The sequence below is a fragment of the Anser brachyrhynchus genome (assembly GCF_964034855.1).
Source record: "Anser brachyrhynchus genome assembly, chromosome: 1".
In the NCBI taxonomy this organism is placed as follows: Eukaryota; Metazoa; Chordata; class Aves; order Anseriformes; family Anatidae; genus Anser; species Anser brachyrhynchus.
This window is the reverse complement of record NC_137694.1, coordinates 175905151-176193508: the sequence shown is the minus strand read 5'-3', so window position 1 is coordinate 176193508 and position 288358 is coordinate 175905151. Positions and strand designations below refer to the sequence as shown.

Here is a 288358-nt window from a genome sequence, read left to right as displayed (position 1 = left end):
TGACAGAAATGCAGCAGGTCACTGAGATAAGAATTTTGTTACTATTATTATTACTAAGTGCCTGGTTACACTGGATGGCACAAACAATTGTAACTACAACTTCTTACAGTAAATTCTAAAATAGGTCACATTTTAGGCAGTCACCCCAGTAATCTGTGATCAAGGACAGTTTTCAAAAGTCCGTTGAACAAGTGAGTGAATGGATTTTCTCAAACCTATATGCATTCTACCCTTCAAAAATAACAGAAACTGGCTGTTTATGTCATACTTGGAAGGCCTGGTTTAAATGTTCATTGGTTTTAAATGAGGACTGGTTTTATATGGGTGGGAAACAGAATCTTTTATCAACTACCATAAAAGGGGAATCCCTGTCATGAGATATATGTATACAAAGTTGTACAAAACAAAAAGGAGACAGTTCAAGGTAATTCTAGATAGACCAAGAAATAAGTGGTGCTAATCAGTGTTTGCAGAAATCTGTGTGTAAAGAAAATGTTTCAGTTGAAAGTTTCTACATAGGATATCATCAAACCATTTCCTTGCAGCTGCTATGCATTTTAGTGAGAAAAGTGCTAGCAAAATTCATCCCCTCTTAAACTGTTTCCCGTCCCTAAGTGGCCAGTAACTTCTTAGCCAGGAAATGGATTTTCTCTCATCTTTTTCCTGTGGTTTGAATAATCATTTATTTAAATGTATTAAGCAATCTTTCTACCTCATTAAGTTCTTCCTAAGTTGCCTCCTCACTTTGCGACCTAGGCATTTAACAAATAAATTGCTGGATAAAGTAATATATGAGCAATCATCTCCTAGCTCTAGGTAGCAAAGCAGACATGGTTCTTCTCAGTATTCCAGATATTAAATGCTTACTTTCATGTTTGATTGCTCGACAGCTTTTCTCTGAGGTTTGTTTGTTTGTTTGCTTCCTTGCTTGCTTTTTACCTCCTCCAATGGGTACTCTTTGTGGTCTTATCTATCTGACGTTTTATTTTTCCTATGTAAAGTGGTTTTTTTTTGTTGTTTTTTTTTTTTTCTAGGAGACAAAAGGATTTGAAAACTATTACCAGGAGGCAAACAAGATGGATTAATCTATACATGATAAAGTAATCAAATTTCAAGATTAAAATAAATAAATAAAGAAAGAAAGAATTACTGTGGAATTTTATGAAAGACACTACACAAAGGAGGAAAGCATATCACACCAGATTATGCATATTTAAATAAATTTGCCACACAAGCAATTTGTCATTTTAAAGTATGCATATAATTAAAAAGTACACTAGTAAATTGTTTTCAGATTGATTACCAAAGAAGTCTTACCATGGACTGATTTTTTTTTTTTTTTTAAACCGTCAGGGTTTCCTAGTCTTTCTCCTCAGATCTTCTGTGCCTTTCTGGTACAGTTTCTTTCTTCGGCAGGAGTGAGGCAGAGTCAAGTGTTTGGGTTAGGGAATGAAGGAATTTCTTGCCACTTGACCAGAAGTCAGTACTGTGGGAAGAATATCCAGATGGGGAAGCTTGGTCTGTTGCCTAGAAGCCCTGCTTGTGCATGGCACGAGTGAGAGTTTGACAGCCATGGAGAATATCAGGTTGCAGCTCAGGTAAGTGTGTGGCATCATCCCACCTGTTGAGCCGTTCAAGCAAACCCTGCTGGATACTTTGAATCTTCCTGGATCCTACAGAGCTGATGAGATTCGTTATGTTTTGAGATCAGAGAGGGAAGGAGATGTCCATCAGGCAGATTAACCAGTAGCTTAAACATTAGCTTGAAGGAATGCTGGAGAGGAAACATTAATGAAAGGAGACAAATACAGCGTGGTCTTAAGAATTTGATGTAACACTGTGGGGAGCCGTAGAGGAAAAAGAGATGTTGGAAATGTGTGGATAGTCATCAGTGAGAAAATGTATCTGCTGGGAGGTGACCTACCCTGGCTGAGGAGACTGATTTGAGTATGTAAGACTAATATGCTAAGGAAAGTGTTGGGTGAGGGAAATGAGATTGAGAGGTGTGAGTAATTAAAAAGGTAGTTCAGACAGTGGGCAGGAAGAAGCCAGAATGTTAGAATGGCTGCAGAAAGACAGATGCAATGATTTTGGATAAGAGTGGAAAAGAAGAGAAGCAGGAAGCAGACACAAATATTGATCAAGGATAATGAGGTGATGCTTTGGGGGTGGTTGGAATGATACAGAGTAGTTAAAAGTTGGGGAAAATGGGGTGAGGGGGTAGTTGGCACAGAAATGATTGAAGAACAGCTTATAGAATAGCTTTGTTCATGCATCTGGTGCCTTGCAAGATAAATGATGGTACTGAGTGGAGTGCATGTAGTGTATGAGCTCATCTGAGGTGGACTTGATGCCACTGTGTCTTACAGCCACTAAGAGGCTCGCTGCTAGCACAGTTAGCCCTCCAAATTTTAGAAAAGGAGATTCATTAATAAGAGCCAAACACGCCGATTGTGTCTGCTTCTCTTTTCTTTTTTGTGCCATACCAGCCCTAGCTAAACAGGTTTAAAGAGAATTTGCTGCAGTCTGTGAAGTGATTTTAAACATTTAGTGTCCTAGATTTGTTGTTGTCCTCAGCAACAGTGCAGAGTATCATTAACGTTCTTGACATCACACGGTAAAATGCAGAGTAGTAAAACTGCATGTACGAAAGTGCAAAGTTTTTGATTAAAATATATATATATATGTATAAACAGATTGAGGGGCTTTTCTACTAAAAGCTGTGGTAACAAGAGTATTGTTGGCTACACAGTAGTTCTGTTAATTAGTTAAACTGTAACCTTATTTACAATACCTACAGATAAATTATTCTGGATTTTAAAGAAAAAAATATCCATAAATGCATTAAGGAGGATATCTATCACCATTTATCATCTGAACAGGGGGACAAGGTCTACTGTACTTGTGACATGAGTGCAAAAAGATCGTATTAGATTTATCAAAGTCTGTACTGGAAAATGAGACTCTTCTATCTCCTGTCCTGCAGAGCCCCCTATCTATGGGTTTATTTTGTGCAACTTGATTAATATGGGGATGTCTTGCAAGCTCTTGATTTCCCCACACATAGTGAGATTTTCCTCTCCAGAAAATACTATTTTGTCTTCCACATAGAGCAGCACACAAGTTTTCTTTACTTTGCTATTAAATAGAAAGTTTTCTTTGAACATCATAGAACACTGCAGTTTGAAAGTGGATGCAGCTGCCATGTCAGGGGAGGGAACATAAAACATATAGAAACATAATGTCGTTCCTTTCCAATAGTTAGGCACTAGCATGGACTTAAGCCAATTATTGTTCACTGCTACAGTTCAGTAAGCTGAGAATAATTGTTAATGATGCTGGGAATCAATGTCTGTTATTCTTGAGATGGAGTGTATTTTTTCTAAATGTGAGTGCTCCTAGTTGGCAAATCTGTTGCCTGCAAATATGACACAAAATTGTGCCAGGAAGAGCACCAGCAAAGACCTTCAGGGAGAAGTTTCTGCCCTGGCAAAGTGGTATCACCTTGCTATCTACATTTTGAAGTAGGGGTTGAGGGAGACGGGAGGACTTGTACATGATAAATTACAGACATAGTGAGTGATCTCAGTGGTTTTACCTCCTTTTCTGCTTCTTTTTTTTTTTTTTTTTTTTTTTTATGATGTGTCTACACTGCAGCCAAAAATGCCATGCAACTCCTGTAGGCTGCCAGCTCTGCTTCAGCAAAAAGTAGCAAAACCAGCACCGGCCTTAGAGCTTGCAGAACAAACCTATGAAGACCTTAGGTATAAAACTAGGGGATATACTCATGGTGAGTTCCCATCTGACTGCACTCCACTACTAGCAGGACTGAGCTTGGCTAGTGTTAAAGCAGTCTCTGATATATCAGCATGAGCTACTCTCATAATTTTGCAGTTACACATGCGGTGGCTAGAACAAAGTCATTGTTGGTCAGGCTTCATTTCAGTTGGTCTGACAAAAGAGTCCAGCTCCAGTGGACACATCTCTATTGCTATATATAAGTGATCCAAGAGGCCAGCTTGAGCACTGGACCTTGATCATCGTTGTATAATTATCAGTATCATCCTTTTCTGTACATTGCACTAGTCCTACCAGTTCTCTTCAACTTACAGGGTCATTTGTAGACAGATGCACTGTATTTTATCCTGTAGTCTGGGGCCAATGTCAGTTTAACAGCCATGCTGTTAAACTCTGGTCTGTGCTGGTACTACTCAACATCACCACCATTGGCCACATTTTTTTTAATTAAGTCAGTTCTGTCAGCATCTTTTGGACGTTCTTCAGCCTAGGCATCTAGAAGTGAATGTAAAGCCTAACCATCTTTCCAGGGGCTGTGGGACTTCGGCAAGAGATGGGTACGTGTCTCCCAAGGCAGAGTACCTCTAAGCTGTATCTAAATTTTATGTGCCCAGTGTTCTGCTTCTGATAGTGACAAAAAAGGATGCTTTCTGGGAGAGCACATAAATTGGTTTCTTTCTATGATTCCTCCCCTTATACTCCCCTGGCATCTGCAACTGTTGTATTAGAGTTGTTAGCGTGTACCCCTTAATAGATGTGCTGTCCATTATCTAACCTCTTTGAAAACCTGCTGATACTGTCTGCTTCCACAACCCCTGTTATCGGAACAATATCTACTGCATAAAAAGATAACTTCTTTCATTCAGTATAAACTTAACTCCTACAGTTCAATTCACTTTTAGTATGTGAGATATGGTAAATAACTGTTCTTCAGGCAGCATATCTATTGCTTTCATTATTTTGCAGAACTTAATCCTGCTTATGCTCTCTGAACTGAAGATTCTCATCCTCTCCTCCTCATAAAAGGAAGATTCTCATCCTTTGCTACTCACTTTATACCACTTTAGCTGCCCTTTTCTGTACTACGTCCAACTCCACTGCACCATTCTTTGAGATGCAGAAAACAGAGTGATACATAGGACCCAGTGTGTGCATAGCAGATTTTTTACATAGCAACTAAGTGATGTCCTTTCTGTCTTGTCCATAGTATCCTTCACAGTGATGCCCAAGATTTTGTGGGCTTTTTTTGCCTGCCACTGTGCACTAAGCCAGTGATTCAGAGAGCTGTCAACTCTGTTACTTTAAAATCTCTTTCATTACTTTTAGTAGCAGTTCTGAAGTCAGCACCATGTAGACAGGGTTTATATTGTTTTCCCTAGATGTATTACTTCATGCTTATGTATACTGAAGCTCACATGCCACATTTTTTGCCTTAGGTAGCCTTGCTTTCTGCAGACTAGGAAATGTCCCTGTTTATTCCCGTCATACTGCTGAAGACACTGGCAAAACTAGTTCCATGCTGGTCTACAGGAGACTCCGCTGATTCTTCCTCATTTAGAGAAGTGATTGATTATTAATCTTACCATATACCTCCTATTCTTTAATCAACCTTCAATTCATAAAAGAGCCTTCCCTCCAATTCCAGTGGCAACTTGTTTTCTTTAATAACCTTTGACATAGAATTTTACATATATGTATATATATATATGCACACATATATGTATACATATATGTGTGTATATATATATATATATGTACATATATATATGTACATATATATATTAGACAGATTCCTTTTATCCAGGTAACTCTTGACACTCCCCTCAGATACCAGCAGGTTAGCAAGATTTCACTTTATGGAAGCTGGGCCAACTTTTTCCCTAGCAGTCCATTTTACCAGAAATAGAAGCCATAAACACCAGTTTGTAGCTCCCAGGATCTTCTCCAGTGCCATTCTATAGATGGGAAGGTCACACTGTTCATCCACCTATAAATAAAATATAAAATAGGTTTCACAACTTGGCCAGCAGCTCTACAATTTCACATTTAAATAAATAAAGAATATACTGGTGGAGGGTCAAACACATATTTTGGTACTTGACTAGACACCCAGATTTGCATATATAGTGTGTTTCTCCAGTAACACACATAGCGTACATCCTGAGTACCTTAGAGTCTCTGTGTAAAGCTGATATTGCCTTTGGCAACTACAGAATGTCTCTCACTTTCAGCTTCCAGGAGAACGGAAGATGCTAATACATTCATGTTGTTCTTCACCTTGTACTTGCTGTTTCACTCAGTATGTCAGTACTTGAAAAGTGCCAGGCATATGTTGGTTGCTGCATGTCACTCTTGCTGTCTTAGAGTCTTGAGACACATACATTAGATATGTGACATATGCTAAGAGTGAACAGTTAATGTTTGAAAAGGATTTCCATTCCTTAACATCAACTTTGTGAGTGTTAGCCCTCCAGCTTCTCATATCTAATTCTGTTTGTGTCCCCTGACTAGTTAACTTTGTGCTCTTATGAGCCTGCACAGTAGTGGAATTTGCAACATAACTATTCAGTGAATTTAATCAGTTGCTTATCAAACCTTTATTTGAGCTCTGCTTTGTGAGGATGAATTGGTAAATCCAGAATATTTCCATCCCCTGCACTACTGTATATTCTTTCATCTTTCATCCGTTTATTTTCCTCTTAACATTTAATTATTTTCTTAGTTCTGTTTAATTCCTTTGTCCTTATTTACCCTCTTCTCTGTATTTAAAGAATGTATTTTGATGTATTTATTGACTCTTTCCTGTTTGACTCTTTTCTCCTCTCCGTCTTTCCCCCTTTGCATTCTCCAACTCATTTATTCAGTCCCTCACTCTACAGTCTGGCATGCTAATGCTTCCAGAACCAAATGAATTAATGAGTCCCTTGGGTCAGAGGGACAACCACTTTAGCTTTATATAATCAGGGAGAGATGGGTTGGAACTACCTGGCATACAAGGATACACTCCAATTTTCTGTTAATAGGTCAAAATCCTAGATACCATCTCCTCAGCTGTTCTAAGCTAAGCTTCATTTGGACCGGATGGATCAATGATATTTATACACTTTGGCCCTTGAATATGCCTTAGTGAATGCCATTTGTGCTGCATGCTATACTTCTCATCCACATAAGGAAGTAAGAAATATAAATAATTACATAATAGTTTTACCACAATGAAAATAAGTTTCTTCAGGTACCACACATACCAGTTCAGACCTAAGCATAGTCTTAATTAAGCCTCTATAAAGATCACAGAACTTCTTGCTAGCATGAATAGAGTTGAACACAGAGTCATTGAACAATTTAAAGTATAGGAACTGGGCTTTTTTATTTCATCAAATAGAACTTCAAAGCAAATTAGATATGTAGGAGGAAAGACATACCAACTGTCTGCTGACTTTTATCGAGGAGGAGCAAAAATGCCTGGTTTGCATATAGAAATACAGTTGTAGCTATGATCATTCAAGAGTTATAAATAAGATAAATTTTGCATGGAGGTGTGGTAAGTTTGATTAAACTTACTGATATAAGTTGGGGGAAAAAAAAGACAAGCTTTTGGATTATTTTGAGGTCATTTAGAACAATTTGCATAGAGGTTTATTATGATTCAGGTTTGCTTTCTTTCAGTAATTTGAAACATTTTTTTCTCATCCGAGTATATTTTGCAAGCAGATGAGTAGATGAAGTGAAGGAGGTGGAGCTTTTTTTATATGCAAAAGAGAAAATATTTTCTTTTGCATAGACTGTCATCATAATGGTCTGATAATCAGAATTATGCATGATATATTTTATGAGGATGATGTCATATTTCAAAAGCTCCCAACAGAGATGATACAATAATTTCACAGGGGGAGCTATATGATATAATTGCCAGCAACACCACATGGATCAGTGACCCAGCAGGCTTCATTCAGTTCACATTTTCTATGATGCTAATTCATCTCTTTTAGGTGTTTTTCCACCTAAACATATAACAGATGCTTTATTTCAAATCTGGGTTTTGTTTATTTGTTTGTTTGTTTTAAATAGAATTATAATACTTTTTTTTTTTTTTAACCTGCTTCTCCCATTTTATATCCTGATATTATATTATAAAGATGCTAGGTAGAAAGATTTCTTTTTCTCCACTTTCCCGGTTGTTAGTATACACTCAGTCTTTTCCTCGGTTATAGTCTTTCTACTGAGCAATCTAGTAGGTAAAGCATGGACATCTGCTTTGAAGAATGAAGTCCAAGACCTTGGCAACTTTGCAAGTGTGGAGTCTTTCCAAATTGCTCCGTCTTCAGAGTCCACAGAGGTTCACTTCTTTTAGTGACTGAATTAAAAGATGAGTCCTCCCCTATTAAACATCTCTCTGGTAAACCATATGTGCATGATGAGACAGCTCCCAACTTCTGTAGCCCTCTTTAAGCTTCAACTGTAACAGCTAGTGCCAACACCCATTTGCCTAACAAGCCAAGTTACCACACAGATATCACCGTACCACATGGAATAGGAGTGCTGCTCCCATTGTATCCTTGCTCACCAACAATGTGCAGTCTGAGTACACAGCCCAGCTTCCATTATGTGGGCTGGTGTGTGCAGATGTCTGTAAAGTCCCCGTAGGTAATGTACATTCTCTGAGGCCTGAGATCAGTGTCCAGTAGATATTGCTAATGCATTTAGGGTATGAGAAAAGGATATTTGTTTGGCAGGAGTTTTGTTTCAACATGTGAAAGTTGATGCAAGATTTGATGGAGCAGCCATTGCTTTGTCACTCAAATCTAAATGCAAAATACCATACAAAGAGCTGTGGACACAACCACGGCCCTTAACAAGTAGATGCAAGTTTTTTTCTTCTCACTTCCAGGAACAGAAAGATTCATTTTCTGTTTCTAATTTATGCATGGAAAGATACAATCATTACACTGGTTAGATTATAACTAGATTATATAGATTATGTATGTATTTAAAAGATACACGGTGTTAGATGATGAATCAGGATGAAGGAAATTTCAAAAATAAAACAAAAATTCAATTTAAAACTGAAAATATAGAAATATGTAGGAAAATTGTCAGTTTTTTGAAAACTACTGTCATCAAAAGCAAAAAGAAGTTAAGAAACTCAAAACTAAAATATTAATTCAGCTATCCTAGGTATCATCATCCTGTTATTCAAGCTGTGCTTAGATACTGTTTGGTAAACTTTGTCAGTTACACTCAGAAGTGAACTAGATTTGACAACCTAGTTTCAAAATGAGCTCTATAATTTCATATATTTCTCTTAGCTGTTTAAAAATACATTGGGACCAGTTTGACACTTTTCATTTCTGAAAATATTTCTGAAGAGAAGTAGATTCATTTGCTTATTTGCTTTTAATGTCTGATTTCTCACATTTGGATGGTCACAGCTCTTTAAGAAGTAGCTGGTTTTCCTGGACAATATATATAAATATATATATATATGTATATATAAAAGGTTAAATTCAGATCTGTCTTCATCAATATATATTTATGATTTTTCTGGATGTAAGTGTATTATTAGTTATTATTTATTACTTAGTTATTTTTACCCAGGTGTCCATCAGGTAGTCATTGGCCATTATCTTGGGCAATGCTGGACACTAACTATTGCTATTTTAGAAATTGTTTGTTAGTCAAAAGTCTTAAAATGAATTTCATTTGTTTCCACATTAAATAAATAACTATCCTGTCTATCTCTTTCCCATTCTGACCTTGTTCAAATTTTCAGCTTTGTTTAGATAGCCCTGCACTCCTGCTTATGGTCTGTTGTGAATTTCCTCTTCGATGGCAAGAAATAAAAATGGCTTACTCCAGAGCAAGGGTTAAGAACAGAAATTAGAGGACTGTAGGGATGTTGTATTCCATTTGCTTTTTATGATGGAGTCTCTGATTTCCTTGGGGGTGATTGCTCAATTTATGCTTTTACACGAACTGAAATCAAGTGATTACACTGAAAATGTCTTGACAGATACAGCTGTGCAAAAGGCAGTCTCCATCATTTCCTCACACCTTTTAGCTGTAGCTTGTTCTCTTCAGGAGGAAAAAAAAAAATATCTTCTGTTTAGATAATGATATTTTTTACCTATGTTTTTTTTTTTTCAAGCAGAAACTATCAAGTAGAGAAAATGTATCTACCTTTAACTACGGACCTCCACCTTATGAAGCTGAAGGTAGTGACACAGAGCAGTGTATATGGCCTGAAACTTCTTAGTCAGGCCTGTACGTAACAACTAATATCACCCAATTTACAGCCTCTAAGACATTTTTAAAATTTCTTAAAATAGTTTTATTATTTGATTACAATTAGCAATTTTACTAGTCCTTCCTTCTCGTTTTATTGAAATATACTTTCCTTTAAAGCCTTATTATTGCCATCTTGTTGATCTCTTTCTCGCCCTTGCACTAATTATAAGATAGAAGTATTCTTCCTTCATTCAATAACATGCAAGAAAAAGTGATTTAAAGAGAGATGCTTAGCATAGAAAACTCATAAACTGGCACCTAAATAAGCAGTTAGAGAACAGCAGATGTTTTCAGATTGCATTGGTAAATGGTGCAGTGTTATAGACCAATCAATACAGTTAATGCTAATTGTAATGTACTTTTGTCAAAACGATGCTTTTTCTTAAAGTTAATTTCTGATTTATATCATTTTCTATACAGTAATTCTGCAAACCTGGTGTCTGTTCTGTTGCATTTTGTGCCTGCTAATAGAAAGCTGCATTCATTTAGGTATTAATCTGTCTCAAGTATATTAAAACAGACTTCAACATGCTTGATGGAAAAGCAGATCAGATATTTACAGAAGACTATTTTCTTTTTTTTCTTTTTTTTTTGTTTGTTTTGTTTTAATTTTTCATGGTGTTGCATTAAGTTACATGGCTTACTCTAAGCCAAGTAATGTTCAAGAAGTTTCAAAGTCTGAAGTTCTTCAAGTTCTAATTCTAATCTCATGCTACTTTGTACAGTCACATAATGTTGTTGGCTTTGGAAGCTTAACTGTTGAATTAGAAAGCAAATTGGATTTTTTGCTATAGAAAATAGCATGAATTTTTTGCCATTTGATTTCTGAAATGGTTTAATTTAAAATATGTGTTTCTAATGTGTTGTTTAAGCTCTGTTGCAAGATCTTTGGGAGACAGTCTGTGCTTTATTTTCATTATGTACAATACTTGGGAGAGTGGAGCATTTTTCAACAGGAAAGTGCTGCCACAATATCAATTGTAGCTGTTCTGTGAAGTAAAATGGTTGCTTTTTAAATAGGCCATTTTGTCCCACTCTGTTCTTCTGGTGTCTCAACTGCCATTTTGTACATTTTGTACACCATTTTTGGATCATAATACAATGAAAAATATAGCAATGTAATAAAGGGGCTCACCTGAAAAAAAAAAAAAAAAAAAAAAAACTTCCTGAGACAACTGTGATAATAAAAGCAAAATGTAATTAACTCATTGAAAATATTAAAGAGATTTTATGCTTATAAAGTATCTGTATTTTCCTCCATCCACAACACAGAAAACATACCCATGCCACACATATAAAGAGTGAATTTCTCATCCCAGTTCCACAAATTTAAAAGAAACCCAAACACAGTTAGTCTGGACCTACATCGCTGTAATGCTTGGCCCATTTAGCACACTTGTATTTTATGCTTGCACTTTTATTTACTTCTGAGCAAACAACTCTCCTATCATTGAAGTCTAGCATTTCACAGCCTGTATAACTGCATGTTTATTTTTACTGATAAATACTTGTTCAGAATGCTTCCCTTTATGTCCTCTTTTCTTGGAAGAAAACAGTATAATGCAAGTCCCTCCATCCATACAGCAGTATAAAAAATTAAAAAATAAAAAAAATAATATCACTCTGACTCCAACATACTCTTTGAAAATTGAGCTGAAAATATTCTCTTTGTGAGACTGCCAGTCTGACTTCTACTGTTGCTTGTACAAACACTGACTCTGACCAAGGAAGGCTCTCTCATATACCCCTGATCATCAGTCTGAAATCATCTCATTAGCCTAATGAGGGCAAAGACGGGCAAAAGTTAACATTGCTGATTTGATCAGTAGGCATTAGAGTTGTTCCTGCCTGGACAGTGGTGGACAAATACATACTGTGTACAGGCAGGCAGGTCATCTCTGAATTTCGAGATGATAGAAAAGAAAGGTTCAGTTCAGATTTTCACCTGACTTCTTAACACTGTGGTTCTCCATGTTCCCTTGTGAAATCTTTCCTAATACATTCTGATACTATTTAGATTAAAAATGTCATTCACATTTGGATACAGCTAAATCTCCAGTGTCCTTTTCTGCCAGTGTTCAGTTATCACAAGCATGGCTGTATTGACTAGGATGAAATAGGGCTTTCTTTATATTACTAGGATTATTGGCAAAAATGACCCTCTGCTATTACTGGAATTGCCTCACTTTCATTTGAAGTACTGAGGGATAGAGAATAAAAGTTTCTCAATAGTTGAAATACATTGATATTTAGTTAATTTTTCTCTCTGTTGGGCTATACCAGACATTTTAAGCCAGAGAGGGGCTGTTTTGTCCCACATCGGGAGTTCTGTCCAGGTGGTGATGTAAAGAGTGATGGATGCTGAGTGAGGTGCCATAATCCTAAGACAGCATTTGGCTGGAAAACCTCCAGATCAGTCTTACTCTCAGTGAGATTCAGCCTGAGATCTCAGCCTGAGATCATCAAACTTGAGACTAGGGCTAAACAAAGCTCCTTTCTCGTTCAGACAGTTGTTCTTTTCTGGCAAGACAGTGACTGAGAGCCAGACTGCCCTTTAGACTCCTGCAGCTGGGGAACGTGGCACGAAAGCATTACCTCTCCCTGACTTGGCCACAGATGTAAGAGAGGAGCGAGCCCCCTGACTTCACCCTGCAAGGAGAAATGCTGGCACAGGAAGGGGAAGAGGAAAAGGGTCTGGGTATGAAAACTTACTTCATATACCGTATATTTGAAAGGCTTTGCTGAAAATCTGTGTTGGTCTGAGAGGAAGGAGATTAAAGGAAAAGTTTGAAAAGCTGGGTCAGGATTGTGTCTACCAAAAAAATAAATAATAAAAAAAAAAGGCACAGATCAAAACTCTTTATAGTGATGGTGATTCGGTGATTCCAGTATCACTTTTCACATAGTTGGTAAGTAAATTAGACATTCACAGAACACTCTCTACCAATATTATCATATGTAAAGCATATGTTTGTCGTAATCTTTTCTGGAATGGAGATGGATCCTGAGCACACCTGCTTGAAGTCGGTAAGGCAACGTTACCATCAAGAATTTATCTAGTTTCCTGATAACAAAGTTGATTTCTGTGCTTCTGCTCAAGAAGATATCTTCTGAACTATTTCAGGACTCAACAGAGATTAAATTCACCTAAAAATGATAGAATGTAATAGTCAATTACACTGTATGTCAGTGATGCCATTTCACAGCAGTCACTTCTTTTCAGACTCTCAGAATTTTTCAGAAACTCTGAAATGTCTGTGTTTTAAAATTATTTTCTGAGAGGAGTAAAGCAAATATGTAGGATATCTGTGTCATTAAATCTTCATGTGAATCTTTCTCTACTGTCTGATCAGGGCAGCATGGTGACAAACTGCTGCTTCTCTTTTTTTTCTTTTTTTTTCTTTTTTTTCTTTCTTTTTTTTTCTTTTTTTGCCCAAGCAATTAAATATTATTTCAGCCTTTTCAAGCTCAACCTGATGTTAAAGGATCACATCCAAAAAGGGATTGTGTGTGAAAGCCTGTCAGAGACACTTTACTTGATTTAAGAAAATACAAGCACTCAGTTCACAGAAACATGCTAACTAGCCCTTTTTTCCCAGCAGCAGCTTGTTAAAGAGAAGTTTTGCCCACAGTGTAGAAGTACTCACATGGTGTTCATACCTGCTAGTATTCCTATTCCAGCCAAACTTGTCCAGGACAACAAAATTCTTGCGAAGATATTTTCTAGGAAGGTTCCCTGAGGAAACTGGGTAGGGAGACTTTTGACAGCATCAACCTCCTCTATTGTTCCTTCACAGATATGTATGTCTCTCACAGTTGGAATTTCAGAGTTTGAAAATAAAGTAATAGCAGGAGAAGCTGGTGTTAATCTCCATAGACCCCATTAGCTCAACAATGTGCTTAGTCTCAAATGTGTGATAGCAGGGTGCACAAGAGGTTGCTATAGAGTCAGCTTGGCTTCCTGTGTATCTTTTAGTCTTAGCAACTACGCAGAAATGCTAACATAACTCAAAAGTAATTGTTGCATTGTGATAATCAGAATTGTTGCACTTTGTCAGCTCATTAGGAAGGCAAGTATATTGCATTTACGAAGGAACATTTTGGCTGATGATTAAAGTACAGGACTGAAAGTCAGTTACCCAAGATCATGTTTCCATATCTGTAGTGGTATTTATTATTATTATTATTTATTTTAATTTCTGTGAAGTCTTCAATTAATCATATCGTGCCTCAGTTTCCTTTCAGGTACCAGGAAGTTAATATGTTGAAAGCTTTTGATTGACACATTTAATGTTTGTTAGGTGCTTTGAGGTGTTTAGATAAAAGGTTCTCTTGAAGTGCAAATTACAGAGGTAAGCATGGCTGAGTTGGAAGTACCCTATTCCTGTTTTAGTGTCAGCAGCTACTGTAGGTAGTTAGGTCTTTAACTGTTTTTTTGTGAAAACCTGTCTCCCAACACTGCCTAATATTCTGTTTCATTTCATTCATACAGAGAACCTTGCTTTGCTGGGAAGCCATTGATATATTTCTTTTCCCCCATAGGAAACTGTATTTATTTTTATAGAGATTTAAAGGCAGTTGATAAGTGGGACTTATAATACATACTGTATATGAGTGGTCTGGGAAAAGTATTCATCTTTATTGAGGTGACTTTGCTGCAAGGAGGTAAATTTCAGCTGATTAATATCTACTAGTTAACATTTAAATGCTTAAAGCTCTAAATATGCTAAGTCTATGCTTAGCTATCCTTCAGTCAAAAGTTACTGTTTGCAAGGATGACCTCAGGATGTACAATTAAGGTGTCTTTGTCCCTCTTAAGCCATCTCCACACTCAGATCATCAGCTATCACCTTTATTGGGTGGGAACCTCTTTCTCCCTTCACAGCAGAGGTTTAGAAGTGAAGCTGGTTGGTGATTTCTGACGTTGTGAGTATAGCTTGCTGTTTTCAACCCCGTGTATGCTCTATTGCAGGAATTACAGAAGTGAGTCAAGGTACCTGGTAGTCAGACCTTTTCACATTATCCTCTGTACTCACAGTAGCTTCTGTTCAATGGGTATACTCCTTTGGACTTTCCCCAACTGAAATGAAAATGAATATATCTACAGTAACGCAGAAAACTGGAAAAGGGAAATATTTCAAGAGGAAGATTTTCATTAGGCTTCATAAATGAACTCTTCGTTTTTAGACTTTGCACAACATTAGAGGAAAAAAAAGAAAAAAGAAAAGAAAAAAAAAAAAAGAAAAAGAAAAAAAAAGAAAAAGGAAAAAAAAGCCTTTATCTACCAAAAGGGATTTCACATCAGGGCAGAGGATATGTAAATTAATCACGGTCTGTTTTGTCAGAGGCTTTTTCATCTTATCTGCATGATGTTGGGAGAGGTTGGCAATTGGGGGAAGCTATTAATCTTGCATTATTTTCACTGTACCATGTCTATTTTTGAAAAATGACCTTTGATTTAGGTGCATTACTTTGAAGAAACAATTATAATTTATTAACCAAAACCTTTTCCAACAATCCACAATGATAAGCATGTATGTGTGCCTGTTTGTGTGTACCCATATAGGCTTCTAGCTGTAAAACAAACAGTCTTATGTGTTCAGCAGGGATTAGTTCAACTATGTGGACTTTATGTGGCCTCAAGCTAGAGGTCAGCACCTTTCAGGAATAAGCCTGTAGGCCATCCCCCAAGTTCACAGGTCATATTGACTTTTCACTGTCATATATGAAAGGTGGTAAGTAATTATATTTACAGTATTAGCTTTCAAATGTCCATTAAATATCACTGTCTAATAATTACTCTCAGTAGCAATGTCTCATTGAATACAGCTAATGACTTGCTATTAATTAACATAAAAATTTGCACTCTTTAACTTTTGTAACCCCTAGATGCGTTCAATTCTCAGTAATCTGCCTTAACCTCCAAGAATGAGGCAGACTTGAGGTCCAGGAACACTTGAAGACCTCTACTTAAAAGCAAGCAAAGAAAAGGTACCTTTGCAGAGCTAAGAAATATAAAATTCCATTGGAATCTCAGCTTCTGGTGGAATTATTTGATGTAATTCAACTGAAACTTTTTTGCTAGTTGGAACATTACAAACATGCTTTGTTTTCACTGCAGAAATTCGTTGTTGTTGAGCAATATCTGCAGGTTTTCCCTTGAAGGAAAAGGGACAGAAATGTCAATCCTTCTTTTCTTAAACATTGACTTTAGTAAGTGTTGAAATACTTATCTATACCCAAAAAATTGTAAGTGGATGGATAGAAAGATGTACATGCATATATGTACTTGCACACATTTTCATCATGTACACTCCATAACCTAAGGAATTCAGGCTAAGAATTAAATCTTAACAAAAAAGTGTTCTAATGCAACTTAACGTGTTTCTTGCAATCTTTGGTGACAAGCTTTAAGCTGATGTAAAGATAGGATTTTCTTCCATGTTCCATGGTCTTTCCTTGTCTTGAAAGCACAGGAGACCACAGAATAGAAGATTTCTCCAGGCCTTCTTCAGAGGCAAAAAGTGTGCATTGGTTGTTATTCTATTTTGCTTTTGCAAAATCTAGTAGGAAGTCAGCCCAGTTGCAAAATTCATTATAATCACAAGTGTCAGTGTGTCTTAAGTAACTGTGGAAACTGTTGAGTCCTCTAGGGGATGTTTATTTTAGTTGTTTCATTTGTTCTAGCTATTTAGATTGTCCTTTGTCTGGATTTCTTTCTCTATTTGTTGCACCTTCAAAGCAAATACGTATCTCAGAGTACTAACAGCTGACAGCTCTCTTGGGCTTAACAGAAAAAACATATTTTTCTCTCCCACCCCCCATCCATGAATAACTTAAATGCAGTGATACACTCTCTTGGGCTTTCGTGTTTCTAACTATATATAAATAAAGCAGATGCAAGTTCTTTAGAACCAGGTTCCTGTCATTTTGCATTTGTCTGTAAAGTACGTGTCTTCGGAATTAAAAAGGCAATTCAGTCTGATAAATCTGATAAAGCACAGCAAATAATAATGATTAATCATACAAAATGTAATCTTCAGTCTAGCTTTAAGAAATATCTCCAGCTGTCTCAGGATTACTAAAACCTGCTTCTTCTTTCCATGTTAATGAGTTGTTTACAGATACTAATTTTAAATCACCCACGATTTTCACACAATTTATTTGTCTTTTTTTTTTTAATGTTCTGTTTTAAAATGATCCCAGCTATTCTTATAACCCTAATGAGTAGGTGGATTTTTTTTTAATTATTTTTGGTGAGTGAGATATTTATTTCAGCAATGCATTCTCATATCTTTCTGGGGTTCATAGGATTTCATGTTTAGTTATACTGCTAAGTTACAAGGAATTCCTTGAGGACTTCCTTGTAGGATCTTCAGGCAGTAAACACAGTCCTTCAGTGTTTCCTTATCAGCCCCCAAATTTGTTAAGAAAGAATGCTACCTGATTTTTATTTTTACTGCACTGTTACATGACTAGTACATCAGCGAAAGGTTATCAGGATCACAGGATGTTGAAATTCATACATCTAAAAAAGAATTTATCTCTGTTTGTAATAGACAACTTGATTTTGCTTTTATATTCTGTAGTAAAAATGCCATGCACTTCTGAACATGAAGGTGGTGAAATCAGAGACAAAATTTGGATTTATAAAGATTCAGTAAGGAATCAATTCCACCTTTTGCTTGATAGCTCCATATCTCATGAGATGTCCTTACAGGTGAGTACACTGATGGTATTCATAGTCCTGTGTCAACCTGTGATATGCTTAGGGCAAGGCCTCTTCTGACAGTCTGAAACCCGAGGGCAGAACCAAATCTCTCAGTGACTGATACCAAACAACACCATATATTATCAAGTCCCTCCCTAGTCTTTCTTGTTCCTAAATCACACCAAACATCCTGGTTGCAAAGGCTAAATTTCAAATTTACTTTCCAACTTATAGGCTCAAAGTCACATTAGTAATGCATATAATTCTTTAAATGTTTTCTCTCTTGTTAGGCATTTCTTCCAGACAGACAGCAGTACTGTTCCAAGATACACAGTTCTCAAAAAATGTAGTCTTTCTGTAAGAAAAATCAAGATTCCTCTGTTGGCTAAATATCACAGTCTAATCCTTAGGAACAGCAGTGGAGGTAGTCACAACTTCTCATTTATTGACAAATGCTGAGCAGCATAGCTCATATCATATTCTCATCAATATAAGAATCCATCAAGTTACATATTTTGAATGTTTTTCTCCTAGTCAATTCCATTTCTAAGCAGAAGTTTTAATTTACTTTAATACCCAGAGCATTTGTTAAAACTTTTTAATATAGAACACTATTTCATCCCGGTACCTGCATTGACAAGGAAAAATGGCTGCTATGAAATGGCCAGTTTACCTGCCTAGAGAGAAGAGTAGGAAAATATACCCTAGCTTACTTGTAAAGCAGATTTCAGCATGCATTATTGAACAAATTAATTTAGGTAGCTTTTATGTAACAATGTTTAATTTTCCATTTTTTAATTAAAAACTGTTCTTACAGTTTTTAATTTGAGGATATAACTTCACTTTTCAAGCTGCTGTTCAGTGGTTTATTTTGACAGGTAGGGTGTTCATACTCCTATCTAAAGTTCTGAGCTCTATACTTGCTGTCCAGGTCTGCACTACCTATAGAGTTCTTAGGCCAGGCTGTAGCTATGCAGGTCATTGCCCAGTCTGGAAGCCTAAGGAGATCATATAGGTCCCAGGAGCTGCTGTGTGCCTCTCTTATCAGCCTGCTCTCCTCATGGTGGGACTACATGAGCTTTTTGTACCAAGCCCAGTCCTGTGCCAACCTCCCCCACTGCCTCATTCCAACCCCAAGGCAAGCAGTTAGGTGCAACCTGGAAGGTGTAGCCAAACAAGCTGAGATGTGCAGGAAGTAGACTTGGCTCTCACTTTCTTGCTCTCTCTCTCTGTATCTAAGGACCTTGTGCTTACCCTATGGCTAAGTACCACTGATGGGGTCACTAGCCATTTCCATCACAGGTTTGTCTTGGTGAGACCTAGATGAAGAAATGCAAGGCAAAGACATGGCATGAGCCAAGGCTGGGATGACAAGGGGTTTGCTGCTGTGCCTTGTTCCTTGGACCTCTTTTAATTCCTCCATTTTCATTTGAGTCCCATTAGCTGGTTATTTTACACCCACTCCTGGGAGGAAGAAAGGGCAAGTTCAGGCTGTAGCCTCTGGGGTAGTGGCCTTTCCCAGCAACACTTCTTAAAATATCTTTCTGTGATCCTCAAGGTAGCAAAGCTTAGTTTTGCCTACAGTACTGTGAAGTTTGGAACCAAGTGTGCCATCTGATAAAATCCATAGTTTCTTGCAAGCAAGCAGAATACGTTAGGTAGTGTTTACATTTGTTTTCAAGTCTTTCAGTTTGCTCCTGCAGGTCATAGAAAAAAAATCCTTGTAAGAATCTCATTGATTTGCACTTGTAAATTCTCTTTTCAGAAGTAATTTAGGAGCAAAAATTACATTAACTGTCAAGGAAACTTATGATTCAAAATGTTAGCCCCATTTGAAAATGGACTTTAGCTTCTAAATCTGGTACTTTTGGGAAATCTAAATTAGGCAGAATAGAATACGAATACATTTTGGCAAAAGATCAGATTTTGGAGATTACAAGACAAATGTATTGATCATTACGTATATATGTTGTTAAATATCCAAAAATATTTTAGTTTTTCTAACAGCTGTTTGTGGAAATGTTTTCGGTTTTTGAAGAAGAACATAAAGCCAGTGTTCATCAAACAAATAATAACTTATATGTAGGACCCTTAAATGCTCAAAGGGAAAAAATAATCTGTTACTGAAAATGTTTATCAGCAACTAGTTCCCAGCACTTTTTCTGCTGTATGCATATCTTTTCTAAAGTCACTGAAATGATGCCCACTCAGGGTCTATGGAAATAAGAGCTAACCATCTGCTGCAGAGAGGACTTTTTAAGGGGAAAAAAAAAAAAGAAAAAAAAAAAAAAGCTGCTTTTTATTCTTTTATTTTAACTGAAATACTCTGGATAAATGTGGGAAGTGATAAGTATCTTCATTTTCTCTGTATACTACTCAATATTTTCCATGATTTTTTAGACTTTTCACTGAAAAAGAAAAAAGAAAAAAAAGTCATTAAAAACCAAAATCTTTGTTCTTGCTGTGTTGTTTTTTTTTAGTTGTTGTTGTTTCATTTATTTGTTTGTTTTGTTTTGTTTTGTTGGTGAGTTTTTGTTTGTTTGTTTGTTTTTTGTAACAAATTCAGCAACAGCGACTTACAACACAAAATCCTTCTTTGTCCTGCATAACCTATAGTGTGTGCACTAGCGAGTCTGTTATCAGTCCAGTGCACTATGTGACTGCAAACAGTAATACAATCAGGTTTTCATTTATATTTATGTGACTAAGCTCTGTGTTTGATCGTGTTAGAAGATACACATTTTCTAAATGTAATTCCCATATATTAATATATTACCTACAAAAAGCCATTGTTTAGGAAGTGTGACTCACATGAGGATTCTGAATGAAAATTTATCAGTGAGATTGGTAAATATTTTCATTTAGTTTTAGATTAGAAGATTTTTTTCTTTTTTTAATGGAATTCACATGAAATCTGTGAATTACCATCAGCAGCAGATTTATTACTGGCATAGCAAGACAAAAGTCATCATTATGCACAAAGCCAAACCCAGAGTCCTTTTCAGGAAAACATCCATTATTATTGAGTGAAAACTGAACTATGAATTCCTGTTACTCTTTATGCACATGGAAAGTTGACAAAATAAATTCCAGATCTAAGCGTTGTGGCCCATAATGACCTCTACATTACAATTAGGGCTGTGCTGGTAATTGATTTTACAGCAGCTGATATTCAGAAAGCTGAAAGTAACCACAAGGCTTCCACTCATTAATGCAGTGGTTAGAGAACACTCTGGAAATGCAGAAAACCTGGCTTGGTTCCTTCTTTGCTTGAGGGGACCTGAACTCTCTTTTCCCAAAGAGGTCTATTTTGATTTTCCTGTTAATTGAACATGAACTGGAACAAAAACTTAGATCCAAGTATTCACATGTTGAGACGTCCTACTCTCTGTTACCATAATCTTGTACTTTTCCTCACTAGACAGTTTTTGTAGGATACCAGCACTGTCTTCAAACCTGTTCAAAGAAAGGAACAAATTTAACTTCAGTCTTCCACATCCTAAGTGCACTCCCCAGGGAGATTTGAAGTAGAAGGTGATTATATATGTGTACTTGGTTTTCACAGAAGATGTCATCTAGCACTCCTGAGATCATAGGAAATTGCATTCTTCTGGATACTTCCTTATGATTTCTTTGCATGCAGCACAGATGCTAAGCTAGTTGTAACTGGAGCCCTGTTGGAACATGGGAGTTCCCATTTACTTAAAAAATGTGCCTGAATGGCATTTTATATTAATATCAGTTGGCAGAGAATGAAAAGTAACCAATCTGATTGCTTATCAGTACCCAATACTCCATTTCAGGCAGATATGCTTCTTGCCAACAGTTAAATGTTTTAAGAGGCAAAATTAGGAGAATAGGGAAAGGTGTGGAAGATAGAGAAGATGCATTATTACACTATGGGGTTTCTATCTGGAGGAGTTAGTTATTGAGGAGTAGTTTAGTTGGACAGCGAAATTTTAGTCTACCAAGCTAGAGTTACTTTCAGGGGAGATAATGAAGCCTTAAAGATGGTGGGGTTTACTGGGAATTAAGATGAATAATAAGTTGTTACTAGCAGCTAGAAAGGAGTCTCTGACAGAGAAAGGGTTGCATAAACTGAAGGAAACAGATTGCATATACTGGGCTGACTGGAATATATCAAAACTTCAAGGAAAATCTACTTTGAGGGAGGAACGGAATATCCAAAGAAGGTTATTTTATTTTTAACTCTCTACTCTGCATGTGTGCACCTTTGAAAAAGTGAATGCTTTGTTCTGAAAAAGCTTCAGTCAGCTCAGTAGTCACAAATCCCTGAAGGAAGAAGGGTTCACAGATGCCAGATGCACTTGTCATGCTACTAGAGTGGAGAAATGGGAATGTCTGCCCAGTGATCCATTTCAGGTTTCATCTTCTGAGAGAGTAACCTGGTCACTGACTACAATGGAAGTAAGATGGAAATAGTTCACGGGGAAGCTCTCCCAAATACGGTAATGTTCAGTGTTGTTTGGTGACTGTTTTTAGCTGGTGACAAAGACAGCTGAAGAAATCTCTGTCCCCAGGCACTTGTTCTGCAGCTTACTAGCCCATCAGTTTCGTCAACACTATTTCTAAGGCTGCAGTGTAACCCGGAGCAGCAAAGCCATCAGGCTGAAAACAAAAACCAAGCCTGGATTGGGCTCTTCTCTAAATCCCAGGTGGTCATTCTCCTGACCACCATGCCATGGCCACCTGGATGCGCTTTGGCATTACAGAGAAAGAGACAGACTGCAATGTTAATCTCCGAGGGAACGGCTACAGATGGAGAACAGGATGGGCACTTTTCAGCCTGCTTATCCAGCATGGTTTACACAGCTTTATGATGCTCACACTACTAGCAGTGTGTGCTGGGACTGGATGTGTGTTGCAAATTGTTGCATATGTTTTTAAGTTGCAATATATGTTGGTTGATGATCTGTCACAGATTTGGGAAAATGCAGCTAAGTGAGCACAGGTTTAATGTGGGCACAGGTTAGATCTGTCAAGACAGAAAGGAAGTTTTCTTTTTCTAAAAGTATATAATAGCCCTGATTTTTTGCTTGCATAACATGAGCCAACTTTCATTTACAGAAAAGTCTAGAATAAGATTGGTAATTAGCATGGAGGTGATTAAATTCTTATTCTTACGAGTGGATAGGGGAATGACCTGGGATGTACCTTTTGTTTTATAGGTAGTACAACATAAAATCACTGAAGCAATATCAGATGGCTTTTTGACAATATATTATATGGTACCACCATATTACTGGAGAAATACAGCCATCTTTTAAAGGGAATGTTGTGGTGCACTTTTCCATGAGATACTGATTAATATGCTATTGAGTCTATAAATAAGGTGCCAACAAATGACAGCTACGACAGCATTTCTGCACTTTGCTAGGATGGGACGGAGATCAGTAGCTTAGTTCACATAGGCCAGTTATCTACTATCTAACAGTAATGAATGGTGAAAGGCAGGATATGAGTTGCTATTTAGAGACAAAATGTTCAGAAAAAAAGGACAAGATGAGAATTTCTTCATACAACTTTAGTCATGTTACTAACATACTTGGACAGAAAAATGAGAGAAGTGTCTAAATGCAAAACAAGCAATAAATCCAAAGATAATAAAAAGCAATGACTGACAGTCCAAGGCCACACACTACATTTCAACATGTATTAATAATATATATATATATATATATATATAAATAAACCTCTAGTCTGGTGTTCAGTTTAGGTTTAAGGTAGCGTGTCTCATTCAAGTCCTATTTCGATACAGCCTCGGCTGATTTACAGTTGAACACATAAATAATAACATAACCTTTTTTCTGTGTTCTGGACCAGATTTCTAATTTTGAAATATCTTTAGGGACCTCTTGGAGATTTCTACTGTGAAAATAGTTAGGATAGAGTAGAAAAGTAGGTGAAATGAAGGGAACCATTTAATGAGCTGTTCCCTGGTCTGCTCTGCTTCTTCACTTCTGTGTGTGAGGATTTTAATTTATAAACTCCTGTTTTCCTAGGAGGTTAACGAAAGTCCATGCAGTCTTTGTGTCTCCATTAGAAGTAATGAAATGGGGTAGTTCCCTTAAAATTACAGCATATAACAAGATATCAAAAGCCAACGGAGATAGCAATAATAATGTCTTAAGTATTCCAGGCAGTGGTTTGTATCTACTGGCAGGTGTTAAGATTTTAAGGCAGTTGTGTGATCTAACCAGTAGTAATTTATCAAAAGACTTATTCATATTTCAGTAGTCTGTATCAGTTATTTCTGTGAGATTTATTTTGCTTAAAGTTTTCCCCTGAGCCTTCTCCTCTCCAGGCTGACCAGTCCCAGCTCCACCAGCCTTTCTCTATATGACAGATGCTCCAGTTTTTCCATCACTTTCATGGCCCTTCGCTGGACCCACTCCCGTATGCCCATGTCTCTCCTGTACTGGGTAGCCCAACACCGTACCCAGCACTCCAGATATGTCTCACCAGGGGAAGGGTCAGCTCCCTCCACCTGCTGGCAACATTTCTCTTGCTGTGATGGCCTTCGTTGCCGTGAGGGTGCATTGCTGGCTTATGGGCAACCATCTGTCCATCAGGATGCCCACAGCCTTTTCTGCAAACCTGCTTTCCAACCAGTCAGCCCCAGCATGTGTTCATGCATAGGGTTATTCCTTCTCAGCACTTTGTTTCATCTTTTGTTAAACTTCACAGGTCCCTGTCAGCCCTTGAAAATGGGTCTTGCATATCAGAAAGCCTGTCTCATGTTTTTCGTTTTTTTTCCTGTCCCAGCTGCAGCAGTGTGTCCAATGATAGACAGCCACTCTCCCTGCAGATTTGACCATACTTAGTCCTGAGATCAGGACAGCTACAACACTACTACTGCTATTACAACTGATACCGTATTTAGGGTATAGGTTTCTCCTCTCTGGTAGTTTGTCTTTTTTCTTTTTTCTTCCCACAATTACATGAGCTTTATAATAGATCAAACAAAATCTGTATTCAGTCTTTTTACCAAACAGGCATTTTTAGATTGGAATTTTGCAAATTACTTTCCTTGTTACTTAAAAAATCACTCTTTCTGTTGACAGATCTTTTACACTTTAGGCAACTATCAGGAACAATAACTTGTGAATTGTAATGGAATGTAGAAACTGAACTGCATGCTAATTTAGTAATTGTCATACTGAGGGTATTGACACTGACTGATTTTGGGCACCTATGTGTCTGTGTTTGGAGGTTAGTCTGCATTACATAGCAGCTAATACCAAATGCCTGTAGGTTTCCAAATGATGATATCATCTGGTTCTTAATATGTTTTCTCCTTAAGGGTCAGCCATGAAACTTTAAATGTCATCTTTTTATTTTTGTTTTGTTTGGCTGCTAGACATTATAGCTGGACAATTTTATTAATAGGATTATATGTAGACCACCTATAATCTTGCTGGTTTATTAATCTCAAGAGTGTCCTGTGACAATCCGTTCCACAGGCTGGTTGCATATTTTGTTTTGCCTATGCAATCAGTCTGTTGTTCTTTATTCAAATTTGGATTTGCTGTGTTTCAGTGTCTCTGGATGTCATTTTAGTCTTATCCCAAGAAAAGAAGAAAGAAGATAGCAATTATCTTTCTTTACACTATTCATTATTTACACTCTTTATTATTTTTGCATCTCTTCTGATTTAAATGCTTTTACATGAAAAATCTTATTCTCAGAGATATTTTTTTCCTCTGCTAATCATTCTTGTTGCCACAGGAGCTTTGTTTTTGCAAATGGTGTCAGCATAATCATTTTATGGTATTTTAGCTTTATGCTTAATGGTTGTATATTAAAGTATATAATCATTTATGTATGATGATTGACTGATTATTGTTTTCTGCTGTAAAAAATGCACACAGGTATCTCTCTTTGTATTTCACTTTGCAAGTGAAATTGAGAGTGATTTTCCATTTGCTAGAAAAAAATGTAAAACCTCTTTGTCTGCATTTTTTATTTCTTACATTTCCTAAGCAAAAAAAAAAAAAAATCCCCTCCTGTTCTTCATGATTTCCTTGCTGTTTACCAGAGGGACATCAATTAAAAAGATCAGACATCATGAAAAGTCATTACTGCTTAAAGACTTTAAAATCCATGCTTTTGTGACTCCCTTGTTACCTATTTTCATATAACCTCTTCCAAATTCACTAAGCTGATATGAATTGAGATAAATTAGATCATTTGTAGACTACTCTTTACTGCCAAATTCAGATCAGTAGTCTGAGTGCTTCACTGTACAGAGCATGGCATTGTGTGCTGGGTTGTGTTTGAAGATGAAATCTCTGATTTATTCTCAGTCCTGACAGTTATTTTGCTTCCCCAGCATAGGTAGTAGTCATTGTTTTCCTCATTTTCTTTCCACAATTGTCAATACTTACCTCCCCTGTGCCAGTTCTGTCCAACGATTTCCAAGTACATAAGAAAATGCCAGCAGGTTTGACTGCAGTGTTGCATGCCTCTTTGCATCATTTTAAAAGTATATAGTTGATAATACCCCTGCAGGTGCTTCTAGCTAGTATTCTCTCTTCCATAATGATGGCAATGTACTTCATTGAGCTCACATTTTTTTGTTGTTTACAAGGAAAGTAGGAATTCATTCATCTTAAATGACAATCTTGTTGAAATATTACCTTATTTTGTGCCAAATAGTAATTTCCAATTTGAGTATCTAATTAGACTCACACAGGGGAGAACGTTTGTACTTGTGTGAACTGTGATTGACTCAGTTCTGAAATAAGTGTTTGTTTCTGTATTCTCTAGACCTTATTTTTTGACTTTTTCTACATCTTCTTTTAAGAAACATGTATTTTGTAGAGTTCAGTTCTGTCTATAGTGCTGTTTGGAAGAATGGTATTTCTACAATTAAAAGTGGAAATTTAGTAGAGCAAAATTTATTTGAGTTTTCAAATTACAAATCACTTTCCAAATTACAGTGACTAAGAATGGAATCTGCCTTCAAAAATGCCTCCAAATTTGGCTTTGTAACATCTGACAAGATTCTGGGGGGGGGGGGGGGGGGGGAACACTATGCTTTATACCTATTTGTCACTCTGAAACCAATGAGATTTGGAGCAAACATACATTTGGAGAGCAATGTTAGTATTACATGGCAAGCTGTTGGGTGCATTCACTACTTTGGAAAATTGTGTAACTTCCATATCAGTTCAAAATTCAGTGATGACAAAAGCTGTGATTGTATATACAGACCTGGTCCTAGGCTTTGTTTGCCTAAGACTTTGTAGACCTGGTTAAAATTGGAAGTCTGTTTTTACTTAGACTCCTGCCTACTTACAAACACAGGTGCTCCAGCAAATTGGGGAGCGTAGATCAGCTGTGGTTGAAAGAATATTAAAGCTTCATTGATAGTTCTTCTGTGAGTCATCTTTTAGCGTACGTGTTGAGCAGCTGTTTTAAGGTAGGTGGATCATGGCTGCAGAGGCCATGTTTTGGAGGTGGGTCACACCTGAGGGAGAGAAGTGCTGCTACTAATAGGTTGCTACATTAAGGATGGGTCCAAAAACAATGAAGGATCTAAGAACTGGATTTATTGATTGCAGATCACAAAATGACCAACAATAATTGTATAGCCCAGCTGATCACCACAAGCTAGCTGTATTTCTCTGGCCACATAAGCAGTCAGTGGAGGAAAAGGAGGAGGTATTCACACTGTGCTGGAGCTAACCTGGTTTAGAAAAGTGTTATCACAACTACAGTACTGAAGCAGTATTGAAGTACTCTGTGGTGGTATTCATATAAATATGAAACAATAACATTTTATTTTAAAATTACATTAAAGTTAATATTAGGACTGTGTTTCTGTGTATATTTTTTCTGTCTTTGGAATGTGTTCAGGACATGCTCAAGCTTGTCTTCACACCAAGAGACTGTGAACTTGCTCTCTACTTAAGTTAGGGCTGAAGTACTGAAAAATTAACAGAAATGATTCAGAACTGTGTAGCCCTGTACATAGCCAGAGTCATGAAATGCCAACCTATGCAATATAAATACTCAGAATTACTTTTCTGTACTTCTCTCCTGACCAAGAATGCTATGAGAACTTGGTCTACACTAGATTCACAGACACAGTTTCTCACCCCCATTACCTCTTCTATCTTCCATCCCCTTTCTCTATATTTTCCTGTAGTTACTGTGGACTGAGCAGGTGGTGACAGCATTCTGTCTTTTCCTATCCCTGTCCTTTACTTTTTGTGTCAGACACCCTGCAGCAGGCAACAGAACTAATGGACTGGAGAATGCTGTGAGGACTAATGGGAAGGAAAGGTGGGGCAGCACTACAAGTGACAGTAAGGGAACATTGAGCGGGACTCCAAAAATACAGAAAAAGTAGTATCCTAGGTTGTGATAGTTTTTGCATTATGCTGGCAGTATTCAGAGAATTTCACTGAGATCATTTCTTCTGTGAAATGAAATGTGGGATCCTCCTCCGTCACGTAAGCTAGCACAGCATATGCATCAGCTCTACATTGAAGTTTATTGTGTTGTGCTGAACAGACCTCACCATTGAAACTGATCTGTAGAGAAAAGCAGTATGCAAATCACTGACATACAGGACACATTGTAAAATAGATTCATTTTTGAGATTTAGAAATACGAGTATTCTTGCACAGTAGCTGCTAGAGGGGGAGGTAATCTGTGTGTTTCTACTTTGGTAGCAACACCGGAATGGATATGGCATTGGAAGACCTACTCTTTAGTATGTCTGTTCACAGTGCATCATACTGAGGCAAACAGACGAAATGTGAAGATTGGCTGGCATGAATTCATGCTTCTCAGGAGATCATCCACTGAAGATTTTGAAAACAGAAGTAGGGGCAAAATACCTAAAACTGGACACTTTGGGGAAAAAATACAAAAATCTCTTGAACACTTTCTGAAGCTAGGATAGAAAAGGAATAAATCAGCTTTGGAGAGAAAAAAAATGCACGTTGTGTCACTCAGAGGAGATACAAGTAACACATTACCATGTACCATCGGTACAGAATGATTTCCATAGTTATGTGAACTGTTCTGATCTTCAAAGATGCACTGTAACAGTGCAAAGCAGGACTGAAACCTCTAGTGAATAGGCACCCTTAAGTCTATATGTATATCAGAAGACCTGGTGATACACAGAAAGTTCTGTGCTTTTCCCTATGTAATAATAATAATAATAATATATATATATATAAACATATATATATATATATAAACATAGCTGTCTTGCTTTTACAAGTGATAATGCAGAGACTGGCTGCAAGAAAGAAAATTGAGCTGGGATCCTGTTTGCAACCTCATTCTGGAAACAGCTGGTGCCAGCTTATCCATTCATTCAAGTACAGTTACAGATCTCATAAGGTATAAAATATAATGTTTATATCCAGGAGGAGATCTGTCCACAAGACCAATTGCTTTTGTCATCAAGGTAAAAACAACATGAAGACCAGTTTAGACAGGATGGGTAACAGGAAATTGCTTCCCTTGTGTGGTTGATCTCAATTTAGTATAAAAATTGGTATATTGCTAATTATTCATGAGCTCCTTCATTTAGCAAGGACCCTCTCAGGGTACAAAATGTAAAAAAGCGGGTGGTCAGGGCAACTAGAATCATAGAACCATAGAATATCCCGAGTTAGAGAGGACACACAAGGGTTATTGAATCCAACTCCTGACTCCACACAGGGCTGCCCCAAAATCAAACCATATGCCTGAGAGCATTGTCCAAATGCCTCTTGAACCCTGGCAGACTCGGTGCCATGACCAGATTGATGCCATGACTTCCTTGGGGAACTCGTTCCAGTGCCCAAGCACCCTCTGGGTGAAGAACCTTTCCCTAACCCCCAGCCTGACCCTCCCCTGTCCCAGCTCCATGCCGTTCCCTCGGGTCCTGTCGCTATCCCCAGAGAGCAGAGCTCAGCGCCTGCCCCTCCGCTCCCCTCGTGAGGGAGCTGCAGGCCGCCATGAGGCCTCCCCTCAGCCTGCTCTGCTCTGGGCTGAACAAACCAAGGGACCTCAGCTGCTTCTCATACATCTTGTTCTCTAGACCTTTCATCATCTTTGTAGCCCTCCTTTGGAAATTCTTTAATAGTTTTATGTCCTTCTTATATTGTGGCATCCAAAACTGCACACAGCACTTGAGGTGAGGCCGCACCCATGCAGAGCAGAGTAGAACAATTCCTTCCCTCAGCTGGCTAGCAGTACCATGCCTGATGTGCCCCAGGGTATGGTTGGCCCTTTTGGCTGCCAGGGCACACTGCTGGCTCATATTCAATTTGCCATCAACCAAAAGCCCCAGATCCTTTTCCGTGGGGCTGCTCTCCAGCCTCTTGTCCCTCAGTCCATACACATATCCAGGGTTGCAAGTGCAGAATCCAGCACTTGCTCTTGTTGAATTTCATGCAGATGGTGATTGCCCTCTAATTTGTCAAGATCTCCCTGCAAGGCCTCTCTGCCCTCAAAGGAGTAAACAGATCCTTCTAATTTAGTTTCATCTTCAAACTTACTTATTATGCATTTGAGTACTGCATCCAGATCATTTATAGAAACATTACAGAGATCCAGCCCTAAAATGGAGCCAAATAGAATCAAAGGCTGAAAGAAAAAAAAAAGATTACAAGTGAAGTAAAATTCAGCTTAACAATGGGATATGACCTTTGTTGCCCTGTTAGCCTGGTATGTAGTCTGACCCCCATTTCCCCGTTTTTTAGCAAAGACCATTATGCTCAAGTTTTAGCTGCTTCTCCACACAGGAGAGTCATACATGTCTTTAAAAACTCTTCGATTTACAGCAGCCTGTGTGTGGTGCACTCCAAAAGTGTTTGTCATATGCACGTTCGGTTGTGTCAGAGGCCTGCAGCATATTCTCAGGCTTTTATTATTAAGAAGGTACCACAGGAATCTCTCTTGATTTGCCTCTAAAGGCAGGCTGCTCCTTTACCTACTCTGGTGTGGGGGCACAAGGAGAATTCCACAAATTCTACTTATAAACTAACAATTTCATGATACTCACATTTTATTTTTTATATTTATTTATTTATTTATTTATTCTGTGCTGTGAACTGAGTAGATTGCATGATTGCACCCTGCCTTTCCTTTCAGTGGATTTGGACGGACTGGCAACTTTGTGGTTGGACAGACCTTGTGTTTGGACAGACTGGCCTTTTGTGTTAGTGTTTGCATGTGTATATAAGGAAGCATCAAGTATACACATACATAACAAGTATGCATATATGTAGATGTAGATATAGATATAGATATAGATATAGATATAGATATAGATATAGATATAGATATAGATATAGATATAGATATAGATAGATATAGATAGATATAGATATAGATATAGATATAGATATAGATATAGATAGATATGTTATTTCCCCTCAATCTTTTCTTTTAGTTGGTCTTTTAACCATTCCCTTAGATTTTGTACTTCCAAAAGTGTTGTCTCTGTTGTTTCAACCACATTTGCCACTGACAACTCTTTATTGAAGTGTGCTGCTTGAAACTGGACATAGAAAAGCTAGATGGAGTCTACATTGTCTCAGTACACATGTGTCTATGTACACATAGGGTACAATAATTTGTGTACTGCTATATTATTGTAAATACATCCCAAAATGAAAAAAAAAAAAAGAAAAGAAAAAAAAAAAGAAAAAAAAAGGACTAATCACATAATCACAGTGGTAATCTGTTATCTGTTGTCTCAAAATAGGATTGCTTGACAATACACTGCTGAATTAATCAAGCCCTCCACATTTTTATTGTTACATTAATACTTTTAAGTATTACCCTTTTCTGTTTATTGATTCACATCATTTTTATTTCATCCTATGTCTCCAATTTACAGAGTAATTTAAGACTTTAATCCTATTATCCCAAATGGTTGCAAATTCGCATGGCCAGGTACCATCTGTGTTTTCCAGATGTAAACTTTTCTGTAATCCAACCAGTTCAAAATAGACCTGGCACAGAACTGGATCCATGATCAATCAGGATCTGGTGCAAAATGTTCTCATTTTTCTCAATGAATTACAGCTACTCACCTTGTGAAGCCTTTTTGAACAACTATGTAGCTACCATATGGCATCATCATTTAGATAAAATTACATGGGTTTTGTTCAAGAAAAAAAAAATGATCTGGATTGTCAGAAGCCTTAGCATAGTCGGTGCCTCAAAAGGTTTTGCTATGCCATCTCGCCCACTAAATCCCATCAAAGAAAGAAATCAGATAAGTCTGCCACAGTGTATTCTTCGCAGCTGTAGGTTGGCTTTCCATCACAGCATCACCATCTAGGTCAGTGTCTGTCAAATCACTCATGGTCCAGGTGGCTGATGTAAGTGGGGTGAAGCTGGTATGTGGTTGGCATCTGTGAAAAGCTTATTTAAGAATTATCATCATAATATACTCTTACATCACAATCATCACAATTTTACAAAGTTCATTTACATAAAATAAAATAAAATAGTAATAAAAAAAAAGGAATTCCCCACACCAAAATAGACATAACATCATCACAACACTGACAAAATGAACAGCTTACACACACTCCATCCCTCATCCCTTCACCACATTACTACAACACATATTCTTCACAATTATTACATCGTAAATTCTTCAGAACTATTATATTCTTAGACAATATCTGGTCCATGTTTTGCCTGTTACTTCTCTCAATTCTCATCCTTATCTCAAATTCCTCAAGCCCCATGCTAGACGCCAAAAAGGACTGTGGTGGTTTTACTCGGGTGGGCTGCTGAGTTCCACCACCACCACTCTCTCACTCCCCCTCCTCAAAGGGAAAGGGGGAGAAAATACGATGGAAAGGGCTCAAGGGTTCAGTTAAGGACAGGGAGATCACTCAACAGTTATCATCATGGGCAAATCAGACTCAGCATAGGGAGATTAGTAAAATTTATTGCCTATCACTAGCAGACTGAACAGTGAGAAACTAAAAATGAACTAAAAACACCTTCCCCCCATCCACCCTCTTCCACCTATTTCCCCTGAGCAGCACAGGGAAAGGGGGAATGGGGGCTGTGGTCAGTCCCTAAGGTTTCATCTCCACTGCTCCTTCTCGGTCCCTCTCTGCCCCTGCTCCACGCGGGGTCCCCCCCACGGGATGCCGTCCTTCCCGAACTGAGCCTGCGGGGGCTGCCCACAGGCAGCAGCTCTTCAAGAACTGCTCCCATTTTGGGTCCATCCCCCAGGAGCAAACTGCTCCAGCACGGGTCCCCCACGGGCGGCAGCTCCCCCCAGACCCCCTGCTCCTGCGTGGGCTCCTCTCCACGGGCTGCAGCTCCGGCCCGGGGCCTGCTCCTGCGGGGGCTCTCCATGGGCCGCAGCCTCCTCCAGGCCACATCCACCTGCTCCACCGGGGGCTCCTCCACGGGCTGCAGCGTGGAGATCTGCTCCGTGTGGGACCCATGGGCTGCAGGGGGACAGCCTGCTCCACCAGGGGCCTCTCCACAGGCCGCAGGGGAACTGCTGCTGTGTGCCTGGAGCACCTCCTGCCCTCCTGCTGCACTGACCTTGGGGTCTGCAGGGCTGGTTCTCACTCCTCTCTCTCCCAGATGCTGTTTGGGTAAGGATGGCATCCCGTGAGAGGGACCCAGCCTGGCTCAGAAGAGAATGAAGATGAAGGAGCAGCAAGAGATGGAGTTTTATGGACTGACCGTAACTCCCATTCCATGTTCCCCTGAGCCACTCGGGGGGAAAGGAGTGAATGGGAGGAAAGTGTTTTTAGTTTGCTTTTAGTTCTCACTGCTCTAGTCTGTTATTACTAGGCAATAAATTACATTAATCTCCATTATGCTGAGTCTGGTTTGCCCGTGACAGTAATTGGAGAGTGATCTCTCTGTCCTTATCTCAGTGAATGAGCTTTTTCCATCATATATTCTCCCCCTTAACTTTTGAGGAAGGGAACTGAGAAAGCGGCATGATGGTGCTGAGCTGCCCCTCTGTTATTAAACTGACAATTTCTTTATTTTATTGATACATCTTTATTTTATCCTATCCTATGTTTCTAGCTCCTTATAAAACCATTGCTCTACATATCTGATCACACATAAACATCTTTATGAAGACTGACAAAAAAAAAAAAGATGAAATATTTCAGACATCTCTGTGCCCTTATTTATTTATTTGTCCTCCTTTGATTTGAATAATCAGTCTGTATTTTCCTTTGTCTGTTTCGCATTTCTATTTTATTTGTAAAACCTTTTCAAGTTTCTTTGTAGGTCCTTTGCTACTTGTAAGTCATTTTGGAACCTACATGTTCTGATTACATCTCTGCATGCCTTGCTGCTTCTTCAATACTGATGCAATCAAATCAAGTGGTAGGTTCTGGCATGTGGTACTAGAACTAGAGCACTACTTGTTGATACAGTAGGCAAATGCTGGAGTCCTGGTATAAAATCCCATCTCAGCAAGATGCCGAGATGGAAGTGTTCAGCCCCCGTTTGTTCTAAGAAAGCACTGAATGTCATGATGACATGCTGTAAGCATCTTTAATAGTTACAGAAAATTGTATTGGATCACCTGGAATATTTTGATTTCCTATAGATATGGTGTGGATTTACCAGGCTGTACCAAAAAAATATAACACATCTTCCTGAGTAATCTTTGAAAGTCACCTAGTAAATCTCCAATGGAATAATCTTTACAATTTTCTTCGAGTTGCTCTAAGTTTATACATTACCTTTCTAAAACATATGAGTATAGCACAACTGAAATGCAGCCAATTCTGCAGTGAAGGGCAATAGCCAGGCAGGCTGTTGACAAGGCAGAGAAAATGTTGGTGAAGGACAATGGGGCAATCCTTCTTTTCATGGGAAAAATGTCACTCATTCTTTAATGTCCTTGCAGAGCAGACAAGACCTCATTTTTTACAGTTCTGTATTATCATAATGGCTCTCTGTTATACACTGAGTAGTCACTAACAAGGCTACCCCCTGGCCTTTCTTTTTAATTACTTCCAGGTTAATGCATCACGTTTCATTCAGGTTCATTTGTGCAGGCCACATTTTTCCTTTCTGGCTGCCCATTCTGGCCTTTCTGTGTCTCTGTACCTCAAATACTGACAATATGAATATTAGTCTCAAAGCAAAAAATATCTCTGACTATCAGACAACTCTGTAATTTACATTTAGATTTATTTCATTTCTCAGACTCTGCAAGTTACAGAGCTGGGAACATTTTGGCCTGCAAAACCTTTTCCAAATAGCTGAAGCTGCATTCTCATCCTCTTTTCAAACCATCAGACACCAGGTGCTGACCCAGTCCCATTAACCAATTACTCACACGTCATACAATTAATCTTTCATTGCAATTCAATCAAGTTCATTCCCATCTCCATATTATTCTTTACAATGCCGGTGTGTAAAACCTGCATATTTTTGTCACTGTTCATTTTACCATGGTCTGTACTGCTTCAGGCTGGGAAATGAAGTGACTGTAAATGTAATTTATAGAATCATTGGCTGTGTGGAAACTCTTTTCAGGCTGACCTGATATGACAGGTTGTAATTGTTGCTTTGAAACCATTCTGGTTTGTCAAGTGGGCAGGCTCTTTTCTTTAAATATCCAAAATAACAGATTTGTTTGAGCAGGATTAGGTGGTGTTCAGAGCTCTATTGCTGTCTTATCCTTTGTCTCTTTTGTTTCAGACACTTTTTCTTGCAGCCTTCTGTTCATACCGAGCTTTGGAAAGAAAAGGAAGGGAATTCTAGCAGGCAAAAATTAGGTACAGAAATTGAAATCTCCACCCTCATCTTCGGGTATTTGAAGTGAATTCAGTAAAAGCCATTGCCATAGCTGGAGTGCTGGAGCATGTACTCTGTCCCTTTTACAGAAATAGTCCTCTCAGTTCTCATTCCCTTCCTGGTATCCACAGGCAATGGACAGAGCTCTGTATTAACACTGCAGCTGCACCGTGTAGGCCAGTCAAATATCACGTTTTGGTTCCAGAAAAAGAATAGCAAGTGGGCCACACATCTTGGTGTTAGCACTGGCAGATCGGCTTAGGTATCAGAGGATTACTCTGACTGTCATGAAACAGGAGGATGAAAGTCCTGTTTTCTCAGATGGACAAAAAATTAGAGGGCAAGAAGGGATCTTAAGAGATTGCTTACTTAATCCATCACCCTGCCATAAGGCAGGTTCAACTCTAATTATGGAAATCCTGATAGATATTTGACTAAGCAGTTAAAAGACATGCAACGTGGGAAGTACACATCCTCCGCCAGTGAGGGGTGTATTTTGTGGTACCAGTGCACACAGTGGATTTGTTGCCTTTCTCCATAAAGCCAGAAAGTTTTCTTTATTGTCTGTCTTAAATCTTTGTCACTTCGCTTTAAGTCTGTGACTTTCATAATGACCATCATATACATCAAAAACAGATTACTCCCCTTCTCTTTGTGCTCCTTTCCTCTACGTTATTTTGTATCCCTCCTCATTTTTGTCTAGGTAAGCAACCCCAAATCTTTCAGTCTTTCCTTCTCAGACAGGTTTTCTAAATGTCTGATTGCTCTCCTTGCTTTTCTCAGGGTTTGTCTGAATCATTTACTATTAAATTATCATTTATCATTTATTACCAGTGCCCAAAACCTGGCCACAGCTCTCCAAGGATGTTCTACCAAGGCTGACTAAAAAGTCTTGATTACTTTGGGGATTTATCATGCTGTACAAGAATCTATAAGCCTCAGTATGATGGTAACATTTTTTTTTTTGAGACTGCTTCAGTTTTACAAAAATCCTCATTTTTTTTTCTGTGTCGTTACTTACAATTGTTTCTCATTCCTATTTGTGCTACAGGTTATTTCTGCCTACTATGGAATACGTTCTTCTAATCAGCTTTGTAACTATTTGGGACTGTTTTTGTGTAGTGTATGTATTCCTCTGAAAAGGAATATATGGTGAAAATCCATATTGATGCCAGAGTGCATAACATTTTAAGCTATTGTTCTGTGGCTTTTTTTGGGGGGGGGGGGGGGGGGCACCGTATTTACTGCTTTCCAGTCTCTTTGTACCTCCTGAACCCTTAAGAACTGCCAAGGATGATCACTGAATGAACTGGAATGAACTTCCAGAGACCCAGCTGATTGGAATGTTTTTAACTTCTTTGTGCCTTTAAGGCTCTCTAGTCCATGTTTCTCTGTTCAAAAATAAAGTCTTGTCCCTTACTTGCATATATGAACTGTGACAGCCATTTGATCACACTTTCTCTTTTTACTGAAGGCATGCAAGAAAGATATTAAAGAGCTTTCCTGTAGTTGTCTTTTAATAACTATTTTTTCTATTTTTTTTCTATTGAAAATCAGACCAATGCTTTTCTTAATATTTGTGTTAATACCAGTATTCTGAGAAACTGATTTATTTCTAACTGCCAGCTGAATCCCACGTTGCATCACTTTCTTTCTTTCTTGTGCTTTAATTGTTTTTCTTTCTGTCCTGAGAAGCCTCATTGTGAAATCTTTCTGGCTCTCAAATCCAACTTGCTTATATTTGCATCTGTCAACATACATTAACTTTCACTCTGCACATTTGTACTTATCCCCATGGTTTGTTAATTTTATTTGGTGGTGGTGGTGGTTTTTTTTGTTTGTTTGGATGGTGCATTTGAGGGGGGGGGGGGGGGTGTTGCAGGGGAGGGATGCCATCCTTTTCTTCCATTGCCTTTGAATCTCATCCCCAGATGGCTTTACCATCCAAATCTCTGAATTTATTGGTGTGTCTATTCCAGAACTCTATTATTTTCTTTTGTTATTATACTTCTCCTAGTTTGTTTTACTCCAGTTCTGTTATCTAGTGTGCCAATTTAGTTATCATGTATCTAGCCTTCCATCTTCTCCTCTTTATGTGTGTTAGGTTACAATAACTGAATTGTTCTGGTGACTGCTTTAGCGTCCTCCTCTGTGGACCTTATGTGAGTACCTCAATCTCCACATGTTTTTTAGGGTAGTCTGTTTATAGTGTAACTCTCTTTTTCCCCTTTCACTAGCCTCTTTATTAAATGCAAATACATTGATAATGTGGACTTAATCCTTTCCCAGCCACACAATGAACAACAGCCCGCAGACGAGAAAGTCAGTACTCCAGTGCCACCTCCAAAAGCCTGCTCTGTTTTTTACCTGAAATATGATTCTTGTTAGGGAGAATTGGCACTTGCAAGTTTTTCCTCCCATGCTCTAGTTCCTTGTAGTGACTTTTGGTCTGCAATGGTCATTCCTGTCAGTATTATTAATGCCGTATGGATGAGCAGCATAGGGTAGCAGTTGGTGCTAACTTTCACTGGACGTCATGTCTGGTTGACAGATATGTTCCTCCGTTGCCCTTAGGAAAGAGTCAGCAATCACCACCACCGCTCTTTTGCTTCTCTCTGGAAATGATGATGAATTGCTGAACCTTTGGTGTGTGTGACTCTTCTTAAACTGCCAGTGAGGTGGGAGCAATACCTGCAGCACAAGAATTAAGGCCAGCACATGAAGTTGGTAGGAGTGAAGTTCAAAATAAATAAAAGGAGATGGAGTGGGAGAGTAAATGGGCTGAGTTCCTTGCCAAATGATATTGTGTACAAGAGATTTTTGCATGACTGGACAAATAGCATAAAGAGAGATCAGCTGGGTGCTAGACATGTTTACAGAACTGAATTGTTTGCATTTGTAGCTCTTCCCACAGTGGGATAAGCAGTGTGCTAGACACAGGTAAGTCCCTGCATTCCCCTTCAGGGATCAGGGATGGTTTCTTGTTGCTGTATTCTCTTAACTGTATTCCAGTTATCTCTGGAAATCTCATGCTTTTTTTTTTTTTTTTTTTTTTTTTGTGAGCTGCTGGAATAAATGTTTGTCTGCCTTCAGCGGTACAAAGCTCTTTGCTTTGGAATAAAACCTCATTGCTTTTTGTCCTGATGCCATGTGTCTGCAGCATCTTGGAGGACTGTGCATTTCACTTTCTGCATTATTATTATTAAAAAAAAAAGGGGGGGGGGGGGAGTAGATTAGGTATTTTGATATCTGGTAACAGCTATGCTTTTTAGAAGTCCTCTGTGCAAAAGTGGCACTCTTCAGCCTTTTGGAACATGACACTAGACAATTCCCCTTTGCTTTTTGTGAGACAGTGCAAATCTGCCACAGAGCCAGAGGCTTTCAGCGTATTGCTGCACCTATGATCTATGAAGCATTTTGGAATACTGTGGCAGGGGATTAAGCAGTTCTGCATGCAGATACAATTAGGTGAGATAAAGGTGAAACTGGGAGGTCAGCATTCTGAAATGTCCTTGTTTTTGCAAGCTAAAGTAATTTTTCCTGGTTTTTTTTCTTCCTTTTTTTTTTTTTTAATGGAGTTTTCTGAGATAAAGTCTAAAAAAAAAACACAGATAGTGAGCACACTGCTATGTAACACTTAAGTAATATCTTCTTTTTAGTTTTATAAAGAACTTAAAGTCATACTACAGTCCTTCAAGGTGAAGTTCGAGTAGCTGTTCTTGTCATCAAAAGCCTGATGTGAAAATACAGCTTTGTGTTGTACGTTTTATATATATTATTTTTTGAGAGAATTTTCATAGTGGTAGAATATGAGAGGGCAAACAGGTTTTATAGGTGACTGCATGAAGGCATAAAGCTGAGAAATTTGCAGAACTTGTTTATTTTCAATATAATCCATGCCCTGAATAGCTGTTGTACAAGACAAAGGTTGATTCAAGGGACAGAAAGCACACACTTCCTTGCTATGCGATTGCTTCAAAGTTTGTGCTGCTGTTTCCTCAAGCTGCAGTGCCTGCTGCTTTGTTGCTGGATTGTTTTTCAGTGAATCATTGTTTTGCCATAGGCTTAATGACTGAATGCTGGTGGCTGGGTCAAAGGTGGGTATTTAATTTCAAGTGCTAAGCTGAGAAGAAAATCCATGAGACAATAGACAACATCACAGTGTTAAACTCCTGATGAAAATGTGCACCCTGTTGGATTGTGGTTTGGACTTCAGCTGGACTGTATGTCCAGCTTACAGTTAACTGCAAGGCAGAAGGAAGGGTCCTGGGGAAGAAAATTGTCCAGGTATTTTTTAGGTTCTGGAAGGAAAAAAAGTTGTGCTAATGCCATTCAAGAACACAATTTTCTAGCAAGAGGACTCGCTTCACCTCCTCCTTTTGAGAGCTGTCAAGATGGCTTCTGTTTTAAGCTTGGCAAGGAAGAATAAAGCACATGAAGTTCATGACAGAATGCTGAGCAGGGGCTCCATCGTCCCTTTTATTCTAGATTTAGGTAGCTCACTGGTCTCTCTGATCATTTGTAAATGTTCAGATTCATCTACTCACTTCTGAACTGGTCCCCTCAGGCTCGCTTTCTAGTCAGAGGAGGGAAATAGGCATGGGTGCAAACTCATTTCTCTCTTCCTTATGTACTCAGTTGAAAGAGTTCAAATTGGCCTGTTCTATATAGGAGGAAAGCCAGGATGAGTAATAAAGGAACGCCAGGATGAATGATAATCTCAGTTGGAGGCTTTATCAAAATCATCTGAAGTTAGGTAAGATGAATCCCACACAAGAGACTGTGTATTGTTCTAGGCAAGAATAACTTTCCTTTCACTTATGTTGTTAGAAAGAACAATTTGTATAAAATGCATTTTGCACTCCATCATAGCTTGATTGTGTGCAGGGCCCCTGGATTTCAGTGGTAGTGCCCTTCTGAAGCCCCTAGTCCAACGTTGTCAGCATCTTCTTTCATGCATGACATCTCCTAGGAAAGCAGAGAAATGTGTCATACCATGTACTTCTGGGCCTCATTTTTATATAATTAGCTGCTTTTCCACCTGAAATATTATAATTAAGCTTTCATGTGTAAAGCAGGAGCATATGCCACTGTCAAATAACTGTGAATGAGATAAGTCAGGCATTTCATGTTAATTTAACTTTACCAGGATTAACTTTCTTTCACTTGTTAATGGTGACCATATGCACAAAACACTGGTGGTGATTACTTTATGCAAACAAACGTGATAGGTTTCTTAGTAAGGTTACATACTGCACCATGCTCTTATAACTTGGCATATGTTAAGGGTAGGAGTTAGCTCTGTTCAGCACGACTAACCTCAGCATCACTGAGAAAATTTCACTCAGAGATTTCTTACTTCTAGTCAGTAATCCCTGCCCAAACTAGTGCTGGATGGACAGAGGATGTGTGCTAATGTACTTTGTTTTTAGAAGAAAGCTAGAATGTGTCAGAATGGGGATTTCAAGTACACAAAATCTCTGCCTGTAATAATACTCTAAAGAGGGTCATGGCATGGGCCGAGGTATTGGCCCTCAGTCACCAATACTGCATAATTGTTAAACTGAACCTGACACAAGTTTGACCCATGCCAACCCACTCCCGCACAATCTGTAGGATTATCTCCGTAGCATAACACAACAGGCAATATAGAGACCATGTGTTCTGGGACAGTGGCCTTCAAAATGGCTTGCACATTTCTTTTTCCCGCAGCTGGTTCAGCCACTATCAGAAATGCTGCCTGTAGACCACGTCTTCACCTGTTGAGTGGACTTAATGGCTGTGGATCTTGTAAGGAAAATGGGAACTGTACCCAAGACCCATTCTCACTCTTGCTTGATAGCCTGTCTTTCCTTTCCTTGAAAAAATGGTGTTACGGCAACACTGGGTGTTATGTGAATACTGATTGTAGGATTATTTTTGCTGCTTAAAATTTCACGCAGGCAGAATTCAATTCGCCTGTTCAGCATCATATTTATTGGGCTGGCAACTAGAAAATAATAATTATACTTACAAACTGCACAGATTGGAGCCTGGAGCAATGAGACAATAAAGCCCCACAATACCATCTGTATAGCTGCCTCCAGGCTAGAGCAGCACTTTGAGTCATCCCATTTAGGAGCTGTCTCTAGCAGCCACTGAAGTCAACAAGAGCCTTTGATTTCTTCTCAGTAGGTGCTGTATCAGATTGCTATAGTCTCCTTTTAAAGTCTAAGAACAAGGGGGCAAAAGGCAAGTTTAGAGAGCTACATTGTAAGGATAAAATAATACCACTTTAAGAAGAACCATTCCCTTTGGAGGAACATTAAATCTGCAGGGGGGATAAGAGTTCAGGGCACAGCAATTACCACATAATAGTAAAATTTCATCAACGAGCAAGGACAAAGCTGAATTTCTGGGGTACTGCCTGATGTACAGCATGAGGGAGATTTGTAAAAAAAAATAAAATAAAAAAAATCTATGCTTGGAAAATGGTCATCATTTAGAAATAAAAACGTAACAATTAACGGTACAGTTTGCCTGCAATTTTCTTGAAGTTAAAAAGGTATTATACACTCCTCTGATATTTTACATCTACTGCATATATGGACAATTTTTATTTTCTTCTGGTGACCTGTGCAACATGCCAATCATTTGGCAAACAAACCTGCCCCAAAATCAGTTGGATGAATTGGTTCATTGGAGCATTACCCATTCCTTTCTCAAGGCCAGTCGTCCAGGGGTCAAGTTGTTCTGCCAGAAAAATGTCCTAAGAGGAATATTTTATTTTACCTTTGTCAGCACATTGGAGAGGATTTTACTCAAGTCACCTTTGTATATTTTATTCATTAGGGCATGATCCTGAAAGGCTATAGGAACCCTGTACTCTGAATGTTTTTGTGCAATTTGAGTATGATGAGTACTTGTGAGGACATGCAGGGGACCTCATAGGATTAGGCCCTTACTTTGGCCATCTGTGTTCATATATTGGACTTCTGCTCTCAGTTGAAAAATGGGACAGGTTAATTCTTTGAGACAAGGTGCTGAAACTGTGCTAATCAAAGCATCCTAGTAAAAGGCACAGCTGAATCTTCTTAGCTTTATCTAATTAAAAGCAATTCTAAATTTATTTTAATATAGATTTGTGTATTTAGTATTAAAGGCATTGGTAAGGGAAGGGATGCAATGATCCTGCACAGCCGTTCTCAGGAAGGGCTTAATTTGTTCTTGCCTGCTGATTTTGATGCTCTACCTAGCTGCTATTGAATTTAAACTGTTTATTAGTTTGTGGAAAGATTTACTGTAGTGCAGTCCTTCTGAGAAAAATAAAAACTTCTGATCCTTCTTTGGGGATTTAGTAATCAAGAAGTAGAAAATTGTATTCTGGAGCCAAAGTTAATGTGAGCTCATTCTGTTCTTTGTGGACCAGAGTGCCCCCATGTTCCCTGCAGAGCAGACAGGGAGAAAGCTGGCTCTTCTCCCCTGCCATCCTGTGGTTTCAGCAGTGTGGTTTCTGTACTGTGGGTTTGCAGGTCAGAACCTGTTACACCTCAAGTGACAAAAAATCTCTTACTACTTGAGTTACTATTTCATCCGATTCTCCACAATGTTGGTTGATTCAAGGATAGATATGAAGGTAGGTTTAGGTTGGAAATGCAAAGACATTTCTTCTCAGAAAGTAGTCAGGCATTGGAACAGGTTGCCCAGGGAAGTGGTGGCATCATCGTCCCTGGGGGTGTTCAAGAAAAGGTTGGACGTGGTGTTTAGGGACATGTTTTAGTGGGTGACATCGGTGGCAGGGAGATAGTTGGACCAGATGATCTTGGAGGTCTTTTCCAACCTTAATGATTCTATGATTCTATATTACTCCAGGTATCTTACCATGATGTTGTAGCAGAAAATGGTGAGATGCCACCAACTATGCAGTGGGATAGTGGGATGTTTTTTTTTTTTTTTTTCTGCTGTCTAAGCATTTTTAAGGCACTGCTCAGTCACCTTGTAGATAAAATCGGCATAATTGTTTCCACTTTTAAAGGGGTGGAAAGCTCTTATCCCATTTTTCGTTTCAAACCACTGACTGTGGTTTGTCTACCTCAGTGGCTGTCTTTCAGGAGAAATGTTGATAGGTTGTGCTTCAGGATTCATTACCAAAGAAGTTCTGTGCAAAATTGGTGGGTCTTGCATTACGTTGCATACATCAAGGTGACTTGTTGGACTTCACGGCTTTTCTTTCCAATCCATTAGCAGAAAATACAAGTCATTAGCAAAAAAATCCTTTCAACAGATAGCATAATTGCCATTTCTGTCTTACTTGATGGAAAGTCTTGTTGCACTGCATGTTTTCAACTATGTACAACAATCACATTAAAATGCAACAAATTAAGCAGAGCTTTTACAAAAGTGGTTTTTTTTTTTTTTTTTTTTACTAATGGTTATAGACTGCAAATGTTATGGCTTGCTTTGGACTGAAAATTTCAGCTACAGGCTGAACAGTACATAACAAAGAAGCCTAAATAATGAGAATTAAAGCTCCTTCTGAATGCATAGCTTGTATGGAGTCATCAGGCTTAGTGAAATGATTAGGGATGACATACTTCCTATATTTTCTCTCCCATTTTCTGTTCTTTTTTTCTTTTAATATTTTTTTATTATTTTTTTTTCCTAAGTTTTCTTTGCACACCTTCTGTTGCAATTTTGACATCTTTAGATTTTGGAAGACAGTCTTTTTTATTGTACTTAATTTGTGTCTGTAGAACTGTTTTTTTGTTTGTTTTGTTTTGTTTTTAATTATTATGATCTCATGATATGAGCCCATATTTGTTGACCATGGCCCTTGTGGCTTTCTCCACAGTCTGAAATGCTATGAGGACATACTGCCTTCTGTGTCGCCTTCTCTATGTCAGCCACCATAGCTACCAAGAACAGCCCAGCCCAGTATGACAGAGTGGAGATATTACAATTATGTGGACTCATCTGACTCCTCACACTCTTCCTTTACCTGTTGAAGTGAATGGGAGCCAGTCTGACCCTTGGATTTATGAAAATATTCTTAGTTTTTTGGGGACTCATATTTATCGCTGTCAGACTTTCCCTTCCTTTTATTCATTTGAGAGCTTTGTGAACTAGCAGCCCCACAGCATTGCTATTCTGAGGATATTCTGATATATGTCTTCGAATAGACAAGACACCTGTGGCCATACCAACTCTGGATCACCCACCATCATTTCCTTCATGACCTTTAAAGATGTCAGATGAGACTATTTTTCTCCAGTTGCTTCATTCTGCACTAGATGCAATTTCAGGTCCCAGAAGTGAAATCAGGCAGCACATTAATCAACTCTCCTCCTCGGTCTCCTCACTTCCGTCTTTCCATAGTTTATTTTTCTGGGTAATATAACAGACTTAAAAACAGAGGTATATTACCATCCAGAAATACATACAATTCTAATACCCATAGCGGAATAAGCTCATTTAGATGAAAGGAACTATTTTCTTTTGGTGGAGTGAAATACCTTATCTGCCTCTGCTTGGATTTTGTTCAACAGTTATGTCTCTATGGTATATAAGACTGACATTGCATGCAAGTCATCTGCTCGGTGTATTTTTGGTATGTTGTCAGAAAATATTTCCCTTAGTAATTCTTCAGTGTATGACATTGCATGGATCACAAAAAGAAAATGCTGCATTACTGAAGGAAATAAAAGTACAGAGAGGTTTAGAATGCACTCAGCTAATGTATCAAACTTAATGGCTATCTCTGTAACTGGAAGGGAGAGAAAAATTGTATCTGGACCACCTCTTGTTTATTCTTCAGTGGTGTTATGGTGGCCAGAATGCTTTTTTGACATGCTTTTACAATGAGATGTATAACCCTGATCTTACAGGTAAAACACAAAATAGTGCAATGTAGAAAGTATATTTGGAAAGGAAGAAACTGTGCTTGCTTCATGTGCCAGAATAATTTAAATCAAATTGATTAATTTATTGCATAATTAATGCAAGATGGTTATTTCAGAATTTCTTACATGTAGGAATCTTGGCACTGATAAAAGCTACAAGACTTTTTTTTTTTTTCATAAACTAGAGAAACTGTTCCTCAGACTTAGAATTACAAGTGAAGTTATTTTTCTCCTTTAGTTCAGGTGCAAAAACCCACACATCACATTAAAAAAAAAAATAGAAACTGGTGTAGTATCACTTAATTTTGTTCTAGGAAAAACGTTGTCACTGATCTCTTTCACTTGACCCTGACTGCTTATTATAATGTTTTAGCTGCCATAGTTCAGGGTTTACCATCCCCTGCTTCTTGCCCATTTGTTTTATAGTTACCAAGTGTTGTAAGACTTTGAAAGATTAGTGTGAAAATTATAATTTGTTCTTGTTCATTAAAAGTGGATGTGGAAGAAGAGTTAGCAGCAAATGTCTTTTTCAGCTTTTATTATAAAAGCCTAAAGGGCTGTATTGCCTCAAGCTGCTCAGCATTAACTCATTCGGGTCGAGAAAGTCTGATTTTGGCTGGGACAGGCTGAGGATTGGTCACATGAGGTGGCTTCAGATGAGCAAAGCAAGGCAAATTGTGTTGGAGGAAAACTGTTTATAACAGCTGCATCTGAGGTATTTTTCAACATGTGGTCTTTTCAGTAGCCTTGCCCTAAGTAAGAGAACCAGAAGTAACTACAATTATTTCAGGTTCCAGGCCAAGCTTCTTTAATGATGTGCCTAATTCAGAGCAGTGTTGCATCTCATGGCAGCCACCCTCTCCTGATGCCATTGTGCAATTTTGTAATAAAGTGGCTACCATCATTTTTTCCTTCTGCATTCACATGGACTAGCATATTACCTACGGTCCATAAGCCAGATGTCAAGCTTGGTTGCAAGCAGCTTGAGGAGACTGATAGCAAACATTAATATCTTGAGAAGGTCAAAACATTAGAATTATGTAAATATGAATTTAGACCACTGCCATGAGTAATATGGCATATAAGCTGAAAAATGATGTAATAATCAAAATTCTTTTACTGAGTGAAATAAAAAGTCATCCAAAATGAATGTGAAGTATCACAATCACATTAGACCTTTACAGTTTCACTGGTAAGAAAAGCCATTGCTGTCTGTGCCTTCTGTGTGCCGATCAAGGAAAGAACGAGCAGTGGAACGTACCTCACAAGATTATTTCAAATGCTTTTATTTGAACAGTCCTGTTTGAAGATATCAGGAAGCTCTTTTTATAGGAATTTAATTTTCAGGTGTGAATTACAGAAACAGAGGGGTTTTCACTGAATGTGAAACCTTCTTCAATAGCTAGCAAAAGTGGTATATAGTCCAGTCCTACAGTTCAGGCAATAGACCTGATACTAAAAATGTCTTACTAAAAATAACTAGCACACAGCATTAAAAGTCTACCCGCATTTTTTAAAACTTTAATTAGCTTTAAATTTTAAATTGAATTAATGAATAAATTTTTAAATTGAATTAAAACAATTTACCCCATACAATTTAGAAGCTGAGCTTTACATTTTAATAAAAACATAAAAGCATAGTAATAGAATGCAGACATAATATTCTCAAAGTTATTTTTACATGAACTTATTAGGCAATTTAGGCATTTTTCATATTCAAAATGACCTATTTGTTTACTTATAAGGTAAGTTAAAGAAAGATGAAATGTAGAAAGAAAACTTGCTGTGCACTTGAACTGGACTGTGTACTTCAACTCTGAATACATCAAATTATGATGTTACAAAGAAATACTGAAGCAGAAAAATTACATATTATATTTGCATAGGTTGTGAAAACTTGTATGGCTTTTTTTATTCTTCTGGTTATACAAAGGAAACTGTGAATTAACTTGATGGCTTCTTGAAAGGATTAATTCAGAAACACAACGCTAAGAAGGACTAAAAGCCCTGGAATACATTTCTAACAGCTTCTCAGTCTGTGCGAAAATGTGGTTTAAGATCTATAATTTTAAATGTAAATATTTATTTTAAAATCAGAAGATGCCAGGCTGCTAGAAACACTTTGTCTACTGAAAATTTCAGTAGGTAGTTTCCTATAATTTATTTTCTTGATACACACAGTAGTGTCCTGAACTGTCATTTTTTTACTGTGTTCTATTGCCCACTAATTCAAATGAACAAACTTCCTGAAACTGTTTAGGAAAATGAATCTGTACTTCCACCTTCACTTAGTAGGTCATCATGTTCATATTTCAGAGGCAGTTCTCCACTTCCAGCCTTTTCATTTTAGCATGTCCTCCAGCAATCTTTTTTTTCTTTCTTCAACATATATTTTCATTGTGTTTGAGAAACAACTTTATTTAGTCAAGCATACTGTACTTTGTAGATAGTAATTTGTATGGTACCCTGTAAGCAAGGGTAGGAAGTCTTAACAGTTGACAAGTTGCAGAAGACCTTAGTTGAACTTTAGTGATAGCTGTATTACACAGTGATTGCTTACATTTTACTGTAGTGACTGGAGAGGACATGTGACCCACACTCTAGTTATTATGATAGTAGCAGTTGCTACTCACCCACTAAAAGGCACCAAAGGCAGCCTCATATGGCAGCTTTGCCTTTTTTTTTTTTTTAAGTAGAGCTGAAGAAATTACTGTCTAGTAGGATTTCTCTGCATCTTTCCCTGACTTCTGTTCATACTTCCTATTTTTTTAAGCAAATGCTGGAAATGTTATTAGAGTGTGTAATGGCAGTTACAACAGCCCCAGAAACATGAGATTGATTCCTATGATGGATGAAAAACACTCCATGCAGTATGTATAAACAGGCCCAATTTCAGAGTTCTAATTAACTTTATTAATGTTTAGTGCAGAAAGTAAGAAGGCAACTTAAACAAGGATATAAAAAGCACTGAAGCATTGAAACACTGGTTTCATGTAACTGACTCTTATTGAAAGACATATTTTTCAGCATTTTGTAAAGAAAAATAGAGTAATTTAGTAGAAAGATATTAGATACCTAATACACTCTTATAATAAGGAAGCTTTAAATAATGGAGCAAAGATACTAATAGTATCTTCCCACTTGGTAACATAGGTAGCAATTCTTTATGATGTGCAATTAATAAATATGATAGCGAACATGTAAGAATGTACAATGACAGTGCGATAAAAGAGAAGCAATTATGTGCAAGTTTCCTCTTGTGCCAGCAAATAAGACTTTATGGGCTACTGGAAAATGAGTTTGTGAAAAAAACACTTGTAAAAACCTTTCCCATTATATGTTCCTTTTATAGAAACATGTTACCTCACTCACATGTGAAAAGATAAAAAATTACATTCGTAAATAACTGTGAAGAAAGACCTTTTGCCCACTATGGACACAACTGCAAAACATTGCATTCATAGAAATCATATATATTATCTTGATATAATCATTATAACTAAGCTTAATAGACGTGATATATTATTCACACGTAAAGTATATTATTTGCATAGATTCTTTGTTTACTGTCCATGGATTTCCCTTTTGTAAATGCATATATAATTAAGCAAGCTTTGGTACTCTTTGATGAACTCAAACTAGAACATGGCTGAGAAATTTATATGATATACATTTCTCATTATTATAATCGCAAATGATGCTATAATAATACTTCTTAGATGATAAAATCTCTTCAGAATAAAAGTGTAGTGGAAAATATAAGACTGACTTTCCTGTTATTTATTGACCCTTATTCCCAGGTATGACGATCTAACAATATTTAAAAGATACTCTACTTCTATTCTGAGAAGCTCTCAAAACATGTGGTCAGCAGCCTGTTGACTAAAAGGACTGTGTCTTGGAATAAAAAACGGTGAAATATATAATGAAAATCTTCTTGAAGTTAAGCAAAACTACAGTATCATTTTGTGGAGTCTTGCAAAAAGTTTAGAAGTAGAGTATTAATACCTACGGAAGTTTGGAACTCAAAAGTATGTGATGTCAATAATGGAAAATTAGTGTATCTTGAAGAGATACACTATTATAGCTTGTTTTTAAGCTTTGATTTAATCCTTTACATGATTACTCTATAGTGCTCGCAGTCTTGCCAGGAGAGCTTCTACTTCTGGAATGGCTTCTCCCTTAGAAGGAGACCCAATACGCTCTGTTTTCTTTTCTTTGTTGCCTTCTCCATTACAGGCTTCCTTTCTCCCAACAGCCTTGCTCCGTGCCATAGAAGAACTTGTTTCCACGTCATAAGTAACTTCTTTGTTGACTGGGCTTCTTGTTGATTTTAAACTGATACTGTGGTGTGAACATGACTTCTCTGGCTGTGCTTTCTGGTTCTCTGTAGAAGATAGAACAAACAAACTTAATTTCAATATTAAAATACTCAGTTTCAATACTTTGTAACAAAACCACCTCTTGATCAGACAAAATTTTACATCTATGCAGATGATGCATTAGAAGGACTAATGATGGCCAAAGAGGCAAGAAAACATCTTATCACTTCAAAAGTAGTGGGCTTGGTCCCCTAGAAATGATACAGACTTTACATGACTTTGTTAGATTAGCATCCATATTCCCCATGAAATCAAGAACAGAGCCTGAAGAGCCTTCTTTCTCACTGGAGTCAAAGAGAAAACAGAATACCCAGCACTTCACAATGACTTCCAAATTTTTATCTAGTTAATTACATTTCCTATATATATATTTTAATTGATCAAATTTTAAAATATTTAAAAAATCTATTTCAATTCATTTATCCATTGTAATAATTTTTCTTTCCTTTGTGATCTTTTAGGCAGCTAAGTAATTTTAAGAATTTGCATAACTTGCTACTTTTTGCTAAACATCTCTGGTATTAACTGCCTCAAGGAGATGCACCCAGTTAAGATTTGGGAGCTTTGGTGGGTTGACATGCATTAACAGACAGATTGCTTCCCCCCACCCAACGCCAAATCAAGTGGCTGTTCTCTATACCAGCACCTGAGAGGTCCCTCTCATAGATCTCCAACTCTTTAAAAACAGGCATACTCAATATTCATGTAACCTTGAACAAGGCTTGAAAATGGCTTCAACAAACTTGACATGACATTTAAAGTTTTTTGGTTATTCGCTGAAAGATGTTCCATCATCCCAATAGTAATGACTTTGGAGCACAGGCAGTCACTCATGACAGTGTGTTTTATGTGAGAGCTGAAAATTCCTACCGAAAACAGCTTGTACATTAAAAGGCAGCTGCTGAAGATATTTACTGCACTGTCATTCCCTGACCAGGGGCTCTTGGTGATGGATGAGGATTTTACACACTTTCTTGGACAATCTCAGCAAATTTTACAAGTACAATCACCTTTTGGAAAGTGGAAGAAAATAATACCTTCTTTCTATCATCTTCAAAATCAGATAAACAATTCTTAATTAAAATTTGATAATAACAGATTTTCTTCACTTAGCTGAATGACCTTTTATTTTTTATATATATTGAAAAATAATTTGACCCTGAAGATGCAGCAGCATTTCAGTTTTTCTGAATCACAGAAGGCCAAAGACTGGAGATGAATACATCTTTATAATCACACATAATAAACCCAACATATATAATTTAAATATCCCATTCCATTTAAATGTTTACATTTATTGATTCTGAACACATATTTGCAGATTGATAAATTCATGCTACCTGTGTTAATATACAAAATACTAGCTGCATCGTAGCCCTTTTAGTTTGCACTCTGTTGAAGACAACCTAGTGGGTAGTGGGAGGAACTCTTGGAGTTTTGAAAATCAATACATTTTAAACGAGAAAAAAAAATCCTCATAATCAGAGATCAAGTGCAGATGTGTACCATGTACCAAAATGTGACCACTTTGCAGTTCAGAGGAATCTTCACCACAAAATAGTCAAGCACAAGGATCAACTAAGTATGATGAACTACACTGAATAAAAGATGAAGTGAACATTTAGCATGGAGGCTTCAAAGTAAAATCCACCAATATTTTCCCCAGTTTCTCATACCATGCCTTAGAGTGACTTAGAACAGCAAATAGTCTAAGCAGCAAGCTGCTTCAGGTTAGATATTAAGAAATAGTAGATATTAGGATCTATCCCCAGTCTCATCCCACTTTGAAACTCTGATTCAACCTTGCAGAAAGATGTCTTCCATAACTTGCTGCTTACAATCTAGAATTCTTGTGTGGGGGTAAGTGAATGAATAAAGCTCAGTATAGATTTTTCTTTTTGCATTTTTTTCCCATAAAAATTGGAGCAATGTCACTGATAATCATGACTTTCTAGGCATAGACTAGTTAACAGAGTCAACTTGAAAGACCAGAGTCCTTGCTTTCTGTTTGAGTGGTCCTGCAACAACAGGAAACGGCATTAGGAAAGTGCTTTAAACACCAGCCAGTTTATGTGAGTAGTCCTCACTTCACTTGTTGTAACTCCTGTGCAGTGAAGAAGCCATAATTCATCGAAATAATCACATTTTCATTTTCTTAATACATGATACTCTAGTGATTAACACACTTCCTAAGAAATGAGAACATTTTGGTTTCAGCCATGTTACAAAAAATATTGCAGGACTAGTGTCAATTGAAAAAAAACAGAAAAAAAAAGAAAAAGATTTTCTCTGAATCTTGTTCTATCATCTTAAAGTTGTTATTTCTGATGCTTCCTAAATCAGGTGGCATCTTTTCCCTATACGTTCTTTCAGTCAAGGAGGGTTTTTCTATATAGCACTGATATACCTTCTATGTCTATGCATGTCCATTTTGCTATGCCTATTGTATGTCTTTCATATGCCATTTTGCTATGCCTATGCTTGTCCATATTGCTATGCTATTGTATGTCCAGTAGTAGCAGATTTGGCTGTAGGCAATTCCCAGCTTATTAAATTGCCTGTTATGATTCCTATTCAGAAACACTGAACTTTGCTGGGCCTGTCTCAGAAAGCATACATACTTACTCACAGTCCTACATTTCACTTTGTTAAATATGCATGTAAAAAATGAACTGCTGCAATACTTGAGGTATATATGTTTCTGGTGGTATTTTTTGTAGTAGAATGAAGGATCACTGACATTTAAGTCAAAGTTTAAAACTAGTTAGATACTAGTAAGAAGAAAAGGAGAAACTCTCACTAATTAATAAGAAATAATATTTTCTACCCTGTCAGTGGTTTATTTTAATACAACAGAAATTAATTTGTGTTAACCCCAAACTCTGTAACAACCTGTACTGTTTCACACACTAATTCAAAGCTTTCATGTGTTAGTGATTTGGTATCTCATCCATTCCAAAGTCATTTCTTTGGATTGTTACCACAGCTTCCTCAAATCCTATGCTACAGGAACAAAAGTGCATTTTCAGCCTACAACTGATGGGTGGTTTAAAAAAGCCAATGCACCATACATGTGAGAGTGACTGAAACCATGACAGTGAGTTAAAAACTACAAGGCTACGATCTGCTGCAGTTCAGCATGTAACCTGGATCAGGACAGTAGAAGAGCTTGTTTACTTTAGTGTGATAAAGGCTAGGAAGAATATTGTTATTTACTTTCAGGAAAGGCCCCAAATCAAAATTAACTGATAAAGTGAGCACAAGAATAACTATTACAATATTTCCGTTAGAGACCTGAATATTTTGAACCATCAGACTAAGGAAGTTCTGGAATGCACATATAATAAAGTGAGAGCAAAAAAATATATAACCAGTTATAAGGAGCAATTCCATCTGTTTCTGAAGAGAATATTTTTTATATGTCTGTCTGCAAGAGCAAGGAAATGGCTTAGTCACATTGGGCCACCATTTTAATACTTTCCTCTCTATAACAAGGGTACCCCCAGAAGATCCATAAACCAGGCAGAAATAACAGACTTTTTCTAAAATACTTTGAACCATTACACTATGGACATTTATTAGCTTTTGCTTTTATTTGAAACAAAGACTATATTTGAAACTATATTTTGGAACTATATTTGAATCAACTCACAGAATAAAATAAATATATTTACACATTATATATCTTGGTTCAAATACAATGTTAACAGAAAAGAATAATGTTATATACAGTTAAAAGAAAACTGCTTATGGAGAGGTACTTCTACGTGAAGTCTTGTTAATAAGAAAGCTTACATTGCTGGAGATGCACTACTTGTCCACCTACTGTAGCGAGGTGTACCTTCATGCAGCAGCAAGACAAAAAAGAAAGCAGACATTAAAAATCACTGGATAAGGACAGAATTTATTAATTTGCTGTATACATTGGAAGTAGTTGGTATCCGTAAGACTAAAGTTTCTAATGTTTGGTCACTCTTAGCAATCAAAAACTGTCATTCACCTGTATTATAACAATCACTATGCAGATGAAAATAAAAGAAACAAAACCTTTGATTTCAGAGTTAAGGTTTCTAAAGGCTGGAGCGAGAAAACATTTACCCATAACAGTTTTGACTTTACCACTACTAAATGCTTCCAGGCATGGATTAGGCAGAGCTTGCATTGTACACTACTGAAGTCTCAGTGTTCAGATTGTATGACATTTAAATTCTATTGTAGGTCCTTGACATCTTCAGACCTATTAAAATTCAGTTTTCCCAGATATGAATTTCCTGAACATTGCTGTTAATCAAAAACATTTCAAAATCACATTCACATAACCCAGAGCCAAAAAGCTAAAGCTACTATCATCTCGATGCAAGTCTTTTAAAATTACTTTGATTAACAGCAATGCTCATGAAATTCAGTTGACAGAAAATTGTGCTTAATAGCTTTCCTTAGTTTAAATGGTGTCCTAGCATAGAACGACTTATAATAATATGCTTATAATCTATTAAAGGCTGCATACTTTATATTCAGAAAAAGGAAATTGTGTAATAGTATGTGAACAAAAGAAATCAGTAATATGAGACCTGCCTGCTGTGAACCTGGGGAAACAAAATATGATCAGTTGGAGATTTTAAAATCCTGCCTAATGCTGTTGTATATTACCTTTAATAGTGAAAAAAATGATTGCAAGAGACTTACTGAAGTAGAGATATGGATTTTTTTAAAGCCACTAATAAATATTTAAAATAAAAAAGTACTTTGAAAAGCTTTATTTCATTGCATAGTTTCTCAATAAAAGTCTTAATGCTAAGGACAAACTTGCTTTTTATGTAAATACTTGTACACTGATTGAAAAATAAATTTGTAAATACAATAAGGAGAATGACATTACATGGCATTATAAGCTTGTATTACAGTCATACATCTCAATGTGGGGCATGATGAAATCATAATATAGGCAAGAACAATTGCAGTTACAGTCTCATTACATCTTTTACCAAGTTAACAGGGAAAATTGCTCAAAGACCCAGCGGACTTATTTCCTATCTGTTCGGCCTGTGCTCCACACACCACATTGTACTCCTGAAGCTATGTCTATGCTGATAGATTTTCTTCAGCCAACACTTACGCACCAACCTTACATCCAACGCAAATTCTTTCTTACATTATGAGTCATGACTTGCTTTTGCTAGAAGATATTCTGGGGACATGCCCCAGAGAGTAGCACGATATGCTGATTTTGGATGCAACTATACAGCACTCCTGTAAGCCTGAATATTTTCAGCAGTCCAGCCTCAGTCTGGAAGTGCCGTCCATCTTCCACGAATTATACTGACTGCACCATCATGCATGTGCCAATGAAACCTTATGCATTTAGAGCGTGGTCACATAAAATGGGCTTTGCGAGGAGAATGATGTATGCCCCCATCACCCCTGTATGCTCTAGCTAAATAAAGTCAAAGCCTTGAAAAGTTAGTCTGGAGGTATCCATGATGGATTCCCTTGCCTATACCAAAGTATTAACCATCCATAAATTATTAACCACCCATTGGCACGTTGCTGAAGAGGTAAACAGCAAAACAGTTTTCAGATATGAACGACTTCTTCTGAGGTAAACCAGGCAATAATGGCTTATGTTTCAGCTGGCTGAGATTTACTTCTAAGACAGACTCTTAATTTTGAAAGGCTGAATACAACCACAGCTGGCAGCCATGTTGAGGACCTCTGTTTTCAAGTTCAGGACAAGATGGAGGCTTCAGAGGCACCTAGCTTCACCTCTAACAGGGACAGCTATATTGGATGTTGGCATCCAGGTGCTGCCATCCAGATGTTGGTCAAAGTATCTGGGGAGCTGCAGGGCTCCTCCCTGAGGTAAGGCCGGGCTGCCCCATGCTGGACACGGTGAGTTGCAGCCGGCTCCCAGGGCCCCGCCGCAGGGCAGGACCAGGCCCAGCAGCCCCTTGTGCTGTTTGTTGCCTCCCTGAAGGGACCACATGGAACCTTACCTTGACCCGTGACCTTTCTTGGTCCTGTTCTTCCCATTTTCCACCCCTGTCCTGCTGGGACAGCTAGGGCAGCGAACAAGCAGCTGGCTGAGGGTTTGGCTGCCACCCAAGGCCAACCCACCACAATAGCTTAGAGATGAGAGGACTCTATTTGTCTTCTAGCATTCCCTATTTGAATTTCCCAATTAGAAAGGGAAAGAGAGAAAGAGAGAGAAAGAGAGAGAAAGAGAGAGAAAGAGACAGAAAGAGGAAGGAAGGAAGGGAGGCAGGGAGGAAGGAAGGAAGGAAGGAAAGAAGGAAGGAGAGACCCCTTCAATTTTCAAATTGTGATTCCACACTCTTGACTTTTTACTGTCAGAAAGGACAACACAAAAATCGTTTTCTTATTTTCTTCTCAGGCAGGAAATGAGGGTCTCATTTCCCGCACTGCCCTCTCCCCCACTCCCCTCACATTCCTATTAGAGCTTAAGGTACAGGACACATGTGAGCCATGACTTTTTTTCGGGCACCTATCTTTCCTTAATGTAATTTATGCAGCACAAAGCTGGCCCCCTGAAACCCATTCCCAGCCCTTGGCATTGGCATTAGAAGACAGAACATCACAACACCTAATTCTCTTTCTTAAAAGCCTGCCTTACCACCCAGAAGCAGAATTTGGATGTAATAAGAAAGACTGCTATAGCTAGAAGGTCCATGCCTATCACGTAACATGACTCATAAAAAATGGGATATCTCCTTGCTGGATAGTATAATGGAAAATACTTTGAATATATTTTATTGTCACTTTTTATTAGTTTCATATTTTTTTCAACAATTTCAGTGACTGACAAGGGTAGGATTGGAGAATGTCCCCAACATGTTAAAGGAGTGCTATGTGTTGTTACGACTTATTTCAGTTATACCCTGCAGCCCCAGCACCTAAAAAGTGTTAGCTGTACTGAGATGATCTTTGTTTGATAAGTAATTTCTTACACCTCAATATTTCATGCTCACAACTTGACTAATCCAAAGCAGAAAAGAATTGATAAGGCATGGAAAAGTGTTACTGAAATTTCGAAGACTAAATAAAAAATAAAAATGTGCATTTAATTGGTACTGCTGTTCAAGTGTTTTATTAAGAAGTGTGAAATGCAAGGAATAAACACTAATCAATACTTCAATTTAAGATGAGATTCACTAAGTTTTCAGAAACACCAAATATATATTTTTTGTCATTTCACAGGCAAGAAGAGAATATGTCAGAACTAAGTGAGACTAGGATAGAGGATTTATAGAAACTAAATTTCAAAGCTAATCCATTATAAACTGTGAGCAAACTAATTTGTGAAGAAACGAACTGTGCTGGACCAGCTCCCTTTTACCTGACCCTACAGCAAAGCCTTTCAAAATTCTTTTAATCCCTTGCCTACCTACATCTTCTCAAAGACTACTTCAAGCTCCTGTTGATCACTCCATTCGATCTTTTTCCTGTTTTTCCAAATGTACCTTGCATTTGTGTTGAGATGGGACCACTTTCTCTTTTTAACACACTCTCACCTCTAATATGGCAATGACTTTCATTACAAGAAATGCAACTTTAAGTTACTGGGATTTAAATGAAAGTCTTGAGTGCCTGTCAAGATGAAAAGAGAACAAAACTGCGCATCAAACTACTGACAAAATTCATCCAAGCTTTTCATGTGAGGGAAGAAGCTTCTGAGGGTGTCTGATGGCTAATTCAGACTTAGGGGTTTAGCCTCCTCCCTATTTCAGTCTGCATTACAATTGATCTTCTGTGTCTTGTTCTCATATGCATATTTCCATAAATCACGGTATATTGTGGAGTTCTTAGGAAACTGCAAAACAGAAACTTCCAAATTGGAAACCTACTTTATGGTCTCTATTGATTCTTACAGCTCATGGTTTGAATCATCCTTAAAAACCTAAATGGGTAAGTCTCTTAATTAAAGGATAAATAATTTGGTATGACTGTACTATTAATAAATATAAATTAATCTTATTTATGTTGGGATTAGGGGTGTAAAAAGATAAATCTTGATCCTATCTATATGGATGAGGCACAACCAGTGACAGTGGGCTTTCAGGTAGTGGATGGAAATGTATTGCAAGTTAGGTATTTATGGGATTCCTCCCAATGTACAACTAGAATAAACATCACCTTTTTCTCTTCTTCAGAACAGGAAACGATTGGGAAATTATAGTGATCTACGATAAAATATGGCAGTTAACATATTTGGACTATTTTACATTTCTGAAATGTGGTTTTATTACTTGGCTTTTTACTTTGTACACAAGCATATTGTAGCTTGCCTTTTTAGAGTTAATAGAGTAAAAAATGATGACTATAAATAGGTGGTTTGTGACAAAATACATAGAGTTCTGTAGTCTCAAGTTATACTCAGTTCAGCTGAAGTTAATTTGTGTAGATCCCACATACTAAACTGATGTCTTTGAGCAGGAGATGCATTTAGTCTCCAAAATATTCTGCGTAGTATCTACGTATAGATGAATACTGCTTTCAAGGTACACTTTGATAAAGAATTTAAGGAATATGCATAAAGACTGCTGCCATCAAAGGAAAGCTACAGGCAGCTGCAGTGGGTAATGATAAGTAACATGCTGATGGAAATAACCAAAATGGAAAAGAAACACACAAATTGTGGCTTTCTTTTACCAATTGTTGTGCCTCCTCCTCCCCCCCCCCCCCCCCCCCCCCCAACTACAAAAATCAACAGTAGGGAGCCTCATTCTTCTGAAAAATAAAAACTCAACAAATCCAAGCAACAAAGCAACAAGTCCTAAAGAATGGAACGATATTGATGAGCTTCCATGCACTGCAGTTCTAAATCATGTTGTTGCTTCTGTCAAGTATTTACTATTTTAGAATAAATATTCTAGAAAAACTATGTAACTATGTCTAGTACATAAATTGCCTTTAGAATTTAACACTAAACTCTAAGTTCATCCACTTAGCCACTTTTTATGCTCTATTTCTGATAGTAAAGGTTTACAAAGACCCTAAGTATTCTAATAACTGCTAAAAACTATACCATTTGCATACCCTTATTTTAGCCCAAATTTCAATTTCCAGGTTTATATCAGCAATCAGAGTATTGGTAGGTTGAAATACTGAAGGTAAATCACAAGTATTTTGTAATGTCAGGTCAAACTGATGGGAAAAAAGGTCTTTCATCACCTGTTGCACTTCTCCGTCATCCACTATTATCCCAAAGATTGCACGAGTAGCTTTTGGCTCCCAGGCTCTTCACTTTACAGGACAGAAGCCAAGACCTGATTGTGAAGTTTGACCCGTGTACACTTAGCAACCAAGACTGCCTTCATGAACACACTGGAGATAGGATGAAGCTGAATCATCTTAGTCCATGTGACTTTCATTGTTCAATAGTAATTATTATTATTATGGTTCCTTCTTTTCTCTGTCAAAATGCTGCAGAAAATGTAATACTCAAAAGCATGCTATCAAGGAGACTGAAACTGTGTAGCAGGAAATAGTACATTTTTAAGAAGAGCCTCACACAAAACTAAATATTATGAAATAAATACACAGAAAAGTGATTCATCTTTTGCTCCTTCTTCAAGGTTGTATATAAACTCCTTTCACAATTCTCTCTCTCTTTGTATGAAGCTAATTAATGCTGTGTATTTTCACTTAATAATTTCCTCCCTTTGGGATGGACTGTAACTTGGCCTTGTTCATGTATGGAGGGAGGTGGGATATAAAAAAAAAATCCGCTTGCACATGATCCAGCCATAGGTGTGTTTGATGTACTTTGCAAGTGCAACAAAGCACTTCGAAAATAACTAGGATTTCAACAGAATCTAAATAAGGAATTACTCTGTAAAGATGGCTTTTACTCATTTGTCTCAGTATCACTGAATTATGATCTGAAACAAATTCTAGACAGTGTCATAGGTAATTAATCCAGTCTAGGCAAATTCAAAACGCTGTTTTTAACATCATTAATGGTATGCATTTTTCACTTGATAAACATATTTAATGTCCTATATTCTAACAATTACACTTTCCTATGTAAAAATTTGAATTTCAAGAAATTTAAGACATAAAACATTTCTGGTTTGCCAGAAGCCTCTCTCTCATTTAGAAAATCTTCATGTAGACAGAGTGGCAAAAAAAAAAAAAAAAAAAAAAAAAAAGAGAGAGAGAGAGAGAAACTGAAAAAATAATCCCTTTACACTCACTGAGAAATCAAAGCAGAAAGCTGCAAGACCTCCTAAGACACTGAAAAAAAATGATAAAAAAAATTTACAAATAGACTTGGTATTGCTTTGTCTGTTCTGACTTACAAAGGAGCCTTGCAACTGTGTCTAGCTCAAAAGGTGATATTAAAAACAAAAGGTTAGAGATCATCATGGTATATTAATTATGCAAAAGAAGCCAAACTGAATTTAATCAGAAACAGCAGACTCCAAACAGTAAAAATCTCTTTTTTTGACAGAGATGGTTAAGAAAACATTTATGGTAATGCCAGAGCATCTGCTGATTACAGTCAAAGCTGCAGGATGCCAACATTAAATCAGTGAACCATCTTGACAGCTTCTCGGTACTCAAGTCACATTCTAATAATAATTTGCTGTGAAATTTACCCAAATCTGAAAATTAGCCAGAAAATGTTTACAAAGAATATATGTAAGAGTCAATAAAGCAGATACAAAATTGATTTGCATCTGAAAAAACATATCTAATATAGATGTTCAGCACTCAGACATTTCAGTTTATATTTATATTGATAAAACTCTATAAAAGACTACACATTTTAAGAACAAAATATAATTTTATCATCAATTTCCTATCGATTGTGACCTATCACTTTTTTTGTTTAGAATGTTAGTAGGCTTGTTTGTTTAATATAAACCCAGATTATCCATTTGAAGAAGGTCTGCACCATTTAAAATCAATTTTTAATTCCTGACACCTGAGGATTCTACACAGAACAATATACTTCATTGTAAAGCTTTAATTGATGCATCTATGTGCTGCGGTGGGTGATTACTTGAATAATAAGTATCAGAGACGTGTGATCTGGTTGCTAAGCAAATGCAAGTAAGAGAAAAAGCCCAAGAAACTACGTAACAATGAATCAAGGTGTGATGACAGGATAATTATTCTATGAACTGTCACATTGAAGGACTCGCAGAACACTGACCTGCACACAACCACACATCAGAAAATTGCCTGAGGGGTAATTAAAATAATAATATACAAGTTCACTCAGTCAGAAAGAGAAAAATACATGCTTAACTTACTTCTCTGTAGTGTGCACGGTCAAATGCTTTCTCATGTTAAATGTAAATGCTTGAACAGTGAAAATTCAGAGGACAACAGATTACAGCAAAGACCACTGAAGTTTATCTGAATTAGCATTAATGGTTTCCTTTCCTCAGTTACTTTGAGCATTTAACTAAATATTTTTCATGCTATGACACATTAAATCATAAAACCTGTGAACTGACTTTCTGAAGGAAGTCAGAAAAAAATGTAATCCTTTCAAAACACGTTTAAGATTGTAACATCATGTGTTAAAAAGAATTACTGTTGTGGTGCATTGACCCTGGCCGAGAGCCAAACAAAAACCCAGCCTCTTGGTTATTCCCCTCTCCCTTGGGATGAGAAGAAAATAGAAGGAAAGCGAGAAGGCTAGTATAGATCAAGATAACAAGAGTTTAATACAGGTAGCAAAAGCTGCGTGCGAAAGCAAAACAAGGGGTTCACACACTACTTCTCATCTGCAGGCAGACATCCAGCCACATCCAGGAAAGCAGGGGCTCAGCACGCCTAACACTTGCTTGGGAAGACAAACGCCATAACCACGAATGTTCCCTCTTTCCTCCTCCTTTCCTCGAGTTTTTCCTGATGAGAATGACGTTTTATGTATAGAGCATCTCTTTATTCAGCTTGGGTCAGCTGCCCCAGCTATGTCCCCTGCCAACCTCTTGCCTACTTGCTGTGTGCAAGGCTACTCGCCTGCTTTCTTTGGGGGTGGTAAAGAGAAAGCCTTGAGGCTATTCAGCAACAGCCAAAACATTGGTGTGTTATCAACAGCGTTCTGTTGGGAACACAAAGCACAGCACCATATGGGTTGCCAGGATGAAAGTTAATTCCAGCCCAGCCAAACCCAGTACAACTGTTGATACTGTAACAGATCTGTACTTACTTGGTTGCCATTGTATATCTAAATTTGATGAAAGCCTTTTACATGCCAGTTTTAAGACTTTTAAGACTTTCAGGATAGATGTTCACAGTTCTGGTATTTGCTTAACACATTTCCATGTCTGTCTCTTCAGCTTTTGTTCGGTTGTTTGGTGTATCAGTTTATATTGGCATACAGCCCTCAACAAGTCTATACTTCAGCTCCAAGTACATAACCCATGACCACTCCCCAGCAATGCATTCTGCATATCCTTCTGAAATGCAAATGTGCAGAAACTTGAAGCACCTTGAAGTAGCCATCGGCAGTCTTAATAACTAAACAATCTTTGCACTGTCTGTGCTCTTCATTCTGCTTTTTGGGTGTGCTTTGACAAATGTCTGTAACCACTGAAAAGTTACCACTTTGCAATTATAGTGATTATACACATCTATTTAGTGTAGACAAGAACTACAAAACAAGCTGGCTCTGGCAGCAAGCTCATCTTTGATGGAAACCACTTGATTGCTCAGGAGAATAAATTCAGAAATTTCCTCACTTCCCTCCTGCCCTGCCATTATTCCTTTTTTTTTTCCCCCCACTAAATTTTCATGTAGATCATGATATCCATAGATTACCCTCATGTCATATATAACCACTGCATTTCTAAAAGAGGAAATTCTTTTTCTCCCATCGTATTCTAAAGAAACGCTAAAAACGCCTCTTAGGAAACACACTGCATGTAATAATTGAAATTGTCATAATGACATTTTTTTCTAGAATGAATATGTTCTGTAAACACATTGCCAGCTCATCAATTAAGTTACTCAGTCATGCTAAATATGTTAGAGTTATATTTCCAAATCTTTCCTTGAATCCTCATTTTAGCACTCATTTCAAAAGGGTAATGTTATACTCAAATAGCTTTAAATGCTACGAAGGAAAACAAATGCTACTGAAAAACAACCCAATGTTCAGTAGCTAACTGTCTAGGTAAAATCTATTAAAATGCAAAGCTTGAGCACATATTTGCTCATTTCAAAGTAACATCCTATAGAACAAATGTAATTTTTAGTTTTGCATAGTAAGATAACACCATGCACAAATCTAGGTTCTCAATATCAGCCAGCACCATTGAAGAATAACAATTCAGCAGACTCTGAAGACATTTGTAAAAATTTTCGCTAGATATTTATATATTACATCCTAACCGAGGAATACTATGGGGGTAAGGGAGAATACCCCACTACTCTAAGTAATACTCCTCTACCTCTAAGAATTCAGCAAGTATAAGCTGCAAGTTGTCTGATGTCTTCAGCTGAAAATGTTTGCTGCTTCTGAGCGTATCAATGACATAGAGTTTTTCCACAACTCAAGACAGTTTCAATAAGCTAAAGTGTATGTTTCATATTTAAATCTTCTATCATCTAAGAGTATACACCTTAGAACAAAAGTTCAATTACATGTGTGTAGGTGCACTGCAACTACAGAAACAAAACCAGCTCTTTTGTTCAGTATTGTATAAAATTATTTGAAACAATGGAGCATGCTTAGTCGTCTGTGTCCTTGTGCCTCGTCAAAGGCCGGTGACCCCCATGTGAGACTCACTGGACTAAAGGAATTTGTGCTGGTTGCCTCAGGCTCCCTTCACAGTCAATGAGGAGAAACAAGCACTTCTGAAGTGTGCTTCATTTCACCTTAATGTAGATATCTGAAACAGGTAAAGAGAGTTTACGGCAGCTAACTCAAATGTGAGCGCCTGCTCTCCAGGCATCGAACAGTAACAGAGTCACCAGATACTATTTTTAAGGGTTACAATTTGTGTGTCTGAAAAGTTCCAACTTTTGGCTGCATAAAAGTCTGCATAAAAGGTGGACTGTCTAGCCTGTGCAGTGACGGCAGGTTGTAGAGACTCTATGTTCTACTGTCAGTGATTTTAGGGCCATATAGAACATTATGGGCATCAATCCCACCAACTGTTTAACACAAGCTATAGAATTTCACAAAGTTTCTTCTTGATGCATACAGAATAGAACTGAAATAAATTGTACTATATTTGCTACAGAGAATAGTTTGGATGTGAACAATGGAACTCTGCTTTGTATATATTATACTGACAAGAACTGCAGATATGAAAGTAGTCATTATTAAGTATGCCACTCAGCCATTAGTTAATACATATTTTTCCTTCTCTTAAAATCCTTTCTGTTCTCCACCTTTTCTCTAAATAGGCATATTTAGAGAATATCTTACAGTTATTAAGGTTATATCTTACAGTTATTTAGGTTCCTCTGCCTTACAGATTTGTGATACTTTTGTGTAGCTTCACAAGTTTCTGACAAGCTTGAAACATATTCAGGACTTAAAAATCAGCCTATAACATAAATGACTTCTGTACTGGTATATGGGATCCTACCCCTCACATGAAACTCGTCACTGCTTTAAACTGAAGTTGACTTAGATTTATTCCTGCCATGCAAAATTTATAAATTCCAGTGTTGTACATTTGAATTTAAGAATCTCATAGCCAGTGTTTGCTTTTAGTTTTTAGGGATGGAGATAGAAATATGACGCTTTGTATGGCAAGGCAACTCTGATTTTTAGATATTGCTCAGTCCTATGTATTTGAATTTGTGTTACCTAAGATTACAAGATTAGTAGATGAAAGAAATAAAAGAAAAATGACTTAAGACCCATGAGAGTTTTTACAACACTCCTTCTCATAAACAAACAAATAAATAAATAAATCCTATAACAGTGCTTATGTATGTAGCAAGTTAAAAAAAAAAAATCAAAAATAGTATGCAGTGATAAAAAGTATAGCAGCACCTGTTATTCAACAGTACTTTAATTCATATAGTCTCATTGCCATTCAAAATACACAGTAAACAAAATGCTTTCATTGGATCTTATCATCATATTTTATGCATATATTAAATAACATTTGCCTCTCACTTGTAAACATAATAAATATGTTAAATTTGAATTATTCCATAAAACATAAAGCTAACGCATTAGCAAAGAAATGCATCTAAGTTCCAACATGGGAAAACCTATAAGAACAATAATAATAGTAGTAGTAAAACAGCTATTTTTCGTATGAAATAAATATATGAAGCTACTTAGACTTCCATTTTTGTTCATCTCTGGACATATACCTTGTTCACTTTTCACTAGTGTTGAATAAACTTCCATATTATATTCCATTTAATATTCAGAAACAAATCTGAGTTACCTCTGTCCATCAGAATTAAAATAAAAATGTAATTTCCCTTATCAGATTACACACAGCTCCATATTATTCCAAAAAGGTAGGAATGACCGTGCTACAGAAAAGAGATCCCGCTGAAATACATTTCAAATTTTTGAAATATCTTTTTTATAGGCAAACACATAAGCCATTTGTAGGTGGCTGACATTGTTTAGTGCTCTACAAGCTATACAATTTTCAAGTACAACACAAAGCATGGGATGTTGTCTACAGATCCTATGCACCCACTAGTGCTGTACTCCACTGTAATAAAATGGTTGTAGAATATTGTAGCCTCTGTGCAGAATCATTATGCCTGACTCTACAGGACAATAATGGCAAAGAGATTGCACTGTCAAGGGACTAGTCAAGGGAAAAAGGCAATCTTCAGATTGCCTTACAATTAAAAGCACATACTTTAGATATCTATTGCCTTCTTGTGATTAAAGAGATAGCCCAGCTTAGATTAGTTTTAAAAAGATGGTTACAACAGGCAAATCAGATTCCACGAACTTTGATGCCTACATCAGACCATGACATTTTTTTACCTGCTTTACAGGTCTTGGAACCTGCATGGTTTGGAAACTTAAAAAATGATAGGTTTTGTTTTTTGTTTGTTTTTAAAACACAAGTGTTGCAAGTCAGAGAAGTGAGCTGAAGAAGTTAAAAAGAGTACATGGCAGACAGACAGCACTGAGCTTAGAGTTATGGATAGCCGGCTGGCTGTCGAGGAGACACTTCCCAGCCAGCGAGACCGGTACATCTTGGACTAAGAGAAATGTCTTCACCTGCCAGGGGAAGACATTTCTGCTATTATCAAAGGTAAATTAATTCTTGGCTACTTTAAGGATGACGTGAACACAATTAAGAAAAGACTGTGCTGGCGTTAGTGCAGTAATAACAGACTAGTTTCAACTGCAATCCAATGGGGTGTTAATGAGAGCATGTTACATTCTAACCCTGGGATCTTCACCAGTGCTTGTTTCAACCGACTGTTTTCATTTGTAGTTTCACTTGATTTGAAACTGTTTAAGACTTTTTTTTTTTTTTTAACACAGATCAGTACGATAGTTAAATAAAACAAAAAAAAAAGTGAGATAAAGTTAATAATTAAATATAATTATATAGAGCATTGACTACATACAAATAGACATTAGATGGCATAGTATTTTGGAAGAATTACCGTAAATGTTATCATGGATAATAGGATTTTGGAAGATCACCTGATTGCCTGTCATGAAAGGAAGGATAGGGAAATGCAAAATATCCAAATTTATGATTACAGAAATCCAGCGCTCAGAACAGCATTTAAGTTTTGTTCAGTCTTGCTTGACTGACAGAGATGAAATCCAATAGGAAGGTAAAACACAGAAGGATGCTGGGACCAGTTTAAGAAAGCACCTGTATCTCCTAGGTTAGAAAAAGCGTTGTAGAAAAGAGTAATGAAGAAATGACATGATTATGATGCTGTTGTATATTTTAAAACGGACGGTTCATATTGCTTCTCATTAAGCCTAATTAAATGTCCTTTAACATTACCAAAGATGAGAGTTTTTTTAATAAGGTTGAAATAATATAAATCCAGATATAGCATCAGTTCAGTTTTTCATTCTCAAAAATATAAGTACAGTTTCTTGATATATTTATTACAATATAAATAAAATGTCAAAAAATGCTATTACAGGGTAAAACAGAATGTTCATTAATGTGAAATCACCATTTCTGAAACTGTGATTTCACTGAAATGTAAATATTTGAAGGTTAGAAACTATAATTACAAATGGGTTATCATAGAAAATACACTCACTAGGTGGAAAAAGCCATTAACTTTCTTTGACAAAATTTAATTTTTTATTAGTTGCTGAAGTCTTCATGTAAGATGTTTCTCATTGAACAATTGTCATCATATTTCAAAAAATAACCATGAAATACAACAGCTGATTGAAGATAAACTCACACTTCATCTTCACGATTTGAAGGAAATTGTACTTTTGTCTTTGTAACTATTTACTTCACTAACAGGTTTTACTCCCACAAATAGGAAATATTACATTTGTCGTCATTTGAAAATTAGGTCTTCAATGTTTAATATCCTGTATTTGATAATTTGGAACTCAAATATGTACAACAGTACATATTTTACATACATACAAATATTACTTTTTTTTTTTTTTTCCTACACAGAAACGCTCGGTTATAGCAGGACTCATCACAATTCATCAGCAGCCAGTTTTCTAACAGAAGAAATCACGTAGTAGGAGAGAGAATATCCTTATCTAAGACTATAAGGAATACTCTAATAGACAGAAGCAATTAAAAAGATATGCACTAGTACACCTTCTACAAACAGGCATTTGGAAACGTCTAGTGTCCAGTGTTCTAGTATAGTTAAAGACATTAGGTACTTTCTTGTGGAATATAACCCTCCAGAGAAATACAAAATACACCCCACTGTGGATGTTACTGCATATGAAGGATCATCAAGTCTTTAACGATCAACTATTACCACTGGCCATAAATCAGTTTATTGCAATTATCAGTGTCCTAACTAATGAGTTCCAATTTGGAAAAAAATGGTATTCTTTTCATTCTCACTGTTTTTATTGCTTTTAAGCAGTGGTAAGAAAAAATAATTTCCCAAAGTAAGCAAAACCATTCATAACTGCTTTCCTTCTTTCCCCCTCCCCAAAAAAGTAATAAATAAATAAATGCTCATTAATAAATATTATATATAATATATAAAAACATATTTTATATAAAAATATTATATATCTATATATCTACATTTTAGCTGATTTCAGTTAAAAGAAATACCAAACAGTATTAACGGTACATTACTATAATAAGAAATTCAGGGCAGTATAAAAACCTGTCACTTGATGCAATTACAGTTTCACAACAGGAGGAATAATTTCTTGTAGAGTGACATGTTCCCTTATGTCACAGCTATTCTTCCTTTACAAAAGCTGTTACTTTGATGGGGAGGACAAATGCCTGCCATATATTACTATGCAGTCCATTACAATGGATTCATTCATATTTATAATACAATCTGTGATGTTGATGCAATCACTTTAGACTTCACTGTTATTTCAAACAAATCCATAACTGAGAAAAAGGCAGGCTGTTGACAGGAGTTAATGTGGGTTTTACTCTGTTTACAATTGCTTTCTAATCTACTAAATGGCTGTGAAAATTGATGCACTGTTAGAAGTGCTTTTGTACACTACTACAGATAAAGGGCTGTTATACTGCAGTAATCTCTGCAATGCTAAATTGAATTTTCGACAGTATTTTTTTGTTTTTCCAATTTGAATGTGACAAGGTAGGCTACTCAATTTATGCTAAGTTTAATTCCATCAATTCAAAACATTTTCTTCCATCTTTATTAATTGAGATGCCTATTACTGCTAGAAGAAAAAAGTCAGCGATAAAGCTTGTAATATCAGAATGTGTATTTTAGAGAAATCTGTTGGTGGACAAAGGATGGGCTGCAGTTAGTGAATTCTGCAATCAAATCTGTGATCTGTTGAAGCTAGCCAAGTGAATCCTCAGCAGGTACACAGCTTGCAGAACTGCCCAGCTTGTCATGAAGGTAAACAGAGTCTGCCTAAACATGACGAAACAAAACTTGGAACTGATTAGATGACTTGCCAATAAATAGTTTTATGGGACATGGAAGGATAGTTTTTTTGTTTTTTGTTTTTAATTTGTATGATCAATGAAATCTCATTCATAAAGTAGTCCAAACTTTAGCTTACCACCCTAAAAAAGAATGCAATCAGGCCTTTTAAACTTTAGATTTACCCAATACAGAAGACGCAAAGAAATACCAAGGCTGTTACCGATATGGAACTACAGAAGACTTTGGTACTGTCTCTGTAGAATAGTTGCCCTAATAAAACTCCTGATGCAATTTGCTGAAATGTTTGGTGTCCCATTAAAACCTTAACCTGAGGAATGTATGACAAAAACATCTTTTTATGTTAATCAAGGAGTTGCTAATCTTCTATATGAAAATATTACTAAACATTAATGAACAAAATTTTTAGATGGCTTCTGATGAAAATAAATCCTTCATAATCAAGACATCTGCATGTCTAGTAACTTTCAAATTTGCTTATGTGTTTTAATTCTACTAGATTTAATAAAGAGGTATAAATCTCTCAGACAACAAAGTAATTTAGGTTGGAGGACACCTCTCGAGGTCATCTGGTTCAAACCTAACTTCAAGGTGTGATACAGCTGTTAAGTCAGATCATAAATTTTTTCAAAAAAATAGGCAGCAGTTAGATATAACGATTCAAACCTCATAATTCAACTTTGGTGACATTTAATCACAACAGCTGAATTCAGGAGTCAAATATACTAGGAAAAACACCTGTGCATTTCACACAGGACAGTAATATCAATTACTGACTATGAAGAGTAGTAAGTAAAACTCACTCAAACAGTCAATCAACTAAGAAACACAAATGTGTAGTAACCATGCTACATGAACAATAAAGTTCACAGAGCATTTTATTTCTTTTCCTTTACTCCCCTCTCACCCCCCTTTCTATATGACATCGTATTTCTTTCCTGAATTCTCACTTTTTTTTCCTCTCCATTTTCAAAAGAAAATAGCCTTAAGAGCTAAATTCTGTAACTCTTTACTGACTCAAGTGAAGGAGAACTATTAAAGTGCCATTAAATATGTTTTATGGGTTCTGAAAAATAAAGAACAAGTGAAAGCTTGGTATGTAAAGACTGAATAGTTCTAGAGGATGACAGATTTGTAAGAAGGTACTTCTGGAGTTGCTCCAATATATAGTGGGAATAATCATTACTTATAAGCTATCACTGACAAACCATATTATTTGAGATAGTAACTCAGATTAAATTTAGCCTTTGTTGGCCTAGAGATAGTGACACCTCCTTTGTGTAGTCACAAAGTTGAGAAAGTTGGTATAAGAAGTGTCCCATTTGTTTATTATTTACCAGACAGCACTTCAAAATATGGCTGAAAGAGGTATTTCTAAATATGCCTGAATGCCCAGAATGGGAAAAGACCAACCTTTGAGGTTATATTGAAAAAATGTTACTAAAACAGTTAAGATACAAAGTTAATAATTTAAACAGTTAATATTTCCTTATTTTTGCTAGAAAATATTTTAATGCACTATGAACACCAAACTTAAATGAAAACACTCAAAAAATATGTCTATATGAATATTACAATGTTTTGTAATACCAAGTCTTTGCTTTTTAAAAACGTATAAATAGGAAAGTGTATAAAGATTCGTTTACTAAAAATGCTGCAAGAATCATAGCGAGTACAATTTAAGAAAAAGAAAAAAAACATTTAGCAATAACTTTGCCATAGGCTTAAATATATTAAATTATCAGTCTAAAAAGTGCCTTTAAATATTTAATGATTCAAGTTGTATTAATATTTTTTCTAATGAAGGTAAGAATCTTAGCTGTTTATTCTGTAGACAATATATTTCATAACTGCTTACATGTATACTTTCTTACTATTTACACCTAAATTCCTCTTGTTCTGTGAACACAGAATTGTAGAATCACCATTTGGGTTGGAAAGGACCTTTAAGATCACCAAGTCCAACGATCAAAAATCAACCTACCAAATCCCATCACTAAACCACGCGTCCCTTAGTGCCATGCCCACGTATCTCTTGTATACCTACGAGGATGGGGACTCCACTGCTTCCCTGGGCAGCCCATTCCAGTGCTTGACCACCCTCTCCATGAAGAAAATCTTCCTCATATCCAACCTAAACCTCCCCTGGTGCAACTTGAGACCATTATCACTGAGTTCTTAATTTTCTCACTATCGTCAGTATTTGACTAGATGCAACATTAATTATCATACAGTAAGTTTTTCTACCATTTTCCAAAACTTTTTGTGCTTCTTAATGTCTTCAACTGTCAACTCTGATTTCTCCAACCTTACTAAAGTGTCCAGCTGTCAGTTTATTTTCACCAGCCAGCTAATCCCTTTTTGTCTCTTGTCCTTACTCTCTATCCATTTCCACCCCCCTTTCTGGTCAAATTCTCCAGTTCTGTTGTTTGCTCCCTGATCAAGAGTTCCAGTCTGCCACAACCCTAGAAATCAGAAGTTTCCTCCTACACGTAAGTATTAGTTCAGTTTCTTTCTGTATATTGTTTGGATTCCCTTTTAGTATGGGGAGAGCAGAGGAGAAAAGGCATGCCCAAGGGGTGGGGCATCAACCTCAGGTAGAAGTCCATAGAAAAGTTCATCTAAAACAATCTAGTTTAGCAAAGACATAAGCAATTGAAAACTACAGTGAAAAGCACCAGACAAATTAAAAATTGGCACACAGGGTCCTGCTTAATATATTTTTCCTGTCTACAATGAAAGCTATTCACCTTTTAAAATGGTGAATATATAAGACAACAGTTTGGAGCTTGCAGTTCTGAAAGGGAACAGAAACAGAAAAAAAATGTCAGAATTGTTCAGTTAAGCTCTATCTATTGCCAGATTTAAATCAGACCAAATCTTGCTGAAAGAACACAGAAACAGGTCCCACTGATTTGCTGCTTAGACATGATTAGGCACTGTAGCATGATGAACACCAAGGTTTGTTCCCACATGGTAGGACTGGCTGGAAAACAACAGATTAAAAGTGGAATCTCCAGATTGTTGACAAGGATGCTCTTATAAGCCAAAGCATAAAATCTTAATTATGCTCTCTTAATTAAGCTTAATTTCAATGATGAAGGTTCTCTGCACACAACTGTATTTCAAAAAAAGCTTCTATTGCAGTAAATGGAATTTTCTAAACAGAAAGCATTTTCACAAAAAAAGCGTAGTCATTCCTAACACACAGTATATTAATTTCTGTGTGCTGTATAGCATTCATTTTTATTGTCATATAACTCTAGTAAAACTTCCCCACTGGACACTGAACAAGCCATATCATCCTAACTGCACCTATAAGCTTTAAAATTTTTTTGACATTGATTAGACTACTGGCACAACCGTGGGCAAAAGCCTTGTTTCCCCCTACATCATGGAAATAGGATGATACAACACAGTTGTCATCACCAATTTCACAGCAGATTCACATTCTAAGATTATTATATACATCATTAGAATTAAATTTGTCTTTGTTATCTCACAGCAAGAAGCCACAGAGCAGGGCTCCTGTTCCTTTTATCCTCCAGTTTCTATAACTTATGGTGGCCACAGAAACATGGAGGTCTCTAAAGCAGGCTTTAGCATTTTATGCTTATGGTGGTAAGTGATCCTCGTATGATGAAACAAAAACCTTCTACCTTCACCCCACCCATGCTTCCTTTTTCTTTTCTTCTTAAACAAGACTATAGCAATTCAATTAAGAAACTGTAAATGTATGCCCACTTATGTATTTAACGCCATACAAGGAGGTATGGGGATTTAGACTACAAAATCTAAGTTAGGCTGTATTCATTCATAGCAATTGTTCATAAATGAAGCAGAAGAGGTTTTCATTGCATTTTATTGCTCTAAAGGAAATAAGAAACATTGTCTGATTGTAACCAGATCTAGTAGCTTAAAAACAACCATCTCACTGGTACACAATAGACTATCTTGCAGCTGGCTCTTATCTTCTCCAAAATGGATAACTGCAACTATTCCATAACCTTTCTATATGGATTTGTTGTTGTTGTTGTTTGTTTGTTTTTAACTGAGTTTATGTATTTGAAATTTTAAGTGTTTAATCTCAGTTTTACTTAGAATACATTGACCACATAGCCCTTTTGGCTATACAGCTTTCACAGCTCTTCAGACAACAAACAAGAAATGACATAACTGTGTTGTACACGGGGATTTTATTTACACTGTCTGATAATTCCCAACACTGATCTGGATTGTGCTGGATAAAGGTGCTTTCGCTGTACTGATGAAGACACTTATTTCTGCAGCTGTGAACTGTTTTCAGTTCACTTCTGGACTTTAAGTGTGTGTTTGTAGTATAAGCAATTGAACGGGTGGCACATCTCACTTACATACAGTTGCTTGCTGGAAGAAACAGTATTTCTGGAGTGTCTGACTCCAGTCCAGGGTGTACTTCACCAGCAACAGTATGCTCAGATCTTGGTACTTCATGAGGCATGAAACTTTGTTCTTAGTCCTTTATTAATTTGATTTTTTTTTCTGCACTGCTGCATTTTTGTGTTTTTATTCTTATGTGCACTTCTAGGATGCAGTAGTAAGGATCAACTACACCTCAAAATCTCTTATAAACAAACGCTCATATATAATATTTATACTTGCAGACATATATGGCAGACTGAACTTAAAGGGCCTGACAGAAAAAGAATTTGTATTAATACATCATAGATACCATTACTCCACATAACTCCACACTGTTATGGAAAGACACTTTAGCACTTTTAAACACTCTATTAGCTCAAAATTTTTACAAGTATCTTACATTTTATATATAGTCTTATTTGGACAATACAGAACAATACAGTATTCTTACACACAAGAAACATATGTTAATGTAACTATAAGGAAGTAAAAGACAGATCTCAGTACTTGAACAATGCAGTTGTACGATTACCAATGTGATGACTTAGTAAAGCTATGAACAAAAGATGAAATACATATAATTATTTTTCAGAAATGTATGGCACTAGAACAGTTTTGGAGCACCAACTGCTTTATGATGTGCAACTCAGTCCAAGCTAATGTGAATATCACACCCTTCAGTTATTTCAAGAATCATGTTTTTTTCCCCTACAACTAAAGTTGAAATCAGATTTCTAACTTTGAACTGTTCTGCTTATAAGCACAACTTGAAAACACTCAAACACAGTCACAGACATGGTAAATTCTAACCCGGTAGGTCACATTTTTCCAGTAAGCACAGTGACCACGCAAGTCTCAGTTACAACATACGCTAACATTTTGGAAGACATATGGCAGAAAAGCAGAAATTAAGTAACAATAACATCCTGCACAACCTAAAGAAAAAGAGATGAAGGATAATAACGATACGTTTTTAAAGATGGCACACATTTTGGATAGGAGGCATAATAAAAGTGGTAACAACTATAGACAGGAGCTAAAGACTGAAAACTATATGGGATGTAAGGATTAGCTGGTCATTTAATGCATCATAATTTGCAGCATGATTCTGGAAGGCTGGATTTGTAACCTGTAGAAATTAAAATTATTTATTAATTAAAACTATGTATTTTGAATAATGTGTATATAACAAGGGATTTCCTTGTCTGAAGCAGAATTTGCACATAACTAACAAAAATAGCCACATACAATTAGAAAGAAGTTTGACAAGGTATTTCACAAATACACCTACTTGTGTATCATGGAGATAGAACAATATTATAAATAAGCTGTAGTTGCCAAGACATTTTTGAATTTTCAGTTAACCTCTTGACAATAAAATGGCCTTATCTTGAACAGCAGTTTCCTATGACTGCAAGATCCCCCTTTATTTAGGAGAAGAAGAGTTGGAAATATGGCAGTTAGGCCATTTGATCCTTCTTTTATTCTTTCTCCCACATAAGCAAGCTCCAGATTTTCTGTCTCTCCATACTGAAATCAAACTGAAATATTAATGAGGTTTTTCTTTAGGCACTCACACGAACATACCAGAGTTAAGAAACAAGTTTGTCGTCCAAATGGCATTAAGACAGTCGCATGTCTGTTGCTGTAACTATTGATAACAAGTAAGTTTCCAAAGTATCCTGTAATAGGCAACAGATACGGAGATTTGCTTGCACTAAAATGAACGCTTTATCTTACTTGACCCTTTGATATGTTACAGATATGAATTAATGGCAGAATATGAAACTACAGATGGGTGTAGATAATCATGTCCCATCCTTCTTAAGTCCGTACAGATGCATTCTCCTAGAAAAGAGATGTAACAGTTCTAGCAAATTGATTATCTCATATAATCAATCAGACCGGACCCTAATCTTAGTGTTGCTGCAATCTACTGTAAGTGCAAATACCCTGCAAGTACTATCTGATTTTCATGCCACTTAAGATGCCCTTGCTGTGTTTTGTAGCCAAAACCTTTCACAGTTCTGTGAAAACGAGACTAGAGAAACTGAGCTTGATAGCTTAGCTTTGACAGCTGAATCTGTTTCACCTTTTAATGAAATGCGTTTTCTGAAAACATAAAGGAAATGTTAATATATGTAATTAAGAACACGGTGAGTAAGATCTCAGTATGTAATATTTTAAATGTTTAAAATTAATGATATTTACAGTTTCAGCACTAATATCAGGAAAAACTACTTTGCACACAATGCTGTCTCAAAACTAAAATTGTATCTCTGAATGCCTCCATCAGCATCTGGGCTCCTCAGGAGAATATTTCATACAAGCCAACTCAGTTTCTTAAAGTATTCTTTATTTTTGTTTCATTTTTTTTAAAATAAAATATCATATGAAACTTGTCTTGAAATGTATAAAACTTATCATTTAGCTTCTGTGACAATTTTCTTTTTTTCCTGTGTATCTTGCTTGTACAAAAGAGAAAAAGAAATTAAATATAGCTTTTATAATTTCTATTTCTTGTAATCGTTTCTTAAAGATATGAAAATGGAAAGAAAATCAATCACAAATGTCAGTACTGTTTCTTTTAGATATACATTTGTAATATTACAGAAGCTGTAGTTTAGAAGCATATAATTTAAGTCCAGATTGCCTGATTTACATTACTGATTCCCTGATCTAGCTTAGTTGAATTTAAATAGAGGTGCTTGAAGTCAGGAGGGACTTATGTATGTGCTTATATGCTGTATTGAATCAACATCCTATTGCAGCAAAGCACAAGTACAGCATGTTTAAGGAGCTTAACATGGCAAAAGCATATTTATCTATCTATAACAAAGCTAAATATGACACATCTCCCCTAAGCATTTTTGTGAGTTAGTGGAAATCAGCTGGCAACAATAACCTTACTTACTACCTACTTTTCCTCAGAAAGAATTGTCTAGCATAATAAACCAAAACCAGCATATATATTTTGAAATTGAAAGGGAAAGGTCCAGACTGGCACAAACTGGCACACTTTAGCTGTTTGTTAACTGTGTTTCTCCTAATGAATTGCCCTGTTGCTCTGCATCACTCTGATTGCAGTATAACAGCTTTCATTAGTCATTGTAAATAAGGCTTTGTGCCACCTTATTTACATTCTTATTGCAAATAGCTAGAACCTCACATTATAATAATTCAGATATTTCTGCACTTGCTGGGAAATCATTTGATAATGTCTAATACATGATTTCACTTTAAAGAACCTCTAAACCAAATCTTTAAGGTTTGAGGATTTTTTATTTTTGATATGCTGACTTTGCCACCAGCATATTTTCACCATGGCCAGAATTCTTGCCAATAACACCACTAAGGGAATCAAAATTTTACTGTAATTAGACTTTGCAAACTGGGCTTCTCCTGTGGTACAACTGTCACAAGGGGAAACTGATATTCAAAGCTTAAAATATGATTACTATTTGAAAATGAACTAGCATTGTAAATACACATAGAAATTAGCTTTGAAAAAATCTGAATCACAAATACAATGATAAATTAAATATTAATTAGCAATAGGATGATTTTCACAATACACAATTATTTTCTAGATATTTTCATTACAAGCTTTTATTTTCATCCTAACACTTTTAGCAAGTCAAAAACTGTGAAGCAACAATGGTTATCTGAAATACAGTTTGATCGTAGAGGTTCTTTATGTAATAGTTTTTTGTTTGTTTGTTTGTTTTTCTATAAACTACACTATTTTACTTAAGTCAAAGAATTTCAGACAGAACTGACCTGCTCTGAATTCTGGAGTGATTGAAGTACAAAAGCCAGAGTATTTTTTATCCAAAAGTGAAAAATAACAAATTAAAATCAAAACAAAAAACTGTTTTCCTACAGTTGAAAAACAGAAGTAACAAAAAAAAAATCTACATTTGAATACATTTTAGAGAATATTTATTAGTACTAGCATTCTTCACACCATGACTTTGGTACTACTAAAAATGAGTATCTGATACTTAAATGAATGTATATATGTATATGTACAAAAATAATTATGTATATATACATTTTATACACACAGATATGGTGCATGCATACGTATTATTTTCAGCTTTATTGATTAAACAGGCTTTAATGTAACTATTAATGCCAACACAAGTTTTACTAATGCTCTACTCAAATGCTTTGAAACAGTGACTCTTAGCAAAAACCCAACTGGCAGTCCAAACTCAGAAAAAGGCATTTCACATTTTAACAGGCTTACCCTGCCAAAGAAAGATTTATCAAGTCCATTACATGAATTCCAAAATACTACTTACATAACATAGTAGGGAAAAGTACAAAGACATGAAAAGATGTCTATATAAGAGTCTTAGTCGACAAAAAGGGAAAAAAATAAAAGCTAATCAATTTCTTAGAAAGGGGAACAATGCTATTTTCTAAACTCATTTTCAACCTTCCTAAAATAAAGAACTAAGCTTATTTTTTTCAAATATTAAGGTTTCTTAAAGTGAACATATAAACAAACTCTCTGGTATTTACTGTATTCATCCCTGTTCAGCTAAGTCTACATACATCTCTACATCTTCAGGCTGTATTCAACATGCTCTGAGACACACTACTGTTGAAGACAAACCTTGTGCTGTGGTTTTCCAGGTTATAAACTGTTGGCAAATATAAAACAATTTTAAATTGAGGGGTGTGATTTTAGGTATAGTTAGTATATTGTCTGGCAACCCAAATTCCCAAGGGGCTTCTTGCTCCTCATCATAACTGATTATGAACCATACATCACACATGTGGCACCTACAACACAATATACCTATGTAACCTATCTGGCAAAATAATTACTTAGCTTCATGGTAGAATTTGGTCTTAGCACTATTTTTGTATCCCTTTAAATATTTGAAGCATTATTCCAACGTTGGACTTCTAAACACATTCTACAGAATTTTTCTGAATGATAGAATAATTTTCCATTCAGAGAAGATGAAAAACAGTGCTAATGTTGGTCAACTGCTGTGGCTGTGAAGCTATTTTACTGCTCATTTAATAAACTACCTTATGGTAACTTTAATAGAAAAATATTACGTCTTCATTTCTAATGAAATTATCATGTAGTTATCTCATAGCAGATTCTGCTACTTTGCACTAACAATGAGATCAACTTGGCATCATTATACTTTACTCTCCAGCATTTGAGGATCACAGAGCTCAGAAAAATTAGAGTACTTTGGCAAACAACCCCTTCCATCAATATACTTCACTCCATATATTTTAGAATACATATATTCTAGAATACATACAAGTTTAGAAAGGTAGAAAAAAGAGAAAGTTTTTCACTATATTCAATAAATATGTTGAATTTGAGACACTGAAGAAAGCTTTATAACATGTCAAAATAAAGAATATGGTGTCTTTCAGTGTGTATATTGATCAATAAGTATCAAGTGGTCTCAGACGTCAGCTGAAATGTTCCACATTTTCCAAATGCCACTAAAAACACATCTCTTTCCCACTTTTGCTATTTGATACCTTTTAAAAATAATTAAAAAGTACACTATTCATCTTCAGTGCTGGCATAGCTGAAAACCAAACAGATTGGCATGAACAGCTACTTATTTTAACCTATTTAATGTGGGAGATCAGAAATTTTATTGAGCAGAAATCTTACCGCAATATGGATTTTATACTACTCTGAAAATTTTAACTGGTGTCAGATAACCAATATATCATCTTTTCTTAAATGTAATTAAGGGAATAAAACAAAACTGTTTTTCTCCAAGAGTATATTTTTCTCTGACCAGTTTTTAAATTAAAGGACCTTTTAAAGTTATCAGATATAGTAAGTTACTCAATCTTTAAGAGGGAAATTATTACCTATTAATAAAAACAGGTTGAAACACCAACTTTCTCAATTTAGATTAATGCTAGAAATGTCTTAAAACTCTCAAAAATGCTTTAGAAAAGGAAAAATTAATATGGGTTTTTACTAGCTTCATCCTAAACACAGCCCACATTATTTTTTACACAGAAGTAAGATCCCATAGCAAATAATACTAGGAAAAAAGAGGGCTCGAAATTGTTGTCACATTCATAAGAACGCAATATAAAAGTCACAAACCCCCATTACTTCAATGCAGAGAAAGTACAGAAAAGGTAGTAAAGAAATCAAGTTGATTAACTCACAAGGTCTTCTATGACTTGAAATTCAGAAAGGAAAAGCACAAAGTATGGTAATTGGAGAGAATTAGTAAGGATGAATATACAAGAATAATGCTACTGTCTAAGGACAAAATAGAAACATCACTGCACAGAATGAGATACAACTAGAAACAAACAAAAAAACACTTTATACTGATAAGAAGGAGGAGAAAATAAATAAAGACTTGGTTCACTACTCAAAAAGGATGGAAATCTATGAGTGGATGAGGTTGCACCAGCTCTAATATTTACTGACTTCTTTTACTTCACTGTACACTAAAATAATATTTTGAACATAATTAATACCACTGACAGGACCACAACTCAGGCTGGAACAAAGGAAAAATATGTCATAGAATGCACAGCCAGCTCTGATGCTTACTAGAAAAAACAAGAAAACAACCAGAGTGGGATAAAATCAGACCCAGAACATTAGTTAAAGTAACCTCAAAGACAACTGCAGCTACACTGGAATTTTTTTTTAGGAGAGGTTTGATTTAAGAAGACTAGAAGAATGCAAATGCTGTGACTATAACAATAAAGAGAATAACGAGTCGGAGGATTGCTCAATCCAAGTCAAAATGTCAGCCTGTTTCAAGGAGGTATGAACAGGAACATCATGTTTTAAGATATGTGAAATTATACTTTAGTCCTCCCCTGCATCAACATCAACTCTTTGTCCCGTTTTAGACACCAAACTACAAGGGAGAATTTGACTTTTTCTTTTTAGTTATCAAGAGACTAATGAAAATCATGAACATCTAAAAATCTTAAACTAGAAGAAAAGACACAATAAAGAATGGGTGCTGTTTAATCTACAGACAACAAAGTACCAAAGAAAGACATAGGACAATGAAGGTACATTAAAAGGACATCTTAGCCTCTTGTTCACAAGATCATAGTGGATCAAGTGGAGATACTCCACTCAATAACATTTTTTTCCAAATATATACGAAGAAAGAAAAAAGAAACAAATGGTAGAACTGAAGGATTTAATATTAGAATGGTATTCATACCCAGTTGTTTAGATTTACAGATTGGGCTAAGTACTCACTTCCATTCCCAAATAACGATACATCAGTGTTTGGTTCCCAAAAGAGTATTTAAATCACTACGACCTATCCACAGTTTAGGATTACCCAACACAGATTAGAACTAAAATTAAAAAGTGTCACAAACTAAAGTGACAGATAATTTTCTTAACTCCCCAGAATTCCCACAAGGATAACTGGGAATAATTATTCTCCCTTTCACAGCTAGGCTTTTCCTTAGCTTTTTCCCCCTGAATTGGCACATGACTATTTTAAATTATCAAGATCAGGTGCCTGATTACTAGCCTAGACTAGTAGTAGGCTACTAAGTAGGGGCTAAGTACTTAGGGCTACTAAGTACTAGCCATTCTCTCTCTCTCTCTCTCTTTTTTTTTAATCCACACAAAATTAGGTAGCACAACCAATACTAAAGCTAGGGATACTCACACAGAGATATCAGGCATTTTGTTTACACATACTGAATCTGATGTGTAAGCAGGTAATGAATATTATAGACCATACCTAAAATATTCATTTGGAGAGATCTCAAAGTACACGAAATTTGGCATTATTAGAGCAGGTTTTGAAACACACGTCTCTAATGCTTTAGGGCATATTTTGAAGTGCTACAGGCCTTAACGTGTTATAGGTATACACTAATATCTGTCCATATATACAAATGGTAAGTGGATGAGTAAAAATACATTTCCAATACTAGTAAAATGTCTCATTTTAAAACTTCTGTAATAGGTGGCTGTAATTTTGTAATTTTTATGCTTGTGAAGTTTCGAAACACAGAATCTTTAATAACACAGAATCATTAATAACAATGGAGAGGCAGCTAAAAAACAAAACCAAAAAACAATCAGACAAGAAAAAACTAATGAGCAAAAAACCCCAACAAAACAGAAAGACGGTGAAAGGAAAAATCAGAAGGCTTTAGGAAGATAAAGAATGATGGAGATTGTTGAGTACTTCCGTAAGATTTAGTTAAGCATCAGTATCTGGTTAAATGTTTTCATGTGCTTTAGAAAAAGGCCACAGCCAACTTAAAAATCACATTTGCCCAACTGCAATTCAAAGAAATAAAATAAAGAAAATAATTTCCCTTTTATAAGGGATCATTCTGCATTATTTACCTCGCTTGGCTTACCAATTTCCTCTTTCGCATTGGTCTTTTGCAAAGCAATAACGGACAGAAAACCATGAAAAATATAATAATAAAGCCACAGAAAGTAAAAATGGAATACATAGATTAGGTATAAATGCATACAATTAAAATTTCAAGCTAAAATGTGTTCCCAGAAAACTCCTAACACAAAATATTAAGCTATAAATATATAATCTATGGCAATATAGCACAGCCTTACCCTTCAGTGCAGGAGAAGGAGGAGTAAAATTAAAAAAAAATAAAGTAAGCTAAAAATAAAAATCATTTATAAGAAAGAAATAAAACAACTAAAGATTCATGGACAGTATCACAGAAGCAAACACTGAAAGCTTTCTTTATTTTTTTCCCATGGCATTAAATAACTTTTAAACACCTTCAAGTGATTCAACTCATCTCTACTCACAGCTAGGTAACAACATGATATAGGAAAGGGTTGAAAAGTTTGTTCACAGTTTGCTGCCTGGATGTAGTAATGAACATTTTGTGAAAAAAACATGCCAGCAGGGAGACACGTTTCCTATTTACCATCTCCTGGCCCTTGCAGAGCAGGCGAATTTGAACCTTCTGGAGGTGGGGCCATTTCCTTTTTGCCTGAGGAAGTAATCATGCCCAGGTTTAGCAAACTTTCTTCATGCACAATGGAAGGAGATGAAAAGATATAATTTTTCAGAGGATGTGGAGGGCAGGATACAAATGAGTTCTGAAGTTTTTAATGTCATCCTGTCACACTCCAGTTTTCATTTTTCACTGCATACTTTTTTTTTTAAAAAAAATACTCTTACATAACTGAAAAGATAAATAAGGAACCTTCTGGTGCACTTCCTTCAAAAATCTGGCTAAATTGCAGTCTCATCATAATATTCTAATCTAAAAACATGGAAGTTTCTAGGGCTTTTGACATGCTAGCTTCAGAGGCAGGAAGCACCTTGGGAAATCTCAGAGGTGATCTGGTCTCAAGCTATATCAAGTCAAAGGACGGTCTGATGAGATACTATGTAAATGTTAATGAAATCCTCTCCGAAATGTTAATGGTCTACTGCAGGTGACCAGGAGTGTCTCTGAATAAGTACACTAAGAAAAATTGGTAGCTACTTATATTATCTCCATAACGAGTTGCCAAAGAAGTGAAATTACATTAATGAAAACAAGCTATTAATTTTATCCAGCTACGACTAAGCTCAAATGCCACATCTTATTTAGCTTACAGGATATGTAAATTTAGATTTTACCTTTTAATTGTTTTGTACCCTACAAGAGGATTTGTAATACCTAAGAAAAGGTGAGGAATTTCTAGAATTTGTACTCGTAAGCCCATTAAGGTAAGAGAGTGGAGGATGAAAGTTGCATTCCAGTGACTTCAGTTGCTTCAAATTTTGTTAAGCAGACATAGGAGTCCAAAACAGCAAGTAGAAAATAGGAATTGTGTGTTATGGGGTGGAGAAAAATACCAGTTTAATAACTGAAGTGAATCTTCAGAATTTGTTCTGGGGGGAGGCAGGGGTAGGGGTTAGAAACCCATAGGATAATGAGCATACAATCAGTACAGAGCAGCCAGTTTTAGCTCTAAGTCTCAGTAAGAGTCCTCAGTGTCAGCTTCATAATGAGCAAGCCTTCTACTCAGCTGGGGAAGTTTATTAAACAAATCACAGTATACAAAAATAGACTGCTTGTAGAAACAAGCATAAAACGATCAGCATTTAAGATGAAGTGCAACAGACAAAATAAGGAGACAAGGACACAGAAGCAAAACTAGTTTAAATAGTTTACGCTACTTAAAGCTTAGTTTAAGCACAATCACCTTTGACACAAGCTGTTTTGATGTCTCAGTACCCCACCTATATTGAAAACCAGGAACGTCAGACTTTGGAACGGTGTCTTAAAGGTCGTAGCTAATTAAAACAGATTGTCTTCTGCATGTTCCAAGGCTGTTTCTTGTGGGACAGAACTTCCAGTGTTTGCTTATAGCTTAAATTGACTCAATCTGCAGTGTTCTCTTTAGTACAAAAGTGGCGTAAAAATAGAGGAACTAAATGCATCATTTTTTATGAGTAAGCCATGTAGGGATTTGGATCAGTATTTCTACATGTATTGCAGCCGCTCAGTAGCATTTAGCCCTGTGCTCATAGGTCTCACCGTGGTTGCACCTAGGTAGAATACAAGATTAAGAACAGACTGTAAAAAGTCCAAATAATTTAATTCCCAAATCTTCAAAAAACTGGTTCCTTTCACAGGTAACAGTTTTGTTTTTTTTTTTGATATTTTTCCCAGAGTAACTCATTTAGGACCTGGAATGGTGATCTCATTACAAGTTTTTTCAGTTACAGAAACTCTTCAAGATTATACCCACAATATTGCCTTTACCTACATCTTTAATCCTAGTTGTTTCAATTTTCTCGCTCTCTCCAGGTTCCTTGCAGACTTCAGTATTCCTTTTGTGTCTTCTTTAGATCTTAGCTTCAAGTGTTTTATCAAAACACCCATGAAATTGAAGCAGATTTCCACTTCTTATCCACCTAACACCCTCTTTAAACTGGATTTTTTAAAAAGCAGTATGAAATATGAACCCTCTTTAGCTCCATGAGCCATCTTTTCTTTCTCTGTCCTATCTATAATGTTGCTATGAAATGAATATCCATTTTGAATTCAGCATAAAACAAAATAAACACTTTTTAAGATAGAGATGGATTCTCTGAAAAGAATCTCAGAAAAGTAAGAGAGAATTTAAGTAATAAGCAATGGAAAAGATTTAGGGAAGTCATTATGTTTAAAAGATATATTTGACATTTGGAATGCAAAAAACTTTGCAAATGACAACTTTTTTTTTCTTTAAGGTAAACTGCACAAATGACCATCTCTGTTTGAAAGAGCTTTTTACCTAAGAGAGAGAAGCCCTGTGAGCAGATAGGCATAGACTGGGAAAAATTACAAATAAGTGTGGGTAATTCACAGTCAAAAATACAGAATACAAGTCTTAAGAGATTCCAGTTCCCTATTATATTCAATCAAAATGCTAAAATACTTTCACTTGTTGTTTAATAGGTGATATTTTAAAACATTTAATCGATCGCTCATCCTAACAGAATGCTATTTTCAAAACTTCTTTTATAACTCATTTTCCCTTGCTCTTGTACTAATGCTGTTAACATTTCTTCTCCCACACTTCCCCCACATACATATACAGCATTATACAGTATGTTATATTGTAATTGTATATAATTATATTGCATATGACATGTATGCGTGTATTTTATACACACACATGCATATATCTACACATAAACAAACCTCCTTCTTGCCTTTGTGAGACTAAACAGACCAGGCTGTTTCAATCACATCATTTAATTCATTTTAAATAGTCTCAATTTTTCTATATTATTCTAGCAGCTCTGCTCTACATTTACCCTAGTTAAATTAATTATTTTTGAACACCAGTGAATGGCATCAATACTTCACTTTTTTTTATTGCTAAAATGCTTCATTTCCTACTGTCAAGAGAATTACTGACTTTTCTTACAGTTATACTACAGTGGAATTAAAAAATAAGTCTCCTCTTTCCACCTGCTTACTTGTCTGAGTCCTTCCTAGCCATGAATCCCCAGTTTATAGAAAAAAATATGATCCTTTCTCATCTCTTAAGTTTTCATGTACATACCATTATTATTGAAACATAATTCTGTTTGGGAATAAAGTCTGTATTTAATTGGTAAACTTCATACTTATAAATGTGGACGAGGCGAATATACCCATGACTTCCATGCAATTATACCAAAATATACTTTGAATGTTTCTTAAGATAATTCTCTGCAATGTGAGTTTTTAATTCTATAATCCTTACCCTTGTAGGGAAGGCTGATTATGTGCCTTTGTTAATTAACTTAGCTGGAACCTCAAACTTCAAAATTCTTCAGGAATCAAAAAAGGGACCGAGAAACAACTAACATTTCATGTTACTTGTCTTATCCAATAGTCAGTCATACTATGTCTCCAATAGCCATCACTGGGTTGTTTCTTTTTTGGTTTTGATTTTAAATTAATAATTAAAAAACAGCCTATTACAGATGATCAAGGTGTCATAGTGATAATCTACAGTCGCAGCAGACATAACTGGGACAGATACCTTATCATGGCAAAAGCTTTATCAAAAGAACAAGCTGAATGAGATCATGTAAGCTGCTTGTTCAAGGCAAAGGAAAGAGAAAGTCTCTTTATCCATGCAAATCCTTTGAGGTCACAAAACATCTATTAAATTAATGCCACAATATATGGTAAAACAGTTTCCAGATTAACCTCAAAACTGTATGCTATCAATAAATTGCATCTCTGTCTGAAAATTCTGATTTATAAAATGTTTTGATAAACATAACCCTTTATATCATACAACTTTGCCTCTGAGGAGTCATGTCACTTCCTTTTCATGTCAATTCTCTGCACTGCTGCATTGCCACAATCTGCCGTGGCCACTAGAGCTCAAGACAGAGCTATCAAATCAATTATAACAGCCTGCCACTGTCTTACACCGACAACAAATGATTGATAACAAAACCTGCCTACTTTCAGTTCTCATCTGACAGCAACAAAAGTCCCTGCCTGCTTTTACTAGCATTTGTCATAAATCAATAGCAATTTCATCACTGAGAAAGGTGCTGTCAACTCTACTCAGTCCATCTGGTTTCACTTTACCATTATAATTTTTAATGCATAAACTATTCAGGAAGGTTAATGTATAAAACTGGTTTCTTTTAGAACTTCCTAGGTATTGGCAGCAGAGCAACACTTACAAAATATAAAGCATCAATCATTTTTAAAGATGGGAGGAGGAACTGAAAGAATCTCGATCTGTAATCTTAACAATGTATCTGCAGCTATCTTTGCTGGGAATTTTCTCTTTATTAGGTAATACTGATCTTCTCTGATCCAACAAGAATTGCTTTTTCTGACCAATGATTATGGCCTTATAATAATTACGCGTGTAAGTCAGAACAGTGAATTGTTTAAATGAAACTCGGATGTTTCAAGCACAAGGCGATAGGTAAGTTCTGTATTCTTCCTACTATGCTGAGCTAAGCTGTCATGCTTTAAAAAAGTAGCTATTTGATATTCTATAAACATGAAAAACTAATTATAATGCTTTAAAACATTGTGAATAGTTACAAATATAACATGTACTGTCTCACAGAATTCAGTGGTCTACCAAGTGGTACAAGGAATTGTATGGCGATGGAAAAACTACATAAATTAACACATGGATCTACTTCATACCAAAGTTTCCAGGGCTGAACTAAAAAGAATTGCATCACAAAGTGAACTGGAATTCTCATTTGCCTAAAGCAGTTGGTGAATGTTTCAACTTTATTGCAGTGCGTGAAGCTCTGAACCATGGTATTTAACAAGTTATAGCTTATACACAGAAATAATGTCTTTCACGCTTGGTTTTCTAGCAAACAACTGTTCAGATGTTGCTGGGGGGTGGGGGAATGCTGTTTTAATGACATACCCTGGGACAGAAATTTGGGTATTTTGGTACACAGGCCATGTTATACTTTTATTTGGAATAATGATGTAGTAGTACTTCACAGTAACATTACTATCTGGATTAATAATACCTGTATCAAATAATATTACTTATTAAGTACTTATATAAATCAGGTAGAAATTTCCAATTCATAATAATATTAGATAGTTAAATCAGCAGAAAATAGCCCCATTAATACCTCACTCTTCTATATGTAAACACTATGATATGTACTCTTCTGGGAGAGAATACTGATTGACCAAGGACAGATGATTTTGTTTTCCCTTCTGAAATAAATAAATAAATAAATAAAGTAACACCATCAAAGGCATTCACAGGATCCCTTATGATAATCTCTAAAAGATTCAAGAGAGAACACCGCAAAATGAGTTAAAATAGCCAAAACTCATTTGTAGCCTTTTTTTCTTTCTTTCTTTTTTTTTTTTTTGACATCTAACTGTACAAATAAAGAAAGAAACAAATAAATAATAAATAAATGAACAAGTCATGCTTACGGGCTGACTGAAATTCTCTTTCTGATGTTCCTGAGCGCTGCCACCTTTTTTTTTTTTTTCCAACTGAATGTCTTTTGAGATCTTGCACTCGTATTCATAGCAAGACTAAGAGATTATAAGCAGTTTCCAAATGACTTGTCTCTCTGAGTTTCCTTCCCTGGGTACTTGGCGCAAATGCTATCGACTAACAGCCTTCTCAGATAGATGGTATTTAACAGGTATACTAACACATCAAAGAAATTGCAGATTTTAAAGGAACAAACGACTTACAGATTTTGAATGCCACAGGTCAATTAAACAAGAGACTTCTCTCTTACATTATGGAAAGCCATAAAACATCATCTGCTATCCAAATGTGCACTTATACCCAAGGTGTCATCTTACCGCTGCCAATCACTTACTTGAATCTTTAATGTGTAGCCAGTGGATATAAGCTTTTTTTTTTTTTCTTCTTACATTTTACTGTGACAAACATATCAAAATCTAAGAATTTGTCTTAAGAAATAAATGGGCTGATGAAGCGGTGAAATATAGGCAGGTCAGTTTTATGGTTGGACTTGACAATCTTGAAGGTCTTTTCCAACCTTAATGAGTCAATAATTCTACAATTCTAAGATGCTAGCTTAACAATGTAAAACCCATAAAAAATATTCATTTTTTCATAAAATATATAGAACAGGAACGATATTTTTCTTTGGTATGAAAACCTAACCTAAATGTTACCTTATAACCTTCTGTTACCGTCTGAAAAACAGGAGAGACATTAGAAATATACACTGTTTTCTTCACTGCTTCTCTTAACCATAACTAATGGCTAAGATGGAAGATAAAGGAAAAAGGGGAGAAAAAAAAAAAAAAAACAAAACATAAGATATCCAGGAAATGACTGGATAACACACACCAAAGCTTAATTCATATTGAGGATTATTTGAAAGAAAAATACAGGAGACATTTTTCTGAAGCCGTAGAAGAATTTATCTTGCTTTTGCCTAAATTGATGCATCATCTTTTTAAAGCAATTTCTCCCATGAAGGAGCCAGAAAAGGGCAACGTGGGAGATGATCTGGAAAAATATGAGGTGAAATTAGAACAGTAAATTTTCTCAGAAGTCACTATATTCGTTTGAATACTGTAGCAAAACATGAACCTTCAGAAGAAAAGAAAGAAGAAAAGCATAAAAGTTGTATTGGTCCTATGATCTATAGAACTATGCCAAACAGTACCTTTTATTCCCACGGAATTCGGGGAAGGTGCCTTGGGACTGTTTTACTTCAAAGACAAAAAAACTGTCATATATTGTGGCATGTTTTCATGGGTTATTACAAAAAGAAAGGGTTGTATGAAAGTTGTTAAAGAAAGGCTGCAGACATGTTTTCTTTTGATTTTACTAGCACATCATCCGCAAAGAAAATCCAGCACCTTGCAAAAAAAACAGGCCCACAGATCAATCCAAATCTTAGACATTATGCTCTGACCCAAAACTTGTCTAAATTGTAATTATTGAGGCCCTAAACCTTGCAACTTCACCTAAAAAGTTAGTTGAAGATCTAAAGCAGTGGCTGGATGCCTTGATTAACTCTGTCAAAGCCATTTGTCCTTCAGACAAGTTAGACACTCAGCCCATTGGCACTGTCCCACTGTCCATAGATAATCAGAGTACTTGGAGTACTTAATTCATGTACTGATTGAATATTTAACCCAGTGGGATGGTGAATTATTTTATTTCTGGTAAATTCACAAATATTCTCAAGGACAGGAGAGAAACTGAATCTGTGTTTCTCATACCCTAGCTAAATGATGAAGTAATCTGGATGTTGAGCAAAGGCAGTAACATTCATCTCCCTCCTTCTCTATTGCTTTTCTTCTTTCTCTCAGAAAAGCAAATATTTCATACCAAATGGAAAGAAATTTCAGTTTTCAATACAATAAGGAAAAATGTACCTATTTGGTCAAATTTATTTTTTTCTCTTTCTGTCTCCCTATTCGTGAAAAGAACAATATATATGCACAGCTCTGCTGCAGACATTTTTCCTAGGTAATAACTTCACAAACTCAAGCTCCTCACTGAGTAATCCATTCCATAACTCCACCCTTTCCAGAAATACATCTACTGTTGTGGAGGTACTTCTTCATGGCAATCAGACTGTTGTTCAACAACAGATTCACTTATAAAAGAGTGAATCATCCTTATCTTCAGCCCAAGATTTCTCCTAGTACGTTCTCAGTGTGTTGTTTCAACTTTAACACCACCACCCTCCTGACAAAAACAAAACAAAACAAAACTACAAAACCCTCACCGTACAGACAGTTCCCATCATTTTCTTGGAGATGAAAAAAAGGATTGGATGTTTTAAATAGATGTAAGTGCACAGACAGGAAAGAAAAGCAGAAAAACAAACATTCTGCCTTTTAAGTGAGTTATGTGGTAGAAGGGTAATAAAAATCTCAGTCACTTGAAAATACAGTAACCAGTTTTAACAGTGAACCAGTTTTCACCTTTCAAATACACACAAATTATGTCTTCCTTTGATGAGATTTTTTTAAGGTTGAATGTAATTGCTGATTTTACAGATTCTCTCTGGTATGTAAAGACACAGAATTATAGAATGGTTGTGGTTGGAAGGGTCCTCTGGAGGTCATCTGCTCAAGCAGGGACTCCCAGAGCAGACCACCTACGACCACCATGTCCAAACACCTTTTGAAGATCTCCAAGGAGACCCCACAGTCTCTGGGCAACCTGTGCCAGTGCTCTGTCACCTGCACAGTAATGAAGTGCTTCCTGATGTTCAGATGGAATCTCTTGTGTTCCAGTTTGTGCCCATGGCTTCTTGTCCTAGAACTGGGCACCGTTATAAAGAGCCTGGCTCTGTCCTCTTTGCACTCTCCCTTCAGGTATGTGCATGCATTTTTGAGCTCTTCTCCAGGCTGAGCGGTCCCAGCTCTCTCAGCCGCTCCTCACAAGAGAGGTGCTGCAGTCCCTTCATCATCTCAGTGGCCATGTGCTGGACTCTCTCATGTGTCCACGTCTCTCTCGTACTGGGGATCCCAAAACTGAGCCCAGCACTGCAGAGGCAGCCTCCCCAGAGCTGAGCAGAGGGAAGGACCACCTCCCTCGACCCACTGGCAATGTGTTGCACAGGGTATCATAAGCCTTCTTTGCAGCAAACAGCTTAAAAACACGCAGCTTAGAAATTCTATTTAAAGCTGAAGAACAACGCACGATTTTAACAACAGAAAACAGTCACTTGTGCAGGAAACTATGAGTCTGTTACTGCTATCAAGGCACACTCTTACGCATTCACAAATATGAGGGGGTATTTCGCTTGTTTGCAGCTTTTACGGAAGGCAACCAGAGCCCTCAGCAGCTCTGTGCACTTCTACACGAACACTACAAAATAAAACCGTGCTGGAGGCTCCACAGGTTGTAAAACCGGCCGCCGCCGGCGGCAAGGACCCCCTCCAGCGGGCCGGGCCGGGCCGGGCCGGGCCGGGGGGGCCGCCCGGGGCCGCCATTTGCATTCGCCCCGCGGCCGCAGCCGCCTGGCGTTGCCACGGCAACCCGGGTTGCCCCGACGACGTGGGGCTGCGGCGTCCTCGCTAGGCCGCGCCTCACGCCCCCCTTTTTTCTGTTACGATTATTATTTTTTCCCCCCAAGCAGTACATCTAGGCCAATTTCAATAAGTAGGAACAGCTGAAATACCTTTCTCACTCCTTCCTTTACACAGCCGTAAAAACAAACCAAAACAAAACCCCAAAACCACACCACTTGGAATACAGCCAAACACGCAAACGCAAGAAGTCTGTCCAAATATGCTATTTATTTATTTATTTATTTTCCACAGGTGGTTTACATTCCTTTCACAGCAGCTGACGGGGAGAAGAAAAGATTTATTTCTAAGTAACCGAGCTGCTATAGCAATGGAGTAAAGACAGCTATAGGGGTGGGCAATAGTCTGCATGGTGAGCCAAGATAAGAGGAGACAGTAATTTAATTATCCCAAAGCACATAGAGCTGTTAATTTGGGCTGAATTTGAATTAACTGAAAATATTGTAACAGAAACTAAAACGTATAAATAAAGTGTTCTATATGCACTGCTCAAAACTTTTAAACCAAACAACACAGAGAACTTCATGCTGATTTTTCCTGTTGGGCCACACATTTAACTCGGGAAGCTACTGTGAATTTTTTAAAACTTTCAGAGTGTCTTAGAATTAGTCCTTTTTGTTTGTTTGTTTGTTTGACAATGCTTATGCCTTTATCAATGCAAGCTCCACTCTGAATAATGGCTATGAATGCTCCTTCAGCAGATTCCTTTTAATGAACTATCCAGTAATGAAATACTCCACACAAGAAACTACTACGCTTGAACTCTCCATGTCAGTTTGGCTACGATGTCAGCTGCCACCTTTTTATTTATTTATTTATAATTTTTGGGCAGGTTCCTATACGCAGGGAAAGAGTAAAAATGAAGATGCTTTTCTGACTTCTTTCCGCAAAATAAGTGCTTTCTTCTCTCTCTCTCAACACATAAAGAATGGCTGTTACCACAGTAGATTAAGAAAAGTGACTATCGAAAGATAAATCAGAATCTCATTTCTGGCATCACTGCTTCTGTGAAATAATTTATTTCCCTAATTCCTTTCATATTCAAAAGTAGCAAGGGAATGGGCACAAAACAGTCAATTTCTAAAAACAAACAAACAAAAACCTATAAACACTTTTCTTTAAACTAATAGCCCTCCCTTCCCCCAAGATTTTAGTTCTAAGACAATCATTTCTGTTGCATGAGAAAACAAATTCTTAGGTAAGCTCTGTTTTTTGAAAAACAAATATGCAAATTTCTGATCATAAGTGCCAGTGATAGCGCTTGGATAATTTATCTTGTTGCTGCTTTGGAAGATAGTCTTATTTAACTTGCTTTAAACTTTAATTTAGTTTGATAAATAATATTGGTTAGACTATCATATTTCTTTTTTCCTTAAACTGTTGAAAATGAAATTCACCAACAAAAAAGAAACAAGTAATATTAATTGGAAACCCAAGTTTTAAAAAAGTATCCTGGAAAAATCACTGCTTCTGTGTGATGCTGCACTGCGATCAAGTTTTCTGAGTATCAAGGGTCACTCAATTTTTCGTTAATAATTAATGGAATTTTATTTACAAAAATGTGAAATGAAAATTAATATAGGCACTTTCCATAAATACAGATTACAACAGACTATCTCTTGAGCATTGATCTGTAATGAGATATTATGTGCACTTCCAACAACAAATCCCAGTGGAAAGTTTAAATGATAGACATTCTATTCTTAGGTTGACTGAACAAAGCCTAAGCTGATTTACTGAGTAAACCCAAAGTTATTTCAACTTTCTTTGCATGAATTCATTCACTTCCACATACCACTTCTATACAAGTTTACACTAAAATTAAATGCACTGCACTAGTCAGGTCATATACCTCAAAGATAAGAAACTCCACAGAAGGGATGGGTAAAGTGTCTGTTAAACTATGTTACTTGTATTACATGTTGAAATCATTACTGAAAAATGGCCCAGGTTTGAAGCTCAGCTTTAATTTCTTTGATGCACCAAACAAGAAAATATTAATAGGACTTAAAATACCAATTAATTAAATATTATTTGGTAAGAGAACCACCAAACTTTTTGTCCTGAGGAGAAGGGACAGAAGTTGATACTACAGAGAAGCAGCCAAGCTTCAACAGAAAGAAACAATTAAATGGCAACTTATTTTCTGAATTTTCCCAGTTGCTGCCAGTGAACCTCATAAAAACATATTAAGTGTATGATTATCTCCAAAATCTGAAAATCTTGTTTAGGACAGTGAGGTTGCAATGCTTTCTGAATATAAAGCACCTTGAAGTGGACTGGTCCACAGGCATGCCCATCATATTCCAAGAAAACTATCAGACTGTAAAATTTTACTGCACTCCATTTAATTTTTGAAGGTGAACAATTTGACGTAAGAGAATCCACATTAATAACTAACAAAATTAAGGCTGAAATCCAGAACTGGTGCCAAAAGCATAACGCAGTGGAATGTGCCATTTACTAACATACAGCTTAAAAAAAGCTTTCCAATTTCTCATATTTTCATATTGTTCTCCCTAACTTTTTGAGTTTGGCTTTGACAAAACCAGACCTAGGAAGATTAGTTTTATTCAAACTTTATTTCCACATAAAAATGCAGTTAGCATTCTTGTTAAAAAGTGTTCTTGACCAAATAAGTTTTCTTATCACTTGCAGAAATGTATTTCTTACTGCAAACATTTAAATAACTGTTTCACTATATCAATGCAGGCTAAGGGAATAAAGATTTGCAAACTAAAAAAAAAAAAAAGAATTCCTATTAAAAAGGTGGGGGGAAGGGGGAGGGCTAAATTAAAAGCAGAAAAGTGCTAAGTATAAGAGAAAATACCCTGCAACTACTCAAGGTACTAGCACTGTAGAAGCAGGGATAAAGAAAACCTTGTTGGATTGTATGGTGTGAGACTGGAGCTATCAGCTCTTAAAGTGCATTTTATAGCAATTTCTGAGCAAATACAGATTCTGAGTGACATACACTTTGGATGGGAGATTTGAGCATATGACACCTCTAAAAAAGGATTTGATGGATGGACCACCTGATACGTAAGGAGTTGGTTGGATGGTCACATTCAAAGAATTGTGGTCAATGGCTCCACATCCAGGTGGAGACCAGAGACAAGTGATGTTCCTTGGCTGTTGGTATTGGGACTGGTACAACTTAACACCTTTGTGACATGGATTGAGTGGAACTGAGTGCACCCTCTGCAAACTGCAGATGACACCAAGCTGTGCCATGTGGTCGATCTACTGAGGGGAAGGGATGCCATCCAGAGGGACTTTGATGGGCTTGTGAAAGGGCTTGTGTGCAAAAACAAGCAGTTTGACAAGGCCAAGCACAAGGTCCTGCAGCTGGGTCAGGGCAATCTCAAACATGAATACAGGCTGGGCGATGAGTGGACAGACAGCAGCCTGAAGAGAAGGACTTGAAGGTGTTGGTTGATGAAAAACTCAGCAAGAGCTGGCAATGTGTGCTTGCAGCCCAGAAAGATAATCACATCCTGGACTGCATCAAAAGAAGTGTGACCAGCAGGTCAAGGAAGATGATTCTCCCCCTGGAAGTGTTCAAAGCCAGGCTGGATGGGGCTTTGAGCAACCTGGTCTAGTGGGAGGTGTCCCTGCCCATGGCAGCAGGGTGGTTGGAACTGGGTGACCTTTAAAGTCCTTTCCAACCCAAACCATTCCGTGATTCTATGTCTGAACACCTCCCCCCACATCTTTAAAAGGACATAAACAGTATGGTTATTTAAGTTTGGACAGTATATTACTTTAAGTTACTCCTGACCTGCTTGTCTCTTATCATTCTTTTAAACAAGCAAAACCATACTATTTTTAATGCATACCCTTGTAGTTGCAGTTAATAGGAAAAAAAACAAAACAAAAACAATCACAAGTATACTGTATGTGCTGTTACCATAGATTTCCCACAAAAGATTAGTTGGAGATTCTTCTGCAACCTTTCTGGTTGCTTAGTTCCTTCAACATGCACAATTTCCCCAAAGCTTTATGACTAATGTGAGTATAGAAGATTCCTGTAACAAGTAATAGTCTCACTTAGGCCACAGTGTATTTTACAGTTTATCGGTGCAAGTCGAAAACACCCTTTTTATTAGGCTAAGTCTGCAGTTACACACTGAAGTAGGAGTAAAATGTTTTATACACTACAGTAAGTGGTACTGCTGAATGTTCTCATAGATAAGTAAGAAAGATGGGCTTAGAAAAAGAAAGCGACAAGATGTGGTAGGGAACAAGAAAAAACTTAGGTGTCTCTCAAAAGGCTTCGGAAATAACCAGAAAGGAAGAAAAAAATGATCCATGTAAGGTGATCAGAGCCCAAACTATGAAATTAGGACATAGCCAGCTATATCTTCAATTAAATACACAGTCATTAACAGTTTGGTTTTTTAACTTTCAATAATGAGGACAAACCTTTTTTTTATTTTTTTTTAATTGACTGTCATTGGAATATGGAAAAGGAAGAAAATCCACTTTCAGCAGACTTTGTTTTCAGTCCCATAGGAAACAACTATTCCAAATATGGTATTCAATCTTAAACTGTAAGATTCATATATTTTTGATGATGCTGAAACAAAACTACCATTTTCTAATAGGAGATCTCACTACATATCAAGTTTTCAATAAAATGATCTCAGGGCAACTGCTGTTAGGTGGATAAACAGTGACTGCGTAAGCTCAATGGAGAGTAATTGGCTGTGTCCTGTTTTCAGTCGGTGACTGGCAAACAGAGAAAGAACAGACTGAAAGCACTGGGGTAAGCCTGGAGACTGATTAGTCAGGAAGCTATTGCTAAAGGCAGCAAGAGTAGGAGCTATCCCACGAGCTCTCTCGCAGCAGTTTTCTCTGCCCTGCGAGACACAACTGGAAATCCCTTAATGCACTCTGCCCTTCATTTATTTTTGCTACTGGACATTTGAGAGCATTTAAGAACGTTACTTTTTTGAGTAGTTGCCTGATGATGGATCACACAGAATTAAAACGGTTTTGTATTTCTTAGGGAAAGGGGAAGACTACCATCTACAGTACAATTATAAAACTAGGGATAACCTGATAGCATACTACTTTTTATCCTGTGCTGAATAGACAGAACAGAGTTTGCAACTACTCAGGCATCACTCTTTATTATATGTATATTAGTCTTTAGGCTGAAATTATGAACTTAACATATCCAATTCAGATATTTAGCTGAGTCAGTTTTCTTATAATTCCGATAAACTTGCTGTTTTTAACTATTTTAATGTATTCTAAAGTCTGCCAGAATTACATTCAATGCAACTTTTATATTTTTATACCAGTCAGCAGTGATGAAACATTAACTTTAAATATTGCATATCAATAAGATTTTATATATATATATATATATATATGTAACATAACACCACAGTACTGATTCATTTACTTTTTATCCAGCTATTCTAATGGAACATTAGCAGACATAAAAAGTATTAACACTGTAGCTAGCAGGATAAAATAAATTACATAAACACTCTATAGTAAAGGGAAAGACTTGAGCATCAAAGAACAAGAATTTGGAAGCAAAAGAAAGTTGGCTATCCAAATTTAATGCAAATGTTTATATATATGCATTAGAAGACAATTATTTTTTTCCCCCTCTTTCCTTGCCCAGGACAGAATATACTAACTTAAGGAGCAGCTATTCAAGCTACTGTTTTATCTTCAGTATTCATTGCATTGTGCCAATTTCTATTAACTTTATTATAGATATAGAATTAAAACATGGAGAAACCTATTCAGGTCACTTAAATTAGATGCCTAAACTCACTGACTATTAACAATTTATAGAAGCTAATTCCTGTCTAACATGGGTATGTCCCTCTCTTTATCCAGTATAAAGAGCATAAGCTTCATAAATTGGGTATCTATATTAATGAGGTATGAATACTCTTCAGAAATTAAATACATACATTAATTTTGAGAGATCAGTTAAAAATGTTTGATACCTGATATGCCCGAGTAATTAGCATTAAAAAGCACTTTACATGCTTAATGCTTTGATCCTACTGGTTTCATCTATAGTTTTGGATGGTTGGTACATCTATAAAGCAGACCTTATGGATCGCAAGTTTCAAACAGTGAAAACTGAAACTAAACAACAAAACACAACAAAACAACACAAAATGAAACAACCACCACTACCACCAACTAAAAACACCCAGGAACTGCTTCGAACCAGAGGAAAGGATAGGGCACTCTACCAGCTTTAAGCATTGTTTCTTTTGATGTAGTTCTCATTTCATCTCAGTTCATTCTTTAAACACTGTCCAAAATTTAACAGTCCTCTCCAAGCTCCTCCATCAGCCTAATTTGGCACCATGATCATATGGGTTATCAGCAGGTTTGGAATAACTAGAATGACTCACCCAGTTTTTCAGCTAATGATGGCAGAGTGAAAGGGAGATGTCATGAACTTTACTTTCTCAGGGAAAAGACGGAAGAAAAAATATTTTTATTTTAGAACATAGCAAGAAAAAGTATAATATCTCTCCCTTCTCTGGTAACAACAGTAATGCATAAAATGCACACGCTGAAATAAGAATAGGGCCTCAGATAAATTTCTCCAGACACAGTTCTTATGGGAAGAAAAAGCAATTTTAGCAAGGAATTGAAGTATGGTATTTGGGGAAGAATCTCTACTTTTGAAACTACGAAAATGGAAAAAAAATCATCAAATGTAATTATGCCTACAGTAAGAAAGGGTACCAATTTCAATTGGATTGAAATTGGATTATAAAAACCCTCACTCAGCTGCATTTAACCCTGGTTTATCCAGATTCCACCATTCCCTTAGGGAATGGATTTAAACCATATTTTCCATATCCCTGGAAAATTCCCTCTGTTCATTAGCCTCTCTACTTACACAGTTCTGCTGCAACTAACAAATGTTACTGAGCCCAGTGATTCAAATATTCATACTGAATGAGGAAAGCAGATTATGATTCCTGCCACAGAAAACATTCAGTCTTTAATCCAGTGACTGAAGTAAAATGCATATGGGGACATGGAAGCTCCAACCATGAAAGTATCAGCCTGTTAATTGGTGTCCCATAGGCAGGCATTTTCTAACAAATAGTTTACCCATGGCTTTATTAAGCTCTTTTATCCAAGATGTTTATACCAAACCAGCTCTGATTTCATTCCATTCCATGACACAAATAGCTATGATATTAATACAAACTTTATCACTTCCCACAACTGTTTATTGGTGAAGTTGTAGAAATTCATCTCAAATTTAACTCAGTCACTGAATCAAGCAAAATAAAGGCACATCCTGTTTTTAGATTATCTAAAATGGTTTCCCTTTTTCTGTTTATGAAGAGTGATTATTGCAAAATGCTGTGTTTCTAGCCAGTATAGGTTCTCAAATGGCAGGGAAGAACCCAAGTGACAAAGTGATTCTAGATGTGAAAATACATACTCTACCCTATTAAATTATTTAATTCAGATTTTACATATAGAAAAGAAGCCTATGAAAAACACTGTTTATTATGACAGCACATTCTATGTTTCTGTGGTTTAATACCTGTCAAAATTCTTGGACATGTCTCTGCATAGCTCAATTAGGTGTTGCCCCACAGACATCCAAATTTGTTTTAAAACTCAAAGATTATATTCTGATATCCAAAATTTGCTCCAAAAAGCTACCCAGAACCAAGCTGACAAAGTAGTCTGTCCAGTGGTACAAGTGTCCATATACACATTGTACTATATTGTATTACATATATATTAATTACATAAATATACAGTCAAAGTGGTAGGTTTAGATAACTGTTTTTCTTTGTTTCTTTTATAAGAAGTTAGATGAATGTCATGAGATAATAAAGTATGAGAACTCTTTCAGTAAAATTAAAAATGATCATAATTTTGAAAGTCTTTTTAAGCTATCATGAAAAAATATTGTAATAGAAAGACTACACCTACTAACAAGGAATTCCTATAGTCTTTCAAAGAAAAAAAAACGGGGGGGGGGGGGGCTGGAGCATCTCTCCTATGAAGACAGGCTGAGGGAGTTGGGGTTGTTTAGCCTTGTGAAGAGAAGCCTCCAGGGAGACCTTACAGTGGCTTTCCAGTACTTAAAGGGGGCCTACAAGAAAACTGGAGAGGGACTTTTTACAAGGGCATGCAGTGGTAGGACAAGGCATAATGGCTTTAAATTGAAAGAGGGTAGATTTAGATTAGACATGAGGAAGTAATTCTTTACTTGGAGGGTGGTGAGGCACTGGCACAGGCTGCCCAGAGAAGCTGTGGATGCCCCATCCCTGGAGGTGCTCAAGGCCAGGCTGGATGGGGCTTTGGGCAGCCTGGTCTGGTGGGAGGTGTCCCTGCCCATGGCAGGGGGGTTGGAACTGGGTGGTCTTTAAGGTGCCTTCCAACCCAAACCATTCTGTGATTCTATGATTGATTCTAATATTCTATGCCAAGAACATGGGTGAAACTACATTACAATGTATACTGAAAGTGAGTAGATTCATTATTAGCCCAATATCCTTCAAAACCCAAATACTCTTCCAGAAATGACTTAAAAAACAGTTTTTCATCTTGTATTTGTAAACTACATGAACATAAGAAAATATATTGGGTAAAACTTATGGGTGTTGCATTACGGTGACAAAAAGGGCTGCACATACGGTGTAAACTGGAAGCAGAAAGTCAAAAGTAGTGAAAATATCAGAGTGCGAGCATAATGTATTCACAAAGGTGTTTTGCATTGATGAGATGTGTAAGTGAATTGTGAAATTTTTTTGGCAGCTGCTATATTTCATCCATGTACAATGCCAGAAACAGCTTAAGGTAGATCACTATGAAACTGATGAATTCTCATGGAAGAAAAAAAATAAATTTCCAAAACCACTTCCATAGGATCTAATGATCTAACTGTAGTCTAGCTATTATCCTGCACTACTCCAGATCATGCAGTGTCGTTCTGGCTATCATCTTTCCTTCTGTCATTTATGTGAAACCTGTATATGCCCCTGTATTTGCCTCCTTTGCCACTTATGATCTCTAAGCCTGAGCCACCAAGAAAGACTTCTCAGCCTTCTCATTATTTTGCTACGTGGTCGATGTCAATTTTGCCTTAGGCGTGTATGATGGAAATACACAAGACTTATCTGTTCTTGGAATGAAACAAAGATAATACCACATTTATCAAGCAACTTACAGGCACAACCACCAGTTCTGGTTCATCTTAAATGCAAATTTCCCTTTAGAGTATTCCACTTCCAAGTGTTCCTACCCTAACAAAAGGAAGAAATCATAGGATACTCTTGTTTCCCCTGCATCTATTTAATGTCCTTTATTTGCACATTTCCTGAATGTTTACTTGCAATGAAAAACATCAGGAAGAAACATAACTCCAGTATTTCTTTCACACTGCACATTTTTTGCTCTTTTGCAACAACCACTTAGGATGAAAATAAAACTAAATTCTCCCAAAGGAGGAAAAAAACCCCAGAACATTAAGGGAACACATTCACTTACATGGCAATGAAAGATGAATTAAGTGCGCTTAAAGAATTTAATGAGTAATGTTTTGTGTTTCCTCTACATCTGTTGAGATTTCACTGTTGCATTTACCAGGCATTGCCTGAGTCACAAAATGGACTCCAGTCAGCACTGATACACTGTACCAATCTAAGCTTTTGTCCGCAATGCACCATGCACCTTTTAACCAGACAAAACTAAATTCTAATGTTATGCTGATGAAATTTCACCAGCTGGTGTTTCACCATTCTTTTCTTTTTTTCAAAAAAAAAAAAAAAGATAACACCTTTAAAATTCTATATATATAACAATATAATGAGGATTATGGCTGTTGTTCAGTTGATAGATATTCTATTTGGATCAGAATTCTTAAAGCCTCTGAAGAAAGAGAAAGGAGTTTATATAGCACTTGTTCTTAATGCTCTGAAAACAATAAACAGAAGTGGAAAAAAAAATGGTAATTTATACCTAAAGCCTTGTTTAACAAATATGGAAGAGACTTGAAAAGTAGTCTGAGAAATGACAGAACCCTCTTTGCTATACAGATCAACTCAGTAATTGTCTTTGAATGGAAAGTTCTGCGTGACTAAACAATGAAAAGACAAATATGGGTAAATTGTTGGTAATTTACAGCTCCCTTCACAGATTTAAGATTGTCCACTGATGCATATTCAGAAGACTGCTTTGAATATATAAGTTGCCTGTAGTAGCTCTTGGAAATCTGGCTAGCCAGCTAGATGATTACGAAGCTGACATTTACTGTATGTGCAATTATGGGATGTACAGTGTCACTGCTTTCAAATGTCACCTCTTTGCCACAGTTCTTATCTTGCAGAAAACGTCCTTGCTTCCCTTGAAAGAAGTATTCTTATTGAACTAGTACCGATGAACGCCAGCAAGGTATTTACAAAAGCAGTTAGCTCTTCTGAGTGTCTAATATGAGGTCTTCGAAAGGTCTCACTTTAGGAATGAAATCATCAAACCTCTGGAGAATAAGTCCCATTATAAGGTCCCCCTTGTCTCAAGGTGGCACCTAGAATTTTTAGTCTTAAAAGCTTTCATCCTCTTTGATGCCTATACTAAGTTCACATATAATTCTTCAAGGTAAGACACAAAATGGTAGGATGTGCACATGCTCCCTTATTCATGGGAGTTGACAACAGAAATCTCAGAAGATTTTATAAGAGGAGTAATAGAGACATTTTTCGTAGGATTACCATTCCTCATTATCTTATCTAAATGTGGGTAGTACTAAGAGGTTGACAGTTTGGGTTTGGCTTATACAGAGGGCAAATTAACAGCATTTGCTTTCTTTCTATACCAATTTTTTCACAATATTAATGAGTGCATTTACATATCCATTTTCCACCACTTGGCATTTCAAAATAAAAAAATAAATGGCTATTTTCTATTTCTCTTTATGTCAATCCTTATAGTTAATGTTGATGTTGCTGACGTTGTTGGAAAGACTCTGATAGAATCAAACTACCATTTTTCATCCAAAACTCTTCTCAGTGCCTTTCATCCCTTCTGTCTCAAGTACCTTCTCCACTCCAACATAAAATTACAAGAAAGGGAGATCCCTATATAAAGATCCCAAAAATTTTGCAACCAAATTAAATTTATTCTATATATTTTGGAATGAAAATTCTTTGGGGCCACCTCTGTGACAGACTGTATTTGTGTGCAACCATGCCAGTGCAGAACTAGTTCTAAACAAACAAATAAAAATGAGTAAATTAACTTTCCTTGTCTGGTTATTTTTCACACATGCAAAATTGATTCTTATGGTCACAATTTCTTTGAACTCTGCTGTCTGCTCCAGGAAAAAACTCTTTATTATAAACAGTGCAGATGGTTTCAGGGGAATTATTTCTGTTAGAATAAGCAGCAATTTTACTTGACCTATGAAGCCAATACTGAAGTGAAGCTTTGGACTTAAAATGGGAAAACCTGAGAAGTTTTTTTTTTTTTTTTAATAGAAATCCTATTAAATGTTTCCATTTCATAACAGTGCCTACAGATATTCCAAGTCTCCCATTGAGGAAACTAGTCTGATGAGTAAACCTTTACAAATCCTTATTAAAAAAAAATAAAATCTCTACCTTCTTTCCATATGTGCGTTAAAAACATTTAGCCAGATGGAAAGAACAGGCTAACATGCATAATGCCTTAAAAACAGCATCTACCATGAGGAACTGGTGATGTTCAAGAATCCATCTTTAGTGCTACGGGTTAAGCAACATGTACTGAAAAAAAAATATCTTAACAGACTTCAGTGCTTCTCCAGTGTTAGGCACATCCCTAATATTCACTAGATGCAGTTATGGAAAGGACAGCAACATACATACATTTAAGAAAAAATAAGGAAAAATTAGGTTCAAATGTCTATCATCATATGCTGTCAAATACAGCAATGCTGAAATAAAATAGTGACCTCCAAGTGGTTGCAGTATTGGTTTCAAGAATTAAGATGAGCCTGAGCTCATTGCCAGCTATGATTGTCAAAATAAGGTAGCAGAGACACTAATATGAACCTCAGATGACAGTTCTATTATGAATAAGAGATGAAAAAAAAAACACAGAACATGAAAAAAGGGTTTTCTTCAGCTTAATTGGGACCAGAATGACATTGCTGGGCAAGAGTTTTATTTAACAGAGGTGTTTAAAATGCTTCAGACTAAATGTGACATGAAAATTATTCTATTGTTTATAAATTTACTGAACAAAAAGCTATAGTAATTAAGACTAACCGTTACAATGTAATTTTGTTTTTAAAATAGAAGCAAGACTTTCTTGTTACCTTTGTAAGTGTAGTCCACAACCTAGCTGACTGCAAAAGAAAGATTTCTTTCAACCTTTGCAGTCACAAAAAGCAACCTGCATTTTTACTTCCATTTTACTAGAGCTTTTCTTTACTCACAGTATTTTGAATACAACCTACTTGTAAAGAAAAACACTTTGCACTGCATTTGAGATATATATACGTGCAATCAAAGCTGTATCTAGAATTTGTATTTATGCATTTCAGATAACATTACCTTGGCTAATGTTACTGCAAATAAACGCGTAGCCATAGCAGCAGAGAACTTGATGCAGGCTGCAAAGCCTGACTGAAAACTTAGTGAATAATGCAGCTTTCTGTGCTGCAATGGGCTCTGAGCTGCCTTGGATATGGTGCTATGTGTATTTGAACATAACTAGCTTGAAATAAACATGCAAGCAGCTAATGTGTCTTGACTGTTGTTGTAAATAACTGATAAACTCAGATCAAGCTCAGGTATTAGCTGCTTGAAAAGATCTTCTAATGTGAAAAATCCTTATGACTGATAACTAAGTGCTTTCTTCTGCTCTCTAAATAAAATAAAAAAGCTCCCCCGCTAGATGAGTCTGAATCAAAACCTTACCGAAGTACAAAGACACTAAAACTATACTAATACGCTACTTGTGTTATACAGTAGTCTGAACAGAAATTACAACAAAAGCATATAGTGCAATAGTTCTGCAGGTTATGGTTCTTTTCAGTTAAAGTTAACTGCAACATTAACAGGCAGTTTTGAGTGTATACGTAATACAGCTGTTAATAAAATAAAACAGCATTAATGGAAACAAAGGAAATAAATATACCAATCATATCAACATCAACAAAAATCAAGTGAAAAGATTTGTATTCATTAGGTAATTCTGATCACAGAAATAAGAATAGAATTAAATGACCAAAACAAAACAAAACAAAAACATACACCATGTTAGGAAAAAAGGCAATCTATTTAATTAAAGAAGAGCGTAGTAGGACTGAAAATAAAATAACACACCCAAGAGGCCACCCTGGGAAGCAGCATGAGAACCAGTACTCCTTTTTAATCAGAAATAACAGTTGAATACTATCAGAGGTTTCTGTGGAGCTCAAAGGATCATGATGAGAAAAATGGCCAACCAATGGCTAGCATTTCACAAAATTTCTTCCTCCTCCTTTTTTTCAGTCCATTTCATTAAAAGAAGAAATTTCTGTTCTCAGTTCTATAGCTATGTAGTGTTGGCTTGCTCCTTTGTATTCTTTTTCTATTTTTTTAATAGAACTTGGCTCAGCCTCACCAGTAAGTGGTAGTTTGGTACTTTGAGCAGTATCATACTGAGGATAACAATGGCAATAGTTAAATAAATTTCCTTCCTGCTGCCATTTATATTACAGCTATGGAGAGAGTGGGCATTCTCTCCCTTGCCATTCCCGAAGCCACTTCTTTCTACCTCCCATCTGCATTGGTATACAATTTCTATTCCACTTTTTTAGACATAGACGAAAGAGCCTTTGTTTGGTTTTATTTTGTTTTTAAACAAATATATCAGTTAGAACTTGATTTCATCTGCCCAATAGAGATTGCTACACTCTGAATGATTCAGTAGGTAGATATTTCAACTTGTGGCTTGTAATTCTTTTTGACTGCGCAATGAGTTGAAGAAGTACACCCTAGGTTTGAATCTGCAGTGTGTATTAATAAACCATACCCACTGTAAGTGAATCTGTTAGTCTCATCAGAAGAAGCAAACAAGAAAAGTGCTTTATCACTTTCCACATATTTTAAGCTAGTGGCTTTTTTGGCACTCTGATATAAGATTCAGCATTCATTTGAAATTTCACATTGGGAAAAACAGCAAATCAATGACAGGGCAAGCCAATCTTTCTGTCTTATGACATATTTCTGTTTTTCTTGAGCTGAAATCAGAGATTTCTTGCTTATATGGTGTATATATAATGAGCTATAGAAAATAAACCATCATATATAGTATACATTACCTAATATGCAGATATACATAGAAATAATAGGTTATTGCATATTTATTAACATTAGACGTAAAGTGCAAAAAAAAAAAAATTACAAAGAGGATAAAACTGAAATAAAACTGACATAAAATAGTCAATTCCTTGATAACAGAAAATTAAAGAAGCCTTACAATTCTTTGTTTGATCAGCCACACTACTTACTTTAGTGAGGTAACTGTTATATAAAAACAAGCTTTGCTACTGAGGGTCTAGAATACATTCTAGATAGTATACAACCTACATAATTTCTGATTTACAACAAAATAAATTATCAACCAGCAAATTCTCAACTTAGGGTTTGAATAGTGAAAAGGGGAGGGGAGGGGAGGGGAGGGGAGGGGAGGGGAGGGGAGGGGAGGGGAGGGGAGGGGAGGGGGGAGAGAAGTCTAATAGATGAACTCGAAGAAACCAATGACCTATATTTCTATCATTGAACTCCCCAGAAACAACATCAAGTTCAATGCTCTGTTTGGCTCAAGATAGGAAGAAGCAACATACAGATATTGTGACAAGTGTCCACAAATCAAGAACATACTACTGAATTCCTTAAAAGCAAGTTTAAAATAGTATTTATCCAGTTTCATAGCAAACAAGACAGGTGCAACAAAGGCTGGATTCATTCTAAAATATCTTAGAATAAGATTGTCTCAAGATGATCTATGGAAAAGTGACTATGGTAAAAACAACAAAACATCCAAGAGTTTACTTTTACTTTTCTAAAACAAACATATGATCTTTAATCAAACTTGAGCATCATATAATATCCATCAGATGCACAAATCAGTGTGCAAGTTTTGCAGAATTTATAGTCTTGGTTTCTTTATTAATTTTTCACCTGGAACATAAAACATAGCCCTCATGTTTGTCCAAATGCATTTATAGTTTGAAAACTGGAAACTATATTGCCAGGAGATAGGAAGATAGAATGGGCTGAAAAGAAGCAACATTAAGCGGTAACACTTATAGGATAAATTCAGATGTGCTCTGTAGTCATTATTTAAATATCAATATATTATGTGCCAGACAAGCACCTGTCAAATATACTTCATTCTTCCTTGGGCCAATTCCTAGAAGTGAATTAAATTATCTTTCAGCTGTCCTTCTAGCTCTATTTTATTTGATTTTGTGTTTAATAATGACAAAATCTCTATCTTCTTTTTTCTACTCTAGTCACTTAAGAAATAAACATGTAGGAAAAATGAAGTAAAATTAATATCCTCAATGTGATGGCATCTGCTTTATAAATTCTGAAGTGTATTTAAATATCAAAAGAGAATGCATTCTGCTTATAAAACTGAGAATTAAGATTTTTTTCTTTAAGTTTCTTTAAGTTTTTTCTTTAAGTTTAATTTTTCTATAATAGAGATACTATGTAAAACTTTTTCTTGAGACCACTAGGTTAGAAGCCACCGAAAACACGCTCCATACTCCTCAGGCTTAATTAAAACACAGATAATGTAATAATGTTCTGTAGATTATCTAACAGAGCGACCAAACACCCATGCCCTCCCTGTAACTTTATGCATACGAGCAGTCCTACTGATTCAGCGGGATTTTTTCAGGAGCTTATGCATAAACACATGCATAGGACTCATACTCAACATTTGGAGAAATATTTTGCCATGAAATAAATGATTAATTTCCTCTTTACTGATACAACATCACTTTTGAATTACTGGTAAATGATAGCTTATACCTGGGCTACCTGTATTACCAGTAAAAACCAAGACAGACAGAATGAATTGAAAAGGTTCTCTAATTTGGTATCATAAATACTTAACATTTGAAATGTTCCACAATCTTTGCTTTCTAACACAGTTCATAATCTGTTAAAAAAATCCCTGCAGTATTGTTTTTAAGGATTATCAAAGTACTATATTTTAAACTGTAATCAAATTTTAAATAAATACAAAAAACCTACAAACGATAGAAGAAATTTGCAAAGTAATCAGCAAGTACTGTTTAAGGCTGTAATATGCATGTGAACCTTAAGAACCAGTTTCCAATACTGCTTCAGTATTCCACTAATGTAGAAAACAAAATATCACAGCAATCTTTTGAAAGCACAGATCGACTACATAAGCTAAGTTAAGAAGAGCATGCAATTCATGAATATGGTTCATTACCATGGTTACAAGCTTTCAGCACAGGCCTCTGTGTGGTTGGACTGACATTTTGTGGTATGTCTGCAAAAGCAAGAAAACAATGGAAATAAAACACCTCTCTTAAAGTTACTGGAGTATTGCAACAACATTAGCAAGCAGAAATATTTTCAAGTTAGATATTTATAGGTGTACAGCTACAGTTAATACCAGTGAAATAATCTGATGCACTGGCAGGGCAAGATGACTTTTACCTCCCCCATTCAACTGTTGCTAGTATAAACCCCCAAAATGTAAAGTACACAAGGCTGCATGGAAGAGAGTTAACAATCAGGCTATGCTAAGTTCACTACACTGATCTCCAGAGCACTACGGACAACAGCAAAACAGCCTGAACATCCCTGAAAGATGTAACCGCAAAAAAAAAAAAAAAAAAAAAAAAAAAAAAAAAAAAAAAAAAAAAAGAATTAAACACAACAGCATTTAGGTTCCGGAGCACTGGACCAATAATACTTTTATCTTTTTCTGGAAAGTGAAAAGTAAAATGTAATTAATATTCACCTTTAGCCCTTGGTATCCTTTTCCTTCGGTCTCGAAAAGCTGCACCTGATTGCAAGGCCTCCAAGAGGCTATCCATCACTCCAGTCTCCTCACCTTCTATAGCAGAGAGAGGGAAGGAACACTCTTTGATTACCACAGCAATATCAAAGCATAAATAATAAGAACAATAAACAACAACAATAGAAGATATTCATGGTAGAATTAAAACTACTTATTTCAAACTTAACCAGGCTTTTAACATTTACCAATAGCTCTCTCACAACTAAGCAGAACAGATTTGGTCTTCTCTACATTGAACTAGGCCAAATTTTATTCCATTCATTTCACATTCATTCTTTCTCTACTGTTGTTTTACATGAAATGTCATTTCACTCATATTTTCATTTCAGTACCCTTTTGCAACTGCAAATAATCAGTTTCATGTCAGCTTTTGAGAGCTGTCCCTTAAATGATTTGCTATATTAGACAAAAGAGATTATTTCAGTTATTGTTATAAAAAGTTGAAATTGTTTCTCAGCAGGAAGCTGAAGGAACAATATTGGACTAGATAGGATACAGAGTGTTATCCATAGGTAGCTTTAATCAAAAGCCATTTTCCTTTTATATTTAATAACCCGTAGCCAATATTAAATAATTGATGTAGTTCAGGAAAATTCTACTCATCGTATCACATGTATGTATAATATTCCCCTGAAAGAATTATGAATGTTACCATGAGATTATAATTAATCAAAAGCATTAAAACCCTTACTTTTATTTCCTCAAATAAAAACATCAGAAAAGCTTAGATTTCTGAACCTTATTAGCCCCTTGTCTCCACATCCATGAGGACGAAGAACACACCACCACAGATTTCCAATACGATGAAAAATCTCCACAGAGCAATAAAGAATTACATGACAGAAAACTCATTATGCCTCACTAGGCAAAACTCCCAAGGTCAACATACACCTTGGATACAGTCAGACACATCATATGATTCTGCAGTTATTGCTAACAGTAATATTCAGATCAGAATCTAATCTAGCTAGAGAAGAGATACTACATATTTAAGGAATTCTGAAAGTGCTGGACTACGATTAAGGCAGGAAGACAACCTTCTAGACATGAATATGGGGAAAACTATTAGGAGAAATGTTTCTTGCCAATATTATTTCTATCTGTTTTCCTTCTTTAAAGGAATTCCATCTTTCATTAAGGCTTAAAGAATTCTATCATCTTTCTAATATATGTGGTTTCAAGGGCAACAAAATAAATAAATAAATAAATAAGACAAATGAAGTTCAAAGTTACAGATGGGAAGACCTGGCAAAGAACTGTCAAATCAGCATGGGCCAAATTATGAATATGACATTCTAGAAACAACGTATTTACTTTCATTACTCTACAGAGTCAAGCGTTTAATCTAATTTGGCTTCCAAGAATCTAAGCCTGGATATCACGCACAAGCCAAAGAAGAAATCATTCCAAAAAGAGACATAAGATTTTGTGAACTGAGATATGCAAATCATTAGTTAAAAAAACAACAACCAACAAAACACAGTCGTCTCAAAATCTGAGCTTTCCTGTCCACAAGAAAAACAATCTTCAGATATGACTTAAAACCAAATGGTGGTAACTATTTCATTAAAGGTAATAAGAGTTTCTATTTTCAAAAACTCCAGAGAAATACACATATAAACATATGTAAAGCTCACAACAGATGTTCTATAACATTGATTCAAAATTAAATTAGATTTTCTTAAACATTTTGACATTTTTTCTAACATCAGCAACTACTTTATTGCTTACAGACAGACTAAAAATATTTTTTAAAAGCTGTTTTTGTCCAATTGTATTACCACATAACAAATTGCACTTCATTAGTACTTCTTTAATTTTTGCTAATTCTACAAATGTATTTCAGAAAATGATTTTGTTTTCAGTTTTTGAATTTCCTAAAAGTATTCCCCTAAGGAGAACACTCTTCCTTCTTTGTTTCATCTACTACCCCAAGATACTGGTCCTCAAAATGACAAAACTATAATCTGTGAACATCCTTAGTTATCCTTTTTTCTCTAGCCCAAACTAGTTAACTTAAATAGCTTACCTCTATATACGAAGAGAAATAATGAAAAATTAGGAAATATTTTACAATTTTGTATAACATTTAAACCCATTTATTTTCTATGCAATACATGGCAGATATAGAGTAAATGTGAAGACTGAAATACTGATTTTTCTCTTCCTTTGAATTTAGTATAACATGCTTTACTACAGTGAAGTTTGCTCTCTCATGACCAGTGAACCAGCACAGCTACTAATTGGAACATACCTTAAAAATTATTCAGATCATATATTCAGCTTCCTGTTGTTGTTGATGTTCCCCCCCCCCCCTTTCCTTTTTCCGTCTGATCTCATGCAACTCCCTAATATTCATGTCTCGAAAACACTCTGCAAGTGTTTCAACCCAAAGTGATGCTTGAGGAAGAAACCGTTAGTTACATTAAGGTACAAGAATGTTGGAGGAAAGTTTAAAAACATTTTGAGAGATAGCAATTCAAAAAAGACTCAGTAATATCACAATCCCCAAAATACCATCAATGTTTATGGAAGAAGAGTTCATAAAGTTTGTTTTAGGCAGTAGGAATAACAGAAAAAAAATAAAATTGCTTTCAATCCTATTTCAGCATGTCACCTTTTTAGCCTTTCCATGACTACCATGGATTCCTACTTACTTCAAAAACATAACAGTTTTCAGTAGAAAACCTGGTGCATAATCTGCTACACTATATTAAAAATAAATAAATAAATAAATAAATTCAATAATAGAATAAAAATACTGCAAAAACAACTTTTTGTTGCATAGCTGGAACACATTGAAGGGTACTATCTATTTTTCACACTTATCTGAAATATACTGCAGTCAGAAATTCAACTAGAGACTAATGTTTTCATTGACATGCAAAACAGTTCATAGAAAAATAAATGGCATATATAAAACTTGAATAAAAAAGAGAAACAAAAAAACCCACACACCTCTAGTAATTTTACACTATGCAGAGCTATATTGAAGAATAGTTAACAACTGCAAATAAAAATATTCATAGTTAATGTTCTGTACCCAAAACATGCAGAAAGCCTGTTTTTCAAGCTTCTACACCTTCAGTTAGGCTCCAAATTCTGTTTTTTGATGCCGAAACCAACAGTTGATTTCAACACCTTCTGTGATGTTGTACAGCTGTTAATACCCATACTGTTATTGGCTATCTATAACCTCGCCCAAGTTTTTGTGATGGAAAGTTTAACAAATGAATGTGTACCATGCGATACTTAAGAAATCTTTTAAATTGCCCTGGGAGAACTGTGTACAACATAGCTATTGTGATAGTGTAAGAGTGGAAAGTATTGTTCAATATTAACACTTCCTATGGGACCTTTAAATCAGCTTTCACAAGTTGCTGCAGACTGCTGTCACCAGTCCCAAGGGGCTTCCTAATTAGTCAAGTGTATCAATCTTTTGACATTCTAGAACTAGTAATTCCAGTCAACTTGCAGATAGCTGCACAGTCCACGGTAATTCCTTTGAGAAATATACACTTTTATGATCTCTTTTCCTTCAATTGTGGAAAAGGAGATTTAAATACTTTTTAATATCATACCTAATTAAAACTCATACAACTGTCTTTTAAATACTATCAAAAGCAGAAGTAAACTTACCGTAATAGCTGGTAAGTTGTGCCCTTGACATTTCAGTGCCAAGTCAGATATAAACTGCCTAATTTCATAATTATGTTTTTAAAAATGTCAAAAATACTACAGATGCTTCTCCTTAGCGCATTATTATAAGCTTGACAGTACAACTTTTAATGTCTTATGATAGCAACAGATACTGCAGTAACGAGCCCAGCATTTTTATGCAGTTATTAAGCAGCAGATGATATATATCGTAATTTGACTAGCAGTAGTTCATGACAAGAAAAATCACAAATATCATTAGCAGTACTGTTTCAAAGTAACAGTAGTGCAACAAGATTACTGTGGATTAAAAATGTTTTATTTTTTACAGTTTCCCTGCAACTGTCCAGTGCAAACTAAAACATCATACTCGATGCTAGTTCTCCAGAAGGTCACTTTAGCAAGAGAAAAACATCTCATAACATGTCTATTTCCTCTTTCAAGGAATCAAAGCTTTATTCAGCCACTCAAATAAAACAAACGCACAAAACAAAACAAAATGCTTCAGGAAAAAAAGAATTCTTTATCATGTTCTTTGTTGACACTACCTGTTCGGTCTGCACACTTAGGACATTCATCTACAGGAACTTAGACTGTCAGTTTCCACCAGGATCTATTTTTGAGACATTGCAATTAAATACAGCTTTTATACTGTAAGTAACTAAAGAACTAAGCTCCTGCAGTCAAATTCTGAATACTAAGTCTCATTTGAAATTAAAACTCTACAATTTGGATAAACATATGCATTAAAACCAGACCTTATGTACTGGGCTCACATGGCAAGGTTTTGGCAGCGGGGTGAGGAGCTGCAAGGGTGGCCTCTGTGAGCAGAGCCCAGCAGCTGCCCCATGTCAGATCAGAGCCAGCTCCAAAAGAGACCTGCCGCTGGCCAGAGCTGAGCCAGTGAGAAACACTGGTTATGCCTCTGTGAGACCTGATTTAAGAAAGGGAAAAATGCTACGCAACAGCAGTTGGGAGAGGAGAGTGAGAAAATGCTGAGGGAAACAGCCCTGGAGATACCAAGGTCAGTGCAGCAGGAGGGCAGGAGGTGCTCCAGGCAGGCAGCAGCAGTTCCCCTGCGGCCTGTGGAGAGGCCCCTGGTGGAGCAGGCTGTCCCCCTGCAGCCCACGGGTCCCACACGGAGCAGATCTCCACGCTGCAGCCCGTGGAGGAGCCCCGGTGGAGCAGGTGGAGGTGGCCTGGAGGAGGCTGCGGCCCATGGAGAGCCCCCGCAGGAGCAGGCCCCGGGCCGGAGCTGCAGCCCGTGGAGAGGAGCCCACGCAGGAGCAGGGGGTCTGGGGATCGGAGGATTTTAGAATGGTTTTAGTTATCACTGCCCTACTCTGTTAGCAATAGGCAACAAATTACATTAACCTCCCTTATTCTGAGTTTGTTTTGCCTGCAATAGGAATTGGTGAGTGATCTTTCTATCTCTGTGTTCTGATCTCCATGTCCTTATCCATGAGCCTTTTTTCATCATATTTTCTCCCCCTGTTCTTTTGAGGAGGGTGAGTAAGAAAGCAGCATGGTGGAACTTAACTGCCCATCAGTGTGAAACCACAACACCTTAATATATCTTTCTCTTCAGCTCAGGATATAATTAAGGTCAGATATATTAGGGAGAGATTTAGGAAAAAAAATCAACAAAGTATATATAACAAAATATATATTTTTTTCTCTTTCAAGTGCTCCACTGTATGTTTGTTGCATAACGATCGATTGCAAACAGTACAAAGCAATGCCCATCTGATTAAAGGTTTCCATCTGAGTAAAAAATGGAAGGACCATTTTCCAAATATCACAAGAGGAAAACTTGAGCAATGGTATAGAGTTTGATGATTTAAGCTCCGGGGAGCAGAGAAGCAAATCACTGAGAGGGAGATAATTGTGGCCCTCAATTCAGAAGCAAGCTCCAGTGTGTGGAAGTGGTTCCATCTTTTCATTCTCAGTTTCTCAGACAACCAGATTCTGTGAAAAATTCGTACTACTGACATATAACTTCTAGACCTCTCAGCCTTATACATGAACAGGGGTTAGGAGACTTTATGGAGACTTTATATTGTCAATATAAAAATACAAAGGAATCAATGTCCAGAGAAGGAAAGGTTTCAAACTGTGTGTCAACATGACCCCCTAAGCTCAGACTCCTCGCTCCAATGAAATTCAGACATAAACTTGTACAGAAATTGTGGGTGGATGTGAAGGTTAGCTTTGTCCAGAAAATACAGAATGTGTACAGACTTCAACTTGGATTTGCCTTAAAGTCTTCAATTTTTTTCTGGCAAAAGCCATGCCACTAATCAGATAATCTTCACTGATAGGCAAGTGAATGAATATATTGCTATCAGATGGTATTTCAGTAATGGTGCACAGACTAGAGTAATAACTCATAACACAGCACAGGGGTTCCTTTGACCCTCATAAATCCCTGTGAGAATCTTAGAATCATAGAATAATTAAGGTTGGAAAAGACCTTCAAGATCATCTGGTCCAACCACCCCCTTACTACCAACATCACCCACTAGACCATGTCCCTAAGCACCACGTCCAACCTTTCCTTGAACATCCCCAGGGACGGTGATGCTACCACCTCCCTGGGCAACCTTTTCCAATGCCTGACTGCGCTTTCTGAGAAGAAATGTCTCCTAATTTCCAACATAAACCTCCCCTGGCACAACTTGAGGCCATTCCCTCTAGTCCTGTCACTAGTTATCTGTGAGAAGAGGCTGGCCCCCAGCTCCCCACACCTTCCTTTCAGGCAGTTGCAGAGAGCACTAAGGTCTCCCCTGAGCCCCCTCTTCTCCAGACTAACAACCCCAGTTCCCTCAGCTACTCCTCATAACTTGTGTTCCAGGCCCTTCACCAGCTTCATAGCCCTTCTCTGGACACAATCCAGGGCCTTGATGTCCTTCTTCTACTGAGGGGCTCAAAACTGAACACGTGTTACAGTGAGGAAAATGTTACAGTGAGGAAAAAAAATAATCTGGTGTACAGATGCAAAGTTGAAATAGCTGCCAAGTATGCCTTGGATGGACTGGCTGAAAAGACCATTCCCTTTATATTTAACTAGTATTAAATCCAGCTTCTGCCAGGAATATCAGTATTCACTTATCTTTCCTCAGAGGCGACTTCAGGCAAAAGACTAGCCCTCCCAAGAAACATGAGTATATACCTCAATGGAATCACAGAAACAGCCTAGTCCAGAATCAGAAGAGGTATGTTTCTTAATGATGCCCAGCACAAAGTAGTAAGTGTTTGCTAGTGCTTCAAAGCCCTAGAAATTATAACATAAGAAAGTACAAGTTCACCTAATGACTAATGCACCTATTCCATAAATCTTCTTGCTGAGGAGACTGGGTTTCATTCTGCCTTGTTTGCTCTTGCTAAAATTGTCTCATTATTTAGTTGTCATTATAGTGCTTTTATTGGACACAAAAAGATTTTGACTCTGAGCCTATGAATGAAAGTTTGACACAAGTTCCAAAGAGTTCACAACAAGTGAAATGCAAACAAAGCTTTCATCCTTCAAAAACCCTTAAAGATCATTTGTTGAAATAAAGGTTGGTAACACCATCATTTTAACTCCCATAAGACAATTCAGACCATAGAAAACAAAAAGGTAAAATGTGGTTTTAGAAGTAGTTCTGTACAGGTGATTAAAATAAATACTTAATGATGTATGATGCCTATTTCTGCATCTCATTTGGATCCCAATTTTCCATTTAAATAATTGGACCAAGAGTAAAATCATCTTAATCTTGAACTTTGTGACAAGTATATAAAATCATGTTCATCATGGTTATGCAGTTACATTCTTCTTTCTGTGACAACAAAAGATAGCAACTGTAAATCTCCTTTCCACTGAGGTTGTCCAGAATCAATGATATTGATTCTAGATCCAATACGGAGTTTGCCACAGCAAGCTTTTCTGAGAGATATCCACAAAAAGATTTCCTGAGGGAAATTGGACTTACAGAAGAATAAACAGAATTCCACAGCTCTGAAATGGTCTACCCAGGACTTGGTACCAGGGCCAATACTGTAATATCTTCCTTAAGAACCTGGATATTGCGACAAAGTGCACCCTCAGCAAGTTTTCATATGGTGCGCAATTCAGATTAAAGGTTGACAGAGCAGATAGCTGTGTCCCCATTCAGAGGAACCTTGAGAATTTGGAAGGAAGGAATCTTAATGAAATTCAGCAAAGGAAAATGAAAAAACCTGCATCATGTGGTGAGGCAAATACCAGTGCAGGCAGAGGCCCACTAGTTAGAAAGCAGCTTTTCAGGAAAAAGAAAAAAAAGGTGTGTGTGTCGAATTCTGGTGGCCAACATATTGACCATGAATGAGCAGTGTGCCTTTGGGGCAAAGAAGGCCAAGGTAGAACATTGCCAGCATGTCAAGGCAGGTGATCCTTTCCCTCAGCACTGCTGAGGTGAATCTGGAGTGTTCGGTCCAGTTCTGGGATCCCCAGTACAAGAGAAGCACATAATTGAGCAAATTCAGTCAAGGGCCATGAAGATGATTAAGGAACTGGAGCATCTCTGCTATGAAGAAATGCTGTGATCTGGGACTGTTCAGCCTAGAGAAGAGAAGGCTCGAAGGGGATCCTATCAATGTGTCTAAATACCTGATGGGGGCATGGGTGGGGTGTAAAGAAGGCTGAGCCAGACTCATCAAGAAGGTGCCCAGAGACAGGATCCCCTACTGGCAATAGGAACAAACTGAAATACAAGAAATTACATTTAACTGTGTATCTTTTTTTTCTGTTGATAGCAGTCAAACATCAGAACAGGTTGCCCACCTACAACAGAAACTCTAAACATGGCTACAATAAAAAGTAGCTTACTGTTCCACTAAGTCCTAAGACACTAAAAATAAGTCTGAAAATGAAATGGTTTATCTCCATACAGACCCATTCTCTCACCAATGCAACAACACACAATATTCTTACTAGTGTGCTATATTTTTAGAAAGACAGCTTTAAGACAAAAAATTTTGATGACCCCTTTTCTATGTATTAGGGATATTCTGCCTTTTCAACAGAAAAAAAAAAACCAACTGATAAATTAATAAAAATACTAAGATTTAGATACTTCTATTTAATTACTCCTAATTAAACAGACCATCATAACAGAACAAAATCAGCTACATACAAAGAGGTCAGTCAATAAATTTTTACTGTTGATGTATGACTTCTCTGTTTTCTTTACACAACACAGCTTCAGCTCCAATGACACTGACAAGAATGCAATCAATCTGTTTTTCAGACTAGCCAAGAACTAGTATTTCCAGTGCTGTTGTTTCAGGGAGTGAGAAGAAAAATCTATTTGCAGAGACTTGTCAATTACAATTTCATTTAGAAAGCAGTTAGAACCACTCTATTTGCATTTTTATGTGAAATTAGCTTCTTATATTATATTCAGCTACAGATATTCGCATATATGTGGGGGTGTGTATGAACATCTGTTTCTTTGTTACCGTGGGCCTTTGAAGGAGTTCATTGAGCACAGGGAAAGACATTACTATTTCCATTCAAATTTATAAACAACCAATAAATCAGAAAATATACACAATGATCACTCACACTGACAGCTGTGCTACAGAGATGAGGGCCTGAAGGAACTTTAAAAGTTATATAATTTGTCACTTGTAGAGTGGGAACATTCAGACTGGTAACACAACTGAGCTTAGGCACAAGAAAGCTTCCATGCAGCTTTTCGTAGGCATGAGCCTTTCTATTTAGCAGCTATAAATGCACAAGAATAGCCAGGAGGATCAGATCAAAGGGGCCACCTAGTCCTACATTTGTCTATTGGTAGTCAACAGCAAAGATATATATATATATCATCTATCTATACATATACATATATATATAAAACATCTATAAAGAGGACAAGATAAATATGTAATGACTTTACAGAATGCTGTCTTGGTCTCCAGCAGTTTATGACTCAGAATTTGTACTAGCATTTAATAGTAACTTCTGCCAGCAGGCTTCAGAAAACAAATATTTTGGTGTGCAGTAACAAAATTGTACTTCTGTAGAACCACTGAGGTATTGCTGAGTGAAGATAAGTGTCTCAAGTGAACTGCATAGAAACAGAAGCAGCAACAGACTCAGTTTGAAGGAAGAGTCAGAGACGTGACCTTCTCTTCTGCAAGCTTTCCGACAATGGCAGAAGAGGTTCTTGGCTTTTTTACAGCCCTAGAGTAAGGAAATTAAAAATAAAGCATAGCCTCCAGTGCCTTCATAAGTATATTGATTCCTCCCCAACTTTGCCACTGGAGAGAAGAAACTTTTGATGATTCAAAGGGAAAAAAAAAAAAAAAAAGAAAAAAAAGCATTTACATGTAGTGCAAGTATGAGTTTAAAGAGGACTCTAATGTGGCCCTCTTATGGAGTCTCCTGTATTGGAGTAGGAAATGCCTGCTTAATCCAAAACCTGCTATCTGCATTTCTACTAAATGTTAGTCTTCTTAATCCCAAAGATGGCTCCAGAGATTGCCGTAGTTTTTAATGGTATGTCATTTTAAGTTTCAAGCATTTTTTATATATTTGTTTAGAAATTTTACTGCTACAATATAAATGGCAAATCTTAGGAGAATAAGGGTAAATAATGTCTGTACATTTTTTTTCCAAGAGTTCTGTTCATTTTGACTATTTTTCTCTCAAATATTGCCCCCCCCCCCACCTCCCCCAGGGGCTTTATATAAACTTCAGTTTCCCAAATTAGTAGCCTTTCAGCGACTATCTCCATAGGTTGTACTTCTAAGTAAAATTTTCAGAAAGAATAATTGTTTCTGCTAAACTTTTTCTTCTTTTGGAGCTTAGTACTAATACTTAGTACAAATGAACAGTAACTGCTGCATTCTGTGCCCTTGGGTTACCAACAAGTGCATGAACTACACCTCCATGCTTCAGAAGATTTAGCACCTTTGAGATCTTGTTAGAATATGTCTTGTGACTATTAGTTGTTGTTTTTTAATTAATATACACTCAGATCAGTTCTACTTTTTTTTGCACTACAGACGTCTAATTCCCTGAACATCCTACAGTGTGAGACCTGATGGGGTTTTGCTGTATCTCAGCTTTTGATGTGGCCTCTGCAGATGTATCACACATTGTTTTTCAGGCTATTTTTTTTCAGCTGAACATGCCTGTATTTTTATAATTCTCTGTATCAGTTTCAAATACAAATTTGACAAATATTCTTAAGGGAACATTTGCTGTCAATAATTTACCCAGATTTATGTTCTATTGCCAGAATACAATCGCAGCTAAAAACCAAGCTCCATTATCAGTTCATATCTCCTTTCCTGTGGATTTGTGGTTAATTTCTGTCACAACTAGTTCCTCGTTCCTCATGCATGGAACTTTTTTTTTTTTTTAAGAGGTATAAAACAAAATTAGATCTAACTATCCAAGCTTGTCATGAGCTTACTGTCAACTGTCCACTAACTATTAATATTATTAAGTGCTGACTAGACAACTATATATGGTCCCACAGCTGTTTCTGCTCATTGTTATTTAACTTAAGAGAAAAAGTTGTGATTCTTAGTTATGGAACAGATTTATCCTGCTCTGTCTTCACAGCTAAAGTGGTCCTGGAGAATAAATCTCAATAGCAAAAAAGTTACCTCAGGAATCCTCTTGGTGAAGAGGATCCATCTGAGAATCAGTGAAAGCAGTCAGGGGACAACTAGAAAGAGTTATCATCACTAGGGAGAAATTGAGATGAAGGGAGCACATGAAATTCTGAAAGGGGGAACTCCCTAGAAAGCCCTTACACAAAATACTTGTTAGATACTAATATACCCTCAGGATTTCTTCATACATAGCATTACAACATATTTTGCCTACTTCACAGTAAATTTCATTGCAAAAGACATACCTACCTAACTCTGTAAAATCCAGCAATAATCCTACTGTTGTCCAGAACTTGTGGTTTGGGGGAAAATAGCCCCACAAACATATTAAAAAAAAAAAAAACAAAAACAGATTATGAACACGTTAAAAATCACTGATGATGTTTTAGTTGTTATGGAACAGAAGCAGATCTTTATAATCTGCAACATTTTCAGTCCTTCACTCCCCTTCGAGGGAAGGAATACTATTAAGAACTATTGATTCTCCTCTCTCAATGAGATAAAATTAATAAAATTGAGGCCTTATGAACTTGATCTTCAGACGGGAAATAGGGCCTTTGGGGGTACCTATTAATATAGGTAGTTCTGTTGTTTTATTTCAAAAGCAAGCATTTTATCTGATGGAATCAGAATTTTAATTACTTAATTATGTTTACTATTTTCATTGTTTATACTGTCAGTGCTGTCCATGGTGCCTTTTTGTTTTCCAAACGGTACATAAGTTGTGAAATACGAATGTTTTCATTAGTTAGCAGAGAGTAATAAAGTAAATGTTTGAAGAATCAAAACCTAAAACACTCCTCACAAGTCTGTGAAAAGTAGACTTCTTTTTTCCCCCAAACAGATAAACAATATAAAAGCTCTGCAAAAAGAAATGCTGCAAAATTGGCTGCAGATTAAGTATAACTGACTAAATAACTGAAACATGGATTTAAAACCAGTTAGCTGTGATAGAAGTGAAACTGAGTAACAACTCTGAAAACAAACTAAGCATCAGATTTCCAATCTAGAATGTTAAGATCATTTTGGCATCACTTCATTGCTTTCGCATAAGAAAGGGCATCCTTTGTAAATAATCACTGATTAAAGTGGCTTGTAACTTAAATAGTATTCAAAGTAAGACACAATGAGGATGCCACAATGATGGAGTTCTCAATTACGTTACAATAAATTTAGCTCGTGTTATCACAGTTACAGGATTCTTTACACTGTGATAAGATCAAAATAATTGATTGGTATGCTTTCTACTGAGAATCTGAACAGCACAAGAAAGTATGTATCTGAATTTTAATGGTACGCAGAGAAGTGGCATTTACATAAAGATCCCCCTCCACTGGTTATTTACCTTCGGAACAACACTATGGGATAGTTTGAACTGGCTTCACAAAAGGAAGTAAAGCAATCTTATTGACAAAGCATCTCATGATGAATACCACTTGGTATCCCAGAGGGTATTTAGAGGGCAGATTTTATTACCATAAATTTCAAAATATCAAATATCATCATTGCTTGAATGTTCAAAATTTTTACTGGATTGCATATACTTTTCAAGTTAGGATGGAGCTGAGAGGAAAATCTGAAACTCATTTTTATTATGTAAACTTAAGACTTAGCCTCTTATAACAATGAACCATTTAAGCTGTGATAATTAGGCTGCATAAGCATCACTATCTAAAACGTAAAGTAGAGATGCAGAATTTTAATAAACTACAATTTACAAGGATTTGGATCTGACATTAGGTTAAGCTTCAAGTCTCAAAAAAAACATTTATAAGAGAATAAGTCAAGCAATTCCACATAAATAACAAAAAACTATGGTCTTATTAGTAGAGGTTCAAATTTATATTATAAAGTCTACCTATATTTTCAGCATATTCATGAAATACTAGATATATTTTACTATTTAGAATATATTGATATATTTATAATTGAAATATAAAAAACACGAAATCTTTATGAAAGCTTATCAGACACTATCTGTATTTATGTAATTTTAGAAAATGACCATATCAATGCTGAACTTGGTGTAACAGTATTTCAAAGGCACTCTGATGCAGAGGTATGGATGACAGCATATAAGCTATCATCTAGATGCCCAAGTTGTCACATGTATATCAAAGGAAGAAAAAGGCTAAGGAAGATGATTCGAGTTCATGAGAAGGCTAGCATATTTTCCGACCTCCTCAGTTTCCATGTTTGCATTGCCAATTACTAGTGATGAAACTATTGTATTCACTCAGAAGGGAAATAATATTATTTTCCTGAAGATAAAAATCAGAAGTTACCTTAAATTTGGGATCATCATCCTTTTGGGTTAATATGATCTATATAGTGCTAGACAAACCTGGTGTCATACAGTCCTAGTGTGTTATATGAAACTTACTGACTCAACTAACATAATGCAGATAAAATCCATATTTCTCTCTCTCTCTCTCTCTCTCTCTAAAATCTTAGTTTTGTTGTTGTTCTTTTTTGTTTGTTTGTTTTTTCCTGAATGCAAAAAAGTCAGCAATACCTCCCAAACACCTATTTTTTTATGGTTACTTATACAAGACATGAATCACCTCATGCAGCAGAAGGTAACACCATTGGCAACAAAATCCTACTCTTCAAATTACTTTTAAAAGCAGATGAAAGTTGAAGAAATCTAAAGGAAGGAACAAAGGAGAATCTAGGACAGGTTAAATGTCTATGTTGTAAACAAGACCAGTGGTTAACAAAACAAGGTTAGGATGGTGATATAAATCCAGTTTAAGCACTGGATAGCAGTGCAGATCCTGAAAGTTATGGGGTAAATTTGAAAGCAGGAGCTCCAGAACTGTAAACAAGTCACTAATTAATGGTCATTGGAAAAAAAACATAAACTCAAACTGGGGAAAGACTGCTCTAACATGTGAGAAAAGAAGCAGCAAAGCAAGGAAAAAAATCCAGATGAAGGGAGTGCTGTGGCCTGGGGGAGTAACAACACCTGAAGGATTTTGCATCGTGTAATCTAGGGATAAGAGAACAAGGGTTGGGAACTGTCTAGAAACTAAGTGATCTAAGAGGCTAAGATCTCAGACTGGAAGTTGGGAGGGGAAGAGATGAGAAGATAGAAGAGAAGAAAAATATACCCACTTCAGTTCTAGCTTCCCTTGCTAAAGAGGTCTTGAGTTTGGTCATGTAATCTTGTCAACTATCAATGGTAGCCATCATTATTACCTATACAAAATCAAATCCATGGGTTTTTATACTTACATAAAATTTAGGGCACAAATGTTAAGGACTGACTGCTTGATTATGTAGTGATAGTGATTGATAGCAATAACGAATTTGTAGTGATAATGAAAAATAATGTCTAAATTATTAGCATAACCAGAGCTGTTAATGGTTGTCAGACTAATATATATTTTTTTGAAGTTTAACAGAAACAGTTAAGAAAGTCAGGACTGGCATATAACTAAATGATACATACACAGGTATCCCTAACCTTTCTGTCATTTTCAGTTAAAAAGTAATGTTATTGAAAAATAAAGAGTGGAGATGCAGAGTATACTGTGATCTGTTCAATGAAAAAGATACCTTGAAGAATTGGTCAATACATATAAACTATTCTCTATAGAATATATATATTATACAATATAATATATATTATAATATATACACATTATAATATACATACTATTAAGTGTGCATATAATATACAGTATAAATTATATATAGTGTATATACAGTATATATAGTATGTTTATTATGTATATTATATATATCATGTATATATTATATATTTATTCTGTATGCATCTATTTGAATCCAAGAAAATATTTCCTGAAATGGTGACATTAAGAAATTTTGATTAGCTTCATTCACACAATATTTGAAATAATGTACCTATAAATCCAACATCTGATCTAGAATCACTGTAAAGAGACAATATGAAGCAAAAAAACAGTTACTCAACATTGTCACCTTCCAAATGAGAATGTTTGAGTGTTTTGACAGAGGGAGAACCTGGTTATATGTTTGCCAGCAGGTCACATGTAAACATTTTGTGAGTGATTTACGGAGAAGACTTAGTCTTTCAATGAACTATCTATAGCTAGGAAAAGAGAAGAAAAAAGTAGTACATTTTTTTTTGAAAGTCTATGCTACTTTTCTTAGTAAGCATGGTTGTAATAAGAATACCAAAGTAAAAACAAACAAAAATACAACCTCCCCCCTCCAAGCTCCCACTTTGCACATTGTTGCTGTACTTGCTGACAAATCTATGTACCGAAAGTGCTTTCCACTCCAAGAATTTGGGTTCTCTAATAGACTTGTTAATTAACAATTCAATGTAAAAAGCACAAGAAGCCTTACAAAGACCTCTGCAGAACAACGCAGCAACAGCCAATTTAGTGACTATCAGATCTAATACACTTATAGCTTCAGGTGACCTTAATATCATCTTTTACTATCTTTTGCTGTTTAGTTGAGGGACCTTAAGTGGTTGCTAACAAGGGCAAGAAATCTCTTTCTGTATGTTTATATGATCTAATAAAAACAAAACCAAACAACAAAACAACAACAACAAAAACTACTAACAGACAAAGCAGCTATTTACTCAATGTCTTAGCTGATTTGTGGATGATAACTAGTTCAAAGCCACATTAGTTGAAGCAGTAGGTTTAGCTACCATAGGGCTATATATATACATGTGGGCATATGACTCAGAAGTCTGTAACATTAGCATCTGTTTTACAGAAGCAGGAAAATAGGAAGGACAGGACTGGGGAGGAACTTTAGTTTACCCAAAAGGACTATCAATTATACATCCAAAGCAGTATCAGTCGTTCATACAACATGTCTGAGAGATGAGTATCTAACCACTTCCAACTGCACATGAATACAGACATCAGTTTTACCCTTCTTCTAGTCTTCTGGACAATCTTCTGTGAGCTTTACAAAGATTGTCACTGATAGTTTCCCGATTGGGTCTTGATTTTACTTCTAAAGAATTAAAACTTCTGTGTTCAGAGAACAGCCTCTTGGTTTCCATCTTAATATAAAGCTTTAGTCTCACACCTCAAGACTGCCTACTGTGGATATTAGTGAAACGTGAAAGAGACAGATAATCATTTATGCCAAAGGTGCCAACCAGGGTTTGAGTGGGAAACTGTTAACAAGAGCTGCTCAGAAAAAAAAATATGAAAGTAGCTCATGATAATTTACAGAGTAAGTCATATATCATTCTGAATGATTCCAGAAACTCAGTCTAAGGTAAAATATAGCAGTATAGAGAATCATCAGACATCTTCTTTAGTAACAGAAATTCACAGTGTCTGTGGTCTCTTGGTACAAAAACAACACAGCATAAATGAATAACTTTAAAAATGTATGACAGAGGTTTCTTTGAAGGTGTTTCAACAGGGACCTGTTGAAATAACAATTGACATACTCAAAGAAGAATCCATAGTACGTCAGGAAGGGCTTATTCTCATATAGGAACAAAAATGAATATGTAACCCTGGTTAAAAGAAATAAAATGACTTTATGCTTTGGAGAGCATCAGTTCTCAGGTAACATAACAGATTCTCAGCATAACTGAATTTATACTTGGTCGCACAAGATTCAATATGTTCTAATGGAAAAATATTAAGCAACATTATGAGTTCTAAAATACCTTGAGGAAATCAGATAAGCTAGAGAAGCTTGTTAACAAACCAAAATTTAAGAATCTCTTTGACATAAGCTTTAACCATTGAAAAGCAATGATTTATTCTGTCTTTTCTCCATAGCACATTTAGATTAAATAAATAGCAGCCTTGCTTCCTGTAAAATGCTGGATAAAATGAGTTGTTTTCTACATTACTCACCTGTTTTCATTTCTAACAAACGCTTTTTCTTTTGTTGCCTCTCTTGTTTTTCTTTTTCTGCTTTCTCCTTAGCTATTTTAGCACGCCTCTGTTTTTCTTCTGCTTCTCTCCTTCTCATATTATCCTTTACTGCTTGCTGTGGGAAAAAAAAAAAAAGGGTTCCATTAAAACTGAAGTCTTACCAAAAAGAAAGATGAATCTTAAAAACAAAAACACAGCTTAAAAACCACATCTAACTAACCTTAATTTATAGCCAAATAAATATTTTGCATTCCACATATAGCACATTTTATTCAGAAAAGTAAGCAAATTCAGAACAAGGACGTTAAAAGCATACTAATTAGCCCCAAATAGGGATTATAAATTCAGCAAGAAATACAGCTTAAGAATACACATTAATGCAGGAAGAAGTCAAAATATCTAAACAACCTGTTTTACTTGTAGTTCTAAAACAGTTTCAACATTTATTCTTACTCATGCTGCTCCTACACCAAAAAAAAAAAAAAATTGCTTCTGTGACTTAGCAGTGTATTTTTCTTATTTTTATCTACATATGCATTATTTCAGTGGGTTTATAAGTTCTTGTTTTCTGGTTAATAGCCATACAATGCTGTTTATTTTGAATCATAAATAAGCACTCCAAAGGTTCTAATAATGTCATAATAGAACTGAGAGTTTCAGAGACTTTAAATAATTATTTTGGATATTCAGACACTAAGCAAAAAAAAAAAAAACCAATAATTTTTAAAAAAAGCATTTTTAAGATAACCTTTCCATGATTTTAATAGCAGCCCCGTACGCTGGTAAATTCTCAGTGAATTACTGTGGCTTACATCAGTGCAACATTGCTGGAATATGCATGCCGATACACATGCTCAAATCTTCCTAAGTTCTTCACCCATTTTTTGGATCTGGACAGCTCAATGTGCTCTAGATTTGGCGGTCACAGAGTATAAATGTTAGGTTTTGTGAAGTGCACTCCAACATTAGCTATGAACCTGAAATCTATGTTTCCAGATTTAAACATACTTAGTTTTCATGAACTGAAAACTCAAAAAGCATCATAAGGAGATGAAATTGTATTTAAATTGTCAACTTTGCTTGACAACAAGAATGACATAACTTCACCTTCCCACACCTATCAGTGACTTAAGTAATCTTTTCATTTTGGACTTTAAGAATTGAATAACTGTTTAGCACTAAGTTTAAACATCTTTTGAGCTAAGCTTCCAAGATGCCAAACACCGTCCATTTCTGTCAGTAATCAAAACCAATGCTAAACAATTCTGAAAATCAAACCTCAGGTGTCTCACGCTAGGCATCTCAAAAATCTTTTCGAAAAAGACTCAAACCTGAGCAGCTACTCAATATTTTGTTTAGTGTCATTGAATGATAAGTGGTTTCATGCCTTATCTACACACCCTTTTCATATAGCCTTCAAACTGTGCTCTGCAAGACAGAATTATTAATTTTCCTCAAGGTTTCTCCTATCATGCTCATCAATAAAATCTAACTGTTTCAAAGCATTAATGAATCTATCTTTATAACACTGCTGTGAAGTAGGAGGTTAGTATTGGTGCTAGTTTTACAGACACAGAAAAGTATGGGAAAATAGAGATACAGAGAAATAGAGCACAACCATTACTTTGTGTCTCCAATTCAAGACGAAACTGAGCATTTAGCATTCTTATTCCACAGCATTTAAATGGGAGTTGTGGCTTAAACATTAGAAATTAAATTAACACAACTATTTCATAACATTTAGCATTTTTGGAATTGGACTCCTGTGTTTCAAATTAGGAACTGAGCAAGTTAGGAAAATATAATCAATGTCCATATTTGAAAAATCAGGTGCACAGAATCACAGAATAATTTAGGTTGGAAAAGACCCTTAAGATCATCAAGTCCAACCATCAACTTAACCTACCAGGTCTCACTGCTAAACCTTGTTCCTCAGTGCCACGTCTACACATCTCTTAAATACCTCCAGGGAAGGTGACTCCACCACTTCCCTGGGAAGCCTGTTCCTATGCTTGACCACCCTCTCCATGAAGAAATTCTTCCTATTATCCAATCTAAATCTCCCCAGCACAACTTGAGACCATCTCCTTGCATCCTATCACTTGTCACCTGAGAAAAATGACCCTCTTCATTGTAATCCTCTTTCAGATCTTTGTAGTGAGTGACAAGGTCTCCTCTCAGCTGCCTCCTCTCCAGACTAAACAACGCCAGTTCCCTTATATGTCTTGTTTTCTACTCCTTGCACCAGCTTTGTTGCTCTTCTCTGCCAATGCTTTATCTACACAATCTGTTCTTACTGCCCCCCCCCAACTTTACCAGACTGAATATACTTATAAATATCCAAGACAGTGATCCCCACTCATCCTAAACAAGAACTCTAAAAAAGTATTTCAAACCTTCTTAAAATTGTTTGGGTATTTTAAACTGAGGGATATACCAGTCTTGAGTATGTATTCTGAAGCGTATCATTAAGTTAATCATCCTTCTTCCAGAAGAACTATACTGACAACAGTAAAAGAACTTCCAATATTTTTTAGAGAACAGCTGATTATCCTGAAATTTGCCAAGAAGACTGTTCATAGCCATATATAATAAGCCTCAAATGTTTAAAGAAATACTCTGGTGAGAAATTCCTACTTCACTTTTCAGAAAAGACTTCTGTTAAAACTCTGAAATCATATTTTGGTAGAACAAAAATAATAATAAAAAACAAACCTACAAAATAGAAAACAAACCTAAAAAATATTTTTAATATTAAAAAACACCTACTATTAATATTTATAAACACAATGAAAATGTGTTTGGACTCAAAAAAATACCTAAAGAAAATTTCAGATTTCCAAAAAACTTAACGCTTTTATAATGAGCTAGTACTTGTGAATGTTTGTATATTTGTTTGTATATAATGCTTGCAGATTGATGTCCTGTGATAGAAGACTGAACCAATCTCAGTGTCTATGACTATTTTAGATAACTCTAAGGCAAAAGTCCCCTAACTGACAGTGACTTTGAATTATGCTTTTGACAGCATTCTGAGCTCTATACATAAAAAAAGCCATTTAACAATAGCCTAATGTCTGTTTCTCAAACATAATACAAACACTAGAAGTAATAAAATAATTCTTAGCTACCTATCCCCAAAAGATCACACTTTTAGAAGGCAAAAGAAGTAAGCATTTCAAATGTATAAAAAATAAAATCCGAGATAATCTATTGTCAGATAAATTAAGGGTCCTTAGAAACAGACTAAGTTTGAGAAAATATGCTATATTTTAAGCCAGGATAAGGAGATTTGATTTTGCTTAGCAGGGAACCTGATTACATATGTAAACCTTAACACTGATCAAGTGCTGCAGGCAGAAAAAAGATAAATAAAATAAAGTCTTGGATGTGGATTTCATATGGGAGAAGCATGCATAGAATGACTGTTAAAAGGTTTATTTTTAAATAAATAACAAGCATCCTTTAAAAAGAAAACACAGGTGTATTTAAGAAAGGTGGAGTTCCAGATTTTCCCCTGTCTGGATATACATACATGTAAGAGGTTCTGTATTAAATTACATTAATGGCTATTAAGAATTTCCATTTCTATCAAAAACAATCCACAAATTATAATTCAAAATCTCATTCTCCTAACTTTGTAGAATGTAGGATGTGCAAAGTAAAATTTCTGTTACAAGCATCAGATGCCATCAAAGAGAGAGAAAACTATTTTTAGTTTGTTCAATAATGTTTGTACAAAAATAATTTCTAAGAAATGTTAGGGATTAAATAAACAGACTGTACCATGAACATCATCCTGAAGTTGTTTAAGTCAGTTAAGAACTCCTCCACAGAAACTTTCTTCAGATCGATGGCATAATATCCCATCACGTTCTGATACAACTTTTCCATGTTCTCATGCATCCTTGAGAGTTTCTGAAAATCTTCTTTGGCATGAACTAGAAAGCTGTACGCTGCTGTTAAGGCTGCAAGAATTCTCAGTAAATCCAGTCAAATCCACAGTTTTTAACTTAACATAGATCTGTGTTTCATATACATTTTCCATTTGCATTAAATAAAGTGTCAAGATAATTCCTTCCATGTCATATACATCTCCTAGTATTTTCTGCTTACATGAGCGCTCTAAATAAATCAGGGCGTTTCCGTCAAATTTTCTCTGCCACTTTTTATTTAAAGATTATTTTGCTAGCAGGTAATTTAATATGAAATGTATGGGACTAGTCTAACTTCAAGCACCTGTTTTTGTTTGTTTGTTTGTTTTTAAATATTGCTGTCTCGTTGAAAGTAAAGGTTTAGGTATATAACTAAACAACAATATTACTATATTTACACTTCAAAAATCTTCCAAACCAACCAACCAAATAATAATAGTAATAATAATTCTACCTTTAGATGAATCTAAAAATATAGTCTCCAAATCTGTTGGAGAAAGCTACTCAAGTGCATTCTCTTTCTCTCTCTTCCCCTAGTTCTCCAGAAACTAATTTGAAGTTTCATTTAAACACATACGTACTATTATTTTTAAGGTCAAACACATAATTTTGGTTTAGGTAAATTAGAGCCTCAGAACATATTTTTAAAATATACTCACATTAAAATAAAGAAATTATTTAATTTGATTAGAACTAGTATCTAACTTCACTGAAACGTATGCCATTTTAACACATACATAAAAGCAAGATGGTATTTAGGTAGATATCAATAACTAACCTGAATATTTTATCATATCAAGAAACACTAATTCTTACTTAAAACAGAGTAAAACCAGAAATTTTAATAAACAATAGTATTAAAAATATAAAATAAAATAAAAACATAAAAGATAAAAACCTCATCCTAACAGCTTTCTAAAATGTAGCAACAGCAATGCATCCATTTCTGTTTCTGGTGGCTACAGCAGGTATTTATGCCTTCCAAGACTATTTGCAATGTCAATACAATTTAATTAAATTAAGTGGAAAACAACAGAACTATTTCTACAAGAGATAGGCAATTTATAAAAAGCACCAAAATACTGCATAACATAAATGAAATCAAATAAAAAACAAACACGTTTATTCAAGACTTGATTATATAGTTGACAAAGTAGAAGCTCAAAGAAGAAATACTGTGTGTAGGTTTTCCTTATGTAGGACAATTTCATAAAGTGTTTAATGGAATGTCAGCTAAACAAATATGTATGTTCGCTTATTTTCAAGCTGCAGGAAAGGGTGTACAAGATAAGAAATGACAATTTTACCTTTTTCTCCCATTGCCCCCATCAATTATTGTAAAAGAGAATTTATTGTGTATGTGTAAGCCCAGCTTAAACGTCTCTATGCTAACACACATAGTATGGGGAATAAACAAGAGGAGTTAGAGATGTATGCAGGCCTGCAGGGCTGTGACCCCATTGGCATTACGGAGACATGGTGGAATGGCTTCCACGACTGGAGTGTTAGGATGGAAGGATACAGGATCTTTAGGAAGGACATGAAGGGGAGGTGAGGAGGGGGTATCACCCTCTTATGTCAATGAGCATCTGGAGTGCATGGAGCTCTGCCTGGGGATGGATGAGGAACTGACAGAGAGCTAACGGGTCAGGATTAAGGGGAGAGCAGGGACAGGTGACATTATAGTGCAGTCTGTTACAGGCCACCTGATCAGGAAGAACAAGCGGATGAGGCCCTCTGTAGATAAACAGAAGCAGCCTCACATTCACAGGCCCTGGTCCTCATGGGGATCTTCAACCACCCCAAAATCTGTTGCAGGGACAGCACAGCAGGGTACAGGCAATCCAGTAGGTTCCTGGAATGCGCTGATGATAACTTCCTTCTCCAAGTGATAGAGGGACCAATGAGGAAAGGTGCTGTGCTGGACCTCATTCTCACCAACAAGGAGGGGCTGGTGGGGAATATGAAGCTAAAGGGCAGCCTTAAAATGACAGATCATGAAATGGTACATTTAGCATACTGAGAGCAGCCAGGATGGAGCACAGCAAGCTTGCTACCCTGGGCTTTGGGAGACCAGACTTTGGCCTCTTCAGGGATCTGCTTCATGGAGTGCCATGGACAAAGCCCTTCATGGAGTACCATGGGACAAAGCCCTGGAGGGAGGAGAGGCCCGAGGAAACTGGTTAATATTCAAGGATCACCTCCTCCAAGCTGAGGAGTGATGCATGCCAACAAAGAGGTCCAGAGAAGGGCCATGAAGACAATCAGAAGGCTAGAACACCTCTTCTTTGCAGATAGGCTGAGAGAGTTGGGGTTGTTCAGCCTGGAGAAGAGAAGGCTCTAGGGAGACCTCATTGCAGCCTTCTAGTACCTAAAGGGGAGCTACAAGAAAGCTGGAGAGGGACTTCTTACCATGAAATTAGTGAAAGGACATGGAGTAATGGTTTTAAACTAAAAGAGGGTAGATTTAGATAAGACATAGGAAGAAATTCTTTACTCAGAGGGTGGTGAGGCACTGGAATGGGTTGCCCAGAGAAGCTGTGGATGCCCCATCCCTGGAGGTGTTCAAGGCCAGGCTGGATGGGGCTTTGGGCAACCTGGTCTGATGGAAGGTGTCCCTGCCCATGGCAGGGGGTTGGAACTGGGTGATCTTTAAGATCCCTTCCAAGTAAAACCATTCTGTGATTCTGTGTCCATAAAGTATACAGCTAATAGTTTTCTTCTCATGATTTAGAATCTATGCCAGAAAATCATGCGATATTGTTCTCAGGCACAATATTCAAATTAGTCACTATGATGGCTATTAGCTGGGTCTGTAAGGGCCAGAGCAGTCTCCACTATGATAGTCTTGTAGAAAAGGACTGACATAGCCTAGATTTCTATGATTTTTCATCTTCCATCATCCCCCAACCACTTAATATCAGACTTCTGCTTCTCTTCTGCTGACAAGGTTCTTCCCTCTTTATCCAATATAAGCTTTTCCTTGTTTCTATCTACTTCTCAAGATGAAGCTTGTAAGCAGCTTCAAACTGCCTGTGCTGACTGGCTGGCAATACCTCAAAGGAAATTGACACTGCTGGCCCACTTGTTCTTCCATATTAATTTGTATACGTCTCCTTTACTTAGTTTCCAAGGTGCACAAAGGTTACAGAAAACTAAAGCTTTCAGAGATGTGTTCCTTTAAAATTATTAAGGATGTTAAAAAGTTATTGGTGGGACAGCAAGTAAAGTGGATGAGAGATTAAGAAAGAACAGATGCCCGAATATTAAGAAAAAAAGGATTATGAAAAAAAAGGCATGGCACAAGCACACATTACGACCATTAAAACCAACCAAACAAAAAAAAGTCAGTGGTTTAAAAAAATGCAATAATGGAAAACAGTAAAATTAATGTTAAGTCAAACTAGAAAAATAGTTTTAATTCTGAATTATTTTTGATCCTATAATTTAGGATACTTATACATAACTCTTCAATCATTAACAGAACTTAGGTAGAAGTAAATTATGCCTTGCAATTTTGCGCTTGTTTATTTCTGTAGAGCGGAAGGGTAAAGGAAAACCAGGTAATTTTGTTTTGTTGTCAGTAGGTATAAATGCCATGCATCAAGCATGCCAGTAGGTTTCTTTAATCTTCTAGGAATGTAAAAAATCATACCCCAAAAAAAGTTAAAATTATCAATAAAAGGTATACTTGATGTTATAAATGAATGATATGTCACTATACACTAACAAGGAAACTTTGAGAAGAAATTTTTGTGACTAAAGTTACAGCTGTACTAACAGAGTCACAGAATGGTTTGGGTTGGAAGGGACCCTTAAGGATCATCTATTTCCAACCCCATCCCATGGACAGGGACACCTTCCACTAGAGTCCATATAAAGTGCTTAGATTAAATGATTAGAACTGACTCCCCTTGAATATGTGTTGCACAATTTTAAACTCAAAATACACTATTTGAGAAAGATGTGCTACTATGCAGTATTTCAACCCCTGACAAAATGAATTCTGAGATTTTTATTTTCCATGTGGTGTGTTACGGGATACCCTAAGCTCTTGACATTCTACAGAGACTATGCTTCAATTTAGGTATTTTTAATAAGTCCTCTTCCTTTTTTCCTTAAATACAGCTTTTGTTAGCCAGCACTAGCTAAACTGGAGACAACAGGGAATACTACTGAGCACAGCAATCCCAACTGTAATTATTATGAACAGGTTGATATATATGCATTATCAGCTACACAATTCATTGGCTTTGGATGAATGAAGACAGAAGTACAGCAGAGCTGCAACACAGGTGGGAAGAAAAGGAAATCAAAAAGTTAGTTATTTGTTAACTTTGTGAAGTGGCTTCACTTCATGGACTGCCTTTTTTTCACTCATGGGACTACAGATCATCATTCTGCTCATTAATAGAAGAGGAAAACAATGAAGGGCTGAAATGAGTAATATATGTAGCAAAATTTCAAACTGCTGTATGTTTGGTCTTGCATATTCACAGCAGTTCTTTTCATGGTGGATTGCCTGTCTTAAGTTTATACTGATTTTAATATATTGTACTATGTAAAATACTAATATAGTGTATGGTATCAAGACACGTAAAAGCAGCTGTTATTCTACAGCAGATAATGAATGATGTTAAGCATGCCAAACATTTCCTCATAAGACCCCATATTTGCTACATGTCATTTTTTCACAAACTAACCTATGCATTAGGTGTAGAAAATCCAAAAAGGAATATGATTCTGCATAAGAACAAAAGATTAACAGGTGCATAGATGCTGCATATATTTTATCAGAATTTCAAAATGGAACTGAGACTGCCACTACCCAGGCCAGCAATAGTCTCTATAAAAACAAAGTAAACTTTTCAAAGGTTGGTGTAAGTAGACTTTGAGGTCACTTCCAACCAGAATTTCAACTTTTTTAAAGGCCGAAGGGTGTGAATTTTGCAGGGTTCCAGTTAGAATTTTCCACATGAAGTTCTTGGGAAAATAGCTGCAATTATCTGAACAATACATGGCACAGAGACTTCAATTAATACGAATAGCAAGGTTCAACAGTAGAATTCCTTATCTGAATATAATAGTTCAAGAAAGGCATGAAAAGCTCTTTACAGGACAGAATGGTTGAGGCTGGAAGATACCTCTGGATATCATCTAGTCCAACCTCTTCCGCTCAAAACGTGGGATGAATTAGAACAGGCTGCTTAAGATCTTGTCCAAGCAGGCTCTGAGTACGTCCAAGGGTACAGACTCTACAACTTCTCTGGACAACGAGTACCAGTGTTCAATCACCCTTACAGTAAAATTTTCCTCCCACTTCTGTTTAAAAAAAACTTCCTGAATTTTGTTTTATGTCCATTGCTTCTTGTTCTCTCACTGGACACCACTGAAAATATTCTGCCTCTGTCATCTTGACTTCTTCCCATCAGATATTTATATACATAGGTAATATCCTCCTTGAGCTCTCTTGTCTCCAGGCTTTTGTGAAAGGTAGTTAAAAAAAGGACAATTCTTACCTTCAATGAACTGTAAAATTCATCCAACACTAAACTCATAGAACAAGTCAGGTTACTGACAGGATGTCTCTTAATTCAGGACATCCTGAAAAGTCTCAAAGTCCTGCATCCATTCTACCGCAAATACAAATGTTTAGATTTTTAAATTAGTACCTTCTGAAGAGTATTTGTCAAATAATACCTTTTTCTTGACTTACTCAATCCTTTTTATCTCTATACTAAACATAATACTAAAACAAATTGACATATATTTGTGTCAGTGTGTATATCCCACGTATTTACGAACAAAACCAGTGTTAGCTGGACTGAAGTCCAGACCAGATATTAAAGACATATATATATATATAAAGGAATTATACACTTTAAGTTAAATTTAAATTGTTTGCCAAAACCACCCTCTCTCTCATTACCTGTCCACACAGTCAACATCCCAAAGAGTAACATGCTATCCTTTTTCACCTAACCAGATCCTGTAATCTTTCAGAGCCCCTAGGATGCTAGGATATCTTACAGGTTTTGGTTTGTTGACACTGCACAGTTCAAACTATGTGGCTGATTGGATAAGCAGCAGTTTACAGGCAGTGTGAAGTTTCTGCTTTGCAGTTGAAATGGGTTTCTTCTACCTCACTTGAATCAGGCTCTGATTTGGCTAAGTACTACTTCTTCCCTTAATGAATTAGCATACGCAACAGGAAAGAGGAACAGGGAACTGATCAGAAAGAAAGGACTGTATTCCCAGATGAAGGGCATCAACCAACTTATTATCTCTCAGGTATTAGTTCCATAAACTTTTGTGAAAATTGCTATCACAAATACACTCAGTGGTAGGCTACAACTTGTCAAGTTTCTCAGCTGCTACTTAGAAAATCATGAGATGTGAGCTGGACTGATATAGAAGATGTAGACTAAACTACTTAATTAAGCTTTCAATATGCAATTTAAGTACTCTCCATAAAGGCACTACATTTTCACTTTGAACATCCAAGTGTATTTTGTTCACTGTGATTTTTATTGAACATTACATTGAATGGATTTAATAGTCTAAATCAATATAATTTCAATATCCTTTGACTGTCCTAATTAAAGCAAACAAATGAACTGCAATAATGACTATCACTTCTTTTCAGCTAGTATACATAAGATGACTGACAAACTAGCACAATTTAATGTATAAGAGAAACATTCATAATTATAGACTTGGTCAATAAAAGTGCATCAACTGTGCATCTATCTGACTTCCTAAAGAAACAAGAATGCTAATCAGTTCATTAGGGGCCTTTGGGTTGTGATATTTAGTGACAGGATGTAATAGCCTGCTTGTCCATGGAGCCTAATTGTACTCAGGATGAAAAATTATTTCCAACAAAGTACCATCCTTCCTTTTTCAGATTTCCTGCTGATTTCTTTTTATGAGCTGCATGCCTTTCAAGACTTCACCATCATTCAGCTTTCCTTGTCATAGGAATAAAAGTAAAGACAGGTCCAGGCTTCATCATGCTGTGCAGGATTATCTAACCTTTACATCAAACCTTTTTTGCTTCGTAATTTATTGAAGCTCCTGTTTTTCCAAAAGTGAGCTTCTTTAATTAGTGTGTTCACAGACATTACTAGAAACCATATGAAACTTTACTGTTCTGAAATTACTGCCTTTCTACTAGGAGAGGTAGTAGGTGAGGGCAAACTATTCCTGTTCATAACATTTTCTGTTCAAAATACTGTTTGAATAGTGTAATATAATGAAATATATATTATGGCTGGTTTTACTTGTACTGATTTATTCTGAGTAAGACAAAATATTCATCTCACCTGTTTCTGACAGCAATCAATACCCAATGATTAGGGAAAACAAGAAGAAAATAGGGTAAGTATAGCATGGTAATTAAACTGATGTAGTATTTAGCTTCTAACAGTCTCCAGGTTAGTGATTTTCTGAGCTAAATCTACCTCTGGACTACTGTGTTTTAGAGCTCCAGACATACTGTCTTTAGTTAACTATCTAAGCCTTATATGAAATTCATTTATATTATCATTGTCTACAACATCCTGAAAGTAAATGCTACAGTTTAATCATTTGCTGAGAAAACACTTCTGTTAGTATGTTCTACCCTTCTGGACAGTATTTTACATTGGTTATTTATAAATATTTATAATAATTAATGAATATGTTCCTAGCTTTCCTCTTCCATGGCATACAAAATTACAAGTTTTTTTTTTTTTTTACTATATTCTCCTAATTTTTTTGCTTTCCAGTTTCAGAGTCCTGACCTTTTTAAACATTCATCATACAGAACCTTTTGCCTGCTGCTGGTTGTTGTCAGTATTCTCTACCGCATCAATAGGTGTACAATATACTTTCTGACATAGGGTGAAGGAAGCACTCAAGATTTTTCTGATTTTTACAGCAACTTATGTTTTCTCCTTGTTTCTAACTACAGTTGTTTACAAGAACCTTTCTTACAGATACATTACACCATAGTCACTGAGGTTAAGTTGCCCTTTTGTCAGTATCTACCAACATCTGCCTTTTGGCACGAGTTTTTCAATTATATTTTTTAAACTAGACATTAGTCCAGAATAAATAATCATTCCACTTTTCCCCTGAGAACTTTGTTTCCTTGGAAGTCTTTGTTAACACACCTTGTTGAAAGATGAATGAGAATTCAGCGATGCTCTACTGTATGTCTCACCCTTATCCGCATTCTGTAAGGGATCTGCAAGGAATGGTTCTTCCCTTTACAAAGCCCACACTGAACTTCCCCCATCATACTGTATCTCCCACATATATATATATATATATATGCGTGTTCTGTCTTGCTATACGTTGGTTCTGGTTTTATTTGGTCTTCACCAGTTTTCTTGGTACAGAAGCCAAACTTACTGCTCCAAAGCTCAGATCCTCCTTGCAGCCCTTCTAAAAAAATTACGTTCATCTTCTCAGCTCCAGTTCCTCTGGCGTCTAAGGCTTGTAGTCCCAAAGCTAACAGTCCGAACAGGCTAACTTAGTTCATGTAAGAATATGTAGTTCAATAGCTACATATCTGAGTTCACTTTAAAATCTTTAAAAGTATTCTGTGACCAACAGTTAGTCCTGGGGATTTATTGCTCTTTATTTTATTTTAAAAAATACTTCTGCTGACTCCTTCATTTGAGATCATCACTTCATATAAAACATTGCACAGCTGGGTCAACCAAAGTTCTCCCGAAGGGCAACTCTTGCAAACAACTAATTTAACTTTTTGGTTACAGCTTATCTTCTTGGCACACATCGATAAGCTACGTCTTCAGTAGCAGTACTGTTTCTGAGATGCTTGAAAAGCACAACGATCCTCCTCTTCATTTCTTAAGATGATCACTATCCTTTTTGAAGAAATCAGTTAAGTGCTTTAATATTCTCCATATACAGGGATGGAATTTTAACTCAGAGAAAAGTTACGCTATTTATTGACAACGGTCCACCCATTTCCCTCTTTAGCTATTGTATTTTAACTTCTTGCACTACTGCTTTACAACTGTGACCTATTCTGTCTCAAATGCAATTTATAACCTTCTATCACACTATTCCACTAACTTTCTGCCATGAGGTTTCAGAAATTCCCAATATGTCAGTAACACAAAGGGAAATAAGGCATCCTACTTAATCACTTTTTTTCAGATGTTCAATAGTAGCACAGATTTATTTCTCAACTTACTTTTCTGTGCTTTCCTTCTTAAGAAGGAAACTAATTTCTTCAGGCTATCCTTCACTCATTCCCAAGTGAATTTTGTTACCTTCTTTCATACCTGTTTTATAGGTATGGAGTTGGTTCAAATTGAATATTAGGAAGAATTTCTTCAAAGAAAGGGTGGCTAGAAATTTGAACAAGGCTGCCCAGGGAGACGATAGAGTCACCATTCCTGGCGGTATTTAAGAGATGTGTGGATGTAGCACTTTGGGACATGATTTAGTGATGGACTTGGTAGTATTAGGTTGATGGTTGGACTTTATCTTTTCCAACCTAAATGATTCTATGGCTCTATGATTATAACCACATCTCTAAAGACAGCTGTATATTAATTTATCTGTTACTTCAAACCCTAGTCCTCAGCTTAAAAATGTAAAAGGTTATAGGGTATTTTAAATGCCAGAATCATAATGTTTTTAGATTAAGAGGAGTCTGCCTTTTTCACATATTTAATTTCTTAATAAACTTCATAGACCACACATCATTTTCTTAACCAAGCACAGACAGACTAGCTTTGTTTCTGAGAATGTTGTCATGGATATGTTTTCCTCTAACCTCCTAGTAATACTTTACTTCTTGCCTTTCAAAACCACTCTCCAAGTTCTCCTCTACGCTATTGGCTTCTTCAGATACAAAACTTACGTTTCACCCTATAGAGACACCATGCTGGTGGGTTGCAGCAAATCTCTCAAAACAACGTTGAGCTGGAAAAGAAAGGCACTGACAGCAACAACAAAAAACAGAACTATTTCAGCAACAAAATACGTGACCTTACAAAAAATTAGTAATAACATTGAAAGGTTACCGATACCTCAGAGAGTCCAGAGAAGGCCTAAAGCCAAGTTGTATACACTTTGGTTGCAGCTAGTCTACTAAAGAGGGAATTGGTCCTAATACAGCAATGACAAAAGCCAGTATATCCACTTGGCCTCAGGGTCTCTTGCCGCCTTTTAAGAGTATTAGATTAATCAAGAGCAACGAGTACCTGTCTCCCGAGTCCTCCTGTCTTTATACATAGCAAAGTAGTCTTCCAGTTAGGTAATGACCTAACTATGCCTACTAAGGAAATTTGAACTTGTCTTTCTATGTCTGCCAATATTTTTGCTTCCAGCATGTTCTTTGTGCCAAGCATATATGGCCAACGCCTAGAAGGGAGGTTTAAGTTAAAGAACAATTTTCTCGTAGAATGACCTTCCTGTCACAAGGTTTCTTATGAGAGAAACAGGCAGTTAAGTTGGCCATAGGGTTTTGGAATAAATAGTAAGAAGAGGAATTTTGACAAAAATAAGACCAGAAACCTGTTTTCATAAGCTATGAATCTCATTTCAGCAATACGAGAAATTTTGTTTTCATGGTTGCATGTACAAAATCATTCTCAATGGTAATGCATACACTGCCAAACAAACAAACTCAAGGTGATGTACATCCTTCTCTAATATATTCTTATGAGAAAAATCAATTAAAGTCAAGTGCTTAACAGTCCTATTTTAACTACTTTTCACTAAGACACTTATACACAGAATAAGACCTGACAGCATTTTTCCCCTCATTCTATTCATTACAGATGAGTACTTTAATTAGGCTGTTCATGTATTTAGTTTTTGAGAGAAAAGAGTTATTTTTTTTTTTCAGAAATAAATGCTACAGACTAGATAAAAGCTAGGCAAAGACATTTAAAGTTTAAAGGAGTGCAGTTAAACTACTTCTGTGTGTGCTTTTTTTTAAAGGAATACTCCAAAGGATATAGACATTTTTGCTACAAACTTATCATGCTTATCTTCAGCAACTGGAAAAGTCTGCAAATCCTTCTCAAGCTGTTGGAGTTGCCTCTCCATATGCTTCAGGCTCTTCTCCAGGTTTTCTGCTGAGACTAAAATACAGTACATTAACTCTGTTAACACCTTAAATGAGAAACATTGTTTGTAAAATATGCAAGTTAAAACCTTATCCAAATCAGCATACATTTTAAATTCTGAAATAAAAGCACACTGACCAAATTACAAGACACTCTCCAATGCTCAGTTCTCCTCACTTACGCAGTTGCCTTATTCTGATTAGATGAATGCTGTTTAAATGCTGAATTTTGTTTTATTCTTATGCTTAAGATATAGCACTGCAACTAACAGTCTGTTTTAAATAACCTGAGATATACATATGCCAGTCTGTCTCTTCTGATTAACAACTAGAGGGAAAGTTTTGAAACGACTCCAAGTACCACAAAGCTTTCCTAAATCTCATTCTGTTAAAACAGAAAAAATACCAACATTTGTATGGTAGATCATGAAGAAAATAAGACCCTGAAAAAACAGAGAAAATGGGGCCATTAAACACCTGTGTATGAAACCTAAAACTCAACTCCTTAGTTTGATAGCACAATACCTAATAAGAAACACAACGGAATCTACCAGAGCCAAAGTGCTTTTCAAGGTAGAGGGAAGTGCAGACACTGAGGTGAGCCAGAGCAACATAGCGCTTAGGAGAATGAAAAGAGCAGAGAGGAAACATGAGGGATTTATAGCAGGATGCAGAAAAACTGTAAACTTTCTTTATCAGAAAAAGAGAAATTCAACTTCCAAACACTTGAAGGAATGCATGGAAGTTGAACACTTGATCTGTAAATAGTTGTTCAAAATATCAAGACCATAAAGGTAAGATCAGGGTAACTCCTGTTAGCATGTATTCCAGCCTGGACTTATAGTACTTAAGTCAGTTAAAACTTATTTCCTGTCTGTTTATGAAGTAAAATTAACCCTTCAATATGTTCCATTGAAAAAATATTTAGAGAAGAACATACTTTGAATTTTAGTCTAATGGCACACCTTACTTTTTTTCATCATTTATTCCGTTCACAATATACTGTACCTATAAACATAAAGTTACCGTCATCTACAAAAACCCTGGATAAAGCTTTTGGCCCTATGAAGGCAGTAAGATCTGCAATGGATCCATGATTTCATCCTGAGTAGCATTATGTGATAGAAAATGAGATACACTCACTGAACACATCTTTCTTTCAGAAAAGTCTGACAAGGGTGCCCATATGACTGGATTAAAATGTTGCATAGCAACTACAATTCCATTCATAACAGAAAGGTTAACACAAGTATAAAATGTATAAAGTATATGTATAAAGTATAAATGTATAAAGTATAACCTGTGAAAATGCTAATGCAGCCTAAAAAAAGCCATTTCTATACAATCATTCTTAAAAAGAATAAGGGAATATAAATGTATGTTCACATTATAATTTATAACTCAATTCAGTTTATAATCATAATTTAAAGAATCCTCTGTTTACTCTAACTCGCTGCTTTCCAATCGTATGTCAGACATGACAGATTTTCACTCAGTGACTGGCAAACCCTAATCATCACCAGATAGGTCATTTAGCTAGTTAAGAAACTGTTTCAGAAACAGAGCTAAAATTAGATGACAATGCTGACTACAGATGTGTTTCGGTCTTCACAGGTTTCAGAAACCAACCTGTTTTTAATATAAAGTCATATTTTTGCTGGCAAAAGAAGCCTTTGAGGGTGGGCACACATAATTTTAAGACACTAATTTACTTAGAAAGCTCCTAAGAAACACAGAATATATACCTTGTGCTTAATATTAACTATCAATATCAGATAGTTAATATGATAGTTCTTCAAAACATAGCTTGTCTTGCCTTAAAATGAGTTCACAGCAGAAAATTAAGATAACATACATAATATGAGAATGATAAGACCCAGCAAATACACAGGTTTAAAAAAAAATGCAGGTAGCAGCTGAGAAAGAGTCACTTTCTTTTCGCCAGATAAAAGATCTCAGTGCCTAGAGCTGATTAACAGGCTGTATTATAACTCAGTGACAAAGCACTGAGATTTTCAAATTCTTGCTTTCAGCAAAGCCATTTTTTATTTTGGTTCCTTTAGTTCTTTTGACCTTGAACAGTTATGTATTTGATCAAGGATCTTTACATCTCTGCCTCATTCTGTAGCTGGTTGTTCTTTTTCTCTCTATCATGATTTTAAGTTGTTCCTGAGTATAAACATTCAGCTTTCCTTTCAATTCAGCAATGTGAATCTTCTAGATTTATTTTCCTTTAAGACTATACTTCTGTTGATAGTCTAACATAGAGGCTAGCTTGCAACATATCGGTATTAGTTTGGAATTATTGCAACTTTAAATTGACTGAAAATAGTTGAAAAATCAAAACTATAAATCTAATCAGCTCTTGAAAAAGATCCCATGAAATACTTACCGACATTCACCCATGCCCTTCTAGAAAATATGGCATAAAATCTGAAGTGACAGAGAAGAATGGTACAAGAGGAAAGGGAGGGTGGGGGAGAACAAACTTTTACCCCTAATCCTGAGAGGATTCATATATAAACCCAAGCAAATCTGAAGTGAACAACTGATATAATAAGTTTGGAAACTAAGTGAAAGATGAGGGTTTTGAATGTTAGTGAGCCCACAAAAGAAAGTTGCTTGATGAAATACAATGCATGCGTGCCTGAAGAATATCTCATTTATACCCTCTGAACTCTCCTATCCTTGTCAAAAAAATTAAAGACAGTAATTACACTTCCTCACTTTCTGCTTTTCAGGGTTGAAACAACTAAACAACTTTGTTCTTCATGTTTCCTCTCTTGATTCAGGTTTTCTAATGCCATGACTATTCCAGAAGCCTCTGTACCTGCATCTGTGTTAAAACCTCTCTACATAACATTTCAGGCTCACCAGCCCTTTTAATGTTTGCAGTACTGTTCCTACTGGAAATACCTTATCTGATTATCTTCAGGTAAAATATCCTTTTTTCTTGACCAGAGCTCTTATTACAGCATCAAGATGCATGATCTTGTACTTCATACTATCGACTTTCATTTATTTTACTCTACATCCTCAGGACTATTCAGTAATGACAATCTAATCTTCCTCTCCACTGACAATACTGCCTAACTGTATGTCAGATATGTTTGTTGCTTCGATACCACAATTTTATTTTGTTGCCATGTTCCTTTTAGACAGCATTGTACATTTCTTTCACTTTTTATTCTAATGAACAATTTTCCATTTTCCATTATATCAAGTGATTTTCTGAAGTCAAGATAGATTTCATGTGTCCAAAAAAAATAATAATATAATAATAGTCAAAGCTAGCAAATTAGTCTACTACTTTTGCTATTCATTTTCATTTTATGTCATTCTGATTAACCTCCGCATATTTGATTATTCTTTCCTCCAAAAACTTTCATATCATTAAGGTCAGATAAAGAGATGTGTAATTGCCTAAAATCAATCCTTTCTGCTCAGTTTCTTAGATGTTCTGTAATCATACAACACTATTGTAGCCACAGTAAAACTTGGTAAAAATCGTACTTATTGAACTTTTAGTTCCATATTTCAGTTATCTCAGAATGCAGAAATGGAAAATGGTATTTACAACACGAGTATATGGAACTCTTATTTTCTTTAAAGGAATTTCTATGGAAACCCTCTCCTCTCCCCCACCTCCAGATCATTATTCTTGCTTAAAACTAAAGCAATATTTCTTCTAGCTTTGTGACAACACCCCTTTCATCTCTAATCCTAGAAATAACTCTTTAAAGCAAAGCAGTACTACTTGTGTTCTCTTTCATTTATATTGCCGCAAACCTTCAGTTACTTTTTGCAACAGATATTTCAGCTGGTATTTTAGAAATCCCACATGCTGCCCAACCTCTATGACAGTTTTCTTGGTCACCATCCCCATACCGATAGAATCATCCTCTCGCCTATGGCTGTTTAGCCTTTTTTGTGCTATTCTGGCTACTACATTCTGAAGTGGACAGAGTGACAGTGACATGCTGATCTCTGGCCAGATGTAAAAAACTATACCATGAAAAAAAGGATTCTGACAATATACTATTGCTTTTCCTGTTTGAACTTCACGGATACTGGATAGTGGACAAAGCCTACTGAGTGATTCTCTAAAATTGTCAATACACTATTAAAGTAGTATTTGTTTAGTACCATCGAATGACAAAATATAGCCTAAAAAAAAGCAAAACAAAGCAAACAAGAAAACCTTCATTGTCAGATGGTCTAAAGCACTAACACCGAAATAGTATGTAAACAGAGAGGCTTTCTGTTTCTGTAAACACCAGCTATAGTTAGTAGAAGAGGCTCAGCTATAGTCTCAGCTATCCATTAACCGCAATAAAATGTAGTTGGATATATTCACTCAAGGTCACAGACGAAGACTAAAAATACAGCACGCATGCTTTATTGTTCCCAGGATGACCTCTTCTCTTGCCTTCTACAGACATTTTCTTGTTTTCTTGACTTTTTTTAAATAGGTGCTATACATTATTCTTGTTGATTTTTTTCCCAAAGCTCTGATAATGGCATTCCCTCTCAAGCCTGAGGACTTTCCCTTCTGTAGGCACAGCAGCCTGCAGCTGCACACATGAAAGCAAAAGCTCTCTAAGCAGGATTTAATTAATTTTCTCCTGTTTTGAATTCAAATATAAGCACAGTAATGTAGCATAACTGGTAAACAATGTATAGACGTTTTTGTACCCAGGTTCCTAGTAACAATGGTACTATTATCTCTAGGAATAGACCTCAGACCTTATACTAGCTGAACCCTATACTAACTGCACAAGAGCCCTGGTCCGTTGTCTTGAGAACTTTCTGTGCAAAAAGAAGCTTGGTACCGTGTCTATTTTTATGATGCACAGTTTAAGCTCAAAACATGAAAATATGGGCAAAAGTTGAAAACTGATTCCCCCAAGTGATGAATAATTGACCATCAGTGAATTGTCTATCATTGGACTGCTGTTGAAAGAAAGAAGCAGCTGCTAACCAAGGGGAAAAAATGACCAAGCAGCAAAATATGACACCTGCCACAGCACAGGAAAATAATATCCCTGTGTTGTGCAGTACACATGTGGATAATTTGGAGGAGGGAGAGAAAGATGACACATGCATCAGTTGGGTTTTCCTTCACTGAAGAGCTTTTGAGCCTCATCACTTCACCCCTTGGGAACAAAGACCATGAAGTACTGTGCTGACTGCAGGGTGTATATACTCACAGCTAATTTGGGATATGACTGTTAATAACTGCTTTCAACATGCAGTAATATTGATTTATAACAATTAAGAATGAACCATTAGCATGAAATGTTAATGAATATCAGTCCAGTAAAGTTTTGAAGTTTTAACCTGACCACATTTATCAGTCTTCTAAACAATCCCAACACCGCAATCTCTAATCTTAAAATAGCTGTACAAGTAGAGAGACACACACACATACAGATGCATTTGCAACACCTCCCTGCTCATTAAAATTAAACTTTCTCGTCTTGAAGAATCTAAACATCTTCACAATTTATTCATATCCAATTCTTTTCTATAACATTGCCCTTTCTGCCATTTTAATGCTCCTCTTGCAAACGATTTCTGCATAACTTACTTGTTTTTAATTTGTCTTCTAGCAGATATCTACCCTTTTCATTCCAGTACATAAATAATACTCTATTTGTCTAAATCTCACCACTGCCTAATACTCTTTTTACTCGAGTCTCTCTTTTTTTTTTTTTTCCAGAAAAGCCATTAAAAATAAATTTCAGATGACGGACATGGAAAAAAAACAGACCTCTGCTTGGTAACAAGTCTTCCAGTTATTTTGCATGGTCATCATTCTTGAAAACTACCATTTAATGCAGAGGAACATCCCAAATGTAACTGTAAATAAACTGGAAAATAAACCTTGCATTTAAAAAGGGCATTCTCTCTCAAAATAAAATAAAAATTAAGGTGTTTAGCATATTAGTTATAAATATTTTTCAAATAAAGCTCTGAATGGATGACTATTTCACATCTGAGTCTGCTATGAGAACTTACATAATTGTACAACCTGCAAAACAGGAATCATCTGTTGATTTTGGTACTGATTGAATGTAATGGAGTACGGAGTAACTCATGAAGTTTGTACTGTTTTCTGAACATACAAAAAAGCCATCCAACAAACAGTAATCCTGGTTACCCTGTGAATGTGCTACTTAAAATAAGAAAATAAGAAAAAGCCCAAGCAATGCATAATAGAAAGATTTTTTTTTTTCATACTAAGAAATTTGCCATAAACTTTTCAAAATTCTGTAATAAGAAAAATGTTCTTTTTGACATATAAATTGTGGTTAGCATATATATTAATATTGCTCTCTTGAGCTGTCCTAATGTTTTTAAATGTTGGAGGTGGGAGTGTTGTGCATTTTAATGAATCTAGATTAAACTTCACTCTCAGACTTGGTCTTTTTGTGCCATAGATGGGGATCAGAAAAAGAGAAATAGCAAATACTAGACAAAAGCAGTGATTCACAGAATCAAGAATTGGTTGAGGTTGGAAAGGACCTCTGGAGGTCATCTGGTCCAATCTTCTGCTCCAGCAGGGACACCTACAGCAGGTTACCCAGGACCCTGTCCAGACAGCTTTCAAGATCTCTGTGGAGGAAGAATCTACATCTCTGGGCAACCTGTGCCTTTGCCCCACCAGTGAGTATGCTGGGGATAGGCAAGAAACTGGGAGGGGACACAATCAGGCTAGCTGAGCCCAACTGACCGTTCCATACCATACAACGTTGTGCTCAGCAATAAAAGCTGGGGGGAAAGAAGCAGGAGGGGAGACATTTGGAGTTACAGCATTTGTCTTCCCAACTAACTGTTACGTATGATGCTCTGCTTTCATAGGCATAGCTGAACAATTGCCTGCTGATGGGAAGTAGCGAATGAATTCCTTGTATTGCTTTATTTGTGTGCACAGTTTTTGTTCTCCCTAGTAAACTGTCCTCATCTTAGCCTATGAGTTCTCTCCCTTTTACTCTCCAGATTGTCTTGCCCATCCCACTGGTGGGGAGCGACTGAGTGGCTATGTGATCAAGTGGTGCTTAGCTGCTTACTGGCATTAACGCACAAAAAAAGACATTACAGAAAAGATGCTATTAAAATACTTCTAATATCAAAAATAACTATGTGATAATGGTAAATCTAAAAAAAATTAAAATGTATGCATTAACACGAGTGTACATATTAAATGTACGTGTATCAACAAAAGATAGTTCAAGCAGCAAACATGTTAAGTATCTAACCCCCAAAATTGATAAGACAAATTCTTCGTCTTCTTCATTCAAATTCAATGCTTATGTGTTTACCAGTACTTTCCAAAGATTTATTTTTCTTTTCCTTCTTTCAGTGAACATCGAGTAACATTTAACTGAACGTTTACAATTCTCACCTGGAAAGCTAACTAACAGCAACACTTGCAATTTATTACTATTTGACTTTTTCTTCCAAAATATATCAAAATTACAACTCGATTCCTATTTAAAAAAAAAAGTCTAACTATCTATGAAAAAAGTGAATGAAGTCTCAAAAATGAGAAAACGGCTAAATTACTTATGAAGTAACAATGAGTGATGACTTTCAGAGGAAGGAAAATCTGCAGTTTTATACAGTTACTACAATGTCAAAGGAAGACTCTATATATGGTTACCTGTAAGGCCTGAGTAAATTATAGTCAATCAAATAAAACAACAGCCTGAATAAATGCAATATAAATCCTTAGAATACCATAAAATAAGAAATTAGTGAAGTGCACTAAATTACAAAATATTTCTCATCTGGAATACTAATAGAAAAGTAGGAAAGTCATTACGTTTGAAAGAAGAGACAGCTTTAATTCTATGAATCTTCAGAAACTGTCATATCAGTAAGCTCATTAGCTACAATGAAAGTTCCTCCTGCTGATCTAAAAGTACTTAAAAACAGGATTTGTTATACTTCAAAGCAAAAAGGTATCTTTAATTCATGTACTGTAGCAGTGAATTAAGCCTACTTCTAGTATTACAAAAGTAAAAACTATAACTTTAGCATGTAATGGGAAAAAAAGGGCAAATTAAATACCCTGAAGTAAACTACAATTGCATAGGTAAAATGTTCCTTGCTGCTTCCCTGTCAAAATTATATTTAAAAAAATACATTTTTTTTTCTAAAGGAGTAATTAATTTACATATTTTGAATGTTTTGTCATTTATAGAGTACTATAAACTACATGTTGGCTTCACAACTAACAGACATCACTGCTTTTAAAGTCTTGCAAGTTACGTTAACTTGCATTGAAGAGTTTAATGTACAACACTTACTGGACACTATTTAATGAAATGAGCAAGAATGTATCTTGTAAAAAGGATAAAAAACCAAACTGCTAAACATTTTAATGTTCTAATGTTCACATCAGAAATAACTTGACAAAGAAGCTCTAAGAATGAGCTACTATGAAATAAGAAAAGATATAAGGCAAGCTACAAATGGGCTGGCTGATAAAAAGACAGTTGTGTCATGAAAGAATTCTAAAAGGGAGAAATTTGTAGAAGACTGTCGACAACAACATGATGGTGGGAGAAACTGAAGATCAAACCTAAAAACAATAAAGAACCAACATGCATAGTATAATTCCATTTTTATACACCGTGTTCAACTTAAAATTAAGGTGCAAGTGCCATTTGACTAACATTAACAGAAAACTTTTATTTATAATTTAAAGGACACTTGCAAATAATAGCTTTAGCCCGTATATAAAATGTGAAATCATTGTATTTATGGAAATAAATATGCAGATAGGAAATAAAAACAGCTCACAAAAAAAAAAAAGCTTGCAACAAAGAAAAATATATGAGAAAAATATTCTTATGAAATTTCACTAATTTATTCTTGGTTATATCAGTTTTAAAAATTACTCCAGAGCACAAAGTTCAGTAAAACCATGAAGAGAATGGCATTCCATCACCTCTACAAGACCCTAACCTTTGCTAGGACAAATAGCAGAGAACAAGATTTAGAAAACAACACTGAAAGAAAATATGAACAATATGGTTCACAAAAAAAAAAAATCTGAACATTATATGAACTAAGCCCAGCAAATCATGATGCATTTCTTCACCCAACAAGTTTCACTAACAAAGCAGCATATATGTAAACATGTAAGTCCTAGCAGATGACAGAATAAAAGCCAGGCTGGCTTCTTTCCCTTAGCACTATCAGCAACCTATAACCCTTAAATGTAACCTTTGGATCCAGCAGTTCTTCAAACTTACTGGAAGTCTGAACTGCATCCACAATATATAACCCAGGAAGGATTATTCTTGTTAAGTACCAACTACTGTTTCCTGGCATGGAAGAGTAGCTCTAAGCCCTCTATATTCAAATTCTACTCTAATATAACAAAAATTTCTTCTGTAAAAAAGTGTATTTGGCTAAATGATCATGAAGGTAAATGATTTTAGTGACTTCTCCTCTATTGCTCTCCCTAGCAGCCATAATGACTCTTTGTAACATCTGCTGTGTTTTCCAGCTCACTGTAGAAGCCACAACGTGAATCATTTACCATTATTCTTGGCCAACTTATTAGTCTTCATCAGCCTGTCCATAGGTTACATTAAACCAGGTGTGTCCATTAAGTCAGACACAGCTGATCATAACCAAAGATTCATAGATTTTTTTTTTTTGAACTGACCTGTTGGTAAGCTCAAAAAGAAATAAGAACTTCATTAAAAATTTACTGTACAAAACTAAGTGCATATTAAATCAAATTGCTTCATAAAAATATACTTCTGCAAAAGCACTAAAAGGTTTTAAAAATACATGAACTGTATGGGGATCTGCTGGATTTTCCAAAAAGGCAGTGCTGAAGGAGTCTTCAAGACAGAATGGAATTTTCCAGGTAGGGAAACTGGTATATAGCAAGACTGTCATACAGTGAAACTGAAATGCAAAATATGTCTCATATAATACACTGAAGTAAACTCAATGTATAAACTTGAAAATAAGGTCATTGATTTTCATCCTACAACATACTGAGTGAGATCAAAGATTCATCAAATCAATGCCAGATAGCTAAAAAAGAACAGAAAACCTGGACTAACTGGTGATTTTACTGACTGGACTTTGAATGGTCAGTGTTTATATCTCAGAAGCTTTACAAAAGACTATCAGGAGCTTCATAGAGGATGGTTGTCTACACTGAAATAATGGCTAGTAATATGGAACATTTTACTTATTCTGGCTGATGTAATAAATTCAAGCACAATAAAGCCAATAATATATGATTAAGGAAAAATCAGTTGCCAGTTAACAGCAGGTTCTATGAAAATACCACATAACATAATAAGTATATATAAAGAAGGAACTCCTATTTTCAGTACAAACGGATGAGGGACTTGAAGCGTTTGACAGATATTTAAACATACTTGAACTTCTAAGTGGTTATAATCCACTAACCATAATTGGAAACTTTAGGAACCATGATAACAGAAAGCAAACTCAGTGTGAGTGACCACTATCTTGAGTTCTTTCTATCAGGAACAGTTTTTGGAAAGCTGCAGTCTATATCTGTCTGGAAGGCTGAATGAGGCACAAGAGCAATAGTGTAGAGAGCAATACAGATAAACAGTGATATTCTCTAAACTGACATGAACTAGAAAATGATTAACTGAGACAGCCCATCCAATCTTCTTTCTGCAAAAGTATGACAGTGCTGGGGTGGTGTCAGTTTCTAACTCCATGCTTAGTCACTTTAAATTACTTAGGCTGTGACATAATATGCAGAAGGATCTCTTAATTACTAAATTAAATGTAAAAAATCTGCTGCTGCTTATATTGAGATTCACTACACTCTACACTGCATGATGAAGCAGTAAAAAAGGAAGTCATTTTACAGACTTCCAACACTACTGTTGCATGAGAAATATACATACAGGGAAGACAAATTTGTTCAGATTCATAGAAAAAAGATTGAATGACGGTATAATAGCCTTTCAGAGTTTCTGAACTAAAAGACACTCAGTAATAATACTATATAAAAGACTGAAAGATGAAAATGATTTAAGATCTTTTAATAGAAAAGGACTTTTAGAAGAAATCTGTTTTGGACAATAAGTCTCAAAGATATGTTAAAAGAAATGTAATGGAAAATCCTGTAGTTAATGAGAGGACTGAATGATACATATTATGTTAAAGAACATTTGCAGCTGCTCAAATTTTTGATCTATGATTTGAAGACTATTAACGTGCATTTAAAAAATGTTAGCATAAAACAAACATTATCTCACATTAAAAAAAACACACTGCAATGTACTCAGAATCAAAAATTTAAATTACTTATACAAACCTTTACAAGTTAGTTATACAAACCTTTACTAGCTTTATCTAAATGCTGAAAATCCTCAATAAAATTCAGAACATCCTGATAGCTTTCTTCACACACTTCTACAAGAAAATGGAGCAATGTTGTTTTTTGATCTGCTGACTTCGTGTCTTTCAGCTAGACAGGAAAAAAATAAAATAAAATGCTGAGAATTAGATTGCCTCAATATTTTGATAATTAATACATATTACTAATGGTGAATACAAAGGAGGTAAGAACAAACCGTTGAACTTGAACAGCTCCCAAAGAAAACCCTAAGTAATGGATTTTTTTATTTCCATCCTTGCCAAAAATTCCTAGGAAAAAATATATTAAATATTTTTTTCTCTATATGCAATATTTGAGTTCTGTACGAGAAACAGTAAACATTTATCCTTTAAAATACAATCATTTAAGCAACATAGCAATGCTTGTGAAACTCTGAAAAGACTTACAGAAGTGCAAACAAACAAAAAAATTCAGAACTAAATCAGAAAATTCTAACAATAAATGATGCACGTACCCACCCCATGACATGATTTCTTATATATGAGGCTAACCCTAGCCTGTTATGATGTATGTCATGAAAACTACAATCTCAACCTGCACCAAGTTCTAGTTGTTCTCAACAGGGTAAGTGAGTTCACAGACTTGACTGTTCAAAACCTCTGACTTCCAAAATTGTTAAACACTACCTTCTCTGTCTGAATCATTTATACATACAAAATGATTTTAAGTCTGCCCATTTAAAACTTCCATGTATTTGTGTAAAAACACTAACTGACAATAAGCATTCAGTCATACATTTCTGTTGGAGCCATCTCTGCTTGAGTCTTTCAAATCCACAGAGAGATTTTTAGAAACAGAAAATGACATTGTATGTCATTTTAAAATGACATCTCATATCAAAGTGCTTGTTACTTTTAAAAAATATTCCTGCATGAGCTATTCAATGAAAGAAGTACACGTACTTAGGTACATATGAAGTATGCACACACATTAAATGGTTGCCACAATTACACACATATTTGTACATCTGACTATCGGGGGGGAAAAGTCTTTAGCACAGTACTAGAACTAGCACTGAAAATGTAGAAAACCCACATTAGTTTGTTTCAACTTCAAGATTGTTCCTTAGTTTAGTTACCAGGAAAAACAAAAGTTATCAGCAATGCATAGTGGCATAAGAGTAACTACAGCAACAAGGCTGAAAGAAAAAATGACCTTCCTTTCCAAAGAAAGTTCAAAACCAGACACAGAGCTATATGGGGATTACATCTGAATAATGAACTGAAAGCAAGATCGATCTCAATTTAAATATACATACACATACATAATGTTTATATTACCACAGGTTTCCCATGACTGTCAATTTCTTATAAAGAGATTTTTTCCACACTTCTTGTGCTTCCCAATATACTCAGAGATCACTTAAAGTGAACTTGATTGATGTGATGTAAAAACCAGATAAGAGTATATTGTTTGCTTTTCCCATACTGCCAAATTAAAATGGAGAATTTTGGATGGTGCTTATCACTGAGGTTGACATTTCATACTTTTCCGTTAAAAGTCAGCATTTTATTTTCAAAGATCAAAATGATACTACCTTAATAAATCTGATGAGATATATGCATCCATAATGTTTATTTTTTCTTTCAGACAAATAGATTAATAAAAATGTGAGACAGAATTTTCAAAATAAACAGAAAATGGAACACACAAAAAACAACAACAAATATTCTAGGGTCATTGCTGTATGCAGTGTTATAAAATAAATTACTTCTACTGTACTGGGATTCTCAGTGATAAATATCTGAACTGTTGGAAAGATTTTTACAATGTGACACTTTAAAATACACGTAATTAGCGAAAGTTAGTTTTAAAAATAAATCAGTGCTACAAACATGCATTTATTCTTAATTTATCAGTATTTAATAAGTTATTATTAGCACACCAATATTATAACTCTCTTCTGAGAATATGCAGCAGACCTATTATAATTATTCATGATATAGGGAGAAGGCAAGATAGGGGATTATCTTCTGCAAAGTGGATAGTTTATATAGCTCCCTATGCATAGCTGGAGAAGAGAATGAAGAACAGCAGATAAATCACCTATTCCACAAATATTACAGAAACCAATAGCTTTGAAGGACAGAAGTGACTGCAAATTTCTCAAGTTCTGTGAACCCCTACTGAAAACTGCGGTGCAGTCTACCAAGCAGTCTGCAATTTGCAGCTTTCTAGTTTTTGGGCCAAGGAGTATAGGTTTGGGTGGGGTCCTCTTTGAGGTTTTAATAATATATATATATATATTTTGCAGTTGAACCAGTTTATTATTCTCAGAACAGAGGAGATTATGTGTTAACCAAGACACAACACATAGTTCAGAAAAATGCAAAAAATTTCACATACATACTTTTACCTCTGTATTTCCAGACAAAGTGATCTAAGACACAGTTTCATAACCAGTGAAGGCTTGGTACTCACGGACTTCCTAAATGAGGCCACAATTGGATGAGGTGAATTAGGAATTGGTGACTAGTACCCTGATACACACTGGACTGGATAGTCCAGGGTTAACTCTAAAACCCAGCTGTTCAACAGTGAGGCTAACTAAATAGGCACAATGAAGCAAGCAAGACAAACTGTGATAGAAATTGGATCTTGAATTCTCTATCAAATGTGCTGGTATTTTGGAATATCGCCATGTATCATGAAGGAAGAAAACTCTTGCTGATGAGCTGAATAGCTGGTAGTATTGTAGTATTTCAGGATTTGTCTGGGATGATACTACAACATAGCATTCTCAGGTGAGACTGGTAGTATTACTTCACTGAAAGAGGTTGGAAGGTAAATGCAGACTCACAATGATTCTCTTTCTGGGAATGTCACCTTTCAAAACAGCAAGTCGTTGACTATATTCAGTGGAAGAAATCTGAAATCCTACAGATTATTTCTATGGTGGTCGTCGTCTCTGCTCTGCCTGCACCATCAGAACCTGTAATAGTTGGTCTTTCTTTACTAAGTCAATACACTCATCTTCAACTACCACTAAGGAGGCACTACCCCCCAACACCCTAAAGAAGTTTTTAAGGAGCGTGGTCTGGCATTTACAAACTATCAATTTGAAGTGATGTCAAATCAAACATATATGAAATCTTTGTCATTTGAACTTTACTTTTTTACTTGTAGATTCCTTGTATAAATGAAACATATTGAATACAATCATATATGCTTATACATAATTAACAAAGTGCTGAAAGGCACAAACAGACGTTTCTAATCGTATGACATGATACAATGACAAAGTTATGCTGTATTAAGCATTCTGATCATGAGGAGGAAATTACCTTTTTCTGTAATAGCTTAAAGCTTTATATCTACTTCACCCATAGACTATTACTAGCAATGAGTATTTTTTCTGAGCAGAAGGTTAGATGCCTACTGATGTCCTTTCCAACCTAAATTATTCCATGATTCTAAGAAACCCACATGCAGTTCCCAACTAGTTAACTAAATACTGTAATCAAATTATTATTTATTTCAGCTCTTAATTTGGCCTCGTAGAGACTCGTTGAGAATCATTAGTGTACCTGGATTTCTAAAGCTTCCCACAATCTTGTTCACTATCAATTTCTTAACCATCTTTGCAGCTACAAAGCTTTCTTAAATCTTTAACCAAGCTTCTTTTGCTACCAGCAAAGCCAATTATTCCATCACTACCTTAACTATACAGAAACCAAATGTTCAAATGCCTTCTTTATGACAAATTAATACCAAAAGGTCACTTGAGTCCTCCTCACGTTACTCTCCTTTCTTTTCTAAATTAAATACACCTACATGTTGTTTTTTTATACATTTAGAAGTATTACATCTTACTATCCCCTAGATTCTTACTAGTCAGTCTATATATTTTCTACAGTAATACAGTAAAGACTTCATCAAAACCTTATCTGTATCAAGAAAGTTGTAGACAATTGCCTTCTTTATAATACACAGAAGGTCCGCTAAAACAGATTTTTCTCCCCTCCTACAGAATGTTGTAGCCTCCTGTAAAGCTAAATAATCCAGAAGCTTGCAAATCTAATGAAGTTAGTTTGTCAAATGCATTTTATACTAGAGTACTGTAAGGATAAGCCAGGACCTAAAGCCCATTTTCTGGAATTCTGTATAGCCATTCATTCCTTACTTTCATTATCTGTGCACATCAGTTCCCTTTCCTATGTGGAGTAGTTCAAACACAATTTTCATCTTCCATATCTTAAATTATTTCTCCAAGATCATTTTTGAATCCTGATCTGCAAAGTGCTTGTAACAACTATCTTCATACTGTTTTCATAAGTATATTTCTCTCTCTGTTTTTTAAGTTATTTTGTGCATTAAAAATACAGAGAATATAATTGGACCTAGGATAGATTCTCATAAAGATCATACCTAAGAAGTAAATGCACCTAATTGGAGAGAGAACCTTTAGTATCTGCCTTTTAAATACATTTCTCAACAAATTGTACCTTTAACTCAATAATTTCATCTACACTGTATTTCTCTAGGTGGTTGATGAATGCTTAAATGTTTAGTTTAGACTAGGGAAGGAATAGAACTTATTCTCTATGAATATTCAAGATACTGGTATTGCACTGAACACTTAAGAACCATAATGAAAGAATTCTGAAACATGGCAGAGTCAGGCTGATTAAAGAATGTGTTAGTTAGCATAAAAGTATTGCATTTTCTCCATCGTGTAGAAAGACAAAGAAGCTGAGAGAAGATAAAAAGTACATACTAGCATCCAAATAATTCATTTTTTATAAAAATTATTACATACACTCTCTGTGCAGATTTGGCAGTGACCTTATAGAGGACACGGGAAAAAAAAATAAGTAGAAAGCAATTAGGCTTAGAATTGTTTATAAATTAATACTCAGGGAAGTACAGATGTCTTCTTGCATATATGTTAAATTTATTCTTTCAACTTCTACATAAGAAGCATAGGGGACTGATGAAACTGAGCAACAACAAAAGGAAATCAGATAAGGAAAAAATTATGTAAAAGAAAACATAACTGTATCAAAAAAAATATATATATACGACAGATTTAAAAGCGTTCAGGCATGTAAGACTACAATGCTATCAAGATCACATTGATATGGTCCTTCCATAACCTTATTTATTTATTGTTTTATGATTATTATTTCCTCAGTATGGAATCTTCTAAAAGTTTAAATGCAATCCAGTCTCAAGATGAGTGTACACAGATAAACTCTGTATTGTTCAAATCATCAACTAATGTTAAGAATTATGAAGAAAAAAAAAAAGAAAACAAAGAATCAACTGCAGGGAAAACATCAAAACAAGGTATTTAAGTAGTGCAATAAAAACAAATGAAGAAGTGAATGCAATACTCAACCTGGACATTTCAAAACTCACTTTACATAGGGAGCTGAGATTATATCCAAAGGTCTGTGCATTCCGAGAACCTGCATTCATGTAGTTTCCCATTAATAATACTAGTTCCAGCAGCTTGCTAAAGCTTTTACTCTTTTTTATCTCTTCACAGGCAGCACTGACAGCCATGATGTCAGGTTTGATGTTGTTCACCTGCTCTTCAAACTGGAGCTTAAAAAGAATAGCACTGAGCCGTGGCCGTAGTCTCTTCACGTTGCTCATCTGATTGAAAAGAAAATAGGAGATTTCCTTTAAAATTCATGCTACAGTTTGGCACTGTACAAATGCATACAATCTGAAATGATTTATTGGTGTGACAGGCTTGAAGAAGCAATATATCTGCTATAACTGATAGCAAATGAACGAATGAATGAGAGACACTTGGGTAAGCAAGTGAAATCCCATCTTGTGGTTAATGTGAACTGCCCCCATCCTTTCCCAATAACTAGTATGTGTAAGCAATAAACGATAAAGTGTCATCATATATCACATCTGTCAACTCATATACCAAATCCTATAAAACTAATCCAAGTTTATGACCCAGTAGTTGCAAAGTAATAAAAGTAGTTCACAAATTCTGTATAACTCAGGATGTACCCAAACAAGGCAAATCTCATTTTCTGGTGCAAATATTTAAAAGCTGATTTCAATAACAGCTTACTCTAAACTTGCAGAAAAATAACAGTTTTGAAAAATCTCAGCTATAAAACACTAATATAACATGCATTATTATGTGCCAGTATTCATATCCCACTATAGCCCCGGAACTTATACAGTTAATTAGGTAAAGCAGAGGAATGCTCCTAGGAAAACAGTAACTCCTGCAGATCATATGCAAAAGACTTGACTTTCTCTATGCTTTTCTGGTCAGGGATTTTCAACAGAAGTTTCACTCTTCCCATATGACTTAGGTCCCTGAATTCCCACCCCAGAGATACTATGCACGTTAGTTCCTACATCTAAACAAGACTGAAAATTTTATTACTTCTTTAAATCAAGGAACATGGAATGCATTCAGTAAATTAACTTCTTCCATCTCCCAAGCCTACAGAGTACTACTTATCCATCCAACTCTATCTATCATAGAAATATTCACACTTTTTTTTAGGTTTGGAATCACATATGATCCCAGAAGCTTTCTGTTTTCCATCCATGTCCCTTTTCTCACTACCAGGCATTATTTATTCCTTGCTTTTTCCTTCTTCCACAGCAGAAATCTTGTTTTGATTCCCTGCTCTTTGGTTCTGTTTCCACATGAGAAACACTAGTCTCAAGATCCTCCAAGAGTATCTTCCCCCTTTTTTCCTATCCCCGTTTTCCCACCAACTCAATGAATCCTGTAAGACCTTCTCCATACTCCCTTCTCAAGGCAAAGTTGAAGCCAGTTATGCCTTGACAAGTCCTGAAATCCTAAACTGGTACATTATGTACTGTTTTGTTTTCTGAATAAAAAACATATTATGGTTACTAGCTATTAGTACTTCTCAAAGCAACAAAAGAAGCAATAACACCGGCACTTCTACAAAGGAATAGGTTTCATATAGAGTGGCCTTAAAAGCTTGCCTTTAAATTGGAAAAATCCCCCTACAAACCACAGTAATATCTAAGGATTTATGGAACATTTTTCAACCCATACATAGTCTATCAATGTGAAAATAGCTGTGACAGTACAACATTCACAAGTTGTTTGGTGCTGATCATCCCACAGCAGACTCAGTGAAAAGGATAATGGCTATACTCTTTATCCATCTCAGTGTCGAGTCAAAACAAACACAAATCTGAGCTATCCTAAGCTGATACTGAGGACTGCCTAATCCAATGAATGTGACATAAAAGCAAAAGAGAATGTAATTTACAGCCCATTCTATTGGTTTCTCTGTGACAGTAATACAAAAAAATCAGGTAGAGTTAGTATTTTATACTACTAGAGCCATGCCTGCAATGCCTCCCTGGCAATGCAACCACGCGATCATGGTTCTATTGAAGTAAACATAAACATTTGCATTTTGGTTCAGATAAGAAATTTTGAAGTAAAATAAGGAATCTTTTCCAGTATCCACACTTCTGTTTACGTCACAGAGCAAAGCACATACACAGGACATCTTTCAGATAAAACTAAACTGAAAAGCAGCTTCAAGAGCACGTAGTATACTCCAGCCACTACTGAGCTTTAGTTTACAGACCATCTCTGGCCTGGTGCTAAAGTAAAAAGACTAAAATGTATAAAGTCTGGATGTTAGCTCAGTATCAACTGTAGGCAGATACTGTGTACTTATCATCAACTAAGTAGCATCCAATAGTGTGGTAAATTTATTACTGAACAATGATTAAGCAAGGATATCAGGACTTGAAAGTTAAAACTGGAAATTTCAGAATGAAATAGAAAGGGAAATACCTAAAACCCACCTAAAATGAATGTAGTACTTTGACAACTTCACACATAATTTAGGAATAAATACCTAAAATCAGGTTAAGGTACTGGAAGTTAAGTGTCACAAAGTTATTCTCCCAGGACAATCAGGAAGAATTGGTATTAACTCCTTTATCTGAAACAATTTGCTTACTAGTACAAAAAAAGTGCAAAGCTACTTATCATATCAGGAAGACCATTCTGAATTGTAACTTTTGTTCTCAGATCAGACAGGAGAAATTTGAGACTAGACTCGAAAGCCACCAATCTACACTGAAATTATCCAGAATTTTAGTATTTTTCCCTACTCAGGATGCAACAGAGATGACCATTAATAGCAAACCATTGGAACTAACAGAATGAAGGTGCAATGATTTTAAATGGTACCAAACTAAAGGTACTAGAGAAGAGCAGATGATGCATGATTTATTGACTCTTGGCTTCTCAGACAGGCAGGTTCCTGAAACTGAAATAATCAGATACTTTACATCACAAAGATGTGTTGCACAAATGTGAACAAACACAGATGCATGAAAGATGAAAAGTTTTCATCAGAATGAGGTTAATAGATCAAGTTCTGTACATGTCTTAAAGATGAAAGCAGAAATGCGTAATCAAAAAAAAAAAAAAAGGAACAGAAACAGGCATATACCAGAAACACAACAGGAGTGCCATTCGGCTATTATTATTATCATTATTATTAACACTCTGAAATTCATACTTCATGTACGATGCATGTCTTTGGTACTAGTTGTTTACCTGTTTGCTAAGTCAATAATTAGGAAGGGAGGAGATGGGGAGTTCCTTTATCAGTCTACGGCTTTCTTTGTGAAATGTTGTCTACAGATGTATTCAAACAGTGAAATCCATACACCTTATTACAAAATATACTAAAAATTTAACTCTGGTAATGTTGAGAGGCTTACATTCATGCCCTGAATTTTTTTTATACTCAACATATAGTACCTAAATCTACTTATGTACCTATAGCAGAATACTGAAATCAGACAATAAAATAACTAAAGAGGGATGTTGAGGTAGCAAGTTAAAGGACAAGTGGACAACACATAAGAGAACTCACTGTAGGGGTAATGAATTATTCAATTTTCAAGTAATAGTCCACAAGAATATTATCACTATGCATTACCCCAAATGGGAATTGACAGCTGATTTAAGCTACCTGGTAGTAGCTCCCAGAGTCCTTTATCCAACAGCAAAGAGAGGTTTTTCTCTCAATTACAGCATAATTCAAAAGGCACCTGCAACAGTGTGCCATCTGGTAAGCGTGTACCTTCACTGTCTGCTTTGCTGATGTCAAGTAAAGGAACATGTCTCAGAAGTTACACTGACATTACATTTTCATCACTGAACGTGATTTGTTCTTAACCCAAGCTTGTAGAGAAAAATACTGCCAGGGTTCCAGTTTCACAATATCATTTCCTTAAAGGATCAACAGTCCTGAAGTTGTCAGAGCATCTGAAAGCATTCCCATCCAAAAAGTAAAATACCAGGTACAGCCAGCAAGACTAAAACATAAAATGGAAGGATATCCCCTATGGAAAACATATAGTTGTCATCACTGTAGCACTGGTGAACTCTACAGAGCACACAGGTAAGGAGGGTGAATTTTTAACACTTTAGATTCAGGCACTCAAAGAGCAGAAAAATATATCAAGGAAAGAAAAACTGAGACCTTAAAAAGGCCTATTATCAACTTTTTAGGGAAGAAAAAAGAACACCCTGCTCAATTTGAAAAAGGTAGTCAACATGTCTGGTATCTTTGTGAAGACAGAGAGCATTCTGGAATAGACCAAACATTTTTTCAGCGTATGGAAAGTTAACACCATAATGGAACAGCACTTTTGTTGAATTTTTTTTTTTTTATGGCTTTGTGGAAATAGCACATCTTCCTTCAACTTTGAGACATTTTTTTCCCAAATAAATAATACTTAGCAGCTTAAAATTACTTACAAGAAACCAGAAAATCTCCATATTTACAACGTGGTTATGTGTACAAGCAACCAGTTGAGTTGATGACTTTTCAGCCATTCTTGCATTGATAGAGGGCACATCGTGCTACTCCATTTCCCTAGTTTGAATTATAAACACCTTGAATTTGCACCACTGTCTCAGTTGCTTCCAAATCCAAGATTATCTTAAAGAATATCCACAGCAGAAGAGAAAGGAGCATACTGTATATGACACAGGGACAACACCTATCAATTACCTCCTAGCTATACATGGATAGCCTTCCCTTGCTTTGTGGATGATAGTGCACTGATGCACTGTGCAGAAAATGCCTGGTACTGCTTTTGATGTGATTATGTTCAAAAAAGATGAACCAGTAAGGCCAGCCTGGGGATCTCAGAAGAGAGGACCTTCCTCTTGAATGCTCCAGAGGTCACCTGTCCTAGAAAATAAAACCAAATCGCCAATAGGAGCTATAACAGCTGTTGAAACAAGCTGACATAACAGACTGCTATATACTGCAATAGGCTTCATGCTGAAATTTACAGATAGGTATGTTCCACTCCGAGAAGAAATGTTTTTTTTGTTGTTAGTGGTGGTGGTGGTGGTGGGTGGTTTTTTTTGTTTGTTTGTTTTTCTTTGTTATCTTATCCAAAAATAGAGTTAGCACGCATCCATTATCCAGGTTTAAAAAAGGGCTGTTGTTCAACCTGGACACAGAAGGGTTTTTTTGTTTGCTTGTAGGATGAGGCAGGTAGATGGAAACTATCAAACACACAGATTTACTGACATCTTGATCAGACTGGAACACAGACAGCTTTTGTTTGTCAGAGTTAAGACAATGGTATTTTCCTAAAAAGGTAGCATCTAAGAATAAGAGGGTCTAAATCTCCCAAATTCTTCTATCTGTAGCAGATGTAACAGCCGTCAGAAAAGCTATTTTCATTAAAAGGTACATATGGAGCAGATGCAACCAGACTGAAAAGGTTTCCTCATGGGAAACCAAGTCAGAGTTTGACATAGGAAAAGTCCTCTACAAAACCTCTAATTCAGCCAGATGGCAAAAATAAATAAATTTATAGCAGAAGTCAAGGGCAGAAGTCATTGAGAAATTTAAACAAGAATAATACAATATCGAACCACATGTAGAAGAGTCTCTAAAAGTAAAAGAGATCTGGCTGTATTCTAGATGGAAAAATCTTATCAGCTTAGTTCTATATGAGTCCTTCATTTTCTTTCAGAAATTCACATCCTTATGCTATTACTTTGAGTGTCCCAACACACAAGCTATGAAGACATAGGTAGATGATCAAGATCTGTGTGGGAATGTCTAAAAATGATGACAGCAGGCTTAGTATTTTCCACGAGGTTGAACCACCGTACCTACTCCAACTAAAAAGTAGAATTTGACAATATGTAATTATTTAAGCAGTACACAGCGATAACAGACAACATCAGCAACTGATTATGTTGTCTTTGATGTGACGGACATGACACATTTCAAAAAAAGCTCAGATCTCTAACACATTCATATTTAGTATAGTCTTCTGTACTGACCCAACAAGGCATCTAAGTTAATTTCCTAATCAGGAAGATATGTGTCTATGATGATGACAGCAGTGGTAGGGAAACAGCATTCTGCCATAGGTCTTCTGTAGTCTTGTCAACAGAGAATTCAGAAATGACTGTGGAGTTTTTATCCATATGGCTCCTTACTGCATTTGGAACCACAGGTAATCCGTGGTAAAAAGAGTCTGACATGAAACATCACGTAAGTGAATGTTCTGATGCTCATATATCTTGGAAAATGTTCCCCACTTCTACAAAATGATAATAGAGAGAGTAAGTACTAAAGGACTTGGGGTCCATAGGAGCTCCTTTGAGCTCTACAGTCTGAAGAATAAGTAGAATAAGTGAAATATCTGCATAGTTGTTTCAAGCTCCAGGGATCTAAGATACTGTCTAGCCTCCAGATTCTTTTAGCACAGGTGCCCTACACTAGCCCTACACTAGCCAATCCTTTGGATGCATCAACTTAATGTAAATGACTAACTTCCCAAACAATGCTTGAGGTTGTTGAGAGATCATGTATTGATCAAGGTCCTTACTCAGAAGAGTTTTTCTTAACATGTTCAAATCTCCACATGAAAATTATCTTCAAAAGGATTGTTGATATTTTTAGTGAAGCAAAAGTATTGTTCTAGTCTGCGCTACCAACACAAACTCAAATTTTCTGAAAGCCCAACAAAGCTCCATTCTTATCTGACACCAAGGTTTAGGTGCTTTAAAAGTCTTCTGCACTGATAAAATGGGGAACAGCCTCTATAGCAAGACATCAACTATCAAAACTATTGTTGTTGGAAGAGACTTTGAACAAAGACAGGAAGGATGTGCTGAAAAATAGTAAGGAATGCTTTAACAAGTGGCAAGAGCCACCTGTATGGCATGGTTCCAAACTGAGTGGAAATTGTGCAGTCTACTCCTCAAGACTAAGAGAGTGAAAATAAAGTCATAAGGAAGTTTGTCTTCCCCTGTGTACCCTTAATCTTGAAGCAGTACCTTTCAAGACACAAGTCTGCTTTGGGTATACCTCTTCTTGATTCTCTTTCATGATCAGTGAAGGCATGGCAATAAAAAGGAGAAAAACAGATAGTAGAATCCACATTAAATTTAGTTGCCCCATGCAAGTCTTCTTTCAGGTGTGAAGAAATTGCTGTTAATCTTAGAATCTTTCAGGAAAAAAAGCTACCTCAGATTTAATTTCAATTGTAATTTACATTTCTTGGTCAAGTCAAAATGTCTAAGCTTAGAATTACTTCACAGCAATAAAAGATATCTTTTTTTTTTTTTTTTCCTCCCTGGACCCAAGATTCCAGTCAAATTTCTTCAAAAATAAATCTTTTGAAAGAATTCTTGTTTCAAAAGAAATCTTACAGAAAAAAATTGCTCTGTTTGATTTTAGGAAACTGCAACCCAAAGTATGAATATTGTCAAACTACTGCAATATACTCCACAAGGTTGTTGCTATATGGGTAAAAAAGTCCAAACAGTCTACCAACACATTATAGTTTTGCAGTTACATTGAGTCATAATGAGACACTAACACCTGACAAAGCTTCTTAAGTGAAAACAGTATGGCACCAATTTTCATCAGTAATGCTGTGTGTACTGAACTGAGTTTTCACAGAGATCGCATCAAAGCAGATTCAAGACAAGCTCTTGAGACGTTCAGAGGAATCTGCAATGTGAATCACTGATTGGCTGGGGGCAAAAGATGAGGACCCTCAGACAGACAAACAGAAATTAACACAATTAAAATGTTTCACAGCACTGATACACCTCACTACTTTAGGATTTTGAATAAACTGAAATGGTGCTAGGTATGGCACTAAGTATGGTTGTGCCCAAGCATCAAGTATTAGGAACACCTCTTCAGATATAGTAAGATATTTCCCAGACACCAATGAAAGACATTAACACATTCTGAGTTATCCTCAATGTGAACATACATGTGAAATCACCAGCTGAATATGGAATTGATTATTTTAAGTGTTTGCTGAATTATTTAAGACAAACTAGCCTTCATCAGGCCGCACTCTAATCTTCAATTTACTCTAGTGAAATCTTCTCTTTTGGTATGAACTCATTAAAAACACATCCATCAGCGAACAAGCTGTGAAGCCACGTGAGGATAGCTTGCCAAATTCTATTCAGGTTAGCTGTCATGTACCTCACAAGGTCCAGACATTAATTATTTCTGAAACAATATTTCATAATTCCCTCAATTTTATCTTTGAGTAAATAAAAGTGATCAAGTAAAAGACTGTTTCTTTTTCTCACTCCCAAACTATATGTGAACATGTTTTCAAATATCTTAAGTTTTAGGATAAACTTAAGTAGGAGCTATCACACATGGTACTTGAGACACTATCCTCAAGCATGCGATTGCTAATATAGTTGCCTACACCCAATGTCGAGGGTCCACTAAAAGCATCCTAACAAGTATTAGCAACTTTTTACATCAAATTTGTTTATAAGTAACGTCAAAATTATGATTTTTGAAATGGAATTACATTTATGGATTTAAAACCATGGTAATAAATCAAATATCTCCTGGACTATTTTCTGCCACTAAGGATCACAGGCACTGAAGAGTTCACATGCCTACTGCTGGATTCAGCTCCCTCCATACCGCACAACCAGAAGAGAACTACTATTAGGAAGAGTTTGTGGTGCAACAAGTTGCTAATGTAAGTTGGCATGGATAGGCCTTAAGCCTTAGCATTGTTCTGTGGGCAAGAGAGTGGGGAGAAGTGGATGTGCGCCACTGGGGAGCTATCATTACAGAACATTTTTAGCTGGAGCAACAAGAAAGCTTAACTTACCATGACAACTTACAACTCTTTAGAGAGTCAATTATATTTCAAGTATTCCGGTACTCATTTATATAAACTGAATCCCAAAACAACCTAGGGAGGGTGAGAGCAACGATCTGGAGCCACGTGACATGGGACCAAACATTGCCGTGTCCTTCTGCACTTCCAAAAGTGCTCTGAGATGCCAGGCCCGAGAGGTGCAGACATGCCTGCAAGACACTCAGGTTATCAATGGCTGGAACCAACATGCTTGTACCCAACTTCTCTGTGATGTTCTGCTCTGTCCTCCCTGTGATGAAAGCAGGAAGATGTGCTTTGTAACTGTTAAAACTTGTCTTAATAAACCAATCTGCCTCTCTCTTACCAATTTATGTCTTCAATTATCTAACCGGATACTCAGATCATGAGATCTGGCTCATGCTCACTCCCAGACTATGCCCGGGAATGGTTTGGGAAAGGTTAATTCTGCACAGGCCAAAAGGATGACTATTCTATGCCTACACTTAACGTCTATTTTACCAAATTAGCACTACAGACAATTAAGGTTCAATGTTCAAAACCATTCTCTGGTGCTGTTCAGTTGATTACTATAGTCAAAGCCTTAAAATGTCATCTAGTAATTTATCATCCCCACAACTGCTAAAAAACAGCTTTCTGAAGCATCTTGTAGCCCACTGTTTTCAGAACACTGAATAATATTCAATACCAATATAAAAACTGATGAGAACTGAACGTGGTTTTGGTCACTATTATTCTCTGAATGATTTTAGTACAAAAAAAAGGAAAGACCACCAAGGACATTAAGGACTGCGTATTCAAAACAACACATAGATCAATAAAAGGAATAAAGGAGTTCATGACCTCATAAAAAACTGTAAAAGCTAGATGGATTCTCTGAATCATCACCATCAACAAGCTATTTTAATCAACCATTATTTTGCTTCCTCTCAAATAAAAATATATTGCAGAGTAAGAAAAAAAAATCCATCCAACATTTGCCTCAAGTATTTTCAGCATAAATCTGCAATGCAGATAAATTTAGTAAATCTTTCCTACCAACTCTTTAACATTAATCTTCTATAAAACAAAAAAATGTTACCCGTTTAAGCTGAGTTTTCAGATGGCTTGCTTAGTAAAGGGAGAGATCAGATAATCATGCTGTGAGCTAGGCTATAACTGAGATTTGTCATCTATTCTAGGTGCAAAGTGTTTATTTTCATTGGAAAGGTGTTCCTAAAACAACTATTTAAGTAGTAATATCACACTAATTGCAATGCTTATATGCCAGAATCTATACAAAACAGCACTGTGTTTGGACATTTTAGTCAATAAATATACAAAATAAGCAGGGAAACAACCTTTGGAGGTTACTCACTGCATTCAGCCTTCCTACAGGAGAATCAGCTTTGCCAACAAAAAGTGTATTAGGTTTTGGTTTTTTTAGCTTTTTTTTTAGCTGCTCAAAGAGATGGCTGATTACAAAGACTCCATAATCTCCCTAGTCAATCATTTTTATTGTTTTGTTATTCCCACTATTAGAAAAATCTTCCTATTGTCTAACCTGTATACCTTTTATCAAAAATGCAAACCTACTGCATACTGCCATAACAACCATCAGTATTCAGGACATATTATTCCCTTTCTTCTTCCAGGTTTCCCACACATATTTCAAGAGAACACCCTGCCTTGGGTCTTAAGTTTAGAAACTTAAGCAATATTTCTTCATATCGCTCATTTCTGCAACTATTGACATTCGCCATCTCTGGAGTCCAAGTCCATGCTTTGGTTCACACCTCTATAACTAATGTACAAAACACCCCCAAACTGGCTGTAATATTTTAGCTGAGGCTTCAGCAGTAGTGAACAGGGGGAAATTCATAACTTTACAGGCCATACTCCTGCTTCTACAGTTTTAGGTATGCCTATTGGTTGCAATGAGGACAGAACTGAATCATGTCTGACTTCTGATCCATTACAATCCATTATTCTTTATTAGAACTGCATCCATAACTATATATTTTAAGGCTACAATCACTGCAATCAAATTTTGAGTCACTGATGTTCCTAAAATATCTTTCACTGCCATTAAGCAACTTAGACTTGTCAAAAACTCATTGGGAGGGAGGTTCCCAGCAAAAACAGTAAGTTATTCAAGGGTCAGTCACAAAAGAGCAATGTAACAAGAGAATAGTTATTGTAATCAAGATTATGATGCACTGTACCTGAATATGAAGCTCAAAGTTAACTTTGACCACTGGGTATGAGGCACTGCTGTTAAGCAAGAAGAAGAAAAAAAACAACCACCACCACAACCCTTCCATATCTAAGACAATCAATTTGAGGGTGTGGAAGGCAGGCTTCCAACACAAAGAAAGCATATTGCATACTCACTCCATCATCCAAAAGTCTACTGTTTGAAATGTAAATTATGTCAACATATCCAAAATGCTTAAATTTATATTTATCCTTTCTTCATTCTTCCAAACATGCTAATTACTCCACAATAAAAAAGAGAGTTGTCGGTGAACAAGTTCTTTTTCAAATGCACATTCCTTATTGAACAAATTTGTTGAAGTGAGTAAAAAGAGTTCAATGACATCTTTTTCTCAGTGCCATTTCCTGTCTACAGGACAGGCATTCACCAAAGCTCCTTTACTCTGGCTACATAATTATGGCAATGTTAATTCCTCCTATTGCATAGTTCTTTAACAGAAATATTGAGGTTGGTACAAAAAGAAATGTGAGCATGTAAGCAGCAGAAAACAGAAGCACAAAAATATCAATAAAAGGACCTGTACTTGTTCTCGGGACACCATTCCCAGCAGTAAAACTGAGGAATTCTTTTTTTTCATGTCACAACCAGAAGACCTACACTCCAATAAGACCACAGCACAGATGAGTCATCAGAAGACCCTGCATAGTAGCACCTAGGGAATAGCAACAGGGCTGCATAATATCACATAAATTACTCCTTTTCTTACTAGTTGCTGTGGTTTAACCTGGCAAGTAGCTAAGCACCACACGGCCGTTCACTCACACCCTCCCCTCCCATGTGGGATGGGGGAGAGAACTGATGAAAAAAAAAAAAGATAAAATGCTTGTTGGCTGAGATAAAGACAGTTTAATAGGACAGGAAAGAACGGATGATAATGCTAAAAGAAAATACAAAGCAAGTGATGCGCAATGTAAATGCCTACCACCTAACATCCCGTGCCTAGCCAGACCCCGAGCAGCGGACACTCCCACACCCTGGCCAGCCACCCCATATTTATTGCCCCACATGACATCACATGGTATGGGATATCCCTTTGGCCAGTCTTGGTCAGCTGTCCCCTCTCATCTCCATGTGCATCCCCAGCCTCCTCGCTGGCAAGGCAGCACGAGGTCCTTGGCTCTGTATAAGCACTGCTCTGCAACAGCTAAACATCAGTGTGTTATCAGCAACATTCTCATCCTAAATCCAAAACACAGCACCATACCAGCTACTAGAAAGAAAACTAACTCCATCCCAGCTGAAACCAGGACACTAGCCTACCAGCCAACTCTAAATATGTATTTAAAATATAGATTCCAAACCAGGGTAAGAACCCAGGACGTGGGCAGCAACATGGCCTAAGATTTACAGAAGCAGAAGTTAGGAGACTCTGAGATAAAGACAGCTTCATAACAACTGACAACTTATAGCAAAGCATATAAAAGAGATATCCTAAAACTAGCTTGCTATCACCTATCAAGAACAAGCCCAGAGACATAACAAGGTGTCGAGGAAGTCCCTTGATCTCTGTGCTGCACATTAGCAATCCTGACAAACTGCTTGGACGCACACATAGTAGAAGAATAAGGGTATAAAAGTACAAGATAATTCAATCTCTATGAGACTGAACAGGTGAAAAAGTCAGTTTACATCAAGATTTTGTAAATAAAAGTAATTTTCTCTTTCCATTAGATCCTGCACTGAGAGCTTTTTTTCTGTGGTCATTTTTCCAAGCAAGTCTGAAATGCCTAAGTTTTAGGTTATTATAAACCTTTGTTTTGTATTTCTTCTTCAACTTCGGAAAAGTTCAGAAAGCTTACTTCAAACAAGCAAGCAATAAGATGCCCTTATCAGCTGCTTCAAGACCCTTGCAATTTTAATATCTCAGGGGAAAAAAAAGAAAAACAACCTCAGACTCAGATCTAATTAATACAAATGAACAATAATAGAAGATAATCTTTAGTGCTTGAATATTTTAAATTCAAAAACCATTGAACAAATGTTGACTCACACATATCTATTATAGCTTTATTAAAAACAATTATAATGAACAATGGCTTATATTTCAACTCTCCAGCAGTCCCTCAAATAAGCACATATTTCTTTTCTCACACTATTTCTTAAAGGGCTCTAACCTTGCTTGCCTGAAATTAATACTGCTGCATTATTGGATCACTTTTTTAATTATGCTGTACTTGAGCCACTACTTCTTTTTGTTCTTATTTTCAAGAAGTCCTATGCAACTGGTAGAACTAGACCATGACTTCATATTAAATTACAAATATAATGTGTCATTAAAAAGGTTTATAAGGGTTCTTGATAAATAAACTCCTCCAGAACTCATGTTTCCCAATAATGCAGCTGATCTAACAACTTTTAGTTTTCACTTGCTTCAACATACCTATATTTTTCCTTTATTTAGTCATCCCCAAGTTCTTTTCCTATGAAGTTTAATTGCACCTCCATGCTCCAAATCCCATTATTTTACCTGTTCTTTATATGTAAGACTACCCATGGGGTGTTTCTCATTTTGAGTCTCCCTTAAGAAAACATCTAAATGAATATTATTTTTTCTGAAGCTATTAACATCTTGACTTGGTAGCAAACTTGGAGCTTTAGAAGACCTAAGCAAGAAATAAAAACAACAACAATAACAACATAGGACTGTCTTGAAGTAAGTTAACAATGGAGTCGTCCAGAACACTGTAACTGTCTGGAGCACACAGGAAAACCATACTCGAATGGAGTGGAACTGAAGTGATGTTAGATTAGTTCACGTAGTGGCATGGAAGGCCCCTGCTGCTCCTGGGAAGTGATACTATCCCCTTAGAGTTATACTGGGGGACAGTGGGAGGGGAACACAACCACCCAGGCAGTTAAAACAGCTATGCATACTGGTTTCTGTCTCAGCTATAACTGGACAATCTGTATGGTCATCAATGTTCAAGACAGATATGGTGCCATGCTATCCAGACAAAACTACTGAAGTCAAAAGGCAGATGAAACTCAACATGACCATAGAATAGCTATAACAGGGGGGAGATATAATTATGTGCAAGTATGAGAAACTCTTCAACTGCTGGCAGGAAACTGTCCAGTATTTCATGGTACTATAAGAAAAAACAGAGGGAAGCTGTCAGGGGTTTTGTAAAAGGATGCAACAACAAGGCAAATAAATACACTCCAAGCTAGTAGGCTTTGGCCTTTGGAAGAAGCAATTGAGAATTTCATATACTGACAGGACCCATTCTTTGTACAATGCAGTTTTGAAAGAGAGCAACCTTTAGTAAGTACACAATCAAGATAAGGAAGTTTTATTAGCTAGACAGGAAGGGTGAGAAGAAAGCGGAAAACACACACAAAAAAAATTATGCAGAGAAAGACAAAAACTAGCAATGATCTCACCATCAACAATGGAATACAAGGAAAAGACAAATCATCAATACCATAATAGGGATAGAAGTAAGATAATTTTATTGGGATATATTCATGCCGTAGGGTGAAAGTATAAATGATGGGTGAAATGCATATTCTACATATCTTATCATCTATACCTACAACGTATGCATATCTATTATCAGTTATGTGTACATGGACATACTAGATACATGTATCTATATACATATTCTAAAGAATATGTAACAGACCAACTTTTGAAGCAAGAAATTCAGAGAGAAATAATTAGCTCTAAGCACAAATGGAGATAATAATATATGGACAAGTATCCAGAAAGTTAAGATAAATAATTGGAAACAAAGACAGACAAATCAAATGCAAAAATGTTTGCTTAAGAAGAAAAAGATGGTTAGAAGTTTTAAATCTGGCTGACATACAAATATAAGATCATCAAAATAGTCAAGATGACAGGAAGCAAAAGAAAAGAAACTGCTATATGAAGCAATGGACATAAAATGTCAAATATTGGGCATTTCAGACAAAAATGCTGCAGAAGATTAAAGTATGGGTATCCTCCTACAGAAAGTTTCCCCTTCAATGTCATACGCACAAAAGAATTACCTTACATTGCTCCAACAGTGCAAGAAATTGTTTAAACACATGCTTCATCTTTTTTTACAGTCCTTTTTAAGAAAATAAAATTTATACAGAATAGTTAACCACAACAAGTACAGTCAAGTAAATACTATTTTTGTAGTTAACACACATTTTCCAAGGCACTTAGGAAAGCCAAACAAAAAATATGAGATCCAACGAAGTCTTAATTTGTGACAATGATTTCCAAAATCTAATAATTTATTTCATAAAATTCAATTCTTATTTAATAAAACTACTACTTAAACTAGAATAAATAACCATTTAGTACATGTTTTCTTTTTCTTCTAAAAATTCTAAACTATTGCTTGACACGCACAGATTTATTTCTAATTTATCTTTTTTATTCCAATTCTTATTTCACAAGTATACTAAAAATATTTAAAGGATAACTGAGTTATTATATTCTCGTTATTTTAAAACCTTACCTATGGTTTCAGATTCACTCCTTGGCTGTGACAACCAAAAAAAGCTCAAGAATCATAGACAAATTCAAAAAGCAATGCACCAGTTCTCCAGTGTTTTGTCATCTTGTTTGTGCAGTGAGAAATATATATATAATCAGTATACTTCAAGAACTCAAGTTCTGTTTTGCCCAATAATTTTTACCTAAGTAGTTCAGTTCTTCAGCGCCTTTATCATCCCTTATGCAATTAGAGCATAAGCATATATGTATAGAGCATTTGAACAACAAAAACAACCACAAACACAAAAACTTCTGTCAACCGTCAACTGCTAAGATGATCATGCAGCTGAAATCCCATTCTTCTCAGATAGCTCTCACATTATAAGTGTGCTGTCATATGACTTCTCGTTTCTAAACACACACCCAGTCTTCTCTATTAACAAGTTTTACAAAATAAGTCACCCAATATTGGTCATAATTGAAGTAACCTCCAAGAAAATAATATGAAAATTAAATTAATTCAAGAGAAAGTTCATCATACTTGGTAAACCAAGTACAAAACATGAACTGTAGTAAAATGAAGTGCAACTGAATATTTAAATTTTGGCAAGCACAAATATATTTCATGAAGCATTTGATCCTCAAAATACAGCATTCAAAATCAACTTAAGGTAACACTATGAAACTAAGTTAAAGCACTTAATAAAGTTAACAGATTTCATAAACAATTTCATAACACAGTTTTCATAAAATAGTTCTTGGATGTGTGCAAGTTAAAACAAAAAAAATCCTCTCTATTAATACATGATAGTATCTATGTTCTGAGACAGCAGTCTGGAATACGTGAAAGAAAGAACACACAGGAAAATAAAGTAGTTTATCTAAAGAAAACCTAAAGTCTGGAAGAGAAGATAAGAGTAATAAAGGATTTATTTTACACTTACTGCTGAATGAACAGAAAGCATAAAAGTGCAAAACGACTTAAAAAGACGAGGATAATTGCAGAAACCACACACGCACACAAAACCTCACACCACAAAACTCTCATAGAGGGAACCTGAACTGCTTAGAGTCTTGCCCTCAATGTCTTTAAGCCAACAACAAAAGTTAATTAACTCATGTTGAAATAAAACACACAATATGTTAACAGTCACAGCATGCCAGTATCTTAGTAAGCGTCTAGCTGTTTCTTTCAGAGAAACAAATCTTGACTTTGAATTCAAGGCCAGGAGGATAAAAGAAGGTTTGCATTATAAAGATTTTATTATCACTCAAGTAGTAATTATCAGTTTATTCACTATTCTGGCTGTTCCTTGGGAGGCACGTGGTTTAGTCTTTCCCCTGAGCACAACTTCAGAGTAAATTAACATGATCTCTGAATTCTCTGAAATACCATAACTATGAGATACTACTCAACTAAATAATAAACCTGAAAGTCTTGTACTGCGTGTTTAAGTTTGATTCTCCTCACTTGAAAAGAATAACAAAAATGAAGCAAAACAATTTATATGTGTATCAGCAGTGGTACATGGTACTTAAACGAACAGGAGTTCTCAGCCTGCTTCCCAACCAAAAAAAAAAAGTGACTTATGCAAAACTTTTTTTTTTTTCAAGACAGAAATGAAAAACATTTGGTGATAAAAATTGGTTGTAGCTTGATCCCTGAAGTCAGCTCCACTAAACTCACCAAAGGTGTCACGCTAGAAGAATTATACCTAATGATGTCTTTTTATGCTTTCCATAGAAAACTAAGGAAAGCACATACTTGCATTCATCAGTGGGAATCTGGTTGTTCCTTCAGAAAAGAAAATCCACAAGCAAATATAGCAAAACTTGACCTAGATTGCTATATTCTAGCTCTTCCCATCAGATGGGGCTGAGACAGTTTAACTGAATTGTAAATTTGAAATTTTTAATGAGCAAAAGACAGACTTCTAGGTTGGCTGAGGCTCAAATATAGAGGAAAAAAAAGAAAAAAAAAGAAAAATAGCAAATCAAGCATTAACCTATGTGGAATTAATTTTTAAATGTCTTTTTTTTTTTTTTAATCAATATTTACTCAGCCCCGGATATGGGGAAAGCAGACTTCAGGCTGCTCAGGGAACTAGTCAGCAAGGTCCCTGGGAAACTGCTTTTGAAGGCATAGGCGTCCATCAGTGCTGGTCAATCTTTAAGCACTGCCTCCCTAAAAGCGCAAGATCAGGCGATTCCAAAATATCGGAAGGCAGGCAGGTGGGGCAGAAGGCCAGCCTGGCTGACCAGGGATCTTCTACTGGAGCTTAGGCAGAAAAAGAAAGTGTACGGCTGCTGGAAGGAGGGTCAGGCGACGAGGAAGGAATACAGGGATGCTGTTCGTGTTTGTAGGGAGAAAATTAGTGTGGCCAAAGCCCAACTAGAGTTGAAGCTGGCCATGTCTGTGAGAGACAATAAAAAAGTTTTTTTTAGATATGTGAACAGAAAAAGGAGAACCAAAGAAAACATAGGTCTGCTACTAGATGGGGAAGGTCTCCTCACAGATGATGACATAGGCAAAGCAGAGACGTTTATCGCCTTCTTTGCCTCTGTCTTCAACACTGATGATGGGCTTCGGGACCCTGGGTGCCCTGAGTGGGAGGACCATGATGGTGGGAATGACAAACTCCCAACCGACCCTGAACATGTGCGGGATTCGCTGCTCCACCTGGATCCATATAAGTCCATGGGTCCTGATGGGATTCATTTCCAGGTGCTTAAAGAGCTGGCTGACGTCATCACGGGACCTCTCTCAATTATTTTTCAACTATCTTGGGAATCTGGAGAGGTCCCAGTGGACTGGAAGCTGGCAAATGTTGTGCCAATTTTCAAGAAGGGTCAGAAAGAAGACCCTAGCAATTACAGGCCTGTCAGTCTCATGTCAGTGCCTGGTAAAATTATGGAGAGGATGATCCTTGAAGTTATTGAGGCGTACCTGGGGGACAATGCAGTCATTGGTCCCAGCCAACATGGGTTCATGAGGGGTAGGTCCTGCCTAACAAATTTGATTTCCTTTTATGATAAGATCGCCCATCTAGTCGATCAAGGGAAACCAGCTGATGTGATCTTTTTGGACTTCAGCAAAGCTTTTGACACGGTTTCCCATAGGATCCTACTGGACAAAATGTCCAGCATACAGCTAAACAAAAACATCATACGATGGGTGAGCAATTGGCTAACAGGCAGGGCTCAAAGGGTTGTGGTAAATGGGGCCACATCTGGCTGGCGGATGGTCACTAGTGGGGTCCCTCAAGGCTCCATTTTAGGGCCAGTCCTCTTCAATGTTTTTATAAATGATTTGGGTGTAGGACTAGAAGGTGTTCTGAGCAAATTTGCCAATGACACCAAACTTGGAGGAGTTGTGGACTCGGATGAGGGTGGAAAGGCCTTGCAGAGAGATCTGGACAGACTGGAGAGCTGGGTGATCACAAACCACATGAAGTTTAACAAAAGCAAGTGCCGGGTCCTGCACCTGGGAAGGGGCAATCCTGGCTATACGTACAGACTGGGCAACGAGATGCTGGAGAGCAGCCCCACAGAGAGGGATCTGGGGGTTGTGGTTGACAGCAAGTTGAATATGAGCCAGCAGTGTGCCCTGGCAGCCAGGAGGGCCAACCGCATCCTGGGATGCATCAAGCACGGCATTGCTAGTCGGTCGAGGGAGGTGGTTGTCCCCCTCTACTCCGCGCTGGTGCGGCCTCACCTCGAGTACTGTGTGCAATTCTGGGCACCACAGTACAAGAAGGACATTAAATTATTGGAGAGTGTCCAGGGGAGGGCGACGAAGATGGTGAAGGGCCTAGAGGGGAAGACGTATGAGGAGCGGCTGAGGTCACTTGGCCTGTTCAGCCTGGAGAAGAGGAGGCTGAGGGGGGACCTCATCGCAGTCTACAACTTCCTTGCGAGGAGGAGTGGAGAGGCAGGTGACCTATTCTCCGTAAACACCAGTGATGGGACCCGTGGGAACAGTGTTAAGCTGAGGAAGGGGAAGTTTAGGCTGGACATCAGGAAGAGGTTCTTCACCGAAAGGGTGGTTGCACACTCAAACAGGCTCCCCAGTGAAGTAGACACTGAACCAAGCCTGTCTGAATTTAAGAAGAGATTGGACTGTGCACTCAGTCACATGGTCTAAACTTTTGGGTAGACCTGTGCGGTGCCAGGAGTTGGACTTGATGATCATTATGGGTCCCTTTAAACTCGGGATATTCTATGATTCTTGACAAAAACAGCAAAAATGTTTGCTATTTAAATATGCATTTTACTAATTTGATTAAAATGCATAACCCAGCATGTAATTGTCCTATTTCCCCAATCAGTTACACATATATTACTGTTGGAATGATTTGGCTTGGTCCAAATGTCCGTGTCCATACCTTAGCCAGCCATGGTTAAATTTACCGGTACAAATCCATCTCTGCAGGCGTTTTGCCGTAATTTGTCTGACTCATAAAAAGCTGCTGAAGTTTTTAGACGTGTGCTTATCTCTATCATCCTAGCAAACATGGTTTGAAACAAGGTTATCAGACAGGAGCATCATGCTCAGTCTACTTTGTTCAGCACGGGACACTTTAATTTCTCTCAGTAAAATTGATATACATGAACCTCTCTGCTACGTAAACAATCCACCCTTTTGATTTTCTAGTATCTAATTTAATGGAAACCATGAACTTTTAATATTATGGAACAAAAGTACAGCATTTAACAAGTTCAATTCCAGAACAGACACCAATTAGTTTTATATATATATATCTATACACACATAAGAAAAAGTAATGTTTCATGTTTACATAAAATTTAAAAGATGAAAAAATCATAACAAATCAACAAATTTTTACAGAAAGAGTGTCGTCTTCTGACAAGCACAGAAGGACTTGCCTTCAGTGGCACTAAACAGCACAAAACAAAACCAGAAAATCAAGCTAGACAAAGTATTTTCAAAATATATCATTATTAACTTCTTTCTCTTTTCCTACAATGCTTACCATGGTGTGATCTAAATGTATGTGTGAGCTAGATTCATGTTATGGCATGGGTAAAAATGAAAGAACATTGTTGTTTTTTCCCCTGTATCATACTTACTCTTCCTAACAACATTTTTCCCTCCATTTTGTCATTTACCAACGCCTCTCCAAACATTTCAACTTTAAGCTGACATGAACCAGGGACTCTACCAACAGCATTTATTCATTACATACAGAAATTTCATTCCTAGCTCACCACCCATCTCATGTAGTGATTGAGATATGGGCCTATGAGAAAACATATTGTTAGGAAGCTTACGTATCACAATATATTACTTAAATTTTGAACATACGAGACTCTGAACTAAACTTGCTACATCTAACTCCTAATTACATTTGCTTTTTAATGGAATTTAATATTAAGACTATTATTCCAGATCAAGGAAGAAGTTTGGAGAATCTATGATAGCTTTTTCACCCTTCAGGGGAGATGAAAATAAAAGGAAGGAGATAACTCTTCAGTTGATTCAGAATCTTGAGTGTGGCTCTCGCATCCTATACATGTACTCCAGATATTCTCGTATCTAGGTACAAATATTTGATATCCACACAGATAACTACCAAAAATAACTACATATTGTTACAATGACATGGTACTCAATGACATACTTCTTCCCTGAAGCCAGAGATACTAAAAGAATTCTAAAATAATTTCTCCCTCCTAGGGAAATCATCCTGGATGAAGCTGTTAGTGATCACCTTAGCTTGAAAAAACTAGGAATGAACAAGGAAAATCAAAGCCCTATATGGATGTATCCATCCAGGAAAAGAAATAGCCTTATTCTGTGTTTATCTGGATAAAAAAATTAATAATTATGAATTATGAGCTATATACATGGTATTCCCTTATTATTTTTCAAATAAAGCATCAACCATCAACAATGAACTAGGAGTGTTTTATTTTCTCTCTTACTTTGCAAATTCAACCTGGGAGATATTATAAACATATCTTCCCACTGGGAATGTGAAAGGTGACTGTAAGTACTCTGGATAAAGCATACTATAAAACAGAACAGGAAGGAGGCAGAACAGGTTAACACAATGACAAGTACAGTATTTCATTCCCATTTACACACAGAACAGAAAAAAGAAAAAAAAAACCATCAATGTGTATCAGGTTTAAATGGCAAAGTTTGTTTTTTTTTTTTTTGGGGGGGGGGGGGGGGGGGGGAAGCTGCAGGGGTGGTCTCTGTGAGCAGAGCCCAGCAGGAACAATCTGTTCCTGAAGGACTGCACCCCACCGTACAAGCCCACGTTGGAGCAGTTCTTGAAGAGCTGCTGCCTGTGGGTAGCCCCTGCAGGATCAGTTTGGGAAGGACGGCATCCTGTGGGAGGGGCCCCATGTGGAGCATGGACAGAGAGTGACTGTGAAGGAGAAGCGAGGACAAAGACATTGAGTTTGTTTTGCCTGTCATGATAATTGCTGAGTGATCTCCCTGTCCTTATCTGAACCCTTGAGCCCTTTCTATTGTATTTTCTCCCCCTTTCCCTTTGAGGAGGTTGAGCAAGAGTGGTGGAGTTCAGATGCCCAGCAGGATAAAACCACCGTATTATGGAAATTCAAAAAACGGCTCCATATCTTCCAGTGAACCTTGCCACATAAAATTACTACTTTTTTGTTTCTTTTATGTAAATTACTTTTTTTTAAGAAAGAGGATGTGGCAATCAGGCCTTCCAGATCCACAGGTATGTCCACTAAAAGTACTTACACTTTTTTTTTTTCTTTTTCTTTTTTACTATGCCACCTCTTCATATTTAGGAAAAAGAAGCTGTTATTGCTTCATTATTACTACTTTAAAACTGTATTTCAGGCAAGAAAATTAAAAATAGCGTTAACAAAAAAGAACTCACCACAATTCCAAACTGCTCTGGTTCAGACAAATTATTATACTCGCTCTTGAACTTGGACAACGTGTTCAGTTGTTCTTGTTCCGGAAGATGTTTTATTAAATTCTATCAAAAGAAAAGGAAGGAGGCTTATAAATCTCATATTCTGCATTTCTTTCATAATTGCAGGTAAATGGTGTTACTTATGTATCGCTAACATATACTCCAAAGACAACACTCCTGTCCCGAAGTTGACATAAAGTAAATAGGCAACCCACAAATTCATGTAACCAAGTGTAAAAAGCAAATTATTAAATGCCAGTATCTTCCGCTGATTCTTTCAACGTACATGTTTCTGTTGTCTTTTACTAAATACCATTTTGTAATGAGTATGTTTGATAGGCACTGTGTAAACAAAACAAAATAAGTAAATAGGACAGGGAAGGCAGAATACGAATTTCAACTGTAACGTACCTAACTAAAGGATGGTAAGAATGATTAATGCTAGACAAAAAATATTTTGAGAACGGATAATTTATTTTCTAGTATTTCAGAACAAAAGCAGACTGTAAGGTGATGACAGGTAAAGCAATGCCTGTATCTACAAAAGCTTAAACCCATTAAACACTACTTAGCATGCAAACTTTCCAGAAGTAGAATTTCAAAGGCAGGACTCAGCTTCAGCTGAATTCAGGAGTCCATATAGGAAGCTTAGGCACTTACGTGAATGCCTTGTGAACTCAAGTAAAAGTCTAAACATGACACCTTCATCTGATCATCTAAGACGACTTCAGACTCCCTGGAGCTTCCAGAGGACTTTGGCACCTCTGCTTACATATAGTCATCTGCATTTAGGCACCTGAATCCCACTTAAATTACCAGGTAGGTAGTAGGTAGACTGACAATGGCTATTCTGAGCAAGTTCTGAAAGGACAGAGCTCCTCAAATATCCAGTTGGGGTATAAATTTAACAGGCAGTAGCTTAGTTCTCTCCCTTCCCAAGATGACTGCTGTAGCTACTATCAGGGTTCCTGTAGCCTGCTCTCTTTCTAACCTCACAAATCCTGTTTTCCTGGTTACACAGTCGCAAAGCTTCCATCCTAGTAAGAAAACAAGAAAGATTGTTTTCTTACTTAAAACACTCCCTGGCCTACTGCTAAGGTCACTCCTCTGAGCTGAAGTAAAGATGCAATCCTGCTAACACTGATTCAAGTTGGGCAAATACAGCTGTACCACTACCTACTACCATATTTTCAAGAACAGATCGGAAGGACTAATTGTAGCACTTTCCCATTACTCTGTGGAAAGGCAGATGCTTAAGTCAAAATCTGTTTTATTACTCTGCAAGTAAATAGCTTTATTGCTATACAATCAACAAAATAACTTAGTCAAGTTGGTGAACAGGATCTCCCTCTGATAGTCTTAAAAAAAAAAAAAACACTAATTCATCTGGAATCAAAAATAATTTCTTCTTCTATAGAAGAAATTCAGCCATTTAGGATATACAAATTAGATCCCTGGGGCCAGAGAGATGAAAAGTCATGCCTACTCTTTGCATAACATATTTGCCTAATTTAAGAAGAAATAATTCAACTCTAGTACCCACCAAAGTAGCCCTACACCAGTAGGTCAAACAGCAGCTTTATGCTATCTTCAAACTCCCTGTTAGCTAGTTTCAAAGTGAGTCATATGTGCAATAGTAACTTTGGATTACTATAGATATTCCTCTTGTTAAAGAATGAAAATACTAGATTTGTAATTCCAGTATACATATATCCAAAGTATTAATGTTTTTTAAAACCCACTTGAACACTTTGTTTTATACTTCTTTTAGTTTTCCTATACTCAATCTCTTAGCTCTTGTACAATCACCATTTTATGGTAGTTCAGCATTTATCAAACCTTTTTTCTGATAGATAAGAACTAGACAGTACTTCATCACTGCTCTGTTTTAGTGTAAAAATAGTCGCTATTTTAAGAACTGAAACCCTACTTTGATTCTAAGGACTAAGGTAAGTAATTTGTTTTAAAGCATTTTGTGTCATCCAGTGTAAGGACAATATAGTTTATCAAGAAAGTAAAGTCAGCAAATAAAAGAAGAAAAGGTAGACTTATGTGCAAGGACCAAAATAACCAAAGAAAGAGTAAATGATAGTTAAAGAATGAACTGCTTCAACAGACACTCCACTCTCAGATAAAGATTTTGGTAGAAAAAAGGAAACCAGTAAAAATGCAGGAATGATGAAGCTTAAAATAATAATGCAAAGTTAAATTTTATGGATCTGGTTTTGGACATGGCCAGACTAACTTTCAGCATGAAGAATTTATGATACTAGTCATATATATCCTTGCTGTTATTACAATTGGAAAACATTTTTGAAAAAAAAAAAAAAAAAAAGCTACAAAAGGCTACATCTATTAATTATGAATTAAGATGTCCAGCACTAAATCTATAAAATTCAGCAGACATCAAAGGGCAGAGAGATTCTGAGTGTAAAAGGCACATTTTAAATTATGTTTTGATAACCTACTTATTTCTGTCTTGATATACACATAAGTTATTACCAATACTTTAAATATACTACAACTCCTTAATTTTTATTGAGATTAAAAGGTCATTGTTTGATGATAAAATAATTTTCACATGTAGAAAGACCGATCACAAAACTTTTCAAAAAGAGAAACAGTCAAGTGTTATATGAATGTTTTCAATATTGAACACCAGAGGAAAAAAATCGAAGCAGCAGCTGGTATCAAAGCAGCTTTATGGTGTTCAGATAAAGCTTTTGAACTACTAGAGATGAAATACATTTTGAATATCAAACAGAGAATAAGCAGGAGAAAGAATTTTGACTAAGTCACGGGAAACATTCCGATAATTAGTCAATGACTATTTGGATTACAGCAAAAATTTTGGAATTTTAATGTCTTTCAGAAGTATATTTAAATTCTAACAGGAGAAGGGAGAGGAGCAGGATGGAGAGAGACATAAATCAGACATTTTACTTATGCACTCTGTATAACAAAAAGGTAGGATTAAGGACAACTTTCCAACTTCAGAAACTGTGACATTAAGATATACTGGGCAATATTTACCGCTAGACAAAAAAAAAAAAAAAAAAGATGAAGATGAGAAATTTCTGAAAAGGAGAACCACCAAAATATTTAAGGTATCATATAAATACATAAAAACAGCCACATGCTTATAAACCTATGTATGCTTTTGCTCTTCTCAGAATAACGAAATACACAGAACTACATCTTCATTGTATATCCAAACCCCACACTTGTTTAGGATTTTAAAAGCAGACATACTAAAAGAGACATACAGATGGATATTTTCATTTATTTAGTAACCTCAGCATAGGTTTACTAAAGGGGAATACTAGATTTCTAAGGCAATGAGACACACGATTCAACCACTTTCAAAGGAAGATAGGTGTCTAAGTGCTTTTTGAGGTTTGAACTTAGATGGGACCGTTCTCAAAGACATTACTGAACTGCTTTATCCAGAAACAAGAAGCTTGGATAAAGCCATTTGACAGAAATGATTACACCCAAACTTGCAAAGTAAATTTGGAGCCTAAGTCCCACTGAATTTTCCATTTCATTTGGGCTTGATAATGTGTAATCACATTAAAAAAAAAAAAAAAAGTGCCCTGCCATCATCTAGTAGCACGCCTTGATATATTTATAACTTTCATACGGGATACCGTGAGCACTACTGCTTCTATGCTACTACACTGACTTTTAGTCAGTCGCAGCAGCTGGTAACCTCATTATCTTCTTGTAGGACATTATTCCTTACCTCACTTTTGGTCCTTCAACTTCTCTCATCCTTTTCTTAAATAAGATTGTCCCCTCCCCTCCAAAACCAAACACAAAAGGGCTCAAACACTAACTTGTCCAAAAGATTGTAGACTCTCATTTTTGATCTCAAAAATGCCTAAGGATACAAAAAATGTTTTGCTTTCTTTGAATTACATACAGGGAAATTATCAAGATGTCAGTTTTTCATAATATTGATATATAATATCTATTTTAGAAAGGTTGCTTCACAGTATTATTAAGGATGTAATATCATTAAGAAGCTGAATTTTCACCACTGAAAAGAGTGCTAAGGTCAAACAGCATGAAAGAGAGCTTCAGAGAAGACATGGAAACTCTGAGACAGGTCAGACTGAACATAACAGTGTAGCATATTCTACCTCTCAGATTGTCATGCGGTTCTACAGAATCTCAGCTATTACCCCACATATATATTTTATATACATAAAGAGACACATCATGCATCTTCTAAGCATGAAGACAACCTTGAAAAAGAAAAGGGATGTAAGCACAAACTAGCATAAACAAGGAGCTCTAAGGCATAAACTACTCTGTTCATCCTAATAACCTTAAAGCAATAGATAGTTTCAGTGGCAATATTAACTGCATCTTGATGTTCCATTTTCCAACAAAATGCAAAGAATTACACAATGATATATATATGCAGTCACTGGAGATGATGGCTCATGTTTCTTCTTTCAAGTATATCCTAAGCAAAACATCCCATCCTGCAAATCATTCAGTAGACAAACTCCCTTTAAAGGAAAGTGAAGTCTAAATAGCTCAGCAGAGTCTAAAGATCTTTGAAATCCGAGTGATAAGATATGACACCCAAACTGCATAGTGGACAAAAAGGAACATGCTGAATATACAGTCTCCTCAGTAGGATCTTATTTTGACATTCCAATATGGTGAACATTCAGTTTGCAGGCAAAGCACGCAAAAATTAATTTTTTTTTTGACCTTTGAATCCAAATTGCTACATGTTGCAGTATGAGTCATACATTTGAATCTCAAGGAGTCTGAATGTTACAACTCATTTTATAACTCTTTTTATTATCTATATTTATTTCTTCACTAATCAACAGATCTGCAAAAAGCCTATGCTTCTAAAAATCTAACTTCATGTTTCTTGGATGTTTCAGCATGGCCTGGTGCCCATCTCTCCAACAGACTTTCAAGTATGTTGTACATGTCAGTAATCTAAATCCTCCTTAGGTAACGCCTACACTACTTTACTAGTAGATTGTTAACAATTACAACTTGACATTTAGGAGCCATAATTACAAAAATTTGAAGTTCATCACAGTATATAGGAATCCTGTCCAAAAGAAAGGCAATCTTGGTCTAAAGAAGGATCTCTGCAAATCTAATGGAGCATCATCAAGATGACTGTGGGACATGGCATACAACTGGGGGACACAGCAAAGAAGTTTAGAGAACTGCATTTGTTCAACTTTAACAGAACAAGATTCAGGGGAATTTAATGTAGTCTTCAGGTTCCCAACAGGTACCTGAAAGATATATAAAGAAGATATGATACGGCTCGTCTTGGAGTGGTGCAAACTTGGTTTGGCAACTCAAGTGCCAAAAAAAGAAAATTCCAGCTGGATAAACAAGAAAATGTTTTTCACTATAAGGGTAGTCCAACACTGGAAAATATATCCAGAAAGACTGTGCAATCTCCACCCTCGGAGATGCTCAAAACCTAATGGGGAAAGATCCTAAGCAATCTGCTCTAGTTGACCTGGCTATGAGACAAGATTGGACCAGACGACCTCCAGACATTTTTCCAAATGATTTTTCCCATGGTTCTAGAATAAAGCATTTGTATTAGAATTAGTTTTATGGAATTCTTCAACTTATCATCCTTTAAATAACTCTGTGAATAGAAGAACATAAGGAACTTTGAGTATCTTTTGTCTCCACACAGAATCATACTTTGAATAAAATAATATGGAAAAGAAAAACACTATCCAAATAAGCTCTAAGGAAGAAATGTGGTCACTGTGGATGTCCTAAGGCAAGATTCTAAGTAAGAGGAAAGAGAGGAGAGAGAGTAGAAGAAAATATCCCTTTCCACCTAGTTTTCAACGAGAACAAAAGATTTGTGCAGCTGAGCCTGAGGTAAAAACAAATTTAAAAAGAAAATATAGTAACCAGGGAACAAACATAAGCTGTTTGAATATACAAACAAAAATAAAATCAATTTAGGTTTAGATAATAGGAATACAGAAAGTAGAGAACATCAACTCAGCTACTATCATAAAAAATAGCTTTACAAATATAAAAAGAACTAGAGTTCACAGAAAAAAATAACTCTTGCAGTGATTTAATAGTCAAACAGTGTACATTAAGAGGCTTTTTAGGCACAGTTTTCTATTTGATGAGAAGCTTACCCTGAAATACTGGGATTTCAAGTGTCAAATTTCCTTACCTGAATCATGGACTCTGACAGCTGTGTTTCATCTACTTCCAGTATCATCATTTTGATTTCCTCATAAGGCACTCGGAAAGATCCAAGGAAAATTGCTGAAATAAATATTCAACCCACAATTAAAGAAAACAACAAATTATTTCTTCTTACAAAACATCAATTATATAGGCTATAGCATCTAAAGGTCAACAAACAATACACAAATTTGCATACGAGATAACAATTTAAAGTGTATTTTTATTTACTGTTCTCCAGTAATTCCAGCTTTCTCCATCCATTTGTCATGTATAACATCTAGCATCAAAGAACACTTAGTGACAAGTCTACTCTCAAGGACAATTATTGCCACCACAGTATTTTGTACCAAGATGACAGTTACGCTTTTTTCTTCAACGGTCTCATTAGTGCTTTCTCACAAAAAAAGCAGCTCGAGAAAATTACCACTACCAAAACCATATAAGCAGTTTATATATGTATATATATATATTTTTTTCATATAAACCTGTTTATTTCTTCACCATTACCAAATCAGTTCTTATTTTATTTCTGCCTGCCTTTAGTTACCTACTCATTTTACCATTCTCCTCTGCCAAAACTTTGGCATCTTTATTTGTGTGTTATTGTGCAGTACTGACTATTGCTTTCTTCTGCAAAGTGCATGAGGGTTGGCCAGACATCTTGTAGACATTATTGTCTTTATTGACTTTTTGGTTGGGTGGGCAGCAATCCTTAATGAATATGTTGAAAATAAAGACAGATAATAGATATTCAGCTGTATCCTATTGCTTAGGTATATACCTAAGGAAATAATTTCATTCTTAAATGAGAGATACTGTTTAACTGTTTTCTGTTTTTTTTTTTTAGCATATATTTTCAATTGTATCAACTTACATGTTTGAGCTTAATGCCAAGCACTACGTATATAAAGCATACTCTCACACATTTAACCAAAAAGTGGTTATGAGGCAGTTACACAGAGAGAAAGACATTTTTAATGTAACATTTATATAACGTTACTTTATCATAAAACCAAAATCTACTTACACAGATTCTGTGCAATCTTTGGGTCCAGAACTTTTAATTCCTTGATTCGTTTCTTAATCGATTTCTTTTCTTCAAAATCTTCCTCTTCTTTTTTTACTACCAAAGTAAACACAAATACACTCGCTGTTAACTTTTGATATTTAGAGAAAACATTAATGAATGCAGAACATATTTCCTGCCAAGTGTAGTCAATTCACAAAGAGAAGAACAAATCATTGAATATAAAAACAAAAAATAGTGGTTTTGTATTTAGTGCTCGTGTTCTTTAAGTTTTTGTCAGTCATATTTGTCATCATGTTAGCCTCCTAGAACAAGTTTGTTTGTTCAATATATGAATTGAATGAAGATGCTAATACTAATTGTAAGAATTGTCTGAAGACATGAAAAGAATCCTTAACATACCATTCAACTTACTTCAGTCAACCTGGCCAGGTTAACACACTGAATTGGATTTTAACAGTAACAGAGCTTAAAGAAGGTATGTGAATACCTCTCAACGTTGAGCAATAAAAGAAACAACCCCAAATTAGGTGGTTTTGTGCCCACTTTTGTCTAAACAAATAATTATCATAAACCACAGGCTCATTCAAAGACTAACATTACCTTGGAATATAAGTGAGTATATACTTATTACCTATTTTCCTTATCTCCTCCAAAAAGATGTGTTTTTTTTAATATATATGATGTAATCACCTTGTTAGAAAATAACATAAAGGCAAAGTGATTGCATAAACACACATTAACAGTGCTGGAAATTCTGGCTTATTCTTTCTTTTCAGATTATAGTTCATACAAATAGGATCTTCCAAACACATTATACAAGCTGAATTTATTTCTCATTATTTACACATTGTCATAAGAATTTTACTTAAAATAACATAGATACTTGATAATGTGTTACTAGGAAAAGAACCATTCCAGCTATTATGGAAACAAAATAAAAGACCAAAAACAAATCTTTCCTTAAATCCAATCTGCATTGGTTTTTGTTTGTTTGTTTTTTAATTCAGCACAAATCTTCACTGTTAAACATTATTCACCCAATGCATTCCTATTGTTTACCTCATTATCTAACATCTGAAATTAGTTTCCAAGCTTTACAGTATGATTGTCCTAAATTGTCACACATGCTTCAAATATCTGAGTAGAAAATATATGGTAATAAAAGTATATACCACTGTCTTCAGGAGATGGATATAAATGAGAAGGCTTGTCAGTAAGACTTGCCCTTTTGACAGTAGCCATATCAAATACTTGCCTGACTGATTACAGAATTATTAACCCCAAAATAGATAACCCAGTCTCTCTGATCTGGGAAGACATTCATCAAGCCTAACATTACCCTTGCATGCACCGAATCTTATATTTCAAATATGTATTGAACCTATTTTGTGTTTTAGTAAATGGAATTGTTAGGATTACAATTTCTAGCTCATTGACGATTCCTGACAAAACCAGATGTAATATGAATTACCAGGAACATCTCCCTAAATTGGAATGACTTCTGTGGATTTTAAGAGAGAGCTTTGACAGCTATGACATTCTTAAAAAAATATGTATTTTTCTAAGCATAATAAATTTCATTCATGATAGGAAAACAGACTAAATGATGTCTTGATGTCTCTTGATGTCTTTGAGCTGTGTTGTCCAGTATTACTATTACCGAAGAGATAAGAACTTAAAGACCTCACAGAGTGATTGAACGAACTGGATTCTAGTCCCTTCTGAGTTGGTGGACACGCAAATTTGAATCATCTTCCAAAACACTTTGAATACACTACACCTGCTAGGCAGCATGATGCTGCTTTTGAAGATAAGCCACAGTACAGAAAACAACCTGGCTTTCCAAAAGATGGAATCACAGAAGTATGACATAAAACAGTCCTTGGAAGAAGGACAGATATCTAGGGTCCGGGCAAGTGGATTACAAAAGGCACAATCCACGTTAGTTATTTTCCTTGCCCTACCCAGAACCAGTTGGCCTTGAATTTCTTCTAGCATGGATTTATTAAAGAGGTTATTATTCTCCCGTCCCAGGAAAATCAAAACACTTAGTTCACTACGCATGTGAAAACAAAGGAATAGGTTTGAACCACCCATCTGAGAACTCAACATCCTGTGCTCACAAAAGAAACAGAATGACGCTAGAGCTACAAGACAAAAAGGAGGTTGCCACTAAAATTTCATTTTTTTCTGGCCATGCTTTTAGAATAGTCCTCACTGAATCCAGAAGGATGTGTTGGGGGCTACGCATCTCAAAATCATACAACCGTTTTCTCCAGCAGTAACTTCTTACTGACTATATGCTGAAAACTGTCATTCTTAATAGTTTTGAGTTGCCTATCTAATCAATGCTGCAACTGCAGATGCCACTAGATCTGTGGCACTGGTTCTATACCATTGTTATGTCTTACTAGCCTGAACCACAATGAAAATACAGTAATAATTTATGTCTAGTCTGGAACGTGACAAGTCATTATTTTATAGGAAACAAAATAATTTCCTTAATAATCACACTAAGATTGTGAAATTACTTGAATTTACTTAAACTTGACCTGATAGCCTTGAACTAGGTATTAATAAGGGCTGAAATAGAAACATATTTACATTTTTCCCAAAGTAGAAAACAGTATCCATGCACTACAAGTCTCATAACAGAGATAATACAAAACTATACAAAACTATAACATACGAAACAAAACAAAACAAAAAAAACAGCAGTTACACACAGTTTTAACTCTCAACTTTGATATCAAGAAACAATGCTGCAAATGAACTAATTCCCTCTGGAATTTTCACCAAAGAAAAGGTTACACACAAAGTTATAGCAATACTTAAGGTATCATAACCCTAAGGAAAAATATATAACTTACTCTAGGAACTCATGCAGGTATTGTATGCAGTTATACAATTATGCAACAAACTAAATTACTGCAAACTTACATGATACTTCTTCAGGAGAATTCAGGTCACATCCTAATGTTGTTGCCAGCAGAAAGAAGCAAAGCATACATATTACTTGTTTTCCCCATAGGAAATATTGTACTTTCCAATGACAACTCTGATACTTACTACTGCCTCTAGAAAATTTTACCTAGTTTGCTGACTAATTTATAAGAGAGAGGGGAAAAAAAAAAAAAGAGAGAGAGAGAGAGACAAAATTACTACCTATTTCTATAAAGGAAAAAAGAGGAAAAGCCCGCTAGGAAAAAGAAAAAAATATAATTAAAAATTGAGTAGAATATCTGAACAGGTGAAGTAAATGTCTAGATTATAAAAAAAGTAAGTAATTAGACTTTTACTTGGGGAGGGCACTGGAACAGGGAGGAAAGCATATAGAAGATAGAAAAGATAGAAAATGGGAAACTTCTGCTAACACTGGAAAAAGAGAAAGCAGCCTACTGAGAGTGGGCAGCTGCTACAGAAAGGAGGTGGCTATCGAGGAAAATAGCAATGAGACATTCTTGTTCTACAAAGAGAACAATCAAACCAGGGGATATCAAAATGTACATCCAGCTCTCATGGCTCCTGAAGCTGGACCATCATATTAAACCATTAACTTATTTCAAAATCAGATGTCTTTTTTCAGGTATTATGCAACTAGACGGTAATGTTAGGCATCAATTACTGTACATCCCCACATATTCTGTCTATATTCTACACCTATTATACTGTATGCATACGCATGGTCCCAGCATCAGACCTATATCATCTTTAGCCAGTAGCACCTCATCCGATGCTCCAACTGCTCTGACTTCTGAGGCTGGGAATCAGAATGGTATAAACAAGCAGACTTCATTGCACACCCTTCACAGTTCCAACCATAGTTCGTTATCTCCACAGTTCCACATCCTTACTAGTGTAACACCAAAATTAACAGTTCTGAATGTGCAGGCGAACAAATAGCTCAAATGAGTTTTAGCTATTAGAAAGGTTGCTTTTTATTGTCTCTTTCAAATGTCCATCCATATACACATTCAACTGTAGTCAACTCTCTCCATCTGTGGCAGCAATCGGAATGAAATCAGAGCCTGATGGGAGTGGTGAGAAGACTATTTTACAAGTATGACATTGCAGTTGGAAGCCTATAGCATAGTGTTTTATGAATATGTGGATAGAATCCTATGTGAGCTACTTTATAGATATTTTACACAAAGCTTTTCAGCCTATTTCTTCAGTATTCTAATGTACCACAAAATACCCACCTTATTAACAATTATAACCCATTAACAATAGGACGGGTATTTTGTGGTACATAGAAATACTGTAAAAATTTGTATTTGCATGAGAAAATCATTGAAGCATTATAATACATATGAGAGTTGAAGTAATTATAATATACCAATGCCTTTTCTTATAGCTCTGTAAAAGATAAAAACATCCAAAAAGGTGTTCCAAATTGTATTTATTACCTAGCTGCTTTTATACTACTTAATACAGTCTTCTTTCAACTATTTTTTGTAAATGTACATCCCATTAAATGCATGTGAATAAGTACTTCAGCTTAGAATCCTTATAGGTGCATGCATCCTGCCCACCGAAATACTGTACAATCATGGCATGAATAGGTGGAACAACATAAAAAATAAAATAACAAACAGGTAAATAAGACAGACACATCAGGTCCTTGTTTGCAAGAAGACAATGATAACTGGCACAGGCTGATTCATATGACGAGAACTAGTACACTTGCAAAAGTGATTAAACAAATAGACTTATGTTTGGGCTTTCAACCTCCTTCCTCTCTTTTATACCAATGAACTCCAGAATTTATAGTTAAGGAGTACTGCTTTGGGGAAATTCGTCAAATAGCTAAACTAAGTCATTAGGCAAGGTTTTTTAAAGCAGAAATACTGTCTTAATTTCATTATTAAAATATAAATGTAATTATACTGACCAAGCAGTTTCTAAATGATGCTAGCTTATTCAAAAAACAATGACATTAGACTCTCTGATGTCTCTCTTCCATTTTTAATGGAAGTTGATAAAATCTTGAAATAAAATTCAATTTTGAAATTATACATCTCAAGATCTAAAATCCTCTGAGCAATATGATATATATAAATCAAAAGAATCTGTTTCTTAGCTATAATCCAAATACTTGCTTGGTCCCACGCTAGAACTGAAAGTTTTAATCGAGATTGATTCAACTCCTGGAATGACATAACACTTCTCTAGTTTTCCTGTGAGAGGAAGAGAAAGGAGATAGAGATGAGCCTTCTACTACAGTGGTGCTGGCTGAAACGGGAAAATTAACACACTGATGTCCCCAGCAGTAAAGTTATTTAGTCTAGTTCCAGTAGACATATAATTCTCCTGTGATTTTCAATAGACATATAATTTTCCTGTGATTTTCAAGACCCTCCTATTTTAAGATATATTCCTACCACCAAGACTTAGCTGCTTTGGCTTACAAGGTTGACCCATCACTTCGCAGATGCTATCAAAAGCAGAATAACAAGATCTGAGTGCAGTTGCACCTGAGGTGAGCACAGATGATCAAAAAAGCACAGCAGTGTTACCTAGTATTCCATGAAACAGGATGGCTAATAACCGGCAACTCTTCCTTTCTGGGTCTATTATCTGAAAGGAGGTATAGAACAACACTAGAGCTGGACAATGAGACAGCACAAGTCAATAAGTACAACAAGGCAACTGAAATTGCAAGATTCAGTTACCAAAAGCGGTTAGAACCAGAGCTAGACTGCTGCACTTGAAAACCTCTTCAGACAAATAACTATGTCCTGTTGGATCCAAAGTCAACTTCTTCCATGGATCAAGAATATACAAAGGAAAAAGTAAAAGAAGAAGTCTTCTTGTACAAGAACAATAACTTGCTTCCTTGCAAGTCTTCATACATTTGCATTTCAGAGGCTGTCCAATTCACAAGCAAAGTCTTTTCATTTAATAATCCTCAATAGATTGGTCTTCCATGCATTTGTGTAATTTTTTATATCTGATAAACTGAAGTCCTTCAGCACAGAGTTCCCATTCTTAATTATGCACTATACAAAGAAAGATTTCCTTTTATTTGTCTCCATAATCTTGATCAGTTTTGCTGTATCTCTACTATATCTTTTAATAGCAAGAAGAAACGAAACCATATAAAGTACGTACGATGCAGCAAAGCTTGGAGTTATACAGCGATGCATTTTTTTCATTATTTTGTTTTCCTTTCCTAACAGCTCCTAAAATCCTACTTACTTTTAACCATTACTGAGATAGAGAAGACCTCACCAATGTATCAGCCATTAATTAAATTGTTAACTAATTCTACCCTTTATTAATATTTTTCTACAATATGTCCACCATGGATATCAACTTCCATAATCACAGATCCTCAAACAGCTCATGATCCTTTTTAAAAACTGTCACTGCATTTGCCAAGTGCTTCCTTTCCTGTGACACTGGCATGAGTTCAAACTACAGTTTACACAGAACAGTTAATAGCTCAGCCTTCGAGCTGCTTCATCCTTCAGTTCCATTAGAGTTCTTGGGTGAATACCCCATGGTCCTAGCAATCTGTTCTGTCCATCTTATTGGTCTATTCTAAAAGTTCTACTGACAGCGCAAGTTGGGATAGAACCTCCAATGCAACGCTTCCCCCAACATCCTCCCCAAAAAACTAATTTGTAGACAGCTTCACTATTGGATAAATTGAAATAATTTTAATCTTTAGCATTTGGAAGTGGGAAAGAGGGGTGTTAGTCAAAGTTTCTTTTCTTTTTCTTTGGAAGACATATTAAAATCGGTAATTCATACTTTTCTATTGCATTGTTATTAAAGTCTTTCCCCATGCTCAAATTTCACTAGTATGAAAATTTTAACACCTTATCTCTAATTCAGTAAAGCAGTAAGAATTAGAAGAGCACTGGAAACGTGCTGAAGCCACTGAAATTTAAATATAATCACACTGTTAAGCAAATCTGAATGAAGAAGGGAACTTTCAAAGATGTGGCTTATGCGCTCATCCATCTTCTGTAATATATGTTAAGCAGCATTAATGTACCGCAGTATTTCCCTACCTATGCTATGTTGTTGGTTGCAAGTAAGACTATTAGTTGAAAAAAAATGTGTGTGTTTTTTTTTTTAATCCTCTCATGAACAATTCATTATTTCCCTTGATGTCAAAACTCTCTCAGTTTCACTAAATGGCTTCCAGAAGTTGGACAATGACTTATTTCTAGGCCAAAGTCCAAGGTACAAGCTATCTTTAGATCTCCTTACAGTGATTTTTTTTTTCAAATTGTTATTCTATTTATCATCATTTATTTACAAAAGTAAAAATGCCTTTTAGCCATTCATATCTTTATTCACTGTACCGTCAAAAGTAATTTTATGATAATATATATGTTTCTAACCCTTGACTTTCAAAGACTCAAAGTCTGGACTGAGCATAAACCAATGTAAATCTTTTTCTCTTCAGTTTCTTGTACAACAGTCATGCCTGTTTGATTGAGTGAAGCTTTTAATTCAAAAGCACGTACTTGAAAGGTTAACCTGATGACTATGTTTAAGCAGGCCTCAGGACTTACTGAGTCTTACTTACTGAGGACTTACTGACAAAATAGCTATCCTTGTCTTACAGACTGAAGTATAAGCTTATCATACAATCATAAAATAGCCCAGGCTGGAAGGAACCTCAAAAAGATCATGTAGTCCTACCTTTTGCTTATGTTTTGTAGGTTCTTAAGAACAAAGAAGTAGATAAAAGCATCACATGTTTTTCAAACATCGCTAATATTATCTAATTCTGTTAACGCTCCAGTAGAAAACAAGCTGTAACAAGCAATTTCAAGAGGAAAGCAAGACCACAGTTATAACTCATTGCACAAACTTACTTGCTAAGTTACCTTCAAATTATTATTTTATCAGTGTCATTATTACTTTATCAGCATCTGATCGATAAGATCCTTGAAGTAATGCCCTCCAATCCAACAAGACTCTGAAGACAGAAAATCTCCAAAGCACTTCCTAAGGCCAGAAAACAAATGCCTGTACAAAAAAAAGATTCACAGTACAAAGTATTTTAAAACTCTAGTTTGTCCTCCTGAGTTCTGCAAAGTCCTTCTCTCTTCAGTTTAGCTGTCTCTTGCTAGAGCAATTTCCTCTTGCCATTACCTCTCTCCCTTATTCCCCTTGAAGTCAGTGTCAAGTTTCCCACTATAAGCACTTCACGGAAGTGAGAATTCAAGCACCTGAAGTCTGCAATTTTACAAGTTTTCAGCTGTGGACACACAAAACAGAATGCAAAGGAGGGGCAAAGAAGTAATGATATTAATAACTATGTACAGCACAGAGCACAGCAACAAGGGAGTTAGTGGAATTGTCCTACATTTCCCATTTAAAGCTTTTTCCCCTTAAATTTACAGTTCTTAAAATAAATAAATAAATAAATGGAAAATATGCTAGTCTGCAAAATCATCACTGAAAAGAAACCTTAATAATTATTCACTAAATTGATTTAATTAGCAAGAAAAGTTGTAATTATGACTCACACATATACCTTGAATTACAAAGCAGAAAAAAAGTCAAAAGATTTTTCAAAATAATAAAAAGACTGACTTCAGATATAAACAATTACAGCATGCAATGACCATTGATTCCATTACTTTAAATATTTTGACCTAATTCCATTCAGAGGTTTAGACAGAGGTTATCTGGCATATTTCTATTATTGTATACACCACATGCTCACCCGTTAAGACATAAATTAATATGTACTTTCTTTAAGAGACCATAAATCTCCTTTTTTGTCTTTGTTTTATGAAGTGTATATATAGAACATAAATGAATTCTTTTTTTTGTACTAGTGCCAGTCTTTAAATTTAAAGTCATATACTACTCCAACCTAAAAGATTAAAGAAATGTGGAGGATTACAGTTGTAGAGCAAGTTCCAGCAAGCTACTCAAGAAGTTTACTATGTATTAAAAGTTCAAATACATTTTCAAGCAAACTAACAAAAAAATGAATGCTTTTATTGTTCTGATAGCAATATAACAAAGCTGAAAGCATCTATTTTGAGATTTACCAGTTAGCTAGCAAAGACAGTATTTAATGTAAGTGAAATTTTTCTGTGCATATCATCTAAAAATCCTTTGGTTAAAATATACAAACCCAGCTTTTACACAGAAAAAGAAGGACAGTTCTCCTATCTAAGCCATGTTAAGCATATCTCACTTTAAATCCACATACTTGGACCACCTGACATTAAGAAAAAAATGCCATATTAACCCTAAATTTCTTTGCCCCTTTGCCCCTCTAAATTATTCTTTGCCTCACATAAATTTTCCCATCCATGTAGTTAAAAATAAATGTTTAAATTAAATGTGTCAATGTCTACTTAAAATATAAAGATTTTTGAGTATTACTTTGTATTAAGAGAACTATACAGGTCACCAGATGAAATACTGAAGCTGCAGTGTCATTACGCAGCTCACATTCGGCAGACATAGCATAACACTGCTGATAACTAAAGTGAATCCATTCCTCCTCTCCCTCACACACTCGGCTTTTCTCCTGGCTGTATATTCCTACCATTTATGACAGAGGTAGTACAGGAGTGGGGCAGGATACCTAACTAGGAGCATGAAAGAAGGTATCGGTCAGCTCTCTTCTCTTCGTCATCAATGAAGTGACGTAGCTGCCCAGCTGCACACAGAACATCACCTTGCAACCCCAGTTTAGCAGAAGTTGTCACTGGATTTGAAAAAGGCTGTTTCACCCATTTTCCTGACACTTTACACTGACCAGCATGCTTTTCTATCTGTACAGCAAATGCCAGAAGTTAGTTTTCAGTCGCACCGGTTCCCTGCCCCAGTTGAGTGCATAGCCACATAAACACTCGTGCCAAACTGAAACATGACATAAACCAAATTAATAACATTGACTAACGTTAAATTATAAGCAAAAGTTACACATCTTCAATTAAATACTACCTTCACCTTTAAGGGTATTTCTCTCAGAATATTACACTAGAATACCCTAATAAGACATTTTTTCATAATTAATTTTATCTCCTCAGCGTAAGATTTAGAACAAACCAGTACCATCTATATCTACAGTTAAGTTGAAGACTCTTCTGATAGAAAAATGATTCCTTTAAAATCTCGTCTCCTTCCTTTAAACTACGGCTTTAATTTCCCTTCATAAATTCAGGATGTGCTGTACAGTCTTACCAGCACTCAGCTCTCAAAACCATTCAGTGCTTTACTACATATCCTTGCAGATGAATGATACCTCAAGATACAAAAAAGACAACTTATACTAATAATTATGTAAAAGTCATTTCATTACAAACACACATTGTGCTCTTTTGTAACTACTTTCATTAAATTCATTTTCAAAGTATACACTATGTGTTCTGACGTTATTTTTAATTATTTTATTAACGTCTGATCACACCTTAGAACAATTCAAGATCTTTTCAACAGAGAAACAGTGGATCAGGTTTTTAATCTAATTCATCAAGTGACTGCACACAAAAAAAGACACGACAGCAACAGAGATATGGTAGTGCAAGGGCAGGAATGAATGATCTGATACAAGAGGCACAAAAAACTTACCAAGCTAGCATTATCAGTTGCCTTACATACCAAAAAGGAGGAGGCAAAACTAACCTGACAGCAGATTGATCATTAATCTATGGGAAGAAACAGCAGTACATAAGACTCCAAAATTGAACGGGCTGAGGGGAAAGAACAACCAAAATGGGATTGCTAGGGCAGAGCTAGCGTACTCTGAATGAAACTGAATGAGGAAGCCACAGTCATCAGGTGGACTTACAAGCTATGCAGACAGCAGGTGGCCAAGGACATCACAGATGAACGCACTTCCTCACACCAGCCCCTGAAGTACCTCGAACACCTGATCTCGATAGGTCATTTCTACCAACCTGAGATATCAGACATGATATCACCAGACACCAGCACATAATCAGTTAGTGTGCAATGTCTCTAGATCTTCAAGATAAGGGCATTATGCTGAATGGTAACTTTAAAGTAGCAGCAGCACACTTGCAAGTCAAATGCTTAGGTTTGAGTCTTCAGTGCACAACTGCTCACTGCTGCAGCCAGTGGAAGCTGCAAAACCTGGGAGGCAAGTGGCTATGCCAAGAGACGGGTGAACCACTGGAGATTTCCCATCCTGCATTTTGCAGCCAAGCCTCTTCCTCAAACATTACAGCGGCACTTGGTGTTCACATTTACCTTATGTGGTATATGGGGACAGAGGAGAGATGATGAAGTAAAGTAAATCTACCCTTTATTTGTAAATCTTTGCAACAGGAATACTAACTATAGTGTTGTCTAATAAATTTAAAATAGGAACTCTCATAATCCAAAGACCAGGTCATTGGATCACTGTCCACTGATACATGGAAACACAACATACACACTTTTTATATTTTTATTAAACTCTACCTTCAAAATACTGAGTTCTTTTCTTAAAGATGCATTCACATGTTAAGTGTGCCAGAACCTCTCTGATCTAGTTGATTGGAACCAATCTCGAGTTTAAATTTACTCATGACTATTTTATCCTGTTCCTCTTGGTTTAAACAGTTCTTTTCCCATCCTAATGCTCTTTTTCTAAAAGAAAAAGAAAACATCTTAGTGCTACACATGATCTTTGCTTCCTCTTAATTAAAGAATTCAAATCCATTTTAATCCCTTCAACTGATGTTACCAGCAGTCTCTATGCATCTGTGATTTAATCTGTCTCAGGTCTGGAACAGCAGAAGTGAAAAATCATGTTACAAAGCATGAATTGCAAAGATATTAATGACAAAATTTCCCTACTGGAAACAGTTCTATGAAATCCAGAATCTGTTCTGCTCTTTTCCCCTTAACCTTTTTTTTTTTTTGGGGGGGGGGGGGTCAACAGCTGATACATACACACATACATGCGCATAAAGGCCAAGTAAAAGTAAACAATTCTAGTGCTAACCTAAAGCCTATGTTCAAATCCAGGCATAAGCATCTCCTCATTTAGGCTCTGATACCCTGACAACAAGGAAAAGCAAGCTCTATGTCCCACTCTTATAACGTAAAATGCATTTGAATGGACCAGTAAAGAGTTAGTTTACTTCAGACAGCTTCTTTCTCAGATGATTTATTACAAGTTTTCTGCTTTCCTGTGGCACACATGTACACTTGCTCTCATGCTCTCCATTCTCAGACACCACTGGTACTCTCCCACTTTGCAAGAAGTCAGTCAGCTACTGTAGTTTTCCATAAGGTATTAACAAATGGGCACTAGCGAGGCTAAACAAAGATAGTAAGAAACGTTTTAATGACTGCTGCAAAAGTTTAACAAAGCAGTTACTACATGTTCAACCTATCCCACTGTAGCTGCTTTTCTCATCCTGCTGTCTGTATCCACCCATCTCCTACCCACTTCCTCCCAGCATCAGATACAGACCCTTTGGACTGTGTACTATGATACTGAATACCAGGCAAAGGAAGCAGCATTTGGTAACATGAACAAGCAACTAAACATATTGAAATTGCTGTTATGTACCAAAGTTCTGTTGATACCTATTAGCAAAATTATAGGTTAAGGTTTCTGTAGAAAAAGTCCTATGGTTCTTACTCTGTTGATCATGTATGCAGTTTGAATATCTTGAGATGGCTTGAAATGAACATACAAGATCTTTCACAATTGATGGACTTAAAACAGCAAAATTTGCCAATCATACTTAAGTTTTTGGCTTTGTTCCAAATTTTAACTTAATTCTGTAACTACTACTCATTTACCTTTTTACCTGTGATACCTCCTTCAACTTGCTAATGCCTTCAAAGTCGGACATCACCAAGTTCATCTCTCTTCATATATGCAACACATCATTTAGAGACTATATAATAAATACATATTCCCCAAACTGATCCTTCAGAAACTTCACAAATAGCCTCATAGTCCTATATATCCTTTTTCAATATTCCGTATCTCATCTTGAACCTACCTATTTTTACAGATCTGTGCTGATCCTACTTTTCATTAATGTTAGTACAGTGGCAATCCTACTGCAGTCCACAGAGGTTAAACCTATCAAATTTACTTTGCTTAAAAAAATTATCATCTTCTTGAAAGAAATCAAATTCTATCAACTGTCTGGCATATGTTATTATTCATGTGCTGAATCTGTCCCCCTCATTTTTTATATTCACAGAATCATAGAATGGTTTGGGTTGGGAGGGACCTTAAAGATCACCTACTTCTAATCCTTTGCCATTGCCAGTGACACCTCCCACCAGATCAGGTTGCCCAAAGCCCCATCCAGCCTGGCCTTGAACACTTCCAGGGACGGGGCATCCACAGCTTCTCTGGGCAACCTGTGCCTGTGCCTCACCACCCTCACAGGAAATTCTTCCTCATATCTAATCTAAGTCTACCCTCTTTTAGCTTAAATCTATTACCACCTATACTACCACTACACTTCCTGATAGATGGTCCCTCCCCAGCTTTCCTGTAGGCTCCCTTTATGTACTGGAAGGTCTCCCCTGAGCCTTCTTTTCTCCAAGCTGAAATACTTCAACCCTCTTTGCTGCTCTTCATGAGAGAGGTGCTCCACTCCTCTGATCACCCTCCTGTCCCTCATCTGGGCTCCCTCCAACAGGTCCACATCTTTCTTATACCGGGGGGCCAGAACTGAACACAGTATTCCAGGTGGGGTCTAATGAGAGTGGGGTACAGGGAGATTTGTGGCTAATACAAAGATGTGTGACCATGTAGAAAAGAAATACTCTTATTGTATAATAAAAAATAATTTTAAAATCTTGGTAAAAGGTAAAGTAATTGACTCTGTGTGCTAGACTGATTATTCAGAATCTCTTAATATAGAAGCTGCATCATCATCAGTTTCATAAAACTATAGCACAGGCTTTGAAGAACAAGAATTCAAGAAGCTTTAATGATAAGAGCTTTGTTACGTGAATTACTAAAAGTATTAGAAGTTTTCTGAAGAGAGTTTTGCGTGTATGCTAATCAAGAGGTCTTCTAATATTTAGCCTAAAATTGTATTCACAATATGTGTCTGATATGCTAGCTTTGGTAGGTACACTGGATTTCCTATTACCCATTTTTAATGCAGAATTACATTTCCTTTTTCAACATAAGAGATTAACATTTGCAGTGAAGCTGCACTCAGTTTTATAGTACGGTGTGACAGCCAATGACGATGAGAATTGACTTGCAATTGACTTATACAAAAGGTACTAAGCCCTTTTTTCCCACCAAAAATAAATATTAAAACCCTCAGTATTGCCTTGCTGTAACCACATTGCTATCTTCACTAAAAAAATGTTATACCTCATTTCTAACAAATGCAATGGAATGGATTTCTGAAAACTAATAGACAATTTAATAGAGAAAAAGAACAGCTCTATAGTATAAGCTAAATCCACTGTCTTGAAGTGCACAAGCAATCCGAATATTAGGCTGAAACAAAATGCACCTTCAGCCAACATTTTTCATTGCTAAATCAAGAGCTGTCTATCAGCACATTTGTTTGTGTGGTCTCATTACAGAATACTGCCTCGATCTCAAACGTCATAGTAAAGAATGCGGAGAGCATAACTGTATCTACTTAACCTTCATCAACCAGCATTCATGCACCCTCATTAATTTTTTTCATCTCACTTTCAAGCATGACATGGCTCATACCAGAACAATAACTTGCTGATAATTGTTCAAGACAACAGCTGGACAGGAACAGTGCAGAGGTGAACTTTCTTATAGATTATAAGGTGCCTCAGTGAATTACAATTAGTTTAAAAGTCATCTGTCCTGTTCAACAGCTTTGAAAAGAAGACATTTCATTAGCAACTAAAGAAATCCTAACATATTTTAGGCTTTAATGACCCAATTGCATTGTACTTTCTAAGAAAAGAATTTCTGAGGATCACATGACAAATTTTCAAATGTTTGAGCTCACATCTCAGTAAGAGATGTAATATTTATGAAATTACATCATGTGATATAAACTGAAGGAGCTTAATTTACCATTCATTATCATCTAATAAAATAACAATAATAATTTATACATCTTCCAAATTACATACCACCTTTACAAAACACTCTGATGGTAACATTACTGTATTCTCTTGAAAGAAAATCAGTATCATATTTAAATGGGATATACAAAAATTCAGATCATCAAATACACAATGCTAAAAAATGACAAAAGTAAGCAACTAAACATATAGTTGTATAGTTGCATTCCAAAACAAGCAAAAGGAAGATAGAGTTCTTGGTTCTCCTAGTATTTTTGTTTCATTGATGGACTAAAAAAAAATAAAGAAGCTATCTCCCATATCTGGAGAAACATTATTTCTTAAAACATATTCACAGCTGGAAGGCTGCCTTCATGATAAAAATGCATGATTTCTTATTATTCAGTGACAGATAACTGCAGCAATTACTAGGTCTGTATTTTTTTTTTGCTACAAAAAAAAAAAAAAATATATATATATATATGAAGAAGTCCAGTGACAAAAGAAGAGCTACAAAACAGATTTCCAATATTCAGAATCTTTTTTCAAATGCAAAAATATTGTAATGGAAGGTCCATCAGAAACCTATATGCTGCCCAAACTCTTCACGTGGGAAGAAGCTAATACATGGGACTGCAGCAAAAGCTAGTGACACACATTTATACAGAACGTAATTAGCTAAGAAAAAAAAGTAATCTTTTTTTTTTAATAAAAAAAAAGGGAAGGAAAAAAAAATAAAATTCCCCACTGCCACAGTGTGGGGACATGTGAAAGAGTGTATATAATGACCATATGGAAGACAAAACAATGTGTCTATTCCAAACAGAATACTGGACTCATATCATTGAAAATTAACAAAAAGAGTGCACAATGCCTAGTTTTGTCTTCTGCATCAAACATCCAGTAGTAAGTGTCCTTCAGGAGGCAGAAAAGATTTCAGGTATCGTTTAAAACAAGTTGTTTATCAATGGACTGCATTCTGTAGCATCCATCTCCCAATGGCAGCACAGAGGAAAAAAAGCACATCAATATAGGGATGCCAGTATTACTCTGAGAAAGGAAAGTTATTTGTCAGTAACTGAAATTCTTTGAGATCCGTTATCCAGATGGACATGCACAGTTACAGTTTCTAGCACGAGTGCACAAATATACCATAGTATTTTTGCCACTGCCATTTCGCAAGGCACATCATAAGTCACCATGTTCCTTTCTCCACATCCCTCCCCAAAACTGGGCAAGCTGCCCTACAAATACGGTGCTTTATCTTTCTCTCATCCTCACAAATTCTGAAATAGTAAAGGTTATATACATACATAGACAATATGTCTCAATGAATTCCAGTTACTAACCCTCCTCTTGAGTAGTTGTTTATATTCATACTGAGGGCAATCAGAAGTTCTGCTCATACATCATCATTACTCATCACACTCATATATCACATTTCATTTACCTGGAAGAGTGTCCTGAAGTTTAACAGAATAAAAACCACTCTTTCAAAAGCGGTATGATGCTTAGAAATATCAGCAGTGGAGTAGCTAGTAAAAGCACAAAGGCACTTGCAACCAACAACTATGTTATTATCATAAAGATTTCTCCATATGGCAATCAATGCTTACTCATCCTACATCCCACCCATTTCTCTTGTAGCACTGCCTGATGAAGGCTCTCTGGGTCCTCAACAATCCATAACTTGATACGTTTACGATGGATGGGCTGCATGCGTACTGTTTTGTTTCAGTTTAACCTGCCCAGTCTATGGCAAGAATGGAGAGCTATTTAGAATTCTTCATTTGAGTAGTTGGTGTTTTTCTTGTTTTCCATTTTTTTTATTATTTTTTAGCCTTTGGCATTTATAAACATTTTAGTATTTGCTTGAGCATTTTTAACCAATAATTGTACATGAGTTTCACTCTAACCTCATTTGAGTTAACTACAGCTTCATGATAAATGAGAAACAGAGTAAGGTCAAACTGAGACAGTCTTCAGATAGTATCCAAATAGCTTTAGTTACTGGCTAATGTACAAGTCTTGAGCATGATCTGCAGAGTATGCAAGGGATAACAGATTGTGTCCTCACAGAAGGTACATTGGAGCAAGCTGGTATCACAGAAGGGTTACACAAGGAAGAAGCGTCCTTCTGTGAACAGCAGCCACTGGGAAAGGTCTCTAGCATGCAGAGTACGTATTGGGAAGCATAGCTGAACACCTCAACAATCCCAAAGGCACTCTGACATTTCCCATATGTACTCTGGAAAATGGGACTGTGAACAGGTCATTGCTAACTGTTTTATAGAAAAGAAAAGGTGGATGCAATGACATGCAATTCCCTCTACCCATTATAATTATTTTCTCTGTTAGGGCTGCATCAAACCTAAAGTGTATCCAATGATGCAAAGACATACACTCACAGCAATTTTACTTGGACAGACTTTGGTGAGGAAATTTTAGCAAGAAAGCACACCAGAAGAAAACACTGGGGGAGGTGGGATAAACAAACCGAATCCGCATCCTTGATGGATGAACCTGTCTCTAGGTAAGAAAAATAAACTTCTGTATAAGTAAAAAAATATATCAAGGCAGAATCTACACAAAGACTCAATGTTAACCCAAATCACAAGCCAGACAAATCGGAGTTTCCATTTTCTGCCTTCAGATATCAAGACTTCAAATATGCAATCATAAATGAAGGTTCTTTGTCAGCCCTCCCCCTTCCCTTCCTCTTTTCCAGTAGAGGAGAGGCACAAAATCCTGAAGAACTCCAGGAAATAAAGTGGCCTGAACTCTGCCCACAGCCAAATAAAACACGCACCTCCACTATTCGGACAGGATGGAGATGTTCATAGTTCAGACCGTGAAGCTCTGAAGAGAAGTTTCTTTTTTATTTCCTTTTTGATAACAAGCTTCAGAGAACTTGGCTTCTTAATGCTAAACTCAGGCTAAGAACAGATGAGGACTGTGTTACAAGAAAATATTTATCGTGGCATATTTTGTAACTGGGATGAGGGCTTTAATAGAACAGGTTTGATTGCTATTCAAAATCAGGATGGTAATTCCAAATCTTACAGTAATCTTTTCTATCCACCTAAAGCACTAAGGCTTCACTTCTCAGGAATAAAATAGGGAGCTGCTGCTTTTTCAAACTTATTCAGCAGCTGCATCCAAAATGCCTTTTGCCCAGCCAGCCTGAACAGAAATCTAGCTCTGCCCTATAACAGTAAGAAGGGAGGATATACAGCAGTTTCCCACTTCAAAGTAGAGCCTTCAATTTTATTTTTTTATGACTAATATGAAAAAGCTCACACTAACGTAATGGGTGATAGCCAGGATTGTACTGTATCAGACTCCAAAGAAATGTAAAATCCCACTCCCAAAGCTTGCCAGTCCTTTTTAGCTGTATTTGTTTCCATAAAGCTTCAAGCATTTGAAATAGCCACTAGGTACAAGTCAAAAAGAAAGACTTACGTTTGAAAAGATATCTCCACAAATACTGGAGATTTTTCTGTCATTGCAGTTTCCAAAATAAACTATGTTTGGTACCATTTCAAATCAAACAGTGAAAAGACGTTTCTCTATCCACTTACGATATTGAGACTAGAAATCCACAAGCATATCCTAGCTCCATAATGTTGATTTTTTTGTTGGTGCTGATCCTCAGTAGCAATATCATTCATTCATTAGTGAGTGGCTGGGACATGCACTTTACATCTAGAACTTGCCTTACAATCAATCAGCTTTTTCAGTTTAAACAAGAACTAGAATATACTGAAACTTCGCATAATAATTCTAGTTGCTAAAGCTATCTCAGCATAAAAATGATTCACAGAGTTGCCTTCTTGCATCTACTTTCTGAATATAGGTGCTAGCACATAAGCTAGACACAAGAAACAAATAATACTGCTGTTCAGTGCTTAAAATGGTCTTTTCTTTGTCCAGTTAATTTTAAATCAACACATAGTTCTTAAATGACTCATAGACCTTGCTTTTCTCAATGGATATTCAATGTTATTGTACACCATAAACAACAACAAAAATATATAAAAGGTCAGTTATATCTTACCTATGAAATGTATTTTATCTGAAGTGTTGATAGGATAAAATCCTCTTATATATTAGAGAAATTATTATACTATATTTTTGTTCTGAGAATTAGTATGATAAAAGCCTTTTGTCAGAAGAACTGATTCTTTGATTTAGAAATGACATAGCTTCATTAGAAAGCATTGTAGTATTTCCATAATTTTCTATGAGTCTATTTAAAACCAGAAGTTAACTGTAATATAAAATACATTTTAAGAAATTGTTTCTGTTTTAGACACTTCAAAAAAAATCTACATCTCAAGTTGAATAGATGTTATTTTCAACACATGCAAAACTTAAAAGTAGATTTTTAAGCAAATGTATAAAATAGATCTGAAATCATAGTTCCAAACTCCAATACAATGGGCGGGGGAGAGAAGGTATTTAGCTTCATAGTCTCTAAAACTATAGCGTATATATTTATATATCAGAAATACAGTTTGCAAGTTTATTATAAAGAAGCATGAATTAGTAAGTCATTCAATATGCTAAGATCTGTTTCTAATCAGGCTATAATACAATTAAAGTTTGGAACCTTTGCTAAATTTACAGTCTGACCTTACGAATAGTTTGACCTTACAAAAGTCAAACTAATATAATAGATAATACAGGCTGAAAAAAAGAACTAAGAAATGTACTAACCTCAGGTTGCTATGGTGAACACAGGAAGAAGCAGAAAATCAAATCAGAATGCATAAATACTTTTTTAAAAGTCTTTGGATACAGAACTAAAAGGCGTGATGCAAATATGCAACGAGACATTAAACTGATGTAACATAATGTTTGTGAAATTAAAGAATAACAAATAGAAAGACATAACTATACATTGAAAAATTACTGAGAAATCTAAAGCAGTGCAGAGCCACAGACATTTATCTGACCATGACCACCTCTATGAGAAAATGACAGTGCCAATCATAATTCCAGGTCTTCGTTACATTTTTGTTAGGTTAGCAATCTTGCTGACTATAAAAGGCTTCTTACATAAAATTTAAAATATATTATATTGACATGACATAATCACCAATCATTTCTTTAGAATTTTGAAATTTCAGTTTCATTTACTTTGAACCCCTTAAGATCTAAGGTAACAAAATATTTTACTATTTTATTTTAGGATTTAACTTAAATGATCCATTAAATGATTGAGCAGATGGAAAAAAAAAAAAGTTAAATCCCAGAAAATTTACCAGCTTAGACTTAAGTCACTGAACTTTCATATTTACAGATTAGTTTTAAATCAAACAGCAATAGTTACAATTTTGACCCATCCATTCCCACAAATATGTATAATCTCTTCATAGTAAAAGATGGAGATTCAGCTGAAATTTAGAAAAGAGATTAACAATAGAAGTTATTTCAAATTTAGTAACTATATAAGTATTGAGATTTACTCTAGCACACAGAATGTGGTTTCATAAAGCATAAACCTGGCTGCAGGAAATTACTTCTGTTCCAGTAAATACTTAAATTAGCAATTAGAAAAAAAATATAAACCTAAGTCAAATTTAAAGGCAAACAAGTTAGTTTTCCCCTAATAAGAGGAGAGTTTATATTTCACATACCTACTTCCCTAAAAGAAAGATACAACGTACCTTAACTAAATTACACTACTTAGCACAGTGGAAGTAGATACCACAGACACTGGAGAACGCAGACCATTTGCAGTAGGAACACACCAAGTGCACAGCTATTGCCTCAAGAGCAGCTTATAGACTTAATCTTGAATGTCCAGGAAAGGGGGGAACATCTTTCCTCTCTGAAGCCCAGATTTGCACATATTTACAGTTTTCTAATAACTATCTCTGTGAGGAAACTTGATCTAGCATATGAAACAATATATATAAGCAACAGTCACACTATAGGTAAGCTCACAATTGCACAAGAGAACATTACACTTCATAAAACTCTGTCAAAATAGTTTCCGAGAAAAAGCTGAGAAAAACAGAATATTTACTTATTGAAAGCAGCCTTAATATATCTTTCAAACTAGCCAGCAACCAACAAACAACAAATTAATCAATTTTTAAGTGTAACAAACAAAATTTAATGAACATCAAGCCTCCAGAGGACAACACCGGAGTACTTGCAGGATAAACACATTATACAGCTCTGTGACTAAAGCTGGTGTCAATCAAGGTCACATAAAGGTCACACATATCCTGTGTGAATAAAGTTGCCGTATTTAATAAATAAAGCCAGGCATATTACCAGCAGCCTTAACATTGATAGGTGAATATAAACAACATAATCCACATTCTGTGGACTATTCTAATTAAGAATAAAGAACTGCCTTGCACAAATCTGTATTATAACTCCTCAACAAGCTACGTTAATAGCTTTACATATGTTGCAGTGGGAATTTATTAACCATCATGAGCACTGGGCCTTCATTCACACACTGCATATCAAAGTCACTTTCCAACAACTGCTTGCAGACTTCAGTCTGAACACTAATAATTATTTTCTGGAGATATCCTTAAACTAAAGAAGCCACTCAACCTACCGTTTTTAATTTTTATTAATAGGAAGCTATATTTTTCACCTGAATTTCAATTTTGCCTTTTGATCATTGGTCCTTACAAATTATTTTAAGAAGTATATTGGTGCCTGTAACATGAACCAGAATTTATGCCGTCAGACGACATACAACATTACACTGACACCAAGATTTGTTAAAAAAAAAAAAAAAAATTAAACAGGATACTACCGAAAAGAAAGGCTGAAATTTGAAATAAATCCTGATGTCAAACTACAGTGTGCTGACATCACAACAGGATGCAGCAGCAAAAATTAAAACAATTCCTACAAGTATTCACGCATTAAAACAGAAGCTGAAAGGGAGCAATACAAAAGTAACAAAAGTAAAAATTTAGACTTTTATTTAGATGTAAAGTTAAAACACCAATCACAATACACAAGATGTTCAGAAAAAAAAAGAGCAAGAAACTTCCTTGTCTTGTTTCACTAACTACTATGAAACCATTTCCTGATTTAGTAGTTATTTATACAGTACCATTTAAGTATACTTCATAATTAATTAGTTAAAACTATTTACTACCTAAAAGTAAAAATTATCACTTTAATAACTATTTAGGTAGTTATTGGAGGGAGAAGCCTGTGAGCATTCCTTTTCTTTCAGTTAAACTATATTACAGCATTTAACAAAGTATGTTGAGAGAGATCCACTCTGGTAACCTATCCTTGAAAACTGAGAACAAGTCAGTGGTCTCATGTACAGACTGGGTTCCAGACTTGATGGTTCACACCCCAAACACACGCCACAGCTTTCAGGCCATTAACAAAAACACTACTGATATGCTCTTAACCCTCAGTTTTGTGAATGTGCTCAGATTTAAGCCTCAAAGACTTGAAAAGTATGCCGAATCTTGGTAGCAAAAAACAAGAAGGTAATTCTGTCACCTAAACTTTATGTCTTAATCAAGCTCCTCCTCACTGTTCCTGATGTGTTGAGTAATATTGTCAAACACATTTAAATATTATTTTGTTTAAATTAGATTCAAGTTCATACACTTTGAACTGGCTTAAGCTCTTGAATGACAGAAATGAATCTCAGTTTTTGCTAAAATCCCTTCTAAATCATTTCAGCTTACTTCCAAAGTATGTCATTAAATAATGTTAGAAGATGAATAAGCAACAGGGGTGTTACACAGATCAGAAAAGACAGGTATTACTAAGAGACTTCTACAGGCCAAGAGATCTGACTGACCTACACAGCTCAGTCATCTGGAAACAACCGGATTACAAACATACCCTCGTTGAGGAAGTTTCTACTTAACACACTACAGTTTACATCAGCTTGTAAGATCACTTTAGACACATTTATAGGTTGCCTAGTCCATTAACAGTGGTTCATATAGGACATTAGGAATACTTACTGAGGTTTTAGAAGTTTCAATGCATTGTGTGTCAAACCAAAGACTACGTTATTATAGGATATACTGTCTAAACACGAGTTATGCTGGTAAAAATCAGCGTGCTCATCATATTAAACAGTAAACTCTCGTGGTCTCAAGCCATAACAAGATTGCAAGTAAAGGTAAATGGAGCATACCTTCATTTAGATTATATGCCTTAAAATACCCTGTAATAAGGCAATTATTCAAGGCTGTTCAGAAGACTGCCCATTTTAAGTATTGATTTTGGAGAGGCCTAAAGCAGGGGAAAAAAAAACTAATAAAAAGAACTGAGAAAAACATACAAAATGAGTCACTGACCATTTATTTAATTTTATGAAATTACGGAATGTCTGTTTATGTTCTGCTTCTTCTGAAGAAAGTCTTGAAAGAGAAGAAAACTAACAAAGCAAAAAAGAAAGCACCATCTAGTAACTGTAGCCAAGAGTTTAATTTAGCATAAAATCATTAAAATAAAATAAAAACGAACAGGTAAAACTTCTGTATTTTTAATATACTAATGAAGGTGTGTACCATATGAGGAAATCACATCATAGACCAGATTATTCACGTACCAAGTTATTTTCTTTTCTTTGGGATACAAGGACACTCATGTACCATTTGAATAGCAATGCTCAGTAAATTACAGCTATAGCTTCTCACTCTTAAAGACTTATCACATACTGGAAAACAGCATTTTTCAATGCAATCTATAAAAGAGAGAAGCCATTACAACTCCCCTGATTGACTGATACAAATATATTTATCAATCTGTATGTGTATTTAAACATAAGAGTTAGGGAGAGAGAATATTAGATTGATACAGTTAATGACAGAGAATGCCAGTCTGTTCTTCACATTGAAAATAAATAAATAAATAAATAAATAAATAAATAAATAAATAAATAAGGAAAAGTAGCATAGAGTTCTTGGTGCTGCTTCAATAAATCAGTGTCAAAAATTGGTTATATAATAAAGGCAGTAAAACCTGCTTAATTACTCTGATACAGAACTGAGATATTGATACAAAAAGCAAGTATTTCATTCTCACAGGAAGCTTAGCTGTCATACATGCACAGGTTGATTTCGTGCAAACAGTTCTTGTTTCATTCTGTCTCCTTCCAGAATCTACATTGTTATTTTATAATCTAAATGAAATACCATCTTCAAGTGATTTTTCTACCTTTTTTCTTTCATTTGTATTCAGAAATACAAAGCCACATGGTGAAAGAGTTTCCAAGAAACTTCATTGTTTTCCATGTCTCCATTTGTACTTTACCTTTAGATCAGTTGCTTCATATTTTGGAGCATATTTTTCATAATTGCTCATAAGATTTTAGATATGAGGAATAGCTGGAGCCAAAAACAAGGTTTCTGGGAAAGTTTAAAGTAAATTAAATAACTAATAACACTAAAATGCCATAGGTACCATAAGGAAACACTAACAAACTTTAGCAACTGTAACTTTTCAAAATAATAAAAAAAAACAATTTAGTTATGCTTATTCAAAACAGTTAAAGCACCATAAAACCCACAAAACAAGGTAAATGCTATTTATTCATACTCAGTGGCAAGAGATGTGAAGTAAAATGTAATAAGAACAGTAGCTCCCAACATTGAAATTTGTAATAAATCCCAAAATCTGAAATAAAGCCCATTTGCTTATAGTATATAGTTGCTATACACAAGCATAACTATTTTTTAAAAATACAAAAAAAGTTCCAACTTCTGTAAGCCATTAAACAAGTCTGCATTAGATGCCTACACACTAAATGTGTGTAAACACCTTTACTTTTTTCCTCTGAATTGGGGCTATCAGAATCTGCAATGCAATTTTCCAAGAACACATCAGTGTTCTGATCTTAGAACAATATTTAAGAATTTGTACATTAAAACATTTAAATCACTTCATCATAAAATTTTAAAAGAATAGAATAAATTAGTATAAGATTATCTTTAAGATTAGAATAACTCTAGTAATTTAGGTACATGATTTCTAACACAAGAACCTATTCTACTAATTCACAGCCTAATTACTTAGAAATATGAAGTGTACTGGTCTACAAAAATATCTGAAAATTTTGTAAGATTTTCTTTAAACACAAATATTCTGTTAAAAGCTTTCCCTAATGTAAAAGACAAATATAAGAATTGGGCACAAACAGGAATCAACTAGGGAATTGTGTTCTGGGTTCTAAGACAGAGCTCACTAATTTCACTGAAAATACAAACTTATTGACCTTACTCACTCACATTTACAAAAAAAAAAAAAAAGAGGTGCAAATAGTCTTTTAGTTGAAAGTACATCTATGTTTCATCAGGATTCAAAATCATGTTTCTTTAGCATTATTACAGACGTACAGCAGAATCACTTCCAAAGTTTCTATTTGTTATAGTTTTATCTCATCCTTCACCAAATCAGTAACAGATACTCAGCAATACAGATCATTCACTGTACTATGACACACTCTTGTGGTACATTAAGGAATGAAGTGATCAGCCAATAGTAAATGGAGAAAGAGATTCAAACTGAGAAAGCATCCATGGAAAACAAGCTTTAAGATACAGCATTTCAGAATGGTATATGAAAAAGCACATGGGAAAGAACTGTAGCATTTGTTCTTACTGAACTACTGGTATATCGTGCAGTATTTGACAGAGACTAAAACGATGGTGATGACAGAACTGCAAGTCAATTCTTGTCTTCATTGACTAGAGAACACAACTGTCACACCATACTATAAAACTGAGTGCAGCTTCACTGCAAATGTTAATCTCTTATGTTGAAAAAGGAAATGTAATTCTGCATTAAAAATGGGTAATAGGAAATCCAGTGTACCTACCAAAGCTAGCATATCAGACAAACATTGTGAATACAATTTTAGGCTAAAGAGTAGAAGACTTTCCAATTAGCGTACATGCAAAACTCTATTCAGAAAACTTCTAATTCCTTTACTAATTCATGCAACAAAACTCTTATCATTAAAGCTTCTTGAATTCTTGTTCTTCAAAGCCTGCGTTACAGTTTTATGAAACTGATGATGATGAAGTTTCTATATTAAGAAATTCTGAGTAATCAGTCAAGCACACAGAGTCGGTTACTTGACCTTTTACCAAATATATATATATATATATATTTTATTATACAATAACAATAATGGTATTTCTTTAGTACTGTTGTGGTTTCACCCAGCAGGCAACTCAGCCCCATAGAGCCGCTCGCTCACTCTCCCCAGGTGGGATGGGGGAGAAAATCAGAAAGGTGAAAGTGCAAGAACTCATGGCTTGAGATAAAGACAGTTTGCTAGAGAAAGCGAAAGCTGTGTGTGCAAGCAAAACAAAGCAAGGAATCCATTCACTACTTCCCATCAGCAGGCAGGGGGTCAGCCACTTCCAGCAAAGCAGGGGTCATCATGCTCTCCTATGAAGAAAGGCTGAGGGAGTTGGGGTGGTTTGACCTAGGAAAGAGAAAGCTGCAGGGCAACCTTATAGCAGCCTTCCAGTACTTAAGCAGGCGTACAGGAAAGATGTGAAGGGACTCTCTATCAAAGAGTGTAGCGATAGGACAATCACTAATTGTTTTAAACTAAGAGCATAGATTTCAATTATGTATGAGGAAGAAATTCTTCACTCAGAGGGTGGTGAGGCCCTGGCACAGGCTGCCCAGAGAAGCTGTGGATGCCCCACCCCTGGAGGTGTTCAATGCCAGGTTAGATGGGGCTTTGGGCAACCTGGTCTGGTGGGAGGTGTCCCTGCCCATGGCAGGGGGGTTGGAACTTGGTGGTCTTTAAGGTCCCTTCCAACCCAAACCATTCTCTGAAATGCTGGAAGAAGATAAGAGGGTAAAAATACGTCTGCTTTGCATCAGCTTTAGTCCATTCAGTATTGATTACATTAACATCTCCAAATGCTGCAGAACAGGATTTCATCTCTCTCTTCCCATTAGATAAATGTGCCTAACTGTTGACTACTTAGTCACTACATTTCACTGACTTCTGAGGAATTACTCTAATATTATATTCATCAAGATTACTTATCAGTTTGATTTGTCAACCATAACTAAGCATTCATTCAAACTGACCCAAATAGACAACTACCAGAAGTACTGTTATCATTAAATGTGGATTTTGCAGCAGAATTATACTTTGATTATATCTACATGACTTTTTGTTTTCCTAAAAGCCGGATACAAATGTTTTCCAGAGTAAACAGAAAAACTCAACTGCAGATCAACGAATAAGGCTTGTCTTCAGAGACTGGAGTCTCATTAAGTACCAAGATCTATCTAAACAATACAGAACAAACACTGATGTTGGTAGGAATGAACAATTTTTTTTCATTGTTAGTTTTAAGGAGATTAAGTGTAATATACTTTCCATTTCACCCTAAAGGTAGGTGAAAGTTCTTGCAAAATGCCGCTCAGTATTTGCTTGACAAATCAAAGGCACAATAATCTCTCAACACAAGAAACTCTTCACCCTTAATTTCTCTTATTCTTTTCAAGCTAGCTACAATTTTTGCCACTGGTGTTTCAGGAAGGTTTTTAATTAGTCTTAAGTATGCTTTGTATTTTGAGTTCTTGTCCACATTCCCAGACACTCTTAGCAACACTAATCTGCAAAAATAAGTAAGAAAAGACTCATAGATGCATATATTGGACTTATATGGAAAGGTTTTAGTACTGGGGTTGTGTTTATTTTTGCAATCTATAAAGGAGACAAGCCATTACAACTCTCATAATTGATTGATATAAATACATTTATCAATGTGCATGTGTAATTAAATATAACAGCTAGGGACAGAGAGCATTAGGTTGATATGGTTAACTATAGAAAATGCCAGTCTGTTCTTTACATTTATTTAAAAAAAAAAAAAAGTAACATACAGTGTTCTTGGTGTTACTCCTAATACTAGTGGTTTTTTTTCCTCCAACTATGTCTGTGTCAAAAATTGGTTATATACCAAAAGCAGTAAAACCTGCTTGATTACTTTGATATTCCCCAGTACCAGAACTTTAAAAAGGGAAAAAACTGCTTCACGAGAACAGAGTGGAGTGAGAAAACAGAGAAACAGACTTGCAGATCCTTGAAAGCATCCAGTGGAGGGCAACAAAACTGGTAAAGGGGATGGAAGGCATGCCTTATGAAGAGAGACTGAGGACACTTGGTTTGCCTGGTCTGGAGAAGAGAAGGCTAAAAGGCAACCTCTTTGCTCTCTACAGCTTCCTGAGGAGAAGAGGAGAGAGAGGTGCTTGTCTCTTCACCCTGATAATTGAGGACAGGACGCTTGGGAATGGCACAAAGCTGCACCAGGGAGATTCAGACTAGATATAAGGAATAATTTCTCTACTGTGAGAGTGGTCAAACACTGGAACAGGCTTCCTAGCAAGGTGGTTGATGCCCCATGCCTGTCAGTGTTCAAGAGATGTTTGGACGACACCCAAAATAATATGCTTTGACTTTTGGTTATCCCTGAAGAGGTCAGGCAGTTGGACTAGATGATCTTTGAAGGTCCTTTCCAACTGAATTATTGTTTTCTGTATTTTCTCCCCCTTTTCATTGAGGAGGGGGAGCGAGGGAGCTGCATGGTAGAGCTCAGTCAGCCATCAGTATGAAACCACCACAGTGCATCCAAGAGTCAACTGATAGCAGTGAATGTATTCTTCTTTCCCCCTTTTCAAGTATGACCAAATCCAGTCTTCCATTCATCACTGCCAGTTCAGTTCTACAGAGCATTAAAAGAGCAATTTTCATACTAGTAGATTACCACTGACAGCAGACTTTCTCCCTCAGCTTTCTTGCAGTTAGAATGATCTAACCTCATTTGATTTTAGCTTCACTCATCTGGTTTGTTTCTTTTCATAGAAGCATTACAGATCTTTTGAATTTCACCTGCCAAGATTTCTCCTGCAATGTGCAACTAAGCCTTGAATTCCAGTTTCTCTTCATTCATTCCAGTTACATCTACCTTCTATTTTGTCAGCTTTGATAGCAGCTTTCATTCAAGTAATCTTGCTGAACACTTAGGCATTTTTCCATCTTCCCACTGTTTCAAATAGATGACCAAATACTTTGAGATCTCACACTGAAATGCCAACAACAAAAAACAACATTCCGCTGCACATCTATCGAGTACGTTGCAGCCAGATTTTAAGCCCCACAAAGCATTACCCTGCATGATCAAGGAACTGCAAAGATAAGCAGTCACCCTAAGTAGTTTCATTCTACCTTGTAACCCTTGCCAGCTATACAGATGCACTTACAATTTTAGGAACAGTCATTTCTATATCAAAGGACAAGTCAGACTGCACAGCAGGAAACATTTAGTCTTATAACCGTTAAGCTGAGTAATAAAGCAGATAAGGCTTCTAAATTTCATTACTGAGGTGCTGTTAGAGTCAAGTAAGGTTATTACAAAAGAACGATTTTGTGAGCTAATATTTAAAAAGAAAAGCAGTGCCCCACCAAGTTGTAAAAAGAGGAGGAGTGGGGAAGCAAAGCCATAAAACAGAAATACAAAATTGTTAATAGCTACAGAAGGATATGTTGTCCGTTGTCTTTATTCCTTTAATCTAAATCAAGATAGAAGCAGTGAACTGATCCAGAAGAATGTGTCTAAGAGCACAACTATAATTATAATTATTTACCTATTATGCCAGACAGTTATTGTTTTTAGCTTTTCCTTTGTTCAATCAGGAGGAAGGCTGGTTTGGGGGCATTTGTCCAAAAACTTCATTAACAGAAGAATGGAAATAAATCTTTGCTTTCTCACCATCCAACAGTAAAAACTGATTTGCAACAGGCAAAACAAAGCAGTTGTTGCTGATAGCTCATCTTCCTGAAAACAGACTTAATACCTAATCTTTCACCTGAGCAGTTCAATGGGCCAAGTTCCTATAAATTTTATAATCCCAAGTGTTTTCTTTTCATAAAGCTCTGTTTCTGTGTGACAAGCCAGAAGAATGAACCATTTTATTAAAGTAAAGCGTTTGGGAAGCTTAACTTTTATACACACACACACACACACACACACACACACCCTGTCCTGTTAGGACAGTTTTCAGAACAATGAACTAGATTGTATCCTCTGTATAAGGGATTTTTTTTTTTTTTGTCAAAACTTCAATTTATTCCCTCACCCTGGAATACTAGCATTTCAGGTAAGTTCTGAAGGTTATGTACGAATGGAGAGTTTAACTGCTATTAAAGGAGAAAAAAACACGTACAGGGCATTTACAATATGCACATCCTTTATGGTTTAGTGGGTGATATTGGTGGTAGGGGGATAGTTGGACCAGATGATCTTGGAGGTCATTTCCAACCTTAGTGATTCTATGGTGATGCTTCTTTCATAAAAATTAAAGAGATTCAATAATTTCATTTTTTTTAAAGAGCCTGATAAGAAATTAACAAGGCAAGATAGTTACAGACTAGAGGAATCTATTTATAAGGAAGAAACTGTATGAGAAATTTATGAGTTAGATACATAGATGATAGCAGAAGGCTGCAATGTAAGCCTGTTTCTCCTATGTTCACAAGAAGTAATCAACTTACTGTTCTTTACATAAGATCCCATCTGAATTAACAAAAGAAGTTCTATATGAGATATGGTCAGATGATATTTAAATAGAGGTAATAGGTAAAAAAAAAAAAAAGAATATATAATCTCAGTGGAAAAGAGAAAAAGGGCCTGTAATCAATTTTTACATATGAATAAATTAAAATTTTGTTCCAGCACTACCAAATCAAATGCAAATAGAACCAAAGGTTCTGCCATATATACTGCCATATTCTATAGGGCATACCAGAGTCTGTTCAAGATCAGCTTCCTGATCAACTTTCTATACAGCTTCTTCCACTAACACAATCTCATTGATTGTTTGTTTTTAAAAAATGTATTGCCCTTCCCTTGAAATAGGTTTTCTCTGAACCAAGCCATTCACTAAGAAACTAAATGGCAGATTTCTTAAAGGCTGAAAAATAGTGCTCATGTAAATTTAAATTTTAATAGTCTTCATCAACAATGACTTTGAAGGCTTGCCAAGTGAGGTTTGTCAAACATTTCTTGCATTTAAATTTTCTCAGCTCACAATGAAGAAAAGGCTACAATAGAAGCACTGTTGTAATGAAGGTTTTATTGCACTCAAATATAGCGTTACCTTTAGTCAGATTATAAATGCTTGTAACATTACATCAGAAATTCATCAAAAAACACTGAGTACATAAACATGCCACAAAACATGAAATGTTTTGGGTTAGAAGGGACCTTAAAGATGTAATTCCCATCTTTCTGCCGTGGGCAGGGACTCCTCTCACCAGACCAGGTTGCTCAAAGCCCCATCCAACCTGGCCTCAAACACCTCCAGGGATGGGGCATCCACAGCTTCTCTGGGTAACCTGTTCCAGTGCCTCACCACTGGAAATTTTTTCATAGGAAAAAAAAATCTACCTAATATCCAATATCTACCCTTTTTTCATTTAAAGCCATTACTCCTTGTCCTATCCCTACACTCCCTGAGAAAGAAACCTTTCCCAGCTTTCCCTTTAGGTACTGGAAGACTGCTATAAGGTCTCCCCGGAGCCTTCTCTTCTCCAGTCTGCACAACCCCAAAAGTTGTAGTAGGTGTGTAGAGTTTTATACATTGTATGTGATACAAAGACCAGCAAATTAATTCCTTCAAGATCTTTGCAGGTAAGGAGACAAAAGTACAAGTTGCAGGGGAAATAGCTAAATGAGTATTGCCCATTAAACAAACACAGCTGATCAGACCGAACAATGGCAGAAATTTTTAAGACAGAATTTTTAAACTTGCTTGTTACTTTTCATACTTGTTTTTCCATTCCATTGGTATTTATGGCTTGGACTTATGATACTAAGTAGTTTTTGTGAGATTTTTTTCCTCCCGCTCTGGATATATAAAAATAATATCTATCTCCTCTGAAATTTTATTTATCCACATCATAAAAATGTTCTCTACTAGAAATCAATAAAGGATCATTCTTGCTGCTTCTAAAACATGAAAGCCCTCCAAGGTTTTCCCTACCAGTGTTGCAAAAAAATGGGAGTGGAGTGCTTTTGTTAGCCTGACTGCACTGACACATTGTCATCAAACATGAGTTGACTGCAGACCAATACTGCATTCTGAGTAGAAATCAACTATGGAAAAAAAAAAAGAATCGCTTCTTTGAAAGAAAAAGGTAAAGGTGAACTACGGGAGCAACGCCTTCAAGACACTTCACTGAGGAGAAAGGAAAGCACTCAATTTGTTTGAAGCTGACAGGAAATAAATAGTTTGTATGTAGAAGGTAAGAGCAGATCACCTAATAGTGATACATACTGCAACTCTCCCATGAAGGAAAAAAAATAAAGTTACAATAAAGTTGAATTAAAATTAGGGTAGAATGGATACTTTGCTTAGGTGGTTTCTTACAAGTGCTGTAACAAACGCTTCAGCGATATCGAACAAAATATTTCTTAACTGCAAATACAAGTCAAAGCACCTGTGCTAGCAACAGAACTTTTTCTAATGTTGTTTATAAATATCATCTCCTGACAGACTGCCTCTTACTCCTACCAAAAGAAAGTAAACTTTTACTGATGATTCTTATGTGCTCAAATTAGTGTACTGACGACACAGACATTATATAATTAATTATATAATTAACTTACAGCAGAATTCATCGTAAGAAATTATCAAAGGAAGAAAATAAAAGGAAAAGTATCACAATTCTAGCTTCAAGAAGAATCAAACTGCAAAATAAGTGCTATTTTTGGATTTCTCCAACCATTAGGTAAACTACAAACACAAAACAAGAATTTTAAAGGATCGTATTTTAACGTCCTCTTCAGGTTTTTCCTTTTTTTTGTTTGCAAAGTATTTGGGGGGGTTATCTGGTTATGAAAGTCATGTTGTAGGAGTTATTCACATCCCACTTCTTTAAGTGAATCTCCCTTAATATTTAACAGTCAGACAACTGATTTTTTCTCCTATCCATGGTGGGACAGTAGAAAAAAATGTACCTATTCCCACCCCCACCCTCTCAAATAACTGCAAAATAAAGGTTATACTTTTGACATTACACTATCATTAGGGGAAAAAAAGTGCGTTAAAAATTGTTTCCACTTTTCTCTGACACACAGGCAAAACTTTATCAGTACTTGCCTATTTATACTTTAGGTATGAAAATCTTTGCTGTATACCATGAGTTTATCTGTCCATCATTGAGGCCCCTCTCAAGAACTGAAAGGAGGAAACTGTTCTGTCTGCTCATCAGAGAAAGATCATAGCAAATTCTTTCAAATCCTTCTTAACATATTGCATTTCAAAGACCCTTTTTGCTTACCCCATGATACTACGTCTGCATCTGCTGCTTCTGTAGATGCAGACTTTCTCCCTCTGGATACACTGAGTGACAAGCACCCCCGTTTATAGACTCACTAGACTACCAGGGGTAAAAATATTCTTCACAGTTACCTTGGAATTATGCTTTCCTTTAATCAAATTGTGGTAAAAAGCAAACCAAAGTATTTATACGATTCATCTAAGGTAGTGCAAGTGTTGGTAAGAAAAATCACACTTATCTACACTGCAATTAAAACAAAGCTCTCCCTTTCCCTTTCATCAGAGAGCTTTTTAAATATTGATAAAGGGCAAGTCTGTGAAGCCTGCCTTGCTGTATGCCTTCTATCTAAGGTTGTACTACGGAAGAGAACCCTGCAACACAGCTGTAAAATGTCAAACGATGTCTTTCTGGGGTCTTTTAGGGTATTGAAATAGCTTTAACCTTTTTTTTCTTTTCTTTTTTTTTTCAAAAAATAATTTGGTCTGTCCTTATTCATGACACACACAGATGCAAAAAAAAAAAAAAAGGCTGCATCACAATTAGTGTTTTTTCATCTCACTGAAGATACAGCTGTCACCTTACTAGACCATTCCATTCCATCCATAGTCACCTCTTATACTTGATGAGTTAATAAATTCCTTCTGGCGTCACCAAAAATGTAAAAGTGTCTTCCTCCTCACCAAAGAACCAGTGTATAGATTTCCGTGTGAAATTGTATTGAGGTGTTGGAAGTGGAGGCTTCTTCGTGAAGAGACATGGGGCTGCCCCATGCTGGACACAGCTGGTTCCAGACACCTCCAACACAGACCCGCCACAGGGCATATATAAACCTGTGAGCAAAGCTAGCAGCATCTGTGGAAAACATATTTAAGAAAAGACAAAATGGGGCACATCAGTGTGAGGACTGAGAGAAAAAGTGCAAGAAACAGTTCTGAAGACAACAAGGTTAGAGAAGGAGGGAGAGAAGGTCCTTCAGGTGCTGGAGCACAGATTCCCCTACATTCAACAGAAAAAAATACATTTGAACAGGTGTTTCCTGCAGCAGATGGAGGTCCATATCACAGCACATGCCCACACTGTGGGGACCATGGAGGTCCACCCATCACAGCAACTGCGTATTGTAGAATCGTCAAACGGTTTGGGTTGGAAAGAACCTGAAAGATCATTCAGTTCCAACCTCTCTGCCTTGGGCAGGGACACCTCTCACTAGACCAGGTTCTCAAAGTCCCAACCAACCTGGCCTTGAATGCTTCCAGGATGGGGCATTCACAGCTTCTCTGGGCAACCTGTTCCAGTGCCTCACCACCAGCTGAGTAAAGACTTTCTTCCTAATTTCTAAGACTACCCTCTTTTAGTCTAAAGCTATTATGCCTTTTCCTATCACTACACAGAGTCCCTCCCCAGCTTTCCTGTAAGCCCCTTTAGGTACTGGAAGGCTGCTATAAGGTGTCCCCGGAGCCTTCTCGTCTCCAGGTTGAGCATCACCAACTCCCTCAGCCTTTCTTTATAGGAGAGGTTACTCCAGCCCCTTGATCATCCTTATGGCCCTCCCCTGGACTTGTTCTAACAGGTCCATGTCCTTCTTGTGCTGGGAGCCCCAGAGCTGAATGCAGTACTCCACGTGGGGTCCCATGAGAGCAGAGTAGAGGAGGAAAATCACCTCCCTCGACCTGCTGGCCACAGTGATTTTGATGCAGCCCAGGATACGGTTGGCTTTCTGGGTGGCAAATATGCCCTGAAGGAAGCTGGAGTCCCTGGACAGCCCAGGTTCTAAGAGGAACTGTGGCCAGTGGAAGACCCATGCTGAAACAGGTTTATCCTGAATGACAACAGCCTGTCAGAAGGACCCACACTGGAGCACAGGAAAAATGTGATGAGGAAGAAGTGGCAGAGAAAAGCTGTTATGAACTGACCCTTATCCTCCCGACTTGCCCATCCCTCCTGCTGCTGCTCTTGAGGGAGTGGGCAGAGTAGTTGGAAATGTAAAAACGAAGCTGAGCTTTGGGAAATGCTCATTTTATGAGAGTGGGTCTTGGTAATCATCTAGCAGCCAGCCAAGGTCAAGCCACCATACAAGTATATTCATTCACTTATTCTTATGTATCAATCTGTACATAACCAATATATTTGATACAGATATCTAAACAAGATATGAGCACAGATCATCCTACCTGTTAAGAACAGAAACAACTAATATATTTACTACCAATGCAATAGTGAATTGCAAGATACCATTGACATTTCAGTCCTTTCTACAAGTCATTACTTGATAACCCTTGTAAACGGCTATAGCTTACTCCTGCATTCTTCAGAAATAATGAAAAAGGAAAAAAGTTTCTATCTATAAAAATATTTTAAAATAATTTTGGTTTAAAATATAGCTGGGGTGATACTACAAGAGAGCCAAACCAAAACACAGTAGGCTTTACTTCTCCCTGTACACAGTTCATAATTACTAGCAGAAGTTATTAGACAGTATTTTTGGCAGTCTTACAGGTTTTTAACAATGAGATCCTACAAGTAGCATTGTTTGGAGCAATTTCTGTGTAAAACTTTTACCTTCCAGAGAAGGAAAATATGACAAGAGTGGACTTCTCCTAATCCCTCAGGTTCTATTGTTCTTGCTGAATGGGCCATAGCATATCAAATACAGCACTGATCTCATTTATATTGCTGATTTGACCTTCTTGCTTAGCTTTTACTCTCTTCTGTGGTTTCAAATGCTTGAGACTTGGGTGACACCACAGCAGCATAGTCCTTGCAGGTTTTTCTTATGTGGTGTATGCAAACGCAGTTGGCACTAAGTCAGAAGAACACCTCGAAAATTAAAGCTGGTCTAAGGAAATAAGATCTTCACCACTTTGTCCTGAAATTCTGGAAACGAAGTCTTTTCAGTACTCTATCAATTACATTAGCCTACACAAAAATTTTCTTGCACAGGCTTAAATTTTTCATTTTTAAAAGCCATTTACTAACATAATGACTGAGAAGTTTATTTGAATTTATGCAGATGCAAAACCATCACCCAAATATATTCTAGATGAAAATTTCAATATTAAATGTGTCTTCATACAGGAGCTCTAATATGTATCTTGAAATTATATAAATATTCCTAAACTCAACTCCAATAACTAACGGAAGAAAACGCTGTATGCTTACTGGCATATTTCAAAGGAAACTGGAAGATATATAGGAAGAAAAAAAAATCAGAGAGAACTGTCTCGAAAAGGTCAATATAAGTGCCAACAGAGATAGCACTCCCAGAGAAGTGCTTTATTTTTGAATAATCAAGTCTGGCATGAGCTCTGGTGTGATGGGATCAGGCACTGCCATCTCCAATAAGGTTAGGATGAAAATCTGTCCCAGTCAATAAAAAAAAACGGTACAAAGATTATGTAGTCTTTCTCTCTAGAGTTTACTAGATCAGTTCCCTCTGATATCTAGGAAAAAAAGAAGAATAAATTTCTAATTTTCCCTGCCATCTCCCATTAACTGCAGTTATCTCCATATTATTAAAAATAATTAAGTATTTAAAAGTGGTTTCTTGCAATGTTTGATCTGCAATTTCAAATCCTCATTTGGACTTTAACACATTAAATATAACCATTATGTTAAAAATGACTCTTGTTGGATGAAGTCAAATCAGCTTATTAATAGGATATTTATAAACCCAGCACACTAATTATGAAGTGTCAATTTCACAAAACTACTACCTTTCTTACATTTTGCATACATGAAACAAATTGTCAGTGTTTTTTTTTCCTTTTTTTAATACTTCCAAAGATTTCTTTTTGGCTAGAGGCTGCTTTCCTGTACACTCCTGTCCTGGTTTCAGTTAGGACAGAGTTAATTTTTCCTCCTAGTAGCTGGTAGGGTGCTATGTTTTGGATTAGGATGAGAAGAGCGCTGATAACATGCTGATGTTTTAATTGTTGCAGAGCAGTGCTTACACACACCAAGCCAAGGACTTTTCAGCTTCTCGCTCTGTCCTGCCATCGGGCAGGCTGGGGGTGCAGCAGGAGCTGGGAGGGGACAGACCCAGGGCAGCTGACCCAAACTGGCCAAAGGGGTATTCCATACCATCTGACGTCATGCTAAACAATATATAGGGGTGGCTGGCCGGGGTGGGGGGCCGGCTGCTCGGGAATAGGCTGGGCATCGGTCAGCGGGTGGTGAGCAATTGCATTGTGCATCGCTTGTTTCGTACACATTATTAGTAGTAGTACTATTATCATCATCATTATTATTATTTTCCTGTCTTAATAAACTGTCTTTATCTCAACTCACCGGCTTCACTTTCCCGTTTCTCTCCCCCATCCCAGAGAGGGAGGGGGGAGGGTGAGCGAACGGCTGTGTGGTGTTTAGCTGCCGGCTGGGTTAACACGCAACAACTCCACACACCTCAAAAATCTTATAATCACCTTTAGCAAACCACTTCCAACACCAGAAAGAAGACTTCAAGCAACAAATAGCTGATTCTGTCTTCAGTTATCCTGAACAAAGCCTATGTACTACTGTCTCACTGCATTAATTACACTTATTCATAGACATCCACCAACTTTTTGCTGTATATTCTCACACTAATGCCTTCAAAGTAGCCCCACAAACTGAGTGTATTTCTTACTGGCATTTCATTACTTTTCTCCTTTCTGTAAGTGACCAGACCATGCATTTGCATGTATATTATTTTAGCATTGTGAGTCTTAAACATAGTAGTTTGAAGGTACTCCAAGTAAACAACAGACACGCTTATACACATAATTAAGAACCTAAGAAATGCCCTACTGGGTCTGACCAGTGATCTCTCTAGCCCAGTACTGCCTCTGCAGTAAAGGACACTGTGCCAGCCTTATCACTACTACACTATTCTCCTGACTTCCCGAAAGAGGAAGTTCCTCTTCCTACAAACAGTGGCCTAGGAATGTTACATCCTTTCCTATTTCTTTTGGACCTGTTGTCCCCGAATTTGTCTAACGTTCCTTGAACTTGCTGAACTTTCGAACTTGTCACCAAGTTGTCCTACCAATTTCCTAGCTAACCTTCTGTTTTCAAATCTTTAAATACACCTTTCAATACTGGCTGAAGCATCCTGTGAAATAAATTCAGAATTCTAAAAAAGTATGAATAACGTCCTGTTTATCTTGCTACATTTAATGGGTTTTCCTGTTACATTCATTTGGGCAAGCCTTCCACATTTTAAATACTGTCCTTTTCCCTGTGATACTGTCTTTAACTTCCCAATTGAATCACACACTTTTTTGTTTTCCCCTCACAGCTTTTGTTGGACTTTTTCTGAATTACAGTACAGTGTTTACTCGACTCTGTAAGATGGCATTTTCAGAACAGCTTTTGGACTACTTGTAGGCATGAGTATCTTGTTTGCTGTACCATTTGTCATTCAGTTCTCTGTCCTGAAGTTGAATAACCTGTATGCTAGATTCACTTGGGTTGTTCTCTCCCGGTCCATTAAGATTATGATTATTCTCCCTTCTGCTCCTACTCCTAAATCCTGTGCACAGCCCAGGACCACTCCCAGATTAGCTCCGATTCCCTTTGGTTACAGAATACCGTAAATAGTCATTTGTCATATCCAAAGCTTTTATCTTCTCATAACATCCTAACGAGTAATTGATGCAAGTCCATATGTAGGTAGTTAAATCTCCCACTTTACTGCCACAAAATCTGCAGTTTCTCTAATATCAGCATATTCTTCTCACAAACATCATCTCATCAGAGGGCAATTAATACAGTGCAATATTTTATTATTAGAAGGAATTCCATTCGCAAGGTTTCTACAGTGGGTTTTTCCCCCACAAGATTTTTCAGGCTGCTACACTTCATACTATTTTTCATGCTAAGAGCCACTCTCCTACCTGTACATCTAAACATTCTGGCAAAGCTGGCAGCATTTCAATGTCCTACACCATTGATTACTCTCATTCTGTCAGGCTTCCACCACATCTATCATAAAGGGGTTGTCATTTAATACCAAGCATTTTTGTTCATTCATCTTACGTTTTAGGCTTCAGATAATACAAAAACACATGTAAGGTTTACTGTCGCTCCACTGCTCAGTATTTCACATCAGTCAGCTTCAAGTCATACTTATTTGATTTAATGAATTATAGTAAGTGATTTCTTTAATACCATTGTTGCCTGAAAGACTCTTCACACATTTTCTTCATTGATCTGCAACTACAGTATAAATCATAAATATTTGATATTTCTTATGGTTTTTCTTTTTCAAATATCAAACTATCCTTAATACCTCATAGTCCTTTTTGCCTTTAAAATGAAAAATTATGAGAGAACCAAAGAAGATCCATGCAAAGCATTCACATTCAACTTATTTTCAGATTTCTTTTATTTTTTTCCATTATCCATTTTTTGCCATTGTTGTTTTGGGTTTGCTTGCTTTTTTACGGTCAGGGAGAGAGCCTGGGACCGTTCCTTGTTTTCCACACTGATGTTTATAAGGCAGTAATTTCACTCCCTTTTCTTTTAGCTGCTGACACAAAGCTAGTGATTTGAGGGTTCCAGAACCTTTTTTTTAACAGTTTCTTGTAACATCTCAGAATGAGCTTTCATGTTTTCTTGCAAATATCTTAAACATATGTACACTTTTCAGTCATAATTTAATCTTTTCTCAAGTATTCATGCTGAAAATATTCCATCCACACAATGATCAGTATTTCCGGATTCTGAACAAATATTCTCCTCCCACATTCCCTGTGTAGCAGTTAATCTATGTGGCTTTATATGACAAAGGAGTGCGTTTGCCACTCTGCCCTTGCCTACTTCTTTCATGTACACAATCTTACAGTTCTTTAAGATTATGGAGTTATTCTGAGCCCAGAAAAAGAGCTTTTCAACAATTAAATTACACTTTGTTTTCACTAAGTTGCTACAGGAATACAATCAGCAACTCTTGCCTTGGTACTTCGCATTGTTCCAATTTAAATATGTAAAGTCAAAGAAGTGATTATTTCCCTCTACTTCCCCTTCACTCCCAAAGAGAAGTATCTGCAGCATTTGGTCAGTTTTGGGCTCTTCACTTCAAGAGAAATGTAGATATATTGGAATGGGTACAGCAGAAGACCACCAAGATGATTAGAGGGCTGAAACATACAATGCAGAAGGAAAGGCCAAGAGCTGTGATTGTCAGTCTTAAGAAAAGACAAAGGGTGAGGGAACTCTTACTGCTGTCTCAAACTATCTAACAGGAGGTTACAGCAAGAGGGAACCAGATACTTCTTGAAGGTGTACCATGAACAAGAAGCAACAGACAAAAGTTGCAACAAGAAATATTGCGACAAGATGTTATGGGAAAAAAATTACCACAATGGTAATAAACATTGGAAAAGGTTGCCAACCCTACAGCCATACATCTCCATTTTTTAGGGATATCCAAAATTCAGATGGAAAAGCCTCAGGCTGACTATGCTTTAAGAAGGTGGTTGAACCAGATGCCCTCCAGATGTCCCTTCCAAACCAAATAATTCCATGATTTGAGAATGTCTTTGACCCTCCTAACATCCTCAACAAAAGTGATTTTCCAACAGTTTGAAGCTTGACGCTCTTTCATTTTTTTCTACTCACAGTAATGTTTCTTTAATGTCTCCATAATATCTTCAGTTATTTCAATTGCTTCAATACCCATTTAGAATCAGCATCATTTCTAACTTTTATACAAACATCTGCTAAAGCTTCAAATCTTTTCAATATTATTCCGTATTCCTTTTTGTAGCAGAAATTCCTCAGTGGATTTTATACATACACATAAGACTTCCTCTTCTTGATCAACACTGAAATACTTCTGGCACATCAGCTGGTAAAATGCCGTAACTGAACATTAAGTAAGATCAGATTGAAGTATTCAAATCAGAAGAAAATTTACTTAAAGCATCATTGAACATCCTGGTCCCTCCTTCCACAACAACTTCAGTGAAAAGAGTGCATAAGCAGACCCTTCAACAGAGTAGAAACCAGCTCATTCTTTACACTTGGTTACAGAATTATTTTCAGTTTCTCTTGTCTTTTTGGTTTCAGAGATAAAGCTCTAGAAATAGTCAAGGACCGTTCCCAAATTTAGTCTAGTGAATAGCTTGATTATTCTACATTAGAAGGCATGGTTACAAATCTCTTTTAAGGCTGAGAGGTGTACGAAAAATGCAGGTCTCTAATACCCTTGACAAGTGTTATCACAAAAAAATAATGCATGAGCTGCAAAGAAACATCCCTTTTCTCCACAGCCATGAGTTAAAAGTAGTTACTGCACTGTCCTCTACACCAAGATTTATGCTAGTATTAAGAGACACTGAGATCCCCAGTGCTGCCTCTTTATATGTTTAAATATTCACGCAAATTTTGGTAAACCACTCACTAAAACAACGATGAAATTTAGTTCCTTGTTGCCCTTTAGATGCCTACTTAATATTCTAAATATAATCTTTAGTGTCTCCTCTTCCTTTGAAAAAATAAGACGGCACACATACCATCCACATGATACAGATAAGCAGTAAGCTCCACCTCTAAAAAATTTAAATTCATCCCTGCAAGCTTTTTTATCCACTACCACCATTACACCATTTGATTTAACAATACATCACTGATTTTTCATCTGTAGATCCAGTAATTCTTTTCTATTAGGTTTTGTCAAAACAATGCATCCAGTCCATTCAGTTCAACTTTGAAGGGATGTTAATCTTGTTAACTCCAATGTTCTTGCTGTCGGGAGATTCACAATCCTCCTCTGAGCCATAAATGTTTGGCCTCAACATCATCTAGTCTCCCAGATTTTACTGTTTAATTACGCACAGGAAACAGCATTTCCTCCAGTGGCTTTTAAACCTTCCAACCTATTAATTCAGGGAATATTCTTGGGAATTCTCCTAACATTATAAAGGCACCACAATTATCTTTAGACTTATTCTAATAGATTCAAGAAAAAATGAATACAGTCAGTGAGATTTTCTTGCCTTTTTATCTTTGCACAACATTTTTAATATTATTAATATCAACATTAATAACTGTAACTCTCAACTCATTAGAAATACTGCTACAGCAACTTAAGCATACAAAACCTGATCTGACAAAACCAGAAAGAAGTAAAAAGTTCTTGGTTACAGAGAGGAAAAAAACAAAAACAAGCAAACAAACAAAAAACTGTAGTTTTCTTGAGAATACCATGTATTAAATTAAATAAAAAAATCACAATGAAAAATCTGAAACAAACTAAAAATATAATATTGTGTTTCAATTTGAAAATTTGAAAAGGAATTAATTATTGTGCTCCTTTGGCTGCCCCAAAGGACTAAATCTCTAACACCACTCAAGGAAGATAAGGAAAAAAAGTGTCAAGAAGTAACAAGATGGCATTTTATATATGGAATAAAATAATGTAACTACTATACCAGTAAGACAACTTACTTCCAGAAAGGGAGAAAAGGTTTAAAGACAGGAATACTTTCAAAGAGTTTGCTCTTCCACAAGGTGTTAAAAGCTGAAGAAACTAAGCAAAATGTCAGGAGAGATGAATGTTGCTACAGTTTTATGGAAAAGTAAAAAACTTCATTAAAAAGATTCTCGACCTTCAAGGAACCAAACCAGCATCAGTTAACATATGCAACCTGAGGGTAAATACATCACCTTCTGGATTCTAGATTGGGTTACAGTATTTTATTAAGGTATTCTGACATAATTTTATTTAAAAAACTTTCAAATGTCTGTATTATCAGGAAACATTTCTCACTGTTTTTTTTTTTTTTGTTAAGTTTTTCCTTATGGGTCACACATTTTTTGCCACCCCTAAGGTAAAATAGTTCAACATTACTGCTTTAAGCGGTCTGGGATTTTTAAATGCTTTTTTCTTCACACACTCCACTGAAAAAAAAGTAACTTTAATGTTATATTCTAAATCCTTTGATACAGTATTTAAGCCCCAACCGCCTAAAAGATATCTTTAAAAGCTGAAAACTAAAGCAATCAATTACTTACCCCTCTGTTGACAACAAAATGTAAGCTCCAATTTGCAAAGCATGTCAGCATTCTCATACTTCTCCTCCTCTGCCTTAACCCAGAAACAGGATTCTGTCATTTCCTGCGGCCTGATCTACAAGCAAGAGGTAAACCAAAATTAATTCAATTATTCTGATAGCATGGAGAGACCAAAGCAAATGAAATACTTAAGAGCTCTGTAAAACACATGAAGTTTTCACATACAATCCAACTACAGAATTGTTAAAATGTTTTTGATTCAAAATAACAACACATACACTAAGTGCTTTTGGACAAACAATATAAAGCAATACTGACAACGTACTCTGTTATCCAAGGTCTACATGTAGCAATCTTTGGTCTAGATTTAAAACTTGGGTAAGACTTAATTAGTCTCTGAACACAATTGATCAAATACATATTAAATATCTAATTTTGGCCTTTATTTTGGTCTAAATAGTTGCAGTTTCCAAAACTCAATGTACTGATAATCCTGGTATACTTGATTCTGTCACAAGGGAGAAGAAAAAAATAGACGGACTCTGTCCTTTTCAACTGTTAAATTTATGTAAGTACATTTACACTGAGGACAAATAGATAGACCTGCAATGCTTCTTCCCACAGTCCAGGGGCAGATAGATGCAAGACACTTGACTGGAAACTACAAAGCTATCAGTACCATGCAGTGACTGATCCAGTGTAAACAGTCTGCTACAAGACAAGGCACAGAAGGATCCAGGAAGCATGCTGGTATCAAGGTTCTAGTACTCTAGACCAGAATTTACTTTTCCAGATATTTGCCTGAATGATGAGTCATGAGTCAATGAAACACAATTTTCAGGAAACTGTAAAAGCTAAAGGCACAAAGTATTCATATTTTACATAATTTTAACTAATTTATCATTTGTTCTATACAGTCTTATTCCTGACAATGTATTTATCCAAAGCTGTGAGATTTTTGATCAGGTATTTGCCATTAATCAGTATTACCTTGGACCAGTTGAGTCTTTTCATGGTAACCTCAGGTCTGAACTCTTTTTTAGGCTTCAGTCCAAATGGCAAAGTACATGAAGGTGGAGACCACTGTGCCCCAGGCAGGCCTGGTAGAGGTGGTGGTGGTGGGGCACCCAATGCTGGAGGAATTCCCAAGACATTCAAAAATGGTGGAGGAGGAGGGGGAGGTGGCGGTGGTGGGATTGCCCCATTAGAAGGCAGTGGTGGAGGAGGTGGCGGCAACTGATGTGGTCCTGTAGCATCCGCTGGAACGACAGATGCATCTCCACGTGTTGATGATAGACAACCAGGTGGCAAGGAGCCATACTGATAAGGAAAATATTCTTATTCAGTTTCACATTTTTATAAACTAAATGTCATTACAGTCATTGTTTATAGATTAAATCCAGCAAGCAAAGTTAAATTCAGTGACATTTTCTGTGCATAGGACAAACAAATATGAATTATAATAAAGCCAACATGTTTTTAATTTCATATTTGGAAGTCTCAATATTTAAAATAGACATCCAGAGCAGTGGGTGAATGCCAGAAATCTCAAACTGAAATTCTATATCGCACTTATATTTCATTGATCATGATCTAAGAAGTGTTTAATAGGTATCTTGATGAAATTTTATCGAGACTAACACAGTTCGATTCAAATTAAGAAATAACAACCTAGTTTCTAACATTCCTACTTATCGGACAGATTACAGAGAACTATTCCTAGGATTTAATACCGGAATATGACTTAAAATCTTAAGATTGGCAATCCTGTTGAAAAGAAAAAAAAGGAAAAAAAAACATTTTCCAATACAGGAGCACTTTCATTCTGCAGGATTGAAGGCAGAAAGTAATGATGAAAAAAATCCTTCCAAAATTATGGCTGCCTTACATCCGCAGATATATAAAACTAGCAGCCATTCTATAAAACTAGCAGCCATTCTATTTGTGAAAATAAAAAACATTACCCTATTATAACAAAGTGGACAGAAAAATAGCAACAGGACAATATTATACAGTGCTTATTGAAGCAGTTTTGACAACTAATAAAAATTTCTAAGATAACACACTGACAATATTCAATATAGTGAGGATATCTGTACTATATGGAGATGGACTTTTTCTGCTATTTGAAGAAATTCTGTCACAGCCCTTTAAACATTATTAAATAGCTAACCAACAAAACCAAAAAAAAAAAGAATAGATAAAAAATATTTATCTACTGGTCACAATACTAATCAACTATTTAAATTGATAATTATGAACTGGAATAGTCCATTTTAGTTTTCAAAAGTAGAAGGCAATACATTAAGCAAAGGACTGATACAGTTTTACAAAGAAATAGCTAAATATCAGTAAGTATAAATAAACAAATGCAGGTCAGTATTATTGCTTTCAATTGCTCAAAATCTGCATTATTTACATTAAAACCAAACAATTAGGTTCTAAAAAAAGTGAAAGAAAACAAATATGAACAAGTTCTAAATACTAAAAAAGAGTAAATGAGGAATGAGACCAGGAGAAAGATAGTTGTAACAGGTTGATGCCATATGGAAACCAAAGATTCCTCTTAAAATGAATTTAAGAGTAATAGTACTAAATAGAAGTAATCAATTACTTGTTATTTGTAAAGTATTCCAGTATTAACAAATTAACAGTAGAATAGTTCATGAGCATAAGCATATATTATGCTCACTGTAAAAAAAGAAGCTATATTTAATCCAGTGAACAACAGAAACAGTAAAATATGGGAGATAAAACCTAATTCACTCACAAAAAAGGAACAAAGTTTGTTTTCAACAAATATACATAAAACTACTTTATTAATTTATGATGCGCAGCTCATTATTTTTTTAGAAAGCAACAAATTGTGTAATTACTTTTTTTAAAGCCTGACTTCAATATTAACAGTGAATTCTGACCAGAAACCTGAATCAAAATAACATTTTTGAGCAGACCAACACAGAGCTGAACTAATATTCCCCACTTAAAAAAAAATGAAACAAGCTCAAAACCATAAAAGAGCTCTACGATCAAAATATATATTTCATCATCTTTCTACATCCATGTTTTCTCTTCTAACTAGATGATCTTTAAGGTCCCCTCCAACCTGAGCCATTCTCAATGCTGTCTGTATTTAGCCATTTTTAGACTGTGCCTCATTCTTGAAAATAAGACACAGGAAAATCACTTGCTCACAAAGTCTCCTTACACAAATTTTAGAGCTGAAGCAGTTACAAGTTTACTCAAGTATTGCTCAAAAATCTGCACTATTCCTTCTCCATCGCATTTTATAATATCTATTTATGTTTGATATTTGAAAAACTATCAGAAAATGTTCTCATCAAGCCACAAGTTGTTTCTTTCACTGCTGGATACCCATGGTAAGGCTTCAGCAAAGCAACTGCACAATGAATAATTTCCTGTTGAGGGATAAAGATCACAGTGATAAATGCTAGTCTAAAAGCATATGACTTATTACCCTATGTGGTTAATTACTTTGGAAATATATGACACCGAAAGCAAAACCCAAATGAAACAAGAAACTAGTTAATTAACAGAGCTCAGGCACAAAAAGGATCAACTGGGATCTCATATAGCTAATTAGTGTCACACTACAACTCTTTGTATAAAACAGAAATAAAAGAAACTAACAATCAATAATAATCAATAACAGCATTCTTCGAAGCACTCTCAACTGCATTATCAGAATCTGCAAAAAAAAGAGTAAAAAGAATTCTATTTCAAAAACAATCCTTCATACATTCATTAAACCGTCCTATACCTGTAATTTAAAAGCTTGTAATTCTGCTTCGAGTTCATTGATTCTTTCTTCTTTTTTTTGCAGTAGGGCCTGGGTCTCCTGATGAGCTACAAAATCTTTTTCAAACTAAGGAAAAAAAAAAAAGAAAAAAATGTTGATAACAGTCAGTTCCACATAGCTTCTTTGGATTCCCACTTCTCCTTTTGGGTTTCTTAACAAAAAAATTGGTAAAGTATGGTAATACAGAGTCTGCAGACACAAACAAGTAAATTCTTATTCTCACGCTTCAGCTTTCTGAGAAACTGTTAACTGTTCAGATAAATCTTTCAGTTGATTTTGGGGAGATTTATATTTGAAATTTTAAAATAAATAGTAGAAAGGCTAAGTTAAGGTAACTATTTTACAACATTTCTGTACTTCCCAGTCCACAAGAAATAGCCAATTCCCACTTCAACGTAAGTAATAGTAGTAATTTGAAGTTAAAAGCTATGCCACTTTCAATTACACTATTCATGAAGCTATTAAGTAATTTCCTGTGTCCACGTGATGACCACATAACTTAAAAATTACATACTTTTCTGGAAAGTTCAGAAGCTCTCTCTTCACATTCTTCTAATCTTGCTTTATCTACACAAATATCTGGAAAAAAATAAGCAAATACACACTTGCAAACATACAGGGAACACAGGACTCTTAACCACATATACAACTTTAATTTGGTTTTTTTTTTTTTTGGAAATACAGAAAAAAGTATGATATTGTAATTATTTCCATGCACAGTACTTACCTACTAAGTGGCTGAAATTTATATCTAATCTTTTACGATACGTGAAATCTGGGTCTGTTCCACTTCGATGTAACACTATCTGGGAAACGCACTCTTCAATTATTTTGAAATACTGTGGGCTAGAGACAGAGGTAAATTCTTTTACAACTTTTTTTTTTTTTTTTTAACATATACTTAAATCCTGTCTATGAACACAGTTGAGGTTGAAAGATTTAGGCTGACTTATTTCTATAGGATAGATTCAAACCTCAAAGGACAAATATGTCTGGTATTTTATTCTACAATAACAGTTACACAAAGCCTGAATTACCAGTAGACCTAAACATAAAGCATCCTTATATTATAAACTCCACATCCCTTTTCCTATTGAACTACAGAAAGACGGGACATCTTCCTGCTTCTTATCAACAGAGAGAAGGCTTTCCTTCACTTTTATTCCTTCTGCTTTCATGACTTTTGTGACTGTGGGTGCCTGCAACCCTGTTGCAGTAAAATGAATGAAAAACCACATTGTTCTAAAATGCCAAATGGTACGACAGCTGGGCCACTTGACCAGAACATGCAAGCTGTGAATTCAAACCCTTTCAGGTGGAAGAGGTGTAGCACAGATGTACCCAAGTCAGGCAAGCACTCTTAACTTAATAAGGTGAGATGCGTGCACAAAGTGCACTTCTGCGCATAATGTGCTTTTTGTCCTTTGATCCAAATACACAACAAAATTACAATTGGTTATAAATGATGTCAGTAGCAGTAAGAGATCTGTTCTGATCACTTATACTTGCAGTACATAAGCTTCAGATCTCAACGAAAGTAGTATTCTATATATAAAATTGTACCCTAAGCAGAAGGGGAAAAAGAGCATATAGAAGACATTCTTATTCAAATCTGATACTTTTGAACATGAATTCACAAAGGAATATTTCCAAACTGCATTCAGCACAGAAAAATACTAAAGTGTATTTATCTTTAAAATTGTAAAAGCACATTAATGATTAAACAACCACCTAATCCATAACTGACATTTAATATAGCATTAAACATACCGTATAAAATAGTCATTTCTTATCAGCAAAAGATGTTGGAGAATAGAAAGAAAATATCCTTCAGCACTGGTGTCCTTAACTGTATTCCACACCATGTTGTAAACATCATTTACTTCAGTAAAAGAGTTAAGGAGAGTAACAGCAAGGAAGAAACGTTTCATTCAAATGTTGACTGATAACTTTTTTTAAACAAAAGCTGTATCAGAAAAATGTCCATTACAGATATTATTTTGTTGATGTTTCTCTTGACGATATCAAAAGGATATTCTAGTTCAGATCTAATATCTTCTAAACGATGAGAGAACTCTATCATGTCTTCTTCCTTATGCTCATTGAACACCTTCAGCTGAATATCTAGTGCTTCATTTTTTATACATTTCAATTGCTGCAAGGAAGAAACAATTGAAAAGCCAGTAAAATTAGCGTCACCTTAAGTAAATAAACTGTATCCTTTATTAATAATTTCTGCAAGTCTACATCATTTTAAAGTTTAAATAACAATATCACAGAATTAAGTCAAATATTCAAAAGGTAATCATGGCTTCAACCTGGCTTAACTAGTGGCTGCGCTATATTCTGTCACATGTTCTAAACTGAAGTCCTAAAAGGTTAAGAATTCAGCATAAACTTCAGAGAGCACACGTCACCTTTTCATTCTTATTTTAAGGCTGATTCTCATATCTAACTGCTCAGGCTCCAACTTAATAAAATGCCTTTGAGAATAATTTATTACAACGTGTTCTCTGATTCCCCCTCAAGCTCAAATAGTCCAGTAATTTAAATAGTAATACAAAGAGAGACTACAAGGCGCTTACTGGCAATATCTCCTTTAATCCGCTGCGCATAAATTCATTTCTGATGTGAAGCCTAAAATCCAAATCATCAGGAGATGTAACAAGAGCATTGATGAGCTGCATGCAAGCTACCTATAACAAAGGAAAAATAAAACAATTTTTAGTTTTCAATAATCATCACAGTCAAAACAAGACATAACAAACTACCTAATTAGACACATCTAATTATGTCACATCTGATTATCAATACATTATAATCATATAATTAAGATACTTAAATTTCATATCAGCCATGAGGTATAGATACCAAACACAAATCATAAATTTCCATAAAAATTGAGTGTTTTCTCACTCCATTGAATTTTGCCGTTTTATACAAACAGCAAGTTCATTTACCTCAAACACCTTCAAAGCATAATTCTCAATACATAAATAATTCAATGTAAACATACATTTCTGTAAACATATATATATATATTTAGTGATGTAACAGAAATGGTAAAAGCTAAAATCTGCGTATACAGTGGAAATCATATTAAAACGCAAAACACTGATTTAAACTAAACTGAACCTAAAGAGCAGAATGTTTTTTTTTTTCCCTTCTCTTTTTAAAATCTTCCCTCTTACAATGTACTGAGTTTCACAGAACACTTGATGGGAACAGTACTTCAGCTCAAAAGCAAGCATTAAGTCAGCTGATGCCTACACCAAGTCCATGGTCAACTAGCAAGTAGTCTCTCTTCCCAAGAACAAAGATTTATCTGGAGAACCCACAGCAGGAAGCAGCAGGAATTAACTATCCAGATTCACAGTCATTTAGAACAACAGTGAATTATTATTATAATTAATCACAAAGAAGGACCTGCTAGGATAACAACAGCCATTATTTCCTTTTTTAATTTGTTGTTGTTGTTTTCCTTTTACCCTCTTTATTGATCGCACATCTTGCTTGAATGCACCTGAAATCTGTTATTCATGCATTTCCAGAGATTTAAGCTGCTTTTAAAAACACAAGTCAATTAGGATATTTGGCCTAATATACTATGTAAACAAGTAAAACAGCCCATGTTAAATGCCTTCTCTGTTGTAAAGCCTTTTAACATCTAAAAGGGACAATGCATTACTTTGTGGTCAAGGAAAAGGCTCTATTGGGAATATACTGTATCAGTCACCTTCAAAGTAAGTATAAGTCCAAGTAATGAATTTATATAAGGTCACCAATTCCAAGTAATTTACATATGGTACATATACCAGAAGAACTACATGGCCAAGCTACTTTGGTACAGACTGTAAGTAATACAAAGGTACTCATGAGCTTTCCAAGAGGAAAGTACTTATACTTCAGAACATATCAAGATTAAATGATGACACAGACTGACACATCATGTCAGACATGATCATCATTTATCCTACTGCAAAGAATGTAAGTATGAAAGCAGTTGTATATATCACTTTAAATAAACCGTTTTGAGAGTACATGGCAGTCCATGTATATTTGTCCTACTTGAAAGCAGCATTAGAACACGTAGATTAACTTTAGTTAACACTGCAGGGGAAGGAAGTAGCTTAGTTATAAGAACAGAGACGTAAAGAGTGTAAACAATCTGTAAATAGTGGTGAGAGCTGCAAACCTGTTTAAAACATCAATTCAAGCAGAGCGTAAGCTCCATCGAGTATCTGGGGATCAAGCATTAGCACATTGTGTCAGACATTCTCCACCCAGTCCTGAAAATTGCACTGTTTGGAGTTACTTAGTACAATAACTCTGCACCAGGACTTATGACCATCTCTCCTACCTCAAGAGAGGCATGAGGACAAGGAGGCATGGCGTGGCTGGAACCACTATACTAACTTCTGTCCTGGAGAAAAGTACCATAACAGCACCTACTCTTATATTACTACACTGTATAATGTACCTTGTATCACTGACAATTTTAAAACAGTAATAGGAGGAGGGAGCAAGCTGCTTTCCTCCTTCCTCTTACTTGAATGAGCAACTTAGAATTAAGTTATCTTCCTTTGAAACTTCTATGAAGCTCAGTACGCACCAATACCTAGATTCACATAATAAAAAACTATTGTTCTTACCATATTGACATCAGTAGGACACAGCACACTAAATTCAATTATTTTTTAAAATCAACTGTATAAAAAATGTTAAGGCAAACTTCTATATCTTACTCCAGTCTTTGTCAGTAATTATTCAAGACAAAATATCTAAATAAAATAAATCAACTGGAAAAAAAATCAAAACTTCAGCCAATTGAACATAAAGCTGTATCTAAGCAGGCTAAAGAAGACAGAGTTTGAGGGACAATCTTCAGAAAATATGTACAACAAACAGAGAAAGAAGGAAGTCAACCAGATAATCTGTAGGGTCAGTAAAAGATCACAATAAGAAGGAATACCCAGAGAAAACAAACTTCAGCAACACTTCATCGATGTTCTGTGTATGTGAAAGGAGTTCCCACAGTAGAACACAGAGAGACAGGATATCTTTCACAGGTTCAGGGGTTGGAAGAAGAACTTATAAACAAAGCCAACAATTAAAAGACACGAAAGAGGATTCACCCAAAAGTTAGGAATAAAATCAAATATAAAGTTACTTCAGTACTCGCTACCGCATATAAATTCTTACTTAAAAGTACATTGACACACCCAGGAAGTTGACAAAAAAAATGCTGATATTTACAGGGATGTTTTGGGGGAAAATCTGGACTACAGCCTGGTAAGCTTGACTTTTCTACTGTGCAAATATATTGAAAGTATAATATATAGAACATAAGAACAAAATTATTGAATAGCATGACTAAATGCAACATAAATGAACAATGTGAAAAAATGCACAACAGCTCTGTAAAGCAAAGACCTTTTTCACAAACTGATGAGACATGTTGGAAAGGCTCATGGAATAGGCAAAACCACTCTGACTGGCCTAAGAGTAGACTTGAAATAAGAAAAAAAAAGTTTGTAAAATGTCAAAAAAATAGAAAATTTTAGGATAGAGTTTATTAAATAGCCAAATCCCATAATATTACAAAATGGTATATTTGTTTGAAGTTTCTTTTTTTTAAAAAAAAGGAAAAAAAAAGCTTTTAGAGCTCAAAAATTATTTGAGCTGTATTAAGATTTGATGAAGTAATGTTTCCTTGCCACTTTTTTCCTTGCTGTAAGTCTGTCTCTATTTTATGAAAGCAAAATGTGTAACATAAAAAGTTAACAAAGTAATAACAAAATAAAAACACTTATAAGGCATTAAACTGCAAGGCAATAAAGACGTTCTCCCTTTCTATGCCCTTTCTCCACATTCTTCTCAGAGAGTTCATCTAGATCATCACCTAATGAGTAGCAATAAAAAATATACATATTAAAGAGGAATATACCAACAGTCTGTTTTCTTTCAGAAAGAAATATACTACATTTCTAGCAGTCGTTTTTAAAAGAACTCAGTTAAATAGGAAGACGAGTAACGGGACTGCAACTTCGACCGTTCTCTCTTAACAAAATACATTTCCTTGAGAAAGATCTTTCAGATTTGGGGCTGCTTCATTAAAATTATAAATAAGAAATAATCCCCAGTTATTCTTTGAACAACCAACTTGAAAAGTGGCTAAATTGATAACAGTTTGGGGCTTAAACTGTCACAGTAGATCCTGTCATCTTTGTAGTGCTTGTCAGAACTATTATTCTGAAATCTTCAAGTAATTGTCTTAATAGTACCCAATACAGGAGAAATTAAGACTCTTCTCTTGCACAATCAAGCTTTTTTGGAAACTGAATAAGCTCTTCATACCCTGTATTTGTCTGTCGTGACCTTTAAAATCTTGCTTAGAACGTGCGTTGCAGCCTGGTAGCCCAGATATTTTTACTAGTAACAGGCTACAAGCTTTGTATTAACCTAAGAATACATGCTTCCAGACTTGTCAGGCTTTATTGAGACTTTTCTTGGCCTGCTTGGATCTTTGTTTTGGCTTATTTAGCTGCAAGAGGAGTAGGCTAATATCAGAATGACTACTACCCCATTTGTTTTAGATTTGACTTAGCCTTGTACAAGTTTGTGGCACACAGTTCATATGCACAGTTTACTGTTGCATATATTTCTATAACTAGCAGGTAGATATACGACCCTAAACAAAGTGCAGCACAGAGGAGCAGAGGCATGGGATAAGAGCAGATACGTGTTTATCTGACAATAATTTGATTAGTCCATTAACACTTTATTTAAACTAATGATAAATCCCTGGCTTTTAATGGAATCTGTGTTCCTTATGCCCACAAACAGCACAAATTGCAGTAAAACAACTTGGAAAATCTGACCAGACTCGTCTGTGACTTGGATGCTACAAATGGCAGAGAGTAACAGTTGAAATGTACTGCAACAATTCCTTACAGAATATATTCTCTTATTCTCTAAGTATGGGCTATATTGTTTATTCTTAAACTTTTTTTGTATTTGTTTTAGTATAGGTCCCCTTTACAAATCCATCCACATCCACTGTCAGTATTCATATTTTTCCCTCAGTAGCCTTTTTTTTTTTTTTTTTTTTTTTTTTACTGCTCCTAATTTTGTAGTGCTTTATCTCTCTGGAAAAAAGAGTCATTCATTCAATTTTATTTTCTTGATTCAATTAGCTCTTCCATTCAAAACTAGTAATTCAGTATCTCTGGTTATATTACCAGTATTACTGGTTGAGACTCTACAAACATGTACATGATAACATACAGTCAGTTACAATGTACAATACTGCATATTTACATTTACATTACGATAAAACAGAAACTTCATGGTGTTTGATTACAACAGAATTGGAACCTTTGACATTGTTATCAATAGTTTAAAACAGTATATTTACAATACTAATATGAAAAAATGTAATAAAATGGATGGACATGTGAGCAAGGAATTAGCTTTTATCTAATTTGATTTAAACTATCAAGGAAGAGGCAATCAAGAAAGTAGACTACAGTGTAAATCCAGACCAAACTAGTTTAATCTTTGATGTAGCAATGCAATTTAGATGAAATGATGTCTACAGATGCAATTGCTGCTATTTTTTTTTCTTTTAATTCCCCAAATGAACAAGGTACTTGTACACATGTGCTCTTCAAATAGAAAACAGACAAGATACCACAGTGAAAAGCAAGAAACCTATCAGTAAAAAGTACCACTGTTCTAGTATTTGAGTCAAATTTGATCAAGTGGGAATTCAACTTCAGTTCGTAACTAGAACATAAGTTAGTTTTCCTGGAATAAACAAGGCAAAGACCTAGTGGATTGTGTTAGCAAAGTATTCCCATAGGAATACAAAGACAAATCAACATTGAAAGTTCCAAACAGAATTCTGCAAAAGCAGAATGAGAAGCGGTTATACAAGAGGAAGCAAGTAAGCAACGCCTCATTTAAATCTACCTTTGAGTAATTTGCTTCATGAAACTTTAAAAAGAAGAAAAAAACTGAGAAGAACAATGGCAAGAGCCTATTACTATATCACAAATGTTTATAATATGTTTCAAATGAAACTACTATTTAATCGCAGCTACAAAGAGGACAGAGGCTCTCTCTTCACAAAGAGCCACATGTGAAGAGGACAAGGGGCAACAGGTACAAGCTGCACTGGGTGAGGTTTCAGTTTGATACAGAAAATAATTTTTTAGAGAGATCAGTCAATCACAGGAAACCTCCCCAGGGATGTGATGTAGTCTCCATTGCTGGATGTTTTCAAGAAGTGACTGGACAGGGTGCTAGATCATCTCATTTAGGTTCCTATTTCCACAAAAGGTTGGACCAAATGATCTTTGGAGGTTCCTTCCAACCTGGGCTGTTCTCTGATCCTATGGATTAGTATGCAATACTTATATTATTGTGATAACACATGATAACAAGAATTTGAAATCTGTTCACTCATATCAGTGTAGAATACAAGAAGATCAATAATAATGCAAGTAAGGAAAAAAATATTTTAAATCTGTCAAAAAGAGGAAAAAATAAACTTGTGAACATTTTAGTAACACAGCTGTTGGGCAAGTTAGATTTTGGGGGCACATACCAAAAACAAGATAAAAAATATCCTTCTTATGCTTGAAGAACAGCATCCAAGTGGTTTAATAACTGGCAATTTTAACCAATAACCCATTGAAGATTCAAGAACAAAAACTTTTTTCTAAAGCTTGCAGTTGGAATAAAATATATTAATATTACTCTATGTTTAAAGGTATATCAATAAAAATTCAGCAAACCTGGTACAATTAGTGTCTGCATAAGACACAAGAAAAAACTCAAGAAGCAGAATTGTCAGGAGTTTTCCAACAGAATACAGCTCAAATTTCAGATGCTTACATTTAGATGCCTATATGTAGACAGATACCCGCATGCAGCTGTGTGCTTTGCTAAACTCCCATTCTTACTAATTAGTTGCCTACTGGATTTTATAAGCAGTTCAGATCTTTACAATACCCATGGAGTGACTGTGGCATTCTAGGATCCATTGCCTGTATGGACTAAGGACACATTTCATCAACTTAAACATAAATACGTAGTACAGCTAACACCATTATAGCTGCTTCAGTGCATCCTACTGGGCTTCCAAATTCCAGTCCAGAAGAGTGAGAAGGAAGCGTGAGAAGAAACCTCTTGAAGGAAATTTGTTGTATCTGCAAGTACTGTACACATTTGCTTAATATACAAAGGCATCTGAAATGATGTGTGAGAAACTAAATTGCACTTCAGATTTCCCTTGGATACATGAGAATTCAAACTTCTAGCTCACATGCTTGATGGGTTGGCTTACTTGCAAACTCACTTGATCCCAATCAACAAAGTTTTGAATAAGTCTGATATTTTGCCTCTACCATATGAGTCTACTTGCTTAAGAGGAAGAAAATCTCAACCACAAAAATGCCCCAGAAAAATAATAAGTAAAACCTGTCATTTTTTTAAATAAAAAATAAGTACATGCCTTTTCTTTAGAAATATCAGATTAATAGGTCTTCATTTTAAAGCAGTACTAAAGCTGTTTAACAACATGTTTTAAAAATTCTGAAGATTCACATACAAACTGGTATCTATAACTGTTAAATTATAGGGAGCACCACTGACTTCAGATCTAACAATAGTCAAACAGTAAGTTTGCTCCCGTTTCCTAGTACATTCACTGCCTATTCACAGAGTCTATTGGAGGAGTGTGTAAACGGGGCCTTTCAGGTTCCCCTGTCTAACTTCTAATGCTGCAAATAAAGGGTCAGACCAAAGAGAAAACAGGGTCCAAATAGTTGAAAGAACTTCTTCAGGGAAAAAGGAAGCTACAGACAAGTAATTCTTTTCTTCAAGCATTTGTCTCTACATATACAATTCTAAGCAGTATCCACTCATAATTACTTGTCTTCAATGTTCCTAATTAAGCAAAAATTGAAGACCAGTTATCCCAAATGCAACATCATTCTTTGACAATTCTCAAAGTACAAAACACTTATTGAAAATGCTGTGATGCTCCAGTTGACAGCTCTATAAGTGTCAACTATTGGTACACAGAAGAATCAGTCATTACTTGCACTCCAGAGGAGTGGGCCCAAACTGACAATTCAACAGTATTCTTTTACACTCTATTACCTTGAATGAAACTGACAGTCTTGTGAATTTTCAGTCATGGGCAAAAAGAGGCAAGGCCATGTCCATATCAAAAAGGCAACTCATCTTCAATAATGAAGAGGTATTCCTGCTGAGGTAGCATGAAGGTTTAGTGAAGACAGGTCAATCAGCTTCCTCAGAAGTCATCATGACCAAAATATTCTGGGCAAATGATCTATACCTAAAACCAATTCATCAGAAGTTGTAGATTCTGCAGACAGAAGTATTTTGTCAGTCCGTCCTTGAGAAGATGCCTGAAAAAGTCAAATTATTTTTGGCTCTAACACTGAAAGACATACAGTAATACATAGGTCTCTGGTGCACTTTCTAAAATTTTGCTGTGTTGCCAAGGACTGTAATTTCTATGCTATTTCCTGAGGGGCAGCTCTAAACCAAACAGTATTTTCATCCTGAGAGTATCTTGTTTTTTACAACAGGCATGCAGTTAAGGCATATGGAGGCACTTTCTTCAGGGAAAAGCTTAGAGCAAACCTTTCAGTTCACCTGTCCGTGTGGTTAGATGCTTCTTTCCCTACTTCATCCCTTAAGAACTGCAGCTGAATACAGTCTACCACGTTAATTTTCAAGGGACTTTCAGGTCTGAAAGTATATTCCGTCTGGAATGCTTTAAACTCCCTGCTGCCACATGGTGGACAGGTACAATACTTGGCTTTGTACGTTTATCTCCAAGGTGGACATACACTGATAGGAAGATAGGTAGACAGACAATATTTTTAGTAGGGAAGAACTTTGCATGGATGATGATAGAGTTCACCTGGAAGGGCAAAATTTTGAATGTTTTTCTATATGAGAAAGTAGACCAATGAGATGAGATATATTCTGCTAAGTGAGAAGTTACAACTTGAAATTTTAATCCCGATTTGCCTCTGATTCTAAACAGTGGTGTCTATCAAGTTACAGAATGCATTTTCTGAGGATTACACAGTCAGTAGATTAAACTTCTATTCTTCCCAGCTGAACACAAGGCAGAATATACCTGGTGATTTTCTAGTGGAAAATGCTAGCCGTATCTCAGTAGCTCAGAGAAGCTTTTCCTCACATAGACAAGATTATCATTTCTAAATAGGTGGCTAAGTATCATCTTATGTCACATCTTGAGAATAAGAAAACTGCAGCAAGACTTCCTACTTCACTTTTCTCACTCTTACTGCAAGTTGTAGAAAAGACTAGTGATAATGCAGATTTGGTTAAATTTTATTTGCCAATATTAAACCAGATATAGATTTGGTTTTGGTATAGACCCTACTGATGTTCATCAGTTATTTCCCCTTGCTAAAGAGAAAATGTTTTTAACAATGACTTTGAGATGTATTGTCTGTACAATTGTACCTTTGCACATTTACATGAATCTTAAACATGTATTATCAGTCTTTGCATTTAGACAAGGTAAGCTTTGCTCATATTAGATAATCAGTTATGGAAAGTATCTCATTAGCACTGAATGGCCAAGAATCAGCAAGTGATTCAGCTAACTAAAATACCACAACGATATGATCCCACATTCTTATATTAGATGAAAAAGAAAGATGAAATGTTATTATCTGACAACCTATAAATAGTGAAAGTAATGTTACTGATGAGAACTTTGACGTGAAAATTCTTCTTTTAGGATAGGCATAAAGCATCTGCAGGTTTCCACAGGAATAAGGAACACTCATTTTTCAGGAACTTAATTGGAAAAGGAAGAATAGCAACTTTGTCGTACCTCTTGCACTTTGTACCTCTTCTCTGTTCTAACTGAGAAATAATAATAAGATCACATCTGCCACTAGAACTGAACAGGAGAAGAACGGCTTTCTTCCATTAGTTAAACTGCCTGCCCAAGGAACAGTGATGGAAGATGATGATTAGAGAGTGGAAGCATTCATTTGATTCTACAAGAAGACTGAGGAAGAACTGGGCAACTCATATTTTTTTTTGTTGCTGATGTGGTCTTAAATACATCAAAATGGGTTGTGACAGAAGAACAGTATTTCCTGCATCCATGACTTCAACAACTAAAGTATTTAGATTTCTTCAGTTGCTGCCACAAGTACATAAGGTACCAGGATGCATTTTCTTGAGCACAGGTAGAAGATATTAAACTACCTTTACTTTAACAAAACCATAAACTCAGTATTATTCTTGGCTATAGCAATATTCCCAAACTAGATCACCAATCTTGCCTTGAACCAAAAATATTTAAGTACTCTTTCCATAATTTTGGATGATCTTTACAAAAGTTCAGAATTAGAACAGCCTTTGCTTTCAGCAAATAAAAAAGAGAGAGCTTTCACTAAAATGCAAAAATTATCATACTAAGGCTTCTTATATATTCAGCCTTCAAGTAACAGAAATGTTAGTCAATTCAAAATTGAAAAGGTCAGTTGTTAGTGTCAAACTGAACTGCCACAAAGCAGACTACATATATCATGTAGATAATCAAGGCAAGTATGCCAAGTAACTGACAACTGTAAACTTCTGTCTCATTAAAACACTGTCAAATGAACCACCAGGTCAATGTCATTGTTAAAAAAGTTTACAACTTGTTCACACGAGGAGCCTTGATTTTTCTGGTCTTAAACAACAACAACAAATCTAGCCACCATTTGTAAAGTCTGAAAAAGAAAAAACCTTTTTAGAATTGAAGTGTTCAAATGCGGACTTAAATAAAATGTGAACTTTCATCAGAAATTTCCATGTCCACAAAAGATACAGTAAATGAAACAGAGAAATCTTACCTATTTTCAGGAACCTTAGAGTAACACTCCAGTAAATCCAAATTAATGTATTTAACGTAAGTATTGCAATTGTAACATTTAGAGTAAATTCTCAGTTTCTCACAGCAAATGGAGGTACAGCACAAGCATAAGAAGCTATAACTAGTAGAAAAGTACTTGTTTAACATCTGAAGGGCAGTCCTAGAAACATAAGTGTTACTACACAATTAACAAATCAGTTGAAGTTTTCTGCGCCAATTCAGTTATCTCATCAGCAGTATCTTACCAATGGTAAGCATCACAGGAAAAAGTCCCTTGGAGACCCAGGAGTAGGACTCAACAAACCTTGTGGGTCCCTTCCAACTCGGGATATTCTATGATCCTAAATAAGTATGAATGCACTAATATTTATAAAAAAGATCTAACTACTTAGAGATAACAGCTATTACTGTTTCTCAAAGGGGTTGCTTACCAACAACTGCTAACAAGAGACTGTAATTTCTGAAATCTAGTCAAAAATGTTCATCTAGAATAGCAACTATCAACTCATCTTTAGTTTATCCTGCAAGACATGTTTATAGGTTTACAGAGGCCTTTATACACTTATTTAATTTTTTTAAATGTAGAAGTGGGGACTAGGGTAAAATGTGAAGTACATAGGATTAACTTACTTCATCTGAAGCAGCAGGTAAATTAAGGCGCTGCTTATAAGGTAGTTTTCATGCCCTTTTTGAACGATATAGGAAAGTGAGTCATAGCTCTTTTCTTCCGTATTAAATCTACACACGTGAATATATGCAACTCTGCAAAGCAAGAATCACATTTGGAAACCTAGCACTCAAAACAAAATGCTTTTATTTCATGACTGAATCCCTACAAAGCTCAAAGAATGGTCAGAGAAATACTATACACTATTAAACTTTAGGCATCTCATGTAAGTGGTGTGATTCACCTTCTCGAAGTTCTCAAACCGTTACATGCTTTGTAGAAAATACAGGCTCTTACATTTTCTGAAGTTGGATATAACCCCTACAACAGGAAAATATCATTTTCCATGATCTAAAGCATTTCTCCCCAATAGATCAAAGTATTTTAAAACTTTTATTGATATTAACATTCATGTCAAAGAAAGAAGAAAGATGCTCAATTAATAAAAAGAGAAACTGAACTACCAGTATTCAACATTAAAACTAATTTCTGTGTTGTTGATGTGTTGTTGTTTTTTTTTTTAATTCTTTTACTGATTATATTTCTGATTAAAATTTTCTTAGTATATACTATTATATATGAATTCCTTCCATATTCATTATACTAACACAGTACCAATAAGAGTAATAGAAAATGATCAAATTTTTCATTTTTTCAGGTTGATCAAATACGAGGTATTTTTTTTACTTATATCTCAACCCAATATCAAAGTACACAAGCAAGTCAAGAAGGAAAAACCAAAGTTAAAAAAAAAAAAAAAAAAAGAACAGGTGCATGGAGACAAATGTTATGTTGTCCTGAAACTGACATGCCCAAGCTTGCACTTGCACTCCTGGCCCAAATACCTACTGCCTACTATCTGCAGGATGCTAAAACATGGAGCAAAAATCATACTCAATAGGAACTTATTAAATGAACATCATTCACCTTGAAGTTTAGATGAAACAGATTCCACAGGAAAAGAGAAATACATAAGATCATATATGTAAAATTAATATTGAAAAACTGCAAAGACACTTGCAAAAATACCAAAGGTAGAGACCCAATACTACATCAACCCAGTGTTCAGTCTGGTAAATGCAGACTCAAGAGCCTTGAAATATTGGAAGGAAACTTGTTTTAAAGTCTATAATTTCCTTCTGCAGCCCTACTAAAACTGGGGCTTTAAGCTCCCTCTCCTCTTCCTCCTTTTTTGCTTTTTCCTCCTCTTCTTGCTTTTTTTATTATTAATATTTATCTAAGTTTTAGCTGATATCGACAGAAGTGAGATATTATTTCTGCACTTGAATGCATGATTCATGCTTTATTTTAAAATGCAGTATAAGTTTACTTCCTAAAGATTTGTGTAAACGTAAGTCAAATTAACCTGCAATACCCCAAACATTTGTCAAAACTGAATCTTCCCATGATGCATTTTAAAAGATTATATTTTTAAAAACATTACAAAATTTGACCCTCATTTGAAACAATAGCTCTCCTACTTCCTCCCCCGCCCCAAAACAGGAAAATATGTAAGTTCATTTTTGCTTATTGCAAAGACTATTTGTGCAAAAAGATTTCTTACTTGCAGCTGAACTGAGTTATCCTGAAGTCCTTCCACAATAGGAGAGAATCTATCAACATTCTTTTCCTCTGCTGCTGCTGTTATAGCTTCCAAAATTTTTTCAAGGCTATAAGAAAATAAAAGCATTTCACTTAGAAGAGGTTATATAACCTTGTTCATTTGTTATCTGAAGAGTCGTGCTGCCAAAAAATTCACCTGTTTCAGTATCTCAAGTACAAATGTAGGAGTTTTAAGCATTATTTGTTTCCTTTGGAGACTTTTGTAAGTGAAGAATGACTTACTGGATTACATTGGTTACGACACCTGAAAAGCAATGCTAAAAATCTTCCAGAAAAAAAATGGCTACATAACTACTTTCCATCGAACCAGTTCATTCACATGACAAAAAGTCTTATTGATATGACCATAACAAAAATTACAGATAAAGGTATTTTCAACAATGACAGCATAGTACAGATATTACTTTCAAACGTAAGTTGAAAAATTCAGCGTTTCATTTAGGTGCAATTATAATTTTGGATATCCTAAAATCACTTAACTATTTCTGGCTAAACACAGTACTTACATGCTTTCTTCTCCAACAATGCACATTGCAGAAAGGAGTTTAACTATATCAGTCATCATACTAGTTTGCTTGGGATCAATTGCTTTGATCAGCAACAAAAGGCTCCTCTCTTCTCCCAGAATTCTTTCCAATCCATACTAAACAACAGAAAAATGGTTGTAAGAAGAGTTGGAGGGAAACCAAGTGACAATACTGAATACCAAGCAAAATGTAACAGCTCCCTCAAGTAAGTATTTCAAATGACATTTAAACCCTTCAAATAATTAAAAAAATAAATGAGGAAAAGGTGCAAAACAAGTCAGTCATTCTGTAATAAGAACAAACATCAGCATCATAAGTTTACACTATTATCAGAGTATATTGCTGTAGAGGAGAAGTAGCAGAATGATCTTCAAGCCACAACTGACAAATAAGTTGCTTCTCCAAACTGCACAGGCTTACCTATATTGATCATTTACATCATCTGATTGAACAGCAGTAATTCAAATTTCCAGATTAATGAAAATCCCATACCTTATTGTTCATGAAGGCTCTCAAACATTGTATAACCTTATGCTGACTCCTCTTCACAACTTTGTCCTGGCTGAATGAATTTAAAAAAAATATGGTAATTAAATGCTGATTATGTATTAAGAAAAGCTGATAATTTTATAGAAAGACATCCTTACTGTTTTGTCTCAACCAGTCTTTCCAAAACGTCCAACAGCAGCCCCAGACCTTCTCGGCCAAAGTTTTCAACCCAGCTACAGGGAAAGAGACATTAAAATGATTGATACTTCAAAGACTAATTACAATAAATGAAAATTTTCAGGATAAACAAAAGCAGTATAACTGGATCATTTTAAGATCAACTCTTTACTGAACTGAGGATCAAGATACATTGCATTCACTCATTGACCCAATTACATTAAAAAAATAAAAATGACAGTATCCATTAAATTTTTTAATTTTATTTTAAAATGAACAGTTATACTCTCTTTGGTAGAGAATTGTAATTATTGAAGATCTTGCAAAAGAAGAGAAGAAAAACAACAATTTCTATGACTCAATGTTCTAGCACCTCCCAGAAAAGTTAGAATATAACCAGAAAAGGCAGAGAAGGAAGTAAATACCTAAAGGAATTGCAGAAATGGCTGCCTGAGATATTAATCTATATGAATACTTCCAAGAGAATGCTACAACAACAGGTAATTTGCTCTTGTCAAAGCTATCTTTGGTGGGGTTAAACCTGGGCAAGTTGTTTCTACACCTGACAACTGCTTCACATTCGCGTTTACTATTGGTCAAAACGTCTCTTCTCTGTAGAGAAGTACTTCTATGAAGTCCTTCTCCTCAGTGGCTGACAGCAGTACTGCAACCATCCCTTTGACAGTAGCTGTTGATCTTGCTGAAGCAATAAAGTTTGATCAGTTACCTAACCATACGTTTCATGGACAACACTATTATTTATAGTCATAGCAGTAGGCATATTCTGCTCTTTGCACTTCATTGTCATTTAAGGGAAGGTGATACTTGAAGACTCATCTCTTTCCATAACTGGCAGGAAATACTTCCTGACACACTGTCAACTTTCCATACTACTGCCATAAGGCAAGTCCTTGGATCTCTTATTACTGTCTTTGGCCAACAAGACAAAGTTATTTCATAATGGATCTGTCTTGCATACTCTTTCTGTTTCCACTGTTAAACTACCATACTACTTTTAACTATTAACTGGTTAGAAAAACATCTCTATCTAGAACATATATAGCTAGCAAGACACAGATGCAATACTTTTCACCATCCCCATCATCAAAACACATATTCTGTTGGGGGTGTCGTAACAATAGTCTCTCTGAATTCTTTACATTATTACTTTTAAACAGTTTAAGCTAAGGAAATCCCTTGTCATGTACTAAAAAAAAATGTAAAAAGGGAGCAATCCATGCGTAATGTCAGAAGTTCAACGTCATAAAGAGGTTGATCAGAATTAGTCAAAAAATTATCATGTTCACTTTACTTGCAGTATAGCCTCTCCATTGTTTTGTTTTGTCTATTTACACACACCCCATACAAATTATTGATTATTGGCTAAAATTTAAGTATTATTACAGTAATTAATTATTATAATTTCACTTTTTAATAATAACTGGAATAATGAAATACTTCTATAATAGTGGGATCTTAGCAATAACAAATAACAAGCCATTCTGTTGGAAATAGCACAAGGTAGATGCAGCAGCTCTTTTGAAATACCATGTACTTCCAATCCCACCACAGGAAGGGATTAAAATGTTCTTTGCATCTGCTAGACACAGAACTGCAATGCACCTAAAATTATAGATAGAACCAGATGAGATGCTTTTATATGTTCTTCGTATACGCCTAAATATATATGAAAATAGGTTTTTTCCTTCCCAGATTGGTGTTTTGTTCTAAACACACGATGGCAAACAACCATCAAGTATTTTGAGTATAACTGGCCATATCTGATCTAAAAATGATCCTCCTAGCTGTTTCTGAGCACATTTTGTATTAGAATTGTGAGCAGCCACTTTGTCATATGTCCAGCGGTTGAGAACACTGAGAATGATTTAGTACATAAAATACTGCAGCATTATTATTGTCCTTTCCTCTGCTTCCACAACAGCAGAACAAAGATTACTTACACCATCCACAGCCAACACAGCTTTTTGTTAGTCTAACAAAATACCAAGCTATCAGTGCCCCATTCTCAAATTATTTAAGAAAAGTTCTCTTAATGAAAATATCCAAATTTGTTGCAACTGTTATTCAAAAGGAAAAGCAACAATTGTAGATAACTAGTTATCTGTACTATTATGTTATTTGTAATACTATTTAGCTGTAGTACAGCTAGATCTCCGAATTACTTTTTACCAACTGTGTTGGGACCTATGAGGTAATAACATCCTATTTATTTACCTGAAGAACAGTGATCAAGATCAGTGGATACATTTCACTCTTGAAGCTTTCTTTTTTTAGTGATGGGAAACAAACACTATTTTTTGCACTAAGCCATAGATTTCGATTTTTTTTTTCAAAGTACCAGGATCAAACTATTTAACAATACCATTTGATTCTGATTTTCTCTGTGAGCTAAAAATATGCTTTCCAAAAACAATTAATTGAAAACAATGTTGTGGAACCTGATCTTAATTATCAACTGGAATGTCAAGAAGAGTTAAATTGATTAAAATAAAATATTTGGAAGAAGATTTTTTTTTAAGTATATATTGTCAAAAAAGATTACAGCCCAGAAATGTGAATATCTGCACCCAATAAACATCAACGTTCATGGGGTTACTCATTATGTTCTAATGTTACTCATTAGAAAGAGTGGGCATGTGCTTTAAAAATGTTGAGCCTGCAAGTGTTTATTATGGAGAACAGTGCACTGCCATTACATTTCTGCTGTTTTTTAAGAAAGTCCTAATGAACAGCTTTTTTGTTTTTGATTGGTTGGTTGGTTTTTGTGTTTTTTTGTTTGTTTGTTTTTCTTAAGACTATTTAAAATGCTCTGTTTAAGTCTAGTGAGGTCTATCTTAACAGTCTTTTTTGCCACCAGTCTATATATCGGAAGACTGTTTCAGAACCCCTATGTTCTTGTGGTTGGGATCCTTTATTTGATTTGTAGACTAAAATGTGTTCATGGACAAGCAGTATACATTTTTTTGCAACACTGATGCCTACTGCTGTTTTTACAAGCCACTGTCACTCTCCTTCCAATTCAGACCTATTCTTAGGCCATATATCCATTAAATTCCTAACGAGTTCTACTCCAACATAAGCATCGTATGTTCTTTCATATAGGAGGATTAACTTTTCTCTTGGTGTGTGGGAAAAGGGCAGCAAAGGGGATGACACTCAAAAAAATGAAATGATCCAGTTGTATCAAGAACAGAGAGGAAAGCTTGCTCTAAACTTAAGAGCACATATTTCTTACAATTTGCGTTTCTATTCCAGACACATTACTTCTGCAGTTAACAACCAAAGTTTTCTTTGTTAAATCAACACAAGTGTAAGTAAGAGATGCCCTAAGCTGTTGTTTGTTTTGAAATTAAGAAGGGAATGAAACACTATATCAAAAAGTAGTTTCACATTCATGGAAGAAGTGCAGTATCTACTGTAAGACCATCTGTCAGAAGAACTCAGGTTGATTCAAAGTATATTTCTTCCACGTGGACCTATATATATTTTGAACAAGACAACCCAATCCAAAACCAAATGAGGAGAAGTAAAGAAGCAAGTGCCCATACAGAGGACAACACATCAATAACTCTGCCAAGCGAACTGCAGAAAGAAGAAAATTGTCTAATCCTCTTAATCACATACCATCATAAGCATCCCCAGCAGTTCATTTGTATTATTTTACACTAAAACAAAAACACTTCAAAAAATCACGTGTTCAAACAGTGGCTTAAATAGATGATCTAAAGCAAAAAGCTATAAATTAGAGTAAAATTGTGTAAATTATAGAGCATAATAGAATAGAATAAAATAGTATAAATGTGTGTGTATATTATACGTATATTATGTCTGTATATATATATATATAAATAAAATGTGTGTGTATATATGTATGCATGAACCTATGTTTTTTGGCTAAAAATCTTACACAAAGGTGCCTATCTCTCATTATTGATCACCCTGACAAAGTAAATTACAAGATTAAAGAATTGAGAACATTCCAAAAAGAAAAATGAAGAAAACTTTTTACTATTTAGCACAAGAAAACAGTGATCTGCTCTGATCTGTACTTGTTTCACATTCTCTTAGAATTACTTTGTACAGATCAGTGACGTCTACTTAAAAACAGACCTGCAGAAGATACATGATCAATGCAGAAAGAAAAAAGGTACAATCGTTCATTAATACATACACATTCATTACCCAGAAAACCTTGAAACATGCACATCTACAGAGCCATTAATTTTAATCCATGAAGAAATAAAAATGTGATCAATCTTTGCAAAATTTGTTAATGACGTTCAAATTCTGTATTACCTGACAGGATTACTAGTCAAGGACACACGAAGTGATTCTAAGCAAGTGACTAGTCTTTCATCTGTTGACCCAGATTTTAATTCCTGCATAAACTCTTGGGGTGAAATCTTCCGACGGTTCTTGAGACTTCCCTGAAACACAAAAAATGCATTCATTTTTTATTTGGTACACTTGAATAGATTACTAATAGCTAACCTTTGGTTTCACTCCTTAAAATAATAGGAAAAATATTTTAGCCCTAAATCAGTAAGTATTTGTTGTCCACCTACTATGTATGCTGAATGCTGACTACATTTTTGTGGATTTATGATCAAGTTTATGACCAGTAGTCAAAAGCAGCAGACAACAAATGTATGCATCATGCATACTTGGTGAAATACAGTTTTTGTAATGCATGGATTCTGTTTATGCATTGCAAACACCTTAATTTTCAATTCTCAACTGAAGACAAAAAGATTCTGAGTTATCACAGGGCAAGTGTCCAGACAGGTCACTGCATCCATATAAGAATACAGATAGAAGAACTTGAGCACCAGAAGAGTCTTCAGGATATTACTGTGGTAACTTGAGAAAAAAAAAAAAAAAAAAAAAGGACTTTTTAATAAACACTGAAGTTCTAAACATAAATCCCAGCTCTTCACTAGTTGCATTTGCCATCTGTACAAAATGCAGTGCAATACAAATATGACTTGATGCCATAAAATAATGACTTCAAGATGAGAATTTACTCCACATTTGGGTTTGGATTTTGCCTTGCTTTTGGGGTTTTGGTCTTTTTTGGTGGGTGGGGAGGCAAATGGGAACATGGAGAGCTAGCAGATAGAAAACAAAATGCAATGGTAAGTTACTGCAACACTACATAAGCAGTTTAGCTTTGTGAAAGCCAAATATTTCCTATTCTAAGCAATACAGGTTGAAAGACTGACTGATTCATCATTGCATCTGTGGTGTCAAATGTTGCTTAAAGTAAGTTCACGATATTAATGACTTGTCTGGAGGATATAGAATATCCAACGTTTCAAAGAAAACAACAGTTATACTGAACCAATGAAGCCCTACAATTCGCAATTAAAACTGCAAATCTAAGAGGCATTGACCTATTCTTAAGGGCATTCCCTCCCCTCCTCCCACCTTTTTTTTTTAGCAGCACAGACAAAATTTGTAGACACTGGAAAATAAGTTTACTCCACATAATTCCTACCTATGACATAATGATAGATATATTTCTTAAAAAAAATAACTAAATTCAAAAAAAAAAAACATCAACAGCAACAAACAAAAAATGGTACACAACCTATATTTGGGTAGATCCAGTTTGATCTGCTGGAAAGACTCCCTTTTCTGGGAGCAGAGGAACATTTCTGTGTGAAATATGCACTATTCTGTGATATGGCATTAAAGACAGTTACTTGATAATACTTGATTATATAATAAACCTGACTTGGCTTAAAGCAGAAAATGAAGAGAATTATTGCAGTGCAATAATAACTTGAAATTATCCACCACAAAAAGTGAGACGGTCTCATTATACAGAGCCTCATATAGAAGATATTTTCTTATTTTGGTAGATCCTCAAGAAGTGCTGAAAGCTATCATTTCCTGCTCCTGAAAGCAAAACATCATGAAAAAGTTTCTGGAAGAGGTGAAATCAAAAATTGGGAAGACTAGTTCACAGACCAGACAGATGTACTGCTGTGCTGACATTCAGAAGGCTCTCAACAGGCAGGAGAAATAGACAGAGAGGGATCTCATGGAGTTCCACAGCAGGAAATGTACCTAGGGAATAACAGTGCCCAGGAGGTCCTGGTGGATAACTAGCTGACCACAGGGGAAGAGCATCACTAGCTGGTCTAGGAGGGTCATCCTTCCCCCCTGTTCAGAATTGGTGAAACACATTTGGAACGCTGCGTCCAGTTCTGGGGCCCTCAGTACAAGACAGACTGGGACACGCTGGAGTGACTCCAGCAAAGGCTCATGAAGATAGTAAAGGGACAGGATCCTCTTAAGTATGAGAAGAGGCTGAGAGAGCTAGAATTGTTTAGCCCCAAAAAGAAAAGGCTACGGGTAATATTATGAATATGTGTGAATATTATGAAGTATTTGACTGGAGGGAGTAAAGCAGGAAACTTGCCAAGGGTGCCCAGTGAAAGGACAGAAGGCACAAACTGGAATACAGAAAACTGTAAAGACATAAAGACCACTTTTTTTTTTTTTTTTTTTTTTAAATATACTGTGAGGGTGGTCAAGCACTGAATAGGTTGCCCTGGCAAACTGTACAGTCTCCACTCTTAGAAACATTAAAAAATGAACTATACAAGGGGTTGGACAAGACAAACTCTAGAGGTCTCTTCATCATTCTATTCTGTTTCTGTGATAATGGAACATTGAAGGCTATACTACTTCTCTGCTCCAATTATATTTCCTCAGACTTATAAAAATGGATGTTCCCAATGCCAAAAAAAAAGAGTACAGTAAGGAATCTCCATGAAAAATAGCAAGCCATTTTATTTTGGTATACCATATGTAATAAATGGAATGTCATTCCAAACATTCCTCTGAATTGACAGAGATCCATAACTGCTCAAACATGAGGGTCAATTCCAATAAATGTACACCACAAAAAAGTACATGAGAGACTGGAGAGTGTTAGAATCAGAAATCGAGGGAACCCAGACAAGAATAATCCATAATAGAAAATGTTCCCACAAACAAAAAGACTCAATGTTTTAAATTTTCTTTCATGTTCTGTGGTTAGTTCATAGCTACATAATATTCAGGTTAAAAGTTGCTAAAGAAAGGAAATTTACTTGAACCTCTTCAGATAGTCTCCAGATCCAAGAGTTATCAGTGTGCATTAGTAATGCCAGAAACTAAACACCTTAAAAAGCCACCTAGTTGGCAAATTTATTCCATAAACTAGAATGCTTCCAAAATCACCCTCCTCGCCAAGATGGTGTAATAACTTCTTTCCGTCAGGCAAGAAAGCCCAGCTCCCTGATAGCTTCGACACAGCTATATTTAAAGAAGAAGGAAGAAGTAACTGGAGAAAATCTTGAAGCCAAATGTAGATCTCAAAAAAAAATCATACCATTAAGAACTGAGTAACAGACTTGGTAAAACATGAAAGGTAAAAGCAATTACACTATAAGTTGCATAAAACACTACAAATTAACTGCCTAAGGTGTATCACTGACAAGGGCTGCTGTCTGATTATTCAACAGCTTGTATACAGAGCACATGCTGTTACAATACATGCCCAACCATTTTAAGAATAGACAGTGTATATCCCTGAGGCACAGTCTGTGGAATTTCAGATATAGCTGTGATATAAGGGGGAAATTTAAGTCACATCTGTGGTGTAACGGTGGGTCAGGGCTATGCTTGTGTGCATACGCAGCACATACAGTTCCCTGGATCTCCCCAGCTAGTCTCTGAGAAGATGAGATAACGGACTGACTACAGACAAGATGGCCAACCGCACTCCTAGCAGCCATCACAACAAAGCATTTGACTGAATGTTGCAGGAGCTCTCCAGGTGGGAATTTCAAAAAGTTCCAGAAATTCTCCTGGCAGCTCCTGCTGTGCATAGACTAATTGATAGGCACTGCTTGTATGCCTAAGCATATGGATTAACATCCTGGGTGGTGAATCTGTCATTTCCAGTGACATCCCCCAGCAGTTCTTGCTGTAAAATTGACCAAGTTGGATATAGCTAAGACATTTATAAATAGGCAGTAAAATTGCTTTCTTTCAATGCAGAAATGGTCATATAGGACAGTCATATGGACAGGTCATAAAGTTAAGATAATTAGAAGATGTTTTGGAAGTAATTTGGAAGTAAGAACTACACATGAAGAGGTCACAGGGAAAAAAAGGCCCAGCCAGACTAAAAAAATTTACTGGAATGACAATTCAGGGAGTCTCATCTGACCTATCCAAAGACATCATCCCAAGCAATGGAGACTCACATCAGCACCTGGCCGTCCTGTTTCAGATTCACTACTCCACCTGAACATTACCCTCTGCAAAAGATGCCAGTAACCCTGCAAGTGTGTGCACAACGTATCCACAGTACCAAGCACCACTTATCATTCATAGTTACACCACACAGCTCTGCAACATAATAAGAATATGATACATCTGCTGCTGCTCAAGTAAAATGAGAACTGTAGTTGGTACCAATTGTGAAACTGATTATATTAGCTATATTTCTGCATGGGAAAAGCTGCTTAAGTTCAAAATGCTCGAGTTAACTGAGAAACAGGAAATATCTTGAGGCATCAGTGCCTCTAGAAATTTAATTGCTCAACTGAAGAACTGTGGTCTGTGAGCAGATGCAGTATGAAGTCAGCATTAATTAATTCAGTTACAACATTACAAGGGAGTAAGCTGCACAACAAAAATGAAATCTCGTGAAGAAAACTCACTTTAAAAACCCAGTCTGTGTGTGTTTAACATACAGAGCAGTCAAACTTAAGGCAGGTTAACATTATGCTGCTTTTATTTCCACTTGAGTATTAACACCATAACATGTAAATTGGTTTTTAAACTTTTCTGGGATGGAACATCTTTTCATGTGTTTATATAGCACTTTAAAATGTGACACCGTTTCTGACCTCAGATAATCATAGTACATACAAACAACTACAAAAATACTGAAAATACAGTGGGGACTACAATCTCAACAACAGACAGAACCACACCACATTTGGTAGATGAGAATGCACAGCCTGTAAACACAACTGTTGTCCCCTCTTTTGACTGCTTCCTGATAAATAAGACATGACACCATAGCAGACAGAAATTTCATTCAAGACTTTCAAGCCCTGATGGTTTAAGCAGTATGATATATATCTCTCAGGTGATAATGTTTTTAAAGGAAGAAATAAGGCTTCATCTAAACACAGTACTTTACAAGAAAACAAAAATGTACTGGCAGAATACTCTGAAGTACTTGTGCAGAATTATTCCAAGCATGCAATTTATATTATTGTTCAAATTTTCAGTAAGTACTACTAGTACCTCATACAATGAGATCATTCATTCTTAACAATTCTTCTCCAGGAGCCTCTTAAAACGTTATAGAGACTGATGAACACAACATGCTTACAGACATACAGAAGCACACAGTCAGCTAACTGTTTAAGAAGTTTCTAAGCAAAGTGGAGTCAAATGAATGAGCCCTGGACTATGCATGTCAGTAGAACTCTGGTTATTTACAAGCAACTTTCTGAGTCCTGAAGTGATGGATTCATTTTAGACATCTCGTGCACAAGTGGAGGTAGCTCACAGTTTTCTATACATAAATAAGCACCTGAGCATAGCCTTGCTTAACCCAGCGTAATCTCTACATACATCAGCAACAGAACCAGGTTTTGAGAATACTGGAAAAGAGTTCTTCACTTCTGAGAAAGCCTGATGCTGAAGTCAATGACATTCTTAATGTTAACAGTCTTTGTAATAACGACTGCTTTAAATGAAACCTGGTAAGAGCTCTGTAGAGGGGTTGTAAATAAGTATTTTTGTCCCAACATAAGACAGCTTGGCATCTATCTCCTTAAAGTTTAAGAAATATGAACTACCAAAGGATATTACTATGGTGTTACTCATAGGAAGAGAGACGTGAGATAGGATTAGTTATGCATAATATTCAGGAGTCTATTCAGCACTTCAGCTCTTCTGAAAGTTTGACACCTCTTTCGTCAAGTCAAGGTACACTGAAAGTTTGCAAAGTGCCAAGGGCATGCAGCGCATTATTCTTTCCAGACAGAGAAGGCACCTGGAGAGTACAATACTGCTGAGGACTGAAAGAGAACACTGGCAACAAAGAGTTCACAAGGGAGGTGGTGGGAAAACGGGAGTTTCCCATCCCAGCAGCTCCAGCACTAGGCTGAATTCACTTGAAGCACTACTATATCAAACAGCTGAATCTGTGCCTCACAAAAACACCTCCTCCCACTTACTGGGTGGCTGAATTATTATGTTACTATCTAGACCTACTATTATGTTACTTTTTAGACCAAACAATTTAACTCTTAGAATGAGTGTGGAGTTTTGGGATATCAACAACATATAAACTTGGCACGTTGTTTTGGGCTGAGAAACGCCAAGAGTGTTGTAAGACTGGCCTAAGTTTCCTGATTTCCCATGAAACATCTAAAAAAGAAAAATAGGCTAACCTTCATAATCTTCTGGTACAAAGGAATTTTTATGCTACAGAAGGACTAGTGGCTCATCTTAAAAAATCTCCAGACAGCTTGGTCCTATACTAGTTATCTTTCATAGCAGCTTGCAAAATTACAAGATAATACCCTTTAAAAATGTTTTTGTCTGAGGAACAAGTTAGTCGGAAGAAAGTAATACGCACACATAGGTTTTTCTCTCCAATAGTAAATAATGTAAACACTAAGTCATGTTTAATGTACTTGGGCAAAATTTACTTACAGACTTTGAAGCAGTGCTAAGATATTGCATCACCATTTCTTTTTTGGTATTAAAATCCTTTTCTCTCAATGGCACTTTCTTGTCTTCATTTAAATTCATATCTTCCTAGAATGGGAGGGGAAAAAAAAGAAACTTTAAATGGCACCAAACAATACAGTTGTTTAACTATAAAAGACTGATTTTAAAAAAGAAAGACACAGAAATATGAACTTGAGCAACTGAAAGTCGTTATAAAAACAACTAAGTTAGATGTTATTAAAGCCATCAAAAAGTTTATCTATCTTCCCCAGCAGCTCATATTAAAAAAAAAGAAAAAAGGCAACTGTGCCAGGATAAAAAAGTGCATCACCACCATTACCACCATAACCTCTTCTTCAAAATCACTTACAATTTCATACACACTGAACTACGGAAAGAAGTCATTTAACACTTGCTAAAAATGTACTTAAACCTGCCTCTTTAAAAAGATCTTTCTAAAGACATATCAATTCTATTTTTTTTTTCCCCTCAGTTCCCAAATACTTAATGCTGGGCAATGGAATCTGCTTTGCCCTTAAAGTAGTTCACAGAATAATATTCACCTTTTAAATGCGTGAGGACCAAATTCTTGATGATTTGATCACAAAAAAAAAACATCAAAACCACTGTCGCATTTCATGCCAGCATAAACCCCCAGGGCCAAAAAGCGCAGAAGCAGAACCGTATTGAAAGCCACTGAGCAGCTCTTCGGTGACTTGACTGATGCAGGGAATTGTAGTGTTGTAGCCTAGGAATGCTCTGATCATTGTAATCAGTTCTACATTTGTGAGAATGGACATTTCCTATCAAGCTGAAGGTAAAAAGGGCATTTAGAAACAATTTATACGCGCACACATGTATGTGCACATACAGCATTATTATGGTCAACCAAGGTTAGCAAGAATTACTGCAGTTACTTTCAGCTGAGACTCATGAGACAAAACCCCACCATCTTTGGCAGGAACAGTGCTACAAAAACAGTGGGCAACAATCTCGATATCAAAGTCCACCTCACCTAGTCAGAAATCTAAGACAAAAAGCAATCAAATTCATTACCTCAGAATTTTAGGAAAGCAAGCTAAAGACCAACATTTTTCAAGACCACTGAAAGTTATGTTTCCTTGTCTTTTCTCAGTTTTCATATTGAACAGGACAGAATCAAACGTTTCTAGAAAGATTTAGAGGTTTGTATAAATCTGAGCTGTGAGAAGATACTGCAGAAAATGCTGGACCCTGTAAGCTGAACGTCTTCAAAGTACAATCAAGGCAATTTCATGTGGATTCTCTCTTTTTTTTTTCCTCCACAAATGTTACCACTTCCTTTCCTGAAGGACTAGAAAAAAGTTCCTCACTTCAGTATAATATGCATTTAAAAAATATCTTTGCTTTTACCTGTAGTGCCAAATAAGCACAGGATGCACGTTGTAAAAAGTTCTTTCACTCAAAAAAATTATAATAGTATAGTCTTTTGCCTCCTTAGCAACTAGTTTACATATTAGTGCTGCTTCCTACATCTGAAAATTAATGCAAAAATCTTAGCCTAAACAAGCTGCAAGAAAGGCCACACGTATTTCCATCTTTCTTCACGGCTGTTCTGTTTTCCAAAATACTGTATCTCCTTGATTAAAAAATCATAGGGAAACTATTTGCTTACGCCCTGATCAAAATTCCAGCAGTACAAAAGGACACACGCTCCTGAATATTTTTTCTTCACATTGATAGTCACATCTTCTCTGCATAGTTAGTTATGAAACTCTAACCAGTTCATCTTTTTTTTTTCTTCTTGTTAATATCTTTCCTATCCACTTCACATGGTATAAGAACTCCCTTGAGGATAACTCAAATGTTCTTAAATCATTTATTTTCTTATTTACCTGGATGTGGAAGAAATAGCTAAGCACTGTGTTTGTCCTCCTGACAAACACAATCCATGAAAGAATGTGACAACTGCCTAATGTAGTACCTATGTACTGAATGTTGCCTCTTAGTAAACCAAATGGTGGAGGCATTAGCCTGAAAAGGAATACTGCACTTTCTAGTTTTTCTTGGATCAAAGTAAAACAATAAACCAGTATGATTTACTTAATGATGGGAAAGTTGGAGTTATCCAAAAACTCTGCCGTGATATTCAAGTATTCAAAAAAATAAAATAATAAAATAATCAGGCTTAAGTATGCGTATATTAAAAATATCGTTGGGATAACGTTTGAGACTCATATGTGTTGGGACAAAACAAAGTAGAAAAAAAAGTTTTATGTATACAACATTTGGAAAAAAAAGGGGATAGTTATTTAAAGTTACTTGTCTATACTAAAGCTTTCAAAAGTCACTGCAGCTCTTTTTTTTTTTTTTTAGGACAAAAAAGTGCACATAATCAACCACAAAAACTAGTGTCTTTAGTACATTAAAATCAAAGTCATCTTCTTCAGTAATCACCTGCTCAAAGGAAAAGCATGTGAATTCCTGTGTTAAAATTCCTGTCTTAAATGGTAATTTGGAAACCTAAATTTTAAGCTTTTAGCAGTTAATTACATAACTAGCCAGGACTTTTACAATTCATCAGTGAGTTCAGACATTAATATATGGTTTTGGATATAAAGCTTTGGGGACTTCTAAAAGGCATTTAAAATAAGAACAGATAAGGAAGATGCTCCTACTTTACAGGCTTTGAAAGAATTTTTGTTTATGAAAAAATATTAAAGAAATGATACATTTTTAAATTCTCATCAACTGCAAGAAAATATTCATGCCTTATCTACAATACCTCCTTAGCTTAAAAATTATGAAAAAAAAAATCAAGTTGGATTGCCAAAAATGCAACGATGTTAGTGTTCTCTCTAGCCTTTCCCTTGTTATCACGGACAGCTATTTCTCATTTCATGTAATGTTACAATTTAATTCTTTACCTTCTATTAAAACGCAGAACAACATATTTATGACAACTCTCATCACCAGGCAACATATCCATTATGATATGCACATGACAGGCCGTACTCTAAAACAACTAAAATCAAGTCCATCTTGGCATTAACAGATTTTATTTATTGGAACTTGCAGGAAAAAAAAAAGTCTTTGGAATTCTGTGCCTCAAGATTCCTTTCCACAGACATACAATTGTATAACAATACTGGCCTCAAAAGATAACATATTTTACATATATGTGTAATAAGGTTAGCTGGATTTTATTTAATACTTAAATTGCATTTTTAAAGCTCATATAAATCGAAACGTAAGAACACTGAAACCAAAGTATTCAGTTAAAGTTTCGCAAAAATAATGGCTAGATCTTTTTCGACATTTTCTAAGACTTATCACATCTTCAGTACCTTGCCTGCAATATGCCAAAGGTTCTCTTTCATAATAAAATCGAAATCCACATATATACTACGTAAAGGGGAAGGGAAAAGAAGAAAAGCTTTTTGCATTTGCCTGTAGCTACTGCAAAGTTCATTCTTCTGTTTAAAGTAGTCTAGCATTTCTTTCAGATTTGCTCTTTTAAGTTTTCTGAAAAATAACTCCTGAAGGTATTAAATAAACAAGAGAAAACAACAAGCTTCTCTTTCTTGCAGAAAATATCCAATGTCTAATCACATTAGAAAAAAAAAAAAAGAAGGCAGGGAAAGTTAAGAAACCTAAACATATTCCATAATCCTACAATCCTAATGTAACGGAGAGTTTATTTATAGGAAATATTCTGCCCATATGTGCAGTAAGAAGTCATTTCTTGTTTTTGTTTTTAACAAAGGAAATATCACTAAAGCAATTGAATTTTACAGGTTAGAAGTATATAATGGCACAAAGGGCATGTCAGATGTGGCTTAATTTTCAAAAAGTATTCCAACTCCATTCTTTTATTTCCTTTTAAATCATTTAAAGTTATTCTATGGGTGAGTGATACTTCTCTGAAAAATAAGAGTCAGTCATTTCACATGGTTATCTTCCTCATTGCACTAACCAGAAATGAAAGGAGCTAAACAGTTAATAACTAGATTCAATGCTGTGTTTGTATAAACTTTTCCGTAATTTCATCATCAAAATTTGAGCTCTTTCATAATTTCAGCCATCAAAACTTCACAGGATGCCTGTGCATAACCTTTTGAGAAAACGAAGCACTGTGCATCCATGAAAACTGAAAAGGTAAAGTAATTCATCCCATGAAACGCCAGAATTTAGAAGCTGCTCCCTTCAGTACTGACCAGTTGACTACTTTTATTCTGGGCAAAAGTACCTCTAAAAGACAGATTACAACATTCAAAAAAAAAAAAAAAAAAAAGGTTAATTTGATCAAAACTTCAAATCAGGAGCTATAATATGTAATTAGCTACATAATCCACTGTGACTAAACTAGCTTTATCCCAGTCCATTCAAATGTGGATAATCTGAAGAATTCCATCTGTATTACGTGTTATGGCTAATACAATAGCTTCCCTGATACACTACTTCAAATACTTTGTTACTTAAACAAACAAGGTAGGCATTCAAATCATCCAGGATCTTATACTTTAACATACTAAAACATAGATGTGGCAAAGAAGTTATAAAACAGGTATAAATTGCTTCATGATCCATGGTGAACTACTTCTCTTTACCTACATATGCAACAGTGGCTTTCCTAGGATTTTTCCTAGGATTATGTTTTTTTTTATTCAGGTTTCCATTTTTTATGGCATAGTCCCAACATCACACACTATCCTACACTGGAATCTCTGCATGATGGTGGAGAAATACAGCCAAAGCTTGCATAGCAGAGGACTGTGCAAGAAGGCATACTTTGAGTGCAACTATACAAAAAAAGTTTCCATTTTTTAACATTTGAGCAACTACCATTCATAGTAGAATTTGTTAACAGAATCAAAATAGTTAGACACAGATGTATACCAAGAAAAACAAACCATGTATAAGCAACAAATAGAAAGTCAAGAAGCTGGTAACACAGTGAATCAACCCTCCTCTTTGTCAGCGTAACCACGAAAATCCTGAATCCTACTTCTGCAAATATAAGAAGAGAATATAATCTCCAATTGCATCAAAATCTCCCTCAGTAATTAGATAGGCAACAGTAACCAACCACTAGACTTAACTCACACAAAATCAATGGAGAACAGAAATGCCACACACACAGAGTAAAAAGGCATTAAAAAAAAAAAAAAGTAGTCACTGATCTCTCAGTCATAACTCTCCACAGTAGTACAAATACATCTTCAAAACTAAACATTGCTGAGTACTAGGAATTATAACCTCCATAAAGGCACTTCTCTCTCAGCACATTTAATTTACTCCACATCCCAGTCCCTGGTAACTGCTTTGTGCTTCACAGGGGACAATTACTTGTTACTTGAGGCATAGAAAGAAAGAATCTAGGAATCACTCTCCTTGTTAACATCCTCTTGTGCTCTTCAGAATTAACTCTTCTCTCTCAAGGCCATTCTATGTTTACTTTTCAATTGCCAAAATGCCATCATCATCAATGTCAAAAAAAAATTTTTAAGATGAAAAAAATCAACCTATTGAGGTGGTACCAATGCCACATGGTCTTTCTGGCAAATGACAGCCACTCTCTTGTAGCAAAGCAATGATAGCATCTAAAGAAGGAAGTAAGTTGTGACTGTGTGCGCTTTGTACAGCAGACAAACACTGCTTTAGAAGCACGAACGCTAAGTCTTTTTTGTGTAAAAAGTGGCATAGAACATTAGATCAGAACAAAACCGTGTCATGACATTCAAAGGTATAAAGCCTCTTTATGTTTCAAGTCATCTTAAAAGCAAGTAGGATTCCCCTTTTCTTGTTCCTCCTCAAAACCTGTTGCATAATCTCACTTCTAATAATCAGAAACCTCTAGTTTCCACTTTAAGTATTTATAGGGCAGAAATTTTGTCAAAGTAATTCAAAGGTTTTATCCTCCTCAGAAACACTCTAGAAAACACGTAATTACAACTAACAACAATAACAATAATTCAGGTAAAGATCAAAATGCATGCAGGAAAAGAAGGCTTCCATCCGTCAGCCACATTATTCTTTAAGTGAAGAAAGTTACTACAAGACACTTACCATCATTTTTTCAAACAGTGCTATGATTTCTCTTTCTGACAGGGGTTTTGGAACAAAATCCTCCACATCAGTAGTTGTGGATGACCAATCTGTAGAGTGGGACTGCTTCATATGTGGCAGAGGAGGTCTTTCCTTTTTGCTTCCTGGAATTCTTATACTGGCAAATCTATCCAACTGAAAACAGAAAGGATATATTATATTACACAGTGTTCCCATTCTGGGTAGTCCTAGTGGGTATTCTTGGAATCTTAACATTCTTATTTTTCTAACTTACCTATTATTTAACTGTCTTACTTTAAAGGGGTTTCCTAAGGATACCTATAATGGTCAGTTGTCTTAGCGCTTCAGTTAATAGAAAAGAATATGGAGAAACCATGCAGAACATGACAATTTTATGGAAAAAGTTCTGAGGAAAATGATATCTACAAAACCAGCACAAGATTTATGAAGAGTTCTTCATAACCATTGCACACAGAATAGGAAAAAGTAGGCTTATTTACCAAAGCATGGTTTTAAAATGCTTTTCCTTAGTCTGAAATGGCAGTACTTCTCACATCGCAATACAACATACAGATATGCAATGAAATTACTTTTGATTAAAAGACAAGTTTGTATGACTAAGACACTGTTCTCTTTCTTCTTTATTTGAACTACATTATCCTAAACTTAGCACTTTTCTGTGTTACAATTATTTAAAAATTAGTTGAAGAGAAGAATAAAAATTTTCAGCTCCTTTGTTAAAGCTCTGTAGGATACACTCACAGTCTGATAAATAATCCTTAGCCTTTATGACCAACATGAGACAATCACTCTGACTTCACTTTGTTTTTTGTTTTTTCCTGGTTTGGTATTTAACTACTTTTCAGTAAAGACTTAACTAACTGGAATTTTAAAACATTTTCAGTGTTAGAGACTGTATATTTTAATGTACAGGCAGAGCCCAACAGAACACAAAAGCAGCTGACACTCAATTAAATGTGCTAAATCTTAATCATCTTTGTAGCAGCCTTTTGAACAGATGTGAACAGCAATATTAAACTTCTCGACACAAAAGAAAGTTACAGTAGCATTTGGTGCATAAAATTTTGGACAAGATTTTAACCATATTGATAGCCTTACATCTTTGAAATGCTATGCAAAAAAAATATTCTAAGGCTTCAATACACATTGAAGATGAGTATCTTGATATACCATTTAATAAGAACATCAAAGTGTAACCACACTAAATGACGAGTAAAGTCTGTGAAGTTAAGATCAGAGAGAACAAAGAAAATTAGAGGCAAAAACTGTGTACAAGTGTACCACTCTAGTCAACACAGAGCAAGAATTGACTATGCATGAAGAGAGGTTTAGAGGAAGAAAAAAAAAAGATTTTAATTCTTCCTGTTCAAAATTGAAAGGGAACGTTTTTGGAACATAGAAATAGATTGCAAGCCACTCATACAGATGGTTGTAGAACATGCAAAAGCAGAAAATAAATATAGCATAAACATAAAAGAACTCAGCATGGAAGATAGGGCCCTTCAGTGTCACATCAAACCAGGAGGCAGTGTGGAAAGCACACTCTAAAGGAATAATTACACAGGCAAGACCCAGGAAGAAAGAGAATGCAACAAAAGCAAAAGGGAGAGGAACATCATTGGAAGCAAAGTATAGAGTCGTCAGTGACAAAAGCCATCTTACATCTTGATCAGACAGCAATTTCCCTTCCTGTCTTTAAAAAAAAAAAAAAAAAGTCTACAGCAAACAAAGGGGGAAGAAGCTAGACTGCAAACTGCAATGACTAGATCAGAATCTTAAAAACACACCATATTATAAGGGATCTGACACAGCCCACATGGCTTCACCCAGGGCAAACTGTGCCTGACCAATCTGGAGGCCTGGTACTCCACTGGAGTGACCGCATCTGTCAACAAGGGAAGACCAACCGATGTCATCTGCCTGGACTTCTGTAAAGCCACAATCCCACATGGCACCCTTATCTCCAAATTGGAAAGAGATGGATTTGAAGAGTGGACTATCTGGTGGATAAGGAATTGGCTGGATGTCTGCAGGCAGAGAGTGGTGATTGATGGCTCCACGTCCAGGTAGAGGCTGTTGACGAGTGGTGTCCCTCAGGGGTCTGCCTCCGGACTGGTGCTGTTTACTGTCTTTATCAATGATGTAGACAGCGGGATTGAGTACACCCTCAGCAAGTTTGCAGATGACACCAAGCTGGGTGGTACAGTCAATACAACAGAAGGAAGGAAAACCATCCAAAGGGACCTGGACAACCTAGATAGGTGGGCCCACCTGAACTTAATGAGGTTCAACAAGTTCAATTGCCAGGTCCTGCACCTGGATCAGGGCAATCCCAGACAGGAGTACAGGCTGGGAGAAGAACACATTGAGAGCAGCCCTGCAGAGAAGGACTTGGGGGTTCTGGAAGAAAAAAAGCTCGACATGAGCCAGCAGCGTGTGCTTGCAGCCCAGAAAGCCAGCTGCATCCTGGGCTGCATCAACAGAGTGGCCAGCAGGTCAAGAGAGGGGATTGTCTCTCTGTCCTCCCTGGGGAGGCCCCACCTGGAGCAGGACTCCAGGATGCCATGAAAGGCAGTACACCTGCTCCAAAAAAAAACGTGTTAGCCAACAGCTTCTCCCTGTGCCCATTTGCTGTCTAGGGTACAACCTAAGAAACAAACCATTATATTTGAAGATTCTTAGTACTCAGATTTGAGGCAGAGGTACAGGAAAGACACTTAGGCTGAAGTAACAGATTTCAGCACATGTTTCAGTGGGCAGAGAATTTGTAATTTAGATTTAAGCGAGGTGTGCCCTACGCTCTCCGGAAAAATCTCAGCCCTTTCTTTAGATCACTTGTTCCTCCAAACGTCCTTTTCCTTCCCAGCCCCTTCTTCACAGCTTTCATTCCCCAAGTGTCCCCTCTTCCTTCTCCTGCTCCACAAAGAGGAGCAGTAAGAGTTCGTAAGACAAAAGGAAGCTGGTCAGATGGAACCACCTTAGCCTGTGGTATGAAATACCCCACACAGTCCCAGAGCTACTCTTACTTCAGAGGAAGAGAGTTCAGGGACAAAGGCCAAAACATCCTTGAAAAGGGACATTTTACTTCCTTTTGCTTGTTGACATGTTCAGTTTATGCTTTGCTTTTAACCTCCTTTAGCATGCTAGGCTGTATGATAGATATTTTGCAACACCACAGATTATGTCATAATATTCATATTCCCCATAATTACCCAATTCTATACCATTTGTCCTAAAGAAGGGAAGCGTGCTCTCAGAATATGTTTGATAAGGCAGAACAAGCAGGAGAAAATCAGATCCTAGGATTACAAGCACATTACACATGTCGAACTATTTTAAATAATTTAAAACAATGCATTCTAAAAATATGAACTCCATAGATTAAAAAAAGGAAATTCACAACAAGACCTGAACAGTGTAGTGTGGCTATTCTACATACATTTCTCTTTTGAATTCCGCATTAATGGTGCTTCAGAAAACTTAATACCTCTCAATACTCCAATATAAGTGAATAATTTCATGGTCCACCGAAAGCACTTTACAGAAATTTCATTGCTTGGTTGTAATGAAATTTACCACTGATGCTGCTGGCGATCCAAGTGCATAGAGGAAATGGCAAAAATATAGTTCAATAATCTTCCGTGTTACATCAAAAATATTTTTAGCCAGGCTAACCAATGGGGAATATCTAAAGACAGCTTTGTATCAAAGTGTCCCTACAGTTTAAGGAAGGTCTGACCTTCTGTGTGTAAATTAAAGATGTCTGCCCTGCACTTACCAATAAAAACATACAGATCCATACTGAAACAACGTGTTTAGAACAATAAGGGAAAAATTTCTCCTCAGAAAATTAGAGTCTTTGTAGAGTCACTATTAAAATTAACCAAGAATAAATAGTGTTTCATACGTTCTTGATACAAAATATATCCATAGTAAAGTCTCTGAAATTCTCCAAACAGATCAATCTTCATGCACTGACTGAACTCAGAAGACTATCCAGAGTTCAAATGCAATAAGGAATGAAGGCTTCTGAGCAGTCAGAGGAGAAAGCTAGAATTTGGCTAGAATTAGGGTTCTTTTTTTTTCTTTTTTCTTTTTTTTTTTTTGGGGGGGGGTAGGTTGCTTGGTTTTCTTTATTCTAAGATGGAATAGAAGAGCAGAAACAGAAAAGATGATTCATTTTTTGTTTATGACAGCGGAGAAGCTATCAACAACAAAATATATATAATTCACACAGTTCTCATTACTAAGACTAGATCTCCCAATGTGAGAGGCATGAGGAGTCTTTTCTCATAAACTTGAATTTAAAGCAGTGGTTTGTTTGTGTATACTTTAGTTTTCACGTCTGCATGCCTGCTACTGCCAAAGATTGGAACTTCCATAATTAGCCATGCACTTCATTCTGCCAGTCTGCATTCTCTGCAAGACAAAAGTGATAAGGCAACTGAAACAAAAACTTCGCATCAGAACTGAAATACAATGAAAGTAAACCACAGTCAACACACTAACTTGAGTTACCATGAGGCAACTTTTAAGCAGCCTTTTATGTTCATCAGCCTGTTCTGAGGGAGTCTTCGCAGAAACTCTCTATAGTGCCTTACACTCTAACGGATTTTAAAATTATCGTATAAGATAGTAGTGGAAGGAGTGCTACAAGACTACTAACTTTGTTCCACAGAAAACCTCTGTGAAACTGTAACTTCGGTAATACCCTCTGTACAAGCTCTATCAGAGTAGGAGACTAAGCAGTGAGAGACACCATTACTGTGTGCAGAACACACTGTTGACAGCACCCACACACTAAAAATTGTCTCAGTCATCTTTGGCAGCACAAGGTATGTGAGTGAATGAAGCCCTCATGACTTCAAATATAAAAACAATCATGCACACGGGGCTAAAAAGATGGGAGTTGCACTTTTTTATTACTAGAAGTAATGTAAAGGTGACCATTTGTTTCAAAGGTGGTATCATTGGAGCGACATTCAATTCCTTTAAGGACTTAAATTCTAATGAACATTTTTTGAACACAGCCATATTAAAGAAATTGCTTAAAAGGGAGCAACTGGCAGGACATATCCAAAGTTTTCTTCAGTGTCTCATCACCTGTATGAAGGACAAGAACAAAAGAGAGGCATGCAGCAGTAGCATCAAAATGAAATGCAAAGAATTTCTATCAAGACTGTGTGATAAAAAGCCATCCTGCACAAAGGAGCACAAAAGGTGGGTAGTTAGGCCCAAATACTACTTTCACCTGGCTTCTCCCAAACCCATCGCAGGACCAGTCACCCCATCAAATCTTCATAACCCATGGGCACAATGGCATGTGGGAACACCCCACACTGTTGACTCAGAGGAAGGTCCAGACTCCTGCTAAGGTTTTCCCAGCAGTTTCTTCCCCATGGTCTAAGTGAGTGAGCATCCCATCCCGTGAGTCAGCACCATGAGCTCTCCAGAGCACCTTTTAGACTGAGGAGGGTCGCTGCGCTGCGGTATGGGACACATTATGAGATGCAGGGGAAAAGTATTTGGGGGTTGCACAAGACACATCTTGGGACATTTCAGGGGGAGCCCAAGGCAGGGAACACGATGGTTCTCAGAGATTTGGAGAGGAACAAGAACAGGTAATGAAGTTACAAGGCATTTGGCTGGGCCAGTTGTATGTAAAGAGTTTGCTGGTTGGTATGCTTGTCCATCCACAACCTGCACCCAACCACTGCAGTTTGTCTTATCTTATTAAATTATATTTCCAGCTCTGTTCCTGAGTCAATTCCAACTCTTCTCCTGACTCTCTACTTCATGTATATGGAAATTCATGTATCAGCAATATGAGTAGGACCATGGGTCTGAGGGCTGACGTGCCAACTGGAGAAATCTGACTGTCCTTAAGTACCAGCAACTGGAGTGGGACCACAGTTGTACCGACGGTACCAGCAACTGGAGCAAATGAGGGTGTGTGATCAGTAACAATCAGCCTCCATGTGAGGCAGTCTGTGCCAGCACCCAGGCTGAGGCTGCAGGGGCTCGTGCGAGCAGGTAGAGATCCCTGCTACTGAAGGGATCATTGTGCGTGCATTTCCCCCTAACATCACCGTGATCAAACAAAGAGGGGAACAGAATGAGGCTGTTGGTGCTGCCTGCGTGAGCGCTGAGGGTGGCTGGCTGTGCTGATCAGTGGGGCCAGGCATATGCACGTACATTAGCACACCTGTGCTTGTGTGTACGCCTGCTCAGCCCCACTACTGGTCGGACCTGGGGATGGGGAGCTGCAGCCTTGCCTCTTCTGAGTTATCACATTCATTTACCCCCCCCCAACATTTTCCTTCCCTACCAGAAAGAAAAACTTATTCTGCCTTACATGGCTCACACACATATAGCCAGCTTGCTTGCAAGGTCAAATATTCTTAGCGCAGGAACAGTATTTTTGCTACTTAAAATATTAATAGGGCTTAAAGCCCACACACTTGCTATCAAGCATTATACAATGTTCTCCTTCACTGTTTGAAACAATGAGTATTCTAGACATTCTCAAAGCCTATAAAAAATTCCATGACACACAATGCTAAGGAAAAAGATAAAATGGCAAGTCCAGATAAGCAGCATTCAGCCCCTCAGAGTTGATTTCAGACTGAATGCAAATTAGGTATCACAAATTGAATCACTGATAATGAGAATAATAGCTGCAAAAGCCAAAATGAAGCAGCCATCACAGTATGAATGGCATCCAAACTTTTATTAGTTTTCTATTTCATAGTCTCTCTGTAGAATAATGGAGAGCCTATGAAATAAGAAACCAATTTTATGTGCATACCGTGGACCTGACGATCAAAATTATAACAAGATCCAAAAAATGTCCTAGGTCAAACCTTCTGGCTCATCCCACTTTCTGATCAGGTCCCTCAAAAGTACATGTATTTGTGCTCTCACTTTGATCTCAGTGAAAACTTCTTATACCATTCTTCATAAAACAATACTGTCTATTGAACTTGCACGCTTGATAATGCAGGAATCAGTGGATTAGTTATCACTAGATTAATTGCTGGCTCAACATCACATCAAGACCCATGCTGAACAAAGCATCACCTTCTAACAGAGCTGCAGGCAGGAATTAAAGGTATTACTCCACCTGCCATCCTGCCTTGCTCATCTTTATCTCCCCCTTTTAATTAACACAAATCGTTTATTGTTGTAAGATTATTATTTTTAATTAAAAATCCAATAGATGCATGTATAACCATACTCATGATTACAAAAAGAGCTCCTTAGTTCTGTCAGTGCTCCACTCCAGCCTTGATTCAATGCCTTTCTCAGGAAGAGAAAGCTACTCAGAAGAGAATAGGACACCCATGGAAAAACTCGATGGCACCAGCTGCTACTGATGGAATGTGACTTGCTGAAAGAATTTTCATGGGATCTTTGAGGCTGCTAACAACTGAAGGTGAAATTTTACACAAAACAGACACGCAGGATTACACGTCGCCCAATAAATCCAGATTCATTCTTATGGACACAGATGGTCTACTTAAAAGCACAGTTTTATTTGCTTTATATTGTTGAATTTGAACTAAATGTAAAAAACAAATGCCACAATAGATTCTCAAGCACATTTTACTGTAATTAAATTATTACAGCTCTCAAAACCCATGGTACTTGTATTCAGTTTCGAGTTAACTGAGCAATTTAGGCTGAAGGTGATTAACCATTTGCAGATGACAACTCCTAGATAAAAGTTATTTTCTGAGAAATGCTACTAATAGCTTTGCTTTGTGAATGTTCTGGGAGCCAACAATTCAAGCAGAATCAACTGGCATGGCTGGTCTTATTTACGGCCACAGAGAAGGAGTGTAGGGAACAACTGAAGTGATTTAGCAGCAGAGGTTACCTACATCAAGGACAGAACATTAGATCAACTTGGTATTGGCTTTCTTCTCCGTGTCTTAGATAAGCTCAAGGAAGCGAATGCACGAAGAAGGGAATAAAAAACCCAAACAGTTCTCAGATTCTCATATGAGCAGGTTCTGAGTGTCTTAAGAGAATTATAACCAAGCTTAAGGAAATGAAATATGATGTTTTGGGGAACTGTTTTCTGACATGCCTTTAGAGCACCTATATCAAACTTGGAAACGCAAAGTTCATATTTCCGTAAGCACAGGAATACTACAAACACTCACTCACAGATCCTTGATACATGGAGTACTTAAGATTTACTATCTAAAGAAGTTGAAATTCTTTAGACAGAGAAGAAAAACTGTCCACCAAAACTGTCAGTTGTGCATTTCTTCCAAAGTTCATGGTTGCTATAGCATGACGATTCATCCCCTCAGATACAATTGCCACAGATCTATGGGAACGGTACCTATAGCCACACCTGTAAAATAAATGAACAATCTTGACATCAATATTGTTTCCTCAGTTCAAGCCTGCAACTTCCTCTAAATTGACATTGCATGAGAAGGTGGAAGGGAGAGAGGAAAAAAATAAAAGCCAACTGTAGACATGATGGTCCTTCCAGCAAAAAGAAGCTCCCACCCCTACGATGCGGTGCTCAGTGAAGGACTTGGGAAACACCCAGTTTGCTATGCTCCTCTCCCAGACTGAAGCCCTCAGACCCAAACAGGCAGTGGAAGAAAGAGCATGACTCCAGAGAAAATGAATGAATATCAGAAAGTATTTGTAGAACAACTTCTGACAGGATTTAGTCAGACTTTTACAGAGATAATTTGGACTATGAATATTGGTATCAATGCAACGAATAACAACTGGTTATTGTATAAATATTAGATCTATAAAGTGAGACTAAAAATTTTTGACTTCGCATACAAAGTGTATTTCCTATTACCCATATTTGGAGCAAAAACTCCAGTGCAACATCTTGTAGGTCTCCAAAATCAAAAGTTACCATGCACACCGTCCACATATCTCACAATGAAGAGTTCATCTAAATGGTGCTAAACATAAAGTGGTGCACCTAATCCATTATCTCATAACTGGCTGAGCAACCTAAATTTTATAAAATACACCAGGAACACAAGCTATCTTTCTTTATATACTCTGTTTAAGCTATTTACTGTAGTGACAGGACCCCAGCATTTGGAGAGGTGGAAGGAGAGAGAACCAAAAGAAGCAGCTGTACCAAATTAGCAGGTACCAGATGGAAATACTAGGTTTATGCAGGATGCAAGAGTCTTGGCTATGACAGTCACAATTCCATACAAGCTAGGTAAGCAGTAACACAGTTACAGTGGTTTTGCCACAGAAGATATACTTTGCACTATACTGAAAAAGAAGCAAAGAACTAGTTCCTTCTTCTACCACAGTCAGATTCCTTGACTTTTCCCTTCTTACCTTTCTTTTCTTCTCCTGATCTTACCTGGTCAGACATGACGTGCCTTGGTCTGGACCTAAGCTAATATGCCAATGCAACAGCTGCATCCTACCACGTAGATTTGAGGTTTCTGGCATTAGTTCTGTAATCTCTGCATTTCGGTTTAGCACCAGGAACAGTGATGCCTGAACCACATAAAGCACACAAGTCAAGTTATGCAAAATCCTCTCAAGTTAAGGATGAATCCAACAGATTTGACAACCTTTAAGCAAGAGGGAGAATCACTCTTGTATCTTCATATTCCGTTTGTCCAGCTATACCAAGCAGATCAATCTGCATCAACTTTACAAGACAGAAATTGTAAAATGTCATGCTCTGTTTCCGTCCAAAAATCACTGTGCAAAGATCTGGAATGTTTCTGGAGAAGAAAATTAACCTAAAAGTCCCAGATTCAAGTGCTAAAAGAGATAATTGTTATGAATCCTGGTGTTTTCTGCTTTGTTAGATGAAGAGCAGACTTTCCACCCTAGACAAGTTTAAGGACTATGTATTTCTAGAGGATGTTGCTGCACTACAGGAAAGTCTTTATTCTAGAAAAGTAGGAGACCTTGTATCACAGAAAAATCCTGACTGCCTGATGTGTGTTGTTTGTTTACTACTTCTAGTACCTCATTAATAAGAGGCATGATTACAAAACCGTCCAGTTTTAGCCTAAACTGCATTATGATAAGTACTGAACAAACTTCCCCTCCTGTTATCACAAAAAAAAAAAAGCACACACAGACCATCAAGACACTGGCAATGATCAGTGAGCACAATCTAATAGATAAGATCCGGTATTAAGTACACAGGTACAAAATCTTTACTTCCTGCTTGATGGGATAAAAACAAGAGCATTGTATGTAGCTTCTCTTTCTGCAGGTGCCCCTCACATTCTGCCTTGCAAGTCTGTAGGATGAAAAACTAATGCCACCCTCCAATTTTCAAGATCATATTTTTGACTGCCCACTATTTGTATCCTCAGTAAACAGAATTTAATATCTGGAGAATCTGCTTAACTACTACAGCGTAGCTCAATCTTCCAGACATCTTGTCAGTCATTTTAGTCAGACAAGTCAACAGCTCAGTCATGGAAGTCTGCCCTAACACCCTAATAGATACACAAAGAATTGCTGTAACATTAACAACATACAAAGTAGAGAGAGATAGACAAAACTCCTATGTCTCCATTTGAAATATTTATTAATCTTAGAGAAGGGGGAACATACAGCAAAATAAAGGTTGTATCAATTTAGTTCAGTGTGTTTGAAAGCAAAAAGAAACCACTACTTTCCTTTACCAGATAAAATATTTCATGTAAGATCAAAGAAGTTACTGACAAAGATTCTGAGTCAAAGACATCTTAACTTCTTTTTCTTCCCTAAAGCTTCAGAAGATTAGAAAAAATATATATTCCTTCTTTGACAGTCAAAGATTAACTTCTTAGTATAAGAAATTCCACTGGTAGCAGTAGAGCTTAGTAAGAAAAAGACTTACATAAACAGAAACGCACAGAAGAACACCTTTCATTAGATGACTTCTTATTCCCAATACGTTCTTCTCCCAGAGATGATTTTACCCTTCTTGGAAAGCACATCATTTAACTCATGGTAGAATATTAGAAGTTATGGAGTTTAGGCCTGTACATAGTCACATCTTAAATGTGAATCATGAATCCTGTTCCTCTATATACCACAAATTATAAAGCCTTTCTTTCTATACAGCAGCTGCTAAAAAAAATCAGTCTACACAACAGATAAGCAATTTTAGTAAGCACTTATTTTTTGTCTACATGTAAGCAGATTTCTTTTTAATAAGTCTTTTTTTTAAAAAAATCTGTGTATTAACAGTATTTTTGAGCCTTACAAACCATTTACCGGAGTGTGCAGCACTTGAGTTAGGAAACAGGCTTGTTTCCACTGTGGTCTTTCAAGTAGATACTTGGTCAGATACCTACTTGCAGCTCTTCTGTGCAATAAGTTTCCTGCCTTCATAGTGTCTGAACAACAAAGCTAGAAGGAACATATATTAGTCGACTGTGTTCTAAAAACAAGGTGTTTTAGGTCTCATCGTTACAAGGATTCATCGGCACCATCTCAGGAATAATCCAGTACAATCCAAATACGGAAAAGCAGTCTGCATTAAGGATACTGAAATTTTGCTAACTTATCTGAAATAAAATTAAAAAGAAAAGATACATATTCCATGGTTCCTGGTATACAAAACTGTATTTGTAAGAAACAGATTAGGATTAATAAAATATCTGTATTTTGTAAAGCATAACGCAGTTGAGAGCAAGTTACCATGCGAACTATTACCCATTGGAATAAATGATGTAAAATCTTTCCTTAAAAGCTACAGAGTAAAGGTGACAGTGCCATGCTCAATGCTACCAACTTTGCACAGCTAAGCAACAGTAACTGGATCATTGTTTCCTAAACTAAGGAACAGCACTGTTTCCTGGTGCAAGTGTGTTGTACGTTGTCCAGTGTAAAGCTCTCTATACTTAGCTCTCAGCTATGCACAGAAGTATTTCAGCAGAACACTATATAGCAAAAAATAGATAGCGAAGTCATAACAACTCATCCTTAAATGCCTACAGAACATCATTTCTTAGGTGAATTCAAAGACTCTGTAGAACGATCCACTTTCAGAAAAGCTATTTTTATCAACCAACGAATAGTACAGACAATGAATCAAGTGTATTTTAATTACAAGGGAAATAAAAACCTGCTTGGTGATACCCTCTTCTGCTGTTCAAGACAGATGAAGTTTGAGAAACACTGTTAGCACAACAGTGAACATACCTAACATTGTTTGAAGTAAGCATTAACGAGTTTTTACAAGCAACTGTTAGTCAAACATGGTATTTTAAGCCAGACATGCAATCTAAATAACTTTAATATTAAACATGCAATCATAGATCCCTTAATTATACCACAAAGTGGCAAAACTATCTGTTAAGCTCATTTAGCCATGCTTACAACATACTTCTAGACCATCTATAGGTTTTTCACTACTCAAACAGAGTATGTTACAGATAATTAACAGTTTAGTGAGACTTTACTAATTAACTAAATTAACTCCCCAATTAAGACAGTTTCTTGTAGCAAAAAAGGTTGTTTATATCGCATTAGCAATAAGGTTATTAGCTTAGCAAAGCCAAAGCGAAACATAAGTTGTCTTACCACATCATCAGTCAGTGTCTTGATATTTAAATGCTGTAAATCAAACAGGAAACCAGTCATGTCACAATTGTGTAGTCAAAAAAAAAAAAAAGCAAGTGTCAGTTACAGTTAATGTTATTCAAAAGAAGATGCAAGTTCAGTGTTGAATTGTAATAATTTCCTTCACAAGCTGTACTTTGTTGACACAGCAAATTGGGAGGGGGGGAAATACAGTGCAGACAGAAAAAAAATGCAATCTGATCTTTAAAAAGAATAACACCATGCAGAAGAATACAGACAAAGGAAAGCTTGAAACAACATGTGTTTTATCATATTTACACCTAAATATACTAGAACATATATATATTAGAAAAAAATATACTGCCCATAAGTCAGCAAATAGAATTGTCTTCTGGAAAAGGCTGTGCGGACTCCACCAAGGAATGAGTGAAGAGGTTTTAAGTCCAACAGAAGAACACAGATCAACTCAGTAGTTCAAAGCTCTGGCTGCCAAGCTGCAATACTGAAGCAAGTGAGACTGTTCGCTGCTCTCAAGCAATGCCTCTTGCAAGTAGAACATGAAGTTCTCACCAGCAGAAACTCACACAAGTATTTCTGAACAGCAACATTCAAACATCCATGACCAGTTATTGCTATGGGAAACAACAGGTCCTGAACAAACTCTTGTTGCACTCCATTGCACATTGACAGACACAGCAAGCATTAGGACAAAGCTCTTTCATAAAACCCAAGAGGAGCAGCAAAGAATATATGGACTGACAAGTCAGTTTTGCATGGATCCCATTCACTGCTTTTTGACAAGGCTGAGAACAGGCTCAGCAGGGAAATGGGAAGAACAATAAGCCACACACTTGGTGAGATTGACTCTTTCCCTATTCTTAGACTCCCCTCCCTGCCTCGTATGCAAAGCTTGGCAGCACCACAGCAATTGTCAAGGGCTATATCAAAATTAACCAGATTTAGAAGCTCTTGCGTTGTCATGACCAAATCAACAACACTTCAGTACTACTGCTTGCAATATCTTTGATGCCTCCTCCTTCAGTACTGAAGAGTATTTTGTGCTAAGCCAACTACTGTACTATGATAGCTCTACCCTCAGTATTATCGAGACACTAAGGAAGAAGTGTATGATAAGTGGCTATGAAGTTAGAAATAAAAGCAAATCAAGTATGAGGAAACGCTCAGTACCCAGTGACACAATGCAAGTTAAACCACCAATAATAAAAACTGGAATTAGGTCAGTACTGAATACTCATGGCAACCCCGCTCTGTGCTACAGACAACAACAGTAAGTGGGAAAACACTTCAACGTAGCCAGTAGATTGAAGACCTGTACCCCAGATTTACCACTGCAGGGGCAGATCAGACTTCTGCCCCACACACTGCTGCGGAGCACTGTTTTATGACTCATTTTGCAAAACAGCTACAAGGACAACATAACTGGTAACTTTTGCAATTTAAAGAGCTCCAGACTTCACGTTTGGAAAACTGTTGATATCTCTGTTTTTCAGTGATCAAAACTGCAAGAGAACACAGTAACACATGGTCTTACAATGGAACTTTGTAAGAAATAAGTATTTATTCATTTTTCATATGCTCAGCTAAGCCTCAAACAATACAGATACCATTGTAAAGGTCCTCCAGCATGGTAGGAGGCTGAGTAATTTGCTTTGAATGAAAGTTTGAGACACGTCAGACAGCATGCCATTGCACTGACACACATAGCACACCACATTTTAGGAACACAGCCTGGATGTTCTGCAGCGCTCAGCAGAAGATGCTGTCAGCATCCATGGGATCAAGGGCACGTGCTTCAGCTTCAGGTTTTGTTCTTTGAAAAAGACCAAGTGAACGGGATAGTTCAAGCCAGTGGTGTACCTTTCAATTACACCATGAAGTTTAGCAATGGAAATGATTGTTGGAAAGGTTAAAAGTTCCCTACGCTGCACATCAGAACACCTCATGATACAAGTCATCTGGCTAATGACTGGAGGGGAAAAAGAAAAAAAAAAGAAAAGACTGCTGTGCAACCAATTAAAGACACCATAATGGCATAAGAAATTCAATATACAGATATGAGTCTCCTAAGCCTCCAGCTTACTGACTGCTAAGAGAGCAGGAGGCTGAAAATATCTGCCTAAGAGCTTATGCAGATAGTGTTACGGGGCCTGGTTTGTATTTACAAGATTTCTTAAGAGAGCAAGAGAAACCCCAGAGTAACTACAACCTAATGTTCAAATCCTTCAGCATTCTAATATTAAAGTGCTGTAAGACATCTCAGAAGATGTTAGTCTGTGAATATTATGGTCAAATACTTGTAAGTTAGAAAAGCTGGTTAGAACATGACAACTCAGGCAACCTTTTCCCTCTCCCTCACCAAATCCTCCTCTTCTGGCAAGGATGCACAACGTAAAAACCAGTTGCTAGTAGCATTTGACGATACAGAGATGAGGAAAATAACATGGACTCAACAACAAATATTTTATCAGACTGTATGCTAGGTTGATTTCTTTTAATGTCCTTCCAAGAAAGAAAGAAAGAAAATCTCACACAAATAAAAACACCACACATATACAGCTTGATACATAAAGAACAGCTTACAGACTACACAAAAAGAGAAAGAAAACAGAGGAATTTAAACAAGATGCAGTGAGTTTTAGAACTGGATGACTTAAGCCTGGATGTTGAAATTGTACATTACCTAGACAAAAAATGTACATATAATCACACAAACCCACGGTACCTTTTTAAATTAGAAGGCAAGAGAGAAAGAACTCATCACACACTGCCATTGATTCTATCACCAAAAAGATTCAATACAAGCTGTTTTTCCCCAAACACGATCCCACAGTAGAAGCACAACTGTAGGTTGTGAGGAAGCCTGTGGACTCAAGTCACAGAGACGTAAGTTAGATTATAACAGTGGGTGTTATTACTTTAGGAGCTCCTTTGTCACAATATTCCCTCAGTAATTTTGCTACCTCAGTCTGTAAGTGCACTTTAGAAACTGCAGTATAACCCAACAGCATCTCCTACTTTTAATTTCCAATATACTACTTCAGCGTTTATTTAATGGCTTTTTCACACATATACTCTTTCTTCGTTGCTTGGAAAGTAGTTTGAAAAGCAATTAAGGGCAAAATTATCTTAACATGACAGTTTCTACATAGCGATATTCTTTAGACATTGATGAGTTAAGCTCAAAATTGGTGCTTACAGGTAAGATTATATAACAAAGTGCTAGAACACAGCACTAAAATTTAATTTCATAACCCACAGTGTTAATTCATGCCAACAAAAATAACAGCATGAGGAATTTACAATTTTACAAAGCAGCAATAAAGTGTTTTAGGTAACATCTGTTCAGCAATCATTTCTTTAAAAGACTAATTTAGATTCAAGGTCTTACACTGCAGTGTAACTGCAGCAATAACTCAGTCACTTCATAATTAAAGATATTGACACAGATCGGTCTTACCTTTCTCCTCTTTGCCAGTCAAACAGAAATGCTTTTGCTTTTAACTACATCTTTCTTTGATTTATAAATGCTATTAAATGCGAGTGTTAATTTGTCTATTTTTAACAGATCGGTGCAAACAAGAAAGTTTCTTGACTCATACAAATTTCATAAAGAATTTAATCAAAAACATAACCTGGAAGTCACTGAGGACTGGTCAATGATATACTGATATTAATAGAAACACTTCTAACTTCAGCTAGGAACTGAAGGTGACATTTTGAGGACTAGCACCTACAAGGTGCAGTCCCAGTAAAGCAAAACTAAAAGTCACTTAATCAAGTCATCCAGCACCCACTTCTATGATTTCCTAACATCTTGAGTCAAAAAATAAAAGTATCCTAGATAGAAAGTGGCAAGCACTTGCTGAGTAGATATCCGAAGTTTCCTACTCAGTCGACACATACACGGAAACAGGTACCACCTCTGCCATTCTTCAGTCCATTTCTGCTTTTTACCAAACTCTAACCCTCAACGGTGAATGTAAGAGCTTTCAAAAAGCTAAACTACCACCGTATCATAGCCTATCTTCCACCCTTCCAAGAATTCTACTCTTCCAAAACCCTGGACCTGCTGAACAAATCCAAGCAGGTAACTGCTTCAAAACTGACCACCACTCCTTCACTTTTTTTTTTTTTAAATGTTATTTTACTGAATCATAACAAAGAGAACTGAGGAACTACAAGTCACACTCACTTCTTCTAAAAGCTAGTTTATTTGGGAATGCAGTACTTCAAGAAGACATTTAATTGGAATTAACAACGATTTAGCCCAAAGACTTCCTCCCTCCTCTAAATGAAGTGGTAAAAATCAAGAGTTTTTCCTCCTGCTAAACAAGAATATTCTTAGGGGGAGAAGGAAAAAAAAAAAAAAAAAAGGTGCATGTTAACACTGTCAATTTTGTTAACCAGCAATCCAATTTCACCTTAAGGTCTGTCAGGGAATGAAACTCTTTTCCAGACCAGCCTAACTACTGTTGACTCGGTAGCTCCCAAGTGATAGATCAATACATTGCATTGATTGGAACAGACCAACCTGGAATTTATTTTGAAGTCTTTGTCCTAAGAAAAATTAGGCTAATACAATCTGGATGACTTTAGTTCACTGAATCTAATGGCTAATTTTAACCGCATTTGATAAATGTATAATACATAAGAAACATAATTCAGGTTAAATGAATAAGTATTGCACTCTAAGTATGCCAAACACAGAAAAGGCTCACCCTGTATTTATGACTGGATTATAGATAATTCAAAGGGGTGAGGAGAGGTTTTACGTATTCTGACACCAAACTAATTTAACTAATGAAAGTATATTGAAGATGTATTACATGGAAGGTTAGATATGAACAAGTCAAGGCACACATACCACTTTTCCCACCATTCATCCCCACCCCCACAAATGTCTCCTAAGAAAGCAGGAGGTAGAGGGGAAAGAATTTACCAATTTTAATTTTAAGAAGTGATAGGTATTCTTTATGTCAATATCTTAGGACAGCTACTCAGGTACTGCACACTGCGCAAAGAGGCCTTTGAATCAGGAATGTAGTACACAAATATTACGGTAATTCTTCTGTAAGTGCATAGCACAGCTCAGAGCACATGAGCTGAACACAAAAATTAATGCGTATCACCTCAATATGAGCATGGCATGCACCTGGTCTGTGTGTGGTGTATACAAGACATGTAGAACATGTATTTGTCCCAGTTTTAACATCTGGAAACCTCAGGTAGTTTATAGCAAGCACATCTTACATACACATTATTTTGTAGGCAATTGTTTGCTCTTCTGAGCTGCCCAATTTCTTGGTGTGCTAGCCAAACCTTGTAAAGGCATGGTTAGGAAGAACAAAATCCTTTACATTTAGGAGTCAGTTTTTCACTAGAGAGGTCACACTGCGATGACAAAACCAAACGTGACAGTCCCAGCAGGAGTACCATCACTTCAGGGCTGGAGGCCTCCTGGACACCGCGCAGCGACTAAGAAAATAAAGCTTTGCCAGAAAAAGACCTGAAAGCGTGTGCTGCGAGAGAAAGCGACGCCCTTTGAGGAAGGCCAAGCAGAGGGGACAGGGAGCAGGGGGGCAGGAACCTCAGCCGGGGGGGGGGGGGGGGGGGGGGTTGTACTCACGAATTTGGGCTTCCTGCCCTCCGCGGCCTCCGGGGCGCTGCCGGCCGCGGGCGGGCCCTTCCGACGGAGCCCCCCGGGCTCCCTCCCGCCGCGGGACGGCGGCGAGGAAGGGGCGCGGTAACGGGGCCGCTGCGACTCCATGGCCGTGCCCGGGGGAGGAAGGGGAGGAGGAGGAGGATTAGAGCGGCTTAAGCCGGGCAGAGCAGGAGGGAGGGGGCCGGGGGTAAAGCCACCGCCTCCAGCCGGCGGATTTCCAGGCGGCAGCCCCTAATCCCGGAGGAGGGCGGCGAAGCGGGGCAGGGATGGGGGTGAGGAAAGGGCGGGGGTGGGGGGGGATGGCCAACGGCCGCTCCCTAACGGCCGCCAACGGCTGTCAGCGCCCGAGAACGTGCAGCCGCCACCGCCGCCGTCCGAATCGCCCCGCCACTGCCTCGGCCCCGCCCCCCGGCGCCCCCACCCCAGCCAATCGGCGGCGGCGGAGCGGCGGCGCCTCTTCGCGGTTGGGTGGCCTCCTGCCAATCGCCTGTGAACGGGCTGGCGCGGGGTGGTAGTGGCCGCACCTGGTAACGCCCACCCCCACGCACCCACCCCCAGCCGGACTACGTGTCCCAGGGAGCACTGCGGCACGTTCCCGCGCAGGGAAGCGGTGGCCGCGCGGCGAAATGCATGACGGGAGCTGTAGTCCCGAGGAGCCTGAGGGGGACATGGCGCGGGGTGGGGGCGGCGGGGAGGGCCCGGGCCAGTGGGGTGTCGAAGTACTTTTTGTATTATTTTGGTGTGGTTTAATTTTGGCCCTAATAAGTTTTATCCCGCTACGTAAAGCGAGGGAAGCAGTGGTTTGTGGCGCTTGGCCCAGACAGGGTGGTTCCCTCAGCGGGTGAAGGGTGTCTGCGTGGAGAGATAAATGCGAATAAACGATATATTTGTGCACGTACAGAATGGTGTATGTTTGTCTGACACACGTTTGTTGGTACGGGCTCTTCAAAAGCCGAGTAACGCAAGGGAGAGATTGGCGCTACAGAAAACAGCAGCAGTATTTGCACTGACCAGGATCTGGGGTTCCCCTGACTGCTTCAGGACAGGATTTGGGGTTCCCGATGGGCCCAGGAGCTGTAAACTGCCGGCAAGGCCAACACAAAGTACAGAGGGAGCTGTGCCTGCATTCTTTGTTCATTGAAGTTTTTTTGTTGTTGTTGTTTGTTTTTGTAACAGATGGACCTCCAAGATTCTGCATTTTATGGGGAAAAACACAAGTAAATAGAGATCTCATTGCCCCATAGATTACTGAATTTTATATGCTTGAGAAAGGAACTGAATTGTTGTTAATGCGCTCGATACCTTGCATTTATCTCAAATTAACAGTAGCTAGAATAATAATGAAAACTGGGGGCATATATAGAGGAAAATGTGTTTCTAAATCTCAAAGTTAGGCATCATTAAGAAAAAAGATAACATTTCTCATTTGTACCTAGACTATTTTCTGAAGCAGCACGAGTTTCCTTTTTCTTCTGTCGTTCAGTAAGAACGATGCTCAGGTTCCCATATTGTTTTTATCATTTAGCATTGTGTTGAGTGCAGTGAAAATAAAATGTCCCACCACCACCCCAAAAAATTGCATTACACACAGCTTCCAAATAATTTGAATGCCTTCCAATGCAATGACATAGAATTAAAGATCTCCGTTTCTTAGCATGACTCACACAAGTAGTGACCTACAAAATGTAATGCCTGCAATTGTGTGGAACTCCGATAAAATGCAGTGAGCAGCATTCAGCCCCAAACTAGACCTTTGCAGGACTGGGATCCAAGGCTGGGAGCTGTGGGGCTACTTAGAGTAGATGCTGGAATTATTTGAATACATTAAACTGTTTGTTCTTTGGCACATTTCTGTAGATCTTTTGTAAATTTATATTGGAATTCTTTGTGGAGAGTATAATTAGCACGACACTGTTTAATGTCATGGTTAATGATTTCCTGGAACATTTGATTAGAAAATTAATCAGCCTATGTATGTGTATGATAAAGCTGTTTAAATGGACCTCCTAATTGCGCTGTGGTAGAACACAATGGCTTGTGCCAATATATCACTTTCAAAGTACTGTATTGCAATAATAGAGAAACACTACAGAGAATAATTTATTAGACAATTTTACTAAGCCAAAAATAAACGTTAGTACTTTTGATCAATTATTATTATCTTTCACACTGCCCCTCTTGTGCTTCTTAGGTGCTTGACAGAACAAATACACTCTTCCAATTGCTTTGTTGGTCAAGATTAATCATAACTGAGGAGAACATGTGAGAATGAACCAGTAATACCGTAACTGTGCAGAGATTATACTTGGAGCATGCATACTGTCTGGAACACGCATATAGCTTGGTAATTTTGCATTATCTTTGTTCTGGAATGAGAGTTTTTCAGTTATAAAAACGTGTGAGACGAAACAAGTGCATAAAGTTAAACATAGGGATATTTCCAAAATCTGTCCTTTGAATTGGTGATTTAACTAGACTCTCCCAATTCTCTCTCTTTTTTTATACTGTGACTCAAGTCTTAAACCTACAAAAATGAATACTTTCTTGATGCTCATTGTTCCAGGGAGGCAGTTTTTCAAATAAATCCCTGTGTACTGCATTTGTAAGCTGGCTTTTGACCGAGTTTAGGCAGTTCTCCATATTTCATTTAGAGATGCCTAGTTCTTGCCTATATGAAGAATATAAAA

General features: G+C 36.3%; 1 protein-coding gene and 1 long non-coding RNA gene across 4 annotated transcripts; both read right to left on the bottom strand.

Annotated features, from left to right (window-relative positions):
• Positions 1-46732: 46732 nt before the first annotated feature.
• Positions 46733-286068, bottom strand: DIAPH3 (diaphanous related formin 3). Of its 3 annotated transcripts, XM_080575719.1 has the most exons (29): positions 285636-286068; positions 279989-280021; positions 267419-267592; positions 261353-261457; positions 254909-255039; positions 250573-250647; positions 250418-250487; positions 249905-250041; positions 249340-249445; positions 236745-236855; positions 236196-236314; positions 235930-236046; positions 234887-235005; positions 234674-234738; positions 234121-234225; positions 231330-231659; positions 230340-230454; positions 187016-187111; positions 185972-186066; positions 179731-179832; positions 157365-157604; positions 151943-152072; positions 140473-140597; positions 129338-129502; positions 125531-125666; positions 108330-108425; positions 107793-107852; positions 53640-53685; positions 49617-49849 (listed from the first exon to the last, which is right to left on the bottom strand). In XM_080575719.1, the coding sequence occupies exons 1-29, from the start codon at positions 285774-285776 to the stop codon at positions 49756-49758; spliced, it is 3438 nt and encodes a 1145-aa protein (XP_080431845.1). In that variant the 5' UTR covers positions 285777-286068; the 3' UTR covers positions 49617-49755. The 3 variants fall into 3 exon arrangements, with proteins under 3 accessions (XP_080431843.1, XP_080431844.1, XP_080431845.1); XM_080575717.1 differs by lacking the exon at positions 53640-53685 and having other exon boundaries at positions 46733-49849; positions 285636-286067; XM_080575718.1 differs by lacking the exons at positions 53640-53685; positions 279989-280021 and having other exon boundaries at positions 46733-49849; positions 285636-286067.
• On the bottom strand, positions 134976-140464 carry LOC308187598. Its single transcript, XR_013944817.1, has 2 exons — positions 139713-140464; positions 134976-138362 (listed from the first exon to the last, which is right to left on the bottom strand). It is a non-coding gene; the product is annotated as an uncharacterized lncRNA (long non-coding RNA).
• Positions 286069-288358: the final 2290 nt, after the last annotated feature.

Excerpts from the sequence above, each read along its gene's own strand:
- DIAPH3 (XM_080575717.1), bottom strand. The coding sequence starts at position 285,776 with ATGGAGTCGCAGCGGCCCCGTTACCGCGCCCCTTCCTCGCCGCCGTCC. Across the intron at positions 187,112-230,339 it reads ATTTTGTTGTCAACAGAGGG|TAAAAAAAGAAGAGGAAGAT; the intron begins GTAAGTAATTGA and ends TTACTTTGGTAG. Across the intron at positions 152,073-157,364 it reads ATCTCAGCTCCCTATGTAAA|CTGAAAGACACGAAGTCAGC; the intron begins GTGAGTTTTGAA and ends TTTCCTGTCTAG.